The following is a 209,224-nucleotide window of genomic DNA, read 5'->3' on the forward strand; positions in this document are numbered from 1 at the left end:
ATGAAAACAAACTAAAATCAATGAAAAGAAAAGAAAAGATGTCCAAAAGTCCCAAACATCAATAACTAAAACAAATTTTGTAGCATAAACGTTTTGTCATTATCAGCTAATCTACCTCTATCATAATTGTTTGGTCTAAAAATGTCAGCAAACTGTGAAAAATCCTCATCACAAGTTCCCAGAGCCCATGGTGACATATTTAAATGTCAGTCCCAAACCAAAATATATTCAGTTTACTATCATAGGCGAAGAAAAACTGACAAATATTCACATTTCAAAAGCTGCAAGCAGTCCATTTTTGCCTAAAATTAAACAAAGAATTCATCATCATAATTGTTGCAGGTAAAATTTATATTATTTAATTAACTGACGATGTTTTCAGCTCCAAAACAGTTGCTGAGTAACTTTGACTCAAGGACTAGTTACGCAGTTAGTTCAGCCAAATTCATTAAGGAAGTCTGTGGAGACCAGGTAGTCTTTTTCAAGAAAGACTTGAGAACAAATTACATAAACATCTGAACAAGTTGCATTTATTATTAGCCATCTCTCTTGCTACCTGACAAATGTAAATCCAGTATTCAGTGTTTTTTAGCTCCGCTTTGTCTCCACCCACTCCTGAGGGAAATATCTGTCTCTTCAGCTGCTCCATTATGCAGCTCATCACTAACTTTTTCTGTCTGCTTTTTAGTGCTGGGCACTAGTAGTGTGGTACTAAAAACAACTGCCTGCTGCTGCTGGAAACGCTTTGAGAGCCGTGTGAGTGAATTAAAACAGTGAAGTTGTGGGTGGTAAAACTAAAACAACAAGCTCCGTATTTAATTTAATTGAATTCAGTTTTATTTGCATAGCACTGTAGAGCTGAGTTGAACTGCACAGCGTGGTGATAATTCTCTATTGGTTTGATACTATTAAACAGTCCCTTCAGGATGATCACAACAATTAACGCAAACTCACCTAATCACTGTGAATTCTGTGCGCCCTTGCTATTTTGTCTAATCGCCGCAACTTTTCCGCGAATTTGACCAATCATTGTAGTTTTCTGCAAGTTTTACCAATCATAGCATTGCGTATAGTTTCGCAATTTTCACTAAGTCCCACAATTTCATTGCAAGAACGAAGGACAGTTGCTGTAAAATCTGGCATTTTAGGCCCCAACAACCCTAAAAGTGGTTTCAAAGCCCTTTCAGATTACATTAGATCCATGGTTAATACATAAATATTGATGATGTAGCTTTCAAGATGCACTTATATAACGTACATTTTTTTCTTATTAAGTACATCTTAATACATTTTTTTCTCCAGATACAGAGGTTTCTAACTTGTTTCACCCCGGAACTACTGACACATTTCCCAGAAACTCAGCAGCTCATTCTTTACTTGTAAGTAATGGTACAGTAAGGTAATCATGAAGTAATGAAGCCTTCCTGATAACAACTCAGTATGATGCACTACTTCAGGACACAGAAATAGTAAAAAATAATGACTAATGAGCCATTTAGTAGTTGATTCTAAATTAAGGGTTCAGTATGATTCACCTTTGTAGGAAATAATCATTAGACATTGGCTCAGTAACTTCTAGTATCTATCTTTGTTCTCTTGAAACTTGCTGTTATCTATTATATTTTTTTATTTTCACATTACAGCACTTGTTAACTATTCATTAATTACCAGTTAGTTCCTGATTTGTTCCTTGTCATGCACCGGTAACTACTCGAGACTGCGTGTACCTTATTGTCAGGGGTTAGTGGATCAGATTGAATGTATCCTTCCAATGAAATGATCCTAAGCACATTTTAGAAACATTTACCATGAAGTCAGTGAGAAGGATAATGTTGCTCTTGTGTGTATGTGTCGTACATGTGAGTTATGTCTCTGAGCTGTCTGTTAGGGAGAAAGGGGAAGGGGAAAAAAATGGCGAAGGAGAATGGGAGAGATGTGAGTGGCCCATCTATGAAAGCGCCATTAAATTGTCAGTTATGATGGATGTTCCGCCTTTTCTGCATTAACTGGTACATTAGAAGTCATTAATTCTTCAGGATGTGCGCTGGAGATCAGAGCCTCCCAGGGGGTCTCACTGCCTTGATAAAGCATGGGTGAGAGAGAGAGAGAGAGAGAGAGAGAGAGAGGGATGGAGGGAGAGATAAAGAGGGTGGAGTGCACTAGCTAAAAGAAGGGAGAGGGAGAGAGATACTTGCGGCGTGATGACCGTTTTTTGATTTTGATGCCTGCTGTTTGTTTCAGTGGCCTTGAGCCCGAGATACTAATGCGAGGGTGACTCTTTCGGCCTGTAATGGACATCAGAGGAGCAGCCTTTTGCTCTGTCAAGAAGAACAATTAGCACTGTTTACAGCACGTTTCTGCCGACAACAGATAAGTTGCATTTTGTCTCTAACAGCTCTCATATGTGATTTTAAGGTCACATAGTCCTCTTGTCCTTTATTTTTCACTCAGTTACGTTCGCTGCACCTACGAAAGGTCACATGAAACCTGGAAAGGTGGAAAATAGCAATGTTTTTCTCATAAAGTAATCCTCAATTACACACACAAAACAGCAATTAGTTCACTTAGTTTTTCATAAGCGTCAGAGGTGGATATAGTGGAATCAGCGGAGTCACTTCCCTACTAACGTCCTTTGTAAATTGTCAAACGAGAAAACAACATTTCACTGCCAATTAAACAACAATTACCGGACATGGCGCACTTTGATGGGTGACTTGAAAATTGTTCACAACACTGCTAATGTGCCTCTCTGCTTCTCCCACACACAGGCCACTCTGGTTTCCAAGCAGAACCTTGAAAGTAGACGTTCAAACATCACAAAAAGCAATAAGAAGAAGCAAACAAATGCTTTTTTTTCTCTTTCTTGTTGCCCACCTCTGTAGACAAACTGAAAACTAAATAACACCCTGAGGATTATAAATCTTCCGGCTCCTTGAGATTTTCTATTTTCGTGACCTGCTTTATACGAGAGCAGCCGCGCCATCTGGTGTGTTTAAATGCAGTAAATATGTTGAATCGTGAGGTCAAAAGGGACAAATAGGGGAAGTTAACGCCTCATGCCAAACTGAAACAAAGCTCCCATCAGTGTCCCACAATCCCCCAGTTCTGTTCCAGTCGAACATAACCACCGCCAGGTATTTATCACGCCATGACAGGAGGTCAGAGGCAAGTCGCACAACTATTGTTACTGTCCTCTGTGTGTGCTGTCACTATGTACTCTCTGGGCTCGGGCCATAGTTGCTTCTTCACTGGCTTTTTGATTAATGTGCCCTCTCATACTAAAACAGAGAGCTGAGGGAAAATTGCTCTGAAGTTGGACAAAACTTCTTGACTGCCAGTATGAATGGAGATCCAGGACCATCATCATAGATACAAAGTACTGAACCGTAATAGTTTTGACCAAAACATACAACACTACAACCTGCCTAAAATATATTTCATTGCAACCCATCAATGGGCAAAAAGGTTGAATCTCCATGTTCTAGCACAAAAGAGCTCATTCTGTTTTTTTTATCAACCTAATTTTTCTAAACACATTATATATTCAGTCTTCTTTCACATTAATATACAGCTGACCTTAACACATCGCTAATTTAACTAAAGTTTATCTTGTTCTCCGAGAACAGTCAGTGGCCTCTGCAGAAAGTCTAGTTCTCATTGTTAACCCTCTTGGGCTGGATGATTCATATACTTTAAACGTGCTGTAACTGGGTAAATCTCTGGATATTTTTGTCGTACTTTTATGTTCTGCTTTCACTTGTTTTTTGTTTTTTGTTTTTTTTTCAAGCGTGTCCTTTTCTGCATGAAATCTCTCCACTCACTTGAATTCTTTCACCTGCGTGCGGATGGCTGAATCCGGTTGAATTTTTGAGCTTGAGTGGTTAGCGAAGTTTGCAATCGGAAGTCGGCAACTGAAAATCTAAAAATAAATCATTCAGCCGATGACAATTCTTTTCATGACATTTTCTATTTCCTTTCAAATTAAAATAAGAGGGGCAATCTGACCATTATTCAAATGATACAAACACATATACAAACACTTTCATGTAATTTCATTTTCTACTTTTTTGACATGAAAGTAATGACATAATTCAAATGGAAATAGCACAGTTCCCATTTTCTCTCTCAGACCTGGCAGCATTTTCTACCAGTTTGAAAATTAAAATGTTTGAGAGTTATACCTTGGAGTATTGTGGGACTTTTTGTTATACATCACACAAATGAATTTATAATGTTTTCCCAAACCTAACTAGTAGTAGTTTTTGTCTCTAGACCTTTACTCAACTGCATCTGCTTCACCTTAACCACGCAAGCTTTATTTTGAAAGTCTATTTATTATTGCTAACTGGACCACGGAGCCCTGTGCGTCCATAAATGACACCAGAGGGTTACCTACAGCGTGATATTTTGAATATACTTGAGAGAGGGTATTTGGGAGTGAGAACGTGTTACATGGAGACCCAAGATGTCTCAGCTCAAGTTAGATCTTCATCAGGTGATCAGATGAAAAGGTTTTGGTCTTGGTTGAAAACATTATCCCTTAATCACGTTCCTTTGTCATTGCCATCGAAGTTACTGTTTAAGTCCTCCGTTTTACAAACAGCATGACGACTATATCCAGTCACCATCGCTCATTTTCACCACTGATAACTGCCTCACTGAGTCACACTTTTACTTTTGCTCTCATCAGCAGAAAGCCATATGGTCCAGAGCTGAATGTTCCCACCTATTAAAATGTGTCAGAAATATTTCATATCTATTACGCAAGCAGAATAAAAAGTTATCTCCTAAACCTAGTTTGACTGCACACCGAATCCTTTCCCTATCCCTCTCTGCCATATTGAATCTGTCATATCTACGATGTAGTAGCAGCATGTAAAAGGAAAGGAAAACCCTCCCAGTGATTGTGTGTATGTGTGTGTCTAGTTTTTTTTTTTTTTTTCTTTTATGGTTCTTGTCTGATGATGATCGTGGCTGACCCCGGGGGCGTTAAGCGTGCCGAACCTTCACTCCGTTACTCCACTTCAATGCAGCCCACACATTTGGAGCGCAGAGTTGAATGGAGAGGGGCTCTCTAAGCACTAAACCCTCCACTGAGCTGGCTGACCTGTGGCAGATTTCTCTCATCTCCCAAGACCCTCCTGGAATTCACACTGGGCCTGACTAATTACTCTTAAAAACAAGTGGGACGTGGGTGGTTTGTAATTGGCAAGTGTCAGCATCCAGTGAAAGATCACTCGTCTTGAGGGCATGTGTGTCTGAGCCTCCCATTCATGTAGTCTCTCCTCAGCCGGCTGATTTCTATGCTGCTGCGCTTCCCCACTGTTTTTATTCAGCACGCTGTGAATTTGTTTAAATCCGTGATTTTTCTAATGGTGAAAGAATAATCAAGAGATTCGGTTTGTGAATCTGCAGGGGTAAAAAAAAAAAAAAAAAGCTTTTGCGGTGCCTGAGCATAAATAAAAGGGCATTTTAATTACAGTTACAACCTTTTACATTTATTCAGATAACACTCAGAAAGAAGAGAAAAGGCTTGGGCACTTGTTTGAACTATAGCTGCAAATTGGCCAGCCAGCGTGCCCAAGCAATGTGGAAAACAAGCTCAACATCGAGCCGCGGTGTGATCTCAAAGTGAGTGGGTGGGATGCCATACATTACAAGTGGCATATCCACTGACAGGAGGCAGCCAGAATAGGGCCACTCTGTTTCCAATTAGAATCCAGCAGTAGCCACATCGCTAGTAATTACACCGCACCGTGTTAGGGAAAACTGGACATTTCTTTTTCTATTCTTTTTTGCAAAATGGCATTATTTTGGGAATCAGAAAGCGATGCATCCACCTGAGGATGTTGTAGCTGGAGATGGAATTCCTGTTGAGTAATTCAATAACACAGCTTCTTTGGGAGATTCTGTGTTTGCTCTATGTATAAGTGGAAGTTGTTTTACTTGGTATGAGAAGGACCCATGTCGACGTTCACTGAAGTCCGCTGCCTGAGAATGTGGGCCACCATCCGTAGAAAATGTGAAATCCGTTTCCCCCCACCGAGGACTGTTGTTTAAGTCACTGTTCATCGGTTCATCTTTCTCAATAAAGCTGTGCGTCCGATACCCTTTTCAGGGGAGGTGTAATTACAGCTCATTCAGGGTGATTATGCAGGGGCACAAGATGGCAGGCAAATAATAAAGGAGATTTCACTTTAGCTGTCACATGTCAGCCCACTGAATGACAAAGGAAAACATGAAAAGGAGGAGAACTAGGTTTCAAAAGACGTATATGAGATACGCCAAGTGCATCAAGAACGACCTTAAACTTTTAAAGGAAAAGATATTGGAAATGGAATTATGAACTGTCACGGGCGAAAGTAGTAAGTCATTTCCTTTTCCCCTGTGGCCATTCATGGCCTTTGCAGTGCCTCTAATATTAGAAAATATTACTGCAAGAATTATTTTCTGACATTCAAATGTTATTGCTGCCACCAGAATGTGTGTTGCGACTCCCATTCTCATTTGGATACTTGACAAGTATGACAGGTAGAAAACGAGGGACGTTGTTGGGAGAGGTTTGTTGTTGTTTTTTAGCCGGTAACCCCCACACCATCCTACTGGCCTAACTCTGTACAGCTTCTTGGACAGACCATAAATGTATCAATAATTGAGTGTCTTACTAAAAAGGCTGGGGTGTGGGGGCATTAAAAATTTTATGGCTTGTCATTATGCCCCCCCACACACACACACACACCACCACCACAACTCCCCTCCCACTTTTTCCCCCCTCAGCGGTGGCTCTTTTCCTCTCCAGCAGGAAGCGCAGAGATATGGAGACGTCTCTCCGGAGCTAAGTATTCCCACCACGCCTCAGTCGATGCCCTTAGCTTCACAGGAGCTTTTACAATGTATCAGCTGCTGAACACCACTAAAAAGCCATGAGGAAGCAGTGTTCATAAGTTTACTTTAGAGTATTTTGATAAGATGTTGAGGATCAGTCACTATTTTTGCAGTTTGATTTGTATTCACTTGAAAATGCATTAACCTTTCACCACTGCTGTTAATATTGCTACTGCTAGTGAGCATGTAATGTACGTGTAAATAGATTACTGTGGTTATTTTTAAAAGAACACCCTGTTGGAAAAAAAGAATCAAGGTACAAGTGGCTGTATAGCCCAAAAGTGGAACCTTAAAGGCCCCCTGCTCCACTCAAAAATCTCTTTTGCAAATTGTTGCCTCATTTGGAAGTTTGCGCTTCACTTTACACAGTTTGACACTAGAAGGCTGTTTTCGCAAGTATCTGCTGAGGTTTTTCAGTGCCTACTTTAAATCTGAGTTTAAGACGTGAACGTACAAGTAGGACTTTGTGACATCACAACAAGTGTGATGTTGAGGCCCGTAGTGCACATACACTGAGAGAGGACTTTTCAGTTAAGAAAGAGTGATCTATTGAACTTTCTTGGGGTCAAAAACAATATCAGACAAATTATTATTCAAGGCAGAGCATATTCATTCAGTCTTAAAACTTGCCTTGAGGAGACCTAAAAATATGGTGTAGCCCTACAGTACCTTTGAAGGTCCAGTGTGTAACATTCAGGAGGATCTATTGGCAGAAATTGAATATCATATTCATCAGTGTGTTTACATTAGGGTATAATCACGTGAAAATAAGAATCACTAAACTTAATTGTGGTCGGTCATTGTGGTAAGTTTTATGAAGTTAAGTCATCCCTATACAATAAACAGAGGAGACTGAAACATTAAAAATATAGTGCCACCTTAATTTCAAAGCAGTCCGACAGGGTAATGAACTTTGGATATCTCTATGCCAAAAGTCAGTGTAACAATCAAAACCACTTGTGTAAATGTATCCAGACTGCTTGTTAAAGGGTTAAATGCACAGTGATGTTTAATTTTTTATGAATGTATTATAAGACCAAAGGTTAAAAACCTGAAAAAACACCAAATCAACAACTGCTTATCAGACAGTTGGTCAATATTTTTGACTTATGTTATGAAAATGGAAAAAAGTGAAAAACTTCATTATAATCATTTTTCTAAAAGCTTACTATACCCCAAATTATATTAAGAAAAAAAAAAAAAACATAAAATCGGGACCAGCTACTTTAATCAGAGTGTTCATCTAGCTGAACTAATTATGTAAATACTTGAGTGCTGGTGCATCAACAAGTCAAGCGTTAGTAATACAATGTTGTGTCTAGACACAGCATTTAAGCTTTTTTTTCCTTTATTTTTTTTAGGGTGGAAGGGGCAGGGGGATTGGTTGTCAGACGTTCAATAATTTATAGCTAATTTTTTCCATTTTCCCCTCCTTGCATGTGCCTGGTTTCAGAGCTGGCAAACAAACAGTGCCAAAAGTCTTTCTTGTACATGTGTTGTCTTCAGGTTTTATTGTGTTAGGGAACTGTGTGAAAACACCTTGCTGTTAAAAACACACAGCAATGACTCACTCTCGTGTTGTGCACACTGCTGAAATTAGGTTGTGAATCTGTCATAACTTGCTAATTTGTACAAAATGTTCCACATGTACCCCCCGAGTTTTCTCTTCTTTTTGAGTTGTTCCGAGGCTCGCGGCCAGCCTCTTCCCGCTGACCCGTCTTGACAGAAGGCCATTTTGTTTCTCGTGGAATGTGTCAAGTTCTTCTATTTTTTTCTTTTCTTTTTGCACTTCACGGTCTTCTCTGTGTGTACGCTGTGACATGGTGGCCCTTGCATGTTCACCGGAGCATAAAATTCTGTCGTTACAGACAGCAGGACTCTGGTACAGTACCTGGTGTTTGACAGCCTTTCACACTGGCTCTGCATTTGATGACTTTGGTGCCAGCCGCTGGTTTTTCGGCATTTCACCACGCATACAGATTGCGACTGTGTGCCTCTTAGCAGAAACCACCGCCACCCCTCCGCCCCCTTCCCTCAAGGAAAACTGTCAAATGTGGAGTCTTGTAAGGTGAGACTTGCAAACTCCCACCATCGCCGGGATTGTGTGTATATGTCGGTGTTGGCTCCATACATATTTGGAGGAGGAGGATTGCTGTGTATTCATTCTCTACACACCCACAGAGACTTTTGTTTTCTAACTGTGGGGGCGGCGCCTCCCCAAGCTCACACTGCAGTTCCAGTTACCTCCAGACAAAAGGCCTGCTAGTGAGTCAGTGGGTCAGGGGGATTCACCCAACAGCCTGTCATGCCACAGCTCCCAATTACTTGTCTTTCACCCACCCAACCTTCCTCTCGTGAAGCTCTGTTTTACCAGCACCATTCCCTGAAACATATCTCAGCTACAGCAAACCTGTCAGTGGAAGGGCTTTTAGGAGCCCACTTTGCCCTTCCTCTTCCTCTCTTGTTTCTTTCCTCCCCCTCTGCCTCATTCCCAGAATCCTCCCCTCTTCCTGCACTGCCTGTGTGTCATCCTTCTGTTCTAATGAGAGGCAGGGATCAGCTAGGCAGACCCCTGGAGTTTGACAGAGCTACCTGTTGTGCCTCCACATTTCTTTCTCCATAGCTCGCTCTCTTCCTCTTTTCCTCTCACTCTCTCTCTGTGTCTCTCGCTCTCTCTCCCTAAACACCAGAGCTGTCGACTCCTGGCAGTTTGATTCTAAACTGTTCCCCCGTGTCGGGAGTAGCTGCCATGACAGAGAATAAAACGAGTGAAATGTAGAGTTTGTAGTGAACAATGTGAGGATTGGCTTCCTCTCTACATGGTGTGTGGAAGGCCAGAATATTCTTTTTTTATTCAGTCTAGGAGGGATTCTGTGTTGTGTTGACTTTTGTGAAAGAAATAGTTCAACATTTTGGGAAATGCACTTATTTACTTTCCTTCTAAGCGTTGAGACGATTTACATCAATGAAATGTCTGTGCACCCAAATACAGAGCTGGAGGCGGGACTAGTTCAACTTAGCGTGGCATAAAGACTGAAAGCAGGGGGAAACAGCGAGCCTGTCTCTGTCTAAAGTTCAAAAATATGCCTGCTGACATAGAAAAATGTTATTTTTTGGCATGATGACTGTCGTTCAAGTGACGCCTCAAAGAAAGAAGCAAGTTCCAAACTTGCCCTCAATATCTGCTCTACAGAGGAAACCATGACAGGAAGAAGACCTCTGTGGACTGTGATATTTCCTTGTTCGAGGTGTAAGTCCGACAGTTTTGAGTGCAGCAGAATTCCTTCCTCTGTAGTATGTATTTGAGTTTCTGATGATTCAGTTCTTCTGTTAGTTTTGTTAATTTTGTCTGGAATTCCTGCAGACTGTTATCCTTCCTAAGCAATCCTGCTGGGGAATCCTAGTTGTCTCCATCTTCTTCGTGTAACTCATATTGCACTGACTTCTTCTTCACCTATACATTTCCATGGCCCATGTAGTTTTTGTCGTCTCAGAGTTGGAGAGGGCTATATTACATCAAACTACACAGTTTAGCTGTGTGCAGCCTCTCCGGTTATGGCACGGGTTGCCAGATGCGGTCAGTAAGCTTATAGAAAAAGAAAATTACAAGATACAACATTAATGCTAAACCAGGCTAAACATCCAGACCCCAGCTCCACATTTAATGCACAGTAACAATTTTTTCTTCTCACTCTTGGAACACAAATAAATAAAAAACTGTTGATTCCATTAAGTAATCATAACAGGATGGATTAACAAATGCAGCCTTGGTTATGTGTTGAAGCTATTTCCGTTTGTCCGCCCAGTATCTCCGGCTACAGTGCCAGACATTAGGAGAGCACAGATTTTGGTCTCAAATGGTGTCAAACCTGGGGAAGCTTGCCTATGTTCCCACAGCCCTATGTTCCCACATTTCTAAGATTTTTTTCAAAATTAGGCCCTATGTTCCCACATTTCCTTTTTCATAAATTTGTATCAGATTTTATCCCCCTTTCTCCCAATTTGGTAGCCAATTACACCCAACCTATTCCCTAATCCTAACACTAACCCCTAACCCTAACCCAAAGTAGGAACACAAGACCTAATTTTGAAAATGTCCTAGAAATGTGGGACCATTGGGCTGTGGGAACATAGGGCTGACCCCAAACCGGGAAACCTCACTGTGACAGGTGTCACCATGAAATAGACGCTGCACACAAAGTAAACCTCTGTTTAGTAAGAAATAGCTCTGACTCATTTATGTTTTTGTACAGATTAAACCAACGAGATGCGAGATGTTAATTGGTGAGCTATAGAGGTGTTGATAGGCGTCTGGCTAGCAGTTTCTCCTGTTGCCACTCTTAATACTAAGCTAGCCTAAACATGCTCTGACTACAGCTCTGTATGATGCACAGACATGACACTGATATAGATTTAAAATACCCATTGTTACATTGTTGATAAAAGATATAACGAAAACTAGGTTGCGATTTGCTGCAAACAAAACTTTGGTGTTTGGTGTAAAAATCTGTTGGATCTGGCTTGTGTGAAATTCCGAAATGCCACCGCTACAGTGAGAAGTCTTAAAGTAGCATGAAACGCAAACAAACTGTAGGTTTCAACTCCCACCTCCACCGCCTCAACGCTTATTCAGTCACACATCACGGAGATCGAGAAATCATTCTGCAAACTGTATCACACGTGTACCATTGTGCTTTAAGTCATCCAGGTATAGCCAAGAAGAAAAGAGAGAAAACCAAAGTTTTTCCCTCACACGTTCAGCTGAAATGGGGTTTTTTAGCCTTACCAACTGTTACCATGGCAGTCACATAATAAGTGACAGCAAGAGCTTATGAGCAACCACCAGTGTGGTGCACTATTTCTGTCTGGATATTTCCAGTATTAATGTAGATCTGCTTGAGGTCAAGACAGATTTTCTTTATTATTTGAACTGTGACACTTTACGAGCTAAGCTTTAACTGTCTTTGATATACAATACAATCAGCACAAGTTATGTATTGACTGTAAGAATTTAAAATAAAGGGTTGTACAACTGCACAGCATCATATTTTATCAAGTTGCTTTCAGCAGTGCCCTTGGCAACTTTCTGAGATATTGTCTCACAGTTGCTCTCTTTCAACCTAAACGCCTCTAATTTGATTCCTAAATGAACAAAATAAGAGCTGTGATATTTAATTAGACTCATGAAGTTGATTTGTATTCAAGTGAAATGCCACTTTTTCCTTTTTGGTAATTCATTTATTTATTCTGTGCCTCTCTGTCGTCTTAGTACATGTTATGGTTTACAAAATGCAGCAAAACACAAAATGGAGAAACAGAAAAGATAAAGAGGAGACAGTGAGAAAGAAAAAGACAGACACTGACTTCGAGAGCTCTCACTGTTCAGCTCACACACCACTGTCAAGTAGGTCAATGCGACAGGCTTGACTGATTTCTCTTCTGTAGTGCTTTTGTTCAGGCTCCCGCTGAGTAGGTGCCATGGTGGATTCACCTGTTTGATAAAGCTTACACAAATGCAGAGTGAACTGCGTGTCTGATCTTGTGTGGAGAGGCCTCTGCGGCTTCATTTCGGCCAAAGCAATAGATCACTGGCTCACAAAAAACATGGGAAAGAATCAGCAAATCAGCAAATCAGCAAAAACTTTAAACACCACGATGAAGTTCATTTAAAGTTCATCAAATGCCATGGGACGTATGATGATCTTTAAGCTTGGGCGCTTTTTTTAGGGACAAATAATCTCCACGGGGACAATCTGAGCCATTCTTATTGAAGTCATCTTTCCTTGCAATTGTACATTTTTCAAAATGTTGAGCATAATGACTTGTACCCTCCACTTCACGGGGCCTTCTTCCTGCACACTCGGCTGCTTCAAAAAGACCACATTTGACTCATAATAGACCTCATTAGACTGGTATTGAATAAGCTCTGAGCTGGTGTAACTTAGCCTCACTGTTAGCTGCTTTTTTGCCTCAGTGTGTATGTTCCATTAGAGAATTAAAGATTAATTGCCAAATTTCTCCAGTTTAAAGCATTGATTAATTACAGGGAGAATCACTGGTGGATCCAGAAGATTAATGTTGTTAGATTCGCCCCCTTTAGATAGCTATTGATTTTGATTTGCTCAAAAATGCCTGTCTTCTCTTCCCAGGAGGGCAGAGGCTGTATAAAGCACAAGCAATGTGCCAGCCAGCTCTAAATTACATTTTGTGAGGCATATCTTAAAATATGACTGTTGTGAATTAAGATTAACTTAATTGGGCAGCAAGTGGTTGTACCAGGGAGGTTACCAATGGCAACAAAGGATCAAATACTGTATTACATACAAAGTCTCTATTCAAATTAGGCATTAGCATTGCACAGAAAGATTAAATGTAGCGTTTGTTACCTTTTTGATATCAAGGGACTCTTCCTGATTTTTAAATCAAGATACTGTCTACATCATTGCTATTTATGTCTCCTTTCTAGGTTCAGTTTATGTTGTCTCCTGCTGCCCACGAATGATGCTCAGTATACAGTAGCAGAGGCAAAGAAGACAATTGTTTTTTTGTGGTTGTCACATTTTTACTGTTCCATCTCAGTCTCAGTCACAACAAATCCGAGCGACTGAAGCCTTTTCGTATGTTGGAGACAGAGGGTTCTTTATTATTTGTACGCCACTGGGAGGTAGTCTTCCAAACACGGGATTATGCCCATTGTGATCTGCCTAAGCACAGCGTATTAGCCATATTCTCATGAAATCGCATGAAAGCCACTTTGAAACGTAGGATGCGTGTGATATGACTGTGTCAAGGGAACCGGCGCCATATCTGGGAGCGCGTGATCTCAGATTCAATTACGGTTCCATTTTAAATGAGATATCTTTGCTGTAAAAATCCCAGATTGTAGCGCTTTGAAATGGAAAGGGGAGTAATTCACGAGACCTATGTGTGATCTGCAAAAAAGACATGTATCTAACGGATTTGTGATGCCAGTCTCTGTAGAATATTCGTCCTTTTTTTTTCACTGCAAGCGCGGGTATATTTAACTTTGCATGAGAATGGAGGATAGATATGAGAGCATACATGAGACTGTGTCGATGGAAAATTGCAAATACACAGCTGCTCCAAGTGTAAAATCAGAGCAAAGGCTTGTATTTGGAGGCCTTGGCACTGGGCTCAACATGACTAAGGCTGGCTGGGTGGTTAAGACTCTCACAAATATCTTCTTTCTTTTCTGTCTTCCTTTCTTTCTCTCCCTCCCTTTTCTTATTTCAGCACTTAAATAAAATACTTCAGTGGCAACAACTCCGCCACAAAAATGACCCCCTCTTTCTTTACAGGCTGTCTGACTTACCCGTAAGTTTCAAGTAGATGTCTGCAAGGCCCACCATCCCAAGCCTGTTGAACTCAATCAATGGAGCTAAGATGGACCATTGGTTGCAGGTCACGTAAGCTATGTTGGGGGAATGTTTGTCTCTGTGATTGAACTGTCCCCTGGGTCTACGTTAATTGAGCTCCCTGTAATCACACGCAGGCCCATATGATCAGTGTCTGCAGCCCTGGAAAAGGTGCTTATCCTCTCTCCTGGATGTTCCATTTTGAAACTGTAATCGAAATGGATTTTTGTCTTCTTCTTTCACATTCTGACAGACTCCTAAGGATCTCTGGCCCACCGAGCTCTGAGTTTTCAGTACAAATGTTTCAGTGGCATTTATGAATGCTGTCAGCGTTGTTCTGGAGATGGCAATGTTGGTCGATAGGTCCATCACTTTGGTCTTGCCTGAAATATCTCAAACAAATGTACTGTAGGATGGATTTCATGACACTGGATGAATCTTATCCAATGAGTTTGACTTTGTCTAGCACCTGCACATCAAGGTTTTCACTTATCCACTGAAAATCTACTGGATGGATTGGCACAAAAGTTTGTAAAGACATTTATGTTTCCACACGATGTATCTCAATGACTTTGATGATCTTTAACACCACAATGAGGTTAACCTTGACAGTTGTTGGACTGATTGCCATACAATTCTGTACAGACTTCTATGTTCCCCACATGATGGTTTTTAATAGTGTTGATGATCTAATGTAATGTTTCCAATACTTTGGTATGCGACCAGAACACCAGCGATAAGAGTGATATTCCCATCATCCTCAACTGCACTTTTGCAGAGGCTGTTAGAATGCTAACTAGTAAATGTTAGCATGCTTTCATGCGAAGCTGATTTGGGGACAAAAATGATACCTGCTAAACATCAGCATGTTACCGTTGTCATTGGAGCATGATTACTTACTGATATTAGCATTTAGCTTAAAGCACTAGTGTGCCTACGTGCAGCATCACATAGTCGCCAGGCTCTTATGGCGTTTACATATTAGGTAAGAGTAAAGTGAAGAATATTGTTTTTTATTACAAATAGAAACAGAGCTGAACTGAAAGAAGATAAATGAGGGAAAAGCTTTTCCTTCTTGTTGCTTTCAGTTACTGAAGTTCAACAGTTCAACATCTCTTTACGTACTATTCTTTACTGACTGTATTCTCTACAAGGCCTTGGACCGAAGTAGTTCCAGATGAGTGAGCGAGTCCTCTTTGTCCTCTATGGATGCATTTCCAATCACATCACTATAAATCCCTTTGCAATAATGAATGAGATACATGCTCAATTCATCTTCCCAGTAAAGCTGGGCTGTCTAATTTGTACAAATATTTCTTTGGGTGAAAGCAATTAACTGTAGTGATGCACTAATGTGACACTGCAGAGCTGAATCGTACCTCAGATGGCGAACCAAAATAGGATCCTACGTGTTTCTCTTTAGTTAAATTCATTAGGGCGGAGAAGCCATTATCTCAGCAAACTGCCATGGCTGAATAATTAATCATCCCATCACTTGTTTGTTTGACCCGAATGTATAACATTTATCCCTCGCTCTTTGCCTTCTAATGAAATCCTTTCTTTAATTTGTGAAAAAATGTTGGCTCTTCATGTTTAGTCCAGCAAAGTTACGGCTGACTCTTGATTTGGCTTATGCATAATAAATTGCAATTATGTGGCACTTTTGAAATACAAGGTCAAGAACACCTTGAGATCTAGCAGGAGGCCTTTTGGATTTAAAAGATTATGACCACATAATTCTTCATCTTACTCAAATGAGTTGTGAGTTTTGCATGTTTCTAGTTAGTTAGTCTTCACCTGTGTCACACAATACATAATCATTTTGTCTTCTTAAATGTCAGCTTTCACAGTTTAAAAGTAAATATTCAGTATTCACGTCAGGGCCCGTGGCCAGCTGTGTGAAGCTCCAGTTCAGGATGCCACAAGGTATTTTACTTCAGCATAAACATAAGGTCTTCATTGCAGTTTGAATAATTTTAATTCCAAGGGAGGAACAAATGTTCACATGAAACATTTCTGGTGCTGTGATGTGGACCTTTCAGTGGTGGAGGAAGTTTTCAGATCTTTTTCTTCAAGTGATATTTTTACAACAATAATAACGTATCCAGCGTGATAGTATAAAAGGGGTCACTCATAGTGATGGACCTGGTAGAGAATTATCACCTGAATCTGCTGCTCCCCTTAACTTAGTGGAGCTTTATAGCGAGTTCCTTTTTACTCATTGTTTAGCAGATTGGCCACAACTTATTTTGGTACTTTGAATACTGAGACAGATATTTCCTGTCACAAGCTGGTTGAGACCAAAAGCAGAGCTAAAAGAAGAGTGAATATTCGACTCTCATTTACCAGGTGATCATAAACTCCAAATAATGTTAATGCTCCGCAGACTGGTTGTTTAGGTAAGCAACTGTTGGCTAATGTGTTTGCCATATTAACACTTAACTAAAAGGTGATGACATGCCAATGTTGTGTTCACAAATTGTTTCCATTGCCCCCCCTAGTGGCCAACAAATATTATTGCAGACTTAAATAAAAGTAGTAAAATCCACAATGTAAAAATACTTTATTACAAGTAATTGAATTTAAAAGAAGAGGTCAAAGTCACAATATGTGCTAAAACCAAGAGTTTCAACTGGTTCTGAAACAATCTCAATTTAATACCGATGCCTCTATATGACCTAGTTAAACAAAAAGACCGTCAGCGAGAAGATTGGCAATTTTGATTTAGTTATTCTTAATGACTGTCAGTGGGTAAAATTCCCTTCATCAGAGTTTCCCAATTTGAGGGTAAAGGACCCCACTAGGGGTCACCAAGGCTTCACACGGGGTCGCAAGACCTTCTTAATTTTATTAATGTTATCTTCAAAGTTTAGATTTTAGATTAATTATTATTTAACACAAACTTTGAAGACCTGAACACAAGCTATATTCACAGAGCCTTCACTCTCAGCTAAACAGCCTTGTCCTTCATGTATGATTGTTAAGAAATATAAAAATTACAGACAAAGATTTGTATAAAAAGTTCCACAGGAACCATTAAGTGTTTGGAGAATGACGTATACTTAACATAAATTAATCAGTTATTGTAATAGTCGAAAATATTTTCTGCTGATTAACAAATTGATTAATTGCCTAATCATTTCAGTATAATTACTAGTATAATATAATTTCATATATTGCATCATATTTTATAAGCTCATTATATTTATCAAATATATTATATATATAATAGCTATATCTAAAGCTTTCAGATAAATATAGCAGAGTAAAACCTACTAAGTCTTCTTTTAAAATATGCTGAAGTAGAAGGAGTACAGTATAGTATTTGAGAAAATGCACCTAATTACTTTCTACCACTGGGTCCTTTCAGAACTAACTGGATATAATTGTGGCTTTTATTATTAGAAAGACAATTTTTTGTTGTTGTTTTTTTTTGTTGAAAAGCTGACATTTTGGAGCTACAGCATAAGGCTTTTACATAGCAATGACCAAAACACCACAACAATAGATTTTGGGTGATGATAAACACAACAAATCGTGTATGTGCCTGCACTACAATGAGCTTTTCATGTTTCTAAGCCCTAAAAAAATCTAAGTAAAACACCCTCTGAGCTCTGACACATCGCTCATGTTGCTGGATTGATTTTCATACTGTAATTGATTAGTTGGTGAAATGATACCTGCAGTATGTGGCAGGCAAACATGCATTTTAAAAGCACAGATTTTACATTGACCTGTGTTTTGTTTGCTAGGCCTGCAGCTGCAAATAAATAACCTTTTAAAGGATTGTGCTTTATTGAAAAAAAAATCATTTAAGTAGCTTAAAGAAGTGCACTAATCTGAAATAAATTAGCTGGTGACTAACTTTGCTTTGGTCACAGTTTGACCCCTGTGTCTTCAGTGTTGAGTGCACTATAATGCTCTTGATGAAGCAACGCAAGGCTGTGTCATCAATTAAGACACAATGTGCTAAAGCGTTACTGTTCTAATGGCGTTCTAATGAGCACGCACTACAGAAAACTAAATAAATACAGGAAACACAGAAACAAAACTGCTGCTAATCAAAGAGCTTATATTCAAGACGGTGTATTTCTTGTGTAAAGACTTGTGTCAGAGGCTGAAGGCAGAGACAATTGGCTTTCAATCAGACAACAGCTCAGAAACCCCCCTCTTCTTCTCAGACATTTGGATTTAAAAGGGAGCCAAAGATCAAATTGCACTTAAGAGACAAAGTGTGAGCAGTCTAGAGCTGCTGTTTAATGATGGCCTTTGTTTGTTTTCTCGGAACTTCACTTTCTAATCTCCTGGACTCTGTGAAGGCTTGCCAGGGAGTGGTGCCACATAAAACCCCTTGATTTCTTATTTTATCTGCGGACAACCAAATCGATCGTTGTCTCCCCCTGCACCTGCTCTCCCCTCCCCTCCGCCCTCCTCTGCAGCCCAAAAGAGATAGGCCCGCGCCGTCCATCCCGCTCTCCAATCAGACTATTTAGACCAGGCTATTTCAAGGGGAGAGTGAGGCACTGGGTGGTCAAGCGCTCCTCAGTGTCTCCCAGAGACAAGTGTGTGTAAAAGAAAAAAAGAGCATTAAAATTTCCCAGGATCTTGACACATCTAATTGAGATTTCATGCCCTATTTTCTCAGTGATTCGAAAAAACTCGCTCTGTTCTACCGCAAGCAGTATTTCCCCAAGGATCGAGATGAAAGAAAATGTTTTCAGGTTTTATTTGGTTTTTGTTGCTTTAAGGGCCTTTTTTTTTTATCACGCTAGAGCAGCTTTTCAATAAAGGTGCCTTTTTTTGTTCCGTAGACAAAGTAACTGCGGTTGTCTGAAAGGTAGTGAATTCCAATAAACGTTCTGTTTCATTCTTTAGAAGAATTTAATTGATGACTGCATGCAGATTCTTCACGATTGTTGCATCAAAATGCAATCAGCTGCTCTCATACCCCATCTTTTTTATCCGTCTGACCATCAGAGAATGATCTCAGCGGTTCTTGTTGTCAATCAAAATGTTTTACAAAGGACTTAAAAAGGAATAATGCTTCTTTCAGTCTTCTTGACCTTGAACATTTAAACTAAGGACATCTGATTATTTACCAGACTGGAGTTCTGGGTTCCTTTGTGTGGGTTTTCCTACTATTTCTACTTAAAACTTGAATCAGTTAAATATCCTATCACAAAACAATAACCCAAATGTACTCACAAAAATACCCAGTGTACCATCTGTTTTGGCATAGGGCCATGTACAACAATTCCACAAAATAAATCATGTTCAATAAAGCCCATTTGTCCCATATCCCATATTAATTTGTCTAGCTATATTATTTGCCACTATGTTGCACTGTCATTTTTGTCTCTATGCTCACCGTGCTCTTGCAATGACATCACCCAGTCTTGCATTACATAGCGCTAACAGTCACAGTGGGAGCTCTAGCTTCCCAGCAGGACCCATATTGGATGGTCTACAATCAATGACATCATGCACAAGCATCAACCTCTAATACCACAGGGAAATATACAAAAAGAGGTAGTGATCTCAGCCCCCCTCTGAGGCCTTTTTTTCTCTTTCTGGTTAAAAGCAGGTGACATGACAGCAAGACATTAGCATCACAAGAGCAAAGACATTAAGCGATCGTGTTCGTCGTGGGTTTGAGATTTGATGTTCTTTCTGTTTGTTCTTTTTTTTTTTTTTTTATGCTCCAATGCTTGCAAACATAAAAATGTCTAGTTACTTTGAATGAAACATTTTTATATCCAACAAGGCTTACAACTGAAGTACAGTTAGGCTATATCTAAGAATACATAAACACATGACTGTTACACAACATACATTCCTTATTGATATCAGTATTTGTAGAATACTATATAATAAGCTCTCATCACTAAGTAGATCAGAAATGAAACCCAGATTTATGAGAAACCTGCTAAATACCTGGTCTGGTACAAGGTTAAAGCTCATTTGGGTTCGTCTTTATGTACAGTTATTACTCTTAAAAGCAATTACCCTTTCTCTGTGAAGCATTAAAGATTTTAAAATGAAAAATACATTCTCATGGACTAATCACATGTCTCTGTGTTAGTTCTTCATGTATCTCCTTAAATACTCCCATCTGTCAAAAACAAAATCATTTTTATATCACAAATTCCTCTTTTGTTTTTATTATTAGTGATGACTAATATGGTCGGTTACATAAATGTATCAGTTGTGGTGTTGGGGGGGTGATCATCATATAAAACTGCAGGTTGCTGTTAGCTGGTGTGGCTAGCTAGCAGAGAGGTGCGTGTTTGGATTTCAAACAAGTTGCCTCTGCGTTTTAGGCTGGCCCTTACACTGCCTGTTTGTAAATCCCGTCTTAGAACACATCTTTATTGTTTGGCTTCTAACTCATTATGACAGTTATCTTTTCTTATGGTCTTTTTTTTAACGCTATTGTCCTTTTGTCTTACAACCTCCTCTTTGTGTTTTTATTGTCTTGTTTTATGGATTTTACTATTTTTGATTTTACAGCACTTTGGTCAATACTATTGTTTTTAAATGTGCTTTATAAATGCCCTTTATAAAATTCTATAAACTCACAATTTTTTATATAACAGTTGACAGTAAAGTCAACATTTGTGAATTTGCATTGTTCTCTCTCACAGAGATAATCCTCAGATTTGTTATTTCACTGGAATGTAGCATCAAAAGCTGCTCCCAGACCTTACTACTGTGTAGTTAGGTACGAGTTTAGTTGTCGCACCAAAATAGAGTTTGCGTTTTAGCACTGCCAACAGGTATGCAGCAGAATTCGAAGCTCATTTGGGTACAAAAACTCTGATTTGATGTCTCAGTAGCTACACAAAATAAGGATTGATCGGTTCTTATTGTACTAAATGTGTGTTTTTTAAAAAGGGTTGCAAGGGCCTTTCATTTCAATATAAATAGATACAGCTATACTCACAAAACAAGTTTTATACGAAGAAATAATTGAGCAAAGTCCCTGAAGAGAACCCCTGTCTCTGCACTTCTTTCTGATCATAGCAATCTTTGGGCTAAAAGAGGAAAAGGCGCATTCAAAGAGATATTTTACAGCAGTGCTGCTTATTACCCTCTTTTGCAGCCTTTCAGGAAGCTCATCTCGACATATTTTTGCCCAGTCCCAGCGGGGAGCATTAATAATCACCTCCATGCGACACTGAGACCATTGTCACACAAGAGGCTCCAGCACAGGGGACGTTAATGCCTCAAAAGAACCACTATTGACATCTTCGTCCCTTTGCTGGAAGCTATTGGAGAGACAGAACACCCTTGTCTGATAAAATGCTGGCCTGTCAGGTGGTAAGTGTGCTGGGAGGGTGCAGAGGTCAAGAGCACTCACCTTTGACATCTAATAGCAGGAGGTGGGACCCACTGGATCAGTCATACAGATTATCAATGAGCAGAGGAGATGAGAAGATCCAAATGGAGAGGGGATTGATGTGGGAAAAATTTTATGACCTGTATCAGGTCAATACCCTGGTGCTTTTCTTTGCTTTCTCCATGTCTGTCTGTGGAATGAAAGCAGCGTACATTACAGTAACACGAGTGTGGTTTGTAGTCATTAATTGTTATTTGCTGTAGGCTGCCCTTTTAGATTAATTACGTGCACTTTCCTTTCACGTGTGCAGTGGTGGATAAATAAATTTAAGCCAAAGTACCACCATTTAAAATAGAACATAACAAGCAAAAGTCCTTTAAAATGAATGCGTCTTTGTACAAAAGTAGATTTTTTTACTGAGTCATTGTTGAGTAGACAGCCTTTAATGCAGTAGGTTAAAGTGAAACTAATGTTAAGTACTCATAATTTAATAATAATGAATCATATTTGATCATATTTAAATCCTATCTATATGATGATCATATGTTTTATTTGTAAAATTGTGTCTTCAAGTAAAACATGTAATATTTCCTTATGAAAATCTAGAAGTGTAAAGCATATGAAGGAAATACTCAAGTAATACTCAAACCCAGTACTTGAGTAAAAGTACTTTCCACAACTGAAAGTGACTTTTTGTTCTTCCTCTTCCTGACTTTCAGCCTCTACTCCACACCTTGCATGCCAGATTAGCTACAGCCCACAAGAGGCACATGTCTGGGGTTTAGTGATTAACTGTAGGAGTCGCTCAGGCAGAAAAGAGCGCCCCCTACTGGGAGGAGTCAGCGCCTAATTATTGACCTGGAGCAAGTAAAAAAAAAAAAACGCTCCCAATCCATACTGTCCAAATGAGACCATGGCGCTCCACATTACAGAGATGGATTAGGTTAATGACCCCGGCGCTGACCTACATTCCCTCCAAGGGGGTGTACATGTTACACATTCGTTCATATTTGTGGCCCTGAAATATAGATGGATATTTGATCCACAGTCAGGTTTGGATGCCAGCGCTTTCTCTCCATTAGGGTTATATTGCCTTACAGTAAGGAGTCCCCTGATGAAGCTGTTTGCCACCTTTTAGCCCGTGGCCAGTAAGCACTGTAGAGCATGACATAATTGCAACTCCCAGATGAATATTAGCTTCTTGTAACCAAAATCCTCTTGGATTATTGTCTGTTACCTTATTGTCTGCAGAAGATCACACTGTCTTTACTTAACTTAATTCTTGCTTTGAGTTTCTTTTTCTTTTTCTTTATATTACTGTAAGTAGTTAATCTATTTCATAATGTGATGACAAGGCAACATACAGTAAATTAATGTCATAATGTTTGGAGGTTTTGTTTATCACTTCTTTATTCATAGGTGTTCCTTTAAGGCCATGTCCCTTGCACAGCCTATCGTGTTTGCCACATCAACAGGTTCCCCTGTGAGTTTATAAAACAGGAAGTACAACTGATGTCAGCTACAAGGATGGTATTAAACTATAAAACAAAGGCTGCTGCTGTTGGCCAGACAGTGTGGAAGCACTCATGCACAAAAGCTTAAAAACTTACAAACACAAGTCATCTTTTATTTGACCACAGAGGGTGAAATATGTCCATTCTCCCACACTGCACTGCGCTTCTTTGTCTCCTTTTGGTAGAATCAAGATGGTTGTTTCCTTACTCCTCCCTGGGTTCATTGTAGCTGACCAGGAGCATGCTGTGAGGGCCTGACAGGAAGATGGTGCTGGACCAAAGCTACAGGAGTCTGGTAAGACTTTCTAATGATTGTTGCCTTGGCTGCCATGCAGGGAAATCTCCATAGTGGCATAATATTTCATACGCCAGTGTTGAGAGATTTTTGTATTTTTTTTTGTACTTGTTCAACCCCAAGCCAAAATTATTGACTGCTAGACTGTGATAATGTCTCTGTGGATTCAGCTCCATGTAAGTCAGACTTGAAGAAGAAGCCCAGCAGTACCTGAAGTGAGAGAGATGATTTGTCAGTTAGTTCAGCTGACGGGAAAAATGAGCGTAGCGGCCCCTTTATTAGGTGTTAATTTGCTGCCTCCATATTTTTCCTGTCCAATTCTATTCCTGGAAACAAGTGCCACAGATGTACTAGTGCCCTTACAGTTCCCTGATTCATCCTGATGTATTGACCCTTCCTTGTGTCTGATCTTTTAAATATAATCTACCTACCCAGTAAGTCTTCCTGACATTCTTTTGAGACACACTTTCACAAATCACCATTAAAAATAGGGGCAAAAGGTCCATGTTCTCTTTCATTTTAAGAATTCTTATATGCTATCTAAATGCTAATGATCTAATTGATATTTGTGAGCATGAATAACTTCCCCAAAGCCAGAAACCAGAGCAGCAGGACTTAAACATGTGCTGTCATCAAGATGTAAAGCCTGGAAATACCTTGTAGGAAATTGATTTTGATGATTTTTTTTTTTTTTACCTTTTAAATGTTTGAGCTTTGTCATGCAAATTTGATCTTCAAACAAACTGAACTGATTTTTAAGCGAAGCTTTACTTCAACATTACATCCCAAAGTTTGGAGCAGGAAAGTGTTGTACTTCTATCTTTCTGATAATGTGTGGTCAGCAGCTTCATATCCTTGCAGGTTATATACTCATGTTAATAGCGTACCATTTTGGCAAGTCCTCCATTATATCATTTTTTTACTAACAGGAAATGGTGCATGGTGGGCTCCAGCAGACATCATTTGTGCTGTGACTTCAGAATGATTGTAATTTATTTAATTTTTTTATTTGAAAACGTCACAAATAGAATAATCTGCATTTACTCATTAGTTTTTTATTTTTAATGTCCTAGCTGTTGGCTTTCAGAACACTTTCAGAGATGATTTTAACTCATTCCTTAGCTGTGAGTTACATTTAATAGAAGAACTAAGAAAAAAGCAAATCCAGTTGTTCCAGACTGTTTACTTCTAGGCATTATATCACCTAGAAATAATGAAAATCAAACACGATCAATGCAATGTGTGCATTAGTTTAGTAGACATGTTGGCATATTAAAGTACAGCCTACTTATCAAGTGTGTGGAACTATATGCTTTATTTATATACACAACCTTTATTTAATCAGGTAATCAAGTAAAGCTTTCAATGCTAAGGCAACACTTTCCTTATTTCTTGTTGTTCTTAATTATTGTTTTCAGTCATTGTCGTTTCAGTTACTGTTTGCAGTGATTGTTTGTCTACGTTTGTTTTATTGTTTGTCTCTATTCTTGCATTAGCGTGTTTTATTATGTGTTTTATCCCTTAACAGCCTAACCAAGGACAAGGACTGCAAATTAGCTGCGGCTAGAAGTCATATATACATTGTCCCTGTCAAATAAATGAATACAATAAAAATAAATAAGATCCCTCGCAAAAGATCTTGATCTTTGCGAGGGAGACCTGAGTACAACAGATAGAAACAAACAAACATAAATATAAAAGGACATGCAGTATCAGAGACAACCACAGAGATCTCATTGTTCAGACCATTTAGCGCATAAAGGAAGTGTTGAACACAGTTGCCACAGACGCTATGACATGATTCAGTTTACTGTCAGTAATGAACTGGCTGCAGTATAATGGCAATTCTTGTAAAAGAGCAGTGAGTGGGACGGTTTCCATGCCTCTCACTGCTTCCTGTTTGCTGCGGTTGGGTTAGAGTAACACGGCCAATTCCAAAACCATTCTCCAGCACACATTCTACTTTATATTAGGCTTTAAAATAAGAATACGGAGAATATTCATATTAGAAATCCAGAGAGGTTTTTCTTTTTTTTTTTCAAATTCTAAAGGTCGGCTTTTCTATTTTAGTTTTTACATTCATAAGGATCCCACTGCATGTTTCTTCAGTCTGTATGTCTGGATTAAGACTACTTTTGGTATCACTTGAGGTTTTAAATTATATGCACATCATTTAAAATGAATGTGTGTTGCAACACGGAGGATTTGCATAACTAACTTTTTACACCATTAATTTAATATTGCATGCTTCCTGTGTTTTTAATCGCCCTTTCTAATGAGGGAAGTGTGTTTTTAGATTGTTGTGTTGCGTATGCACGTGAAGGGATTCACATGCAAACCATTTAATAGCAGTTATTTAAAGTATTAAGAAAAGCATCTGATATATACATGTATGTACATATATGGGTTTACAGGACAATAAAGATGCTGAAGCATGGTTGGATTTCCTCTCATACAGGTCCTATTGTGTTGGGAGGTTTTTCTGCAGTGAGCTTGTGAGCTTAAAGCCTTTTATTTGCCACTGCTCCTGTATCGGCTTATATGTTTGAAACAGTATTTGCTCCTGAGAGCATCGATTCCCCCCCCCTCCCCATCCACGACAGCCTAACTGTTGCTCCACCCTCTGAAAGTCGACAAAAGATGTGCATGGGATAAGCCTGCTGCTGGCTGCCACTCCTGCCGTAAAGCGTGCGGATCTGGGCTCACACTGCTGTGATATCGCAGCGAAAAAAGCCTAAAGAGAGCGTTGTGTATTGTTTAAAAAAAATGTGTCAGGGGAGCCCCGAATCAGCGCCCACCTTTTTGTTTTTCAGCCTATAGGTCGGGTATCGAAGGGGGACCGCTCACGGACTGTGTGTGTGTGAGTGTGTGAGTGTGTGTGAGGCTGCTGTGGCCGGAGAGCTTGCGCTGTCCGTGGTGCTGAAACCTGCTGAACGCACCGACCAGCGGCAAACAAACAAACAAAAAGAGAAAGAAATCAGACGCTGACCTCAGATAAAGTCCACGTGATCGTGCGAGAAAGTGCCGACATGGCGCAGACGATGGTGTCGCGAAAGAAAAAAGGGAAAAAAATAAATAAACATGGGCGATGGCGAGTGCTGGTTGGAGTTGCTTTTATTGTCTGCATGTGGAAGTGGACTAAAACCTCCAGTTGAATAAAACCGCACACAAAAGCTACTTCTAGGGTCAGTCCCCCCTTTTTTTTTTTTCTTGGATGATGGTGACAGTGCGGTGCTGAGGTGTAAAACATGTTTGTGTGAGAGGGGTTGGGGGGGGGGGGAGAAGAAAGAAAAAAAGAAATACTCTCTAGCCGCGGTGTTATTCCCGCCTGCTGCACTGTGCGTGTCTCGGCGAGGCGATGTTTGACTTCAGATGCCATATTTAGGGGGAGGTGGGGAGGGGAGAGGTTTGGGGGGGGGGGGATGCTTGATCGCTGTGAGTGACTGGGGCGAGGACGAATGGCGTCTTGTGATTTGGAGAAAAGGACGCGTGAGCCCCCCAACGAGGAGCGCGTCAGAGCCAATGGCGTCGAAGAGCTCCTGTGTGCATAAGCGGTGGATGGAGCTACTCTGGGTATACTTCCGCGTCCAATGCGTGTTCATGTGTAGGTTGAATGGATGAAACGGAGAGAGCGGAGAGGTATAGGCATGCTGTGATACGGCCCTATATATTTGCCGGCAGGACTATCTTCCTTTTAAAGACAACCTCCTCCTCGCTTTGGTTTCCACTCAGTGATGTCGCGTATTTGTGTGGCGCACCTGTAAAGAGCGAGACAGGCAGAAGCCGGCTTTTTTAATTATTTGATTCCTTTTATTTCTTCTGTTCTTTTTTCCCTTTTGTTTCATGCATTTGCTGAAAGGAACTCATTTCTGTGTTTTGATTTAATAAATATTTCATTTCCTCATTTTATCTTGTTTGTGTTGGCTTTTTATGTTTCCAAGTTTGAACTAAGAGAGCGGAATTCATCATTTTACAAGCTATTGGCCAGGTGTTTCATTCAGAGATTGTTTGCCCTAAGGACGTCCATAACTTTCATTTATAGAAACGGTAAGATATTTTTACACATTTGCACAAATCGATATATTTTCTTTTCTTTAACAATCCTGTGTCAATTCTTTGAGGACAGTGTGTGGAAGCCAGATCATGCATTCAACTGTAGTCTCTTATCTTATTGTATGTGATCGCGACTGGAAAGTCACCGTGATGCATTCATGTTTCCATTGACGGCTGATTTTCAACTCTGGATTGCGGTGCCTTGGCAAATCATAGACTTACACGACAGGATAAGAAGGCTATCGCCGCACATGTGTTATAATTTCAAAAATCTTGCTGAAGGTTTTCAGACGTGGACGGACGCATTTATTGCTCCAGTGTGTAGAAATACAGGCCTTTGGTAGAGTGCTGAAACGTGGGATCCGCATAGTAGTCGGTTTATTTTACCGCATCTAAAGTAAAAACGTTATTATGTTGGAAATATTAGATCAACAGCCCTGATTTATATGTAGAATCAGTCATTTATAGTGGAAATAACAGCTACAGTAGACAAACTGACCAAATTGACTTGATTTTTAATCCGAGCTCTTGTATTAAAATGAAAACTTGTATTTTATTTAGAATGTACATTTAAAACGTGGATTGATCTGATTTAAACTAAGAGGTAGACTGTTGCAAGGACTACTTCTAAGATTTAAATGTAAAATAGCCAATAGGGCTTAAGATTCAGTGTAACTCTAAAAGGAGTAACGCTATATAGGTTAAGTGCAGCTTGTGTGTTGCGCTACTTGGAGTTGCTGGATGATATTTTCTAAGTTCTGCTATCATAGGCATATTTGTATGGAATTTCTGGATTTCCATGCAGGTGTTAATTGTAAAGTGTAGACAAGACTATATTCCTATATTTAAAACACACACACACACACACACACACACACACACACACACACACACACACACACACACTGGATTTGGATTCTAACCTTTTTCATGCAAAAGGCCACTTATCAGCATTTTTCATATGATTAGGTTTTAGCCTTTTATACATATTAATGTAAAATTACTGTCTGTTCTGTAGGTGCAAAAGTAACAGTGGGGTCAGTAAATCTAATTGTAATTGGCTAATAGTAGTAGATCAAATTAAAACTCAAGTCTCTAATTTTGCTGGGTTCCCACTGAATACCCCAGAGAGCCTGGTGGCATCTTGACTCAGCTTTGGGGGCCACTGCTCCAGCAATATCATGGCTGTGTGTTTTTGTTTTTGTTTTGTTTTTGCATTGGCATTTAGCTGGAAAAGGCTAGGTAGAGGGTACACCTGCAGCAAATCAATTAATTACCAGTGAATTTCCGGGGTAGAGACCGCGTCTTCGCTGATTGGCCGAGGGTCTGATTAGTTTACTTATGGTGGCCGTGTTCCCGCCACCGCCCCCTTTTCTACTGCGCAAAGACTGCGACCAAAAGTTTGATGTCTGCAGACTTAACATCAATAAATACCCGCGACGCCGATTCAACTCCTCAAGGTAAGACACCACAGAGGAATAGTGTAAAAAAAATATTCACTGCCAAAAACCAACTGTACTCAATGTACACAGGGAAAAAAATGGAATTTTATCGACTTAAGGTAGCTAGCAAGGTCAAACAGAAGCTGGCGCAGCAAGCGGCCGAGTCGGACATGTTGCACGCAGAAGTTCATTGGAAATATCAGCGTTTTTAACGTGTTTTAATGTTTCACCGTGTTATCTAACCTTAAGCTAGCTCAAATTAATCTGCGCTGTGTTAGCAAGCGTAAAACGTAAATCTCGGCGCTAGCTCACACGCCAGACTACCCCTATATACATATATACGAAGTTTGTGTCGACTCGCGTTTTTTTTTTTTTTCTTTTTAATGTGCTATAAAAGTGACTTGGCTAGATATATCACGAGAATTGAGCCCCCATAAACCACCGCAGCCCTCACAAAACCGTCTGATACACCTCGGCGTTCAGTTTAACAACCACGCTGCTTCCTGGCGTAACCTTAATTATGACTAGCATGGAGTTTCACGAAGTTAAACGTAAAAAAAAGATTGTATTGTTCGCTACCGGCAGCCATGGTCTGGGAGATTTTTGCTCAGTAATTAGGGCTTTTGCATGAACCGAGTTTCAGTCGCAGTTGCCCGCAGTAGCACAGGTGTGTCAGATTAATCAATTAACAAGGCAGCTCTCAAGCCCCCCTCTTGAGCCACTTCACGTTGAGGTTCACCCTTAATTAGAAACGCCTCACCCAAAGAAGGGTTACCTTTTTAAACTCAGCTTATTTTCAAATGTCTGGTTTTTTATTTTATTTTTTATTTTTTGCCTTAACATAAAGGTTTAATTCAGCCCACATTTTCCATGCACTGTCTGGAGAAATGTAGCAGGTGTACTTTTTTTAATACGACTATATTTTCTACTATTTTGGTTGATAATTCTTGCCAATTTTCTTATTGAAACGACTTCATTAGCAGACTATTTATTTAGGCTGTGACTGTATTATCACTGTGCCCACAATGGCATGTCTTTTAATAGTGTCTGTTTTTTTTAATCCAGTATATTAAACCATATTTCCCTATATGTGATCTATGACGGTTAAGTTACTGCCTGATATCATGGCGAGTGACTCATACTAATGGGCGTTTCACGGTTTGTGGCTTGATGCAACTCTTAGTAAAGTAACAGGTTATTGTTCATTGTAGATATGTGCTCAAAGGCTTTAAGGGCACCGTTTGGACAGTAATCTATGGTATAACCAAAGGCGCCTTCTTTCTAGTTTGCATATTTTGTGTTTAAGATTGTAGTATCTGGCCTTGAATATTGAAGCATAAATATGTTGAAGCTACAGGCATCTTGAATTATAGTTGGCAGTCTGCGGTGAGTAATCTTCAGTTGGTAGGTCGTGAAAAGATGACATATCGTCGAGCCAGCAGCTAAGAGCCTGACCAGTTAATTTACCAGGAGGTTGCCAACACACAAGGAATCTGTGGTCCTGTGGGTATAGGGAGACAGCCCAGTGAAAGGAAATTGGGAGGGGTGCTGCTTACTGGGCGTTTTTTAAAGGTGTGATACACTCTTTTGACGCTTTGTGACAAGTAACATATGTTTAGGACAGATGAAAAAGAATATGAGTGACTAGAAATACAATATTTGTTGCTGATGTAGTTTTCTGTGCTGCTTTTTGTCCAATCACCTAATTCAGTATATTACATAGTAATAAAATATAGCATTATTTTTGAACAAAAACAATGTATCAGGTTTTATTTTACTTGAGTCTTGGTGTTTGTGGTTTTAAGAGCACTGTTAAGTAGTCATATTGCTGTTCATATTAGTAATGTTTGTTCAGCTTTAGTATAGATGAGATGCCCACATGTTCCTATCTCTATATATACCTGCTGCTTTTTTTCCCTAGGTGTTCATGCAACTTCCACAGTTTCAGCAGCCTCTGTGCTCCTGAGAGGGACAAGAGATAAGAGCGGTTGTCTTTATGTATTATTGAGCCCCCACGTTTGCCTTTCTAAATAAAGGCTGCTGACAGAATGACTAAAAAGCAGGACAGTGAGTGAACTTCCAAAGGCCACATCACTGTGGTGTGTACAGCAATGTGTGCTGCTTTCAGAACTGGGTTAGTGTACAGTGGGTGGCTTTAGCAAAAAATAAAAGCAATTTTGCCCCCTTTGTCCTTGTTAAATGTCCATCCCACCCCCCTTTCTTCTCTTTGTGGCCTCCCCTTCTGCAGTCGATCTAGTCTTGGCTCTGTGGAGGGTGCACATGACTGTTTTCATTTGGTTCTTATTGTCTGTTGGCCACAGGGTGGCCCTCCCTCTGCATGTGTGGGTCATTACTGGAGGCCAGCAATGCAGTGTTCTTGACCCTGTCACTGCATCACAGCAGCATTAATAGATCACCACATCTCATGCTGTGTATAGGTGTTATGTGGTGAGTGTTGATTTGTGTAGTTTAATGTTAGGCTGTATTAGTGTGTAGGCCTATGATGGTGAGAAGCAGAGGTAGTGTAAATATATACCTAGTGGTGTCTAAATATTCCAGACATTTCCTTTTTAATTGGATTGGCACAAGTGTATTGTGTTGTCTGAACCCAGAATTACTGTTTGGGGCTTGATTGCTAAATTTGGCAAAATCAAATTTAACTAGTTTTTGAGGTCCAATGCCCTCCTGTCAAAAAACGTAAAAGTAGCTGAGGCACAGTACTAGATGAACCACAATTGTGTCTATTTACTGCTCGTAGGTCTCTCAATCCCTTTGGTGGTATTACTTTTATAGTTTCACTATGAGTAAACATAACTAATAGTGTTAAATGAATTTGATTTGATTCTTTTTTTTTTTTTTTTGTAATAAAATTAAATTGAACAGACGTAAATATGGAGAATATTTTTCACAAGCAATGACATTGATATTTTTACACTGGTTCTCAAACAGCAACAAGCCAGAAAGAATAAAAAATGCCTCTGGCCAAAAATTCAGTCGATATTGATGAACATGTGTTGCAGTCTCTTGAGCAATGCAAACTACCCAACTGAATTTTATTTCAGGCGGACTCCATGGTAAATGGAGATTTTTATTATTTTTTACTAATATTGCTGGATTATTCTTTTCTCCAAGTGTTGGTAAGAAATTGTACACTTCTACGTTGGAGGCAGACTGCCAATTATAACTGCATCACTTTTCAGTAGTATTCTGACTGGAGCTGGTATGTAAGAGCTGCTGCTTAACTACCCCGCTCTCAACCCTTTCCCCACTGTAGCTTTGCACCTTTAGGACAAACTTGATCAGTGTAATTGCAAACAAAGTTGACTTGCCAGTAGGAAGGGTGTAGGAAGGGTAGAGCAAAGATGCCGTGAAACACTGAGCAGAGATTTGAGGTGTGGACTGAGCAACGGTGGACGGAAGTTGTCCATCCAGCATGTGATGCAAATTACACATTACAGTGTTTGCTTGTTTTAAGCAAAATTAAGGTAATTCAAAGTTGGCCAGAGAATTCAATATACCAGATCCAATTAGATTCAAAGTAATAAAAAAAATTTGAAATTAAAGTGCATATTTGATGTACACCAGGGTCAATTACATGAAAATCCTATTCATTGGTTATAAAAAGAGAAATCAGTTGAGATATACCTGTGTGGGCAGTGCTTAAACACAGTCACTGCTCCACACCATTTTTCTCATCAAGGTACAAGTATTACTGTATTACAGCATTGTATGTTGCAGCATCTCTTTTTGTAGACGTCAGTGTGTGGGTAGACTAGTCACATCTGTGTTTTCAGCTGTGATATTTTGAACTGTTACTTGTGGGCTTTTAGTTTTCAAGGACAGGCCGTGCATGTCAGTGTGTGCACTCTGTGGAGTTCTTCACTCTGCAGCTTGTCACGCATACTTGGTCAATTTAATCCTCTGAGGAGCTAGTAGCAGAGATTCGTGCCTCCTCACTTTAAGTGCTCAGTGTCACATCAGTACATGCTGATCTCACAGTTGGCTTCAGGTTAAACTTAGTTATAGTTAGTCATATTTGTTAATTGCCTTTTTTTTTTTTTTTTGCCAAATTTATGTATGAAAAAATCTTTAAACTTTATTCTACTGTTTCCACTCAGTTAGTTTGTCAAAAAACAATACAGTACATACTGTATTTCTTTTTCAGTATATTGTTTTACATAATCCCTGAAATTGATAGATTGGCTGAAGAAAACAGGTGCCAAAGGCCTTTTCACCCAAATCATATGGTTTTTATTACTACTGGCAGTGCTTTAAAAGTATGAGTCAGTTTATTTCTTCCAGAGACAATATCCAAACTTTGCATATCAGCCCAAACGCAAAGTTGTATGATCTGGCTCAGCTTAAACCTTATGTCAGATCAGAGTAGGGTAGGTAATGACTGTGCACATGCACACTACTGGGATGTAGCAGGGCCGGGGCTGATAAATTACATGGTATCAGAATGCTGCAGACACAAGTATTTGCCAATATCCGATACAACATTTTAGGCAGTGTTGGAGGAATTTCCGATACAACTTGGATCAGCTTGTAATAAGTTACTAATGTGCAGGGTGTCAGATGTGGATTCCTGTTGTGCATTACTGCTAACAGTATTAATTGTATTTAAGGTTGTTGCTGCGTTGTCTTAGCTCAAAGACACTATTTCTAAAAATCAATACATGCAATGTTTCTGAACTAGAGTGTATTGCTTGATGGTCTTTACTGACGCTGTCCTTAATTGAAAATGAAATGGCGGTCCAAGTATCCTCAAGTGGCAGTTGTGATTTAAATACATCATTTGGATTTAATTTAGAGCTGAAGGAGCACTGGCTGTATGCTGCGTCTGTCAGAAACATCATTCTTCAGGTGGTGGTGCATCAGGATTAGTGCTGCAACTAAGTTATTTTCATTATTACGATTTAAACAATTAATTGTTACTAAAAAATTGCTTGTCACAAGTTCTCAGAACTTAATGACATTGTATTGCTCAATGTGTCCGACTAACGGTTCAAACCCATTTAGTTTATAATGATATATAAGAGAAGCAGAAAATCCTCAAATTGGAGAAGCTTGAGCCAGAGAATGGATGGTGTTATAGCTTAAAATTTACCATAACAATGAATTGATTAGAAGATTAATAAGATTAATTTTGTTTGGATCTATAAATTGACTAAATGGTTTAGGTCTGAACAGGATACAGGTATGAAATGTTACCAGGTTGTTGTTGATTCCATCATCAGTTGCTTTACAGCTGTACTTCAGTCAAGAGTTTGATCAGCTGTGAAATCTTGCTTCCAAACACCCACTTACGTCACTTTTCCATGTTATTTGCACAATCAATGAGCTGCTAAAACGGAGCCAGCACCACCAGCTTCACATGTCAAAGGATGGCACATGGTTCAGGTATAGAACAAAAGTTTAGTGACTGTAGAAGTATTTTGAGTGGACCACTTGCATGAAAAATATGGATGTCCCTCATGCTTGCATTATATATTAAAAATATAGATAACTTTATCCTGTGTGTAAGTTCAAACATGTTCACTGTATTTGAATTGGGAATGTCTGCATTCTCTTCATTGTAACTCTGCATACAGACGCCTTTCTCCCCCTTGTGAGAAGGCCGTGGGATCTGAGAGTACCAATAACTAAACACGCTACACTTTAATGAGTCCTAAAAGGCAGCCTGCTCAGTGGGGTAAAATTGTGGAGGTGGATGGGTTTATCTTAGCACTGATGGGAAAACAAAAAACCTTGTGGTCTTTATCTGGGGCTGGTTTCTGACGAAAACTGTGAGGCAAGGCCTCTAGGGAAACAAGATGCTCTGCACTCAAATGTGTGCACTAAGAGGAGGCTGCTGGCTGGCTGCACATGGTGAAAGCCTTGACTAAAATTTTTGGGGAGCGGTGTCTTGCCAAGCCTTCTCTTCCAAGTGTTTATCTAATGAAATATTTCTGCCTTGTGGCACCATCTCAAGCGGGACAATGGCCAATGTTTGTGCTTTGTACTTAGAATAAAAGGTGAACATATGAAATGGAGATTGAAGTAAGTCATTTTCTTCAATGACAATATGTTCTCTGGTGGCCTGCTTTTCTGTTACTATGCACGTGGGGGAGGCTGCTTTTGGAGCGGATAACTGCTTAGAATGGCATTTTTTGGCATATGAGAACCGTTTGCTGAATATCACTTAGGTTTCTGAAATTTCTGTCTTTGTGCCCTTTTTGTCATGTTAACAAAACTGCAAAAAAAGTTAACCTGTTAAAGCTTTACTTACATTTTGCAGTCACCAACTGGTTTTATACTTTGAGACAAATAACAGATGGAAAGAGCAGCAGGGGGGTTCAGTTGACCTGTAAAGTTCAAGCCCCCATCCTTGCATGACTGGGCTGCTTGCAGTATATTTGGATGTTGACTGTACTTGCTTCACTTAATAGTGCTTTAACCAGTTGAAGTTGAAGTTAAACTGATTTTGTTATTGCTGTACTTGCCTAAATCAAATGATATCTAGACTAATACCTACAGGGAAAACCATTGTTTATTAACCATAATCTTTCAGTCAGTTTGAGGATGGCAACTATTTAGGATGATATCATGTCTGTTTTTTGTCTTTTGTCTGTAGTGTATAGCTATAAACTTTGAACTGTGGAACCCATATTTAGGTCTTCACATTTGTGTGAAGTGCAGTGGTGAACATCACAACCTGCATGTCTGTAGACTGTTTTACTCAGTGCTACTACTGCAGGGCTCAGCAAGGACTGCCTGCTTGCCAGGGGCAAATAAATATAATGTATATAAAACTTTGGGCAAGTAAACCTAGCAACTACTTGCCCCGATCAGGCAAGTTGTAGAAAATATTAAATACATTTGTTTTTTCTGGAGCTAATGATGGAAGTAGCTAAGGAGTGAGCCATCTCGCTCACTCATTTGTTGGCAGTGTTGAGTAACTTTGATTAGCACCCAGCATCTAGCAGGTGAAGTTCATTTGGTGCACTGTGGCCAGTTTAGTCAACCTGGAAATTATGTGCAGATTTAAAAAAAACAAACAATTGCTTGGTTCAGGAGTAGGTAGAAGATTATTTTTGGCTGAGTACAGCCCTAATTATAAGGATTGTTAATGATTAATTGAATACTGATTTACCACCCTGGGACATCAGTTCCTATAGTTGTGGGTTCCCAATAGAAGGAGCTGTATGTTGACGTATATGGTCATTTTTCTGGCAAATCAATTAAGAAACAGTTATGGATAAAATGAACCCATGAGAGGAACAGCACTGTAAAAGTTGGTGTGTATACCTCAATGATGTATTGGAAATTTGAGTGTTGTGGCTTACAGTCTGCAGCTGTCCATCTAATGTTTCCTGCTTCAGCTCCTTTTACCATCTCTTTACATGCTGAAAAATGTTCCTAACAAAGGTAACAAAATGTACTAATCAGTACTAACAGATGCTCATTCTCTGGAAGATTGCTTGCTTAAAAGTTAGGGAAAATATGTGGCTAGCAATATCATGTGTATCAAAATAAAGTGGCAGCACCATTATTCCTTAATTGTCATACCTGCTTTTCAAAACACAAGCTTCATAGTGCTTCACAGGAGATCAGATAAGCACAGGGATGGTAAAAAGCAATGTGAAGACGCAGGTTACTGCTAGCATACTGATCCAAGTTAACTTCTTACTGTCCTTGGGTAATCACCAGCCCTTGTTGACTGTTGCCGTAATGTTCTCAAGTTCTGCTTCCACATAGTAATCGGGTACACTCATCTGGGGTTATTGTTCCCTCTAGTGAATAAAGTGTATTTGTGGTAATGGGTCGTGTGTTGAAGCTGTTTGCTGTTTGGCTGTAGTTTCTATTTTTGCTTGGATTATGTAGTCATTGGGTTTTGACCTTGGTTTAGGGACATGCCAGTGAATCAAATGAGTCATGTATTTGCACTTGTGCACTGCAACATGGTAATGTAGTTTGTTCACATTCAGAAGCCTTAAAACAGTGATGGTAAGGATAGATGTATTTCATCAAACCAAAAACAAACAACTGTTCATGTTCACACAAATGTTGGCCTGAATGTATAACATTCACAGACATTATTGCGTGGACTTTTTCAGTTATCCAACATACTTAGACCAAAACCAAACTTGCATGCATGTAATAAATGGAGTAAAACTTACCGTAAAGCATTGTCATTTTCATTTGCAGTTGCCCTATTGATAATTTATGTTTGTTTAAATCTCAATAATAGACAGATGATAATTGCAAGTTCATAGCCCAAGGTTATTTCTTTATAATTGCTTTTTTCCAGACTACTGGTTGAAAAGAGATTAAATGAATAGTATGAAACACAAGAGCAGCCATTGTGATGGTTAAGTTTAGTTATATCACTGCCCTTAACACAGAACAAGTCAGTCAGTAAGCACCGTTATTTTGAAGCAGCAAGTGATATTGTGTATTTTTATATCTACCCTGAGGAATCTGTGCATTACGCTATTTTACACACGACTTCTGATCTGCCACATACCAGCAAACAATGGAATGGACATATTGTCAGTGACATAGGATGTTATTCAGATGAGCATGCACTGTTGACTTCCCTCCTCACACACAGCTTCTCAAACACAACTGATTCAACCAGAGTATTGGCTGGAATTCACTGTTGTCCTGTCACAACATTGGATAGTACAAATATAATGGGTGAATAAAAAAGTGACCCCTTTATTTTTATTTTTTTAATTTTGCTTTGCTACTGGCAGCATGTGATGTTGATCAACGTAAAGCATTTTGTTCTTTACAGTTTTGATTACTGTGCTGCTTGACTAGCTTTGTTCTGTGCACAGAGATGCACACTGATGTTTAAGAGCAGAAATATCCAAATACATAGATAAATAACACTGTTAGGTAGATTGTAATTTTAAGTCAAGCTATCGGAGTGGACTGTAATCACACACACTCACATTACACCTCCAGTTTTTAACACTTGGATAAGCTGAGGTCGTGATTATTTCGAATTAAATAAGAACCCAGAGCCAATCTACAGCTGTTTGATCTGACTGACAGTTGCTTGCTTCAATTTGTCAGTTCAAGTGCCTTTTATGTATATCCTGATGTGCAGCACAGCCAATCACTGCATCTGGCAGTGACAGCTGAGTTGTGGCAGTGTAACACAATTAACACACTGAAGAGGATCACATCTTTGATATTTTGAACAAGCAGTTTTATTTGCTGCTTTTCTCAGTCATGACAGCAGTACTGACTTTATTTAGTCAAGTTTCAAAATACTGTTTGGTTAAAAAAAATGATGTATAAATAAATCAAATGTTAAGAGGGATGATGTGTGAAAGCTCCAGTACATGTTTATCGGCATGTGCTCATACTTGTATGGACCACAGTATGAGAGCACAGAACAGTATATTTTAGGTAGTAGAGAAATGTAGACAAAGTGGGGCAATCAAGATGGCATAAAGACTTTAATCTCTTCTGGCTTCTGGAAATAATAAGGAAATTTAAGATTTAAATGGTTTTTGATTCATACATTATCCAGCTCTGACTGTGTATGGTGAAACACTAAAAATGGCACATTGACTGAGATGTTCTCCACTAAGAAGTATTGATCAGGTTTATTGGGTTGTCCTTCTGACCGTTGCAATGCTGTTTTCATTACCTGAGTAGAGAATCAATTCACATTTGAGTTATGTCAACTTGCCATAACTGAAATGTGAATTGAGTTATGGCAAGTTGACATCTTCACTAGATGCAACCAACAAGGTGAAACAAATTCAGAAATAGGACATCACATGTTCAGCTATCTGTGCTGTATTTGTGGATGATTTGAAATCTTCTGTAATCTGTTTGGATCTGCAGTTTAACTTCAGTTTACCAATACATGGTGGAGATGGAACAGCAGTAGTCTTAACATACTGTCCCTAAAGATACAGTGAAGTGGTGGTTAAGCCACAAACCGTGTTGAACATGCTGAATTGTGCTGTAACATTTATACTGCCCCTGTATTTTTGTTTTTCCTGGCATGCTGAACAGCTGTATGCGGGTTATTTTACTAGGTTAAACACAACCAAAAAAACACATGTACACGGATTCAAACAGGAAATTATTCTGCAGAAGTGATTAATGTGTAAAATGCTAGCAGAGGCGTTCTTTATTTCAGGTGAGGCGGGGTGCCTCCAATATGAAATGCTGTGAGAAACCCTTGTGTGGACTCCTTTTGTGTAAATGGCAGCACCAGATCCAAATGTTAGTGGCCACTGATGCAAAATGTTATCATTTTGATTGTCAACTCATGTAGGTCATATTCCTATTGTAGTTTTAACAAATAGGAATGTTCCGATCTCACCGATTGGTATCGGCGCTAATCAAGGTATCGGAACGATATCGGCTATGTTGAGCTTAAATGATTTGATCCTTTATTTTACGTCAGCCGTCATACAGCTGTTTCTTTTCCTCCAGTGTGGGTGTGGCCACACCTGCTGCAGAGTAGCAATGCGCGGGTCAGGGTTTTTTCCAACCCACGGGCCCCGCATTTATTTAATAATTTGACCCGCTCCATCCCGCCCCGTACAACCGCATCTATTTTCACAACCCGCCCCGCCGCTATTAAATACATGTTAAATATGTCATTAAATAAGGCTTTTATTTGGTCTTACAAATGTGCTTGAAAACAGCCCTTCGAGTGGCACTGGAAACTGGCAACAACAAATTCAGATCTTAATTTAAAAAAAAAAGATAGATATATAGTAATGTCCCACACACAAAAAGCCAATGGGTGTAATTAATGTAATCCTTTCAAAAGATGTAGAGGATGGAATTAAGCACTCACCAAAATACAGTTCATTTAGGTGACTCGTGTAAATGTTGCACTGAAGCCTAAAATACTGGAGAAGTCCAGACAGTGACAAGACCAAAGAGATTAGAGGGGTTTTTATTTTATATTATTGTGTAAAAAAAACAGCTGCTTTTGATGTGGATATTTTGTTTCTTAATGTAATGAAGAGCTATTTAATTATCAAGCATATACAGTGGATTGACTTAATAACTTTAAGTTGACTCAGATCCGATCAGGGGATTGCGACATCCCGAATAACAGTTGTCGTAAATTGTTTGGATGGTAATGTAAATATGGCGCACTACTCATTCTGATGGTTGTTTTTAGTGAGATCTCGAACTGCTTAGTTTTGCTTTAAAGCATGTTAATATGATGTGATACATTTTGAACTTTTTAAACCTCCTTTGTCATTGCAATGTTAGTTAGTTGATGGCCTTAGTTTTGGTGGTGTTGTCTGTTGAACTTTGGATTCTCATCTCCCCTTGATGATTTGAACATGTTGTCAGTGGTTTTTGTATGAGCATGTTAATACTGATGTGAAGCTTGCAGATTATTTCACAGTGGAAGTTTGCAGTTCCACTGCTTTTGTGTGTGCAAAGACTGGAAAACAGATGTAGGATGTGTCAGCGTAACTTAAGCATCAGCTCTATTGCTGGATGTGAGCAATCTGAGCAGACCAATTGATTTGTCTTTCCAATTTCAGTGATCATCTTTGTGCAGCACTCATCCATTTAACTAATTGCCATTCCTCATGCTTATTGTCAGTGTTGTTGTGGCCAGGTTTCTATTTTGACTGAACACTACACTTAGTTCTGCTGTTTGCTTGCTGAAGATGAATTGTGACACAGTGAAAACATTGCCTTTTGCTTCTCCCTGGTTTAAGCCAATCTGCATGGACAGCTAGTTAAAAAAACATACATTTCTTCTCTTCCCCCCCAACAATGACATGTGATCACCTCTGACTGTTGCTTTTGTTCTTGTTGATCTAACATGAAGTACTTTTTGTGTCCACATTTTCAGACGGCAACTCCAAACTAACATGGCAGTCAGACTGTGCGATGTGGCTTCTCTGCTTAGAAGTGGTTCGTGGGCACCTGAGCCTTGGACTGGGGTCTGTGGCACTTCTTTTTTAAAATCATTTGGCCAGAAGGTCTGCTTTTTGTCTCAGTGCTCAGGCCATACCAATGACGTTAGCGCTCAGTCATATTTAAACGCTTAAATCAAACTTTAATCACGTTAAATTTGGAATTGAGGCACTTTTTGGGTTTTGTTTAAGAAAAGCTCCCAAGTTGTTAATGTTTGACTGTATTGGTATGGTCTAGACCTGTCTGCTACTGTCTACTGTGACGTGTTTATCTCATAGAATTACTTTATAAAATGGTGGCTTTATGGCCTCGGTGTACAAATTAGTGAAAATGTGATTGCCTAAGAATAATATGCACAGTGGTGTGATTGCACTGATCTGCACATGATGAATCTGTTAATAAAGGATGACTCTTCATACATTAACTTGTCGCTGGTTGCCTTAACTGACTACCATATCGTTTAAGGCCTGTTGTCCGATGCTTGCGTACTGATGGCTACCGATTTGGTGCTGCTATAGGCCTTGCCTATCCAGTTCATTTTGCCGAATGAAATGTTTCACTTTAGTTGCCACATTTTACTTTGAAAGATATGTTTAAACATGCCACTTACCAACTTTAATATTGCTTTATCAATTGTTGAGCTTCTGACAGATTAATAGACCGTCACATTGCTTTCTCACTAGAGAGTCTCTTCTATTTGCCCAGAAACAAAAGTAGCAATCATGAATAGAAAAGAGGGAATTCATTGTGGTTGTTTTTTTCTTTCCTATTTTCAACTTTATTTTTTTTCTCCACCTGTGGTAGTGCTGTAAGATCTGACATTTCATATTTGGCCAGATATCTATGCTAAAGGAACAAATTTACATAATTGAAAATCCTACCTCAACCCGTTCTGGGATTATATTAGATGAGTAGGTAGATACTTTATTCATCCCCAAGGGGAAATTCACAAAGTATTGACATTGACAGCATCACAGCTTCTACTTTTTAAATATGTAAGGATATAGGTCCTTACATATTTAAAAAGTATGCTAGTTCTCCTCCTAAATAATTATATTTCTACACTAGAGTATGGTATTGCAAGTAAAAAGAATAGCAAGAAGAGTACAAGTTACAGTTTTGCAACCTGGTTGCCTTAGTTATATTATGTGTTTAGGTTTAAAACATTTAATTCAAATAAAAATTCCAACAAAACAGTGTTCCAATGTGTGAAGAGTGTCCTTTTTTAACTTTGTTGGTATTTTTTCATTTTAAGTTTGCCTGTGTTTTTGACTTTATTATTTTTTTTCTGTCTCTTTAGCAGGTAATTGCTGCCATGGAAACACAGCTGTCCAATGGGCCAACTTGCAACAACACAAGCAACGGTCCTTCAACAATCTCAAACAACTGCTCCTCACCTGTAGAGTCAGGGAGCATAGAGGACAGTAAAACTAACTTGATAGTCAACTATCTGCCTCAGAACATGACCCAAGAGGAGCTGAAGAGTTTGTTTGGGAGCATCGGAGAAATTGAGTCCTGTAAACTAGTTCGAGACAAAATAACAGGTAACACAACTGTTTGCGTTGCTATGGCTGGTTTATAGCTCAGGCCCGACCGATACTATGTGGACTGAATTTTATTTGCTGCAAGTATGTGCATTCATTGTTCCATTAAACTGGCACACAATTAGTTTTATAAATATTCATATAAAATAGATGTGATGCAAGTTGAAAATGTTTACAAAAATATTTTTCCTCACTTATTAACATCAACGTTGAACCCAAATGTATCAGTGGGGCCCTAGTAGCAGTATTTTCCGTGTCATAAATTTGTCTGTTTATGCATGCACATTGTGTGATTTCCTCTTTGTGTATTTGACATCTAGCATCATAAATTATGGCCCTTTTTACCCCCAATAAATGCAGAGGCCTCCGTTCTGAAAGTCAGTGCCTGATATTCTCCATAATGAGAGATGACATTATGGAGGCCTTTATAAACCCTAGCAAGCAACGGCATAAGGACTACTACAAACAGGACTTTCTATTCAAAGAGGGTATTTCCTTCGTTATTTACTAAAGGAATTTTAAGACGCTCTCAAATTTAACTGCATTATTACACTCTTTATATTTAGGCAGGTAGAAGACTTTAAATTATTTCAGGTTTTACTGGAAGGAATGCTGCTGACATTGCCTGTGTGACATAAGCAGGTAGATAATGGCTGAGGCTGCTGGATTCTTACTGCTTGCTGTTTTAGTCAAGGTTACCCAGACCTTCCTCCATCTGCTTCTTGTAAGGCAGCCTGATGGTCAGGCACGCAATCCTCTCTGGCCTTTTTAAGGAGGTGTACGCACATCTGTTTCATTTGCATTTGGTCCTGAAACATCAACAGTCTTAGTTGAGTGGACAGATCTTTCCATTGAAATGAGGCTTGAGTGCAGGGGGCTCTTATTGAGAAGCACTGAACTAAGAGGCTAATAATTATAGATTGTCTTTATTCTTTGACTCCAAGGTAGTCACCTTCATTAATTTAACATGGAAGATGTGTGCCCAACCACATCTGACTTTGAATTATTAATAATGTTTAATATTTCAGTGCTTATGTATAGCTGACCAGTTTTCACAAGTCTGTCTTTGCATGGTGACTACTGTTCTCTGCAGCAACTAAAAGCTTTAATTGTAAAAATGTTGTCAAATGCTCTAAGTATGTTTAGCTAAACTCTTTCTCTACTTGCTTCTATAACCACATATAAAGAAGTGCTCTAGATACAAAATTCACTGTAAACAAATGGCAGAGGTAGACCACAATGGTTGTTGTATATCTGAGGGTGGAAGGTGTGGGGAGGGCTCTCGTATTTACTGAATTTAGACTTTTGGCATGCAGCGCTGATGAAAATTGGGAAGTGTGTAGTCTTGTGTGGAATAAATGCTCTTGTTTAGCCATGCATACAAGAAATGCATTTGATTGTTAATGTGTGAAATGGGTTGAGCTGAATTGACAAGTGATCCTCGTTTAGAATCAGTGTTCAGTACAGCCTGCTTAGGTGATTGAACATAAACATGCTTGATAGGTTGCATATTGTAGAGCAAGTGTGAATATAGCACTCTGTAGTTTCAGATTTTAAGTAACATAACTAAACCTGTTGTGGTTTGACCAAGAAAACAATTTGCTGCAGCCCCCTGATGACTCAAATTTAAAGACTAGCGCTTGAAAGTCAAGTTTGATCTTTTCAAGTGATCTGTAAACAAAAACATTATATTTTTGCCAATGTGTGGGTTCCCCTGTAGTGCTGTATGTTTGCCTTGTTACTTTATATGTTAGAAGCAGGTGATTTTAAAAATGTTCACTAAAAGCCTGACCTTGTAGACTTGAATGTCGATTTAGATTTTTGGCACTGGTTGGTTGTTTACAGGGCTTTGAAATAGTTGAGGATTTTGTTTTATAGATTTCGATGTTCTGATTCTCCAAAGTAGACTTAATCACCTACATAAATGGCTTGTCTTCTAACAATGTGACAAAAGTTGAATGTCTGGACATTTAAAGGTACAGTGTGTAGAATGTTGTGGTATCTTGCAGTGTAATTGCAAATCACAACTCCCTTGCTTCACCTTCCCCTTCCAAACGCAAAGACAAACTACAGCAGCCATGAGATGCACAGAAAACATGAATGCCTCCCATCTAGAGCCTAGGAAGCAACTGTAAAAGATGTATTGGAAAACCAAAATTTAAGGAAGACTTTACTTGAAATGATGGAAAATCACAAAGGTTTCATCCATGTATAGGAAAGTAGAAATGTGCATGTCCATAGTATGGACAGAATAGCAAACCTGGTGTTTTTAGTGTCCACAGCCATTTCCATCACATTGTCTCTAGCTTTTCTAAATTTTAAGTCATATTTGTTACGTGAAAATTAGAATTAATATATTTTTTCAATTTGAAGTCAACAGTTCCTTTCTACAAGTGGTACTATCATTGTTTGTGATTATCCTCTATTCAAGGGACAATCCCTTGTGTATATCAGTTGTTTATTTGACTTGTCCTCTGCCTTATGCAGCTATCCTGTTCTAGATAACTTACTACTAGATCTGTGTTTATGTCCATGTGCAGCATCAGTCATGTTCAACTTTTATTTGAGCATTGGAAACTTGTACACATCTGCAAAAATTTGCATGTGTCATGTTAATTTCTAGTGTACAACTTTTACAAAAAGGAGCAAGTAATGTAGGGTATAGAATTACACACGTTTCACTTCTGTTAGATGGGATTAGGGTTGACAGTTGCACCAGTATCTTTAGTGAGAGTGTAGGGGGGGTTGTTTAGGGCACCATTCCAAAGGCTCTTAGCATCAGTGGTGATCTGATTAGGAGTAATTAGCCATGTAAGAACAAATTGCCTTTTTATTAAAGAAATACAAATGCAGCCAGCTGGAAAGGGTGAGTTCTTAGCTCTCCGGCTGGCATTAGATACTTGTCAAACAGGACACCTAAGGAACGCATATTTCTTTTTATATAAATGTATTAAACAGCCCTGACACAAACATTTAAAATTGTTTTGCTCAAAAAACAAAAGCACACAGGACTCTGGTTCTGAAGGAGTTGCTAAAGTTTTAGCATGCCCAATATTGCTCTAAGTGCTGGTGCAAAATGTCTCACAATTTCAGTTTGTCATTTTTGGTCATGCTTGGAAAGTTCAGGGTTTAAAAAGCTTTTAAATCCCAGGACTGAGTGTAAGAACATGGGATTGATCCCCACTGCCGAGCAGTAGTTTTTGTCAATGTATTTCTAAGGCATTCGATTATACAAGTTGCAGTATGGATTGATAATGGACTGACGACCAGCTTTGCCCATCAACAGTATCTAACCAATAGACTGTTATAAATTAAGCAGTTAAACTTGTATTTTTAACCTATAAAAGCTTGAATTGGGGTGGGAAAAACAGACTTAAAAACTCAGTTGGGAACAAAATTAGGCCCTTAATGTTATTCAAAGCCTCCTAGTCATATCTCAGGAATGATGCTCTGATTTGAATTTCAGCTCTACATAAAACCCGATCCCCTCCAGACTGTGTTGCTTTTGTCTCTCCCATGGCCCTGTGGCAATGGATTTAAGCCAGCCTACATCTGTGTACTGGTGCTACATCAGATGTTAAGTAATCACCAGAGAGATGCATGCTTCCTCTTTGCTTTAAATGTTCTTGCCTTGGCTGCTGCTGTTGCAGCAGCTTAGTCTTTGTGTCGTTTTCCTCCCACTATGGGCAGCACTAGTCTTTTACTGGAAGCTGGGTGCAGTTTTCTGTTTGAAGGTGTATCCTAGCATGTCTCCCCTACTCCTTTTTAAAGGGGAACTTGGCAACTATTTCAACTTAATAAACCCGTTTAGAAATCATTTGGATGGTTAAATGGCCTGTTCCGGTGAAAATGGTGACTTTCTCTGCTCCCCCTAGCGTCCCCAGGCAGAAAACCAACCTTGCAACTTTGGGACTACCATCCCGTTAAGTTGGAAATAGGAAGTATCGTGAGAAGTAAGAACGAGCGAGAAACACGAACTGCTTTTACGGCAATTCCACATAAACGCACACGCCCCCCTCGATACCGGTTAGCCACGCTGGCTATAAGAACAAGCGACCATGAATGTATTACCCACCTCGGTAGACATTGCTCCACATGAAAAAGTTGCCCGGCAACAAATGCACATCAGCAGCGATAGAAAAGGGGAGGAGAGTGCCTCAAGTGAGTTTTGAAATAAACGTCCCAGAGCTGTAGGGGGAGCTCGTTGAGAAAACATGCGACGACAAAAGTGAAGCGAAGAAATGGCTAGAGTTGCCAAGTTCCCCTTTAATAACAGCTGAAAGTGAGAGAGTTGTTGATTACAGGAAAACATTCAGGGTCTCCCAGTCTCTACTGCGTATGTAGCAGATAGTAGACGTTCCATATGAAGACATCAGTATAGGGGCATAATGTGCCCACATGCGTACAGTACAACACAGTGAGGCAGGCGGTTTGCCCTCCAGGCTTAAGTAAAAGTGTCATTTCACCAGTTTATTTCAAAGGCTTGGCGTGTTTCTTCTAGCTATGGCACTCCCTGAGATGCAAGGTGAAATTAAGTTTATGAACCTTAGTTGATCACAGCAAAACAACCCATGAGAGCAGTGACTCATGGTGGTAAGACTGATAAAGCCAGTATGGATGTATACAGGGTGTTCAGATGTACAGTAAAGCTAAGTTAATAGCAATGCTGCAGGCAATATGTGACAGTTGGTTGTCAGTTTGACCAATACAATTTATATCAAATTTGTATACTGTCACATCATACACAAATTAATATAGTTTAGTCTTAACAGTCTACCACAGTAAACAACTAATGTAGCTAATATGACATCTTTAGAAAAACACCCTGAATTTAAAGAATCTGAACAGTCTGTCTGGAGCTGTCTGGTGCTTAAATTTGATAGTTTGGTTTGTGAAAATATGAACTCCATCTTATTTCATCAAAAGTTTTAGATAAAATTCAAGCTGCTTATGGACTGTATTAATATGCTGAAGCTGCTTGAGCTGGTGAACTTGACCGGCAGTGGAATTGCAGAGAGACCCAGCAGTGTGGGTGGAGGAAATTGAATTGCCTCTGTGCACATAAAGAGTGGGTGTCAATCTATTGTACATTTTAGAGATAAACTGTAGAGGGAGGGGAACACATTGAGCCTCGGCTACTGCACTGTGTCAGAGATGAGTTGGTGTGAAAGCAGAGCAATTGCCTGTCGTTTTTAATTTAAGATGTGTTCGTCAAATAGTCGCTTTGAGAATTTACTATAGGTTATAAGCCAAATAGATGTTTGTTGGAAATGGGCTTGTGACCTCCTGTGTTCTTAATGCTCTGCAAAATAATAAAGATCGACTGTTTATCTGTGTGTCAAAGTATTACTGACACTCTTGATACTTTTTGTATTTGTATTCACTAATGATTCATAAAAGGCAGTTTTGTCCATATTTAGTGGTAATGCACTGATGTTTGTCCCTTTTCAGTTTCTATTAAGCGTGACCCTCTATGTATGTTCTGGTATTGTGATTGCAGGGCAGAGCCTAGGCTATGGATTTGTTAATTACGTGGACCCGAAGGACGCAGAGAAGGCCATCAATACCTTAAATGGCTTGAGACTTCAGACCAAAACCATCAAGGTAAGATGTCGTGCAAAGATGTTTTTGTTTTTCTTAATCAGACAGGCATCGTCATGTACATTTTTATCTCCAATAAGCTACTGAAATGTTACCATTCTGGACCGGTTGCAAAAATCCAAGATATGCCGTTCATGTCTAGCTCTCTGGGTTGGAGTCGAAGCATAATGAGGCTGGAGAAATGTAGGGTGGAATGGGAGCCTATTGTTAATCTGGGCACATGCGGCTTTGCCTGGGCCTCAAGTAGAGCAGAACTGTTTCTATGGTTGCATGTGCTGTAGCACTGCTGTATGCCTTTACAGGGAGGTGGCTACCATTAGCATTCATCAGGCAATGTAGCACTCAATGTGCTGGTGGGGAAAAACTCATTTGCTTCATATAGTGCTGCAGGATTTGGGGATGGTGGAGGCAGATTATTAGCTGTGATATTTTTCGCAGTGGTCTTACAAGGAGCTAGCCAGATCCCTTCTCACATCGGGCAGAGGGGTATTAATGAAAATGTCTGAGTAAAAACACATTTTGTGATAGAAAATTCATACTTGAATAGCACCAGATTTGTCAGTTGTATGCTTGACTATTTCTTTACCATTTCAATATTGTATAGATGGTTAAAGATAAGGCGTGTTATGAGCCTGACCAATCAAACAGAACACGTCTCTTTTCTTTCCCCCTCTTCCTCAGTTCATACCTCTGAAAGTAGAACATGGGAATCTTTTTTTTATATATTTATATCACACATCCAAAACTCTGTAGCTGCTCTGTCAGAAGTGCAAATAAACCCCAGTGAGGTAGAGGAATATACTTTGCAAATATTAGCATCAAATGAAGTGTGAAGGTGAGACTGGGACGGAGGCAGGGATGAGGAGAAGCGAGGGAGTTGCCTGGCTGTGAGCAGGGAGCTCTAGCTTTCACGTTCACTTTGTCAGCCTTCCTTAAGGGCAGGAACAGGTAGTTTTGAGGTGGGGTGACCAAGAGGAGTTCTTATCGATCAGAGAGCACATAAAGGAATCCTTTTTATTGAAGGTTTAATTAAAGTGAGTGATTTTTCTTTTCGTTGCAGAGAGGGATAATATATGTGTAGGAGCATTTAACATGTCTGGTAATTAAATACATTACTACTACATTACCATATACTATTCAGTCAATTGACAGCCGTGTCACAAGAGCCTGGAGCTACTAGACTGAGGGAATAGCAAGATGGAGCAGGATCTTGACAAATTTTTTTTTTCTCCCTTTTCTCCACCTCTTGTAGTAGTGTACAAAACCATCCTCAAGCCGTTCCTTCTGCATGTTATTGTATAAATGTCTACATGACTGAAAATTGGATGGTTCACAGTTTAAAAAAAAAAAAAAGACTACTCATGGGTGTAATGATGTATTGATCCACAGGACTTGGTAGATGACTCTCTGGTCCCCCTCTGTTTTCTATTACTCTGCTGTGTTTATGGACAAATGTTGATTTATGCTGCATATCTATCTGGCCTGGTGCTGGGGGCTGTCCAAATATGTCCTGACTTTAGAGACGGGAAGGGGCGAGATTGGTTTTAAGAGGCAGCAACACTGCTCTGTCTATAGAAATTTTCAAGAAATGAACAAAAACAAGCTTTATCAATACATTGAAATCAGCAGTTTTATTAATGTGGCCTGAAACAATTACACTGCATCCTGAGAAATTGAAAGTATGGTACAAACATTTGAACCCTCAACACATAAGATGGGTGTTGCGTCTTCACTTCCTGTACAAAAATAAAGCCAATATTTACCAGATACTGCTGGTGCCATCTTTATAGCTTCAAGTAATTAATTAAAGGCATGTTCCAGAAAAATAAACACTTGAAAATAGAATAGTGTGAGAACTACCTAAAATCACAGAAACCATCTTTGGGGGAAAATGTATTTGAATATGTACTTTGTTTTTTGTTTGGCCCATGTCCCATCCCCTTAATTGCATAACCCATTAGATGTGATTGCATCAGCAATTGAATGCAGTATTTGTTGCGTACATTGTAATATGTGGTCTGCATTACATGAGTATATTTAACCCTTGAGGCACCTTTTTAAAATGAACATACAAGTTTGAACCTGGGGACCCAAAATGGTCCCTCCATAAAAGTGTAATAAAAATGTCATTTTGTTTGTTTTTTTTTTCAGACCTAAGTTTTTTTTTTTTTGTTTGTTTTTTGCCCCTTTTGTCATAGACACACCAGATTTTCTCAATGGGAAAAACAAAATATGATTTTCCAAAAATGAGGTGCAATGTGGAATATTTGGGATGAGGTAATTAGAGCCTTGATTAGGTCAATAATTGATAACATTGATTTGGATGCATTATTTTTGGAGCAGTGATAGCTAACCTTGGGACCCCAAATGTTCTCTCATAAGTGTCATAAAAAAAGTCGTATATAAATATTTTTTTCACTTTGACCGCATCAAATCTTTTCAACAACTTCAGACCTAACCATAGATGTAAAGTTTTTATAATTTTTTTTTATTTGATTTTATGCCCTTTTGTCATAAGATGTCATGAGGACATCATTTTTTTTGTGAAAGCTACAAATTGTTCAAAAACAATGCTTATGTCTATAAGGTCCTACTAATCTTAAATAGCTAGGAGAAATTTAAAATGCACCCCAATCAAAAGCTCAGGTCTCAGGAGGGTAAAAGTGCATTGAGTGGTCGGAAGACTAGGAAGGCGCTATAGAAGTACAGATCCATTTACCTTTCCAACTGTTCTCACACACTTCTAACATGCACTTGCATTAACAGGTTATATCAAGCATCCAATAGGAGAGAAGAGGCTCTCTTGATCAAGAAAAAACAAACAGTTCATGTGGCCTTTGATTCAAATTTCCCTCACTCACACTTTTATATCCCCAACATACCAAGACCATTTTTAGGGTGTTAAGTGTTTTTTATTGCCATGCATTTTGCAAGGTAAGAGAACCAGGCCTCCATTGAATCTTCGTGATGAAGCTCTGCTGCCCCATGTGGTTATAATGGGAGTGAATGTGTCCGAGGTGAAAGGGTGTAGGTATAGATGTGAATCTTCCATCCTATACACCTTACAACAGAGGGGATCATGGAATTTAAAAAAAAAACAAATCCTGGCCAAGTTTCATACAATTAGCCTTTAAACTGACTGATATATTGAGAATCAAACAAGTCAAAAAGGCAGAATGTACACGTTTGGTCCCCCAAGGTGCCTCGAGGGTTAAAGTAAACTCAGCCTGGTTAAATATGACTTAGTGTGGTCTCTGTCGCAGCATCTGTTCTGTGAGTTTGAACAAAAGTAACAGAAGGTGATCTAACGCAATTTTGTACTACAGGTTCATTACTGCGTGTTCTAAAACAGGCTTTAATGTAATGGTCATGTGAACTGTCTCCACCTATAGGTTTCCTATGCGCGTCCAAGCTCCGCCTCCATCAGAGATGCAAATTTGTACGTCAGTGGCTTGCCAAAAACCATGACTCAGAAAGAACTGGAGCAGCTCTTCTCTCAGTATGGACGGATCATTACCTCACGCATTCTGGTGGACCAGGTGACTGGTGAGTAGGACATGACAGCTGTCAAACGGTTTTGCTTTTTCCTTCTTTTTGTTCCTTTTTTAGTTTGCTTCTTTTCTCCCCCTCCCTCCCCCAGTGACTTCCTAACAAAATGACACATCCAGGCATGAGAAATGCATCAGGGGTTGGTGGTATGAGGTCCCCAAAAATGCAATTTTCCACTAGAGGTGTTCATAAATATGCATAGATGGATAGAATATGAAATGGGTGTAAAGTAGCAGGACTCAATGCTTCATAATTCCTTTTTCTGTCCAATCTCCCCTCTGCCTGCACTCGCCTTCTCTTGCTTTTTCCCCCTTTCTCTTCCCATCCCCAAGGTGTACATGCAATGCCCATTTCATGGCAGAAACTGAAATGCATTTAGAGCAGTTATATTCTATATTTCTCAACTGTCATGTGGAAGCAGAACCCTTATGAAACACTAATAAACAGAATCTTTCACTGAGACATTTCCCAATAGTTCTGTTCCTGTGTGCAGCAGACACATGTAATATTCTTTGAGGCATGCATTATGGGAATGGTTCTTTATTTTCAAACATGAAAAAAGCTTGTTTCTTGAGAATTCACTTTTGCTTTTACTTGAGTATTAATGAATCTGTGATTCAACTGTAAGAAAAGAGGAAATTCAATCACCAAAATCCAAAGCAAATCCTGCTGTTGTTCACAAACAAATAAAAAAGTTACTCATACTTTCTGATGCCTTTCCCTCATTGATGGAATTTTTTTCAAAAGTGAAGGAAAAATCTGGAGGCTGTCAGTAATTTTGAATGTTAAGTAATTCACATGCAATACGGTCAATAGCCACACGTAGACCACCTGTAGTAGACACACACCCCCTTAAGTACTGAATGTTTAGCAGCCAGCCGTCGCTAGTGTTAACAGGTAGGGATGTCCCGATAGTTTTGGGGTTTTTTTTGTCCCGATGTGAGTTAATTAATAACTGCTAATACTGAGTACTGATCCGATACTTGTATTTTTCTTTTAGATAATACAGTGCAACCAGTACATTAAAGTTCTTAAAATCAATCCAATGTCTATGCTTGACAATTGAATAGCTCTGCATTGCATTAAACAAAAACCTGCATTGAAGATGTTCCTTTAATTTTTTTTGCACAGTAGTATAAAGGCATAAATAAAAACTATAAATAAAGTATAAAATGGCAAACCCTGTAATCTTTTTGCCTTGAGTTTCTCTTTCCAGTTTTTGTTGCTTCAGTGCAGCCTTTGTCTGAGTTGGTGTTTATTTCCGTCGTCTCTACATCTTTTTTTGCGGATTCCATTTATTAATTACTCTTATTGGCTTTTTATTAGCGGGGTTTTTGTTGCACTTTCAGTGGCGTGTTGAGTGTGGTTGTGTCGGATCTCTACTGCTGTCCACTGAGCACAGGCAGCCCCGCCCGCAGTGAAACTCCGCAGTGGGCGGGGCTGCTTTCTGTCACACACAGAGCAGAGTGGAGGAAAGAAACAGTGAGTCAGTTGATGATGGCTACACTATGCATGAAAGCTTTGTGAGTAAAAACAATCGTATGGCAGCTGACGTAAAACAAAAGCTCAGATTGGATCAATAAAGCTCAACATAGCCGATATCAAATTAAAAATGCCTTGTTCAGCGCTGATACCGATCACTGAAATTTGGATCGGGACATCCCTAGTTACAGGGGAAGCAAGTGGCAGCAAGGCAGTAAAAATCATTAATCTGCTTCTCGTGGTGTTGCCATAAAAAGTAGCCACAGGTCTGTTTTTCTCCGTGCCCTTGAAATATATAATCTGTCAGTTCAGTATATTAAATATTATTGTGATCAAGTTATTTGTGAAAATGAAATGTTAAGAGTACTAATAGATTCTGACAGTTTTACAACACTGTTTAAAATGAGGGACAACCTCTTTTTGACTTTACTTTTTTGATACTAAAGCTCAAGGCTGATTGGCACGCAGCAGGAAAGAAGACTAAGAGCAAAAAGACATGCATAGATGTCCCAAGAGGGCAGTAAGAGGTAAATAAATAGAAAGGATAGGTTTAAATGAACTTAAGTTTACTTGGCTTTTATGTTATGTAAAAGATTTCTGAAGTGGAGGGTTTTACCCAAAACAGCTAGCTCACCACACTGAAAAGTAATGTTACCTAGTAAGTTACTATCACTGCACACAGAAATGACTAGCTACGAACTAGCATTTTAGGCAGAGCCTTGCAGTGACATAGCCTTGCAGTGACATACCCTCACAGCAGTGGGTAAAATAACCATGGAGGAAAAACAGATTTGTAATCCGCACATCCCAATAAACTTATTAAAGTTACTATTTAAGCTGTCTCAGTGAAGTTCACAGTGCAGATGATTGATTCATGGCTGTCAAAAAAAAAAAACTCAGCCTATAACTGATAATGTTCTTTCCTCAGGTGTTTCCAGAGGGGTTGGCTTCATTCGTTTTGATCGGCGAGTTGAGGCTGAGGAGGCCATCAAGGGCCTTAACTGTCAGAAGCCGCCTGGTGCCACCGAACCCATTACAGTGAAGTTTGCGAACAACCCGAGCCAGAAGACCAGCCAGGCACTGCTGTCCCAGCTGTATCAGTCGCCCAATCGAAGGTACCCAGGACCCCTCGCACAGCAGGCACAACGCTTCAGGTAAAAGGGGCACACCAAAAAAAATTTGATTAGAGCCAAGCCTAGTTAATACTGCAACTGATGTCTGAGGCTTTTTGAAATTAGCATTTAAATTGTCTCACAGCAGTATTATGAAAATATTCTGTGATGGAGCTCATCAACACTCTGGACAGAATAATTCATCCCCATATTCACATTTTCAACTTTGCTGTGTTCCTCCTGTTGCTGATGTAGGCCTACAACACAATTGGGTTTGAGCAGATTTTGACAAATGAAAATGAGATGAGGAATACTCTGGTGGATAAATCAGTAGAGGGTCGGAAAGTTTTCTTTTTGTTGTAATCGGACTGGTTAGTGAGCATAAATGTGGAAATAAATCCATTACGAATTCGCTTTTTTTAAACCACTGACCTCAGTGGTATGCAAAACGAATCACTATTTATAGAAATGGAATTTTGATGTATTATGCTTTGAAAGCTGCAGTATTTCCAGCCTAAACTATGAAACACTTGTCTCCTGTTTGCTGATGGGTGTAGTCTCAACAGGGATAAACAAGTTCAGTCAACAGGTTAATAGGACATGATAGTCTTGGGATTCACTTGAATGGAAATATTACTCATCTCTGTAATCCTGTCAAAATGGATCATCAACCCCATAAAAAGCTTTCTTTATATAATGATATTAATGTATATGTGTTTGTTGTGTTTGTTTCTTTTTAGGTTGGACAATCTACTGAACATGGCCTATGGAGTCAAAAGGTAAATTGATTTCCTTTTTTAGATTTCCTAGTCTGCTTTAATTTATCCGGAGGGATGCATTTTCTTTCTCCTTTTTATATTTTCCTGCATGAGCTCTTGGCAACATTGCGTAGGTAGTTAACACTGCATAAGGTAGCACTGATTCAATACAAGGTTGTTGATCAAAGAAAAATGCTTTTGTGTGCATGCATTAGTGCTTCTCTCTACAAATATATATATATAATCCAGTTGGTGTGAGTGAATTAGGCTGTTTGTTCTAGCAGCAAGTGATGTAAATATTTAGCTGAAATGTCGACTGTTACGAATAGAGAAGAGAGGGCCGGTGCCACCCATGCTCCTAGGTAGAAACCAGTGATGGGTGCCACTAAAGACCACTTGCAGTCACTTTCCCTGCCTCAATTCACCAGAGCTGATGGATGCTGGATTGTTGGGGCACATTAAGACACATTTCTCCTACATTGAACCCATTCTAACTACTTAACTACCTTGATATTCACCGGAGAACAAAGCACACAACAAGGCCTTAGTGGCATTCAGACCCAGGACCTTCTGAATATGAGGAGGCAGACTTAAGCACTCAGCCAGCAGGCTATATAGATTGACTGAGGCAGCCTGTTTCACAGTTCAAACTCATTCAGCTGCAGAGAGTTAAAAGCAGAGAGACTGTGCTGCTGTACAAAGATCGCGTAATACACATTGTCAATTACCTCAAGCATAGTTTTTATTACACACTTGCCAACATGTATGCTGCTACTGTTTGTCTGACCAGTGGCCATGATGATGGCCTTCTGTCATATTAGCCAGACTCTACAATTCTACCTTTAACCCCTACTGTGGGTACATTCAATCATTTGCACTTTAATTTTGACTTGTAATTATTTAATATTGCTGTCTAAAATAAGGTTAGTGACAGGGATGCAGTCAAGTGCTTTAATCTTGACATAATGTCACAACATGTCTAGATTAAAGCATTGTCTACACTGCTTGTCTACATAACAAAGGACAGACTTTTACAATCTCTTACTTGCTATTGCACAAAATTGCATACTTATATTTTGAGCTCCATACTTTTGCCTTGATCTATTATGGACAGCCCTGTCCTGTTTTAAACTTTGTTGCGTCATACGTCTTTCAGGATTCGCCAGGATACCAGTTTGTCTAAGTTCAGTTTTATAAGAATGCCTTCCTCGAGTATGATTGAAGTCCAATCCCCTGAAAGCTCAAAGGCCCATCACCAGCGACAATAGACTTGTGATTTTTCTTCTGCCCTGCTCATTGGCTGACGTCTTCGTTGCCAAATCTCTCTCTGTGTCCTTGATGCTGGGAGCACACCTGTCATGGTGGATGTTCCCTGAGAGGCCAACTGGAGCAGCTAATCTTATGTGACACCTGCTGCAATAATTCATAGGCTTTCCATGCACTTTGAATTTTGTTTCTTCAAACTGCAAAACCACATTTACCAAAGGCCAGGGCTTTTTGCGTGCCTTTTAATCCAGTCTTGGCACAAACTTCCGCTTTAATGATACTTAGTTACCATTATAATTTGCCACTTTTTGTTTTTGAAGAAATCTGTGCTGCTGTCTTTGTAGCTCAAAAAGATGCTACAAAAGAAACGTGAAAAGCTGGCTTTATAATCTCCAGCTCTAGTATCAGAACAGAATGTGCATATATGCAGTTGACTTGTCTGTGAAGTGACAGTTCAGCTTTTATTTCTTTAACTTGATAACTTATTGCCCAACTTATTGCTACTTATAAAAGAATATCTCATCTGATCATTGAATGGAGTTTGAAAAAGAGGCTTCTGAAATGAAAGTAGGGCGTTAATGCAGACTGTAGAAGCAAAGTAAACACTGCTCAGAAAGAAGCATGGCGAGCGCTGATCTCTGCAGAGACTTGTCAGATTGTGTTAGGCTTGTTGGCACGATCTGTTGTCTAATAAAAAGGCCCATTTTGTCCTCATTTTGGCTCTTGCCTTGAACCATGTTACCTTTTTGTCTTTTACAGCAGGTTCTCCCCCATGGCCATTGACGGGGTGACCAGCTTGGCTGGCATCAACATCCCGGGGCACGCAGGCACTGGCTGGTGTATCTTCGTCTACAATCTGGCTCCAGACGCAGATGAAAGCATCCTTTGGCAGATGTTTGGGCCGTTTGGTGCCGTCACAAACGTCAAGGTTATCCGCGACTTCAACACAAACAAGTGCAAAGGATTTGGTTTTGTCACCATGACTAACTACGACGAAGCAGCCGTGGCCATCGCCAGCTTGAATGGATACCGCCTTGGGGACAGAGTGCTACAAGTCTCGTTCAAAACCAACAAAACACACAAAGCCTAATACCCACTGAGATTGTTTCTAGAAAACTCAGCAGAAAATGGAAACAGAAAATGGAAGCGCATCGACCGTATCTTTCTACATTAGTAAAAACAGCTTTGTAAATCAGTGTTACGAAGAAAAACAATATTTAGCGTCCAACAATGTGATTTTTCTTTCTTTTCATTGCTACGCTTTGAATCTTCTCAATATACTTTAAAACAGGAAAAAAATACTGCAGGTTTTAATGCCTGTGATGTTGAATTCTCTTGCTGTCTTTACAGATGGACCATCTAAAACGTTACTATAGGTTTTGTCATTTTGTTGCACATCTGCTTTGAAACAGTAAGTCTTGTAAGGTTATGTGTAGTGATTTTCTTTGTATTTCTCTGTGTCCTGATTTGCCTTAGGTGCGTTATGCCTTCAGTGGTTAGCAAGTACTTACTTTGAACTATTTGCAGTTATGTTGATTTTGTAAGTATTCCGTTCATTGTAATATAAGTTGGTTATTGGTTGGCTGCATAATGTTGCTTATTGTAAACTTAACGGATAAAGACAAAAAAAAAATTCTTAAAGCAGTACCTTGCCAAAGAGCTAAGAACCTCTTTGATGTGGGTTTAAAAAGCATCTATTTTTATAAAAAGAAAAATTTGGAGAAACTTTTTACTGGACCTGGAACAAAATATTTTGACTTGGATACTTTGAGAAATATCTTCATATGACACCTTGTGAGCTTTTGAACTTTACAGGAAAGTTTGCAGTGGTTGAAATTTCTGGGGAGATTTATGATGTAAAAGATACCTTTTGAGATCTTTGTATTATCTTTAGATTATAGAATCAATGGCAGTGCTGGTTTCATTTGTAAAATCATCTGTGGGTCCCCCTGTCATCCTGGTTGTTATGACTAGCAACTCGCTTTCCGATTTGATTTGGAAACGGACAAAAAATACAAAGGTTTAATCGCAAAAAAGTGCATGCAAAATTATAACGTGGAGATATCTTAAAAGGTAAATGGGGGGGATAAAAATCAGTTCTTCCTAAAGGATTCCCTTCAGACGGAGCTCATGGTGTTTTGTGGTGTACCTACAATATATCATTAGACTGATTTTGTCTTAATATCAACCAATAAGGGTTTTTACATACTTTGTATGAAAGATTGAGGACAAGCCAATGAAGGCAGCAGCTTAAGATAACCTAGTCTGAAGAATAGAACGGATTACTCCTGAGCTTTGAGCTATGTAAATAAGTCCTTTTTTATGTTGAGTATTTGGCAGACTTCTTTTGGTTCTAGTTTGGACTTCATCGGAAAGTGTGATATTATATATATCTTTTTTCTTTTTATGGAGTATGTAAGGTATTTTCATTTTGGATATTAACCTTTTTAATTTTCAGTTTGCCTTCAGTTGAAAAACTTGATTTGTTGTCCCATGGACTAGCATTACAGTGCATCAAATTTGTTGGTTGTTTGGTCTGTAGATAGTCTTGCTTCGTAAAAAAAAAAAAAAGGTATTAAGAAACTATAGACATATGTTTTGTTTTTTATATATAAACATTATAGATATATATTTATGTGGTAAAGAATGGATATAAACCACAGTTTTGAACTATTTGATTAGTTTTTTTTTTTTCATACTCATATATATACGTAATGCATATAACCTGTCTTTAAAATCGTAAAAAGGTGTATATTGCTTTATTCACTTTGGGGGAAGGTCAGTGAAGCAGTTCCATTAACGATAGCAAAATTGGTTGCAAGAGTTTGTCGAACATCTAACTCATCTTGAACTAACAAATGGAGGCCAGTGGAGCCTTAGATGCACTGAATACTGCACCTGCATCCTGCTTGGTATTTAAACCAATTACTAGTCATGCTTCCCCTTAAATGAGCAGTGTGCTATGCATTATATAATTATCTTTGCAACTGCTTTTTCTTGTTTATCTATTCCTTCTTTGTGTTACTTGTAAAAGTTAAATTTAAGTCTAGATGAGTTGTGATACTTGCTGCTGTGGGGTAGAGATGACATTTTTCATGCCTGACCTGTCATTGTTGAAAATAACTTTTCTTTTTGTAACTTCCTCATGATTATTTGGTCTTGACAAATTGTGCTGATGGTCTGGCATGAAAGAATGTTGCCTCCCACCCCTCTTATCTCAATTCTAAATATGAGAATGATTATTTATTTGAAGTTGTATAGTCTGACTTGGTTCACAACATTTTTGGAATAGAATATCTTTTGAGTATTTAAAAGGATGTACATGTTCTTTACTTTGTGTTTGGATACTTTGGATTTTTTCCATGTTCAGTACATCAATAAATAAGTTGAAGGGCAATGCAGCTTTGTGAATGGATCCCATCATTCCCTTTTTCCTGCGGAAAAATGTTTTTTGTTTTTTTTCCAATTTAACGTTTAAAATGTCAGCAATACGTATTTTTCACATGTTACATTTCAATTTTTTACTTTTTTTAAATCACTGTGCTTATGTATTTAAGCAAACCCGTTATTTTATTAACAGTTCTGCTCTCTTAAAAAGTCTTTAATTCACATACTATCTGCTTTCAAATGCACAATTTAAAGGAATAGTTGACATTTTGTAAAAAGCGCTGCTTTGTCTTTCAGTTAGTTGAGATCAGTGCCTCTGTACAGTAAATACGAAGCTGCAGCCAGGAGGCGTTGGCAGCCGGCTAGCCTCGCTCTCTCTGAAGGTTTAGAAACAAAAATCCACTGGAGTCTTGTCGCCGTTAGCGGAGAATCCAGGAAGTCACCGGTCCCGGCCAATAAACAGTCCAACGCTAAAACTATATATTGTAATTGTCACGCTTTGTAGTTTGCTATGGATTAAACTGAAGCGCTGTAACGTTCATTAATAAGCTTTGGAGCTCACTGCCAGTTTTTTCTTTTTTGTAACCTTTTGCTCAAAGCTGAGCTTCCCCTTGCTGTTACTCTTTCTAAGCTTGAGACAGCCATCTTCTGATTTATCTCTGCAACCAAGCGAATAAGTTTATTTCACATAATGTCAAACACTGAATTGTACTGTACTGACTTCCCTTGTTCTAGTTCCTGCAATACCCATTGTTTATATTGGCAACCTTTTTTTGTTTCTTTGTTGACATTATCTGGTACTGTTTTAAATCGGCTATTAGAAGATCTGAGTTTTTGTTCTAGTGATGAGTTTTTGGTAGTTGTGGCGTGCTACACTATTCGACATGTACTTTATAGTGAGAAGCTGCGCTCTCAGTTTGAAGCTTTTTGTTTGTCTTTAACTGCTCAAGGAAAAACAAATGTGCAGTATTTTAAATACACTGTTTTTAAAGCTTTTCAATTTCAACTGTCTGAAACATTCTCACCTATTCTACCACAGCAGATAATTGGGTCAGAGTTCATTTGCTGGCTTGAAGGTGCTGTCACAAAGAGCAGCGCAAGGCTTGAAGGAAGAAGCCTGATATAGAGTATTGATTTTTCTTTTTTTTTATCTCATGCTCCACTTGAGGCAGACAGCCTCACTGAAGATGAAATGGCCTGCTTTGAAGTGCGCTTCCCCGCCGCGCAGCCACCTCACGCTGCCCGACTGTCATTTTAGGGGCATTGCAAGGACGCAGCTAAAGGAACCACACTGCCTTTTTTGTAAAGAAAGCTTTAAAGTACTCACTGTTTGGGTAAAAAAGCATGTCGCTCAGTTTAATGAAAACAATATTTATGGCATGCTCAATCATGTAGTCATTTTAGCACAGCGCTAGCAGAAGATAAGGAGGCTAATCTGTGTGCTGCTTAAAAAGCTTTCAGAGTCTCTCCGATATTTACTGTTCCATTAGCCTGCATGTTAGACCAGAAGTAATCTTTCCTGACAGCAGTTTTTACTATGAAAGAAGTCATTTGTGCAGTTTAAAAGCATCCCGCATGTCAATGTTAAGGTTGAGGGGGTTTGTTGTGCTTTACTGGAAACAGATATTGATGTGAGGAGCTTTGGCTGACTGACAGCGTGTTTGTTTCTTATCTGGCATGTTTTGGGGCTCCCAGCTGAAACTGGTCTTACCCTGGCAGACGAGTTATGTGACTGCGCATTGTCTAGCTATATGTTATGATTACATGCTGCTAGTAAAAACAGGATTAGGCTTCAGCGGGTAATGGCCATCACAGATGAGTCTGTAAGTTGGTCACGTCCTCCTTTGACGCAAAGAAACCGCTTTTCAGTCAGTGCAGTGCAATGAATCATCGGGGGTTTCCTTATTGAGCACTTTGGACAAGCAGTCTTTAAGATCACAAAATGAAGTACAAGGAACAGAAATCTGCTTTAAACTTTGAGAGGGGGACACTCGATGCTTGCTATGCGAAGACCAAAATATTAAATTGTGTTTTGATGGAAACTGCCAAATCGTAACTAACCAAGACCATAAAGGGAAAAAAGTCTCATTACCTTGCTGTGGCACCATCTGGTCTGTCTAATGCAGAGGTTCCCCCCCTCATCTTCTTAAACCGGATATTATTTGGCACTATTTGTTATAGAAAAGTGAATATTTGTTCTACAGATTTCATACAATTATAATGTCAGTCTTTAGGTCGGTTAGGGCGTTTTTTTAGTTTAAAAAAAAAATCAAATCAAGTACCCCCAGTTGGGAATAACCAGTTTAAGTAAAATGTGTTTAATGCTATCTGTGTTATTTCATTTTTTTTTTTTTTTTTTCAGCTTTGCATATTGGATGCATTTTCTAGGGTATATAAAATCCTTTATCCTGTATGCCCTTGATATACAGTAGCTGTAAGGTGACGTAGCTTTCACCTGCAGTTCCCACACAGCCAGTGTGTGGAGAGATTTGCGCTCCAGCAGTGTGTCCACGCATTTCCTCTTTGCCCTACCCTACATTTCAGTGTGTGTTAATGAGGAAATGGGTCACATAGATGGTCCCTCCATTATCATACCACCCTCAGAACCACACCACTTACAAACATACATGCTACATACTTTAGCATGGTATGTAATGGGACAGGAGATAAATAAAATATGCTCGTACATTTTGTCCAGAGCTGCTGATGTCAGCAGAGTCACGTAAACGTATTTGCATACGGTCTGTCTGCCGATGTGATTTATGGCCCACCAGGTTTTCTATTCATTTATAATTTGCACCTACCCTCCTGTTCAGATTACACAGTAAGACACAAGGCGCTTTTTCATCTCATGGTTTTCTCCAGTTGTGTATGAGAGCTTGTATTCATGCACACATAAAGGAGATAATAGGAGTCCAATGTCTGTTCGTTTGAGCGCAAATCTGTAGAATACCAGCATTTTGGTATGGTATACACTGAAAGCTTTATTCGCCTGAAAGTGAGATACAATCAACATCAAGTCAAAACAAATATGGGGTCATGTGAAGTAATTGCATTAATATAAAAGTTTAGATTTTGTCGCCCATCAATCAATAGAACAGTAAAATGTCTCCTTTAAGCCATAGACAAACATGTTCTATTCTATTGTGTGTCCACTGTGGCAGATTGACAGTTCTGACTTAATGCAGTTACAAATGGATCTAAATGGGAGTCCACCAAAGTAATTCAGAAACAGTGAAACATGGCGAGATGCATCATTTCCCAATCAGTCTCACATATCCTGCCACAGAGTAGCTACAGTTTTGGGGCAGGACTGGGTTGGATTAAATGTATTTACCTTCACTACACTGACCAGTATCTGATAGGAACATGGTTGACTTACCTGAACATAATTTTTCTCAAATGTGAAAATAATGTGCGGACCAGGACGCAATCTGTTGCTATATTTTGTTGTGAAGACCTTTAACCCTCTATGTCTACATGGTAGATGGCAACTAGCCAGTAAACCAGTTGCCAACATATAGTTCAGCTTCCCGTTTGTGTGGTTAATATTAGTACACAGACCTCACCACTCAACCCTTCTGCATTTGTGTCATTTATCTATCTTTCCTCTGATTTACAGTGTGCTCCGTGCGCAGTTGTTCACTGAGTATTTGTCCCCTGTAGAACATTGTCTTTCATTCACCGATGAAACGCTCTTGAGCATTTTAAATGAAAAGGCCTTTAAGCTGATTGGGGTGGAGTGGATGAATAGTGGTCCTTTATGTGACTTGTATATGATCCCTTTAATGGCCCGGTGTCATGGATAATTCACACGTAGATTCACAAGTACCTTCTCTTTGTGTGAGGTTCTTCCATTAAGCATGGCCTAAAATATTCTTTTTAACCAGCGGTGACGGAGGGTTAGACTCGTTGCACCTGTCTGTTTAAGAGGATAAGTGGTAATGAGCAGTCCTTGTTGATTGCGCATAAATTCAAAACGAGTGAAATGGAGTTAAAGTAGCATTTTTGTCCAGCTTGAAATTAATTAAATGTTGAAGTTCAAAGGAAATGAGACCTTTTTTTATGTACAGCATGCAGAAATCTCCCTCTGTTCTCACTGCCACTGAAAGGAAATTCCATGTGGCTTACATAGTGTCGTATACAATGCTGAATGCTTCTCTTTTGCATCATATTTCCATTTCTCAGACATCAAAGACGTTCGGCTCAGAACAGGACCTTGTTCTGCTGTCTTCCTATTTCTTGCAGTCCACGGTCAAACATGTTCAGTGATTGGATTTAAGTTCTTACATCACAAATGGATGGAGCTTGGCTTCCTCCAGCCCTGTCAGATCAGCAACGACTTCCATCAACAAGGCTCCATCTATCTTCTCTAACGACTCTTACCAGGGCTCCATGTTATTCTCCCTATGAGGCCTTGGCACCTCCGTTCCATAATGAGGCAGTGAAGAAAAGGGGTGCAGATTAGAATAACAGCCTTAACTAATCCATAACAGGCCGATGAGGCGCCATGTTTGGGGGAACCGTGTCATTTCTCATTTTGCAGTGCCATGGCAAAATCTCTCCCTCTCTCTCTCTCTCTCTCTCTACCCCCACGCAAAAACAAGCCCCAAGAATAGCTGCTGTCGCAAGCCGCCGGCACGAGGACGGCAATCAACAGAACATAGCTTCTTCCACTGTCTGTCTCTCTCCTCTCTCTCCTTTTTCTCAGCTCCCGCCAATAGTCTGAGGAGAACAGAGAGGAAATCCATGCCTCTGACTGTTGACTTTGGAAATCAAAGATGAGTTTCAGTTCGGAGTAAACTAATGAGGACTCCAGTCCCCATCTCAGGGGCAGAGGCTGTTCTGCCAGTGATTGCTATCGATAAGTCTTGTTCTTTAGTGATGCTTTCTTGAATCAACGAGGCTTTCCAGCCAATAGTTTTTGAAAATGGGTTCATTTCTGGCTGAAAGTGCTCACAAGGGGCCCCTGCTGGTCAAAAGAATTTACAGCAGGCAGATTTACTATAGATTTACACAGTGGTGCAATGAGAAAAATGTGCAAGAATATTTAAATTAAGTGAAACGGATATAACATTTTTTCACTGAGAACTAGTTAATCTGAAAAGTTTTGTGGTGAATGTTGAAATACTACTTGTGACTTTGAACTCAGGTCAGCTTCTCTTTGGCAAAATGGTCAACACTGTTTGCTTTTCAAAAGAAGTTTAAAGATTAAATCCATACCGTCCTGCAGTTAAAGGTCAAATACAGAATTATGTACAGTATATTTCATTTCAAACATAATTTACATTAGGAAAGATTTACTGAGCACCAAGAGCCCTCTTTTACAAAGTGTGTCCAATTTGCAAATCAAAAATGTGTGTATCTACACAAACCGGATATTGATTGATAGGACCTGGGGCTTTTTGGAGTAAAACATGTTCATAAGTTATGTGAAATTATATTATATATATATATATATATATATATTATATTAGAGACGGATAGCTTGCACCTTATTACATTCAAAGGATGTAGGAAGTGGGCTTATCTTCTAGAATTTAGCTTCACCTTCAATTTGCAATTGATGCTTTGACATAGATCAGTTTTGTCAAATAGTATGCTAATTCAGTATAAGTTTAACAAAAAATGCTAATTCGAAGGTTAAGATTATTTAATTTTTAATATTATTAAAAGCAAGCTACAGTTTTTCGATAGCCAGGTGTATACCTTGAGCATTAGAGTATATGCTGATGACAGTCATATTATACCTAAATGGGATTCAATTTCATTCATGTATAGTGAACAGGAAAGGACCCAAAAGAGACCCTTGGGTAACTCCTCTGTGCTGACACTGTAAGCGACAATCCATCACACAATTAACCATGAAACTGCCAATCAAAGCAAATGGATGAAAGTCTTTCAAGGGATTCAAGAAGGGTGTCGAAGAAGGTATAAATCCAGCGATGCTAAGTCCGTGAGTGGATTCAAGGGCTTGTGCTTGTTGTGCAAATTCAGTCATGTAGTTAAACATTTACAGTTTTTATAATCACTGACACGGCTTTCCAATATGGCACTGATATCCATAAAACAATACTAAACATTTTATTAGCTATCATTGAAAACAAAATATTGTAGCTGCAGCCGCTGCACTGTTGTGAGTTTCTCCTCTATTATAATGTTGATGATACATGTCACTGTGTTGTGCTCCTGTTGTGTAGCAGCCATAGCTGGATTCAGCACGTGTCAGGTTCTCTCATCAGCAGCACAATCTGATGAGCTGCTGCAGTTCTGCCCATTTGCTACCACTGCAGCACAATGATATGAATGACAACGGTGGCCAATGCAGGGCACCTTCTGTCAGGTTTACTACGGTAATTTAATTTTCCCTTTGACTGCAGCAGCGTTTCAATGTTTTTTTTTACAAAGCAACCAAAAGCATGTATGAGGACAGAGAGGCTTTTTGGACACTCTTGACAGATTGCAACACCCCACTGTGCATGCTGATATATGCATGAGGCCTTGATGAAAGCTCGGCATGAGTGTGCCTGTTTGTCCTAGAAGTCAGTTTCAGCGTGTTGCACATCTGGATGCATTTTGCATGTTAAAGATGTGTCCATACATTTATGCAATGTGAGTTTTGCATTGCGGTGTTTACGTGTCTGCTAGGTTGTGGGTGAAGTAGCTGCCGGCTGCTTCGCCAGCGTCTGTTCTCCTGTAATAACGTCTGATTTAAGGTTGACCAGAGCACACCAGGAATAGTGCCTCGTCCCTCATTTCCTCTGCAGCCAGTGGAGATGAGATCTCTTCACAATATTTACCCAGGGAATAATGATGTTTGATTTGACTCTCTTCTGGGTGTGTCTCTGTTAGGGCTATTTTCATCCACTGCTGCCACCGAGAGAGAAAACAGACAGAAGCCATGTCCACAGGAAAAAAAGAAGCCTCAGATCATTGTTTATGGATGATGCTTGGTTGGTGTATTTCTGTGCTTGGCCTTCAGAATGAAGAGCTGCTGTGTTGCACTGTTGGTAGCGTGACTCACACTCAGTTTCTCAGCTTATTGCATTTCACTTAGATGCTCCTGACCATCTGAGCTTGCATTCAGTGTGAAGATGCTGAAAGGAAAAGCGTGGACAAAGACATGTAATAAGGCCCTGCACATCTCCAGTAGTACAAAGGGGCAGGACATCCCCACTGAAAGACTCCCATAAGTCTTTGTAGCTGTTATGTTCTTTTTGCATCTCTTTGTGGTCGATTATATTTATTTTTTGTTGTCATTTTACATATTTTTGTGGTAATTTTGAGCCTCTTTATTGGGATTTTTGCATCTATTTTTGTTTTTTTTCTTGTGATTTTGCATCTCTTTGTAGTAATCTTGTTTCTCTTTGCAGTCTTTTGCATCTCTTTATAGTCGTTTAGTGTCTATTTTTGTGTAATTGTTGTCATTTTGCATCTCTTTGTAGTCGTTTTGCATCACTCTCAGGTAAAGCTATACTCTCAGCTGTTCTCTCTGTTTGCAGTCAAACTTGAAATGAGGAGTCACTTTCTGCCGAGGGTCCCCCTGACTACTTGGGTCCCTATTCCTGTGCCTACTTATCTTGTTCAGTAATCCATCCATGACAGTGAGTAAAACATAATGACCTGTTTTTGCGAAGCTCCAAAAATGAATTAAATAAATTTTAATCATCAGACGATGAGGTAAACATGGCATAGGGGAAAAAACAAACCAAAAAAGGAACACTTTAAACTAATTAGCTTTTCTAACAAACACTATTAAAAATGTCCATTCTGATTGGAATTTATTATGTGTAGCGGCTATTCAAAGCAAAAGTAGGGCTTGGAAATCCTCCTGGGATCGTGGGTTGTATTTATCCACCTTTAGTTTCCTCAGCAGCTCAGCTTGAATGCTACAGAAACGCAGCGTAGTATTTACCTCATTACAGTCTGCACTCTCTCTGAGGAGCAGAGTCATTTGCATGGCTGCTTGTCAAACCATGTTAATATTGACAAAGATTTGCTCCCATTTTAATCATGCCACGTAAAAGGTATACAAAGTTGTTTATGACTGCTCCACCGCTGAGCAATAGGCACATTCTGTACCGCAGTGCACATTAAAGAAGATTGCACTTTGTTCTGAGCAGCAATTGCAAATCACAGACGTCAGAGAAGTAGAGGAAAAATAGATGACTGCGATGGCAGTTTGTGTCTAACGAAAATGCATTTACATATTAAACCACACAGCAGCATGCAGAGGCTCTGTTTGAATTGCACGCTCCAGCCTGCCTTCCCTCAGTGTAAGGAGTAGCAGGGGCCTCGCCACTGTGACTGCAGTACCGTAAATTTGAAGTTGTTTACGGATGCTGCCATCTTGGTGCGCTCCGGGAGGGAAACTTGGAGCGGGGCCATTTACCGGCAGCTTGATGAGAGTGCAGTGAGGCGAGTTAATTAATACAACATCCCTGGGCCCACAGGCTAGGCTGCAAAGCTAACCCAGGAGGGAGGAAGAGATAGAGAGAGGAAGACAGAGAAAGGGACGGAAGAAAGGACAAATCATGCGTGGGAATCGTAGATATGTACAGAGAGGATAGAAGTGTGAAGAGTAAGGCTACAGTATGCCAGGACTGGAGGAAAACACAATAGAAACACACAACTGAGACATACTGATACGGCTGAATCTTAATCAAATCTTATTGCCAAGATCAGAATACGTGATATTTCCATCTTTCAAGATGATCACTGTCGAATTAAGAGATCATAGTGTTTTTTGCCAAGAGACATGGCAGACCCTAACCAATCATAGAAAGTAGAGACATTTTTTTCCTTTTCCCATACCTTTTCCAATACAGAGTATTGATCTGATAAATGTGCATTAAAAATATATTCACATAAAACTCAAAAATAATAGCCACGGGCATTTATTTGCTTAAATCACTGAACTCCCTCTGCCTTTATGAGGGACAGGCGTCTATTAGGGACATGTGTTTAATTCCTTTAGCACAAAACCTTTGCTCAGCAAAGTTAGGAAATACTGTCAAATTGTGCCGCTTCTCCTGAGTTTTGTTGAGCAAATTTGACAACTAACAGCTTGAATTCCATGTCGTACTTTTTTCTCTGTGCCGGCGCCATGAAGCTTGAATATAAACATCGTTTTGCGACAGCTGAAGATTTACGGCACCCAGCATACAAACAGCAAGCATCAGACTTCAAATATTAACAACTGGGATTCATTTGATTCTTTTGATTGGTGGACCCCCATGAACTAACGGAATATAAATAATCAAGGAATGGACCGTATGGTGCAGACTTTATGACCGCTTCAAAGGTTGGGAGTCTGCACTTTTTTCCATCTTTTGTTCATCAATGAATTATACTTTGGTGCTGATGTTTAGAACTGTGGAGAATCTAACTGATCTAACGATGTGTAGCACGTCCATATTGACATAAGTTTTAACATTGATGTTTGTGTAGGCAATCTAAGCAGCTTAGAACTGACTCAAGTGGACGACCCGGTGGGCTCTAAGAGGTTTCATACATCCTGATAATTTCTATATAATCCAGACCAGGCCTCTAATGGAGACCTGTGTTTATTTGTCATAACATGCAGCCACACCAGGCTAGTAAAGGAGACCTGCGTCTATTTGGGACTTTTTTAGTTTTACATTACATATATAAGCACATATTACCAAGCCTGTATGATTGCTATAATTGTTGTATGGCCGGGCTCAGCTTAAACCCTTTGTCAGAGTCTGAGTAGGGCGGGCAATAAAAAAAAGCAACTTCCGAGCAGCTAATAAATTACGTGGTATCAGAAGGGTGCATGCTGCATTTTAAGCATGTGACATTCTTTTGGTGTAATACCCCTGAGTAAAAAAAACACATAATACATGGATAAAAAAGGAGCTATTGTCATGGCCAAAGCTCATTTTTGTTCCTGTCACGTCTGTCGAGTCAAGCTGATATCGTGCGGTCTGACCTCTGCATTAGTTCCTTCAGTTGAGACTCACTGTGTTTTCTGCAAGAAAATATAGGAGGAGGAGAAGTCACACAGCTGAACAGTGAAATTGAATTCAGAAAGTGATATAGGACCACCCTGGAATTTAGTCTCACAAACTACAAGCTACACTGTGTAGAGAATATTTTAGATTTTGAGCTTTTATACTCTATTAAAACCCCCTCGCTTCCTCCTAACGGAATAACTGAATACCACCGCTGAAGGTAGAGAGAGAAGGAGACTGACAGCAGACGTGTGCTCCAGTGAGAGAGGATTTCTAAGAAGAGCATCCAGGTCCAACCCACTCCAACATAAACTTGAAACAAATGGATCTATTGGCCTCCACGACCTCTTAAACAAAGCAGAAAAGGAGCGACTTCCCCTGCAACCGATTTTTGGTAAACTGTGAGCTAAGATGTTTTTCAGACTTGGCACCGCAGTTGCCGCTTCCCCTTAACTTTGCCTCAGTGAGAAAACTCTTGTCTGTTGAGCTCCATCAAACAAGAGAAAAACTTGCCTGGAGATAGAGGAGTCCGTAGGGAGGTCCTCGCCTCCCCCTCTCGCTCTTTCTCTCTCTTTCTATTTCCATTTATTTTAGCTGGCAAAAAACAACTTTGGGACCGAGGTTGTCAAACAGCACTTTTCTCCCCAGCTGAGGTGTAGTCTACGGGAGGTAAAAAGCAAATAACAATCTGCAAACTCAGCTTTCCACAAGTATTCTTTATTGTTGTGCAACAATGCATGTGGACTGAATAGATGCCTCACACTGGCCAGTGCTCTCCCGTGCTAAACAATGGTATCCTTCTTTTTAATAATAAGCTCCCTCATTCATTGACTAAGTTTATCACGTTTGCAAATCAGCCAAATGACGGCAGCAAAATACTGTAAATAGCACGCCTGCCAGCAGACACAAAAGAGATAGGGGCTATAAATACCCTGAATAAATCCTCCTAATCAGGAAGCGAGAAGCATGAGTTGTGTTGATATAGGAAACTGGTGGCTGAATCCCATTTTAAATGCTTTCGCCAGCTTTTCCTTTTTGGTTAATGTTTAGAATTCACTCGATAATTACCATATTAAAATGCATGTAGGAGTCTGTGCAGTTGTGGTGGGAAAAGATAAGGCTGCGAGAGTAGGGAGGAGAAAAAGAAAGTCCACCGGAGGCCTATCAGTCAGTTCTGAATTGCTTTATAATTACTGAGATGCACAGACATAATTTCCTTCTAAAAATAATGCAAAGTTTCATTTCCCTCCACTCCCTTAATACCGTTGTGTGTGTGTGGGGGGGGGGCAGTCTCCCCCACTTGCTCTCTCTTTCTCTCTCCCCGAATGCATTAACTTAACCTCTTCCTGTATTAGTCGGTGTGGTGCCATGTTAAGCACAGCGTAGCCTACTTTCTGCACAGCGTGAACGTTGCTCCCGCTCCGTTTTGGGATCGGAGAAGAATCCAAATTCTGACACATTGGGGTTGTATTCATGAATATGACATACTGTCTAGCTAAAGTACTTTTAACTTGTTGGAGTTTTATTTGCATAGATTTCTCATAAGTTTTAATCTTTTGTGTATGCCGACACAAAATTTCATCATTTATTCTGTGCACAGACAGAGTCTCAACAGCTGGATCTGTCGGTATCGTTTGGCCTTAATTAGACTGAACCTGGAGACTGCTGACAATTTAGCAGGCTGTGTGATGGAGGCTTGGTTGTTGAAGTGAAGGCCAAAAGATGTCTGTATTTTTTTTTTTTTTTTTTTTAAACTAAAGCTGGTTCTGCCCTGTTTGTAGTCATTGCTATTATCAAGTAGAACAGAACCCATATCATCTAAAACTGAGCTCACACAGATCATTATAATCAGGCCATTAATGTAACTTTTGTTGGCTTTCTTTAGGATGATTTACTCCATATTAAACAGCATTCCTTCATAACAAAGAAGGGAAATGTTTCATCTCGCTACAGTTGAGTTAGTTCTAGTTCAGTTCTAGTATAACCCCCCCCAAAACAAATCTAAGGGTTATCTGGGTTTATAATAATGAAAGATACTGTCAAGTTGCATTGTGGGCAATGTAGGAGCCATACATACCTGTGACAAAAAGACAGGATATCTTGGTCTCTGCTGCTTCCATGTTGTTCATTCTGTGTTTTTTAAACCACGGTTAGAGCATGTGGTCTGTCGGTTGGTCCAGAAACCACTTTGGTCCAGACTGAAATATCTCAACAACTATTGGACGGATTGCCATTAAATACTGTACAGGCATTCCTAACATAATGATTCCAACTGACTTTGGTGATCTTCTGACTCTATAGCGCCACCACGAGGTTGGAATTCGTTCTTTATTATAACTCCACATTCAGAGCAAAATCCCAGTTTTTGCTTTGTGCTAATCAATAAATGTTAGCATGCTAAACTAAGATGGGAAACATAGCAAACATTACCAGCTGATGTTTAGTTAATATTCAAAGCATGTTACTATGTCATTATGAGCATGTTAGCATGCTAATGTTAGCATTTCGCTCAAAGCAAGTACAGCCTCACAGAGTCAGTCCCCCTCTTTTAAAATCTCTATGTGAAGGTGTAACCCTAAATTGCAGGACTGCCCCTTTAAGATTTTACCAGAAATGTCCCAAAGGCGGCATCATCTATAAGATTTGTCAGTAACCAGGATCCAATGACAGACTGAAGGAAGACCGATATAGTAGGCTAGGAAAGGAAAGGACAGAAAAGGAAAGGTTGCAGGAGGGAGGGAGGGAGGGAGGGGGCGACGACCGGCAGGTTCTCCTGTGATGAAATATTGATGGCGCTGACTTTGATTCTGCAATAGGTACTTTTGATCCAGATCTGTCGTGGCAGAAGAGACACCCTCCCCCCACATTCTTCCTCAGGTGTATGGCTGGTCTTTTTGCTTTCGAAAAATGCCATCCACCCTCCACTACCTTTGATCAAATGTGTACACTTTGAAGAAGAACTTATAGAGATCAATGATGTGTGTATACAGGCAGCCGGATACTGTAGTTCTATAACTCAATATGAGGCAGCGGGTGCTGGATGAGTGCCAGTGACGGGGCCTCGCAGTTAGTCAGTTGTTGACTTTTATTTATCACGACTGCTGCTGCTGTACAGTAATTGATGACTGAATCAAACATAGTGTGGAAAAGTAACCGCTGACTTCTTTGCTTTTTCAGCTGAACAGCCTATCGTGTATCTTTTCCCTCTCAGCACTCATCTCAAATTTAAATCCAATACTTCCAAAAGAGGGAAAAAAAACCAAGCCTTATTATTTAAAGAGACAGATTTCATTCACAAAAACTCTGTAGCTATAAATCCTGAGGCTACGCTGTCAGTGTTCACATCTCTTGTTCAGCTCTTTGCAGATTTGTAGATCATCCCAATGCATCTCTTTGTGCTTTTTTTCTGCCTCTTTTCTTCCCTTAAAAGAGTCAAGTGCTCTTTTCTTTTGTGTGCCTTACAATCCAGTGTGTGTGTGGAGTGGAGAGTATGATGTGTCCAGTGCAGCGCTGTATCCCTGGGTAATGGAGCAGAGAGCCATCTGTCTGTCTGGCCGGCCATCCGTCCGCATCCTCCGATCCTATCAGTGTGTCCCACCTGCTAATGAAAAGCTAGCAGGTACTCTGCTGCAGCCCTTTAAAATGGATGACTTCCCCGCACAGCGGAGGCTGCCGTGCACACTTGGCTCCCCCATCACTCTTCGTCCTCGTCCCTTTTCCTCCCTAACCCTCCCTGCAGCATGCTAACACTCAATTCTGACCATTTTTCTCTCTTGTTTTTTTGCAAGGGGATCTAAATTTGGGGGGGCATTAAGCGATGACCGCGTCAGCAAATATTAGCCGTTGCCAAAGCTAGCGAGGTTTTGATCCACAGTCTCGGCTTCCTCCTTTGCTAAATGAAATTCTGGTATTTGTTTTGAAAGCTTAATTGGCTCTTCATTGTTTACCCTATTGCTTAGAAGAATGCATGGACTTTTTCTTGCCCCTCCCTATGGAACCCGCATTATGCAACAAAAAAAAAAAAAGAAGCCTGTCCACACTGTTTGAAATGCAAAGCGGCGACGCAAAGACGCTGCTTCGTTAATAATTGCCATAATTGTATAAGTATGTGGAAACTGCTACACAAAATGGAGCAATGACTATTATCAGGTTGATAACCAATAATTACTTACAAACTCTGTGCTCATTAAGCAGCTCCTGTGGAGAAACTGAGCTTAATATAGCCCTCCAGAATCCCCTCCCCTCGCCCACCAGGATCCCGCTGCTCTCCTTCTCCCCCTCGCTATATCCCACTTTCTCTCTCCCTCTTTCTTCATTCCTTTTCATTCCATCTGTTTTTCACATTGTTCCGTTTCAATCACTTTCCATCTCCTCACTCGGGCCCGCTATTCTCTTTCTCGGCCTTCTGTCTTCTATCTGTGAGCGGCGTCTTCCCTCCACACATTTTCCTGCTAAATCCCAACATCCTGTTTATTTATGTACATGGCACAACGCTCTCTACCTCCCTCCTCTCTCTCTGGTCTTTCTCTCCCTGAAAGATTAACCATCCGCTCTGCATCTCCTCTCATCTATCATCCTAATGGGGGCTACAAGAGGGAAAAAACAACAATTTGCTGAGGGAGAAACAGCCACAGAAGGGCAAGGAAAGTGTTTGGATTGCAACTGTTGATCAAGTTCCAGCATGTCAACGGGTTTATTTATGTGACGCTGATGGGCACAGGACCAGACCACAACAGCTGAAATTATCATCTGCAACAGTACACATACTGTACATTCACATAAACACACCGACACCTACATGACATTTATTTAAAAATTCTCATATTACTGAGTGTGGTCCAAGACAGAACTGTCTGCATTCTCCTGTAAACGACAAACTGAGCTAATTAATTTCATTAAGTTAAAATTCTGATGATGGATGAAAGTAAATAAATATAGAGATTTAGCACCTGATGTGGAATCAAGTTTTTATTTATAACTAATGTTTGAAAGCAGCAAAAATGAACCGATTATCTGCTGTTAGCGGGTCCCTGAGCTCATTATTTTAGGTTTTTATTTGAAGATATTTGAGATACAGTTTGGTTTTGATTTGTGTTTATTTGCAGAAGGAAAATAAATGAAAATTGGATTTAAAAAATACAATAACACCAAAAAAAGCAATTTACAACACTTTTAAAACTTATAGGGACTCTGCTATATAATCACCAGCTCATTTGCATACTCTTCTGCATTCTTTAATTAACTTTTTATTAACAGAAAACTGGAGCAGGAAAGGCAACAACTTTTTTGGGGGTTCTGCCGATCATCTCCCTTCAAAAAAAAAAAAAGAATCGTTGTATTTTTTAAAATGCAAATCAGCCTTTGAGCAAACTGAATCCCCTTTGCAAACACCGCGACAAAGGTATGACATTATTAGGTTTTATGCAGATTAGCAGCCGCTCGCAAAGCTGTTGATTTCCTTCATATCCCTGTTGGTTAGTTTCAATTTGTAACCACTGTTCCTTTTTGTCAGCACAGTCTTTGTCTTTGTTTGATATATGCTGTCATAACTCACATTGCTCCTCTTGACATTAGAAATCATTTTACAATTGATTTTTTTTTAAGCAGTGCTCCTGCACTTTAGGCTCTGATCTGGCCTCGGCCGAGCTCCGGCAACAAACAAGCTATAAGCTGACATTAAATATGACTAACCTTTGTGGCAGTGTTAGTATTTGTCCTTAATTGAATATGCCGGCAATATTACAGTTATTCTATGTAATTTAAGGAGAATCTAACCGTGCCCATTTATTGCCTGGCTTCCCAGGCCCTGCACCTCCTCTCAAACAGCCACCTCTACTGTAAGTGGGAGAAGCCAACTGCGGGAGGCCCCTGGTAACCACATGCTATCACAGCTCGGCCTTCCAGCCTCCAACCGCGACACGCTTACACTCATCCACTCCACAGGGGAAGTGTTGAGCCTCGCTCGCCGACGTGACAGCACAAACACAGAAACATTTACCCTCCGCTAGATAGGCAGTGTTGCTTATACCTCCCCCCTTCCCTCTCCCAGTTTCACGTCTCTCTCTCTCTCCCTCTGCTCCTCCCATTGCTGTTTTCTACTGAGTCAGTTTGTCTCTCTCCTCCTCTCAAAGCAGTTTTCCCTCAAGCTTCGTCCCGTTCTGTCATTTTTGCTTCTGTTTATTTGTCTGTGTATCTCCCCCCCTCCCCCCCTTCTCTTTCCCATCCTCGTGTCAATATTAGTCTTTGTTCATCTGCATCTCTAATTCTCTCACTCCTCTTCGTTCCTATATGGTGTCAACATGCTCTCTCACTGAGTAATGCAACGTGTGATTCTGAAGCTGATACTCTACAGTATATCCACCAGTGTTTTGACATAGTGTAGATTTAAAGGTAATGCCTCAGACTGTTATTAGCCTTTGCCATTATTACGACTTGTTTTGTTGCTTTTCTGAAATATTGCACAGTAAAACAGAATAAGCCTGTGTGGAAGAAGCCCTCAGCTTCTCAGAAACCTTAATTAAGACACAATGGAGCAACTTCAAAGCCAGAAATAACATTCTGCCTCTTATAAATGAAAAGTATAAGGAATATAATGCATAATAATGCAGCTATGCTTAATTCCGTACACACTGTACACAGCGAGTTATAAATACCTCTCTGCTTGTGCTACTGTTAGGCTAGCAGTAACATTAAAGCTGGTGCAATCAGTAATTTAACATAAAAGATCAAATGACAACATGTAATGTAAAGAGGGTCTCCTGTAGTGATGAACTCAGAGAATTATCGCCTTACTCTGCAGTTCAGCTCTACAGAGCTTTATAGCGCCTGTTATTGGTTTGGTTTTAGGGCCCTCAGCTTTATTGTTTTGTTTCAGTCTCGATGCTCTCATCAGTGTCCATTAGTGAAAAAGTTCTAAAAATCCGACAGACAGAACAGCTAACATCAGCTACTGGCTGGTGAACATTTAGCATTTAGCTGCTAAAGAGAGGCAGATATTTCCCTCCAGAGTTGGTGGAGACCAAAACAGAGTCAAAAGGAGAGTGAATATCGGACTTATTAGGTGGCCAGAAACACGATTTCTAAATTAGTGCTACTGTTTCTTTGTATCTGCTAAATGTGCAAATAGGTAAACAGTTTGCTAACAGCTTCGCCACATTGACTTAAAAGGTGATCCAGCATGTCAGCTTATTGCTGCTGCCTCCAAGTGGCTAAAAACATCTGTTCTTGCAGGTTTAAGGAAAAATGTTTCTTTTAAGTAAATTGACAAAATTGACTGATAATTTAAAAAAAAAAGGTGTTAATGTTATTCTAAAGCCAATTTGAACTATTTGGCGGAGAAAGAGAAATAAATAATATGATTGACCAAGACCTGCTAAATCAAACAGTGTCTATGACCAATCTCAATTCTGGAAGAAAATGCTAACCAGTGACTTCAGTTGTTCACCTACTCCAAAGAAAAACAGGATTCCATCGACTTTAATATTAGACACGATAAAAGCAAATAACGCTAGTCATGACAACATATCAGTCACAGAAATAGTATCGGTACTACAGCCTGATAGAGCAGTGAGTGTAGGCCTGAAACTGTACATACTGTATGTACTGTATTCTCACAAACCAAACGCCTTTCAGTGGTGTTGTTTGCAGAGAATATGTAGGCTAGAGGCTGACTGTGAAGCGTCAGTATCGTGACTGAATAGATTGGAGTAAGCGTGGACACGAGGGAGATGGATGTGACTGCCGCACGCCGACTCAACGCGAGCGCCCTTTTTTCCCTCTCAGCCCTGAGGGTATAACTGGCCTGCCTTCAAAGGAGGAAGCTTAAAAACAATCTCAAAAGAGTGAAAGCGGCGCAGGGTTGTGGTGGGCGTCCGTCGACCAGTCAACCAGTCAGTCAGTCAGTCAGTCAGTCAGTCAGACGAAGGCCTCGGCGTCTCCCACTCCAGAGAACAGGTACCCTGAACTAGTTTCTACAAAGCTGAGTCGGAGATTTAATGCAATATAAAGCCTCTGGGCCCTTTTAGCAATTTGGAGTCAACACACAAATACGCCCACGCTCAACTGGAAAGACTTTCCATCCCTGCCCCTTCATGTGCAAATGTGCTGAATGGAGGTGCGTAAGTATGTGTGTGTGTGTGTGTGTGTGTGTGTGTGTGTGCGCGCTCAGCATGTGCTCAGTTTCCCTACTGAATCCTTCCCACAAATCCCTCCTTACCTTTTCTGATCCGCAGCAACACATCAATGGCCAGCCAGTTCAAAAAAACCCAATACAGAAAGTTTTTTTTTTCTTCTTCTTTTTCCAAACAACTGTCCATTTAAACTGCAGTCTTCCAACGTGGCTCCCACCCACACTGTGTGGGGTGAAGCACGCAAGTAATTTAACACATGATGATCATTCAGTAAAGTGAGGAGTTGTTGATACCCTGCAGATTGTTGATTCTGTTCCTTTGTTGGAGCAGGTTTTATCCAAGGAAAAGTTATTTATGAGACACCATCACATGGTCTCCATATGGCAATGATGCAATATAAAGTTTTGTCCAGATGCCAGTAATGTAATATTAGACAGAGTGCTGCTCTTGACACTGTCTGTGTGATTGGCAGCATTTCCAGCTGTTGGTAGAGTTAGGAGCCTGTGGAGACTAAGTGTTTTTTATGCTGACATCAGCTTTGGCATCTGTTGCCTATTTGAAACGTTGAATGAGGGGGAGATTAAAATACACAGTGATATTGTGTTATTGCAGAGATGTTGAGGAATCAAAATGGATTACATCCTCAGAAAAACAGTACCTACAGTAGACTTACATGTGAGGTTAGTTTAGAGAAGTTGTTTGCAGGAATGTCTTGCGTCCGACTTTATTGACACCTTAAACAAACCTATTATTCAGAAAACCGAAGCTGAACCTAAAAAGTTACATTCGCCATCAAATTGAGAATGTGGATGGGAGCTGAAGCCAGATAAATAAAAAACAGCAGTCCCTGGGCAACAGGGCCCCAGGCTATTGCATTGCTAGCAGGCAAACAGCCACCCAGCTGCCCCAGCAGGGCAGGAAAATATCAGGCAGCCTATTGGATACCTGACAGCTGATTTAGCTCCCCCTTAATGAGCAGAGGGCTCTGCTGCAGAAACCCCACAATCTGTTACATAACAACATCATACACAGCATTCATTTTTTATTTTTAAAAACACGTTTTAGGATGTTTTACTGTGTAACTGTGTAGGAAATAATACACGAGCCATTAAAACTGTTGCAGTAAAAGCAGAATTAAAGAAAGAATTAAAGTATGGTTATAATAAAGTAGGACAGTCCTTTTATTTGTGCTTGAGCAGTCATTTGATACAGCATTTACATTACTTGCAGTGCCACTTTATTGATTTGACTATCTACATAGTAATGTTGTTGAGGCTTAAGTGTAAATACACTGGAATACATATAATGAAAACAGTACTGAAGCCAACAGTCTCAATACTTTCTGACTTCCTTACCCTAGTCTATTTGTTCTTGTCACGGGTCACAAATATATAGTTACATTCTCTAAAAAGAAGCTAAATAATTCCCTAAAACAGCTGAGAACTGTGTTTTGTTTTTAACATTACTCAAACAATTAAATAGCCCTATTTACCTCTAGTTACTATTTGTTTTAGACTATTTTCAGCTGCGGATTAATACACAATCAGCACCCCTGATCTATAGGGGATTGACACTTCTCATGTCCGTGGTAATGAAGAAACATGTGCAACAGTGCGACTCACTGATGTGTTTTAAATAGTTTTCAATGGAGCCTATGCTAAGCTATATCAGGCTTTGGCTAAACAGGCAATACTTGTTTGGAGGATCAAATCATTTTTGGTTTTGGTCTTTTCAAGGAATTAATAGACAATAAGACAAATATTGAATATTGCCAGACTTCTCTTTTAAGAGTTAAGTAAGCCTGAGTAAGTTAGCCACTGGAATGAAGTAGAAGGACACATTCCTTTTATTTGTGCCCATGCATGGGCACTGATTTGATACAGCAGTTACATTAGTGGCAATGTCATTAGCAAGTGATCTGGTTTCACTTTATTTATTCAATTATTTACATAGTAATCTTGCTGGGCCTTAAGTGTAAACACGAATAAGGAATATACTGCAGTGTGAATACTTGTGTACATGAAATGATTCAATACATGCTGTATTCAAATATTCAATGTAAAGCAGTACTGTAACAATCAATGAAAACTAAAGTTGTCTAGGAGCAGTGTTACTGAAAATCTGATTCTGACCTCAGCAAGACTTACTTGGAAGTATATATGTTCTGACAACACAGATGTCAGAGGGGACCCTCAGGACCCCAGCCTGTCACCGCAGGCTAGCCAAGGGGGTGCGGTGGGAGGGGGCTAAGTTAATCTAGGCTAGGCCAGTGAGGGAAGAGGTCACAGTTCACTGTGTATGCCCCGCTGCTTTAGCACCGGCTGACAGGCCACAGGAGTCTGAAAGTCCATGATGTACTGGCATTTGCTGGGCTCCTTCACCGATCGCAAGGCTGTCTCCGTTCCGCATGTCAGTGTGACCTAGAAAAGCACAAAGAAAGGAAAGTTGAGGTGGTGTTGTAGAGGAGCCATAGTTAGCCTGAGTCAAGAGCCATGCCAGTTTTATCTCCCAAAGGGGGCTGATTGAAGACGCTGTCCCACCTCTTGTTTTAATGATTTTCAAACTTTTGTGAAGAAATGGGATTTACTATAAATTATGCCGAAACTACAGAACTAGTGAATCAAACATGATCAGGCCTCTTGTCAAATAAAAGGATCGTACTGTACTTGAAGAGTTTCATCACTGCCTAGCCTGCAATCAGAGACTTTACAAGACCCAAAGTGATGCTGTGACTGCTGTGAATGATACATCACCGCTGTCTTCCCCACGTGTGAACAGGACATGCGAGGACTGTCATGACTTTAATAGGTGACTTTGACGCCCTCTGCAAGAGAGTGGAAGGGAAAAAAAAAACCCAACTTATTTTACTTATAGAGGGTTTCCATAGCAACCCCTCACATCATATTGCACCCTGAACAGATCCCTCTGGCGAACAAAAGCACCTGGAGAGGGAGAGAGACGGGAACTTGACAGGTATTATTGTGCTGAAGTTTCAGGCTGGTACAAGTGGTGATTTGGTTTTGTCCCGTACTTGGATTAAAAATAGAGTCTTTTGTTATGTCACTTAGTATCTTGTTGCACTGAGATATTAAGTGGGTGTGTGCTGCTTGGTGAGACCAAGTGTTTTCCTATGTACTTGTGCACATTGAAATTCAATTTTGACTTGCAGGTGCCAGAGATCAGTGCTGGGGGGGGGTTGTGTGGTTTTACAGTTAAAGTTTGTGTGTGTACTTTTGTATTGACTCTCTGTTATATATGTTAAAGAGACACTCCACAAATATTTCACATGAAGATCAGATTACACATTGTGGTTAGTACTACTCATGTGTTCTTGGAGAGCTTTGTCAAATCTGACCAAAAAAAAACCAGATGATGTCATAGTGACATCATCAGGGTTGTCTCAGCATGGAGACTCATTTATAACAAAAAGCCTGAGTCACAAACAGGCAATGAGGGTCTAAACAAAGATGCTACTGAGTTGCATTTGGTTAGATTTTTGGAGTTAAATCAAAATGTCTTGGTTTCTGCTGCATCATTATTTGGTTCTTTGTCTTCATCTGTCTCTCCCCTAAGACATGAATGTGATGCATGTTAATGTTCCCACTAGCTAAAACACCCTACAATGGGTACATCTGACTACAGGTTGAGTGGAAAAATAATGTAAATAAAATCAAAAGATAGATATGGGTCTTATTTTTGTAGCATTTGTAGTGCTTATGACAACACTGCTTTCATCAAAAGTAGTGGCTGAGAACTGTTGCCCTAAAAAAGTACAAAAGGGCAGGAAACATGACAGGTTGTAAACAAGCAAACAGTCTAGAAGTTTTCTCTGGAGGTAAAATTGATAGTGAGTGCACACAAAATGTCGTCAGTTATCCCCTCATTTCACAGGAAAACTATATGTGGACAACTACAGAAACTAAGACACTATAGTGTTGTCTGTTCACAGCAGACAGTTTGGGTGATTTGTCTTTTACTGTTCGCTTTTGTTTTCTCTTCCAACTTTGGTAAACCTGGGGGTTTGTTTCAAACGTGTATGATCGTATGAGGGTTCATGTTTCTTGCCAATGTTGGTGAATAAGATAGAAATAATGGCCAAATCTACAAAGAAATGTACAATATACCGGAATTTAAACAATGGGAGAGGCTGGTTTAGATCTGGAGCCACAGTTGGGCTAGCTGTAGCTGAACTCACTGCTCACATGTAACAGTCACAGTCCAACACTTTGCATTTAATTAATAACTGAAACAGTTGAGTTCACCCTTCCCTACAGAGTCTTAAGATACACTGTGAGGAGCTTGAATTTGGATTACCTCAATATCCCCCACTGAAACAATACATCACTGGTCCCACTACTCAAGTATAAAGTGTGTTTCACCGCTGAAAGAGAGAGACGAGTTTCAGCATTTCAAATATAATGAGCGTCGACTTCTGACGAGACCTCATTTATGCCGACTGCACACGGTTAGGGGGTTGTATCAAAGGAATTCAATTTAGTCTTTTCAAGGGGGGCCCCTGGATGGCTTGAGTACATACATTTGCAAACGACATTTATTGGACTCTGATTTGAAGAGGGGGCCAGGCACAGAAAATAAGATGATTAAATGTGCTGCATTTTTAATTGAGCAAATTCTCACACAAAAATGTAAATGGATCTCATAAAAGGGACTGAAAGAGTAGGGAATACTGGGAAAATAGAAAGAGGAGTAGAAGAGAGAGCTGCAGGAGAATGCAACCGGAGCAACATTAACCATAAAACCAATGAAGACTGACAGAGGGGGGAAAGCAAGTCAGCTTCCATCATTTGGCTTTGAACAAAACATCTTTTTGCCAGGCTGCTGAGTGGGCCATGAGGACTGAATGTCTTTTACTGATTGACTGACTAACTCCCCATTGTTGAAATACACATGCGCAGAATGAGGCATGCAGAGAGCAGACTGGGCGAGAAGGCTTCAAATTGTCCCTGATGAATGTGGTGAGAGGAGCTTCATTTGGCTGTTTTCTTTAGCTTTCCCTCTGGAAATAAGCAGTGCGTGGCCTCTTTGTACAGTTAACTTAAGTTGTATTTATTTGTAAGGTGGATTTTTGAAGTCTTTATCGACAGTATCTTTTGGTTTCTGTGGTGGGAGGAGGGTTTTCTAAAATGTATAGTTTAAGAATCTTTGTGGGCTGATGTAAAAAGAGGGTTCGGCATCATTTATGACCTATGAGTAATGTGTCAAAAGTCTCTGAGGACTTGCTCATCTAGGCCCACTTTAGTAGTCTCTATGAAAACGCTTGACAGTGGGTTGTGTGGATTATCTAGAGTAATGAGGACATTGTTTCTGGAGAGCCTGTCCACCTTTTTGGAGCGGCAGCAGAAACCTGACCAAACTACTGTGATTTCCTTTAAATATATTTGCCTCAGGGACAGAGAACCAGGTCTTTATTTGGAATAATCTTATATTAGATACATGTGTTTATTAATCATTTCCCAAGTTAATGCAAAGTCAAAACCTCCTATGTGTTTACCTGTTGTCACAGTACTAATTCAATCAGCATGAGCCATATCAAGCATTCCACTTTGCCCTTTCCCCCAAACAATGTTAAGCTACCACGAATAAAACTCAACTCTTCCTCCAGAATTTTCAAATTAAAAGTCTTCCCTTTATATGTAGTTAATAAGAAAAAACACACCAGACATGGACTTTATACTTTACTAGTATATCAAATTTGTTATATGAGCTGTTGTAGTAAGCTACAGGTAATTCCACCCTAGACAATGTTTTTTTATCTGGCCTTTATTAGCGACTGCCCTTTAGTTGTGTGTGATAGTCATGCCCTGGATATTATTTGAGACTGACATTATTTTAATTTTGGCTTTCATAAGAGAATTTACAGTATCTGTAAGTAAGAATATGGAGAATACTGTAAATCCTAAAAAACAACAACAAAGAAAACCATCCAGTTTCATGGACAGTAACTTAACTGTGTTAGAGAAGAAAAACTCAGAGAAACAGTTGATGTAACTGTTGAACTGATCGAAAAGTACATTATACTTAATTCATAAAGTAAGCAGGTAAACATGAATAACCGAGTGAAACAGAATTGAGTTTGCATCAGCAACCAATTAAAGCAGGAGCAGTTTAGAAAACAGAGAGGCTTCTATGATATGATATTCTTATACAACAGAGAAAATAAGAAATAATGTCCTGTTTTAAAAAAGACTTAAAGCAAGTAAAGGCTGACTGACGTTGGACTAATTATTATATATAATAATTCTGAATGATACTTTAAATGCTGTACAGCACTGGAGACATGTTTTATCAATTCAATTCAAATCCAATTCAATTCAATTCAAATTCAATTCAATTTATATCTGTATAACGTCAATCAATTATTGATAACAAAGGTTATCTCAGGACACTTTTCAAAATAGCGTAAGTCTAGACTGTACTCCTTTTTTATTAAAATTAATTTTATTAAATTATTTTTAATGACCCAACACTTCCCACTAAGAACAAGCACTTGATGACAGCGGCAAGAAAAAAAAAAAAGGAAGCAGAAAGCAGCAGTCTGCTTCGGCCGGTTGGGGTTGGAGAGAAAGAGGGAGAGGAGGAGGGGTGGATGGTAAAGAGAGAAATACAGAGACAGAGATGCACAGCAACAACAATAGCAACAACTACTAGTAAAAAATGACTAATAATAATGATGATGATGACGACAACGATGATGACAACTGCCATAACAATGGTGAATTATTATTATTATTATTATTATTATTAATAATAATAATAATAATAGCAGCAAGGGAATTGGTTTTGTGGTGCAAGTATTTACTGGATTTGCGTTGCCTAACAATAAGTACCACTACGTAATATTACATAGATAGAAACCATAATTTCTATAATTCTTTTTACATTTACATTTAAGGTCTAAAATTTCCACATCTGCCATAATGAATTACAATACAAACAGGGTCTGTATCACATCTTTTATTTAGGGTAGAACTCTAATGAGCTGTGCAAACGACTTCTTTCTGGTCCCTCGTCCTTTACTGTATCATCTACCCATCTGTGTATTTGACAGTGTGTCAGTGTGTTAGTACCATTTGTTCATCTGTCTGTCTATTAGTTTATTCATGTCTGCCTCTTTGTACTCTCATATGCTCCCACTACTGTGAGTGTGTCTACTGTAGGTTTGTATGTATGGTTTTGTGTGAAACACTTACTGTAGTACTGCGTGAACCTCCTTGCCAGCAGGGTTCTCCATTCTCATATACCATCTGACTGTATTGGTTTTTTGGTGTTCCTGCCCACATCCCCCACCTCCTGAAATAAAAATAAATGGTCAGTTTTAATATTCTAAGCCTCCAAACTAAAACCAGTTATTTCCTGATCTTTTGTAAACAGTTGGGTCAAAATGATCACAGAAACATACACATATATATTTTAAACACCACTAGGTTGGCTTATTGAAAAACACTTTCTCCTAGCAAAAATAAAAAGCTGGCAAGATGGCCAGTCTGGCAGTGCCCTCCTTTGGATCCTGGCACCAGGGCTCTTGCGTCCCCTCTCCTCTTCAACAATGGAGGGGAAATATTAATTACCATTTTGTCAGAGTTAATTCTGTGTACAATAACACACAAGGGAAGGAGAAGAGAAAAACACACAACGCTAGTGAAGCCCATCTCAAATGAGGTTGTGTCTGCCCAGTGCTAGCTAATTACATTCTCACCAAACATTTGGAAAACCAAAGCAAACCAGGGTGCCAGGAGACACTGTCCAACACAGCTCACAGTACTGACAGATGCCATTTGATTACGCTTTCACCAGCTAACTTCCTCTGATCTTTTGTTGAACTTGAGCAGCTTCTCTGAGGTGGCATCGACTGCAGTCGCACTGCTGGTAAGTATTGATTTTTGTAAAACTATGTAATCCTGTTAGGGAGGGAAATCTTTTCTGCATTTTTAACTGTATTATGAAAGCTAATCTGCCATATTTCATTACCCATTATGATATTTTTATTGGTTGCTTAATTGATCTCTTTTTATATCTGTCAATGTTTCTAAAGCTCAACAACAAACATAAATGAATAGGTCAACCCATAATTGACAGAATTAGGGAGAAAAAAAACACAACTTATTCTAGTTGGTAGCATTAAGTTGTGTCCAACAAACATAGAATTTCTTTCTACATTTCTTTAAATGTTGTTTCATTCTCATTTGACCTTGATGAGGGCAAACATGGAGTCCTCTTTGATTTCAAAAAGCACTCTCCAGCTTTTACAGATACATGGCTGTCTTCAGGTCCCCGAGTGTGGCTTTTCTGCCGTCCATGATGCGCATGGCTTATTTAAGATGCCTGAACGGGTCAGTCTGGGGTGAATTGCTCACACAAGTGGAAGCCGGCTGGGCCCTGGCGTCTCGCCTTTTTCCTTCCAGCCTGTTTGATTGGGTTTTAGCACTCTCTTAGTACCATGAGGCCCTCAAATGGATTGCTGTCAGGGCCAGCAGACATGGCGAGCGGAAAAAGTGACAGTGCTCCGGCTCTCGCTGCTAGTTGACCAGCGATCCCTTGCGCATCACCTCCATGGCTCCTTTTCCGCTGTACCCCCTCATCCCCTAATGCACGCAAGCACCTCATTCCCTCACCTCACCTTTGTTCACTCCTTTCCTTAATCTCCATTCTCGCTCTGTCAGTCCTCCTGCGCCCCAGGAGGCAGTGTAGCCCCTGTCAATTAGGTTTAAGTTATCACTGAGATGTAGCCAACACACTCCAGTCATTTGGACTCACAAGATGGGATCTTATTGACAGACCATTCCCCGTAATAATACCTTCTTGAACTTGGTATTGGCAGGCTATTTTCTACAGTCATTCTGCAGTTATCACCAGACTAGTGCAAAGCTAGTTATTTACACCTCTGGAAAACATCACATTGTGCCTCATTGCTTAATTTCATGGCACCAGGGTGCATAAGCATTCCTTTATGTTAGTCTAAACCTGTGACTGACAATGTATCACAACCCAAATGTGCAAAATGGACCCCCCTGGCTCAATGACATGTTCATTTTCTCATCCAATTTATCACAGTTTGGCCTTAAGCTGCAGTCATGATGCTTACTTGCACTCATAGCAGCAGGGCCAGTCTGCTTAAATTGTATGTATATCTGCTGCACTTGCTCCTGTTTGCCTGCCCAACAAAGTGGTTCACACCCAACTATTACTATTCAGATGAGAATAGATACATTTCTCAAGATTAGAGCAGGGTAAACAGACACATTTCTGTTTTCAGTCCAATAAAGTAACATGAATGAACATAATTAAAGTATGTAAATAGATTAACATTGGCAGCGGCAAGTAAATTGCATCTTAGTTTTTTGTAGAAAATCAATTTCCGACCATATGGAGACAAGGGAGGGGCCAAAAATGCATACTTCCTTTTAATGATTAATGACAGCAGATACTGAACACGTGCTCCTTTTAAGGCTTAAAACCTTGAGAATCTTATTTACAGATATCTGGGTTATGATTCATTCTTTGTCTGGCCTCCTCTAATGCCATAAAATGCACCTTCCATCATAGATAAACCTGTAATAGCAGCATATCTAGGCAGCTAAACCTATTATCCATACATTTACTTTGCATTGTGGGTGAGATAGTGGGCCTCAGAGAACTCAGACATGCTTCTAACGGCACACATTAGGGAGTCAATCTCATTTAATTTTGTCTCTGAATCACTAAGGTGTGATTTCTATTGACACACAGAATAGCAGATGGAGTTGTGACTTAATTAGATCCAGTACCCGACAAAAAAGACCATTAAAACTGCAGTTTCAGCTCATTGAATGTCTTCAGAGCTAAGCTTACTGTAAGACTAAATAAGAACTGAAGAATCATGGAAATGCTATATAACATGTTGTATTATACATGTCCAAACAAATTTAGGAATTTATGATAATGTAAAATACTTTTTGTAACTGTTCTGACAAAATCGGTCAGTATTGTTTTACTTATTTTTTTTTAAAAATCTAATCCTCATTAGGAATAATTAGCATTAAAAAAGCTGATTAGCTTCCCTTTCTTCTTCTGATAATGGTTTGAGCTGATATAAGCTCTTCTTATTTCTTTAAAACGATGCGGTCACCAGTGATTCTGTTTTAAACTTCATTGCAGCATTAATCCGTATGCCTCAAGTGATAAATCCCGAAGATCCATGGCTAATCTCGCTCAACACTGAGAGGAGAGTTACCCCCTCTGATATAGCCACAAATCAACCTTTCAGAAGCAATTATCATTTAGACAACCCTACTCTGGTATTTAAACACCCCGCAGACACCGAGGGTGGAAAATCTGGGCCAAAAGTGTATTTGTGCATGCCTTGATGTAAGTCTGTGTAAGTTTGTGTGTGTTTTGAGACCCTGGGCCTTCACTGGAGAGAAAATGGATGGACAAAACCACAGGGAAAAAAAGAACACAATGGTGGCCCCGTTTGGTACGTCTGTGGTTTCCTCAAGAAAACGGAATATAAATTTGCTCATTTGCCTTCAGTGCCCTCTTTGTATGTTTGTAGACATTAGAAAGCTGATGTAAACTCCACTGAAGCGTCATCGTATCTGCTTCTCATGCACAGGAGCAAACTGCCAGCATATATTCATGTCTGAAACATATTTGCATGTGTCATGTAAAGGAATTAGATTTATATTTCCACAACATGATCACAAGCAAAGAGAGACACTTGCATGTGCACTGAGGCAACAAGGGCTAGGTGTTTAATTTCAATACTTTATGATGTATTGACCGAAATGTGTCCGTGGTGTCATTGACTGCTTGGTTAGGTTCTTACATGTACCATGCATTTAACACTGCACTGAAGAGTGGAAGGGGACGCGCCGGTGGGGGTGTGCTGTTTTCTTAGTAGTTTGCCAAGACTGCCCCCATTTTAAAGTCCTTAAAGCCAATTGTTCTGATTTTTAATGCAAAATATGGTTGGATTCTGAAGCTCAAATGGTGTAGACACTTTCAGAATGAACTGAATTAGCTTACAAGGCAACTAGAAAACACATCACAGGCTGTTTTATCTTAAATTTACACAATTTAGCGCTAACTGGAAACTTAAACTAAAAGCAAATTGAAAAAAGAAACATGGTCAATATTTATCAATGTGAGGTATCATCAGGTAGAGGTGCTAAAATTCAGATATTGTTTGGCAACGGTATTCATTTCAAATGATACCCAGCTCTAGAGTTAGACTTATCTCCCATCAGTTTCTGTTATTAAAGAACGTCAACAATAAGCCAGGTCCTTCAAATACACTCCATTCATTTCCAGCAACTGCCAGCGACCGCATGTGCCAACTCAGCTTTAGATTACTTGTAAATACTTCTCTAACAACCAGCTCCTCATCCTGAATCCTAACCTGTGGTAAGATGGAGTAAAGTCTGTGCTTATTACCGTCACCTTCCCACTGTAGCATCCACTCATTAGCTGCCACTGCAATGAATTATACCTCACAGCTATGCTTTTCGCTGCTTTAACAAGGGGTCTGGAGCACCAAGTTAGTCCCCTCACTATGCTGTTAATGCGCTAATCATTTACAGCATGAGACGGCGCGCTGCACTGGCAGGTTTAAGAGAGCAATTTGGGAGCCGCTGGCTAATTTGGATTTGGTGAAGCAGCGCCACAAAAAAAAAGGCCCGGCTCTCATAGCCGAACATTTCTAACCTCTGCCACTCGTGTAAGGTCACCAATCAGAGAGTGGCGTTGTGAGACGTGTCCAGACACTGTCATTACTGTGCCAGTCACTGATGCTCCTCTCACCCTCCTACCACCCATTGTGCCCAGCACCTTAATAAATAATTCATACGCATAGGAACATGTGAAGGGCACATGCTCAGTCAGGGCTTTGCTTTCACTTCATTTCATATGACTGATACACAAAGAGGGTATTTATACATCCTCTTTCTTCTTTGTTTTTATGAATTATGGGGCACAGAACAGTATCTAAATTATATATTATACATAAAGTATGTGGGGATAAATAAATAAATAAATCTTCAACAGGTCAACTATTGAAATTGCAGGTGGCATACTGTCTCGCAAACCATTCTGTTGGCCAGTTTGCTTTTGTATAGTGTGCTGACCCACATAATTACTCTAAATCAGTGAGTAACATCCATGGCACATTTTGTTTTGCATTCGCTGCATAAACAGAACACCGAGGCCATTTTATGTGCAGTTATAAAACAAACTCAGGGTGCATATTTCATCAACACCTCCTGACAGATATGAATCAGGGCTGATGTCAAACCAAAATCAGTATTCTGTTAACAGCTCACTTGTGCCTCATTAACGACTGGGCTAGATGTTGCCATGGCTACCCAGCAGAAAGGCCATCAGGGGTTCACAGTGTCAGCTCCCCCCGCTCTCCACTCCCTACCACTTTAACCCTCTCCTCAGACACACAAGAGTCATTACCCTTTCGCCTTGATTGCCAGATAAAGTGTGGGCTGTTCAGGGTTCAGGGAACATACAACAAACACATTAGGAACTCAAATATATAGGCGTTACATTTCCTATGTAAGTGAGTGTGTTATATAAATGAATTGCTGTGTCTGCTTGGCTTTCAGTGGCTGCACTACTATATTGTGCCATGCTCCTCTTGAGCGTTGGGCATTAAGCGGCTGCCATGTTCCCAGGTAAAGAGGGCCCCTCTCTTTGCTAATGGCACTCCAGCGAATGACCTTGACAGCTTGAAAATGAGCACATTAAGTAGAACACTTAAATGTATAATTATGCACTTGTTCCAGTGGAACTGTCACTACTCTGTAGGTTAAATCATTACGGCTTAGGCAAGATAAAATAAAAAAAAAGAAATAATAAAAGAAATACATTTTTAACAAATGCCTATCAAAACAATTAAGGCACAGGACTGGCTTTGATATGAACACATGAAAAGGAGCATCACTGTGCTCATTAAGTGAGCACATTCAAAAAAGCAAAGCAGTGGAGAGTAAAGCAACAAACTCAGCCATTAGTCATTTTTATGAAAAAGAAATGTGCATGGAAATGTGATGTGCTTGTTTACAACATGACAGTTTGATTAAAAATGTAATCTGAACAGCAAGATAATGTATATAATGTTAATCACTAGTCAAGTCAGTGTAGCACATTAAAAACAACAGTAGTTGAGCCAAAGTGCTTGCCAATTGAGGCAGATGGATCAGAATCTGCATACCTATGCATGATAAAAGGAATAGTATAAAAAAAGGCAATAAAACATATGGTACAATAATGGTATGGAGAAGGCAAGGCTAAAAATGTAAAACTAAAGCAATGAACATGATACAATTCTTGAATAGAATAAATCGCAATTGGAGAACAATATATGTAAGTTAAGAGGAGGCTTGACAAAAACCATGGGGCAGCAGGGGACTGAACTACAAGCAAGAGAAAAAAGATGGGTCTTTAAATTTGATTTAAAATTGTCAATGGTGGGACAGGACTTAATGAGCCGAGCAGAGCCTGGGAGCAGCAACACAGCTCGGTAACCTTTGATTTTGAGCCATGAGTGAGGAACTGAGAGAAGTTGTTGTGAGGATGACCTAAGTGACCTGGGGGCAGAATAGTGTTGTGGAGCCATTTAAGGCTTTTAAAAATTAATAGTACCAATGCAGGTGAGCAAGAAGCAATTTGTTATCTATTCTTTGTAAACTTTTGAACTAACTGAAGTTGAGAAAGGGTGGAGTGGGTATGTATTAATCGAGCAGAGAGGTGATAAAACCGTGGATAACTGTTTTAAGATCGGCTTCAAACAGCTTGAATTTTCCATTAACACTTGATTCACACCGTCGACCTGAGCAGCACGTGATGGCTACATCTGGCTTGCGCATAGCTGCAGCTGCCAGCGATATCTGTCTATACTGAGTTTGCCTTTGATAAATATCATACAATATAAGCCTCGTTAACATATGAATGGATTGTGTCCACAGTAACACAGTAAGAGAGCATTTAATCTGAAGCAGAGTTTAAAATATATATTAATATTTTTTTCTGTGTCTGTGAAATATTTTACACATATAGACACTGAAACTAAGGTGTATATGTTATTGGTATCTTGTTGGTATATGAACATACCCTTTTCGATGTAAAGAAAATAGGCAAGACCTCGACTCTTTCGTGAAGCGTTGCTGCAGCTGCTGATTGTTCTAATCTGTTAACAAGGCTGAAAATCTTCCCCTTCACACTTGTAAAACACAACAGAACATTTTTCGTGTCAGATGTGATCACACATGATGATTAAGGCGAGGGCTTGTGCCTGCAGAGTGTGCAGGAGGCAGATTCATCCGTAATGTTTACTATTTCCGAGTCTCAAAATGACCACAAAACTATAACTGTGGTAGAAACGGAAGGCGGTGGGACTCCTGTCTGCCTGCCTGGCAAGAGAAACACTCTGTGGTGCACTGGGATTTTAGAACTAAACTATAAGCAGGATGCAAACAGACTGTTCAGAAATCTGATGTTTTCATATCACAGAAGACGAAAAACAAATAGGAAAGAGTATGTTGAAATGTATTACTTGAAAGCTACATGCCACTGTTGTTTTTTGAATGTTCAAATGTTTTCAATAAAGAACTGTGTGTTGAACTACATGGGATTGATTGTTTCGTCTTCGTGGTACCTAATTTAACGGAATTTGAAGGACATTTTGAAGTAAGTTCTTCACCATGCAAGATTTGATGTAATTTAGACAGTTAAAGAAACATATGGTGTTTCCCAACCTTAAAGGCAGTCCAACTTTGAAGATGAAGGTGGATGGAGGTGATACATACATACAGCCTTACACACTTAGCAATTACAAATAAGGTGTTTGATACTAAGATAGTGCTTCGGTTTCACTTGGCCACGATGATTCAGTATGTAAAATACTCATCACTTCTATCCTCCTGTAACCAGCATTACACATCAAGTTCAATCAGCTCAACAATATTACATTGTAATATTGTCAAGTTGATTTACTGTCTAATTTTGTTGCTCCAATGTTCCAACACTGTTTGCTGACACATACTGAGTTAGTGCAAGCTGAAAAATATTGTCAAATATCAACATTGTCCAAATGCCAGCAAACATTCTGATTGTATTTTTAGCCTATATCGGCCACCCTTAAGTGAGGCTATTTTGCCAAGAGTTGTTGAAGTGTGTCATCCCCGGATTCAATCTCAGGTTGATGTTCAGTTTCTTTGTGCTCATTTGTAACCTGCTTGTGTTTGAGTAGTTTTACAGTAATAATCTTACAGCTCCCTTGTGATTGCTGGGCAATAAAAATGGCCACCTATCGAGATAATTAGCTACAGTGCTTTTCTCCTATTTATACATTCGCAGGGACTGCAGAAAACTGCAAGTGAACAGTAATTAATCTTAAAAGGAGAAGGGACGTGATATATTTCCCATCAGAACTTCATTCCTTTTAATACTTTAAAAAATACGTTGGGCATTTCAGCTGCCCTCATGAGAAATTGACTGTTATTGATCAAATGAACATATTTCCATATTACCATGGCCACAGAGTAGAGTCTGTCCTTTCTCGGGCCTGCGCCAATAAATTTGCTCAGCCGGATTGTTCAAGCCCCTCAAAGGACTTTGACAGCCTAGAGGCATTCACATCACTGCACCTCTTTCTCTCAGCACCTGGGGATTTTTTTCTCTGTTACATTTTGGAGATCTTTTATTTAGAGTGCTACAAGAACTGCACAGTGGCAAAACAATATAGGGGTCACTAGTGCTGGTTTTGAAAGTGAGCCTGGCAGTTGGTGTGAGAAAACATTGTTAAGCTATGTCGGTATGTAGTTCAAAAAAGACAGATCTGTAAACAGCATGCGTATGTCTACAGTCTACTGCTACAAACAGCCAACCTATTTGTATTTTCCACGGTGGCCAGCACATCCCACTCTCTCTGGGGTTGCTTTGCGCTGTCATTTCAACTGCCTGGCTCCTTCGCAGTGGGCATACACAGTCATTCACTGTGGTTTCAATGTTGCTAGGCTACCTCACTTCTCCACTGTTTTCTGTTTGAAAATCTACTGTTCAATAAAGCAGTTCAAGGGAGACCTGTGGGTTTGAATACTGAGCGATATGAACCTGCAGGAGTAACTGACAACACTAATAGCCTTTTTTTTGTTTCACAATACCTTTTTTCTTTTTTCCCTTGACTCTGTAGCACAGTAAGACTATCTGTGCCTACCTCTACAGCCCATGTTCAGTCATAATATTCATACATCAGAACATTTATAACCTTCTGGTTACATTTTCCTGTTTTAAAAGTGTACAATCTGAGTCATAACCGGAGTGGTGAAAATGTTCCCTTTGTAGTCTTCCACTGTTCTTTTATGGTTCGGTATATACATATCCGCCCAGCGGTGTCTAGGAGTTATTATTATTCCTGTTTTGTCTATCCTGTTTTCAGATTTGGATGTTGGGCGTATTCCAAGCTTGGACTGTCAAACACAGCGTGTTTCCAAGGTTGAAGGGTGAATAAGCGAGCTGTTCGCCGGGGCCCTGCACAATTTCAGCACTGCCTTTTTCTCTCTCCTGGTGAGCTCTCGATGATGACGAGTGCAGAGCAGTTTGACCCCAGCACAATAGAAGGCCTAGCTCCTTGAACTTTGCAGGGCAACACACCGTCGACCCTGTGACCCCAACTGCGTGGCCGCCTGATTTCCCTGGAGTCCCAAAACAAAAACTCATTGGATGACCCCTCAACTGATCCCTTCCTCCTCCACAGCTACATTTAAATTATCCCTCCCTCTTCTGTCTAGAGAAAAATATGCTTTTATTTTAGGTGGAGATGCTATTATTGTTGCAGTGTTGCCTCTTTAATATATTTGTCTAGCCTCGATCTATAAAGTCTATAGATTCATGTTTGATCTACACTTATCTTACATCTTTTGTTTTGACTGGCCTTATGAGAGCATCAATTAAAATAGTTGTGGCTTAAAATAAAGAATAAAGGTTTCTGAGTTCAAACTTCTTCTTCTTGTCTGAGTCCTGACTGTTCCATATCATTTCAGCTGGAGCTATTTCCATGTGCTTATCCTAAGCTAACTCTGAAAGGGGCCACATAAATATTTCAAATGCACTTCTGCTCATGGTGTAAGGTTATTATGGCCAGACGCTGTTGTGAGGGCATACTTTAAAGAGTTTGTTTTTTTGTAGCTGTTGTGGTTGTTAGCAGGAAATGGCTTGAACACTGAGCTAATTACTGGATGTTGACAATGTACTTCCTGGGGACTTGTGTTTTAAAAACTTAAATGGATCAGACTGAGAGTGAGCTATGGTGCTGCGTGTATTTAAGCCATTAGAGTCATTTGAAAGAAATTAAAATGAGGTTATATATTTAGTGCTCAGTGCTAACTGGAAAAAAAACTGCTGCTGGTGTCTTGTGTGATATACTTGATTAGATCACTTTAGTATGAACCTGTTTCTTGTTTGTAGTTGACTGCACACCCTGTGTTTCTGCCAATGAGAATTTGAAACTACACTTTACTTTGTTCTGTGCTTTGTCATCATTTTCACAACAGTGGTATAATGTCAGTGCGTTCAATTATGTTCCTGTGGTTTATTGTTTCTGTTTCACTCTAATTTTTGAAAACAAGAAAAGGCTGTCACACTTTCGCTTTTCTCTGTTGTTTTTTGGCTCTATGTTTAATGTTGTTTTAGTTTCCTTTTTTTTATAATAAAGTTTTTATTTTTTCAATCCGGACTTCTGACCCATGAACGCTCTCAATTACCAAAACAACCAATCAGCTGTAGGTTGTAAAGCGAATCACAAAGACTCTTGTCACATATTAATAGACTATTAAGGACAGGTTGTGGGCACCGTGATAAATAGCTACAAATAAATGTCTGAGTATTTCATTATTTGTGTGCATTCACCATATCTATAACACGTAACATGCAGTTTTTATTCTGAATATGCTATTCAGTTTTGACTCTTTGGGACCGTACATACTACCATGTCCCCTTTCTTTTTAACCAACCATGTGATGCTTCACTTGGCAACCGTAAAGCATACATTTGCCCAGAAGTTAAGGCAGCAATGACTGAAAATTCAATAAAAATATGACAATTTTAGGCTAATTTTGGAGAGGGCAGGGCTCCAGCTTTAGGTCTTAATGCTATTTGAAACTAAGTTAACCGTATGGTTCTAGCTCCATAGTTAAACCACAAATGAGAACCGTACTGATACTTTCACTCTCAGCATTTACTGCATCAGCATCTACTCCTCCAACGATCACTACTAGCACACACCCTTCAGCTGTGATATTGTAGAGAAACACATAAAACTACAGGGGCTTGTGGGAAATGAATGTGACATGCTGGTGACAAAGGGTGATCAATGTTCTGTTTGTATGTAAAGTATGCACAGTACGTGTATGTTGTTTCTGCTTCAAACAAAGTGCAAAGTCAACGCTTTCATGTTACAAGACGGTAACAAACAGCACACACACCGAATGCTACTGCACATCATGGGTTTACCTGCATGGATTTGTGTGGTGGGCTGCATTTAGTAAACCCCGTGTTTGCTGTCCTGTCAGCCACCATGTCTGCCCTGGGTGAGGGTGGGTATGAGGGGACATTATGAAGATGTACGACGCTGTCACAGTGGGATGGTGTTTGTCGCAATGCAAGCATTTTCTTCTCCTCTATTATCATTATCGTGGCTGATGTTATTGTTACAATAGCCATTTCAGGAAGCGGTTGAGCTGCTGAGACGAAAGGCAGAAAACGCTAAATGGAAAACGGAGACATTGGAATTCAGGAGGTGAATATGAGTTGTATAATATCTACATTTACAGATAATTGGAAGCATACAGTATGACTGCTGTGCCTTATGAAATCTTTATGGCTATGCGTGTGGCCACAATATAAGAGCAAGCAGCTACAAAAGAAAGTGTTCCCAGGCTGATTTATTGTTCTTTAAGAACATTTGTAAAGTTAATGGTCTAATGCCAACTATGCTGCAAAACCAAGCATGAAGGAAGGTTAGGACTCTGGGAACAATTTTAACTTTTATGAGCCTTGACATACTTCACAAACTGAGCGCTGGCCATGAGCGGTAATCAAAATTCAGCAACAACAACCCTCCATTTAATACTGCAGAAATGTAACATAACTAATACAAATTAGTCGAAATGGTACAAGCAAGTATTAGCAATGTCATCGCCACAGCAGTCACAGTTCCAGCTTCACACTTCGTTGACAGGCCACACATGTTAATGCTGTTTTCTCCCTCTCTCTACCCTCTTCTCTCTCTCTCGCATGGTTGTCCTTTAGGATGCCGAAGCAGGTGTGATAAATGCTGCCGTTTAAATCAAAGCACTCCCCTCGCCCTCCTCACCCCCTCTAGGGAGAAGGAGGATGCCTCCATGCAGATTGATATCAGGAGGCCCGGCCATATCCTGCAAGGGCTGACTGATGGTCTGTCTGGATAAAAAATGAACTTTATTCCCAGCGTGCAAGCTATGATTCATGTATCTCCCCTCCCCCTCCTTCCCCAAAAACCATTCCACATATACCTTCGCTACACGACTCTCTAGAAACAGTGTAGTACATCATATAGTGTTCCACCACCTGCCTACATCTGGAAAATACCAACAAGGTGTGTGCATGCCATAAACCAAGTAACATCAAACTAGCATTATTTTTACATTTTTACAACGGGGTGAGGTAAATGAAAAATCAAACGTCCTTCTAGACTTTCTTGAGAAGGGAACATGGCCATCCTCAGTATTTTCTGTTGTAATCAGTAACATCAGTCCTATCTAAAACATTTCAAACATAAATATATTATATATTTGAAATCATTCCCTCGAGTTTTGTTTGGCAGCGATTTGTTCCAAACACAGTGACCAACTCACATGAGACGGAGACGTGTTTGACCACTGGTTCTGTTTGGTCCTTCTGCCCTTCCATACCATCATGAGTGACAGGCAGGCAGAAGCGCTGGGGTCACATTACTCACAGTTAGCATTCTGTTCTTCCTCTTTCCTGCGCTAAAAACATGGTGAAGCATTGCACTTTCCGCTCCAAAAGTGAGTGGGTAGTGTGGGAGGTGGCGGTGCAAAAAGAACACAGCCCTGCTTCAGATTCCAATTAATTTGCCATCTGAAAGCAAAACTACATGTGCAGAAAAGGGATAATTGCTAATAAATTATCTTTAACGTCTCACTTCAACTGCCAAAAAGAAGACAAGTCAAGCCTAATGGCATTACATCTGAAAGGAGACAAAATGTTTTGACACGTTGTCGCAAATTTCCCGTGGTCATTGATGCCTTTATATTGTCTGTTCGCAAAACAAGTCATTAGCCTATGTGCCCGCTCCAACCAAAACAGCACTGCAATTGAGTCCTCCTCTTTGGGGAGGAGTTGCAGCGAATCATAAAAGCTTTTTTTGCAGAGAGGTGTCAATGTCAATGGAGTAGCGTTTCCATAATTGCACCCTATAAAAGTGTCGAATCACTGACGGTTAAGGCTAATGAGAGAGTGAAAAAGGACAGTGAGACGACATCCCGTAATTATCACCTCAAAACCTCAAATTCAAAGAAGAGGAAAAAGTAAGGAAAACATATGATATATGTTTTTTTTCTTAAAAATTCAAAGAGAAAAAGTAAGAAATTAAGAAAACATGATGTGTTTTTTTCCCCATCTTTAGAGTAGAAAGTATCAAAATGACATACTTGACCAAGAAAGTTATAGTTATACTATAGGGAGTGTTTTTGCTGATCCTTTAAAGCAATTTCACTTCCAATCAGTAAACTGACACTCCTGGGGAACAAAGAATGAAAAAAAAAATGAACACATCTTGTGACATCTAAAGGTCTGTTTCTATGGGGACTGAGTGGCATCTTTCATAGCACATAGGCATTTTGATACACACCAATGTCCAGCAGTCGACACAGTCAATCCCAAGGGGATGGTATAAGGCCACAGCATAATCCTTTAGATGAAATTGAAACCCTTCGAGTCAGATGGAAATACAGTTCCAGCAGTATATGAAACTCACCCTGTTTGTCATCGATCAAAAGGTATTAAAACTATAATAGAGATCTGTTAGGGATTGATTAAAGGTCGTATGAAGCCTAACAGAGATTGAATAAGATTTTTTTTTTTTTTAATCAATAGCGCAAATATTGGTCTTTGTACGAGCACTGTAACAATGATTAAAGAGCTTTCATAGGAGTGCAGTGGTAGGATTTGTTGCAGGTCCACTCATGAAATGAGAAATTCTGTCATTTGAATTTATCTAATTGGTATAAATAAGAACAAATGAGGTTTTCTGGCTTTATTGTGTGATGAAAGACCTTTTTTGTGGCTTCTTATTAGAGGTGCGAATGTGTACAGCCATAGACTCTAAATGTCGCAGCACACAATGTACTCACAAGACTGTAAAGTGTGGAAAAAGTGTCCCTCAAATTGCAAAAAAAAAAATGTATATCTAGTTCTAGGTACTGCATTTAGAATATTTAAACTGTCCCTGACATACCATGGCATGTCATTGTTTAAGATTTTAACTATGGAGACAAAAGGTACTTACCCTAATGAGACCTCTGTTCCTGCAGTGCTCTTTTGAGTGACTTGATTGAATGGGCACAGGGTATAAGTATACCTGCAGAAAAGAAAGCATAATATCCACATTGAGAAAACAGGTGCAGTGTTTTTCTTATTTTTCTTCACAACAGTTCTTTTCATGCTGTGCTTTGTTTCTTGCTCTTTTACCCGGGCTATGGTGAAAAACCAGAACTTGTTCGACATATATCAGCACTGGCAAAACTATTGGCCAATTTCACAGAAGTATAGCACAGCATGGTTGTTACGGGTGTTTATTTCAGCTGAAAAGAGCCAAGAAATTGCACTACAGAAATACCAAAGATGTTTAAGGGAAACTGTGTCGCCATTACATAGCCCACAAAGGAACACTGTCAAGTTTATCTCTCAATCGTTAAATATCACACTCATAATTCTCTCATTCGTTTTATTCTCTCATCTTCCACACAATACTTTTATATTACGTTCTTTAGTGATTTAACAGCAACTAATGTTTTTTTTAAATACATTTTTCGCTTGTCTCATTAAGTTGCAGCAAGAAGTGTTTCTATAGTAAAAAAAGCTTTGACAGACGAACATTATGCAAACTGCCCAGCAACAAACAACAAAGAGACAAAGTTAGGGGCTAGCTGGTGAACACGGTGGAGCATTTAGAGGTTAAAAAGCCAAATATTTCCCTGAGGAGTTGGTAGTGACCATAAACAGAGCTTTCAGGAGAGTGAATATTGTCAGTTGGCCATAAAGGACAACTCCAACTTAATGCTAATGTTGCTACATGTCTGGATATAGGCAACTGTTTGCTAATACATGAGTCAAAACAACTTTATCGTGTTGTGTTTTTACGCCAAAAAACCCAGGTCATATAGGTATCAGTCAGTCTCTATAATAAACAAAACTTACACTGCAGACAAGGAAACTATAGTGAAGACAGTAAAAGTCAAGCACCAAAGCCTTGTTTTACAAAGCAGAATTATTGAACAGTGAGACTCTGTTTAGGCTCAGTGGCTACCTACTGGGACAGAAGATTGACAAGGAGCTACCACCCACAGCTCTTCTACTAAGGCAAAGAGGAGTCTAAAGGAGTTAGCAATTAGCAGAGACTATTGCTAATGTACTTGCTGTGGATAGTGCTGGAGAGTAGAGGCACGATCACTAGCTCCAGTAACAAACTGATCAAAGCCCTGGATGGTGAAACGGACAGAGAGAAAGGCAGCCGGGCTTTTTTCCTTGACATTTGAACCATTACACTGACTGTTATTAAAGAGCAGAGGATGCCCAGACAACCACAACGAGAAAGAGAGACAGAGATAGAGTGAATGAGTGAGTGAGAATTTGCAGGGGGGAAAAAAATGGCTGCAGCGTAAGTAGACGTGGGCCAGGAAGTGCGGGGGGTGGGGGATCAAAAGATGTATGAGCGGGAAAAAAAGATGAAAGAAACGAAAATGATGAACATCAGAGAAAGGGAGATAGTGGGAGAGAGGTAAGTGATTGGCTGCCGACTTCTTTTGCTCATGCGCTTGTTTGCCGATTGCATTAAATGCTTCTCATCTCTGAGACTTTAATTTAGGCATTTATACTTTCATGTCTACTGTATGTTCTGACAGGAATGCCCCTTCCCCCATCCACCACATAAAAGGACAGGAGAAAAAGAAACAGAAGCATCTGTTTTGACTGCAGAGTAAGCAGTACAGCTTACAGTAGAATTAAATGTGTCTCACCATGACTAAGCCTATGGAAAATCCATTGCTCCTCCAAGAAATTTGACACTGTTCCTACTGGTATGTTTTCCTTTTTATGTGTATCCTATTCAAACTGTGTACTTTTTAGTCTGGCATTCTAGTGACAAAGCCTGTCAGTCGATTGGCCCAGAACGACTGGAATCGATTGCCATGAAATTTGGTACTGACAATTATTCTTCCCCAGGAATGATTCTTACTTATTTTGGTGATGATGTTCATGGTCCCCAGAGGAATAATCCTATTGAGTGATTTGAAAAAAATGTCTTAACAGGCTGAATTGCTTTGAAATGTGGTACAGATGTGTACCCCTCAGGATAAAATTGTAATAACTTTGGTGATCCCCTAACTTTTTATCTAACACCCTCATCAGATCAAGCTGGAAAATTAACAACAGTCCTGTCAACCCCAGCTTTGAGTGCTTTAACAAATGTGAACAAAACGGTGAACATGGTACAATATATGTGGCAAAACATTAGTTATCATTGAAATTATAAGCATGCTGCCATGCTATTATTACTATTTAGCCAAAAGTAACACTGTGCATAAGCACATGCTCAAAGAAGTGCTAGCATGGCTCTAGACTCTTGTTCATCTCTTCAGGATACAAGAAGAGCTATGAATTGGTTAAAGGTTTCTTCACAGCTGGCCTTGGCTCCATCAAGGAGACTTGACACTCCCAGTCAGCTCCACCATTATACGATGTAGTTAGCAGGACACCCACGCCTGAAGGACCAATGGACCTGCTGCATGATACAGTATCGGAAACGGAATTTTAAACCAATCAGTGCTTTGGTCCAAAATGTTAAGAACCAGAACCATTAAAAGTACAGTCTCATGCTAAATAAAGCAATGTGATGTGTGCCAAATAGGCTCCGTTACTAAATAAATGAATAATAAAATAAATAAGTCAGAATTCCCTCTCGACACTGGCTTTATTGTTCCTTATACAAGCCACTAGATTCATTAAGTTTGTAAAGCAGGTGTTTCAGCAACAACAAACATCCTCATCTGAGCCTTGAAACAGATGGCACCTGATAGACAGAGGTATAGTGAGCACAGGAAGGGGGGAAGGAAAAGGGGTAACACAGTGAAAAACCAATCAAATGAGTCCCATAAGGGAGTACCCCTGTATGTCTGTACCTCTCTTCCCCCTCTCTATCACCCACTCTCTTACCCTCAAGGCAAAGCCATCCATCCCTGCCCACTTTTGCTGACACGCCAGCACTGCACAAAAAATAAAAAAATAAAAAAAAGCTAGGCTATTTGTGTGCGGGGGCACTGCGATCTGACCTTGGATGCTCGCCTCCATGTGGCAGCTTGTGAGAAAACAAAAGCAGGCAAGGCATGGCACAGGAAATGTGTCGCCGTGTAAGAAAAAACAAAAGTTAGGAGAGATTAGAAATGCCGAGCCCAACATGCGGATGGAGGTGCAGGTTGATTAGCTGTCTGTCTCCAAGACAGACACTTCACATTCTGCCGTCTGCGTTGCATAAATAGGACACAGCAGAAAGGTCAAACAGGCACATTTATACAAACTGTCCCCAGCTATCCTTAGCAAATGAGCACAGTTTGACACGAAGGAGGAAATGTCCGCTGAGATGGAATGGCGGTGACAAAGGCTTTGAGGAAAAGAGACTGGCAGCGATGGAAATATAAGACAAAGACAGAGGAAAGGGGAAGACAGAAGGATAAAAAGAAATAAAAGTGCCTAAAAGAGAGTGGGAGGCAATCAGAGTGTGCTGCTGGTGAGGCTGATCATATGAATCACCAACCGAACAGGCCGCGGATATGACAGATGATGACGCGCAGCAAGGCGGACACTGGGCGGAGGATGCAAAGGATAAGAGAGAAAGAGATGAGAAGATAAAACTTGATGGGTCACTGATTCAACCTCTGACAATAATTAGAAGCCTATGATGAGCAGCAGATCAAAAATGACAACAGTGGTCTTCCCTTTCGGGTCCTGAACTCCACACTGCGTCTCTGTCCGTCCCCCACGTTCAATCTGTCACCGTCTGACAATGCAGCTCTGACACTAGCCATAATAAGTACCACTATACCACTGTGTCTTGTATCTTTGGCAGGTGTTCTGGGGCCGGAAGATACACCATTACAGAATAAATATCTTAGATGCAACCACTTAGCCCCTCAGGCAGTATTTTATGCTTCACCGGATCAGACTGCAGGCTCAGTTCACTCAGAACTCAGAGAAACTAACTCTAAACCGAGTACTCTCCATTTTAAGCTAATGATATTAGATAAATGGTAACAGGCAAACATGTTTTCTAGTGTACAGCAGAACTGCTTTACATTTTTTACATTGCATAGCACCTCAGAAAATATTAGGCTCTCCTAGTACGGTAGGTAAGGGGTACGGTCTACACCTGCTCTATTTGTGTGTCATAAGTTTTGTTATGAATTGCCGCTATACAAATAAAACTGAACTGAATTGAATAGTACCACCATTATGACTGATGTTAATATACAACAGCGGAGGCCGACCCTATTCTGCTACGGACAGTTCACGCAGGAGGCAGGTTTATTCCTAATAAGAAGATAATTTATTGTTGATTGTTGTTAAATCGAACCAGTTCAAGAACCAGAGCTAATTTGGTGAAAACGGGTTACTCCTGGTCCACATTTCTCTTCCAGATAGTTCCTGTTTAGAGCCACAGTTGGAGTGTTTTTGATTTATGTTTCCATTAATTTTAATCTTGCCATCACATTTTAGCCCGAAACTAACTTAATTTTAAAAAGATATTTCAGGGATTCCTCCGCGTATCACTAGAGGCAGCTTGCGTACCAACCGTACCATGGTTTAAAGAAGCCGTGCAGTAGAATAGAAGATAAGTAGAATACAAAAAAAGTGGGGGAAACAGATTTTTTGCTTTAATTTTGAAGGTTTGTTTAAAATCTTTATGACTCCTCGTGTTTTTTTATTTTGTCCCAAACTTTTCTCTACTGATAGCATTCACAGATCTCATATAAATTAATTTGGTGAGTACAATGTCATTAAAAATGAGACCCAAGTTGTTATAAATTAATTATTATGTAACCGTCTATTGTTAATTACAGATCTGACACAGGCACCCAACTGGGAGTCACAAGGGCTATATAGGAAGAAGAGGGATAAGCATATTTATTCCTCAGTCCACTGAGATCCAGTCAAGAGAAGGAAAAGGAGAGAGACAGCAATTAAGCCGTTCTCCCACTAGACTGCTATGTGACGGCGTGGGTGGAGTTCACTCAGGGTGACACTGCAAACTGCAGCAACGTCAACACTAGCTAATTGGTTTACAGGTAACACTGTGTACACTCGGCTGGCATGCCATAGGTCAAAGGTGACTCAGCAGTATGAATAGACGTGGTTAATTGTTTAGTTGCAAACTTTAAGGTAAACCAACAATGTCCATCTTGATAACATAGAGCAACCTTAGGTCAGACATTTAGAAGTAGAACATGTTTAAATAATAGTTTCAATGTTGCATACCAGGTTTTAGTCTTGGTAGCGTTATTTATTTATTCATCTTTATGCTTGTTGATTATATTTAAAGATTTATGTTATTAATTGTTTAATAACATGGCATTTGTTTTATTTTTAAAAAGATGGAGCTAAAATATACCATAGAAACACAGTGCTACAATCTCCAAAATAAATAGGTTTCTATTTCTGTTGAGAGATAAAAAATAATTGCTTTTGCACCTTTTTCCTGCAATGCACACGGTGTTTTACAATTAATAGCTAATAACAGTCACATTTACACAGAAAGAAAGTAAAATGCACCAGTGGCAGCAATATGAACACATAACACCTGCCTGAAAACAAATTAAATTATTCTTTATTATTTTGGGGAGAAAATGTTGTCTGGTTCTATGCTATTTATTCTCTTGCCTCTGTTATTGGCACTCAAACTGGTAAAAAAAAAAAGTAACACAGTGTTGTGTATGAACAGAAGAGAGGGGCAGTCACTACTACTGAATGACATTGCTAACTGTTAGTTGTCCAGTAATAATGTTGTACGATATTGAAACCAATCAAACCTCACACACACACGCATGCACAAAAGTAGGAACAAATAGCCTAGCCTGGAGTCTCCATTGGTTGCTACGCAGTCTCCTGTTGATGACGAAAGTCACTGCACTCGACTAAGAAACCGTCCTGCGTGGGCGCCCGGTTTGCTCAGTCGGTAGAGCTGGCGACCCATGTACGGAGTTGCTGCAGCGGCCCGGGTTCGAATCCGACCTGCAGCCCTTTGCTGCGTGTCATCCCCTGTCTCTCTGTCAACCTTTCCTGTCTGTCTTCGGCTGTCACTATCTAATAAAGGCATGAAAAGGCCAAAAAATAACTTAAAAAAAGAAAGAAAGGAACCATCCTGCGTATATCCACTGGTAAAACCATAGCCTGTTTTTTTTGCACTGCAGCTTTTTTAAGGAGCTAGCTGTTTCTCCCTGTTTCTCCCTGTTTCCTGTGTGAAAAGCTAATCTAATCAGGTTCTAGCTGTAGCTCCATATTTTATACAGATCATACATCATCTATACATCAGATATGAAAGTGGTATCTTCTAATCAAACTCAGCAAAGAAACAACTTCCCAAAACGTTGAAGTATTCCTTTAAGAGGATTTGGCAGTCATTATTCAGTGTGAATATAGCATAGCCTTACAGTAACTAGAGGCTTTTCTGACTATCAAGTTCACTTGTTCGAAATTGTAAAGAAGAAGTTGTGAAACTCATTTTAGGAATCACATTCACATATTAAATCTTCAGACAGAGTCACACATTTTGTTAGATGGAAACACCTGATAGGTGTTTTTTCCCACAACCTGAATCAATAGTGAATCATCTGACCTGCTTGTAAAGGCTGCAGGGTTGTCTAGCGCCTGTCTGTCCTTTAATCAGCAGATCCAGCTTTAAGCCCCTGTGTCAACAAGTCTACACCTTGCTGAGACGTCTCTGGAGCAGGTTACAGCTGCAACTGCACCCTTGTTACTGGTCACAGCTGGCAACAATACCAATTCTATATGTGACTGCAATGCGCATCAGCTCAACTATAAGGTTGATGCTAACTGACCAAACAGAAACCAAACAGCTATTCTGAATGTATACCCCTGACTGTAAAAACCCTGCATTGCACATTGTGTACCTCTTTTAAAACGGCCACCTGGAAAAGGGGCATTCCCTGGACTAAACTCGGATAAGTGCTGATGAGTTGAGTTTTTCTAACTTACAGAAATGCAGAGCTAGTAATGCTACAACATATTTTATTGTGCTTGTTTGTGGCTGCTGCTTTTCTGATACTGCTGCTGTTTCACGAGTTTCATGTAAGGCTGCAAGGATCTTATTTTATTTTATAGAGAATCAATATGATATCAGAAAATTAGAAGAGCATTTATGTGTGTACTTACAATATATGCGCTTTTTGAAATACGGATGACTCAGTATTAATATCTTTTAAATGCCTTCGATCAAACTTGGTTAAAGAGGCTCCTATCCAAAAACACTACTCACTTAGAGTTTTTTTTTTAAAGCAGCAAGAATACAGTCCTTTGTACAAATAACACTAGCACAAAGGCATGTAGTGTCTTGAATACAGACCCAGAAACACCTGCAGTAGACTGCTATTTAACTGCATGGCTATGGACATACTGTACAATGTATGATTAATAAACATATCTAGCTATATTTTTGTTGTATTACAGCCAGAAAATGTAAATAATGTTTCAATGTAACTTCTATTACACCATTATACTTACAATCACTGTACTGTCATAACTGCAGGTGCTGTGCTTTTATTAAGTAATAAGGGGAGGCCTATTCTTATTTTAGGAACAATTGCCTTGTGGTACTACAGTGGACCAATTTTCTTCCAGGAGTGCATCTAACATAAGAGCACCTACTGTAGAACATGAAGGTGGGAGTGAGACACTTTGATTTATGTCTTGGTGGTGAAAAAGTTCTGCAGTGTTTGGATCTCTCTCCTACAGTAAAAGCATAAAAGTGCAGCCATGATGAGAGCTTTGCTTTCAGAAATCAAATGGTCAGCTCATTAGGCCTCAAGTGCAATTATGGAATCAAATTCCAATAGTGGAACTAATATTAGGAAGACTATTTAAAATTCCATTTCATAGGACAAAAAGAGCATCATGATCATTGTGAGACTGGGTCATTGCAATTCCTTTCACTCGATAATCAAGTAGAGAGTTTGCTGGCAGCACAAAGACCCAATGCCAGTTCATCCATCCAGAGCCAGTTTAAAAGAAGACATACTCAAAGTAGGCCATTTTTCAGTTTACCTTCATTTTCCACATGGCGAATCACAAATGCAAGTCTGAATAAAAATGCCGTACAGGGTTTTTACTATGAGTCTGATTGAAGTTCACTTTCCTGACAGCTTATCATATTTTGGCCCTGAAATTCTTTATGCAGTGCTGAGAGTCAATGCATAAGATAAGAAAGATTTTTTTTTTTTTTTACATTAAGCTTCGTCTCTGTGAAACAACATGATGAGGGAAGGTGAATGCGCAGCAGAGACCACTTTCCCACATAAATTACACGGGGAAAAAAAATTATAATAATACACAGCCTCCCTCACAAGAGGCCTCAATTTATATGCGAAAAATGGGAAACAAAACAAGCCAAACTTGAAGCCAATTTAGTTTTTAGAGCCATCACTAAGGGCAATGAGGCAAATAGCTTCTGGCAGATCATTTAAAGCTGCATTCTCCTTGCCATCTCTCAAGATGTTGCATTATTATTGCTGCTATTTTCTTTCTCAAAATAGGTGAAGGTTGAGGCATGTGGAAAATATGATAGGCAGTAAGGGGCAACAGCTGGTCTTTATCGGTCTTTCAAATGTCTGTAAAACAGCATTGAATTGGATTAAAGGAAGTAAAATCTTTTATATTATTACAATTTGATGCAGCTATACAGTAAAATTAGATTGTATTATGTTGATATTTTTAAGTGATATTTATTCATGGAGGAGTCATTTTCTTTACATTTTCAAACAAAGTAAAGCCATAATTACTGTTTTGTGCTTTCTTTTCGGTTTAAATACTGCAGTTTTCCAATTAATCCAACATAAAGCGAGTTTCTGAATAGCAGCAACATTAATGTAAATATACTGTTAGCTTTAATGGAAATGTAAGAAAAAACAATAACTGCAGGCTTTAATGTCTGACATGCCTAAAGGGACTTTTCCCATGCAGTGATTATCAATAATATATATATATATATAACAGAATGTAAAGGATCCTACGTAGGTGTGGAGTGAGTTGGCTCAAAATAATACATTACACTTTTCCTCCTCAAAGGTGTAAGAAAATGGCTCTTAACACTAAAATGTGTTAGGAAATCTACTTCAACATAACTTAAGGTGATAATTAGAGTTCCCACATTAAAAAAAGTGAAAAAGAAGAAGTGAGCCAACAATCAGAGGCTCTGAAACTTAGAGAGTGACTGAAACATCTGCTCTCACGGCACTCCAGCTCACTTTAAAAGTTTCCCTTTTTTGCACTGGCTGTGTTTAAGACGTGCTAAAAACAGCAGAGCGCAAAAAACCTCACTTACAGTATGTAAAAAAAAAAAGTAGGTGCAGATTTTCTAAATGAGAAATACGCCATAATCACTCCTCCTGTTGCCAATTCTGATATGGATAGTCACTAAGTGTCCATGTACGTTTGGTCTTTGGCTATTTTTCGTGGGTTATGCTTACCCCTTAGTTCTTATTAAAATAAGTGTCATTTTAGACAATATCGTGATGATAACAACAATCACATCTGGCTGTAATGTTTAAATATCCTCATAGTTTGAATATGATATCATGACTCAAGATCCCTTAACTATTTTTTTCCGGAGTTTTCGACCACATATTGAAGTCTTCTTCAGCAGATGGAGCCAGTTGTCATGGAGATGATGATTTGATACACTGAGGTTACATGATGACATCTTCTCAATTCACTGATAAAGGGCACGAGATGTGGTTGAAAGGTCCAGAACAAGCCAGTACATTGACGTTATTGTTTTGTCAAACTACATGTGGAGATGATGCCAACATTATTTATGCTTACACAGATGAAATTACAAAATATAGTTTGAGAAGATTCGTAAACAGTATTCAGTGTAGATTTGTCACATTGGGCTGATAGCCAATCTCTGTAATAAGATCCGTTCTGATGCCAATATAAAATCAGACTGTGGGAGATCAAGGGTCTCCACAGTTTTGAAAAATATATATCATCCCTTCAGGTCTAAAGGTGATGAGATAACACCATTATGACTACTATTTGTATGCCGAAATATGACTTTGCTTTCCATAACTTAATCTTATCTTCTGACATTTGAAAGAGAGTAATTTCCAAATGGAGCATTTACATCCTATTACAGTCTTATTTTCTGTCTCTGCGGGTTGAACATTTGAACAACACAGCAGAAATGGTTTTCTCGGGGTGAGAAGTTAAGATGTGCTTCCTCTGGCTGTTAAATATCATTCTCAATTATAGGTGGTTTGGTGTAGTAAATTGATGGGAGTGATCCATTTCAACAATTTGCTCCAATTTACACAATACAATCGTCTTTCCTCAAAATACATATTAAATGGGTCAAATGCACAAAAAGCCTCAGCCCCATTTCTATGCAAAAAATGTTCAGGGTAACAGGTTAGTAGATCAGAACCACCACAGCGATGGTAATGCACCCACAATCTCTACGCTCTGCGCATAAATGTCTTAACAGGGTAGCAGAAGAAGGTGGCTCTCTTTACAGCTGATAAATATGTTTGTACAATCATTCTATCTTCTCACTGTATTTACAATGTATTAACAAGACCAGAGCAGTCTGCTTTAGCTTGGTCTAAACATGTGGTAGAACATCACTTAGCAGAAACTGAAACCTTTGACTCAAGACTTTGTTCCAGACATTTCAGAAGTATTTGATACTATTACATGCTATTGTGGAGGCAGCAATTTTTGAAACTACTCATTATAATACATCTTTCAAAAGAAAAACATGTGCATGTGTAGAAAAGTATTTCAACTTTGAATGATGTTCTTACAGTTACTAAATAAGATCATATTAGATTGGATCAGATAAAATAAACCCTGTTGATCTCACCAGGAAGTCTAGGCTGTCATAGCAGGAGCAGTAAATGAGACACAGCATGAAAATAAATATAATATAAACAGTGTTTAACACATGGTTTGTAATTTTTATAAACCAAGACACTTTGCTGTCTCTCCTTTGGGTTTTATTGATTTTTACTTTATGCCTAATTCTCTCCTGAGTCTCTGTGTTAAACCTATGGATAGTTTCATTGTCCGTTTTACCTTCAGGTTCAAACCAAACATTCAGCATAGTAAGGAAAATGACTAAAATAAAATCTTTCCACCAGTTCCCAGCTCTGTATTAAATCCATGTGACTGACGTCAATGTATCTGCCAGCAGCGGTTTTACAGTGACCTTAACTTACTTTAAATTGTTTTATTCAAAAATATTCAACAGCACTGCTCGACCTCGTATACAAAGCTGAAGGGAATGGTGGTAGCAAGTCAATCCTTAGAAAGCTCATGCCTGCACAAATATATATTTGCATATTTAGATCAGCTTTCACTCAACAATCCCATTCTTTAGCCTCAGAGTTAATTCAAAACAGTTCATCCAGAATAAGATAACAGACACAGAAAGCTGAAGGATTCATGATATTTGTATGTAAATGCTAAAATCATGGCGATATTGTCAAACTTCAGACTAAAACATGGGATCAGATAATACTCCCAGGTTATTAATGCTATGAGTATAACACTAGTAGACTACAGTTCTCCAAATTAAAGGGCATATTTTGATAAATTGAAATACACTGGATATTTTACCAGTGCCGGCGTGAAACACTGTGCTGTGTTCAGACACAAATACAAATCCTAAATATGAAAATCTTTTGTCTAAGCTGACCCAGGCACACATAACACAGGCAGGCTCCACTGTTGGTTCGTGGCTTCTGCGATGCAGAGTAAATTAAGCATAATTGCAGCTCATGTTTTGGTGGCTAGGTTTGGTGTTTTGAAGGGTTATGTGCTCTCTGACTAAAGTGTGATGTCTCTGTAACAGCAAGCTACTGAAAATTTAACTGGTGGAGTACTAACAATAATGACAACAATAAAGATGATTAACCTGGCTCTAAATCACCTCACTTGGAATTAGAAACAGGAAGTCCTAGTGAGCAGTGACAAGCTGGGATAAACAAAAAAAATCTAAAATCTGAAAAGTGGACCCAGACTGTTTCAACACAACCAACCCACAGATACTCTGCTTGCTGCCCACTTCGCTGGCCATAAAGTTGGCAGCATAACAAAGACCGATGGGATGTGATGATTTTATGACCCCACCAGACACACATGCACTCACTGCCAGCCCACAGGTCTACTGGACCAACAGAAAAACTCATGCTACTTCAGATGGCCACCCCTGCTGTGGAATGGGCAGAATCTCCACGTGCTTTCAGTTGCTTACAGGAAGGGACCAGCATCTTGAAAGCCAAAGGCTTTGCTGAATCACAATTCGGTGAGAGTGGCAATGATTCAACAGGAAGATAAAATGACTGTGCTCTTCAAGATGGCATCTAGGAAACACCTATTAGAAGGTACCAGTTTAATAAATGAAATAGTTAAAATGGGTACAGAACAGATGCAATCGACAGTGCAGAAGCACAGAGCCATAGTAGTTTTAAGGACTGTTACAGAGTTTAAAACGGTTGCTCCTTTCTTCGACATATAAAACCATTATTCATGATTATGTAAAATGTCCTTTAAAATGCCCTTTTTCAGGGGTAAGTTTTATTAATGAATGTTAAAATCTGCGGTCATTTAAGTTCACTGCAAATGAGAACAGAGTTAATGATTAAAAAAAATGACTAAACTAGATTTCTTTTAAAGGATAAGTCTGCTAATATTATACATTTTTCTCATGGCCAATGAATCTCATTAAAAAGACCAAAACCAACAATTAACTGATTTTACTAACAAGAATTATCTGTGTAGTCAAAGCCTGATACAGCTCTGTCCTCCGTGCCAAAGATCTTCATTGTTGTCATGTCTATTTAAAGTCTTGCTGCCATAAACTAGCGTGCCAAATCTGTGGCTAAAAGCAGTCTCCAACAAATGCACTATTTACACCTGTTTTAGGAAAATATTTAATCCTTTTCTTTAAATCAAAGTATGCAAACATAATACGTTATATAAGACTTATGTCTTAAATAAGAACCAATGGGCTCAGAGCTCAGAGCCACAAACTGGGTTAAGCAGTCGGAAAGTATGGAGAGAGGAACTAACACGTTTCTTTATTTTCTTGGAATATGTTGACACAGAATATTTTCATCCTTATCTTTTAACAATGTCATATCCTCCTTGACACTGCAGGATGCATATCTTAAAGCTGGCGAATACAATCCCTATGCCCTCTCTGTTATTGACAAATGACCAAACGTGACCTTTTGAAGTTAATTAATTGCATGAGCAGCTCATTAAGAGTAATGCTAAATTTCATGCTTTAATTTAACAACAGTGTCTGTGCCACATCTATCATAATTTGAGAGCTACTGCCTGTGACAAAGTGCTCATGCTCGAAGGCATGGATCTGCATAAACAGCTACTGCAGCACAACCACTTATTTTAACAACGTTCCAATTATGGTTAACCAGGCCCTCTGCCTTTCTGTCCCCTCGATAAACCCGGGCAAACAAGGTTCCATTTCATTTGTGCACATGCCTGCATTTGTCTGTTGTTAGCCGGTCTGTTTTCTGGCATTACATCAATTTCTAATAGCAAAACGCCTTCATGTTGAAGCACTAACACTGCAAGCTAAGTTCTTTTTTTAAGGGACGAGTGTGTGGGATTTAGTGGTGCAGCTAACTGAACACCGCTCATGTCTATATTTGACGACCTGGGAACGAGAACAGGCTTTGAAGCGTGCAAGAGAAACTACAGTGGCCGCAAAACTTGCAAAAAACATAAAAGGCCCTATCTGCAGCCACTGTTTGGTTTGTCCGTTCTGGGCTTCTGTAGAAACATGATGGTTCAAAATGGCAAACTCCATGGAAGGCGATTGTTTTTATCTGTAAAACAACTCTTTCTAAGGTAAAAAAACAAAACAATTCCTATATTTAGGTTATTATACACTAATGAAAACATACCTATGAATATAATATTCCATTTCTGCCAATGGATCCTACTAAATGTTACACAGTGGGCCTTTAAATATGAAAACGGACATTATGACCAGCAAGAATTCTACTCATTAATTTCCATAGTGAAATTGTATTTTTATTTTTTTTTACAGCATTTAAATACCAACTGAGCTAAGCACAAGTCCATCTACATTTTTCAAATCAGACAAAGTTTAAAACTAAAGTTTTTCTGTTTGTCGCTAGTAAGACTAGCTTAGGAATTTTATAATGTATTCCTATGGGATGAAATGAGTAATCCCAAACAACTGGTATGTTACAGAAAGGGCTATATCTTGGAGGTATATCACATTCTTGATACCATTAGATTCAAACAACTCCAATTTCAATAATATTTTCTTTGATTTTTAATATTTAACATTTCAATGACTAATTAAGGCATGATCAAAACATTTTAATTGGTCATGTCATGTGTAGTCACATGTCTTGACAGTTTCCACAGCAGATTTTATGTTTCTACCTCTAACAGAAAATATTCTGTGGGGCTATTCTTTAGCATACTAAATTTAGTCATTATTCATTAATGGGTTAATACTTTATACTTGCCATTCACATGCAGACAGCAAATAACGTCTAAGGATCCCAAAGGTCATGTAAAATTTTCAACTACAGTATTCATGGCACAGCCCTTAAGAAATCTACTACATATATATGGCTCCTCATTTCCATGCTACTCTCACGACAGTCAGCAGACACATCTAGGACTCCGACACCACCCGCCTTGCAATAGTTTAGTATATCCAATTTGAAACAGCTCCCTCTAGGCTATCCTGATGGAGTCTCTTTCTTCCCTAGAATAACCCAGTGCACTGCTAAGGCCATGTGATGTTCTACAGACAGTTGGAAGTGTCACTTGTGCTGCATTATCCTTCTCTCTTCTCTGTCAAAGCTGAACCACAGTGGCGGGCATGACTCACTGAAGTGCTGTACTTTCTAATGACACGAGAGCGGAGGCTGAGTCAATCTGACCTGACAGTCTTGCATAAATCACGGCCCTTCGATTTAAGTTGCTTTGAGGAGTGTCAACAAATCCACAGGAGGAATATTAGACTCTGCTGTAGGTAGGGGCTCCGCCTCTGAGAACTCATTATGGGGTGTCTTCCTTCATGCTGTGCCAGGCTGTGTTGACTGAATTGCCAAGCTTATTTCTGATTCACTGGCAGAAGCCTGCGTTTTAAATTCCCGACTTGTGATAAGGGCCCACCAGCACCCTAAAGACCATTTCAGGGGAAATACATGGATTTTTAATAGGTGAATTTTTGGAGGTGAGCTTTAATAGCTCGAATGTGATGCAATGTTAAAAAAAAGAGGTAACTCTGGGCTGGAGAGAGGTGCATGGAAAATAGGAATAAATGCTATTAAATGATAATGCAACGAGAACAAGCTCCCTCACTAAGCTTTTATTCATGTTGTTTATGGTCTTTAGAGAAAATGATGAGAAAGCAATGTGGAGTACGCTACTACCCAGTATTTAGCTTCTAATCTTGCCGTTAATCATTCCACTTGAAAGTGTTCGACAACAAAAGGCTGTTCCCCCCCACCCCTCCCTTTGAAATCAAAGTAATTATATTTTTTTTCCCTGGACAAACAAGAGAAGGCTTCAAGCCCCAGTTTGCAGAAGTGATTCACACCATCATGAGGCAAGGCAGAAGAAATAACGCAACAAAGAGGTGCAGAGAAAAGGATCCTCCTTCGCAAAGACAAAAGGAGAAATCTCAGCTGACACCCTCAGATAGAAATGAAACACATTTTCAACGTTAACAAGTTTGGCCTGCAGAATATAAGAGTAAACAGGCCCAAATATATTTTCTGTGAATCTCCTAAAAAGCAATCATCTCTTTCTATTTTCTTGTTCCATTAGGGTTGTCTAATACACCGAGCTGCTCCACACGTGTCACTGTCATCAAATTATCCTCAACTGGCAGCATCTGGAGCCTTTTTTCTGCCACACCCCTTACACCAGCACTGGTTGAATTCCATTCATTGAAATTAGCTATTAGTTATATTACAGACAGACAGCGTTTCAGCTCAGCAAACTTTTATGGCTCCAGGCTCTTTTCTCCAATATTGGCTTCCACTCAAGAAAAAAAAAAGAGGGAGCAATTTAATCAAACGTGAGCGATCTAAACACCAGGGAGAGCGGATGTTAGATGGTTTCAACCGATGATCAAGAAGCTGGAAAGAGAAGTGTGTGATTCTGTTCCATTATTGGAGAGGAACTGTAGCTCTGCTAGTTCACTACTCGGGGGCATGGGAGGGAGTGCTATAGAAAGCCGTTGGTTTATGTGTCTGTCAATGTCATGTCTTTTCAGGATCACGGTTCAAGGCGAACAGCAAGGATAAAGGGGGGCAGGGAGGGGAACTGGTACATTGCTGAGAGGGTGCTGGTAGGTCAAAGGACCTGCAACTGAGTTGACGCTAGTGGATATTGTGCTCTTGAGTGAGGTGAAGGATGAAAAATAACATGAGTGTTCCAATAGGACAGGGAAAGAGAGGTTTCAGAGTACAGTATGTGTTTCTGTGCAAAAGGCGGAGGTACAGCTAAATGTTTTGGTTTTGCTAAAGTTAACGTGCAAGACTACATCGCCTGTCAAACTTTCAATTCTCGCACAGCAGCTAGCTAATTAAGCTAACGTTAGCTCCAGCCGACTTTCTGTGTTAACAGTTGACTAAAATAAGGCTGTAAATATACACTTGATAGTTACATATATGCTAATTTGCTAAAAGACTGAGGGTAAAGCTGCATGGCCCTGGAAAAAAAATCAGCCACCCTCATGTGGAAAAATCCAAACATGACTGTTTGAGGGAGGGGTTTACTACTACATTCTTATCTGCTGATGTGGCATTCATCTATTATTGTGGCTTGCATGCTCTGGCATGAATCTGCACAGGTCTCCTCCGCTTGTGTCTCTATGACCTGTGAATTTGTTCAGTTAAAGGACCAGTGTGTAGGATTCAGAGACATTTTGCGGTGAAGTTGCAGCTTGCAACCAACTGAATACCACTGTAGAAGAAATTACAGTGACCACAAAACTCAAGAAAAATGTGAAAGGCCCTATCTAGAGCCAGTGTTTGGTTTGTCCATTCTGGGTTACTGTAGAAACATGTTGGTTGGGGGACTTCATAGAAAAGCATCCGCTCCCTCTACAGCTAAAAACGTCCCATTCTAAGGTAACAAAAACGCAACAATTCTTATTTTTAGGTGATTATACACTAATGAAAACATACCTATCAATACCATATTCCCTTTCTGCCAATAGATCCTCCTTAATGTTACACACTGGACCTATAAGTCTTTGCATATCCAGAAGTAAAGGAAAATTAATATTATAAGAGTGAGCTCTCCATTCCCATATTGTGACATTAAACAGTCTCGCAACCAATGTGCAATATTGTTATCTAATACTGTCTACAGTCTACAGACTGGGATGGATTTTTCTGGCTTATGTACAAGAACTGCAACTTTCCTTTTTCAGATTTTGCCTCCTAAATGGCAAACTAAGCAAACAAATCACACTGGTGTATAAGGGCATGGGAAAACCACTGATTCCAAGGATGTCTGAAAAATGTATTTGCAGTGCAGATCTCAGTGCAGATCTCAGATAATTTTCTTTCAAAACTGCAACCACCCACAGGCTTCTAAAGCTCCAGCTGGCAAGCAATCCTGAGGAGAACAGATTCTACCCCAGCAGGGGCCATAGGGATGCAGCGGGAGAGAGTAAAAGAAGCTCATTCTGTTGATTAAATTTAGTTGATTTAGCTGCTTGGCTTTCTCCAGGGTGACTTGGAGCTCACAAATTATCAACTTTAAATGGTGGATCTTTACTGAGATGGTTCACATTTGCTACAGATAGAGTTTGTTTTAGTACAGTTGCTGAAAATAAGATTCCACCCTCTGGTTAACACATTGCTTTTGTGATGGCTCTTTGAAACTGTTTTATTTTTCTGTCCAGTGGTTTTCACAACTGCAGTTCACAGGTATTGCACAGGTAATTGCTTTGCATAATCTCTATTATTGAGAGTTGACATAACTATTAAAAGCTTTAACAATTCATGACAACACCATTTTAGAAAGTTGAATGGCTTTTGTCAAAATCATTTAAATGCATATTTCTGTCAGTGTTTTTATAATGAAAGTGTTTTTTTGTATGCAACCAAACATTTTACTAGTTTCCATATTGATGCCAGACTCAAATAAGCATATGAATAAAAAAAAGTAATGAAAATTCTGTCACTACTTACTCATATACTTTCAGCTTGTAACACTGGCTGTTCAAAAACAGAAACTCCCAATCTGTTCCATAGTCTATAGCCAGCTTCTTCCGGAGGTCGCTGAGGAAACCAAAATAAATATATTAGGTCACAAAAACACTCTAAGCCACTTTATTTGTTGATTAAGGAATTTAGTTGATTACGGATATTACGGATGTTACACCATGCAAGATTTTCGACAATTAATAGTTACATCTGAAAGAATAGCATTCAAAAACAGACAGAAATTACACTAGTGGTATAGTTCCAAGCACAAGGAAAGGGATTCAAAATAAGCCTAAACTTAAATTCCATTATAGTTTTGTTACAAAAATCTGCAACTAAATCTCCTTTTAATATGTAAGAAACAAGTGGTCTGGATGCAGGCCATTTGTTTTAAGTCCCTGACAAGCTGTTTTAATAACTTCTAGATGACTCCTAACTGTGCTGACAATGTAGCTTTATTTTCCTTGCTGCTTTGAGTGACTGACTTCTTGGATTGTGCGTTGATGAGGTGGCCCTTTAAAGCCCATTTCTATGCACTGTCTCCAATTATCTGAGCTGGTGAGGGCTGCTTTTCTTCACTAATCGCAAATAAGGGAAGTGAGTCCTATCTCTAACGGTGCACAGGCCCTTATTTCCATATTCATATCCCAGAATTGCTAATGGGGTTAACAAATGTTTAGGGAGGGTGATTGTTTCGCTTGAGGTTGATAAGGTAGGGCGGCATGGGGGGATGATTCGGGGTCAGAGAAGCAATGCAGGTTGCGTAACTGTGTGTCCATGTGATTTTCTGCAGGGCAGGGGTCACAACATTCATGCAGAGAGTCAATTTTTGTGCAAATTGCCCTTTACGACACGCTAAAGGAATAAAAGGTATGGCCTAATAAGGATGAGGCTTTAATTTTATGCTAGGTATGAAGACACAAATGCACTAGCACATCTCTATCTGCAAACTGACAAAGGACATGACCTGAAGAGCACAAGTGGGGGGATGCTCCAGCACACATAAATGAGTGAGTCATTTGACCAGAAGCAATTGAAGCAAGTGGAAAATGAAGGAATAGAGCAACTGAAGTCATGCCAGCTCCTTTTACCTCCTTTCCCCTCATGCAGGCATTTGTTTTGGGGGGGGGAGATCTTGACCTTTTGGTAACTGCTAACTCTGTGGTTGGCTCTCCTACTGTAATGAACAGTTTGCAGGCCTAAGGGCCACAGTAGCTACTTATCGGCTATTTCTGGCTGGTTCAGAGCTCTGTGAAAACATCTGAGAGGGAGCAAAAGCATGCAACAGGAATTCTCATCCAAACCTGCTCAGATTTTTTTCTTTTTCTCAGCTGTTGTGGAGTGTGACTGTATGTTGTATGACTGTATGCTGTAATGTTAGGAAGAAATTAGAAGTTGAAACAAAGGCTACAGAATCAATTGAATGTCTTAATATCTTTAAAATTAGTATAATAAATTTTTAGGGGGTTCTGGATGGAAATGTAAGTACGTAGCTAATTTGTTATGACATTAAGTCATTTTTGTTCCTTTACTACAGAATAATTACAGTGTTTGCCACACTAATTAGTTCCATGTATGTCTTTAAAAAACAGCACAAAGAAGTTTAGATAATTCATACCCAGGCAGACACTCTTCAGCTCAAAGTCAGTTGGAACAGGCCTACCCACCAGAGCACAGTAGGCAACCAATAGCGTTTGTTTTTCTTCATTAAAATTAGCCTTAGGTATCACACAGTGCAAATTCATTACTGTGCAGCTTTCCTCACTACTTTAGCACAGAAGGATGGCGTCTATTTTAAGGCCTGGTTACATACCATGCCACCCCGCTTACAATACTGTAGCAACGTGAGAAGCAAATGCAGCGTCCACACGAAGTGCAAGTCTGATTGGAGGATTTAGCCAAAAAAATATGTGACAATGGAAGCAAACCCCTGCTTCTATTTCTTTGTTATTCCTCCCTTACCTTATTTCCATGTTGACTGTCTCATAGGCTTCTTCTGCCTTCTTCAGATTGGTAGCCTCCCACTCTGCAGCTAGACAAAACAAAAGGTCAGACGAATTAACAATGCGGAGTTGTTGCATCTCAACAGCTGCGTGTTGCCAAACAGTGGGCTCTTAATATAGGCTGTTATATCTAGGGACTGGGAGAGGAGCAAGGCTGCATATAAACAGAAAAATGTTATTTCCAGGTGTGGTAACTGCCGAAAAGGCCGCAAGCTTATTGGTCTCTTTGCACAGACAATTGTGTTAACCGAGACTGAGAAGAAAAAAAAAAAAAGTCGTAGTGTGAGAGCAGCAGAGGTGTCCACAGCCAGGATATGTTGTTGAAATGTCTCTCTTTGTCACACCAGCATGTATGACACCATGTCAGACAGAAGTGAGATCTTCAGTCTTTCCATGTGGTTGTGACAGGTATATAGAAACATAGCAACTGTTAGGAAAAGTCTAAATGTACCATTTTGTTTGCATAGTTTGCCATTGCATGTGATGAATTGCAATGTGAATTCTGAAAATAAGACACAATCCAGACTGTCCGGTTTGTGGGTTTGCCTCTTTACTGTTTTATATCACTGTAAATTGAAAATCTTTGGGTTTGGGGCTGTTGGTCTGACAAAATAAAGAATTTGCAGATGGCTCTGAGAAACCTTTCACTGTTTTCTGATTATACTGATTATACTGATTAACCGATTACTCGACAAGTCATAAAAAATATTCAGATAATGAACAAATTAAGAGATGATGGCAATATTTTTTTAGTAAAGAGGCCTTAGTGTAAATTCACAGTAACAAAGGCGACGCCTGGATTCTAAGTCTAAAGTGATATATCAAGTATAAAAATCTAAAATATCTCAAATATACAAGAAATATCCAAAATAGTTATAAGTTACATGAAAGGAACATCCAAATTGTGTACATGACGTGCCTTGGAGTCAGCGTACAGGCATTACTCTTTCCATTGATGCTGATTTACATTAGACTTGCTCCCACATGTGGTGTGCGTATCACAATGCTTCTTCAAATGAAAGCTGACATCCGATTAAGTTATCTGTTATGGATCACTTATCAAGAGAGACTGACACCGCAGTAGAACAGGACTAAACCAGAACAAAGGGGCTTAAAGAGAGATTATAGCAGACTCTAGTTTAATTGTCAACTGCTGGATCTGGTGGGAACTTATTGTGGACAGTCTAGTGGACAGGTTCATCTCTGTCGCCGAGGAAAGGCTCGCTGGGCGCCGTGGCAACAGAAAGCAATGCGGTAAGGACTGTGTGGGAAGCTGTCACAGCCCTGGCCTGAATACCAATTAGCATGTTCCTTGCATGTGGTCTCAGCTGGTTGCCCATAAAGATACCCCCAACACAATTCCCCCAACACCTACAGTACGTCTTGCCAAACCGAGTGCAGATGTGGTGTGTCCGAGAGGCAAGCTGTGATTTCCCATGCTGTAATGGCTATTTTTATAGCACCAAGAAGGGGAGATCTGTCCCTAACCCACCCCCGATCCCCTCAAACTCCTTCATACACAGAAGAATGTTCTCTCCAGCACTCTCTTGCAAACTCTCAGATTCCCTCTGTTGCCCTATTTCTCTGTCTCTCTTTCTCGCAAACACACACACACACACCAATCATAAGGCTCAGCAATGACAAAAGGAGACGCAGAATCCCAAGTGGGTGACATTTGACCCCTTGCAGCAGCCCAGTCGTATATGGAGAGAGTGGTGATGGTAAGGGGGTAGCTGAGGAGGGAGAAGAAAGACTGAGAGAGCAGCCAGGCGTACAGAAGTACCCAGAGCAGGGAACACAGGGCGTGCAAAGCCTCTCGAATGGTCTCTGCACCAGTCAGGCCGACATAACCTGAGGCCGATGTACAGTATACCAAAAAAGACCTCTAATGTCTAAGGTCTAATGACTGCAGGGATTGGATTATCTGTCATACGGTCAATGGATGTCATGGCATCACAATCACAGCGAGCGTAAATCAAACTGCTCGGGCCTGTTTTTTTTTTTATGGACTCATGCTACATCTTTTGTTAGTGTGCAAATTAAACCTTATCAACATAATGGCTCACTTCAACAATCAGTAACAATTATATTGTTACCAGTGTGTTATTACACTGTAAAAAATCTACTTTCTCAACACGCATGTGGAAAATGTAAGACAAAAGATTGCAAGTTGAAGCTAAACTGACCGGTGGATTTTTCCTTTTCAGGAAGTGTACTGTACTTTCACTTTTAGCACTAGACGCTATCAAGAGGGTTTCTAAATCACAGAGGCCGCGTGCAAAAATAGAAGAAGAGGAATGCACTGTATAGTATATGCCGTCCTCTGTCGGAAATCTCCTGTGCATACATACCTTGAGCCGGAGACCGGAGATGCTCTGTTTACATGCGAATGGATCAATAGGCAAGGCAATTTCTCTGCAGCTCTAAGAAAAGAAGCCCAGGAGTCTGTGCAATGCTGCTTAACAAAACAAGGGCAATGCAGCGGGGCCCACCCTTGAACCTCATGCTCACTCAAGCAACAGACACCTTTAGCTAGATTACATCGACTGCAAGGCACATGTAGGAGTTTGCTTTGTTGTCTGTAAAAGCCTGCTCTTTAAAATAAAGACAGCATGCTCAAGCTGGCAAGTTGGTTCCTATTCACTTTCCTTCATAACCTCTGCTATTCACCGCCATCCATCATCCACCTTTTTCCTTTTCATTTTGACTTCAACATTCTCCGCTCCTTCAATATTTCCAGCATGAGCTCCTCAGAGTTTTCCTGTCACCCTCACCTCCCTCTCTCTCTCCAGCTCCATTTTCCCTCCGTTTCCCTCCTCGAATGACGAACTTGTTCTGACTGCAGAGTGGGGAGTGGGGAGGGCTAAAATATAGGTTGTGGATTCCTGTAATGAAATGTTTATGGCAGGTTGTAACAATGAACAAGAGACCTTTCAGATACTGTCAACAGGGCTGGCGATAGCATTAATAGCCACCTGTTAGCATCTCACACGACCGCCCAGAGGTGCAAATTACTCCTTTTTTCTTAAAAGAAGCTACGTTATCACAAATTAATTCAGCGGCGGTAATAAGAGAGGTGTTACATGATAGAAAAAATAATGAATGTTTGCATTTTAATATTCAACAGAATGTGTGCAAATACCAAGGATAGAAATCAAACAAACATTTTATTCAAATAGAGTTACACTTCCGTATGTTTCTCTCTTTATCCAACCAAATCTCAAAAATGATTCTGAAACTGTAGCACAGGCTGCTGGGAGTTGAGGAGAGGTCAATCTCGCCCCCTGCATAATCGTTGTGTTGGAGTGTCTGATTGTATTAGGGTTGAGTGAATAACAGTAGCTGGCAGAAATAGCATCATGTTTTGAACTATCAGTGCAATTCATAGCCATGCGACTGACTCAGTTTGTATTCATTCTCCCACACTCTCCTGCAACTCTCTTTTTATCCACAGCGGTTTGAAGGACGAGCGCAGCACCACGAATAGGACACACTGAAATTAAGAATGGGTCCATTCACTGCACATCTGCCATTATATCAAATTATATAAGCCAATAATGAGAATGCTGAGCATCAGTGACCACATGATGTGATTTGATTATTAGAATGCAGTCAGATGTTTCAACTGTAATGATTTGAGAAGAATGTTTCATTATCTGGTGCACATATATGTGTATTGTGTTCCCCTTCCACTAGTTTTGACTGAAAAGGTCAATCACTCAGGCCATACTGGTTACATGTAACAGTAAAGATCACGCATTAGGAATACAATTGGAACAATTAGCCAATTAATAAATTGACAGGAAATTAACCAATGTGTTTATATATTTGGATCCCCATTAGCGCAACCATTAGCAACTACTCTTCCACACAAGTAAACATTACATCATAATGTGAAACTATTATGTAATTAAAAAGCCAAGGCAAAGGGAACAAAACAAAACTACAGCAAACCAAGAAAACTGCAAAATCACCCCAAAAACCCAATCATTCAACAAAAATAAATCTAGTAGTGACCATAATAACAACAATGACAACAAATACCCAGTGAATGGTTAAGTGATCTGAAGAAATGTCAAACATTTCCTGTTTTCAGGGTCACAAAAGTTTGATTTTGCTACATTTTTTTTTTTTTTCATACTATTGTAAATTTAATGTTTTTCTTAATGGTTCTCTTGGTACAGGTTCTATTTTCTACATCTTTAAAAGAAATAGATGAATCAAGACTTAAAATAAGCAACCCTAGTTTGACACTTTGGGACATATGCTTATTTTCATATATACCACCTTCATATTTGCATGTTAAATGTGAAGCTACAAACAGCAGCCAGTTAGCTTAGCTTAGCCTAAAGCCTGCAAAAGGGGAAAAAGCTAGGCTGGCTCTGCCTCAAAGTAACAAATCCGCCTACCAACACCTCTGAAGCTCACTAATTAACACACACTATATCTCATTTGTTTCATCTGCACTAAATTGCATCATGCTGGACATTTTCTGCAATCCACTGTACTCGGAAAATGACCTCCAACACGGAAAAGTGCAATGGAATGGTCATTACATCTAGTTCCATCTTTGCCAACATATTCTCACCTGACAACGCAGCAATATGGTGGCGCACACAGTGAACAGTTTGCATGAAGGACTTCCACTTGTAACAGAAGGTGATATTGCTACTTTTACTTAAGTAAAAGATTTGAACACTTTTCCACCACTAATCGTGTGTGTGCGTGTGTGTCTTCAAGAGTGTGAGAGAAGCAGATAAAAGCAGAGATACATTAAACACGTTATATGTGAGTGTGTGAGAGGGGTGGCCATTCAAACTAACCTCCCCATTAAAACAATTTCTACAACATTGTGTTATCGGCTGTGGTTCACACTTGTGAGCACGCTGTTGTATGTTATTTTAATGAGCAAAGATGAGCAAGACAGTTGTACGTTGTTTCTCTTTGCTAATGGCACTGTAGTAATTGATATAGGTCCTCAGTAGATGCTTTTGCAGTTCATAGACTTGCCATTCAAACATCAGTTTGATGTGAGCGTTTGTGTTTTCCCAAGCAGACGCATTGGGATGCATTTAGATCCGAAGCTGGGAATACACACTCAGAACTATCAACTACCGACTTTCAATGGATTGCACTGCTCCCGACTAAGAAACAGTGTGGCATATTTCTCCCTGTTAACACCCCCTACCTTCTTGCAGAGCCAACCAAGCTGCCCAGTTGCATCTTCTGGTCTTCATGCTAGGCTACGCTAACCAGCAGCTGGCTGTAGCTCTGTATCTAACACACAGATATAAGAGCAATGTCAACCTCTTCTTTGAACTCTCAGCAACAAATGCCCCAATATTCCTTTAAATAATGTATCGTCCTAACTTTTTCCTGTTTCAACTAAGTGTGTGATTGCTGATGTTTTAAACTCATATAAATGAATTACTTATTGAGATAAAGAAGTGTTAATATGTGATTAGAACAGCATACTACTCACGTAATCGCGGTAAAATGCATGTAAACGCAGTAGTCAGACTCAATTTCTCAGATTATCATCACGATGCGTAATCACTATTTAACATTTAAACAGAGAAGGGGGCCCAATGAACAGAATAAACAGTCTGTGTGGAGTGAGTTCACTCTGCAACAACTGGGTGCTGTTTATGAATATGTATGATGTAACAAACGCCTAGGAGCTGACCTACTTCTGTGTCTCCTCTGCTCATGACTTGGTCCCCTTCCGGGGTAACTCTGTCGTCTTGCAACATACTGTAATAGCAGGAAGGATGCGACTCTCATGTACAAATCAACATGGTCCCTTTTGATGGTTTTGCAAGTGATGATCACCGTCTGCTAAGGGAAAGTGCTCAATAGGTGGTTGTGCAGCCGGAGGAACACTCAGGATCTGGTAATGATAGGTTATTCATTCATCTCACGCATATTGACGTGAGTTTTGACAAGTTTATCGTTTCTGTTCGCCTAAATGTGGATGTTGGGATCAAAATTATGGATTTGTACTTGTTCTGAGGGAGTGACGTGAAAAAATAAAGGACTAATGTTCGAATGTGTAAGTAACCACATGACACGAATGCAAGGAGATGCAGGAAACGTGTGATGGACAAGTACGAACAGACAAAAGAGAGCTCTCCGACATAACTGGGGCTGCACACTGGAGAGTATTCGTCTGCACCATCTCATAAAATATCTTTATCTGGGATCATCTTGGTACGGTGCCAAACACTGTTAGCTTCAGGAGCTGGGAAAGAAAAAAAAATCTATTTCAGACAACATAAGAGAGCAAGCTGGCAGCCGCTCAAAATCAGACTTCTAACATTTGATAAGTGAAAATGGGCTAATTTGGTGTATCCCTCAAATGGTTGCAATCCAATACATTCCTCCTGTGGCTATCAAAACACACGAACGAGGGCGAGAGAGGGTGAGAGGCAAATCGTTTCAACCTCTCGACAGCTTAATGGAAGAAGAGGAAAAATGCACTAGCTGCTTATTCTATAGCAAAGGGAGGCTTGGTACACTTTCCCACCCCGCTTCTGCTCTTGACTCTTCCCTTTGCCCCCTTTGTCGAACTAGCACACAAGGTGAGCACAATTATGTCTCAAGGACACGTCGCCCTCAGCCGGGGTCAGGGGTCTCGTCGAGCCCCACGTTAATGGCAAACCCCCTCCTGCTTAACATTTCACATCTAATTTGGAAAGTGCTGAACAGAGCCTTTAATTAACATCATCCCTTGCCAAGGTTTGTAACCTGCCAGAGCACCAATCCCCGTGCTCTCTTACACACCAGACCGCCGCCGCCTCAAATGCCAATTCATTTGTTGAGTGCCGAGGTGCATCGTCTCTCCCTGGTCACCCCTCGATGTGAACTGAGCGACATGTTGAAGCATTTGTATGTGGGAGACAGAGGTGTGGGAGTGCAATTTATGTAGAGAGCTGTCATGCCAACAATTCTTTAAGACAAGATGCTGGTTAAATAAGCAACCAATTTAAGTTTAGCAGGCGAATGTTGATAGAGAGCATTATACTAGAATAATATTTATCTGGAAGAAGAGTGTCTTGCTGATGTATATTGTGATCTGCTACACAGTGAGATATCTAATTATTTCATACCATCTTAAATCTTGAGATATTTCTCCTGTTACATGGCTATTTATTCTTTGTGAGTTTACTATTCCTATTCGTGCCCTCATAGCTTCAGATGCAACCTCACTAAATTAGATCAAAGTGAACCCTACTTCACACAACCCAAATGTACAATGCTAATTTGTTTATACTACTTAAAGCAGCAACATTGAAATAAGAATTATGACAAAAATAACAACCGTAAGCTTGCCCCATGTATGACACAATAGCCTCTTTCCCACCGTTTGAGTCATATAACTGTGTACAATTGCTTGCAGCTTTCTAGCATTAATCCACAATAATTTTCTTGGGCTTTACCTTGGGCTTTTTTGGAAAGTCTTACACACATTTTTCTGAGAAAACTGGTTACGGTTTTCACCTTATACATTTTCTTTTGTACAATACAAGCCCTGATCATAACAGAATAATCAGATATAAATCTTAACTCTTAGCCTTCCTGGAAGTGCCATATGGTTAAGTATTGATAATGAAAGTGAAACATGATTTAAAGTTTTTTACGTGATTTTAAATGGCACCTCAACCTATTGAAGTGAAGTAAAAAGAACAATATATGGATGTGGCATGCGTTTAAGACCTGCTCAGAGCAGACAGGCAGCAGACGGCGCAAAATCTGGTCAACGGAAATTGCAGTGCGCCACTAGACTGCCGATGACACTCCCCCCTACTGCAGCGCACAGTGAGTCACCAACATACAGAACAGGGAAAATCCTCATTGCACCTCGGGAAAATGCCACTGCGCCCTACATGAAAATAGAGCCCATAAGCTAGAGCAATGACAAATCTGCTTCCTGACACACATTTAACTGGCAGGATATGAGCTGGGTATAAAAAAGGTTGCTCCTCAGGATTCTGAAAATGGATCCAGAGTGGCAGTTAGCAGCTTATAATCTGTGGCAGACATTGGCTCTGCTAGCTGTAAGTGGTTACTGGGCAGCTCAGACTGCATCGTGGCCCAAACCGGCAGCGTTAGCACTGCAGATGGCACGCGCTCTGCTAGAAAGAGATGAGGTAGCACAAAGGACAGAACAGACAAAAGCTAACACAGTCAGCTGTAGCTCAGCGAGGACCAACTGAAATCGGACCAGTGATGATAGCACCACGGACAGCACCGGTTTGCCCCATCTAAGTCAGCACCACGGAGAGCGCCTGCTGAGCAGGCAACAAGGAAAAATAGACCCACACAGAAAAGGCAGGGCTAGTAACGCATTGAGCTGCCACTACCCCAAGATGGTTCTCTAAATGCTGCTCTTTCTCTCTGTTTACACCACATCAGACCAGAAGGCCAAATTGTGCCTGGATCATAATCTCAAAATTTCAGGAGACACTGTGAGAACGGAGGCAAAGAAACAGAAGAACTCCGTCCTTCTCGTCTCTGTACAGGAAGTGATTGCTGTAGACACCCCTGCACTCTAAGCTGTGCTATGTTAGTGTCTCTCCAAGTGGGGGCTTTTCAGGACATGTCAGACAAATTAGAAAATTAGAAGGCGAGAGAAAGAGACAAACACACACACCCACAGACATGCTGACACACATACAACTGTGCAGTGAGATAACAACAAAGGAAGCCTGAGAGTGTGACAGAGGTAGCTTGTAGAACAACAGATAGTAAGGGGGAAGGGTGTCATGGAGGAGGGGGAAGGGTATGTGTGTGTGTGTGTGTGTTTGTGTTTGTGTGTGTGTGTGTGTGTGTGTGTGTGTTTGTGTTTGTGTTTGTGTTTGTGTGTGTGTGTGTGTGTGTGTGTGTGTGTGTGTGTGTGTGTTGCTGTTGTTTCTGGACTAAACTGAATGTTATTGACTGGCTGATCTAAGCAGCGCTGCTATCAGTACAGCGAGGGTGCTGCTGAGCAGCAGTGACCTCAACCAGCTTCAATGCCCCTGAAGGAGGGGGTTGGTGGAGACAAGCCTGATGACCTATGGTCTTCCCACAGGCAGCAGCTCTTTGTGAATATGCTATATATATATATATATATATATGTGTGTGCGTATGCGTGTGGTCCTGACATACATCTCCACACTGCATCAGTCTAATCGGGGGGAAATGGGGAGAAGGGAGAACGACAAGTGTGAGTCAAGTCATCACGCTACGACTGGCGATACACTCCGGGATATCTCTCACCGGCCCTGGAGCGTAGCTCTTTATAGCAGCAAGCTTGGTTCTGAGACACACACACACACACACACACACCCCTATACACACACAAGATGATGCACCTGCATTTTAACCAACAGGCACATCGGCATACAGTTGAAGCAGAATTTGGATGTTTTTTTTGTGTGATTCACATGTAAGTTCCCATTAGATTCTACTCTGACAATATAGAACTTTGGGCCATACTTTATTGATTTATGGACTTCCTGTACTTCTATATCATTTCTACAGTAGTTGTACTAGTACAGTCCTTTTTATATTACAAGAGTGCTTTCAACTTAACTACTCTATCTTTATTCCTCAAAGGAGCTTTTTTATTTTTTTCACACCACTCTTCAAGACAGACCCATCTGCCTCATTTACTTTTACAACCATCTTCAATCCCCACTGGGATGAGTGTGTTACCTCCCTCTCTCCTGGCAGTGTCACAATTATGATCAAAAGCTGCCTGTATGTGCGCGCATATGGGTGTTTGTGTGTGTCAGGGACAAGTGTGGACAAAACAAATGGTGAAGCCAACACCGAACCCTCTTGTGTCAGTTAATTATTTTCAGCGCTCCAGATGCTGTCGCTGACTGAATACACAGCTTAAGACTTTGCTGAGGGCACTGCTTTGTAAAGGCGCGCCGCTCCTTTAAATAATACTAGAACTAAAGGCGAGGGACGGGGCTCTGGCTACCAACACTGATACAGCAGCCACAGCCTGATGGCAATTATTTAGACGTCCACTTGCTAATTATAATAGAGGATGACAGGTGCCCAAAACAATTTGAGCGCAAACTGCCTGTGAGCTTCTGCGTGTGGTTGTCTGTGCTTATGGTTAGAGATAAAGATAGCCAAGCCAATGTCTCGTCAAGCAAACGTCTCTTTTACTTCTCAGCTGGGCTCGGCTGCACTTGATTCTTTCTGATGAGCACGTTGTTACTGAGATGCTGCGTGTTGGTGGTTTCACCAGTTACCTGAAGCTAACTGTAATAGGTCTAGGAGGTATAAAGGGGATAGGAGAGGAGATTAAGCTACATGTCCAAATTATCTAACAAGGCTTCAGTGGCATAAATGGCATGGTTTTTACACTTTTGATGAGAATTTTATCAAGGTTATAAACTAAATCTTGTGTAATCACCAATCTGTCGGGGGTGGCAGTATTTGTTGTTGCTTATTGTTAAGTCACTTGAATGTTTGACCTCCACTGTGCAGACAGATGTAAGTGTCTGGTAACTGTTCCACAGCAATGTTTGGGCCATGTTTGCATCTCATATCCAGTTCTACATAATCATTCATGGTATGTACGAGCAGGAATTGTGACATCACAACTCATTTGGAGCCAATCGTGGTTCAGTATGGAAATCAAACAGGTGTGATGTGGAAACCTGAAGCCTCCAGCCCACACTGACAATGGTCTTGTATAATATTTTCATACTCATAGATTCTGGATTAACAATGAATAGATATACTTTTAATTAACTAACTTTTTTTGTGGAAAAAACTATATCAGACAAATAATAATTTGTCTTAAAACATGTCATCGCTTGTTTTCAGGCATATTAAGTAATTATTTTTTTTTTTATCTATGCATGTATTGATTTGTGTCCATGATTTGCTACTTTTTTGTAAAGTATTAGGGAGGATGTGTCACTGTATGGTAGCGGACCAAAAGTCTGCAGATTTCTTTCTCGATTTGTTTATTCAGTTTTGTCTCTAAATTCTCAGAAAATAGCAAAAAGTGCTGTTCACAGTTTCCAAGAGCCCAAGGTGACGTCTTGAAATTGCTTGGTTGGCCCAACTACCTAATTCAAAGCAGTTTCAACTTGACTTTACTCGTTTCATTTTGTTTTAAGATACCGAACAATAACAAATTTAGAAAAAAAATGTTATAAAACAACTCAATCATTTTATCAAAATAGAGATATTTAAGAACTCTCTACTAAAGAATCATCAAGTGCTTAAAAAAAGAGTGATCAGTGCTGTAGAAAGTGGCATACAGTCATAAATAGCAAAAAGACGTTGGCCAAAAAAAATACAAATAAAAAATTCATTACCCACTAATTTGCATTTATGAGTCTTAAATGTTGTGTAAAAAAAAAAAAAACTTCAAATCTTTCTGTAGGATTTTTTCCTGCCTCTTTTTCTTTTTAGGGTAAATCCTGGTCATATCCATCCAATAACATATGCTCTCTACTTATATCCCAAAAGCCTTATTACTGCCACACACCCAGAACCATTTAACATACATTAAAGACACATAACCACACACACTCACACAGCTATCCACTCTATGAGCTGAGGGGAGACATTGAGACTTCCCATGGGACTGAGGAAAGCTGGGGGAGGAGCCAGTAGGTGGTAGAGGGTATATCCAATCACTGAAATCAAGGCAGTTGACTGTTGAATAATGAATATAAATTGAATGCTGGCGTCGCCGTGCGCGTCTGCGGTGAGTGGGAGAGCGAGCTGATGCACAGCTGTTGACGTGATAGGGTGATTGTGGGGTGTGTTTATACACACTTAAGATAGGACTGTGTTACTGTCTGTCATTTTCTCCGCTTCTCTTCTTTATTGCTTTACACTGTGTGTGTAAGAGCGTGTATATGTGTGTGTGCTTCTCTGTGTCTGTGAATGAGGCCTATTGACATCCTCTACTGTGACCCTCTGACTCCTGACAACTCCAATCAGTAGGATGAGTGGGAGGCGAAGGGAGGGGGTGTGAGTCCACAGCGAATGGTTATGATGAGTGTGTGTGTGTGTGTGTGTGTGTGTGTGTGTGTGTGTGTGTGTGTCTATGAGAGGACTTTTTGTGTGTGTGAGGGAACAAGAGACAGAGAGCTCTGCACGCAAATTGTTGCAATCCATGAACTTCATAAGAGGAGCCAAGAAAGCTTGATTTTCATGTGATGAACTGTTTTGTATCTGCGCAGTGTAATGTAAATGAAGACATATTGTTGCTGTGATAGGTCTAGTTTTATTAAAAGCATAATAACATCTTTGTCTGTGTTATCATAAGTAATTATAAAATAACAGCATATTAGAAACATTTTATTAATTTTGTGAAAAGTCAAATTCAGTTCAAACACTGTTCAAGGCCTCTGCTTAAAATGGAAAGAAAATACGGAGGCTCTATTTTCAATAAAGATTGCTATTTGGCTCTGAGTACATCATACAACATGTCACCTCCTATTAAGCTGGCAATTATCTATTAGCACCATTGCCTGCACTGGGGTTTGTGAGAGTCACATGCCAAACAGTGTGACCTGCCATTTTCTATCAACAAGGTCCAGATTTAGATTCCACATTAGTCCCTACATGATGCCAGGCGCCGGTGTGAATGAGAGAGAGGAAAACCGTTGCACTTTGCTTAACACAAACACAATCCCAGATGGTTTTCTACTCTGTTCAAGAGGAGAGCGAACCCGACGCCGTTCGCGCACACGTATGTGTGATTTTTAGCACACACCCCAAAAGGAAAAAAAAACAAAAAACGGTACTCTGTCATCCTCCCTCAGCCGGTTGAGACACTTGGAGAATTCAGGCCCATTCCTGTTATCCTGACTAAGAGTTGTGTAAACTGCAGACATGGCCACATAGAACATGCAAACATTTCCTTTTTTTTTATCTGACTGGAGTAAAAGCGGTGGGGTTGATCTGAAATCCTGATAGTGTAACATAAGCATTCATGGATATAGTATATTACAGTATATGACATTGTCTTTGATGGTCAGGAATCCCTGGCATAACAACACTAAGACTCTACAGCCATGCTATCTGCTCTGTGATGCTAATGTAAACACACTCATGTTTAGCATGTTGACCAATATTCAGTGTCTTAGTTTAGTTCAATTAGCAGCAAACACAAAGGACAGCTGAGGCTGATAGGAAGCAGCAAAGTATTATAATATGTAAATTAAATGGTTTGACCTGATGATGGCACAAGATGAAAAGTTAAGGGATCACTGAAGTTATTACAATTCATACTGGGGTTGGGGGAGTGGGTACATGAATGTCTATGTCAAATGTGATGGCAATCTATACAGAATTAGAAAAGACATATGTCAAACTCATGCTGGCACTGATAGGGGGATTTCATTAGGACTCATCCTCTGGGAAGCATGAATGTTCCATCTTTTGGATCTTGAGAGATTTCCCTGGATAAGTGAAAACTCTGACCAGCAATTGGTGCTTAATGAAAAGTCAGGGGATGACCAAAGTCAGTTGTCTGGACACCAAGTGCTGAATTTGATGATACCTGTCAAGACATTTCGTAAGGAAAATCTAAAATTTCAACCTCATGGTATCATTAGGCTTCATCCTCTTGGTAATTGTCTGTATTAAGTTAGATGGAAATTGGTCCAGTAGTTGTTGAAACATTTAAGTCTGGACCAAAGAGATAAATTAACTGACCATGAGCCTTTGCGCTAGCATGGCTGATAACTAGTAGAAAACATTACTTTTGTAGTTAAGTTTTGCAGTATAAAGACTTTTTCCTGACATGGCAATGATAACCTGAAACCCTTAAATTTATTCCTGTGAATTCGCTTTAAAAGTCTGTTAACCAGAGCCATGTGCATGCGTGAACTCTACTGCTCTACTGAATCAAGTCGCTGAAATGCTGAATGTTATTCTCACAAATAGACATGGTTTCAATTTACACAATTTAAATGGCAATGAAAGAATTCACACAGCTTTATGTTCTCAATTTTCTTCAACAGCACAAAGAAGAAGAAGAAGAAGAAGAAGAAGAAGAAGAAGAAGAAGAAGAAGAAGAAGAAGAAGAAGAAGAAGAAGAAGAAGAAGAAGAAGAAGAAGAAGAAGAAGAAGAAGAAGAAGAAGAAGAAGAAGAAGAAGTTAGTATGCTTGCTGAGCACACAAAAGCCGGGCACCCATACTGAGTAATGATTGAAAGGGCAAAACAAGACTGAATGTGATTTATGCCTAATCTGGGCACTCAGTTTCATAAGGCTGTAACTGCACTTTCATTTCAGAGAGTAGTTTGTTACCCACAAGGAGCCCTGTAAAACCTTTGCTTTATGCGATGATATAGTAGAGGTACATGGGACTCGTGGTGCAACCCGGTCAGCAGGTAGACCCGAGTATACGAGTGAAATTGAAGTGTGTTCCATTCCAGAGGTCCTTCATGAGAGGTTTAATATATGTTTCAGTTGCATGACATATCAGCCAATGATATGGCTTTCCATTGTTTACAACCAAACATGAATTTTTCCTTTTTTTTTCTGCCAGCAGTCCCAGGCTTTCAGGCACTCTTTCATAGGCACGTAAAAAGCATCACATTATAAATTCCCTGGTCTATTATTACCTTTGCTGTAATGACACATCCCACACAGCCAGTGCCAAAGAGCTCCACTTGGGAACAGGCCCAAGGCACTATGTTACACCTTGCTAACTGCATTGTAGTGATTGAAATCTGAAAACCGAGTGCAAGACCTCGTTTTTCTTTTTCTCTGTATGCCACACTCTCCTCTTTCTGGTTTCGATCATTCACTCACTTGCATGCTCTCTATCTCCTGCTCTTTTATGCTTAGGAGTTCAAGGGCCACTCTGGGGTCGTCAGTGGCTTCAAGAACCCACTAAACATCATGAATTACAGACTTAAGAATGTGATTCTCAAGTACACAATTATCTTGAAGAATGGCACTTTAAAAAAGTTGTAGTTGCATTGGCCTTTAACAATATGGTACTACTTACTGTTATAGGTATACCTGTGTAGTAAATCATGTTCTTTATTCTAGACTAACAAAAATAGTAAAATTATTATATGTAATTAAAATGGACCCATTGGTCCTGCAGCACCGTTTGAAAAATGCTACTACACGGTGTTACATTATTTGTTATTCCCCTACCTCTGTTACACCATCTAATGCACCCTGCACCAATTCCTCATTTATATGTATGTAAGATCATGTTTTGAATATAATATCGGTGTGGTACAGTATCCCCATGGTACAAGCAGAATCAGCCACTGTAAAATGGTTAGTAATCAAGTCTCAGCTCTGTGCATGAGAGAATATTTAACCTCTCAATACACACTAGTCTGAAAGACAACAGCATAAACTGCACAGATATGATTGACTTGCCTAATCCAATTACATTAAGAAACCGTTGTTCATTTAAGATGTACATTAAGCGCCAATTTGAAGAATATTTTCTGATTAGCAGACAGCAACAAACAGACTAATTGTTGTGTCTGGTGATTTGTGCTGCATAACATGATTCATGCACTGTCAATCAAGCTTGACTCCTGGATGGAGGGAAACACAGTTGCTGTCAATCGCCACAACCCCAACATGTCAATCGCATGGAAGCACGTCTTCATGTATAGTGTGCATAGCGTGTGCATATCAGTACATTGAGCTCGCTTACATTTGTTTATCCATAGTTGTATTTAACAGCCCTGACATTTACCAAAATTGATTTCCTTCACAGCCTTGCATTTGTTTGAACATACAACGGCGATGACTCTGTAATCCCATTTTAATTAGAAAGATGTAGCGGGCACGGTAAGCTCATGCGCTCTATTCCCCGCAGCGATGCCACACTGGCAAGGAATCAATCACCAAGGCACCGGTTGCCAGGGCAACGAACGGGGGGCTTCTGCACTACTGTCTAAGTGGTAAATGATTGCCGGTGTAACTCATTGGCGGATGTGAGGAGTTTTTATCTATTTCTCTGTCTCTCTCTCTCTCTCTCACACTCAACCCCCCCTCCCCCTCCCATCGCATATCCAGAGAGTTAATTAAAAGCAGCCAACATGAAATAAATCTAAATCTGAGTAGAAATGAAACATACAGGACAAATTGAATTCCCACGTCAAGGGGTTTGAGGCTGGGCGGATAGGTGGGGGGTTGCAGAAAGGCAATAGTAGTGAAAAATGAATATGCAGTGTGAGAGAGGTGTGAAATAAAGAAAAACATACATATGTCTGAAGAGGCTAGTGAATGGAGAAAGAGAGGGAGGGAGGGGCGCAGGTGACTCTCGAGGCAGGCATCGGTTTACACGTATCACATTTCAACTTGGACCCTCCTTCCCTAAACTCTGAGCCTGGCACAATCGATTGTTTATCACCCTGGTTTCACCTAAACAGCCCTCGGATCTTCTTTCAACTCTGGAGCTCTAGTGAGACTACAATCATGGCTGGAGGGCAATCCAACCAGTTTACACAAATGTGGCAAACACATTTAAACTACAAGCAACACAGCTCAATGAAATGTGAGACAATAGTAGTTATGATGTCGCCTGAACCTAATCCAAATCCTAAACTGTGAAAACAAGAACAGGGCAGGACATTTAAGAGATTTGCACATTAGTTAGTAAGCTAGAACTATACATACTGTATCACTACAGCCAGACAGAGATTATAATGTATTTAAACTCTATCTACTAGTCTTTTCAGATGTACATAACTGTTAAAGTGATGAAGGCTTTTTCTGAATTCAGAGATGGGCGACTTTTACTTCTAATGCCGATTAGCACACATGCTGTATGTAAAGCATTTGGATATTCATATATCCAACCACGCTGTTGAAATGAATGAGAACTGAAAACATAGGGAGAGAGATGCGGTGGTATTTTTCCTACCTATTGTGCCCTTGTCAACATGATTTTCAACTGATAAACGTAAATGGGTGTATGTCTGACAGAGGCTTCAAGCTTATATGCAGAAAAAGTTAAACTTGTAAAACCAAATGCTGACAAGCATCACGCATAACATTCACAGCATTTGTATCATCATGTTGACTGCCGATGTTTATAATTGGTTATTAGTACAAATATACCGTATTTAACTAAAATATAATAACATAATACAAGTATTTTAAAGGATTTGGCTGGTGTTCTTCTGTATTTTTATTTTTATTTTTTCAGTAAAAAAAACCAAAGCAAATACTAAAACCAATAATTAGTTGTTAGTCTGGCTCTCAGTACTTTCAGACTTCTCTAGCCTGTCTGTGGCACTCAGCTTTAAGCCCATTGGTTCCAACTGATGATGCAAAAGCCTGTCACAAATATATGGCGTCCTTCTTATAAAAGGCTTAATATTTTCCTCAAACAGCTTTGCATTGTAGTTTGTAGCAAGAAATCACTTAAGCACATCAAATCACAACACATCTGGGTAATAAGCTATATCAGGCTTTAGCTATATCAATTCATTGTTAGTTTTTGTCTTCAACTTCAATTGAAATTTACAATACAGTACACTATCGGACTTAACTTCTGGTTGTTACGCAGAATCACCTGGGAAGTCTTCATTGGAAACTATTTGGAAAAGGACAGGCTCTTTCAAAAAACTCTGCAGGTGATTGGATGAACCATCTGCCTAAAACTTCAAACAATCAGATCAATCAAACATATAATGTAGTCAAACTCTTACCAAGGCCAGTTGGGAGAAGAACAAAATCATCTTTTCCATCTGATAATGCCTTCAGTGCCATTCTTTACGCTTATTTAAATGAAAAAAATCTCTCCAGTTCTGATACAACTGCCCACCCCCGTAGTTGCCAGAACTTACTCAAAGGATGCTGATTGATTTAGTACCACTGCACCAGCTACAAACGCATAGATTGAAGCCAGGCAAGATGGATTCTCTAGTCCAGCTGCCTCACAAGGTTAAGACACACTACATGCACCAAAGGAAAGAGTGCATAAAGTTTTATTTTGTGCAGTGCCTGAGCATTCCTATAATAATCGGTAGCTGGCAATCTGCACATACATGTAGCTAACCAGGAAGTTGAATATTAACAGACTGAATTAATCCCATCAGCTTTAGTACATACCACTAGGCTGTGTACTGTTGCTAACAAGCAGCATGCAAGTATTCTTCTAATATTTTGTGAGAGCTGAACAAAACTGCAAAGTCACTCAAGTTAGTAATATAATGCCTGAATTGGTTGAATTAGTGTCACAATATCACAAATTTGTGCAGGGACCACAAGCTTAAACAACATTGTTTACAACTCAGCTGCATAACACACATAAAGGGTCATCACTAAGATACACAACTAGGAATTTTCCTTGAATGAAGTATGGCTTAACCACAGCAAAGAGAAAGTTGAGACAAGCTAAGCAAGACAGTCAACTGTATTGAAGCAACAAGCGAGCACTCCTGAGAGAGCCCTGAAGGGGTCCTTTATAGCCTCATATCAGATGGGCCGCGCAGAAACGACTGTGAAGATCTAATTCTGCCCCGGTGCTGGGGACATTGTTGTTGAAATACTCACCGACAAGACTGCTGGGAAAGTTGATACAATACAACTCTGCACAACATAGTGGCCCAGCACGGGATTTGTCATTTCAACTTTTGTAGGGAGCTCATACATAGCACAGATTTTGCATTCTAAGTGAATACGAGCAAAGACAGCCACTGCTGCACAACTGCTTGTTTATATTCAGTTTCACAATGAGGAGAATTTTGTGGAAGAAATCCACTACTGAGTGCATCAACAAACCTACAGTACACCTCTCCACAAATCTCTCCTGTCGGTTATACTTAAATTGCAATGCAACCACTGCAACATTTTGGGGGCCTTAGACATAGAAAGATGTTTATACATACATACATCTCTGCAGCTAGCTGATATAGTTATGGTCTTCTTTTTAATAACACCAATGTGTCATCGTACACTGACAAGTGTACAGAAGTATTCAACGTAAGCGCTCACAGTGCATCACACTAGTGAAACTGGAAAGAGGCCCAACACTACTATATGGCATTATACAAGTTTATTTACTCCCTATGGAATGCAGCAGTATGAGCAAACAATGTGTTACTGTGAAAAATCAGACACCACTGTCTGATGGTACATCCGAGCCAACCTGAAAACATTAAAGGATTCAAAGGAATAGTTTAACATTTTGAGTAATTCAGCGACTGAAATGAAAAAAATGATATCACTCTCCTGTCTGTGCGTGTTGTATGGAGCTGGAATCAGAATGTGTTCAATAATTCCAATATTAACTCTCTTTTAGCTCTGTTTTGGTCTCCACCAACTCCTCTGAGAAATATCTGGCTCAGTTGCTAAATGTTCCACTATGTTCACCAGCAAGTCTCTGTGTCTGTCTGCTGTTCAGTGCTGAGAGGGTAGTGTTAAGTGGGGTTTTAGAGCTTTTTTTCTGAAAACAACATTATGAGAGCAGTGAGAGTGAATGACAACAGTAAAGTTATGGACCGGACAGCTTAACAATGAGCTCACTAAGTTGTAAAGCTCCATAAAGCAGAGGAGAGCAGCAGATTCAGATGATTCTCTGTAGGGTCATCACTATGAGCCAGCCTTTCCATGGTGTTCACTGTAAGCTTGGATTTATATTGATGACTTTTTCCAACTGTGTTAGGCTGATATTGGCCAATAGTTAAATGAGGTACCAGGAAGTCATGATGCAGATTATCAATGTAATCAAGATTTGTCTCTGATCAAAAAATAGCTCAAATAATTTCTGAACCTTGGATGGGGTTGGAAGGGGTGAAGTAGACGGTTATAGTTTCACATGATGGTCAGAGCTGACATTAACACTTACAATTAATTGATACTTAACTGTCCATACTGGGATCCACTGTATGGCATCTCATGTAATGTCATGAAATAGAAATTATCTGTTGTCAAACCCTTCAAAAGAAAATCTGTTCTGTTCCTGCCAGCATTCTGTAGCATTTGAGATGTCTTGGGCCGAACAGCAACTCTCCAACAAGCTCTTTGTAAAATAAAACACATATCACATTGGCCCAAGAATGAAATGGTGTGCACTCCAGCAAACTCGGGTTGTCCATCTGGCAGCAGGCACTGCCAGTCTATCCACTGGGATCATGCCTTCCTACTCTTCTGCTTCCCACCACTGTCTCTCCAATTAAAAGTTACACATCAGCCTCAAGTCTGAGCCAGACTTCCAGATGGTTGGAATGATAGAGCAAGCTTTTCTTCTGTTGCATTGTCAGTGGAGAAATCAGTTACCTGTGTGTCTATTTTCCAAAAGTGCTGTGCAGTTGGGTGGTTGGCTGATGCTTTGGGAATTGAGCCGAGTTCTTGTGCTTAGTTAAATCCCCAAACTCTGCTCTGTACTTTTAGACACAGCAGTCTGAAACTGAGCAAGGAACTGCAGATTTCAAATGTTAATAGAGCTACTTTTTTTTTTTTTACTTGTAAGGTTAGATGAGATTGTGAACCCAATATCTTTAGGTTTTATCTCTTTGTAAGGCTTCAATTGTCTAGAATTAAGAAAATCATGCATTGTAGGTAGAAAATTGGAATTTTCCTTGAAAGAGACCTTTACTGAAACCTTGAAGAAAATGCCAATTATAGCTCTGCAATTTGACTAGACATAATAAATGAATTTTCACTCCTTCCATGCTGTAAAGTAATCCATTAAACTATGAAGCAAAGGAAAGAAGGAGCATTTCATGAAATGTTGGCTTACATATCAAATATTTGTCTATGATAAGCTGACATGAAAAATGATTTTGAAGACACTGAGGGCTTCAAAACACAGACATCCATCCAACCATCTTTTAATGCAAGTTTATTTTCTACTTAGCTCTTAGGCGTTGACATACAGGAAGCCGTCAGTGACCGAAGATCACAGGAAAGACGCGTCAGCCCTTATTTTACCATCACAGCGTCTAGCGTACGTTATCCAACATGCTTAAGTGCAGTTGACAGGTAAATCCCACGGCTGAGTATTTCTGCTGCTCTCACGCTTCCTTCTGAAAGTCTTTCTGTGTATGAACGACCATCAAATCTCTTGAGACCACGAGACTGCAGATCTTGCACAATATAAAAAACAACTTAAACAACTGAGAATCTTAGCAAACATAGGTTGAGCAAAGACAGCACCAAGAAGAGTGCATTGTCTTGGTATGGTCAGCATCTCCTCCTACCCATAGCCAAGCCTGTAGACAAGCATCAGCTCCAAATGTACCCTGCAATTAACACCAATCCAATGTGGGAGACAACTTATGTTTTTTATTTATCATTACAAGGCTGGCTGTCTCCATGATGCGCTATGCTTGAATTCTTTAATTCTTCAGTAAGCATGAGCATGTTTTTGTTCCAATAAAATCTGACAGGCACATCTAATGATAAGCGTATCTGCCAATAGCCCAGTTTTTCAAAGCAACATGGGACTTTCGCAGAATTTCGGTTTCTTGAACTGCCTTTTAGTCAGCTGCTGCCAGGATAGATTGTAACAGAACTTGAAAGCCTTGGATGGTCAAGCTGAATATCACTGTGGTAGAAAACGCATATCATACAAACTGCAACCAAGACTTCATTAAAACCTTCTCACTGAAAGCGACATTCAATGAACTTGAAAGATTGTTGTTATTACACAGTCTGAAGGTGCCTCAGTACTATCAGTTTTCAGTCTGTAATGCTATTGCTATTACGTGAGCTCAACAAATCTAAGAGAAAGAGAACAGACATCCATCACACAGCACAGTTCTTCAAGAGCCTAGAGGAAATAAGGTCAATTAGTAATTGAATAATGTTGATCTTTTGACCACTGCTATTATTTTAGAGTCACAAATCAATACAAACCACCACACTGGCATTCACCAGGGTCACCCCTCAATGATCTCCAGCAGGAAATGTGTCTAATGCCGTCTCCTCCGTCAAGCTCATTACCTGCCAAATGTGGGCTGAAGGTGAACTGTGTGGGTGAGCCTCAAGTATGTGCCCCTAATAAGTGCTAAAGCAGCATGGTGGGCAGTGGGGGAGAATACGCGGTGATAATTGAGAGCATAATGGTCACTTACAGCATGTACAACCTCTGTGTTAAATATAGCTAGGCACATCCAGAAGTCCAGCATATCAGAGATAACTGGCTTTCACAATATACTCCATGAGGGTTGGGTTTGAAAGGGGTAATTCCACTGAGGATGTGAAAATGGAAAATTATTGGATTACTATCTTACATTTACAGATTTAGATGTTATTTCCACCAGAAATAGTAGCTTATGGCTATGCTTGCAGCCTGCAAGGCTGGCCTACCGACCAGGAAAAATAAGCAACTGTCCCAGCTCCCAGACCCCCAGGGGCCCTGAAAGCCTCGGTTTCACTATGTGTCATTTGGCTTGTGGTAATTTGATTCATTGTATTGCATATTTGTTTGGGAATATGCACCACTAAAGCAAAATATCAGCTGAAATTTTAAGGGCCTTAAGGCAGGTGCTGCATCATTACCTAATCTTGAGAGCTGCCTTGTGTCCAAATCTGTTACTGCAGCATCTGCAGTTTTAAGAACTTTAAAATTGTAAATGATACAGTACTTACATATAGCACACATCCCTACATAACACTGTCTTTAATCACATTATTAAAACTTATGTAATTGACACATATCAAACCTGAGGCAATGTGGTATTCCAGTGTATGAGAATTTGTTAGTTTCTAAGGCTCTAGGCAAAATATAATGAATTTGTCATGTCTCTGCTGTGTGCACTGTATTTGAAAGCCAGGCAGAGTTCATACACAATGTAGAGAAAACAGAAGGAATAGTGGGGTCGATAGGGGCCCACGGGTCATTTTTGCCCTTGGGCCCACTTTAAGGTTAGTCCGGCCATGGGAATCTTTGCTAATAATACAACTGATGAGCACTAGGACTGCTTCTATAGCACAAACATTCCCAAACAATCACAGCAATTCAACTCCAACTGAGAAAAGTTATAAAATGGTCAAAAAGTATGTCCAGTTATTAGTAGTGCTACATTTTTCTTACTGAGGAGCTGTTTTGAAACACTTCAGCACCTTTACAATATGTGTCTGAAACAAGACATAGCAAAACTGGTTTAGAATTATTCAACAATGGCTTTTACATTGGAAAAAATTGATATACTGAATATATCTCTAATAAGACTTGATGGAAATGGAATTCAGTCAGTTATGTTTGCCTTAGATTGCATCTGAATTTGACATTTTGATAGTGCTGAATATTCTATTACGTTCTGTTGCTTCTGAGTTATAGAAAACGATTCCAAATCATTTAACACCGATTCTTATATTGCCTTTATCGAACAATATATCTGACTCTTGGTTCACTAAGCAGGAATAAAGCTATGCACATTCCATGAGTGTAAATTATAAGAATATGGCTATATCTTTATGAAGAAGACAGATAATCTAAAAAGGGATAAGTATACTTATATAAATTCCACCGAATCCCCCTGATACAGCTACAGACTAAACACTAACTCTGCATTTCCAAACTGCAGTGACAGTTTAATAAATAACAGTGGTGTCAATTAATTTTTGTATTAACATTTACACTCTCTAAACATGTTTGAGAAGATACAGTGCACTGAGCAGAAATGCTGACAGCTGGTATGAGAAAAAAAAACTATGAATACCAAATGATGTTAAAATGTTCATAAACCTTGAATACAAAGGCCCTGGGAACACATCTAGATTGAATAAATAATCTAACAATGTAACAGGCTTATTAATAAGTGACACTAGGAGCTCAGACCATTTCTGAAAAACAAAAATGTTGAACAACATATCAAAAAGAAGGAAGCGAAGTGAGTGCACAAAGGTTTGTCACCCAGTTTGCTTGCAAATGCTCCAATTTCAGTCATTTATAAAATTGATTGTTCGCTAAACCATTCCCTCAAACAACCATCATTGTAGCTTAGCAACTGTAACTAGGCATAGCAGTCCTGACAAGCTTTGGATTTCACATGTTTAAGTAGTATGCATGGGGCTGTAGTCAGAGAAATACTCTTCATTTAAATCACTTGGAAGGTGGGGTCTTTTTTTTGTCAGCCTTTGCAAAATCCAAAACACAAGAGCATAAATGTATAGAATGGATAAAACAGCTTGTTTATCTGCTCTGAATAATATAAGTATGTTTGGCTACCTACACTAGTAACCTAGTGTTACTTCCAAAGCCAAGGAGCATTTTATAAAACATTATTTTGGGGGGGATACATGTGTTCAGTCTTTTATCATGTATGTAGCCAGCAGGTGTATATTTAAGGTATATTAAGGTGTCAGCTGGAAACATTTAAAAACTCACATTCACTGTTTTCAAAAGACTCATAGACCTAAGTTATATTTAGTTCAAACTAGCCAGCTAAAGCTGATAAAATCTGCTAGTGACCGTTGTTAATTCAGCCATAAAAAAGACAAAGATGGGATTTATTGTTGACTAAGCATATACCGATGGCCTTATTGTTGAAAATGACTACGAATTTTGAGCGGTAAATCCACCACTGTCATCATTGTGAACTGCAAATGTGCCACACAAGAACAGAAAGCTAAATAACTCGGGGAGGCAAAGTTTAGTGTCAAATCAGGCATTGTTTCAATTACACTATTTACTTATTCCACTAATGACAATTACACTGACCGATTTAATAATGTGCATCTGCAAATTGTCTATTATTACACTGGACTGTTCAGTATTCTTTGTAAATACAACACATGTTTTTTTCCAGTGACCAACATGCATAATTATGTAAATATTGGAGTGTTAACCTGCATATGTTACTAAGACCTAATTCTTAGTTAAGATAAAATATATTATGTACGTTTTAAATAGTTGGAGTATCATTTTGATCAGAGTTAATTGTTTATGTGCATATAAATGTACATGTTAATAGTAAACTATGCTTTTTCTTCCCCTTATTCTTTGATGCAATTCTGCTCTGTATAGAGCTGACTTGGTGCAAAACAAAGGAGTAAAAAATCTGACATGAAAAATAAACTTACAAAAAAGGGTAGTTTCATCTGGGCTCAACAGAACACACAGCCAAATTGGGCTAATCATTGTTATCAAATCATTTCAAACTGCAAATGATAAACAACTGCTTTTAAATTACAGATATTTGAAGTGCCTGCCTCTTAGAAAAGCACAAAGTCTTTGTTGTGCCAGCAAGCAGGTCAAAGCAAAGTCATTTATCTCTGTTGAGTTGGAAATTAACTTCTGCCTCCAAGCAATTCAACCTAGTAAGAACCCTGCTATGCTGCTGACCTCTGAGGCAACATGTGTGTGGCAAAAAATAGCATGGTGGAGGGCGTATGACTCCAGCAGATTAGCATCGCGATGTTGATATGACATACATTCCCAGGGAAAATGAGAAAATCTTCCAGCCATTTGAGTTGTAGGATGGAGATAGGAAAAGAGAGGAATTTGGGTTATTAACAAGACAAACAAGTGCAAGAACACGAAAATATTGCATATGTATATATAGGTATATATTTTATAAGTAAAAAGATCCCTGTCTGCTCATAATTTAACAGCTTAATACATTGCAGTGTTTGTCTGTCTAAATAGATTTACTTCATGTTATTCGAATGCTCTGCCCTTCTAGACAACCACAAATGAATCTTAAGTGTGGCTAATATTATCAGTTTAATCCTAATATAAGTACATATAACTATGTAAGAGAAAAAGCCAATGTTTTCTACAAACAATGAAGCCACTGTCATAATAAATGGAACATACATGGAAAAGGCTGAGACGTGATACACAAAGTGAGCAGTACATCTGTCAAACGTGTAGTAAGGATGGAGGGCAAAGAGCTTCTACTCAGGAGATTTTCTCTCGAAGAAAAATGTGTTTTAAACTGCTTCAATATCTATTTGTAATAAGGTTTGCTAATGTCTACAGTCATCAGCAAGTTCAGACAGTGTAAATTATTACAAAAGACATTAATGAGCATACTTTGGGGTATATGATTCGATATTAACTGTACATGTATACACACACACACACACACACACACACACACACACACACACACACACACACACACACACACACACACACACACACACACACACACACACACACACACACACACACACACGTAAAATATCTATGTGTATTCATATCTATTTATACGTTAAATACCTAGGGAACACTCCAAGAGAAAAGTGCTGCTTCTAAAGATCGGGAAAAACCTAGACAGCTTTTCGTGGTAAAAAATTAATAAACATAAATAAAGTATTCCCATTGTTTACGGAGGATTCAAAGATGTACTTCATTTCTGCTAAAAAATGCTTTCAAAATCAGAAAATCATGAAAATGCACAGAGGGACTCTAACTACTAATTGAAGAGAAACAAAGCCTTAGGGATGAAAAGCTATATCGCGAGACAGTTAGATACAAATATGTAAAGATTCAAATCGGTGAGCTGAAAAATTAATCGTGATATCAATCGTGGTATCAGAGCGCAAGGACATCAGTTTCACTACACAAAAGCAAATATGCACGGTTGATTGTTACATCCCAACAAAGCATTTTGCTTATCATAGATTAAACCTTACAGGGAAGATGGACATACTGTACATATTTTTAATGCACATATTTAAATATGTACCAGTGTAATATATTATATTAATATATAAAAACCCTACATCATCATGATTAAAAGTAAATTAAAAGACAAAAAGATAGACCTAAAGATGTACCCAATGAAGTCTAATATTATATTTGAAGCTATGCCTTACATTATGTCTTTTGCATGATTTAGAGCTGTATTGGGAATTAGAATATATGGCAAAGTGCATTTAATATCTCCACTGAAAGTTATTAGCTTAAAAACAAAAACATCAGGTTTGGTTGGCAAATACAATTCTAATCCCATCTTCTTTGCTTCAAATAGTCGAGTTCATGACATAAAAACAGCTGAAGCTATCATAATCAACATTCATAAAGCCAAAACACATATTGAAGAACACTAGAATAAAAACAATGCTAATGTCTCTCTGCTTTCTTTCTATTATTGTTGTTGCTATGACTTCCCGAGCTTGAAAGCAACAACCTTCACAACCATGGACACTGCAAATGGTATATTCCTTAAAAAAAAACCCACCAAATTGCCCATTTCAGGTCATTTTATACTGATGTGCATGGTCCCAAACAACCAGTCTGTTGTATCATATAAGCTGTTATGTCTTATTCACAACCCAGTTCTCATCGCTCAATGTTACAGCGAGAATAAGCTGAAAAAAAGGAATGTAATTACAGGCTTTTGACATCAAAAAGTTGCACATTGTAGCTTAAAGATACCACCAAGTTGTGGTTGCTTTTGTCTGCTCATCCACACAATAACTCGCAAGCCTGAAGAGATCAATTTTCTGAGCTCTGCTCTCTTTTGTGTGGCCTCAGAGATTCTGCTAGACGGGATAATTGTTGTCTTCCTTACACTCGCGCTAGCTGTAGGGACTCACCTGAAAAGTACATGCAATACAGTGCAGAGAAATCAATTCTGTACAACAGTGCTAATTGGGCTCGCAGCAGAGAGTCAGGAAATGGCTGCAACTCACACCCATTTCTATAACCCAAAGAACATGAAGAGCAAAAATTGAATGTGAAACGCAAGACTGTGCACCTCTTAGTTACCAATGAAAAAAGCATGTCTGCAAATAGAATAGTTAGATTTATCTTCCTCTCACCTCAGTTTCAGATCAAATTCAAGTCTTTCCATTCAACACTGGATGGTTGCACATGTTATATTACATTTCATTCACAGTACATGGCCATCTTTTTAAACTTTTTAAACCACACATTGAATATCAGATCTCCTGTGGCCAGAGAAAATCTTCACTCTTCTTACTTTAGGCAAGCAGCACAGTAATACAGTAGCTTATCTGCTAGTGCTGAAAACTGCTTCATAGATACTGATTCATACATGTTAGTCAAACAATCATTGGATTTCCCTGGAGCCCTTCATAGCACGGTAAAAACTCTTATCAGCTTACAACACCTTGGATTCTTTTTTTGCACACCTTCCAGTGATTCTACCATACGTAAGACAAGTATCCACAATTTAATGCGATATCAATGTCTTACAAAACAATGACAACGAAGTGAATCCCTTCTAAGCAAATCAAATTGAATAGATTTAATACTTTTCAGTAGAAGGTGTAGATGAGTACAACTGACAACGTGATAATGCAAACGGGGCACGGCTACAGCAAAGGTAATACGATAATGAAGTCGTTAAGTGGGCTGTCAAGTCTAAATGGCACTTTTAAATCTCATAGCTGACATGCAGGTGACCACACATTCTTTTGTCACCACCTTGTAAATATACTGTGTTCTGTTACTCATTTCCTATTATTATTATACTTGTGCTAGGGCTAGTGCTGATGTGATACCGGAGTTTCAGTACCAGAACCTAAGTTATACGTCTATTAATACTAGTATAAATAAGTTTGTCTACAAAATCCTTTTTTTCCAACTAACAAAAGAAGCCAGACTTTTCAACTGATGAATGCTATGAACTGTACAAGGACCTTCCCTAAATAAAAAGCAGCCTAATGTGGACCAATTTTGGACTGAAATTAGGAACAATCTGATGAAAGAGTAAGTATGCAAGAATACAAATGTGATCAGACATTTAATCCCTGCTTTGTTTTTGTTTTTGATACTCACACCATGACCTTTACATGCCAACTATCAAAGTACTTATGTGCCATCATGGCAGGCCGTAGCATGTCGCTCAGTGTTATTTAATGAATCCAACTGCTCCCTCTAACGCTTTGTAAGCATTGCACTGTATTAAGATACCATAACACATGTATTGCATAAAACCCTTCACTCTTTACATCAACAATCCGGCCTCGCCAGAATAAATTTAAAGGTTTTTGAATCTGTGAAACAACCGAGAAATTGTCCGACACCCTTCATTTGCCGATTCAAAGGAAAACCACTGATTTAGTTGCTGGTGGCTGCCTTAGTGCATGCACTGTAGGTTGGCTTCCATGGTTGGGGATTGTCTCTCTCTCTCTCTCTCTCTCTCTCTCTCTCTTTCTCTCTCTCTCTCTCTCTCTCTCTCTCTCTCTCTCTCTCTCTCTCTCAGACTGAATCAGCAGGTCCCTTTGGTAAACAAGGCAGAGTGATTGTTGGATTTGCATATTCCTGAATAAATCATATTGCATTTCTGCGATAAGCAGCGCACAACTGTTTGGTAGCTTTCCTCCTCCTTTTCTTCCTCCTCTTTTCTTTCTACAGCATTCACGCATGCTGCCACGAATTAACCCTGATCATGAGGGACCACGGGCAAGTGAGAAAGTGCTGCTCAAAATTCATGTTTTTCGGCGGTAGGAGAAACCATGCCATTGGCCCCTGGTGGAGACCAGGCTGCCAACTACGTGGATGGTTAATCAGGCCTGATAATGATGCATGCCCATGTCCGCCACCAAGGACAAGGATGGCAGCCACGCTCAATGGTGGGAGATGGGGGTAGGAAGCCTGGGAGGAGAGGAGGTGGAGATTAAAGAGACTGAAGCTACAGAGAATTTAGATAGTTGAAGAGACTGAGGTGGAGGAGAAATAGGAAAATAAGTAGTGGAGGAGAGGAGAGGAGAGGAGGCGGACTCCCAAAGATGAGTCTATGAAGAAATGCAAAAGAAGTCCACTGGATCAGCTTATTCAATGTGGGTGCAAATTAGTATTTTGTGTGTGTGTATATGTGTGTATATGTGTGTATATGTACGCAGCCAGGCAGGCATATGGACATGTGTGCATATCCACATCAGTGTGTCTAATGGGGCTGGGGGATGTGGTTCTTAATATGAACGCATCTACACACTGTAGCCCCTTTTTAATTACAGCCCTGGCATGCTAAAGAAGCGTCCAGGAGAAAAAAAAAAAATCTTCCATTAAAGCCGCATGTAGGCCTCAGCCTCCCCCCCATCAGTTCAGCTGATGACTGCTTTTTTCCCTCTCCCCCTTATTCCCCTCACTTCCTTAGGAGAATTGGGCTGGTGGTATTTTGGCTGTGAAAAGGAAACCATCGGACGGCAGGGGCATGAATATTCCAAATGACTAATGTTGCACATGCTTATTTTTGACATATCTGGCTTCCGCAGGGAAATAAAACACTTCTAATGCAGGGGGACCATCTGTTATCTGTTGCTGGTGTTTCAGAGCAGGCGGGCTCGGTGTGCGCACACACACACTCGCTCACTCACGCAAAAAATACACACAGGCGCACAGACACGCACATACGCACACAGGCAGACAGATCGACACATTCTCACACAGCGGGAGGCGTACATAGACAGCGAGACACATGCGCACACACATGTACTAACAGCTGAATCCGTTGGGAGCATGCACAACAGACAGGCTCTAAACTCCTATACAAATTGAACACTCTTTTTTTAATTCAGTGTGTTTGTCAAATGCGCTGTAAATCTCGAGCTGTAGGGCGACAGGGAAAGGCACACACTTTTTATGTTAGCCATAAATACCTGGGCCTGTCTCCTCGCAGCAGCTGGAGCGGGATAATATGCTCGTGGTGTGAAAGGGGGAATAAACTAGCTGCATCACCTTGAAAAACAAAACATGAGACACACGCAAGCAGCATTCCACATCAGCCACACATCCACACTAGGTGCATTCTCACTTAGATTTGTTTGGAAGTATGGCCAAAGGGATGGATGTATGGTAAACAAAGCTCTCCTATGCACGGATAATCTGTTTGTTATTTTCAGACAATAGCCGAGCTTCTAGGTATGCCAGAATACTTCCATTCAAGCAACAGAATATTTTGGATTGCAAAATTTGCTGTAGAGTTTCCTTTTAACTACCGTGCCAGTATATTTCAGTACCACAAATTATGTTTTCAAAAAATTCCTGGGGATACCATGTCCCAAAATTGATGTAACAATCATGAATCAGCTGTAGCAATAGCCTATGCAGCAGTATACCAATAACATGGAATACTGTGGTATGAAAATTGACAGTTATAATATAAATATAAAATATTATATTGTATTATTGTATTGCATATTGTAAATTTTGTGAAAAGTGTTTCTTTTAAGGGTCATTGCAACTTATAATCACTATATTTATGCAATATCGTTAGATCGTGAAACCGCAATATTTTCTGAGGCGGCTATTGTACCGTGACAATCTCAAACCGTTGCAACCATTGTCTAATTCATATATACATATTTATTTATATTTACATATATGATTTGTTAAAACCACTATTTATACATACACTTTTGACTTTGGCATCACCAGTGACCACCACCTGCCACTTACAACACATTTCATCATTCAGTCTTCAATTTCTTCTTTGAAAATATAACGCCCTTCCTACGTTACTAATATCTTCTTTATGTTTCATATTGAATTTTCTTACTGTCAGTGAAAGGTAGTCACAATATGAAAACAGAGGGAAAAATAATTGAAACCTTTTTGGCACATCTACATGACAAATTATTTAAATGACTACTTGGAAATCAGATTGTCATTATTTGTAAAACAATGAGGGAGGAAGCAAAGAGCATCAAAATTATGCACATATAATCAATTATGAAGCATTTGACTGAATAAAAAAAGATTTTCGGAGGACTGAAAAATCTGTTACGACCAATTCTCTATCTTTAATCCTTGTCACACACTATTGCTGCTCTATATTTGCATGTAGCCGTTTCGTACCTCAAAGTAAAAACTATAATGTTTGTGCGACAGGACTACACTCTCCCTTAGGTGAGTCATTTTTGTGTTCCACCCCCAGCCTTTATTTTGAAGGAAGCACTGCAAATTGTCTACACAATTATACACACGTTCTAGTTGATCCATTGTGGGTAGCTTGATATAATCATAAGCAACTAGTATCAGGATAAATAAACACACCACCCTCTTAGCTCTTGTGTTAAGGGCATTAAGCTAACTTTGGGCTTTATTAAAATTTATGACACAATAAAAAGATTCTTTTAATTCCAGAAATTAACTAATGCTTGTATTAATATTTCCACACACATGCATGTAAATTAATTTTATGTGCAGGAATTTTCTGTAGAGACCACAGGAGGAGTAGGGGGTAGAAAGGGACGGTGAGAAGGTTTAATAACTTACCTCTGTCAACTGCCTTCAAGTGAGGATCTTCACCCACAATACTGCCTGGTGCACCTTGTGTGTCTTTGATCTACAAGCACATAATGGAAGCAGACAGGGACAGAAAACAAGGTCAAAGATCTATACACTTATAAGACCTTGGGTATCACCTGCATTAATGTATAAAGCCCCAACAAAAGCTTTTGTGTATGTGTTTGTGTGTTGTGTGTGTGTGTGTGTGTGTGTGTGTGTGTGTGTGTGTGTGTGTGTGTGTGTGTGTGTGAGAGAATGAGAAAGTGATTTTAAAAGATCATTTCAGCTCCAAGTCCATGACTCTAATATGCACCTCCCAGCAGACACTGTGCGCTTGATGTTGCAAAATACAAGGTTCCTTTCTGTGCTCTAGGAGGCTCCCAGGAGCCTCTGAAAGACAGTTTAATGATGAAAGACAACATGCCTGGATGCTAGTGTTCTGTTTTAGGTCACAGGAGAAAAACAGGCAGAGCCAAAACAATTTCAGGTTTTTAATTTTCTTTTTTAAGATGCCACATTCATTTAGAAAGAGCCAAGTCACGTTGCGGATCCTCACCTCGCGGAAGGTTTTCAGGAGATAATCGCTAAATCCTTCCTAGAGTAAATATTGTTGATTGCTGAGCTGTGGCGGTAAAATATTGATATACCGAATATCAAAATATTGACATTTATCTCTAGCTGAGAATCTACCTGAGGTTAGGAAAATGTGTGTTGTTACAGCTGTGCTATATTCTGTTGTTGATGCTTGTAGGCATTATGAAATTAAAAAGAATAAAAATATTGTGCAAAACATAAATTCTTTCCAGAGTGTTCAGGATTCTGAGGAGGACTAAAAATGACAAGATTCCCACATATGGGGCCGAGGAAATATGGGTCTGATTTGATGACTTGTCGCATGCTGCATGCTGACATTTTTTCCTTCACTGGAAACCAGACTGTAAACTCAACTGTGCAAGTGGGAGACGTCGCCAAATGCAATGTGACTCACCACCTCTGAGGAGAACAAAAACCTGCTTAAGAACATTGTGACATTGCATGCAGTATTATTTGCGGTTCAGAATATTTTGACAGATTGGACTGAATACAAATGTAAAAACTGTCATGCCCCCCCAAAAAAAAAAAAAAACACCCATATGAAAACATGTCAGAGTTACTGGTAGAAAAATCTTTTAAGATAATAATCCACAAATATTATTCCCATGAAGCCGTGTCAGCTCATGTTAGACATCTGGGAGGGATTTTCTATTGGTCCTAAAATTGGTGTATTGATCCCAGCTCTGTGTTATTGATAGTTTTCCCTATAACATCTCGGTTGTAGTAATTTGGCCTGTCTTAAAAGGAAAACACTGAAACAGCTGATGAAAATCTATAGTCCAGTTCATTATCTAAATACAAAATGATTACAACGAGATGAAACACTTTAACATGTTAAGAGTATTGCAAATATTTCAGACTTAGCCAACATAATTCAAAATAACCTGTCTCTAACAGTTTAACGGTAGGTGAAAGTCCTCTGAAAATTTATACTTTTTCAGTTTTCAGAAATAACGAGATCATACTGCTAGGAATTACTTTAAGATTGATTTGATGATTTCCCATATTCGTCAGCAAGCAGTGAAAAAGCAAATATTGGGGTGTTATGTACTAACCTCCTGGAGTTTTGTCCCACAGGCGCGTCACAAATAGTCAAAAAGATTTGGGTTTGTTTACATTAAAAGGTCCAGTGTGCAACATTTAGGAAGATCTATTGGCAGAAATAGAATATAATATTCATAGGTATATTTTAATTAGCGTATTATCACCTGAAAATAGAAGTTGTTGTGTTTTTGTTACATTAAATTTAGTTTTTATCCATAAGCGCCGAGAACGTGACGAGCACGCTTCGGTCTACTACTCTGTTTACTTCCCCCTGACATTTTGTTCACTATAAAGTTATTAAAGCACAATAAAACTCTCTGAGCAAACTCGTTACCTCGTTAGCTTAGCTAGGCAACTAACAGGATATATATTTTACCATCAACTCCTATGTCTTAATTGTCTGAAAACCATTGCTCTTTCGTGGACAGATTCTCTGATTGTGGCAATTTCATTGGAATGACTGTGCAGTGGAATTTTGCCATTTTCAAACCTTTATGTATGTATGCTTGCTATGCTTGCTATGCATGCTTGCTTGCTTTACATAAAATACTAGTCCAGTATGCTTGTGGAATCAGTAAACAACCCATGTCTTCTGAATATGGATACAGACCGACAACACATGTAGGCACTGAAAGTCTGAAGGATATGTCAAGGTATTTTTTGATTCTTATTCAATTTTTGATAGGAAATACACAGTCCATTTTTTTGGGGGGGTTAGCAATGGCTTTGATTCGCTATAAAAGTAGTAGTATCCTCATGACAATAGCCAATGCTCACCACGCTACAGTAGCCTGAACAAGATAAGTCTCAGGTACGCAATGTTGCACTGTGAGAGGCAGAAATAATGGATGCATCACTTCAAGCCCAGTCCTCTCAGTCTACCTATCTTTTCATGTCCACATCCTTCTCCGGTTCTTGTTTGTGTGTGAGAATGAGACACTGGCTAAGTAAAGCCTTCAAGCGGCCACATACGCTGCTTCAAGAAATCAGCACACAAAAACAGAGGCTTGCTCTTGAAAACTGTCTGTCTTTGAAGGATCTTTATTCTCCGTTCCCCAGTTGCTGGAGATGTGTGTAACAGCTTAGACATACAATGGGTGTACCTCGGGTATTTGTCCACCGAGAGCCCAGGCCCAGTAAATGAAAAGAAGGGCACACGTACCCAGGAAGTACCTAATTAATTGACTAGCAGATATTTTGGAATTTATAATCATCAAACAGACTTCATTTTGTTTCCCCACCACCATCCTCGCCAACCCATCTTCCCAGGCGACTTACTTAAGAGACTTATCTTATAAATACAGCCCTAATCAAAATAAATGACTAAAAGCTCTAAGGGAGTTGAAGGCTATACACATTTACATCAGAGGAACTGATGCAATTTAAATAGCCGCCTGTGCAGCGACTTAAGGTTCAAATCGCAGAGAATCCTAACTTATGTAATACTTTCAGTGTTTTGTTTTGTTTTGTTTTTTTTGCTCAGTTTGGCAGACCTATATTCATTACAGCCAAGTAGGAGAGACACAGCCTCCTTCTATGTGTGAGTTATGCTGAATTCCCTCAGCAGCATGCTCAGTTGGTGAGTGTCATATTTTACAGAAAATCTTTAATATGTAATGTGTCACATGCTTTTTGTCTCTTTGAATGCACTTAACGCATGTGTCCTCCGCATTTGTATACATTCAGACACTTTATGTAGTTACTGCTTTAGATTCTCTCCCCTCCTGTGCTGTGGGTAGACATTTCTTACAGAATGCAGCAGTGACTGATTTTAACCGATAGTAGCTCACAGGCTCTGTTATAGCCAGTCAGTGATGTCTAGCTAAGGTGAAACGTGAAGATGGATGGATCAAGTTTCCCGAGAGTCGAAGTTTTGATGGATATGTTACTGCCACAAAGCCCAATACACCAGATTGCACTCTGAAGCCACATCTCTCATTGTCCAACAGCTCTCTGTTAATTCAAAGAAAAGCTGCTACAGCTATTTGACACTCAAGTTTCAGCTGTACTAAAGTCAAATTTAGGGTCTGTGCGGAGACTGCAGTGTTCCATTGCAGTCTCTCTGCAGAGGCCCAGAGTTTAATGGTAAACGTGGAAGCAGCGTAATGTTTGCAGAGCTCCCAGAATCTCCTCAGCCTCGTGACACGGTTGCTAATGCGAACTGAACTTGACTGTGACATTTGTGGAAGCCTCTGCAGAGTTTAACTTTTGGACAGGAGTGCAGAGTGGAGGGTCGATGTGGACCCTGTGCAGACCTTTCGCAGGGCTCCCCACTCACCGCACCAACAAGTTCGCATACCTCGTTGGGGAAATGGGTTGTGTGTCAGTGCAGTGACTCATGAGCATTTCCTTACCTGCGAAAAGAACTAGGCAACTAAAATTACTTGGATATGGTTAGAGAAAGGCCGTGCCTTGCATGTCAGAGTTTACTTAAGTTCAACTCTTGTGTGTGTAATTTTGGGGAGAAACACATGGACAAACTAAACGTCCTGTCCCATCGGGTTTTATTTGGCCATTTTTGGCCATAAAGAAATAAATCTACCTACAATGCTAAGCCAGCAGCTTTGCTGGTGATAGCAAACAAATCGGTACACGCACTATTAAACAAATTATAAATACATTTTCCTCCGAGAAGCTTAAGTTTTTGTATTTGGAACCTATAGCTAGCCTTGCTAGGGAGACTCAAGTAGGGGAAAAGGTGCCAGGTAAGGATGCAACATCTGACACACATTTAAGTTGACTTTAATTGTGGTGTGTAATTGCTAAAAATTTTATAACTCGAGAATGTAAGAATCCGATTTGGCCTATAACAATGATAAAGGACGATGGATTCATTAATTTTTTCACTGTAAAACATTCCATAATTTTAATATAAACAGACCAATCATGCAGCCTTTTAGCAGTTTGATAAAACTGCTTCCTTTACCAACAACAAAAATTTGTAGTCTGTTTCTCCATTCTGTTTAAGTTGGCCATGTTCGAGGATCTGATGCTGGCAGCATTTAAGAGTAGATCAAGGCAGCACAGACAGTGTGTGGTGGCGTAAGCGTGCATATGTGTGCCTGAGAGACGGCGTGTGTGCTCTGTGAGAGGTAAAATAATGACAGGCGAGAACGGATGGCTGGTAACGCAGTGACGAGCAAAGCGCCTCATATTTTGGGCCTCAGGCTGGGCAGCTGTGAGAAACTTCTTCTCTCTTATCCCCTCTTCCCTTGGTTCCCTCCTCCACTCCTCCTACTCCTCTTTCCCCCCCTCTGTGGCACTGTTTAAACAGAGGACAAAGACGCCCTGAGTGTTTTTCCTTTTTCCGATCGCATACATGGCTGCTGGCGCTTTCCTCTTCTGTATCTCCAGCTTGCAGCCCGAGGAGTGACGAAGTGAGTCATGGTGGTTTTAACAAGTGAATCTTTTGATTAATTTTAATGGCACTTCCTAACAAAATCTTCCACTAGGAGAAGAGTTTCCTGTCTATTATTACATGTTGTCATGTTATACTTTCACACACGAGTCGAGATCATGTTCGACACCGAAAAAGATCACAACGGATACTGCATGACTGAATGAGTCATGTCTTCTACCATGTTTAGACTTTAAACAGCACTGACTGACTACAGTCAAAAGGCTACCTGTGATGAATGCTGTGTTTTTCAAAGTCTGTTTGAGAGCGTGTGTGTGTGTGTGTGTGTGTGTGTGTGTGTGTGTGTGTGTGTGTGTGTGTGTGTGTGTGTGTGTGAGTGAGTGAGTGAGTGAGTGAGAGAGAGAGAGAGAGAGAGAGATGAGCATGATGCTGGTTGTTGAAAACTACAGTCAGCTGTAAATTCATGGACATATGGCAGATTTATATGTGACTAACTTTGATGAAAACAAAATCTTATGAAAATGAGGGACACACACTTGCACAAACACATAGCATCTTTTATACATCACTGGCAGCCTCTGCTGCATCCTGGGACACCAGTTCAGACAGGAGTGAGAGCCAATTAAAGTTCTTTAATCTAGAAAAATGACATGCATTTCTCTTTATGCATGTATGCGAGTTGGATGGCTATCAACGGAGAGGAAAAACGGCAGCTTGCGTTCCGCCGTCACACTTTCAGGTCATGCCAGTTGGCTTCCCCCAACGTGTGACAGCGGTGAGATTCAGACAGAACAGGAACAACAAAAAGAGCAGGAAGGGGAGAACATGGCAGCCGAGGACTACCACTTCTACATCAAATGAATGTTGTCACAGCAGAGCAACCGAGCCGCCCCTGTTAACTGTGACACCATTCAGCTGCTCGTCACACTGAGCAAGGCAAGGTGGAAGCCTACTGTAAGTCAAGCAAGCGCGCTGTTTATTAAATAAGAGAGCGGGAGAGGAGGGAGAGGGCGGCGATGCAGTGGCGGCAGCGGCAAAGTGAGCATACTGTAGTGTTGTCAAATCTTCGTAAGTAGCACGGAAAGGCAGCGTTTTCTCATCCCTCCATGAAATTGAATGTTGGGGGAGGGAAATGAAGTGTGCCTTCCAATAACAGTAAAGGCAATCATTGAAGCTTGCACTTGAGAAATATGATATTGAGAGGCTGGCGCTGGAGTTTGAGTAGCGCTGAAAGAAACAACAAAAGTGATTATTTAGTGGTATTATTTTATGGTTGATACGGCATTTTTCTATAATGTGCCAGGCTGAGGTCAGCTTAAAAAGGTAACGGCAGATGGAATCATTCATCATGAAGTGGCGAGTGAAGCCACTTGAAGAAATAACAATCCTTTTTTACAAAGAGAACACTTCCCCTTTGATAATGTGATAATTCACTCATTAATGTAAACACAAAGTTGGCAACAGAAGCACAGTTAAGTTTCTTTATGATTTAAAAGGGTGTAATCATATCATTAAGTGCTATAAATGTTACAGTCTGTGCAAAAACAGATTTGTATCCATATGTTGGCATTTTAGCGAACAGTATCAGATGGATCGGCAGAAGTTCTGCAGTCATACTAAAATTTAAAGAAACAGCTAAATGATCAGCAGCCAGACTCTCTGGCCTGAAAAAACTGTTGTCTCTGACAGAAGGAAAACGGGAGGGGAAAAGGAGTAGGAGTGTCACGAAAGACAGACCAAACAGAAAGGCTGTCTCCTAGCGGACGCCGGCGTATGGGCCTGTCAGTCGTCATCGCGTGCCACTCTCCCTGCTCGACACAGTGAAACTGAGGCAATGTACCCCATGAAATATTCACCAAAGTTGTCTTTACTTAAAAGGGGAGAGCAAGGGGGAGGGAAAAAAAGTGCTGCGATAGATAAGACGGAGAGTACCCCAAATGCTCTTGATGTCAGGTTTGCTTAGGCCTCTTTACAATGGGGGGCGACAGGGAGACCAGCAGGGGGTCCATTAAATGTTCACACAAATGTACCCCTAACAGCGTGTCAGTCTCCAGAGCAAAAGCCCCCAATCTCCAAAAATACTCTGCTAATTCTGCTGCACACTCTGAATATCCAAAGCATGCTAGTACTGCTGACACTGCTGCTTCTTGCTTTTCCAAAGGATTTCTAAGTGTAAAGACAATTCTTTATTTTCATTGTTGATGCTTGAGGTGAATGTAGCATATTCTCACAATGCTTACAGTGCTGTTGTTGTCTTGTTACGGACAGTGAATTAATTGTTTTCAACCAGGAAACACTTTGACATTTGAAACTGAACTACTGTGTATTTACTGTCATTCACAACCAATGATATCTATTTGCAAATACCAGCCCACACCAATTCTGAACGCTGAGGCAGAGTGTGACAATCTAAAATCTTTTTGTGCTGATAGGAAAGTGGGAACAATTATGTATGTTTTCTTTCATAATTCAAAACTCCCAAATGCAAAAAATGGGGAATAAAATCAAGGAAATTCAGTGTAAGGGGTTTGGGTGGGCTTCACAGATCTCCTCAAATGTTGTTTACTGTAACTAAGGCCTGCAATAATCTGGCAACCCTTTGTCAAGGAAAAGGGAGGACAGGTTAAAGTCATATAAAATCTGAGAAAAGACTGAATAATTAGCTCCTAATTAGGCTGTTTGAGAGATGTAGTGATTCATTAGTAATGTTTGCTCTTGAAACAGAAACCACTGCCCATTTGGGCTGGCCATCGCATTTGTGACGGCCTCCGTTGCTGGGATAAAGTGTGGCATGAAAGTGTGGCATGAAAAAACACCATTAGCCGCTGCAGCTACCGTGCAAGGCTTCAACGTAAGACAATAAGTCCTTTGTATCTGTGTGAAAAGGTCAAATGTGTCACCTGTCTCAATGTAGCACAGTCTATAATACACTCATTTCCTAATCAGGTTTTTTTTTATTTAGGCATCTCGGTCGCATCATTTTCAGCCATATGTTCAGTTCACACCATTATTCGATTTAAGACTTAAGATACCCAAATAGCAGTGAAGAGGTACGGAAACTCAAACGCCTACGAGTGGTTGATGTGACGAGTATTGAAAAGTGTCGCACTGATGTTTAAGTGTCATACAGCAGCTGACATGTCTCCTACAGTAACAGAAGCAATGCTTAAGATTACATAACAAAAAATGCTTATCAAAACTTTTCAGGAGCTGGTTTGCGGTTGTTTTGCATACAATGATGAATAAATCAAATCCATCACAGCAGCGGAAAGCTGTAAAACATCCAATAAAAATCCAGTAAAACTTTTCCACACATAGATATATGTGATATATAAATATCAACAGAAGACAAAAAAAACCAACATATACGCAACAAACAACAGTAAAAGTACAGAAACTTGATCCATCCATCTTTACGTTTCATCTCAGCTAAAGTAACAGTGGTAGAGTCAAAAGCACATACATCATCATACCCTGTTTCTGCATTACATCGTTATATGGTATCTCTGAGTGCACTGAACAACAACCAGCCTATCTATACCTAATCTAGAAACACAAGAAAGAGCTTTTGTGTGTCGCAAATTGTCATATTTAAAGATACAATGGCAGTCTGAAGGATGTCCAAACAACCAAGCTTTTCAGTGCCTTTCAGCCTTTACTTGCTCTATAGCCAGGCCCATAAATCAATAAAAGACTAACCAGTATAGGACTAAAAAAACACATCACACACACAACACTTGTCATCTTCAACACTGTGAGGTTCACAGAAAATCAACATCTATGTACATGTAGGGTCATATTTGGACACATGTCAAGCCTTTCAATGCCTATACTTGCTTGAAATATGACTGGATAATGGTCAAACGTATAGACTGGGTTGAATGAAAAGAGATTTTTTTTTAATGTAGAGTTTTTTTCACTTATTTTCTAATCTTTAGGTTTGCTACTTTGTGAAAGCTAACTGAAATCCTTGGGAAAATAAAGAATAAATAAACATATACAGTAAAAGCTGATTTACAGCAAGTCTTAAAGGCGAATCAACATTTCTTTGAAGCATTTTAGTCTTCTCTAATCTTACAGACAGCCGTCTGTTGCTCCAAATGTATCAATCCCCACTGACTTCACTTCTGTGTGGATTTCAGGTTAGTCCTGACCTTCGGGAGGAACCTTAAAGACCAATGGCTACGTTATGAGCACCTTGTTCTCTTTCTATATATATATTTATGTAACATTAATGCATTGAGCTGGTTTGCATATTTTAATAAATTAAAAATGGTTTAAAGGTGCTTATATTCACTATCATGTTGGCAATGATGTCAACATATTTTAAATGATACCCTGCCCTAATTGTGCCAGGGCAAAAATAAAATCTAGAAAGGTACTTTACACTCTTACTCTTACAACTTGCTAAGCTTTTATTGCCTTTTGTTTGATAGAAGCAGCTTGAAAAGAGAAAGCAAAGTGGGAAGAGAGAGGGGATGACATGCAGCAAAGGGCCATGGGTTGGAATCGAACCCAGGCCACTGCGGTAAGGACTCAGCCTTTGTACACAGGGCACACGCTCTACCAGGTGAGCTACCAGGGAGCTCAAGGGCTCTAAAAATAACAAGAGTGAGGCTGCATTTTGGATGCCGATTTATTTTTGAGACTTCCTTGGCTTCATCGAAAAAGAGAGCATGGTGAGAAAAGAGGCAGTTTTGGTGATTGAGACCAGTGCTGCGACTGCTAACAATAACAGTGCTAATAAAATCATTCCATTTCAAGTCCATATGTATTTCATTGGTGTTTTCGTGAAAAGCCGGGGGGCAGGAGTTTGCCTTATAATTCACATTCTATGTTGGAGCTACACTAAAAGAAGCCAGGCGGATGGTGAAATCTAATCTGAACCCCAATGTTTTTTTGTCTATGGAAATGACGAGCTTCTTATCGGCAGAGTGGGTTATTTGAGCAGATCCTCGCTGTGGCTTAGCGAAGGGACTCAATCACTGCTGCCCGGCGATAGGCCTCACTTTCGTCCTCTCCCTCTCTCATCTTTTTATCTGGAGAAGCGGAAATGAAAGGATGGTATCTCGCACTCTCCGCGTCCTCAGTTCAGAAGATGGAGAGAGGCACGGACATTTTCTTTTAGGCCTTAGCTGTCAGATGAAAACGTGCAGTTTATAAACCTGTGCTGAGAAAGAAGTATGTTGGCAGTTTAGGGGGCTCTAAATTAACACGGACTCAAGAATGGAAGGTGTTATGAGGTTATTTGTGTTGTGGCTGTCAAGATAGGATAGAACCGTGAGATAAATCTAATCACACCGTGGTAACTAGAAGAACATCACTGCATCAAGTCACCAGCGGCTACATTTACAACTCTGGAGTAATCAAGCTTTTGCACATTTCAGTTAAAGAAATACAATTTCTCCTCATTTTGTGCTTATCGTCTAGATATTCTCTTGTCTCTGTATTGTTCCTGGAGGTTATTGCACACAGTCAGTAAAGATACCAGTGCTTTATTTTCCCCATTTACATCTATCTAGCCATTGTTAGGAAGTTGTTTTCAGCAGCTCTGTGAGGTTGCACTAGGCGCAGTGTTGCTTTGAGGTAAATGGTATAGTGTTATTGGTTTTACTATCTTAGTTTAATGTGTTAGGCTGATAACATTTGCTAACTAGCGCTACACACAAAGTATAGCTGAGGTTAGTGGGAATGTCATTAGTTTTGCAGATATTTGGTCATAAACCAAAGTATTGGACAAATTAATCTTTTACCACAGCGACGGCACTAGATTAAGCCATATTTCATTCAATACCACAAATATCAACTTCATGGTGGTGCTAGAGGAAATGTCAAGGGATCACCAAATTAATTAAATTTCCTCCTCTGGGTAACATGGATATCTGTACCAAATTTCATGGCAATCCACCCAATAGTTATTGAGACATTTCAGTCTGGAGCAAAGTGGTGGACCAAGGGACTGATTCTACAGAGCCATGTTGCTAGCATGGATAAAAATACATACACATTAGTAAAATTAAAATCAGTGACACGAACATGTACAGACAACACCGCTGCACATTCGTGGGGAGGGATGCTCCAACATCCACAAGAACTACAAGTAGCTACTACTGAATGTCACCCATGTCCCCACCCAACAGTCAATTTTTCTCTGACAATTTCTGGTGAAACTGGGAACTAATCCAAGGAATGAAGGAATCAAGGAGTGAATGACAGTTAGAAGAAATGAAAATACAAACAAAAGAGGGGAGAGAGAACGGGAAATAAAGCATGATGGTGCTCACCTTGACACTGTCTCCTTTTATCAGGATGTCCCACAGTGTGTGCTGAAACTTGGTGAGATCCATCTGATGGCCTCCTCCCAACAAAGCCTGTGGGGGGGGGGTTAAGAGGTAAGAGTCATTTTCAAAGGCTTGTAAATCACAGTATGACAAACACTGTAACTGAGCAGTTGAAAACAATCAGTTTTATAGTCAAAAGCATACAAACACGTTCAATGTGCCAACACAGTGTATGTAATCAAACATGGACCGAAAAATTGTCTTAACAGGCACTCAACACGCAACGCTTTCCTTCTCTTGTAAATTCTTAATACAGCCCAATACACGACCTGCGCCACGAGTGTACACATCTTCTCTAAAGCACATATACATTCTGACACATATCTTAGGATGCACACAATCTCGCATCCATTGCAGAGTGCCTGCTGGCCCCACAGGTATGAGCTTATAAAAAGTGCATTACATAACTGATAGTAAACTGCACACCATCCATCTCCCATTCAGCTCACCTCCCAATAATCCCCACTGCCATATCTGCTTATCTATTCAAGTCACTCTCTCATTAAATCAGCTTTTACAGCCAAACGGAAGAAGTTTACTGCTTATAGAAGTCAAATACCATTAATCACGGAGAAGGCTGTAGTTATACAGATAAACTGCATGTTTTAATTCACTGGAGGACAAACACATCATTCCTCCTATCTGAATAAACTCCTGCAGAAAAAAAGGGGGGGGGATTGACAAGAGAATTAATCTGCTGTCTTTTGCCTGCTGAAATGGAAGTCAGTGAGGCGGTGCGTACCAGTGGATGCCCATCAGTCACAGGACCTTGTGCAAGGCCTGAAAGAGCCGAATGTGATGCTGCCACACATTGGGAGGTAAGGGATGGGGACGGAGGGGTGGAAGGTGGTGCAGCTTTCAGTGTTTATTCATCTGAAACAGTGTCCCCTGGAAGCCATTTTGGCAGCGATGTATCACAGCAGGCACTGACCTTTAGATACTACGCACAATTAAGCTAAGCTAATAAACACGACTGTGGATTTGGACATTTGGACTGGAAGGCAGGTGCTGTGAAAAGTTCTTTTGTGCTTAGGTAGCCTTTTCAAAGCCAAATTGAAATGTGTTTGTTTGAAATGCATACAAATCATGCTGCATGCACCAAGAGAGGAAATGAGCTGAATGCAAGTTTTGTTTGAGGCTGAAGTTCACAGTTTGTTATGCAGTATTCAGTCTTTATCTTTTGTTACTGGTGACATGCTCTTTGTATCTTGAGTTCGACCTTTGCTGAGGAATAAGCAAAACTGTGGCTAGAACTGGAAAGTATTACTCCATTAATCCATTAGTAGATCAACAAATAATTTAATCTGCAACAGTTTTCATTAGCACTATCATTTAAGTAATTTAATAAGCAAAAATGACAACTTTTTACAACTACTACAATTACAACTGTAATGAGCTTCAACCTTGTCCATGTTAATTTACTGAAATATAAAAACTAAACTATGTCTGGCTAACAACAAAGAAACCAGGTGTTGTCTTCAGTCTAAAATGCTACAATTGTGGGTGAAAAAAAGAAAAGAAAGTAAAAAATACCTTCAAAATTGTCAGAGCCGTAGCCAAATTGTAACTTTAAGTAATCTTATATAAACTCTTGCAGTTAAATTGCACATTAAGCATGAATCACTTTTACGCAGCAGTACACGTAGTCTGTAAACTGTATCTGAACTTCAATTGAGATCTGTGAAAATTTACCAACACTTTTGACAAATAAGCTCTATAGTTGATTTAGCCAAACGAACACGAGGGCTGATAAAACAGTATGCAAAGATATTGCCTTACAGGGAGAGAGAGGGGGATGAGAGGAAAGATCAAATAACATTGTTACATACGGCGTTATGTTATTTGATAGATCCAGCTGGTCCCAGAAGCACAGTTCTACAAATACCACTTATATCCACCTGGCAAGAGAATATTGGGTTTCTAGTCGGAGTTATGAAATGCATCACCTTGCAAATATGTGGAAACAGCACAAACAAAAAGATGAGACATTTATTACCATGAACCCACACAACTGAAAATATTACCACTCCCACACAGTATTAAAGCACATACAGCATGTGTGCATACTGAACGTACACAGAAAGTCACATATGTAATAAAGCTGCCAGCTACTTATGTCATTTTGCCTCATCTAAGCATCTCTTGTCACTCAATTTGTGCTTTTATCCTTCGCTCTGTCAAGTACCCGGCGACAAATACAGCAGCATGGCATGCTGTTCAGATAGAAAAGTACTCGCTAGTGATCCCCTTTCAGGCCCTTTGACAGATGAGGACGGAAACATCGACCAAAATAATAGAAGTCAGAGGCAGATTTCCCAAGGTAGCAAGAACACTGGTCATCTTAGCTGATACTGAATGGTACATACAATCCTCCCGGGTCCAGGGGTCCAATTTGAAGCCCAGATGGTTTTCACTGAAACCTTCCCTGGTAATTTCAGCTAGGACCATTCTGGAACAAGTGAGCCTCAACTCTCGAGTTTAATTTGGTGATCAGAGATTATTCAGGCAAACCTGGAGTGATTGCTTCACACTACTCTGTGGAATTACGCTATTCTTCTACCCCAGCAGTGGAAAACTATATTTCAGGCTATGAGAAATAACCATAGTCATGTGAGAGATACAGGTAAAATGCCCCATATTTGTAGCAAATATTAACAATTTGTCAAAAAAACAAGAAAAGGAACATAATACCACATGAGTGAGGAGATGGCAGGCTATTGCTGACAGTATAAGATAAGTATTAAAATGTAACTGGTACAAGTGGGCTTTTTTACAAACCAAATGCATGTTTACAGTAGTTGTGACTATGCATTAATTGATACATCCCTGGAGCTGATAAACCACATAATAATCTTGCAATGTACCAGCCTGATCAGGCCACCTGAGGCAAAGTAATTAGGTAAAGCAAAATCAAACGTAATACTCTAAAGCTTTTTGGCTAACTTCAGTTCTATCTACTGAGGCATAATCTTAAAAGGGAAAAACTGACGCAGTTGAGCTTTCAGCTTATTCATGTCATTCCTTTGCTTGTATATATCTTAGCGTTTTGTATGCCAGTTTCAGTCAAAAAAACTAATTCAGTGTTTTTAGACTCAGATTCAGCTTGAACTTCAACAGAGACTTTGCTTGGGCTATAGGAATACATGCTTTTCAGTTAACAGCCTTGCCTTTTGACTTTCTGAGGTATACCACTGTGGAACAGTAGTAAGTAAAGAATTAGTTAATTTATCAATTAGCCAGTTGGCAGGAAACTAATCGGAACAAACTCAGCTCAAGTTGATAATCGAGCAAAAATGCTGAATATTTACTGGCTCCCTTTCCTCAAATGTGTGGTTGCTGCATTTCTGTGTTTCATATCCCTGTAAACTGAATATCTTTGGGTTCTGAATTGTTGTATTTCCTGACATTGTAGACTAAAAGATTCATGGATTCATTAAAAACTGAATTTGACAGATTAGTTAAATGATAAAAACAAATCCATCTATCATCACATTCATTCACACATTGTCTTATTTTAGACACATTAAAGTGACCCCAGAAAAATAATATGCATAGTGAAGGAAGTAAATCATGGAGTAAAGATGTTGTTTTCACAGTAAGTCCACTAGAGCTGCAACAATCGGCAACAATTTTGATCAAATCTAATAATTGTTTTAAGTAATTTCTGAAACAAAAATGGAAATTTAACTGATTTCAGCTTCTCAAATGTGATTACTTTCTGGTTTTCTTACACTCCTGTGATTGGAAAAAACAAGACATCTGTTACATGGGCTGTTTGAACTATAGTGATGTGTATTTTTCACTAGACCAAACAATTACTTGAGAAAATAATCAGTAGATTAATCAATAATGAAAAGTTTACAGTGTCATAATGAACAAACCTTTAAACTTAAAGGCTACAGAAAAATAGGTTTCATAAATGACGGTGGTCACTGTGGCATTTATTTATCTGTAGAAATGTATCACCATAAGCTCTAACTTAATTTAAACAGCCCACCCATGTGCAGAATTACACCATGCCTATTTCCAGCAAAACTCGATTTCAGCCTTTGATTATGTAAAAATCAGGTGATGTCGTTAGATTCTTTAACCATGCATTAGCAACAGGGCCTATTTTCTTAAGATTAAAGCAAGAAGACAGGCAGATGGATCGATATATAGCGTCGCATCAGTCTATATTTTGCTCAGTATCCGGGCCCAGGGAACATTTCATAAAGGCCATAGGGTCGGCTTATCACGGAGCTAAATGCCAATGTAATTATTAGTGTCTGGAGATAGTGGAAAGGGAAGCACATCCTGCGGCAGTACACCATATTTAATTAATGAATGTCACTCTGTAGAGGGAGTGAGGGGAGTGTGTGTGAGAAAAGAGAAAGAAGCAGGGAGGCAGCGAGTGACAACAATACTGATCCTGCCTTAAGTGCACAGGCACACAACCACACCCAGTACATATAGAAATGCACTCTATAATAAACACAGGAGACTGAGATCATACAAGCATGAGTACATGAGTATAATCAGGTTCTTTTAACCTTTGTTATAAAACATGCAACTATATAGATGAAGGAAAGTGCAACAGGTGATTTCACAACACTGTCTCTTGCGAATTATGTCCATAACCCTAACCCCTGCAAATAAATGCTAATGGTGTGCCTGTACCAGCTCCTGTTTCTATTCCAATGTGCACACACCTGACACACAGTCGGTATATGAGCATGTTTTGTAAAGAAAAATATTCCTCTGTATTTTCAGTATTAAATCTTAAACTAGCACCTAGTGTTGGATGTTCAGTAAAATACAGAATACACATGAGTGGTAATGACTGTGCGCGTTCAGGTGTACAGCATTACCACCGCAGAATTGCGCGTGGGTGCGTTTTTACCAACAACACAATGATAACAAGTCGGTTCACAGCAACACAGTTTAGTCACAAATCAGCTACAGACCCAGTTTTGAAAAGAAAGAGTGACTCAGTGAAACTCCAGACTGTTAAACTGAAAAACACCAGAGCAGATGTTGTTCATCAACAACAGCAGTAACACACTGGTTTATATTTATATGTGCATCAGTGATGCTGTGATGTGTTTTACCCGTGTAGACCCGTGAATGATCAACTGTGCATGGCGCACGTAGGATACAGAAACGTTGTTGTTTGACACAAATAGCAACACGAAGCAGGAAGAGTTGGAGTTGGTTTAACAGTGAATATTGTAGGTAGACTTTGGTGACAAACTTACCTTTTTTATATATTGGGGGTTCACATCACCAATATATGAAAAATTTAAATGTGTCCTCGTCTTGGTTGGCAACAGTTTGCTGCTTCATTTAATACAAATGTTTTTTCTATGTCTGTAAGTTCATAAAAAACATAATCCAGGTGGCATTATATTTCCCAATACATTTTATTAGCTCATGCAAAATAGAACATCCTGTCTCCTTGAAATTGGGTCTGCATTCTACTAATTAGCAACAGCAAATAAGACGATATGAAAGGAAATATAATGCCACCTGGGTTATGTTTTTTTATCACCATAATGAGGAAATGTTGTTAACTAGCACGGGCAAGACAAACATATCAGTAAGTAAGAATCTCATTTGTTTTCATACAATATCCATAGCAACTTGTGCATTATTGAAGTCTTCATGTTTAGGCAACCCACAACACTTGGTTAAGGTTAGGGAAAAACAATGGTCTTGGTTTCATACAGACCAAGTTCAGACACAACATGTTTACTGGATTAACATTTAAAGAAACATATGAACCTCAAAGTAAAAGCTTCAATGCTTGTAATAGGGTGAACAGTGCCTCTATCATCCCCACTCTGCCCGCTGTACGCCTGTTTCCGCACAATGTAACCCGCTCCACAGACACCAACCTTGCTTGATGTTTGGCTGTGTTTAGCAAACTAACTCTGAAACTGTAGGGGCACCAAATCACAAAAAATACCAATTCTTACTAAATGTTCCTTTAACCAAAACTACAACCTTTCACTAAACGAAACCTAAACTCATGCACGACTCAAAATGCAATCTCCTAGTGTCAAAGTCCTCACCCTGAATGCCTGCGTCGACCACAACTACCTGCTACATTTACTGTATTGTCAAAGTCATAGTGTAAATGCAGCATGTCCTACTGGAGAAAAAGCGCTGCAGGTGAACATATTTTAATGGCAGCCATAATATTTCCCACCACAACGTAATTGGAAAAACAAATTAGTATTATATGAACATAATTTCCGGGAGACAAGGTTGAAATTGTTTTATTGGAGCGTAATTCTTGGTAGAAAAAGGACGAACGTATCCAATTATGATATTCTGATATGTGATTGACAGCTTCATTAATTAGCTAGTTAGACTTGAAAGAATGGCGATGAGCTGTGCATGGAATATATTATTAAGTGTAGTTTGTCATTTAGCTGGATTTGTGCCCACAAAAAGCAAGCGAATTCCGAGTGACAATGGCAAACAATATTTGTATGCATAGCACATTTCAGCCAGGCATCAAAACCAACTGGGTTTGATAAACAAGAACTAAAACAGGAATGTGATAATTTATTTGACCACAGTGGTATGTTTGGGGGGGGGGATCTATGAAAAGTCTAAAAGGGAAACAAAGCCTTATGAATTTGAAAAAAAGATAAGATGAATTCCATGCTCTGCTAATACCTTGGATGATATTGTATTATACTAGATGTGAGCTCATTGCAGTTTGTTTTCCTGCTTGTAGGTACCCCAAAATCAATGTGTTGGATCTACAAGCCCATACCATAGCCCGTCTCATCACTGCGGTAAGAATTCTGCTTTTTTGTTGTGTAACAGGTCAATGCAGATCTACAAAAGAGTGAACAGTACGTTCAAATCTGCATACAAAAATATCCTCTCAAAGCTTTTTGATGTCTAACTGTTCGACCCAAGTTTCTGTAATAAATATGGAGACAAGAGAGGTGCACACTCATGCCACTGCTGTTCAGTAACACAAGTCTGATCTTACTTTGGTGAAGGTCAGAAGGGGTCAGGTGTCCTGTCTCTTTGCTTTTCCTGCTGTCAGGAGCATGCACACAACAGGCAGCTTGTCACACAGGACGCAAGCTTCCATGATGCCCCCCATGCTTCTTTTTCGCTCTTTGCGCCCCCCCGCCCCTCAATCACAACCCTCTATCTTGGAGTGCTACTTGAGTCATGACTACACCTGGGACCATCTCGCCTCTGTGCCATTTCTGTCATTGGATCAGCTGCTGACTCCAGCCCTGTATCCCCTGTCTTTTGTTCTCTGCCCACATGTTAACTCTGAACTGCCTGGAGAACAGAAAAGGAGTTGAGGCAGCTATGAAAAAAAAAAAAGAAAATAGATCAAGGTCCTGAAAAGCTGCAAAAAAAGATGTCTCTAAATGTTTCTTATGCAACAATTTCTATCCCTCTCACACATTTCTTCTGAAGGCGACACTCCTCGGCACACAGAAGTGGGTATTCTTGTTTGGAAACAATAGCAGGCGTGCTTCTGAGGCAACTGTTAAGCTATTGCAAAGCAGATGCTTTTTTCTCTCGCCAATCAATTTAACACCTACACCTCCCCTCTCCTCCTTCATGCTGGCTTTGGCTCATCAGTTTTAAATGGCACAAGGCATTCTTGCATTGTTCTTTTGACTTACTCAGAGGACAAGAAATGTGTCTGCTGAAGTAACAGCCCTAATCAGCAATAGGTTGGGTCAGCACAGACGAAAAGGAATAATGCAAGAGAACATATTACAAAAAACAATAAAACACCGTTGCAGTATGTGAGGATTCACTGGTTTCTTATACTTTTCTAGAGGCAATTATATTTCAGAGAGTCTGTGAAAACAGGATGAAGATTTGAAGAAAAAAAAAAATTTCCCCTCTGAATCTTGCGCTAGACAGAATTGCAAGGGAAAAAGCCATCTGTGTCTGACTCTTATCCCTGGCTTCTCCGGAGCCTGGATGAGCCTGAGCCAGCAAATGTCAGTCGGATAAAGACCAAGCCTGACAGACAGACACAGGAGTTTTGTCATTCTGTGTGTCATCCCTTTGCTAGCAAGCCCAATCTTTGCCAGTCTCAAAACCCCCGAGATGATGGGGGAAGGAAACATTCTCAGGGTGAACGTCAGGTTGTGTAACTCCTCCAAGTGCCACAATAGCTGAAACGTTGAGGACCGGCACTATTCTGGTGCCCCTGCGGCCTTTGAGAGCTTTCATTATTGTCTTATGTGCTGTTGCGGCAGGGTCACCATGGAAACACAAAACACATCAACTGTTTCTCCACAAAAGGACATGAGGTTCTTCAACAAGATGTTCTTCCAAGAGTCAGTGGTCTGTCTGAGGTCAGAGTTATTAGATGTGACTTGATATTTAGAAATAAAATAAAGGATTCAGCAATCCGTCTGTGAATAAATACAGTTCAGGCACTATTGTTAGCAGGATTGGCGATGCTTTAGACAGAAAAACCTAACAATAAGCTTTCCTGTGGGGGTGGCCAATAATTCAATATTACTGTTTATTCACTTTCAGTATTATTTTTTTGTGATTACTACTTATATCATGTTATTGTTTAACAAAATTCTGCAGTTTTTGAGCAAAATGCACAAGAAAAATAATGATGTAATGAGTATTATTTTTAAATGTTTGAAGAGTTCAGTTTGATTGGAACACGGTTTATTTTACTGAATATCAGTTGGTTCGTTCCCGCCTGTGTTGCCAATTAACCTGCATGTCTCTGGGCAGTGGAAGAAACCCTCCTGCTGTGAGACGACAGCGCTAACCACTACACAACCGTAACGCCCATTTTCTTTTCAGCAATAACCATTAAATGTATTTACACTCTGTAATTACCAAGTTTGTTTGGCACATTTGCTCCTCTGTGCTGCTCGACAGTGTTAAACCACAATTGTTGTTACCACAAGTAACCACAAGTGTCGCCAAATCAACCAGGACTGAAATCTTAAGGATTAAGATGAATGTATATAAACTAAGCCGATTATCTACTTTCTGTCATTAGCATAAGTTAGAAATAATCCCTCTAAAATGCTCCTGAAATGTTAGGGGGGTATTTATAGACTGCTCCCACTGGTAAAACATCCCTTCTGTTCTTGTGATACAGCAGAAGATCACTGATCAATGTATTCACCTGGGAGGCACTAGCATAGATTGTCCCAGAGGAAACCGATGTCTATTCTCCGTGGACGCTGCTCTGTGCACACTTTGTGTCCTGTTCTTGGGAGCTGCACTTACAAAGGTGCAACATCAATAGTATTTGTCAAGTGGTTAAAGCTGATAAGAATACAAATGATTGCCTTGAGCTTGCTTTAAGGCTGGTTTGTCAGTAAAGCATGTAAGACAGAATTTTCAGCAATGGAGTCAAAGCGGTACAAACACAGCTGTGTGATTCCACTTTCTTAGGAGTGACAGTGTGTTGTATTTTTTATAAATCAAACATTTTCCATTATTTTTCATACTTTGTCAAGAAAACAACCTGTAAATAAGAGGGAAGTAAAGAAAAAACGATTAACAGAGAAAGTAGGTAAAGAGGTAGACATAGACGGACATACAGATAAATAAGATGCCTCTTAATATAAAACACCTCTATCAGGACTTGTTGGAGCAGCATAAAGTGATGGCTCTTCACTTTGCTCCTTCCCTCTCTTGCCTTTGACCTCCCGCTGGTTCCATTACCTGTGCCACCCGCGCAACCTCGAGCGCATCCAATCACGACAGTTACATAACAAAAGACGAGTGCAGAGAAGATTAGAGGTGCCGGGGAAGAGGGCAAGGCAAGAGATTGAGCAGTGTCAGGTGTGCAGCCTGAAACAAATAAAAAGGTCTTTCACTGTTACCTCCCAAATCATTCCCTGTACCCCTCCTCCGCCTCCCCTCACTGTCCTCCTGTCTCAAAAGAACATGACACATTACAGCGTTTTTTAGCAGGTCCGTTTTCTCTACCTCAGCTCTACAAACCGCATATCACTCCACCTCTGGTTTCAGCCTGTCATTTCACATTATATAACTTGAAAGCACTCCAGCTGGGAAGCAAAAACATGACGCGTGTGATGGGAGATGATGAATGGTACTGAGGGGGGAAAGGCGCAGACAACCCCCTTTTTCCATCAGCCCAGCTAGCCTCTTATACCCGGCAGGTTTTTAATACAAGACTATAATCTTGTTGGAGTACAGAAAATGACATGCAAAATCAGTATATGGCTGCCAGTGTTTACTACCATGACTCTGCTCGCCTGCACATACCTAATTCTACCATCTAAGTTGCTCAGATCATACAGTGTAAGCTTTGTATGGTTTACCTTAACTACTCTATAATCCACAAGCAAACGCAGCCTGGAATGGCAAGCCTGTGCATACACTGTAAAGTAACATCATGGCCTACATCCATACAGTAGGACTGAAATCTTAAGTACAGCTTAGGTCTGCAGATATCAAACTTCTAGGTTACTCTTGGTGACGCAAGAGCATACACTGCTCTAAAAAAAGACATTTTGTAAAGTTAAATACAGACAGTCAAAAGAAAACCCTGCTCTTATAGTCACACCCAGCCGCACAACTCTCCTCCGAACACACACGTATAAATCCTCAAATCACTGCAAGCTTACGAAACCCCCCTACAAATGCATGAAAAAGGAAATTCTTGGAGGCAGATTAGAATTGTTCATTTCTGAACGGAAGAGATCTCTCTCTCTTTTTTTGAGAGCGCAAGGCAGGAAAGCAGCACCAGAGGCCCAGCCCATGACAAAACAAAGAGATTAAATGACCTGTGAATGTGACTTTCCATTTTTCCATTAGCTCCCACTCAACTTAAGAGGCCTGCTGCCCCCTTCTGGAGGGTGGTGAGACAATCAGGGCGCAAGATGTACTGTAATGCCTGCCTCCTTATTCATGTGGCTGTGATTTAAATATACCCTTACAGTCTTTGGGTTGATTAAATGTGCAACAATTACAGCTAGGGTTGTATCTGGACTCTAGATGTAATGGACAGCTTATATGCTGCAGTGTATGGGAAGTCAAAAGCCATATACTGTACACTGTATATAACACAACATTTTAAAAGCATACACACTTATTCAATATGTACGACTACATTTCTTTCTTTACTAATATCTTGCACATTCAGGGAAGATCTTAATTATTGCCTTTGAGTTCAAATAAATGGCTGAAATCTGCCCTCTTGATATAAAACACAAAAACAGAATGCAAATACGCCGGGCCCCCCTCTGAAGTGAGATTTCAGCGTTGGCAAGGGCCAAATGTCAACCAGCCCAAACAGATGGTGTGAAGAGCTGGGCCGAGTGGCTGACCTTGGTTGCTGGTGACTAGGGGTGGGAGGGCAACACGAGGCGCCCGGGTGTTTGTTTTTTTGCGTATCAGTGGATGTTGTGAACATCAAGAGAGCTCAGTGTTGTTGCCAAGATAGAAAGGTGAAGTCGCGTCAGGCCAGATTGCTTTGCAGGGGCTTTCTGGCTCTGTGGGATGCTGTCAATCTGTCACTGTGACAGAAAAATGTCAGAAATGGATGGATAAATGGTATAGGGACGGTTTTTACTCTTGATAACTGCTTTATGGGAAGTATATGGGCAAGGTTTTTCCAGATTATTTTTGCTAGCCATTCATTTTTATTTCTTTTTGGACTATTCATTTAATACATTTATTAGTTTTAATTATTATTTATAAATTGCCCAAGACAACATATTTACATTACTTCTGTGTTCAACCAACAGTCCAAAACCCACAGATATTCAATTTCCAATTATATAAATCAGAAAAAGCTAACATTAGGTAACCCAAAACCACTGAAAATGCTTGTCATATGAACTGACTTAAAAAGCCTATTTGATTAGGTTAAGGTTTTGACACTTGACAATGAATCGACTAATTGTTTCAGCAATAATTAATTCATTAGTATTTTATTTGAATTTATGATGACAATTTTAGCTTTGGAGACAAATTTGTTTTTTAAAGTATTTAATAATATTGAGTTTCAAAATTTGTTCTGATCAATCTCAATCCCCTTAAATCTCTTAAAGTGATGGGGAAAAATGGAAATGTGACTGTGTACAATTCCATGACAACTGGGTCAAACCCATCTGCTGTCAGAGGTCATGTCGACATTAAATTGACCTTAAAGCAGCACCGTTTTGTCAACCACCATATAATAAATGTACACTATACAACTTCAATGCAATTACCTTTAATATCAAGCACAAATGTAGTATTTAGTCTACTCGTGCTATGCCAAACAGGATTTCTTAAAGGTAGTTATAGATGCCAAAGAGTTCATTATAATGAGATCTTTAAGGTTCAGTTTTTCCCCCTTTGTCCATGCACCACTACCTCCTAACTACACTGTCTTCATTTCTGCCTTGTTACCAACTCATCTACAGTATATAGGAACCCCTGGGGTATAGCCAATATTATTAAACTGTGAAACAAGCAAGATTTCCATACCGACTAGCAAGCTGTTACGGGAAATTCCCAACCTCTCATGCAACTACAGCAATGTTTTTCATCTACACACAAAGAGTGAAATACCCCAATTTTTTGCTCTTATCACCACCAAGAAGAGGTTGAAGTTGTTGTTTTTTTTAAATCAGGGGATTTGTTCGTTTTCCTGTTCAAAAGAAAGAGAAAAACATATTCTATATTCAGTCTCTCTCCATTTCTGGTAGACTGAGTAAGGGGCTTTGAAGGGAGGCAGGTGGGTAGTAGATGGATAAGTGAAATTCACCTCTGCACAAATGCCTATTTCTTGAGAGAAGGCAATTTCCACCGGCTCCGTTCACCAGCACACAGCTATAGTCCAAGCTTGGTCACACATCAGTGCTTGTGAGGATGTATTGTCCCTGTGGTTAATTCCAAAAGAGAGGACAGTCCTCTCTTTGCAAGATTTTTCTAGGAGATGATTAAGTGCAAATGCTTCAGTTTGAGTATTGAAGTGATATCTGCTCAGGTCTCTATGCTGTGTTTAACGCAGTGACAAAAGGAGACAACTCGACAAGAATGGCGCCATTTTTCCCCAAAATGGCAAGACATTCTTCTTGGATACCTATGATTACCCTCTAAATGTGAGAGAACTTGAATCTACATTAACAGTGGTTTCTACAGGAATGGAGGGCTATAACATAATGATAGAATACTGAGGGAGCGTCACGTCAGAATATCCCTTTTCTCTCCCGAGTGGAGTGCCTCCTTTGATCATCAAATTGTTCTCCTGAAAATCCTCTCTGTTCTTGAATTATCTGGGCCGCTGAAGTGGAAACTGAATTTTCTGTGGAGGCCAAAGCTTCTTAAGAGAGAGGAAAAAGAAGGGGGAAACTAATAAAAAGGTGTGAAAATGACACAAATTGAATAAGCCTGCAAAAAATAAATAAATATGGCCCTATCCCTGAGTGTGACAGAAGAAAAGTAATCAAGGTCTTCAGACATTACAACAGATGAGGAATAACTCTCTTTTCCTTTCTGTCCACATATATACAAAAATAAAACAGAATGAATACCCAGTCTTATTGTGTTCATTCAACAGCATGTATTAATCAACCTGAAATGGGGTATTTTGAAATTTAGGGTATGCACTCGCTGTGTACAGCAATGTAAACACAATATTAAAGTCGCCAGAAAAAGTATTTCTATGACAGAAATGCCAAGCAGGCGTTAGCAAAGAATTAATAGATGGTTATGAAGCAAAATCATTTACCTAAATCCCTCCCAGTACACAGAATTAACTTATCGTATGGTACAACTGTTGCTGCCCTTGGACCTTGATTAAGGTGCTAACACAGGGCCGCTTGTCAGTCCTAATGTAAATTGCCTGTTAAGTACTGTCAATGGCACCCAGTTTAATTTGCCCAGCTTGATCACCGTTTGTTGTGGTTGCAGTTAAGTACACATTTTCATATTCATGCATATTCATACTGATTCATCCTCCTCAGATGCAGCTGAATTCATTAGGAATGCCTCCCCGTTAGCCAGCAGTAATAACAAATGAGCGCTGATTTTCCCCATCCGTGAGTCTTTCATGTTGGTTACAGCTTTGGTGAGGCTTCTGTTAATATGCCAACACCACAACAACCAGACAAATTTTCTATTTAGACATTTTCCTAGAGCTAAAATTAGTAAGCTAATGCAAGATACACATTGTCACCCCTGACAGAGCGGAGGACATTTCCACACCAACCATAAAAACAGCTAACTTGATTTGTGAAAAATTCGAACATCTCTGTAAACACATTTACAGCAACGCGACAACCTACTCACAAGCTGAACTTTTCCTGCCCTGCAGTAGGAGAACCCAGCAGACGTTTTTTTTTGTGTGTGTGCGCCTGTGTATGATTGTGCTTACCAATTGACATTTATAGTGGAAAAAGGAACAGGGAGAAGAAAAGGTAAAAAAGATAAAAAATAATAATGGAGCTCTAGCCATTCTGTTTACAGCCAGATATTTTGATAACTGCTGCCTGGTAAGAGGGAGGCTCAACAAGTTTAAAGTGAAACAGACAGCCCAAATTCTCTCACATTGCAGTTCGGGGGGGATCACCGTTGGGAAACTGCACTCGTCCTGTTCAGAATTCAAATGAATGTCGAAGGGACCCTGTTGTACGAGTGGGGGAAAACAGTGGACCCAGACAGACAGTCAACCCAAGCAAGATACAAATATCACAGTGAAGAGAAGGTGGTTGTAGATTTATACCAGCTTGTTGTTTGACAAAACTGAAAAATGCTACCTGACTATATGGCTATTAAGTATTTTTATGTTATACTGTACATGCTACACAATGTTGTTTTTGTATGGGAAACCAAGTACCTTAAGGTCAAATAGGACATGGATTTAAGCCTAGCAAAACAATGGGCCTGGGTGAAGGCAATGGCCCCTCACTAACCTGCCAGCATTGTATTATAAGCTGTATGAATAAAAGACAACTTACCACTGCTTCATCCTCAGAGAGAACCCGCTCCTCATCATGGACGAGTGAAACTTTAGCCTGGACTTCGTCCACCGTTATACTGTTGTGTAAAAAAAACAAAACATATGAGAGCAGTGTAAGATAGTATTTTGGTAAAATGATTGGTTTGTCAGTTAAAGCCAATTCCTTATAAATAAAGAAATCTCTAGGCTGTTGAGATAAGCTGAATGAAAGTCTTTCTGGTAATTTACGAGATTTATCAACTGTGAAAAGTGAATTAACAAGATGTGGTTAGTATATTAGCATTCCTCACAGTTTAAAGCACATTTTAGAAAAGGCATAAACTTTAATGATATGATGCAAAAAACAACAAAAAAATGGCGAGGCCTTCACCACTGCAACCAACAAGCTGTTCACAAGGTTTGTATTCCAGAGCACCTAGCCAGCAAAACATTTGTACTGTACTTGCTATAAGGGAACTTGAGCTTTACAAGTAAGGAAAACCTTTGAGATAATGAATTAAATATTGTACTTTTGGACCTTTGTGATTTCACAACACATGGATTGTGGTGCACAAGCTGTTTGGAGTTATCAATGAACCAGTCAGTATTTTTGTTTTTTCCTCTGGAGATGACAGGAAAAAAAGCAGCACTAGCTAACTCGCTGTATACAGAACTGCAAACAAACTCTACTGCTGTTTCAATTGATACAAGGGTAAGTTGAACATTTTCACTTTTGGGTAAGCTCGTTCTTTAGGTCAGATCGGGCTTAGTCAACATTGCAGTGACTCAGATTCTCTGTCCTGTTAGTCTATCTCACTCTGAGTGCAACACAGAGCAAAACCAAAATCACACACACCACCTCTTATCCCAGAACACTTAGATCTTCTCTTCAGCCATTCTTTCCTTGCTGGTGTCTTTCTTCCGGAGGCTCCACCTAAACTAACATTACTGAGCTGAGATAATGACTGCATAGCCAGGATCAATCCCGGGAGTCCATCAAAAGCGGAAGAGCAGGCAAACATACAAAGCGAATAGCTTGTTCCACTACAGAGGATCAATGCTCGGGGTAAGTGCTGGAGCAAAACAATGGCTCTCTCCATTGTGAGGCGGCACCAAGGCTGCAGAGCCATGACTCTGAAAACACGTGTGAAGAAAACTGGCTTTGGCCCCAATCACAGAGGGCATCTATACACATATATATAGGACTAGACCATGGCGTCATAAAAGCAGGTGCTTTGCAATGCACACCTACAGTGGGTTTGACAGGAAGAGACAGTAATAAACATTAGGGAACTCGCTCTCAAACACACTTATAATCCTGACAGAGAGGAGGGGATAAAAAGCACAACCTGTTCGTGGGCCTTTGGGAGGCTCCATCATGGTTCATTTCCTGAAGCAGTTGGTAGACTCTATTTATAGGCCAGCATACTGGTACCAGTTAATCCTGCACTGGCGCTGCCAACTGCCTGCCAGCTGGCACAGTGGGTTGCACTTGTGTGTGTGGTGCTTGGGAAGGTTTGGGATGTAATAATGGTGAAGAAGTCCAGAAGCTACCTTAATGACCAATGTATGGGGAAGATTTTTCTTTTCCACATAGTACAAACTGCTAGGAAGAAACTTTCAGACTGAGTCTTTTCTAACTAACTCCATGAACCTGCTAATCCACAAATCACAGTTAATATTTATAATATTTGTTTTAAAATACAATTATGATGATAATCAGCAGCCTGTTAGCTTCTGATATATTCCTTTATGTGTTTCAGAGTGAATTCAAAACTTCATGAAAAAGTGTTGGCATTTTTGTCATGAAGCAATTATTAGTGGCTAAATGGACACAAAAATGAGATTAGTTCACAGTATAAATGAGAGAACAATTATCTGTGAATCTGCATTAAAGATAATTAGCAATTCCAATCGAGTGGATTAAGAACGGGGTAGTGTTTTGCTAAGTGTCATTAGGGACAAAGCCAAGAGCTTTTTTGTACAAGATAAAGAGTCTGCAACATGCATGCTAATCCAGTTCAAAGTCAGCAAACTGCCTGGCAATGTGCAAGCATCAGGTATACCGGTGACTTTGGACTTTGCATTTATCATAACGGCAACTAAATCAAGCTTGACACTTGGGCGTGTGAGCTGCAGAGCTTTTCAAAAAAAAAATGGTGATGTAGCATACATATACAAAACCTCCACCTCCTGCTTTATTCAAATGAGCATCAATACATGTCCTGCCTCAAGATGGCCGGCTCACCAGATCCCATTGACTGACAGACTGAAACAATGGCTGTATAGAAATAAGCGGCACTTGCAGATATTTCAGCTTAGTAATGTGTTTGTTTAAGCGCAGCCCATGGAGAGACACCGCCTGGGATGGAGGGGATAGAGTGGATGGATAGAGGCAGAGCTGGGGAGGGAAGGGGTAGGGGATTGGGGGGGCAGAAGGGCTGAATAATGGTACACATCCAGGCGCAGGAATGCATAAGTGGGCACATAGCGCTCCCTGGAAAATCGCTGCACAAGCACTTCGTCCTCGATGCAGCCATATGTTTTATAGCGCTTTCAGTTTACTATGCCCAGCCCCGCTTCCTTTCCAGGAGAATGTGCCCAGTTAGCTTAAGCAGTATTGATTTTTTTTTTTTTGTCCAGGCGTGGTGTGGGAAGGTGAGGAACGTGAGGGTGGGGATAGCAGGGGAGAAAAAGCATGAAGGGGACCGGCTCATTGGATATCATGCACTCTGTTTTTCTGCAAGCTACCCGCAAATTTAAGAATCTTGCTTGAAAGCAAAATAGATGCCATTCTCTTTAAAGCTGGCAGAGGTTAAACACTGCTCACGACAGCAAGTTAGTCAGCCTGGGTGGCTGAGGGGAAGCTGGCGGATTGGGCAGGGGGGGTGGTGGGCGACAAGTGGGTCTGTTGGGACTGGAAGATTAAACAATGCACATCCGGCAATGAATTCATTTTTAAAGTTTGCTGAAGAACAAATAGGTGTAGGAGTTTCAGGGAATGAGATGTGTGCACTCAACTCAGACTGATGAGACTTTGCTGCATCAGAACTTAAGGTGGAACTAATGAGTCTAGTACATATACATATTGATGTGAATGAGGTCCACAAGAAACACCCATTTATCTTATAGCATGAGGATAAATGATGGAATAAAGGTGAGAGAAATGTCTAAATAGAAAAATATGAGTCATTACTTTAATCCAGTGTTATGGATCTTCTTCATCTTACTCATCTTTAATGTTGTTTGTGTTTCACTGTGCTGTATTAGCAGGGTTTACACTTGAGGACAACAAGAATCACAAGTGAGTGAACATGAGATCTGTGAATCTGACATGGTAATATTTCACACCTTATCCACATTGACAGAAATTAGGGGTTTTATTCTTTACATGAAGCTACCTTTGTTTTCATGCACAGTATTGTCTATAAAACTAAATATGTGCCTGAAAGCAGGGTTGTTTTTCATTTTTTGAGCAATTTAGTGTAATTAGCTGGGGGCTATTAAATTAATTAGCCAAGTTATGCCGTTGAAAAGGCTTCACATCTTTGGTAGCTCTATCTTTTGAGATGTTAACTTGTTTTTTGTAGTGTACTAAAATGACAATGTTAGTCATATTGTCAACATTTGAGCACAAAATGTGCCGCTGCTATATTAATTTCACTAAAATAAACACATTTTGGGATCCAGTGGTTAAATTACGCAATTCAGTGGTAGAAGCACAGTAGGTACACAGTAGGGACAGTAGATCATTTGGTAGGAAAAAGGAAATATAAAGCTAGATTTGAAACCTTCAGCCTTGTTCCTTTTTATTCACAATCACCAGCCTTCATGCCCACTCTGGTACATTTTTAAAACTGCACAGTAGGAGGAGAAAAGCCCAAACTGGGAGCAAATACGCTTTAAGAATTTCTTTAGTATTGGATTTCATAGAAATCTAAATACTGTGACAGAAGCCTTTTCACCCTGGCAAGAGTAAAATCCTAAGGGGAAAACTGTTCAGTATAAAAATATATCAGTGGTGGCCTTGAAAAAAAAGACTAATATCTAAAAACCTTTGCAACATTATTTTAAAACTATTAATACAATAGATTTAATTTTCAGGCTGACACATTAGACGGACTGTCAATAAAGTGGGTACAGCAAGGGCAACGTGAACATGAAAACTGGAGCCACAAGGTTTTCAACCGTCAACAATTAAATAATCAGCATGTTAGTTACCTGCCATCTTTATTGCTGTCCAGTAACTTGAAAATGCTGGTTACTGTGCTGTTCTGACGTCTGACACCTAAGAAGAAAAATAATATGTGGGTTAATGATGGAGGTAATATTATCTTAATCTTTAATCACCAATCACTGCTATGAGCACTAATCCATTTGGATGCAAACTGAGAGGCAGGGATGAAGAAAAGGACAGAGCTGGAGTTGGATTTAAAAACATGGGGACCGGAGAGGGGGTGGGGATGGAGGTTTTTGGGCAATCAGGCAATGAGTCAGTCACGCTGCGCAAGAACATTTGGTTTCCCTGTAGGAAAAAAAAAAGCATGTCAGAGTCCAGAATGCAATCAGGAGGCTTTGTGCTGTAACGGCTGGTATGACAGTGATTTCCCTCTTCTCCATTCATATTCACAGGCAGATAAAAATGAGACGCAAAAACTTCCTCAACCCCCTTTCCAGCGAGCATGTGACCCCAACTGATTCATTTTGTGAATCGCATTCATTGGAGTGGGAGGGAGAGGAAGTTCTCTTATGCTCGGCACTAAGCGTCTCCCAAATCATCAGCTGAACGGAGAATGTAAAGGGGCAAACTGATTGGCCCCTAAGTCTGGGGAAAAGCACTTTACATAATGCTAATTGCGCATCCGCCGCAATTACCTTTCCGTACTAATTACAGAAAAGCTAATTGTGAAATTAGCATTTTTTTTCCCAGTGTACAGTAGAGCGCCTGTGTTAAGCATGTGCTGTACGGGTGCAAAGAACATAAAAAAAACTAAACCCCCAGTTCATAAATGCAGCCTTGCCAAAATGAAGCTTAAATTCACATTTATAAAGCCATGCTGCTTTTTGGATTTAAGTTTAAAAAGATTCAAGATTGTACTTGTCACCCACGACATGAGTGGAAGCAGCACACGTCTACGGAGAAGCCAGATTCCTCACCCCCGTTGCTGCCTCAAGATTTGCTAATATTCCTCTGCACTACACACAGCATCTGTCATATTAGTGGCCTATTCTTTTGTTTGAACGGCGCTCTATTCCCAACCTAATGCTTGACATTCTCAACCCATCCTCTAGTCGCTCTGTCTCGCAAAAATGAGTGCACAAAGGAGGAAGAGAAATGGTCTCATCCCTCCCTCTACTGCAGAGCTGTAGCTATGAAAAACAACCATAAGGAGGATAGATGGAGAAGGGAGGAGAGGAAGGCAGAGAAAGAAATAGACGGGGTGGGGGCACGGGGCGTTGTGGTGAAAAGGTAAGAGGAAGAGTGGGGAAGAATGTGGAAAATAAGTGAGGAGAGAGTAGGAGGGCGAAAAAAAATAGAGAGAAAGGAGGTTCAAGACATTGGCTCTTTAGGCCGATGGCACATATAGGGGGCTATGTTTACTAATGGACACCATCACTCATCCACCCATGTTGCCCTGGCGATAGCGCAGCACACTCGTAAAATAAGAGAGGCACAAAGAGAACAGAGAAAATGGAACATATCAGCAGGAGACTGCAGATCTATGCCTCGGCTACAGACAACGTTATCCGCACAGAGCTTTCTTTGTTACTGTATGCTCTGCACTCCAAGGCTAACAAAAAACACATTTTGCTTTCTCTTATACACTATTAAGCAATATTTCCAGGTAGGATATTATCACTTTCTCAGGGAAATGTTTTGAGATGTAAAGGGATCAAAAGGCTGCAGGTGTTGCACTGAACTTTTACTTTTAGAGAGAAGAGGAGATACTGTAAATATAGAGATAGAATCTGCAAATAAGTGTTTTAACCTCAGATGGTGCCGGTTTACAGCATCACTGATTCAGAAAAGATTGCAGCACAATAAGAACATTGCAGTGTACCAGATCAATGGCTTACTGATTTCAATTTATTCACAAATTAATCAGGGCTGTGATTACAGTTGCTGAACCAATTGCCTCATTTTCAGCTCTCTTCTAAAGATTACCACGTTAGTATTGTAAGTGATTTTCCAGGACATTAGTAACAACCTAGAGCTGATGAGACAGACAGGTATCACAAATTAGACAAATGAATGTGTAGAATTCAACTATTAAACTATTATTTTCACAATGCTTGTCTTTGTCTACTTTATCTTTACATTTAGCTTGTTTTCTGGATACATATATAAAGCACAGATCATGAACTCAATTATGTTTGGCAGCTGACTTAAACATCTTAGATGCTGGGAATAGGAGTGTATGAAATGTTTGGAACTGGATCTGTTGTATCTAAGGTACCTCAGGGGAATTTCTACTGACATCCTCAGAGACAATCTGGAAGACAAATATCTTTCCCCGTATGTTATATGTTTCTTAATACTGCCCCATGCAAAATAGAGGGCTACACGCACATATACAAAAGTTTCAGTTTTACCACATTTACTGTAACTGCCCTGATCCCTGTATATCATGAATGGGACTGTTTGAACACTTTGTGTTATTAAGGCAAGATTCAACTTTCAAATATATTTTTGACAATTTCTCTAAAATCAAACACAGATATCTTGTTTAATGAACCGATGAACTGAATTTAACAGTAACTTTAAATAACTAGACAGGAGCTTTTTATGAAGACATATTAGTGAAAGTCTGACACTAAAGGCTTGAATATACTTTAATCTAAATGTGTCAGAACAGCAGAGAAAGCCAAAAGTAAAAACTGCAAAGGTCTGTATTGTAAGAGGAGAGGTAGGTATACTGCAAACCTATCTGACAAAAGTATGCGTGACTTATTAAACTCACTAGCAGGGTTAGCATGACCTGATGGGCTGAGGAAAGGTTGTCAGGTTCAGATTAAACCAGTGATTCTGAAACTGGGGTCAAAGGATCATTTGATCATTAGAGTATAAACCTATAACACCTACTGTTAACATGTGATGTGTATGTGGAGAGATATTATCTGGATAAGTAAACATGCATTGCAATAAGGAATCCAAATGCGATGAAAGAATGCTTTTAACAGCAGGTGTAAATCCAAAGGCCTGTGATCAGATTCATTACCAAGATAACGTATTCAGATCGAGATTGCATGTTTCTACCAGGTGTAAATGGGGGGAACTGGGAACTGGCACATTCGTATGAAATACCCAATACTTATATGGCTCTACACCATATCTGATAAATAGTCAAATAATTGTATTAATGTGGTAAAAACAATAATCATCGTACTTTAAAAACAATAAATCTCCCTTAGGATATGGTACGGCAGGGGGACAGATAGGCGTTTGTTATTCTGTGAGGATTTGTTATAGGTGGCATACATTCTTTTACCAAATTCTAATACATTTTTGACAATCTCTCTAAACTTTAACACAGATACAGTATCTCATTAAGTGAACTGATTATGTTTCATTCAACAAATTTAACAGTAACTTTAGATAACTAGACAGGAGCTTTTTATTAAGAGATATTACTGAAAGTCCGACACTAGAGGCTTGAATGTACTTTAATCTAACTGTGTCAGAACAGCAGAGGAAGCCAAAAGTAAAAACTGCAAATTACTGTCCATGTGGTTTCCTCAATATGCAACAAAATTGTACAGTCAGTCTAAGACCTGACTAGAGCAAGTTGCTATTTGTTGCGCTACTGTATGGTTTTATGAATTGCTAATGAGGCAAATGATTCAAAAGGGGATGGAGAGCCTACATAAATAATTACATATCTGACTATGTAATAATAAATGTTTAAACTACGCTATGGGTCAACCATTGCTGGGGAAATGTATGAATGAATATGACTGTTTAATTATTCTGCATGACTGTATCATTGGAAAAAAACCTACCAATCAGAAACTTTAAGGGTAATTAACATTTAAATGTGAACAAGAAGCAATATCATGAAATGATATCAAATATGGATGTACCGGTAATTTTGACGTGGAATTGCATGATTCTCTGATGGACAGAGCATAAATGATGTCCATTATTTGACATAACTGTGAAATAATTGATTTGATATTGCTCATATTCCCTTTCTGCATAATGGTTACTACATACAGCATATTTAAGAAAGCTAAGAAATTGAAAATGTCCTCAGTGATAAAGTTGTTTAGTTGGTTTGAATGCCATCTCAGTACACTTTTTTTTCTACATGGTGTCTAACTGCGCTCATGTACCTTTGGAAAACATAAGTGGTAGGGAGGTGGTTTGCAAGACAGTCCGCGAGAGAAATCAGGTCAACCACTGGATTAACAATGAACTTGAGGAAACCCCCTCAAACTGTGGGTGAACTCAGAGACAGTGTAGCTTTGCATATCGGGGCGTACCAATAAAGACAGTAACAGACATTAAATACACGACGAATATGAGTGGATCTTATCAAATAAACATCATCAGACAAATAAGAGACCTCCATGTGAACCCAAAGCTTATTGAGATTGGTAATAAAAAGGATTTTTTTTTTTTTTTCAATGACAAGCACACGTGATCAGTGTCCTTTCTGAAGAGCTGGGAACAGCAAAGTCTTAGTTATTCAATGGGGATTTAACCAGATTCCTAAGCATGCTTTGCAGAATGTGACAGCATCATAAATACTGAGGCTAGCTAATGAAATGACAGGATACAGCTCCATTATGTGGTCCTATCAATCTGTGAAATTATTTCTTGGACATGTTTGGTGTACAACCCCAAAAAATTCACATCATCATAATTTTAGTAGTTTTTTCAGTAAAAAACAAATTTGTGATGTAAAAATTATCATTCCCACACTATGAATCATGCTGCAATCAAAATAGCTGTCAAAATAATCACAATATGTTTTTACCATATCATGCAGGCCTAAATTATATTTACTGTTTGTCAACCGTATGCTGTATTATTATTGAATATTGCTAGCATAATGTTGGCTTTCTGGCTAAGGGCCAAAGGGCTCTATGAGCGGAGGGAACTAGAAATAGCTCAAGTTGCCTTGGACTATCGTTTTCACATGCTAAATAAAATGGTGACACACAATATAACAATCTCAGTCCTCAGTCCTGCAAATATTGTTTCAACGTACCAAAAGCATTGCACCTTGAGAAACAGCAATTTTCTTTGAGGGTTCAAATAACCTGGCCCTTTAAAACTTCTCAATAACTGTGCAAGAAGCCCTGGAGACACGTTTGAGCGACAGCAGCAGTAAAGGGAAAGACTGTTAAGTTCTACTTTGCAGGCTCAGATGCTTGTTCTTCTGGCTTTTCATTCCTATTTTGAGAGAAGCCATTGACAAGTCATAAAGGGAAAGACAAGATGTTGATGGAAAAACAAAATTTCTTTGTTGTGATGTTCCTATATTTAATTGAGGAAACTCAATGTTCGTCCTCATGGGTCCTCAGTTGCGAAAGGATCTTTTTGTTAAACCTGTTGAAGGTTTAACAAATAAAGTGGAAGCACATAGAATGTACAGGTTAGGAGATATGTTTAATACAATATGTATGTGTATTAGTCAGTGCATAAGGGGTGAAAAGAGCTCTAAAGCAAGTTAAAGACTCCTTATTGTTGCTCCTTAAGCCTGAAATTTACTTGACAAGTCATGACGGCAAAATTACATGATGTTAAAGAGTTATAATAACATGGAGAAAACTCTGGCCATTTACTTCATGATATTTTGTGAGTTTCGAGGAGCTGTGTAATCCAAGAAACTTTCGAGTGAGGAAACTAAACCCAATTGAAGTCATTTGAAGTAAGTTGATCTGAATATGGGTGTGATCTTACGGCATAGAATGTAAATGTAAAATGTAATGTCAGCAAATTATGAAATTACTGGGAAGAAAATAAATTTAAAACTGTGGTGTGAGTGAGCTCTATCTGTTGCCTGGCACATTCTCTTGAAAACAAGCCATGCAATAGCCGGATCACATTTAAAATTCTATCAAATATAATAGTTACACCTTGGGAAAATATATCTTCATGATTACTTCACTTGTACAATCTCTGCTTTACTGTGTCTGCCTTTTAACTCCAGTAATAAAATCAAAATGTGCTAGAAAGATGTAACAACTTGCCACCCCAAATAATAACAGCGAGGTCCATGAGGGAGCCACAGAGTGTTATACACTTAAATATGTAACATTATAAGTTGCAAGCAGGAAAAAGGATAGACAAGTAACCTTTAAGTCACTGAAATGTCCCTTTGACACACACACAAACGGTCATTAGAACTCCACAATGAAAGCCTAGATGGATAGCCAACATAGACAAGACATGCCAACGCGACCGCGAAAATGAAAACTGATGGTTGTTACGCCCTGAAGATGAGCAGTAATGGAAGTAAAGGATGCGCAAGAACACGGGGGACCTGTCACGTCTAAGGTCAGCTCGCGCAGTGGGATGCATGATGGAAGCATGCTCACAGGAACCAGCAAAGTCAAATGACCTTTATTGCTAAAACTTTTATTTTTGGCACTAGGCAGACAATTAATTACAAGTAGTCCATGGCATCAAGGAAGGATGACAGCAAACCGTTGAAAAGTAGACAAATGGCATTATTAGGAATACAGTTTTTGCTTAATTTGATGCATTTCGCTTGGTATATTGACACAAACTTAAAGTTATGTAATGTAAAAATGTAAAAAATGTAAAGTTTGCTCCCCCCCCCCACACACACACACACACACACACACACACACACACACACACACACACACACACACACACACACACACACACACACACACACACACACACACACACACACACACACACACACACACACACACACACACAGATTCTAAATCCTTATGGACTTCAGTGCACAAATGATTGAGCCCATTTTCGTCTCCAGCCCCACAACTTTCTGTACATTCACATACGCAAGTCTGAGCGTCACTTAAATGCCGAGCCAGCTAGTGCTTAGAACGATAAGGGAACTTTCCTGTGAGTCATGAGTAACTTCTCTCTGAAGGTCTGAGGAACGTAAAAGGAAAAACGAGGGGCTGCAATCTGCTGTTGCTCAGCACTCCTCTCCTAGTCCATTTATTTCAATGGCACAGGCATCTGTATTTAACCCTTCCAGGTGTTTCTGAAGTTCTACCATTTGTCATCCTGACCATCTAGCCTGAAGCGCTAAGGTCAATTTGCTTTTGTTCAATAAAATGGAAGCTGCCCTGCGGTCGCTATAACAATGGCCTAACTACATCGACAAAGTCGAGCAATTCTGTGAATTCAATTGCTTTGAATGGAGTCAAACCAAATTACGGAAGGTCAAAGGTGGCAGGACACTTACCGCTGTCCCCGGCTTGCAGCGCCTTAAGTGTTTGCTCTTTGAGTCGGTCAGCCTCGTGTTTCTTCCTTCTGTGATCCTCTAATTTGATCTGTAGGTCCTCAGCTACCTGCTGAAGCTCTCTGAGCTGGGCCTGAAGAGAGACGATACAGAAGACAAACAAAAAGTCTAAGATTAGCATAACGTGGTAATACTTTCATACAACATACAGTTTGTCAACCAGTCTGCAAATAAGTGGCACAATAAAACTACTTTTCTGATATTATCCCTCATATCTAAACAAACAAAAGTTTAAATTCTGATTTGGGCCATTTTAAGATATGAATCTAAATCTGAAACATATCCAAAAGCCAAAAATGAAAAAAGAAGTAAGTAAGAAGTAAGATGTTAGCATGCTTATGTTAGCAAACAGTTCAAAGGACTGTGAGGAACATAACATTAACAGTTACAGTTAAACAATGCAACTGTTTACAAGAGGATAATTGACTTGCAACCTAAAAAGCATTTATAGAAAGTAGCACCTGCGCTGACATGAATAGATTATTATTTCTCTCTGTTCTCATTTCCATCTACCTTCTCTTTCGTTACGCATCAATATACAGTATAAACCCACAAACTACAACTAGTCCATGTATTTACAAAAACTTGTCCGACAGCAGTCTGGTCTGCACAATGGACTACTTAAATCACTTGCGTCAGAAGGTGTTGTCGTCACACCAAAAATGACAGCTTATGACAACCGATCATCACTCTCTGTAATGGACCAATTAATATGAAAGAGCAGAAGACCCTTGTTTGTGTGTATGTATGTATGTATGTAGGTGTGTGTGTGTGTGTGTGTGTGTGTGTGTCAATACTGCCTCCCAATCTCTCCTCGGAGACTCTCATAATGCAGTGATGGATTCTGCTTGGTTCGGACAGGGATGACTACCTTTCTAGGCCACGCTGCTTGCTTAGACTCCTTCGGTTTGCTGCAGTGATTTATGGGCTTCATTTTGAGTGTACAAGACCATATTTACTTGTGAATAACACCCATGTAAAAATTGTTCCTCCACAGTGTTAAAAGACTGTGTAAAACTAGAAACTAATGCGCATAGCATGTGTGTTAAGATAAGGTTTTTCAATGAACTGCACTAAAAAATATGAAACAAATATCTGTTTAGTCACATTTTAGTCACATATTAATATGAAAGAATAAGCAATAATCAAACTGGGGTGAGTGAGAATTATACTATTTTTTGTTTTAAAGGATCAAGGAGTGCTGATTCAGTACACACTGTCTGAGTTAAGTCTTGGAAAGCTGTACAGAAAAGTCACCTTAGGTTCCTCCGAAATCCTGACAGAATTCAGACAAATATATGCTAGGAGGATTAAAAAATATTTTTAGGACTAACTAAATGTTCCCTGCTGTAAAACATACACTTGCGGTGGGCCAATCAACAGACAGATAATCACAAACCTCTTGAAAGAGGATTTTATTGAATACCAATTTATATTCAATTAACAGCAGCATTCCCATTTCTGCACAGTGCTGTCATGCTACACTTAGCTTTCATTGTGTAAAGGCTTCTAATTTGATTTAAAAGTTTTGTTCCAGAATCTTTTTTAACCCTAGAACCGCAGGAGGAGTTCACTTTTCAGTCATTGTATAAGGTTTCCGAGACTGAGGCCCCCTGAGGTAACCCTGCCATATCAACAGAGACACACGGAGAGGAAGAGGATCACAATGTGCGGCTGGGCTAGGAGAGCTGGGTGACACTTCAGCCTCGATCTGCCAATCAGCCGACACAGAAAAGAACATGGAGAAAAAAAGAGAACAGAACAGAAAAGAAGAGTGCAGGGTACACACTCAGAGAGCATCGGCTGGCAAATGTGACAAAGAGTGGCCTTCAGTTAAAATCTCTGTTGTCAAATAAGTGGTATCTTTTTAACTGTATCTTCCATTACAAGCAATACATATGTTAAACAAGACTGACATTCCTGAAATGGATTTTTTTTTAAACAAACAGGTGCTGCAAAGTGCTTCGAAATACCTTGAAATAAAGTAATTTGGCACATAATCAACGCACAAAATAACAAGGATTGTGGGCAGCCCTGAGGAAGTTATCAGAATTGTGAAATGTGCTGCAACATTTTACAGCTGCCAATGAGTCCTTTGGAATCCCAAATACATATTTCATACTGACCATAACTACATGCTGAACATTGCTCTGGTCTTACAATTTTTAATTTCCTATTACTAATGCACAAAAAAAAAAGAAAATGATCTTTATATGTGGAACATGCAGTAAGTGAGCTTGACTTGACCATCAAACAGTGTTGAGAGGGTAACTTGAAGTACCTAAATTAAGATAATGCATTAAGTAATGAGACCAGCGTACCAGTGAATAAAACTCAAAAACATCTAAAGAGATACTCAGCTGCCAAATTCACCAATTTAATTTGCACCAAACTCCAGGGCTCCAGTTTTTAATTTGGCCTAGTGCTTGTTGAACTAAATGTGCAAATGGAGAGCAGAGGGAAAACGGTGTATTTTCTTCTTATCTTGAAGTTCTGTAAAGGAGCATGTTGATCCAAAATGGGCTTGATCACTCTGGTACTTGTTTACTTGTGCCGACTTACCCCTAACCATTTACTCCTTACTGCTTTAGAGGGATTACAAATGAAGCACAGTTACAGCTGAAATCCTTAAGAGATAAAGTGCTGAGTGTACAGCAGAAGAAGAACAGAACGATGTTTATGAGTTAAAGATCAGAAATTAGGAGACATGATAAATGTTCTATATAATCATAATATACAGGTATGTTTGTTATGCTAAAATAATCAACTAACAACATGCAAGTGAGTTAGTTGCTGGAAAATGCTTTTTGATAGTTCTGAGAGCTAGAAAGCAGTGAATAACTCAGTTTGACATTGCAAAAAACTAAGCGCACAGCAGGCTAAGGTTGGTGTTAGAAACTTCACAGCAGACGCCTGTAGCAACAGATGCCATGAACATGTATGGTCAAAACAATATCACAAAGCACAGGCTGCTCATTTAGAGCAGGAATTCTCAGGGCGCAACACATATAAAAGCAAATTAACCTCAACGTCCCTATTAATCAAGTGTGTTAGCTTGTGAGCCAGGTAATAACACTACAGTTACTGGGTGGCAGCACAAGTAGCCAAGGTGAAAAGTTAATTAAATCTATTGAGAATAACAGAAAACATATAACTATATACAGAAGCTACAACATGGGTAGAAGCACACTGTTACATTTGTATGATACTTAAGAGGCAAACTGCCATAATTTGACAATAACAAAAATACAAAGAGAGGAAGAAAAGCCATATGCAATACAATCCACTGGCTAGAATCAAACCCAGGATATTGTAAACAAATGTTGTATAATAGAATGATTGCATGTAAGGGAAAAATGTATCCACTGAACGCAGTGCAGCTCACAACATCCAGGAATCTGTATCGCAGTTCAGAAGACATCCATGGGTTCATCATGTTGACTGCAACAGGCTCTACAGGCTACAGGAATAGACTTCTTGTACTATAAACATACTCCACTGTACAATGGGCCAAACTGCCGTACAAATATGATTTATTATCGTACACCTGGAATTACAAGGAACATACCTTGAGTAACACTGCAAAGGTTTGTTCTGTCATGCAGAAACCCACTCAAATTATTTTACAGTAACCATCTCTGTGATATTTATCCAACCATTTACTTCATGTAAAGTCAATTATGAATTTTTGCTGTAGTGCTTTTGGTACTTCATGTATTAAAGTAACATTATGTAACTTTTTCTGCCTTAGAATAACAGCTTCAAAGTAATTTTGCTACACTGAGTTGTAATAGGGTAAATGGTACCTCTGCCATCCCCACGCTGCATCCCGTAGTCCCGTTTTTGTATGTAATTTCTGAAACGCTTTACAGCTGTAGTCACACGGTACCAACTATGTCACAGATTTTTGTTAAAATGTATAATTTCTTAAATGATGAAAATGATTCCTAGGTTGCCCTCTGATGTCCTCCACTTCAAATCTCTGCAATAGTTTCCTGATGGAGAACAAAATAACTTCTGTGAAATGTAGCTGCTGTTAGCTAGTTAGCTTAGCCATACACACTGGGGGACTGTTGGTGTTTACAGTGCTAGCATGATCCAAAGTACTTTGGACTGCCAGGGAGACGAACTTTTGCTCATAAGTAATGTAATCATAACAAAGGCAGGTGTACAGCTGTCCATATTTACGGCAGTAGTATTGTAACTTAGTTTATATTACAAATCTACATTTAAGGTTCTTCCACTTCCCAATAATATAAGGTCACCTGCTTTCTACTGTAAGTAAAAATATATAGCCTGCCAAAGACATATATATACATATACATATATATATATACATATATATACACATATACATATACATATATATATATGACTACTTAATGAACCTAGGGTATATTTTGTGCAGCTGAAGTTCTAAAAGCAGTGAAAACCACACAATTAAAAGGTACACTGGGTTTTTTCACAACAGAACAGGATAAAGCTTTTGAGGGAAAACCCTGATGACTATCTTCTGTTGCTACTACGTGCCCATAAGGTAGTAGTTACTTCAGCAGAATATAGTGTACCTGTTTCTCCCTCCAGAGGAGCACTCCCTCCTCAATCAGTTGCTGCTTGAGTTGCAAACCCTCATCCAAGGTCCTCATCTGGCCCTCCACGTATGCTCTCTCTCTCTGTCCCAGATTCCTGGAGGAGGAGAGCGAGACAGAGGATGCACAGTCCCATCATTACCGAGAAAATGTTGGCCACCCCTGCCATGGTCACTGAGATGGTGCAATCCAATTTTTAAGGGCCAACAATGCAGCCCGGAATCCAAATGGGAAAATAGAAGAGTAAATAAGATGGGGGCTGATGCTCTGTGGCTGAACTAAATTGTTTTTGAAGTCTGGCAAACACAATATGAGTGTGGACCTTGTGAAAACATAATGAGATATACTCTGCTCGTATGTGGTTTTGGGGCGCATAGCAGTGAATGAAATAACAGAGGGCTGTCAACAAAAGAAGTGGGTTACTGTATTCGAAGTTACATTTACAAGGGGAGCTACATTTCAGCATCTCAGTGTGGTCAATCTTTGCAGTGCAGCTCAGAGACGATGATAAATATGACCTGGCAGGAGTCTGCGTCCTTATAAATATTTGTATTTATTTATACCATGTATGCAGTATGTAATTTGTATCCTGCAGAAACTAAATTATCTGCATCAAACACGTACACTGGAAGAGTTTACTGAGGGTACGATTTACAGTGCGAATAGGAAAGTATGATGAGGTGGTGGGTCAGATGGGTCTTAATCATGAATGAGCTCTCAAAAACAATATTGTGATGCATATACATTATATTACAGGAGAAGATCTGAACTAGATCAAGTATTTAATCATAGTGACACCATGCCCCCTGGTGGCACAGTGAATGAGTCACTATCACATGAGTGCAGCAAGTGAACAGTCTATCACACTGAAGCCATGATAAATACCTTTATGTTACTTTGATTTGGTTAAGATCTGCATTTTTATCAAATCGCCCCAAAAACAGTGTTTGAGAAATTTCCCCAATACAATGGACAGGCTGGATATTTATTTCTTTAGCTGTGCGTGGGCCTCCATTGCCATATTTTGACTCAAAATCTGCATGTGTTATTTTATAAATATTGAATCTCAGTTTTGATTCAACTGACCAGCAAGTGTTCTGGCAGTGAGCGTGGCTGTTGTATTCATCTGAAGCATCGCAGCAATCTGGCACGAGACACAGGAGAAACCAATCCAACGCACATACAAGAGAACAGAAGAGCATTCAACGTTATCAGCAAGGAGAGGTGCGCAGTCTGTGTTTCTCATTACAAATGTGATCAATACATGATTTGGCAACAGCAATGAACACAGACTGAAGTTAGAAACAATACTCAACATTAACATAGCAACTATGAATCATTGACTTTCAGGTACTTTTGGAGGAAGGTATGACTCAACCACTGTACTCTTTCAGTTTCAGATTAAATCATCAACATTTTGGGACAGACACGTGTTCAAAGCGATAGATGAGAAGATTACCATTCTCATGTCTGTATGCTAAATATGAAGCTACCACCAACTGCTGCTTATCTTAGCTTAGCATAAAGATTGGAAACAGGGGAAAGCTGCTAGCTTGGCTCTGTCTAATGGTAACAAAATCTGCCTACCAGCACATTTAAAGCGCACTAATTCACACGTTAAATGTTGTTTGTTCACTGCACACGAATACTGAAGAGTAAAAGACAGAGCCAGGCTAGCTGTTTCCCCCTGTTTCCAGCATTTGTGCTAAGCTAAGCTAACCGGCTGCTTGTTTCAGCCTTGTATTTAACGGATATGAAAATTGATAATTATTAGTGGCAGCCCTAAATGAGAGTATACTTAAAATTATCACATGATGACACAAAACAACATTGTGCTCACTTTTAGTGTAATTCTGGTATTAGCTCCAATGACCAATATTGACCAATACTACCCATTAAATGGCGAATCTACCTGGCTTACACCAATTGTCTTCCACTGATAAAACTAACAAATGTCTCTTAGGTGAAATTGTTGATCTAGCCTGACACATTTCATCCTCAATGAAGATCAGATCTTTGTGTCGGCGTGATATCTCTCTCTCTCTCTGCTTCACAGAGGGTCTCTTGAGATCAACCACTTATAAGATCAGCTGCATGGTGTTTTGTAAGTGCTCAGATCTGGCTTTTGCTCAGATGTTTCACTCTAGAGAGCGGGCACAGTGTGATATTTCTCAATTATCCAGAAACCCATTGGTGACCGGTGGAACAAGAGCTTTAGAACCCAGAAAGGGATGCCAATGAAAATCTCTCAACAACCAGCTGAGGAGGAAAAGCGACAATGTGTTAGCTTCTAAGGGGCTCCATTCAAGGCAGGGAAGGTATGAGAAGACAAGTGGGAGTAGAAAAAAAGGAGGGAGGAAAGGGAAAAGGAAGCTTTGAGAAATTTTCCACTACTGCTCTTTTATTCTTTATTCCCTCAGTTTTTTTTTTTTAACCAGAGGAGGTTGCATGCCGTCTAATGCTGCTGAAAGCGCCGGTGACAGAGAGGAAATGTCGACAACGGAATGTATTGATTTTATCCAAAGTGGAGAGCTACAGGAGAACAAAAGTGGAGTGTGGCAGATTTTACAAGAAAGAGTGGAGAAAGGCCTTGAGCAAAGGGATGTTTTTCGAGGAAAACTGTGTGAGGAGAGTGAGTGTGTGCATGTTGGATATGTGTGCATAAGAAAGCCAGGTTTTGTTTGCTGTTTCTACTTCATCTGTTTGTTTGTACTACAAAAGCAGTGACAGTTTGTACACCAACATGTCAGCTTCTTGACATCATGTAAAATATGAATTCCTGTCCATGTTTGCAAAACACTCAAGAGGGGAAAAAGCAAACAGCGTCTTACTTGTTTAAAATAATGGACGGAAACTATTTTGATTAAAACCTCACAACTACCAATGAATTAGGTTGCAAGATATTAGAGCACATTCTGCCTCAAACCATCCCACCAGTTATTTTGAACAAATAAGACAGGGATTCATTTCGTGTGAGAATAAATCTGTTCACTGGAGCACTCGCAGAGCTGCACTTGTTGTCCTTGAAAAAACGCTGGAGCAGAAAACATTGTTGATCCGTCACCTCACCTCAAAAGATTCTGTAAAGTTTATTAAAGTCACCTCTCAAGAGAGTATTATTTCATCACGTATACTGCAATATAAAAAGCCTTACCACAGATGCCGTCATTGACTCGTGATGATGGGATGTAGTGTGGGCGGAAACCCAGATTGGTGCAGTAGAATCGGCCACGAGGACAGGCTGAGGTGCCTACATGAAGGCAGGAGCAGAGGTCAGCGCTACGTAATAAACTAACTTCCAGAAACAAATAAATTGAATCAAAACTACTTATAACACACGCACAGGGGCTGATGCCGGAATCCCTTTTTAACCCAAAAATGAGCGTGTCTCAAACCCTTGCTGAGTAGTGGCAGCAGTGTAAGGCCGTTTACACTAACCCTTAGAGGACGAAAAGTGGCTTGTTTTTGAAGTGAGCTTCCTTTGCCTAAACGTAAAAACTATGAACAAATTTCATCCTTGTTTTGATAATGGATACTTAAAAAATGCCACCGTTTTGCAGCTTTTGGGTGTGTTATACTGAATTTAGTAGTGTTTTTAAGTGTCACTGCATTTCATACGCGATTATTTTCATTATACTTTAATCCATCAGTTATTTTCTTAATTCATTGATTAATTAAGTATTAACATGAGGTCTGGGAAGTTTTATAACTATATTTTCCTGTTTCCACTGCACTGGACTGACTGTATCAGTTGCCATTATGCGGAGTCAATCACTCCCAAATCTTGGTGTGGGCAGAGAATATTAACAACATGCTTAATTCTGATTCATTCACCTCTTCATTTTTCTGTCCCCTTTTGTCTGTAATGAGTAGAGAAGTTTATTAGGGTGCCTATAGTTAAGCTGCAGACAGTAGTAGGGGTTGGACTGACAGCAGCAGTATAGGTATAACAGCAGAAAAGGCAGATTATCCTCCATCTGATCAATTCTATCTATCACAGTAATCTTGGATAAACACTGGACATGCACAACTGTACACTGCAGTTAATGGCCTTGCTCCATTAAAGCACAAATTATGAGTGAGTTCAGTAATTTAATGAGCTCTTCAGAAGACCACTTCATGTTTTGTTTTTGTTTTTTGTTTTTTTTTTTTGGGGGGGGGTCTGATATTCTTTGACAGCAGCAATTAATCTGCAATGTTCAATCTCAGCGGTTTAGAAGGCTTCTAATTACCCAAGGAACAACGGATTTACATGGCGATGTGCAGAAGGAGAACTTTGAATCCCTGATGAGTTAATGATGATTACGATGACGATGATTATGTTTTGCAAAGGCATTATGTTTTACACTCCCATGAGGGAGGGGCCAGGGGATGCCATGTTACCTAAATAATATATATATATATATATATATATATATATATATATATATATATATATATAAATATATATGTTTGAGTTTATTTAATAGATATTATCCAAGCCAGGGCATTATTTATACCAGATAAGAAAGGAATAAATGAAACACTACATTACACTACACTACACACTACACTGTCTACTGTGATGTCCTTTGAAGTGTTCACATGCTTATTCACATATTTAATTACATAAAATAAACACAAATAAAAACAAACAGCAGTACAATGTTACGTCAAGTCAAATATTATTTTCAGTGTGCACAGGTCACAGTTTGCGAACATTGGTAAACAGACAACCACTTGCACATCGGTTAATCTTTTACCTGGTTCATCAGAGCCATCTTCACAGTCGCAGTAGTCATCGTTCACCTGCTCAAAGGGGATGATTTTCGACCCATCAATGCACATAAAGGACTTCCTCTCCCTGTAGAACCGCTTGTCTGTTACAGAATAAAAACATTACAGACTGATGACCTTGGACTGGAGTTAGAAATGTAACCAAACAAAAGAGAAAGCTTAGGACCACATTTCATATCTGTAACATTGATTTCAGAATAAAAGCTCGGTGCTTGGGTCCAGAGACTGTAAACAAATGCTAACTGCTGTAACTTAAAATAACTATAGGTCTGGTATTATTGCTACTACCCTTTACAAACTTTAAATGCTGTGTACATGTCTTACAAACTATCTACAGCAATGACAACTTGACAAGAATTTGCAACACGCTGTCTGTGTTGAAGCCAAGGAGCTGTTAAAGTCACTGCACGTCACACCATGCAGTGTTGTTATTTACAAATATGTTGATAGCTACCTAGCCTGGAGCTAGCTGGAAGGGGACTGTGAACTTACAGGACGAAGATATTCCTCTTATTTTACGCGAGTCTACGAAGCCACACCAAAAGTAAGCGGCGATAATAATGTGGAAACGCATGTCAGATAGCAGAATTGTAAAACGCTCTGTCCTGCCTGACAAAAAAACCCGCTCAAACCTGTTTCAAACCCATGATATACATCCAGCATTTAAACTGGACATGTCCTGACTTCCTGAAACATGCGGTCTCGTGACGCCTCTGAGGTTTCCTATTGGTTTTCAGCCGAGCCGCACGTGGTTCGTTTGACCAATCACGAGTGAGAGTGGCTTTCGGAGGAGGAGAAACTGAACATGTCAATACTAGGATGTTCCAACGTGTTATTCTCATTTATAATTCACATAATGGAAATCTGAAGATGGGTAATGGAAAATCTATAGAGGCTTTTTAATTTTATCTTACTGTAAATAGTGGGCTCTATAGGCATTAGCTAAAAACAGAAGTCGGAATACATGTCAGGGGATAAATGATCTGTGTTTTTAGAAAGACTACAAACAGCTGTATGACATTGTGCTCACTGAATGTGTGTTTGAAGAGGAAAAAGTTATTTCTGTGTTAGACTACATTTAGATAGATAGATAGATAGATAGATAGATAGATAGATAGATAGATAGATAGATAGATAGATAGATAGATAGATTGATTGATTGATTGATTGATTGATTGATAGATAGATAGATTATTAGATAGATAGATAGATAGATAGATAGATAGATAGATAGATAGATAGATAGATAGATAGATAGATAGATAGATTGATAGATAGACGGGTTGTTTGCTTGGTTGATGTTATGGTGTTGGCACAAAATCATGAACACAAGATAAACAAGAGTACAATTTGATGTCTTTATTAATAATAAACAATCTTTACAACATGTACATTATAAAAAATACAAAGTTAAAGGGAACTGTCAGAATGCATTGATATCAACCAGCACTTTAGCTGGGTTTGAGGCACTTGAAAGGAGATTTAAAGGCAAATCTGAAAGCCATATTACAATAACTTTAACAAAATAATAACATTTTGCATGTGTCTTTTTTTTTTTTCTTTTTTTTTGGAGTGTCATTTTTCACTGTTGAGTCGTGCATAGAGACCTGTGCTGCATAGTGAGTCCTTGCTCTGAAGGTATGACAGGTCTCTGATCATGCCCGGGAAGGAATATGAGTCCAAAGGTGGACGCAGTGGAAACACTGGCATCAGTCCGGATGTCATGTATGGAGACATAAAACCTGCCATGCCGCCGTTTGCGGAGGAATAGGCCAGCCGCAGGGGGGTGACACCGAGGCGAGGGTTGAGCCCGTACAGACTGTCTCCCCCGGCTGCCGTCGGTGGCATGTGAAGCGGGGAGAAAGCAGACTTGTTCCCCAGAGCACCGAACGCTGCAGGCAACCCAGCAGAAGGCCTGGGTGCGTGTGGGTGATTAGACAGAGAGTCAGAATCAATTTTGTTCTCTTTGGAGCTCAGCGCCAGCTCAATGGATCTGACAATGTCGCCTTTGCACGTTCTCACCATAGACTCCAGGGTGTCCCGTTTCTGATGGGGGAAGATCTTGGCCATGATATCGGTGGGGTCCCGGTCCAGGCTCGGGAAGTCCTTGGGTTTCTCTGACTCGCTGCCTGACTCCGGATCCGAGGAGGAAAGCGACCTCGGTGGACTCTCAGTGTGATCGAACACCGGGGATGGACTTGCGCTGTCATCAGTGGATGAAGCGGTGTTGTCCTTGTTTGTAGACAGATCCTTCTTGTCATTTGGAGAGGGCAGCCGTACGGTGTGGGGTGCAAACAGGGGTCGACCCATGAATCCGTTATAGAAGTTGTACTTGCTCAATTTGTCATCTGAAATGTGGACAGAAGAAAAACAGGTGGTTTAAAATCAACAGGTTCTGTGCGTAAAATGCTTGAAACATAAATACATGTTTATATCATATATCATATCATATATATATCATTTATTATATGTTGCGGTAACTTGAATGAAGCCTAACTCAAAGAACATTTAACATATAATTATGAATTCCAAAAATGAGTACTAATAAGCAATTTAATGAGGGAATTCCTTTCTTTTTAGACACAGATTAATCAGAAATAATCTCCAAATTATTATTTTTAACGTACCATCTTTTTGGTTCTCTGCTCCAAAAACATCAAAACTTGGAGCTGCTGGAGTGCTGCTGCTAGCTGCTGGCACCCCGGGGCCTACGGGTGACCCCTGAGGGATCCCTGTTTCCCCACCGATCCCCGGGCCGGGGTACAAGAGCCGCAGCTCCCGGGCCTCGCTCTCCTCCTGAGCCTGCTGCCTCCTCAGCGCCACCTGCGCGGCCATCACCCGCTGCCTCTCCGCGATCAGGGTGCACTTTGCGCACACGCAGTCTCTCCAGCGGCAGAAGCGCTTGTGGCCTTTGAGCGCGGAGACCACGCCGTGGTTCCTGCATCTGGCGCACTTCGGGGTGCGGGGGTATCCCCTCTCCAGCGCGGGGTTGCAAGCCCGCAGGAAGAGAGGCGGAGGGCGCAGGAGGGAAGGGGGCACCTGCAGGCCACCGAGCGGGTTGGCGGTGTGCCCGGCCAGGCCAAGCGGTCTGATCCTGCTGTCCATTACCTGAGGGGATGCGAATACAAAGTTTTCAGGTCGTCCAGTACTTCAAGTGTTGTGGTCTTCTCTAAGTCACTCTCTCTACTGCCGCTGGCACCCTGGACCAGCGCGCCTTAAGTGTCTCCACTCCAGGTGGTTTGACATGAAATACAACACCCTAGTCACACCCCTTTCCGCTCCAGCCTCTAAATACCATGTCATATCATGTTTATTTGCATCCCGAGTGAATAGTGGTCTAATCTGATGCAACTGAGCCTATATGCAGCTGTAGTTTGAGAAAATGTGAGGCCTGCCAAGACTAGAGTTTGCATCATCATTAATTACACTTTTAGAAATTGTGATCTGTGGGAAAGTTCCACTCCAATTTGGATTTAAAGTTATGTTTCAAATGCACCACGGTGGAAAGGGTGGTGAATTTGGTGTAAACAAGAAGCTTTTTTTCAAAAAAAGAAAAACATGTTGCCTCAGGTCAGGTAGACACAATGACCCCCTTTGGTTGCCCTACTGAGCAATGAATATTCACTATCAGGATGTCTTTAACATAACAATGGCCTTAATAGCCACAAAAGCAACAGGTAATTATCTACCTGGTTATTCTGTTGAACACATTACCTTGACAAAAGACCCATCTGTCAACAAACACCCAGCAAGATTGGTGGATAACTAATCACACCTTGTCACATGTTTCATTCATTTCTGTTCATTCAAACAGGATCCAGTTACAGGCAGCAGCTTGCCTTACCGTTATTACACGGAACAACTTGAGCATAATGTGACAAACACAGTGGTAGTCGCCAAGGGTGACACATGATGTCAGTCATACATTTGTATATATGCACACTGTCTTCCTCAACATTTTTTTATTCACTGCAAATGTCTATGCACTTGTCATGAGGAAAAAATGGTAACTAAAATGTTAATAATGATAGTATCTTCAGCTATTATTAGACTTCTCCTAATTATCTTTAGATGTGAAAGTGAGACATCTTAGTGGCTTCTCTTGGTCTCCCAGTAGTTCTGCCTCCACTAGACTATCCCTGAATAATGGATGTGGGTTAAAGAGGCAGTGGATGGAAGCACTCAACCCCCTTGTGGTGCTTCACAGAGATAATGAATCCCTGAAGGGCATCTCAGAGGAAGAGTTTGCAACAGGACAGGCCAGAAAAATTGCTTATGGCATAATACACAATGATTTGATGCAAACGTCGCTGTTATTAGTCATTAATATTAATACTTACACGTACTGACTGGTAGGTGTTTCAACTTGCTAAGAAAAGAGGATAACTGTTTTTGATACCAGAAGGTATGAGTGACACCCCTTCCTCGCACAGATGCCTGCTCCATCATTCCTTAAGTGATGGATCTTATCAGCAGCATACCTGCCCACCTGCCCCATTACAATCACGCATGTGCGAAAGGCAAACATATATTGTGCAAATACACAAAATCTGTGTGTGCACAGGTATTTGTGGTAACAAAAGCCTCCCGATAATGACTTGTGCAGAGAAAGGTTTTGAGAAGGCGAGCCTGCTATTTGCGGAAAGATGTTCCACAAGTTATGAGCCTTGATAGATAGGGGTTGGTACAGACTCACTCCAGCTCTGAAATGCATCCATCAACAAAGAATGTGAAAAAAAAACATAAATAGATGCCAGTGATGGTGCTGCTGTGCGGACGCACATGCAGCCTTTATCATTTCATCCACTGTGAAGTGGAATTTGAGGTTTGGATGTGTGGCTGGCAAGTTTATCCAGGCACATTTATCTGCTCTCACCTGGCTTTTTATACAGACCACTTACATGGTTTATATGGACCAGTTGCAGCATTTTCTTGCAGGAAAGGTGGCTGGAAATAGCATGGAATTGAAAAGCTATGTGTAAATGTCTGTGTCACTATCTGAGCTCTTAGAAAGGTTCTGTTTCAGTCTTATTTCTAATTACCCAGAGGAGGAAAATGGGACAAAAATATCTGCTTTGGAAAAGCCTCTATAAATTGGATTATGGATAAAAGCTGCAGTGTTATATTTACTCATTTACTGCCTCTTCTGTTTGTCTCTGGATCATAGGATTACTATCAGGCCTGGCTTGTTTAAAGTGTCTTCAAACCTGATCAGTTTCACCTTGAGATAAGGTCATTTCTCAACTGGTTTGTGTCCTGTTGATCATTATCAAATATACAGAACAACTAGTATATACTTCTGTTATCTCTATTTCATAGAAAACCTCCAGTTTACACGGATGATCTGATATTAGTCAGAATTTTCCAACCTCACCCCCAACACAGAACGAAGGGATTAGCAGGGACAAGAGCAGTTAGAGTAGATACGGCTAGACAGTGTCTTAATTGTGTTCTTAACAGATCTGCTCATGTCAGATATGGCGTTTAATCACAGCCATGTGCCTCCTAGGACAGGGCTTTATCAGTGCAGCTTCTTATCTGAAGCAAGGTGGCTGCTAATCTACTCCCAAATCTCGCAAAACCTGATTATGTCTCCCACTGTCAGAGAGATGGGGGGGGGGAGCTAAGGAGGTATGGGGCAGTGGAAGAGAAGCCCACAGAAGCCTTTAGACAGTAAATCACGGCATCTGGACGTCTAACCCTTCCTTGTATAGTGTCATATAGTATTCAGATTTCATGTGATAATAAACTGTTAATTGTTAATCCAAAACAGTTCTATATGCTATATCCTTGCCCTGCAGCTGCAAGTCTTCTGATGCACAAAGGCTGAAGATCAGATCCTGTTATTGTTGCCAACTCTGAAGCTGAAGAATCCCGTGACAAGACGCTGAGTGTCAAGGCATTGTTTCTGAAAATAGAGCACTCAAGTTACAACAAATTTCCCTCTCTTTCAGCATGTGAAGCGTCTTGACCTTTGTGTGTTTACTTTCTCATCTGTCACTTCACACCCTTGTCATTTAAGTGCCACACAGTTGCTTCCACTTCACTGCTGACGGGCGGATGGCCACCAGTGATGGTCATCGGGTCGGGTTGTGTTGCTGCTGTAATGAACAGATTCAATCATTTCCCTTTATCTGAATGCTAGTCTCTCTCTCTCTCCTCTGCTGCACTTTCATGCCACTGACACTTTGTTGTATTAAAGCTTTGTGGAGAGAAAAAACAACAACACAGAATAAACTGATTTGTGCTCCATGTGACGCATGTGGCCTCAGTGGAGTTTAACATCAACTTTGCTTTTAGTGGAGCTTTCAAGAACGTTTCCTCTGTTTTTATTTTTGTGCCAGGGGATGTTGACTGTTGCTGTGCTGTCGGACTAGGTGTCTCTGTTTATAACGCCTGGAGCATAAGTTACGCCTTTGCCAGCATCCTACGGAAACATTCTCACACATCTTTCTCTGGAGATCAGATAAGTAGCTTGCTTTGTGGTGTAGAAATTCACTTTGAAACATGTAAATATAGAGTTTTGCTCCAAGATTAAATTGACATTCAGTCTTTTAATATCATTGATAACACCAGAGTAATAATGTCACTCTGTCATGACTTATATGGCTAATTGTGTTAGTGTTTCTAATGCAACTCTATTCTACATTTTGGAGGGAAATATTGTACTTTTCATTACATTTGATAGCTATTAGTTACTTCACTGATTGTGTTTTTTATATGTAAAACATATGTATAATTCCTATTAATAATATAATATAATGCTCTACATTAAACTAACAAAAATTTACAAAAAAAGTAGACAGAATTATGGGTAATTAGTAAGGAATTAATCAGGGACAATCTGATAATTAATGAGCCATTCATAAGTAGTTACAGAATTGCTCTGAATTGAGGACCATAGAGCAGAAAATGATAAGTTACTGGAGGACAAACATTGAGCTATTCCTTTTGCTAACTTTACATAGAATTATCATAATGCTTTTCTGCTCTTCCCTTTTAAATGTGGAGGGATGGAAATTCAGCTAATAACTGGAGCTGGGCTTTTCTATTCCATAAAGATAGCTGCGATATTATATTGCAGCCCATGCACAGAAGAAGGGCAGCAACCATTTTACACTCATACACACACCTGTGCATTTGAATGCATGGGACAATAGATTTGCCTCCTATTCCTTGGATTCTATATTCTGCTATCTTCTGCCATCTTCTTCTCCCCTATTCAATATTCCTCCATGTACTCTCTTTCTCCTCCACTCACACCTTTATTGGTGGTCTGAGTCTGGTAGGTATCCATCAGGGCCCCTCACTTAGCCCGGTAATGCTTCAGTGCCAGTGAACAATGGTGGGCCAGAGACAGCCAAGTTTGCTCATGAGCACTGGGTATGGATGTGTGCGTGGGTGTGGGTGGGTGGGTTGTGTGTGCACCCATGAGTGCTTGTTTTAATCATGCATATTACAACTGCATCAACACGGTGCATCAATAAGGAAATGCAGGTTTACTTTTACATACTGGCTCATTTGTGTGTGTGTGTGTGTGTGTGTGTGTGTGTGTGTGTGCATTTAAGTGCTTTAAGTGCTAATAAGAGTGTGTGTGTGTGTGTGTGTGTGTGTGTGTGTGTGTGTGTGTGTGTGTGTGTGTGGGTAGAAAGCATTAGTACCTTGAAAGGTTCTGGTCAGGTGCCAGTGAATGCAACCTTCACCGTCTAAACAAGCTAAGATTGAACCCAGAGAGTTCCTTGTTCTGCACTTAGCCTGGCTACACTCTCTATTTGTTTCCTGTCAATGACGCTTCTTTATTTAACGATACACTTGCAAGGAGAGCTTCGCAGCTCAACAATGCATAACTTAGTGGCAGATGAGCACAGCCCTCTGTGAAGGATTTGAAGAATTGGGTTTCTAAGTGTGCGTTTTTTTCATAAAAATGTGACACTTGACAGGCATTAACAAGGAAATGGATGTGCTAATGATAGACATAATGTGGGAAAGAACTCTCTGTTCGTACTTAGGGTTAGGGTTGCAAATAAACACACTCTACATACACTGAGGCTTGAGTGAAACGTCAGAGGTGATAGATAGGTAAGAAATATTTTTTTCATAATTAATTATGAGTTCCATTATGATGTTTTGTATAATCTTCAAATTAGCAAATTCAAATTAAATGCAATTATTTGGATTGTGACTGAGCACAAAAACCCCAAGGAAAAGGTGATTCTCCTTCTCATTCTCATTTACAAATAAGCAAACAATCAGACCTCCAAAGCGTTGTTTACAGGGTCTCGAGTGAAAGGATCTGTTGTCAACCTAATGGCAAAGGATTCTGGTTTATTTATGTTTGCTGAAAAGATTTCCTCCAGCTGTAAGGGTCTTCAGACATCTTTAGGATCAGATGAGGAGGCTGTAAAATCTTCTCAGTACACCAAATCTCATGTTAGCTCTTTGGAAAGTTAGAAAATGGCAGCAAGGATGAAATTCAATGATAGCTATGTGTTTAGGGATCCAACAGATCCAGGCTTACATTAGAGTTCATTTGGAAATGTTTTTCTGACCACACAATAAATGTAAGACCAATATTCACTCTGCTTGGAACTCCTGAGCAAAATATCTTGATCTTTAGCAAGTAAATACTTCACTATGATATGCACTTGTTGCTAACTTTTTCTGCTGCGTATTGGGTGTTTATTAGAGCTTTTTTTAAGTAAAAAAACAGCAGTTGGAAAGCACTGATGAGAGCCTTGAGACTGAACCAAATGAGTTACATTGGGGGCTGGAAAACCAAAACAATAAGCTAAAAGACACTAAAAAGCTCTATAAATGTGAAAGGAACTGCAGAAATGGGTGATCATTTTCTGTGAAAAGGCAAAGCTTTGACATTTCAAGTAACAATTTGAGTCACTGTTGATATAAAAATAGTGATTATAGCAGCTTTAATGAGAAAGACTTGCAAACTGAAACTGTTCCAAAGATATTCGTACGTGCTAAATGTTTGTTGTTACTCAAGCCTTGGCACTTCCCGCAGATCTATGATAGCTTACTGTTTCACTGTTGCAATACCAGGTCACAGTGAAACCATCCTAAACATGTCCAGATTGCAATAGCTATACTAAATGTGCAGGAGACCGTTGAGAACAAAAAGGACAAACAAGGAAAGGGGGAGGTGAAGCGTTAAGAAGGAGGTGAGTGTGCTATCAGATGAACGCAGAGCACAGGCAGAGACATCAGTGCTGTACATCTCAGCCAGGGTGTTATGGGAAAATATTCTAGGCTTTCAGTTACAGACAATAACAGCTTAGAAATTGTTAAACATTGTCTCTGATAGTAACTGCAAACAGATCAGATGCGAGTTGCTGCTGAGATTAGAGGGAACACGAAACCGTCAGAGAGGCGGAAGCATTTGGAAGTGAGTTTGTGTGCATGTTTTGCTGAGACCATTGTTCCAGTATATGGGTTTTATTGGTTTAAATCCAACATCAAACACCGAAAATTCTGATTATGTAATTAGAATATTTTTATACACAAAATTAAACATTTGTGAACTACATTTTCTGAGTATAACATTTCAAGGTATGCTTTAAACCTTGTAACACAGATTTAGAAATACCTACCAAGCCTGCTCTTCTGTCTCTTCCCCCAGCATACCTGTGACTCCGTGTTTCACATGAACTCTGTTCATTTCTGGCTAAGGAAACCAGTGAAACGTGATAAATCTGTTACGGTTGAAAAGAAAGATCACAATGCTTTCTTTATTTTTATCTCATGTTATTTATTTTACCTCTCATGGCTTTTCTAAGCATTCAGTCAGATGGAGGTGGAGAGCAGCATGTATGCTGGCACCCAAATGTCACACTTTCTTTGTTTAATTAAACAATTAAGCCACAGGAGGTTTCAATGAGACATACGTCCGAAGATATTTAATTTGTACTATGCCAACTTACAATAAAGATGTTTAAATGCCAGAACATTATTTTTATTTCACCTCATACACTTTTAACTGTTATTGTACAGTGTTCTTAGTGTACAGTGTATGAACATTTCCAAAAGCAAAATGCAAACCAGAACATCTCTAATGATGTTATGGGGAGGTATGACATTGAATGAAAAAGAAAAGTAAGTCCTCCCATTCATTTCTAACTTTAATGTCAATGGACCAACTCAAGGTGAGATTTTTTAACAAATGTGGCCAAAAAAACTTGCTGCTGTTCTCTACTCCTGCACTAGACGTCAGAAATCAATCAAGGCATTAAACAAGTACAATAACTAAAACAGGAGCAGAAGCAGGAGTACATGCAGTCATTCTCATATACCCTTGGGGACACTAAGGTCATGTCCTCAGTGTTTTTTCTCGGAATCTTAACTGCAATAATAACCCTACACCTTGGCTATTGGCAGGGAGTATTAGTAGAAATGGGGAATTGTATGTACATATGTGTGAATACTGCTTCATCTAGTATTTTTGGACTGTTATATTGTCAAAGACCCAAGCTATCCTACACATTGTCACACACACAACCACTTTATTTACAACATCTTACTCCTAGAGATTTAACAGGGAAAATTGGAAAATCCGCATATTTACATT

General features: G+C 39.7%; 3 protein-coding genes across 7 annotated transcripts; 1 reads left to right on the forward strand and 2 right to left on the reverse strand.

Moving 5' to 3' along the window:
* The first annotated feature begins 23,164 nt into the window (after positions 1–23,164).
* elavl2 (ELAV like neuron-specific RNA binding protein 2) lies at positions 23,165–59,523 on the forward strand. Of its 5 annotated transcripts, none has more exons than XM_051429527.1 (8): positions 23,165–23,409; positions 40,750–40,840; positions 42,115–42,358; positions 47,859–47,962; positions 51,352–51,505; positions 53,919–54,144; positions 54,843–54,881; positions 56,886–59,523. In XM_051429527.1, exons 2-8 carry the CDS (start codon positions 40,769–40,771, stop codon positions 57,214–57,216), a joined length of 1,170 nt encoding a protein of 389 aa, XP_051285487.1. In that variant the 5' UTR covers positions 23,165–23,409; positions 40,750–40,768; the 3' UTR covers positions 57,217–59,523. The 5 variants fall into 5 exon arrangements, with proteins under 5 accessions (XP_051285487.1, XP_051285488.1, XP_051285486.1 ...); XM_051429526.1 differs by lacking the exon at positions 23,165–23,409 and adding an exon at positions 26,980–27,456; XM_051429525.1 differs by lacking the exon at positions 23,165–23,409 and adding an exon at positions 28,762–28,922 and having other exon boundaries at positions 53,919–54,105.
* Positions 59,524–78,776: 19,253 nt separating this feature from the next.
* Positions 78,777–199,337, reverse strand: LOC127379638 (glucosidase 2 subunit beta-like). The gene is made up of 15 exons (XM_051429522.1): positions 199,138–199,337; positions 198,612–198,728; positions 197,024–197,119; positions 194,956–195,013; positions 193,849–193,966; positions 189,224–189,353; positions 182,025–182,091; positions 177,823–177,901; positions 162,830–162,916; positions 151,538–151,607; positions 119,391–119,460; positions 117,414–117,503; positions 99,191–99,262; positions 84,831–84,930; positions 78,777–80,039 (listed from the first exon to the last, which is right to left on the reverse strand). Exons 1-15 carry the CDS (start codon positions 199,217–199,219, stop codon positions 79,902–79,904), a joined length of 1,374 nt encoding a protein of 457 aa, XP_051285482.1. The 5' UTR covers positions 199,220–199,337; the 3' UTR covers positions 78,777–79,901.
* Positions 199,338–199,989: 652 nt separating this feature from the next.
* LOC127379640 (doublesex- and mab-3-related transcription factor A1-like) lies at positions 199,990–201,866 on the reverse strand. The gene is made up of 2 exons (XM_051429529.1): positions 201,273–201,866; positions 199,990–200,993 (listed from the first exon to the last, which is right to left on the reverse strand). The coding sequence occupies exons 1-2, from the start codon at positions 201,748–201,750 to the stop codon at positions 200,221–200,223; spliced, it is 1,251 nt and encodes a 416-aa protein (XP_051285489.1). The 5' UTR covers positions 201,751–201,866; the 3' UTR covers positions 199,990–200,220.
* Positions 201,867–209,224: the final 7,358 nt, after the last annotated feature.

Source organism: Dicentrarchus labrax, unplaced genomic scaffold, assembly GCF_905237075.1.
Source record: "Dicentrarchus labrax unplaced genomic scaffold, dlabrax2021, whole genome shotgun sequence".
Lineage (NCBI taxonomy): Eukaryota > Metazoa > Chordata > Actinopteri > Moronidae > Dicentrarchus > Dicentrarchus labrax.

Coding starts and splice junctions, on each gene's coding strand:
- elavl2 (XM_051429523.1), top strand. CDS start 28,804: ATGGTGGCCGTGTTCCCGCCACCGCCCCCTTTTCTACTGCGCAAAGAC. Junction 28,923..40,749: donor CGCCGATTCAACTCCTCAAG/GTAAGACACCAC, acceptor CCACATTTTCAG/ACGGCAACTCCAAACTAACA. Junction 40,841..42,114: donor CACCTGAGCCTTGGACTGGG/GTCTGTGGCACT, acceptor CTGTCTCTTTAG/CAGGTAATTGCTGCCATGGA.
- LOC127379640 (XM_051429529.1), bottom strand. CDS start 201,750: ATGGACAGCAGGATCAGACCGCTTGGCCTGGCCGGGCACACCGCCAAC. Junction 200,994..201,272: donor AGCAGAGAACCAAAAAGATG/GTACGTTAAAAA, acceptor TCCACATTTCAG/ATGACAAATTGAGCAAGTAC.
- LOC127379638 (XM_051429522.1), bottom strand. CDS start 199,219: ATGCGTTTCCACATTATTATCGCCGCTTACTTTTGGTGTGGCTTCGTA. Junction 162,917..177,822: donor TCTCTGAGGATGAAGCAGTG/GTAAGTTGTCTT, acceptor CCCCCCCCACAG/GCTTTGTTGGGAGGAGGCCA. Junction 99,263..117,413: donor TACAAGCTGAAAGTATATGA/GTAAGTAGTGAC, acceptor TCTTTTCTGCAG/GTATACTTATACCCTGTGCC.